The 249,241-nt window shown below is 39.3% G+C and overlaps 2 protein-coding genes across 3 annotated transcripts; one reads left to right on the top strand and one right to left on the bottom strand.

Moving 5' to 3' along the window:
- Positions 1-7,725: 7,725 nt before the first annotated feature.
- Positions 7,726-10,950, bottom strand: socs1a (suppressor of cytokine signaling 1a). The gene is made up of 2 exons (XM_041777863.1): positions 10,699-10,950; positions 7,726-8,646 (listed from the first exon to the last, which is right to left on the bottom strand). The coding sequence occupies exon 2, from the start codon at positions 8,587-8,589 to the stop codon at positions 7,864-7,866; it is 726 nt and encodes a 241-aa protein (XP_041633797.1). The 5' UTR covers positions 8,590-8,646; positions 10,699-10,950; the 3' UTR covers positions 7,726-7,863.
- Positions 10,951-70,115: 59,165 nt separating this feature from the next.
- LOC121529326 (protein kinase C beta type-like) lies at positions 70,116-242,853 on the top strand. Of its 2 annotated transcripts, none has more exons than XM_041817134.1 (17): positions 70,116-70,508; positions 72,511-72,542; positions 124,471-124,553; positions 145,206-145,317; positions 146,765-146,893; positions 157,735-157,891; positions 160,798-160,932; positions 164,621-164,717; positions 173,253-173,396; positions 186,980-187,153; positions 190,336-190,427; positions 193,062-193,124; positions 193,389-193,527; positions 195,472-195,552; positions 195,937-196,044; positions 205,770-205,910; positions 236,465-242,853. In XM_041817134.1, exons 1-17 carry the CDS (start codon positions 70,330-70,332, stop codon positions 236,615-236,617), a joined length of 2,019 nt encoding a protein of 672 aa, XP_041673068.1. In that variant the 5' UTR covers positions 70,116-70,329; the 3' UTR covers positions 236,618-242,853. The 2 variants fall into 2 exon arrangements, with proteins under 2 accessions (XP_041673068.1, XP_041673067.1); XM_041817133.1 differs by lacking the exon at positions 236,465-242,853 and adding an exon at positions 214,177-215,664.
- Positions 242,854-249,241: the final 6,388 nt, after the last annotated feature.

Genomic DNA, 249,241 nt, shown 5'->3' with positions numbered 1-249,241 from the left:
TCTACTTAACTAGAGTGAGATCGTGCCTGAGTCTGTTTGATTGTTTCTGCAGACAGACAAAGCTTTTGTTTTTTTCCTCTAAGAGGAGGAGTGTGCTCTTTTTCTTTCCTTTTTTCCCCTCTTCACAGAATCACTCTGTTGCTTGAAGAAAGGAGGTTCTTCTCAGTGCTTGAGCGAGAAAACCACAGGAAATATTTGAAGAGCTGCCTACCTTAGGAACACACCCACAACATTGTTTAACTGAGACTAAGAAGGCTTCCACTGACTGCTTTTATGGATAAAGCAGCACATTTTCAAGCAAAGATTCTTCTAGTTTTTTTGTGTTTGATTAATGACACTAGCTCATGAGGAAAAGGAAGAAACATAGAACCAGGTGGGGTTGGTGACAGTAAAGTAATTTAGTAAAAAAAAAATTAGCCAAAATGCAACTACATGGCCTGTGGGTAACCTGAAACATTAGATAAACTATTTCACATATCCATGGCATGGGATTTATTCACATCCATCTGGGCAACACCCCATAAACAGTGTTCACTTCTGATAAAACTGCTACCAAAGCAGCATCCATGCAAATCTTTTTGTCGTCATCCATTGTTTACAGGCGTGCAGTTGCTGCAACTAAACCACGCCCAGCTACTGCCTCAAATGGCACTGATTGGTCAATGTGAGTGACAAGTATTTCAGTTTGAAGCTTTCCATAATAAGTTCCTCCCCTCATGTGGGGAGTTAGCTCCGCCCACAAGCTCAGTCGGTCCTCCTTGCTTGGAAGAAGGTTCCGCTTTCCTCTCCTGATCCTCCTCTCAGCTGGCAGCTGAGAGGAGGATCAGGAGAGCCACATCCATCAAGCCACATTCATTTCCTGAGAGGGGCGGAGTCAGACAGCTCATTATAACATTTAAAGCCACAGAGACAGAAACCGCTTGTTCTGAGCAGGGCTGAAACAGAGGGGTTTTTCAGATATGAAAAAATCCAATACTGGAGTGTTTTTTCAGCAACAAACTTCACAGGAATGTTTTGGGGACCTCTGAGACCAATATAATCTTGTCTTAAAAGGGTAAAATATAAGCCCTTTAAGACAGAAAAATCCCCCAAATCAAGAGTGTGTCTGAGACCAGACAAGTGTCGCCTCAGAACAAATATTTCCAATGCTAACACAGTGAAGTCGGATTTGTTAGTGCCTTTAAAAAGTATTCACCCCCTTTATTGATTGTATAAATCAATCATGTTCGATATTATTCTGAAGAATAAATTGTCAATAAATCTTCATCCAAGCTGTAGTTGTCTTGCAGACCGAATAAGATGTCCTCCAGGATTTTCCTACATTTTGCAGAATTCATTCTACCCTCTACCTTTACAAGCCTACCAGGGCCAGCTGCCAAGAAGCATCCCACAGCATGATGCTACCATCAGTCTGCTTCACAGTGGGGATGGTGTGTTTGTGGTGATGTATAGTGTTTGGAGTGTCTTGTCTGATGGCCAAAAAGCACCATTTTGGCCTCATCCGACCAAAGAACTTCCTTCTGCTTGCCCATGGAGTCTCCCAAATGCCTTTGGTAAACTCTAGTCAAGATTTAGTGAGTTTTTTTCAACAGTGGCTTCCTCTTTGCCACTCTCCCATAAAGCTTGGACTGGTGAAGAACCCAGGCAACAGTGTTGTCTGCAGAGTCTCTCCCGTCTCAGCTGCTGAAGCTTGTAACTCCTTCAGAGCGGCATAGGTGTCTTGGTGACCTCTCTCACTAGTCTCCTTCTTGCACGGGCACTCAGTTTGTGAGGCAGATTCACACATATGCCATATTCCTTCCGTCTCTTGGTGAAGGATTTAACTGAACCCCAGGGGATGTTAAGGGCCTTGGAAATTTTTTGTATCAATCCTATGACTTACACTTTTCAGCAACCTTTTCTCTGAGTTGCTTGGAGTGTTCTTGTGTCTTCATGGTGTAATGGTAGCCAGGAATACTGATTAACCAGTGAGTGGACCCTTCAGACAAGGGTTTCTTTATCACTTGAGACACATTCACTGCACTCAGGTAATCCCCATTTCACTAATTGTGAGACTCCCACACTCTTGGCTGGTCTAGTTCTTGCAGAAGTGAGTCTCTGATTGGTGCTTTGCTCCACCAATCAGAGATCATCAACCTGCAGAACAAGTGGATGGGATTCAAAGGAGGATCAGTCAAGATTGTTTTGTTTAGCCCTTGGCTACAGATGTGAGGTGTGGTTTCAGCTGTAACACACTTGAAGTCAAATTTAGAGAGATGTGCAATACTTCTTTGCAAGTTTCTTAGATGTTAATGCCATGCAGCTGGTGAAAAAACAAGCTGTAAAACTTCATGGCACTTCTACAAATAGATCCAGACGTGTGCTTTAAGTGTAAAAAATGATGCATGTGTGACCTCTGACCTAAATTCATATATGCGTGAGTATGACATCAGAAGGCCGTGACGTTGTCTTTGCACTTTCTACCTCTGCGCTGCACTTCTGTGGTCGCTGCAGGAGCCCTCAGTCAGCTTGTGGTCTGTATGTGTTGCTTTTATCACAGTTCCCCTGTTCAGGGAAGTCTGGTTGTGTGTGCGTAAAGATATGTATGGTTTCCTGGTACTGCAACCATACCGAAAGCTTTATGTGTCTATGTGTCTCTTTTTTCTATACTGAGCCCGAGTCAGAGCTTAAAACTGGAGTTTCAACTATAGAGTCCTTGAAGATTCACGCGTGCAGTTGTGTAATCAGGTCTGCACGCCACCGTGTGTGAGATTTACTAGTCTTTATGTATGTTAGATAACTAGTGGAAGGATATAACATAGCACTATTGCGATGTGTACATAGCTCAACACAAGAAGGTTGCAAATGTAGCTTAAATGAGCACATCACAGTAGAATCAGCACCTCCAAGTCCAAGGCCACACTGCTCTAGATTTTGGCTCTAGCCCAGCACAGAAATGCAGATGAGTAGTAAGTCTGTTACATTTCCTGCTAACTAGTTATCATTCGGTAAAATCTGAGAAATCCAACTTACAAGAACTGGTGGGAGTGTAAATCCCTAGAGAAGCTTGAAGATAAAGAAGCTGGTGACTAATGGTTGTCTCCCAGGAGCTGCAGTTTTCACATCACTTTACAAGGTTTATTCAGGCATATTAAGTGTGTTTGTGAGTATTCAAAGAACAGAAAACTCCAGAGCAAAGGATTCCACTGAAATCAGCTGGTAACAGCTCACTTCACCTTTCACTTCTCAAAATAGCTGGGCCATGTTTCATGACCGAAACTGTACTATGTACAGTATATGATTCATTCACAGTCACTTAAACTCAGCCACACATGGACACTTCACTCTTAAGATATCTGCCGTGAATTTCAAGGTAAAGCTTCAAAAAAGAAGATAAGACATCAGTGCCAAGAAAAATAAAGATATTACAATCTGGGTTTTCATCACTGACTCATATTCCACTGAGGTAACTGCCCTCAAACTACTTAGGCTCAACATGAATCAGATTGTTAGTATTACATTCACTATGACTCAGCTTTTTATGTTTATTTATGTGTATGTGTGGGTCTTCATTTGTCTAGACCAAAGAGAACCATAAAAGAAAAATCCCCGGCCTTTTGGTAAGGTTTGGTTTTCAGCGTTGTAGTCTGTTAGCTGTGAGGAAACAGATAGGTGAGTTTAGGTTAAAACCACAGTTTAAAGGTAAATGCTGCTGGGCACTGTCTGTAAAATGATGACATACTTTCACACATCACGAAACTGACAAACTTCACAAAATCATTCTAAAGGTAGTGATGATAAAGTCAGTCATAGTCCTGTTAGTTGAAACAATACAAACCCTTTATAGGGCACTCATTGAAATACTTTGAAATTCAACATTTAAACCCTAGAATATTACCCTAAGACTTTTAGTGGGGATGCTGAGCATCCACGCTATTGATAGTTGCCGTTTTGTTTATTATTATTCTTCCGTGCCGGCTATCTCCTTCATACTTTGATGTATTGACACTGTTTAAAATTTTTTTAAAAATCAGTTTCTTTGTCATTTGACTGCTATGACTTTTCTCATTTCTAACTTTTATAATTTTTAAAATATAGCTATTTTCATGCTATTTTCAGCTACTTCTATACTTTTTCAGCCATTGATGGCAACTTTCAGCTACTTTTAGGCCCAAATCAGCTATTTTTATGCTATGTTCAACTTTTTTAGGCTACTTTCAGCTATTTTTATCTTTTTTGAGCTATTGAATGCCATTTTCACCTACTTTAATGACATTTTATGCTGTTTTTTCCTATTTTTATGCTATTTTCAGCTATTTTTATCCTTTTTTGAGCTATTGAATGCCATTTTCAGCTACTTATATGCCATTTTATGCTATTTTTATGTTATTTCCAGCTATTTTCATGCTTTTGGCTATTTTCAGCGGTTCTCCCACAATTCAGCTCTAAGCATCCCCATGCAATTTCAGCTTTAATTGCAATTTTGATCTAGTTTGTTTTGACTTTGTCACTTAAATTCTTCTTGTCATTATTACGGTGAAAATCAAAACCATGGAGTGACCATGTTGTTTCTTGCCTGATTCCACCTGAGTCAGTAACTTCACTCATGGTGCTAAAGTGTCTAATGCCAGTCTTACAGTGCTGGACAGTTGTGTGGTTTCTCAAGCACAAGTTAACATAATTGGGTTCATGAATTCTCCTCTCTCCTGTTTTATCACGAACAGCCAAAGGAGAACCACAGACATTTGTCATGCTTTGCCCACATGTGTGCAAAGATTATGCTTTTTTTGGGGGGGGGGGGGGGGATTTGCACAATATTACAAGCCCTGATTTGCAAAAATGTCAGGATGCCAGAAAATTAAGTAGAAGACACAAAGACAAGTTTATAGGAAAAGATATGAATAGCTGTGAAAAGACACCAACAATTAAAAGTGGTTAAAATGGGGTAAAAATGGCTATAACATGGCTAAAATGGGCACAAAAGTGAAAAAATTCTCAAATGGGTGGGGTGAAAAACTGCAAAAATGGATTAAAATTAGCAAAAGGAAGTAGCAAGAAGCAGCAATACATAGTAAAAAAAAGGGGTTGAGAGTGGCTAAAATAGGCAAAAAGTGGTACAAATCAGTTAGAAGTGGCTAAAAAGAAGCTAAAATTGGCAAAAAGAAACAGAAAAGGGCAACAAAGTGACAAAAATGGGAAAACAGCTAGTAACAAAGGGGTAAGTTGTGTTGGAAATGGCTAAAAAGTGGCTTGAATGGACAATAAATGGCAAAAAATAGCTTAAGGGCAGAGAAATGAAGTGGCAAAAATCAGAAATGTATGGAAAAAAGGGTTGAAAGTGGCTCAAAGGTGGCTGAAATGGACAAAAAGTGGCAAAAAATGGGTTGGAATTTGCAAAATTGTGTTTTCAATGACACAATTTGTGGCGAAAATGTGATAAACTTATCAAAAAGAAGTATAAAATAATAGCAACTTGTGGCAAAATGTGCTGAAAGTGGCTAAAAAGCATCATACATGGACAAAAAGTGCCAAAATGGGTTGAAAGTGTTTAAAAGTGGTTAAAACTGACAAAAAGTGGCAAAAATAGGTTGGAAGCAGCAAAAACGTGTTTCAAATGGCAAAATTAATGGGTTATGGAAAGCAAACAGAAGTAGCAAAAGCCAGCAATATGTGGCAAAATGGGTTGAAAGTGGCTAAAGAGTAGCAAAAATGGGCAAAAGTAGCAAAAATGGGTTAGAAGTGGCACAAAATGGCAAGATAATGACAAAATGACCTAAAAATAGCAAGACAAAAGTTGCAAAACCAGCAATATGTGGTGAAAATGGGTTAGAGTGGATCAAAAGTGGCTGAAATGGGTTGGAAGTGGCAATAAATGGGTTGGAAATGGCTCAAAAAAAGTGCAGAAATAGGTTAGAACTGGCTAAAAAGTGATTAAACTGGACAAAAAGTGGTAAAAAATGGGTTGAAAGTGGCTTAAAAGTTAGCTGGGACACTTGCACCAATGCTACTGATCTAACACACATGCACTGACATCATCAATAATTCAAAACTGGCCCATTCTCTGGGTTTTTCAGGGGCCTAGCCACTTCTGTGGACAGTGGTTTGAATCAGCATATTGGCCACCCAACCCCTAATTGTTACTTTACTTGAAACATCAGTTGTAGTTGTCGTTACCCTGCAGTTTAATATCACTTAATAAAACTTACTAATACACACTTTAACTTATTATAAAGTTGACTTAATTTGTTTGAGTCTGGAGAGCTATCAGGTTTTACTCTCCCATCCTCTTTAAGCTTTGCTTCATTTTGAAACACCAGTCTTTCATCTTAGCTTTAATCCTGGATGTCTATGCTGAAAATGTACAATAGGTTTGTCTAGCCTGACTCACCTGTGACTCACATACTTAAACAAGGTGTATATACCCACCTGAGAATCACCACACCCACTATGCTGTAGAAAGGTAATCTATCAGAGTGAACAATGGCAACCTTCCGTTTAAGAAACCTGTTGTCTCAGTTTGAATGTCTTGTCTTGTTGATTTATAACAGTGCTACATTTAAAAATGAAACACACTCAAGCTCTAATTCTGGCCTTGATCTAACTTGTCTCAGTCAAACCACTAAACTGAAAAATTCCCACTTCCTCCTGAGGAAATTTTAATCTGTACCAGATCCTCATTAGGTTAAAAGCACTCCACACACACACAAAGCACCACACACTTCATTATGTGTCACCTATACCCCTGTTTCTGGTAAGTGAGTGTGTGTTTAAGCGTAACAGTCCATTTACTATCAAAGAAACTCCTCCTACCTGTCACTTTGGCCTACAGAGATGAATCACTGTGGTAATGATACTGTACGCCACTTTTAACACTTCCTGTCTGTCTGTCTGTCTGTGATACAGCATGGACGTTTTTCAAGTGTTTATGTGTGGGTGTCCCTCCCCCATGTTTCACCCCCTACACTTGTGCCAATCTTGCATATGACATGATTTAAGGAAGAGAAATCATAAAGTCAAAAATAACTGCAAAAACTCCAGAGAGGTTACTTTAAATATGTCTTTATTTAAAAAATATTAAAAGAATAAACATTAATCTATATATATATATATATATATATATATATGTTTTCAGTAAAGAACTTCTCTGCATGGTAGAGATATGATAAGCTGCCTCTAGATACAGTACAAGTAAACCAGACTTCAGTGCCACCGGAACTCCTCCATACATTTAATCCCAGCTGCACACAAGCTGTGAACCATGTTTGCAACCAGATTTTAAGAAGATGTGAAGTGGTTGTTTTTCCTTGCAAACATTCATATACTGAGGTAAAAATCAACATCATTAGAGTATTACAAATCTGCTACAAGAGTCCAAGTGGTACCACGGCTGAGATAGTTTCAACCGCTCCCTCCAACAAGTGGACATTTCTCTAGGAGTGCACTTCGTTGTTTCTCCCAAAGTCCTTCTACAGTCCGATTTTAAATATGTCGCTAGAGGCCAGAAATGGGCGACAGAAGATCTTACAGTTCCTTCAAGAAGAGTCAAAGGTGACAGAGCTGGCTCTGTAATTGTTCTGTTGTGTTTGTAGTTTCTTTTTAATGCAGCGCTTTTCGACGTTTTTGAAAACAAAAGCTGCTTCGTCTGTGTGCAAGTTGAGTCTTTGGAGGTAAAGAATGTTGAAATGTGCCGCATGGACCTCATCCAGCTGAGGTGCCCCTCATAAAACATATTGCAACTTTTCAGTCTAGCATTTTGAACTGTTTGTATCTTCAACACAGTCTTAACTTCCAACCCACGATGTACCAAACTTTCATCACTACTTGGTAGGAGCTGCATCCTTGAGATTAGAAATAATACTACCAGAACTTTAAAAGTCAAACTGCTCATAGTTTGTAAGGGAATTCCAAAAGCATGTCCTTGACAACATGTGTCAACGGCAACTCTCGGACACGACTCCCTCCCCCACACAGCTCTATGATGCGTTTCCTGCACAGCTCCTGCAGCGTCGGCTCCCATTTCCTGTAGGGGACGCTCAGGCTTTTCTTTGGAGAACTTATGTAATGCTCCAAGAGGGCGAAGAGCGACGGAAAGGAGCGCTCGTTGCCCGCCAGTGAGAACTTCCGGTGTTTGTAGTCGATGCGGATGCTGACCGGGCCACTCTTGGCGTGGTAGGACAGCGTGAAGAAGACGTCTTTCTGGCGGCTGTCGCGGATGAGGAAGCTGCCCAGCGGAGCTTCTCTCAGCATGCGGTGGGCGTCCTCGACTCCTAAAGGGCCCCAGTAGAAGCCGCTGTGCTCAAGCTTGGAGGCGGTTTCGGTGATGATCTTGCAGTCCTCCTGACAGGAGAAGGTGCGGAAGTGAGTCTGATAGATGAAGGGGACTGCGGAGGATTTCTGGCTCAGATCTGGAACAGCTTGACGTTGGAACTGCTCCGACTCGGTTGGCCGAGGGCTCAAAGTGAAGTCCTTGCTCCCAGCCGAAGACGAGGAGGAGGATGAGGATGAGGACAGGGAAGAAGATGAAGACAGTGATGATGAGGAAGATGATGACGAGGATGAGCTTGACAATGGTGTCTTGTCATGGCCTTCCAATGTGCTGTCGGCTACCATCCTACAGAGGAGAGAGGCCCCAGACCCTCTCCCATCTCTGACCACCACACTGTCATCCTGTAAGACACAAGACAAGAAAAAATTAGTCATCCCAACTTTAAAAATCAAAAATTTCAACTACAGTCTGCTTCAATATGAAACTTTAAAGACAGAGGTGGTTAACTTTGAAATCCGGTTATGGTCCTGAAGGAAGGCTTTCATGTGTGTGTGAACTGAGCGACTTTCTCTAGATCAGAAACCCATCCTACTTTCCATTCATGGTTTCAGTATTTGATGTGAACTGGAATCCGCGGTTTGGCTTTATTACAGTCAAAGCTGATGGTAACCACAGCCAGATTACTGTAATCACTTCCATTCTGTTTAAAAGGGCTGCACTATCTTAAAAGAAAATCTCAAAATAACATTTCCAACACAAAAACTGCAGTATACACCTCAACAAAACATGAAGATTAGGGATGCACGACATTGGATTTTTGCTGATGTAGCTCAGACCTTGAACTTCAGTCCTTCATCAGTCAATTTAAGGTTTTTGGGTAAACAGATGACTAAGTCTGATTTGTTAAAACAGACTCTCAAGCCCAAAATATTACCTGTAAATACTGGCAGAAATTTTCCTAACCACCAATACAGTCAACTCATTAAAAAAAGCATATAATTGTATCTGGTTCATGATACCATTTAATCAGGATTTTCTATCCTAAAACACAAATGATTAAAGCAATAACAGTGTTTTATTTCAAACTCTTTCAACAAAATAGCAAAATATCCTTACGTCCCTATAGAAATGTCAGTAATAGTTTTAATTTTAAGGTTGCATTGCTATTAATAAATATTACGAGACATTATGGATATATTTTAGACATCTCTTTGTAAAGCATTTGCCTAAAATGAAGGATGGATTTTTAGAAAATGTATTGAAAAAAATATTTTTGGTAAAAAAGGTTTAAATTGTGAATATTTGCATTGATTTGAGAGGTGAACTGTATCACCAATAAAAATGCAATTTCTTAGTCTGTATAGTTTTTTCCCTCCTTATTCATTCACTGTATTTTTTATAGTGCCTTTTATTGATCATTTTTGCCTAAGTATTTTTATTTTCAAATCTATTCATTGTTCTCTTCATTTGGGCTTCTGACACAAGTGATTTTCTCCTTGTTGGGATCAATAATGCTTATTTGAGCCTAAATAAGAGTAAAATAATGTTCATCTTAGTGTGTTATCCCTTTATGTAGTTATAAAAACGTATTTATTTACAATAATTTCTAACTAAATGACCAAAACAATCAAACTAAAGTGAGGGAATTATCTTTAAAACATGCTAGTTATAACAATAATAATATTTTATCTTAAATAAGAACGATATTAAGTTAATTTCAGTGAGTTATCCATTTATGTGCTCACAAAAATTACATTTTTACAACTTTTTCTACCTAAATGACCAATAAAAGAGGCTAAAATGGAACTATTGTGCGGGGAAATCGTCTATAAATCATGCTAATTTAACTCTGTGCGACACGGTTGTAGTAATAGTCTGACACGCCTCTGCTGGTGATTTTAGGTACTGCAGCCGTTACCTTAAACACTTCTCTCTTATGAAGAAACCAACCCATGCCGTTTGTAGTAAGTTCATTTACACAAGTCTTTACTCAACACTACTTTTCACTAACCGAAACGCCTATCCTGTTTGTGATTCAGCTTCCTACTGTGTAATTTACTCAAATCGTTCACAAGTTCTGACTAAAGTTAGTTTGAATTCCAGGAAAAGTTCCCTTTTCCAGGAGAAGTGACGTATGAATGAGTAATTTTACAGCATCAATACAGAAGCAATAAAGACAGATAAGAGTTCTATATGTGGGTTTAGTATCAATAATAAACTGAGGAGCAAAAAATAAATTTAATTCACGTTATGAAGTAGCTAAAACACATTTGCAGCATTTTATGTCCAAACGCGTCCAAAGGGACTTCAGCTAGCTTAAACTCCTTTTGTATGAGTTTTTCTCTCATAGCAAACACAGCCAGAAAAAGAGCAACCGTATCAACTGCAAAGCAACCTAAATACCGTCTAAAAACACTCACAGTGCAGTATTGCTCGCATTTAAAGAGTCTTACCGTTTTGTTCTGTTAACAGCCGCGGGTTAAAGCTCCGTTTGTTGTGGATCCAAAGTGCTCAAAAGCTGCTCCCAGATCGGTTAAATCCTGCTGCTAATCCGTGAGGCAGCACAGCCGGGATCGAGTATGTTTCATTTGACAGATCGGAGGTAGTGTGTCGGCCTGGTGGCTGGGATTATCAGCCTTCAATTCATAACTGTCATGTGTGAATCAAGGTAAACAGTCCTCCTTTTATACTTAGCGCTTCAGTCCCTCCCGCAAAGCAGACGACTTCTAGGAAATTGAAAGTGAAACTAAACTGTCCTCTCTCGTTTCAGCTCCCTGTGTGTGTGTGTTGTGTTTGAAAAAGAAACCCGCAGAGCCATGTGACCTACAGAAAGCAGATGACCCTTTCATGTAAAGGCAGCGTTTATTTAAAACTGCAAATTATTCTGCAAAAACTTGTTTTGTTATTGTTTGATGAACATCTATGAATGAGTGCTCTCTCTCTCTGTCTCTATTACACTCTTCGACACTCACTCCATTTCATACTTGTATGATTCCTCAATTAATCCACAAATTAAATATTAAGATGTATCTGTGTATTAAGATTATGTTGTTATTACTTGTATGAGTTGAATGTGACAAAACTACATGATAAGCTGATCAGTAAATACACATTTTGAAAGTAGATAAATGTTTTGACCTTTACTCAACAGCATGAATCCTGCCCCAGACACATATCTCTGCAATCAAGAGGCATTTGTGTATAACAGGCTTGTCACAGCACCAGAATTGTAAACTTAGATGCAAGTGAAAGTCAGGTAATCTGAACACTGCTTTTGTGCAGAGCAAACCAGCAACTTAGGCATCCAGTATGGAGCAAATTTTTGTTTTGCATAAATGAAATTGCAGGAAAACTTTAATGCAAACAAATGAATTGAACCAACACATATTTTTGCATAGTTTCCAATGCATATTTTTAGAAATGTGGAGGCCCCAGGCAAAGACTGACATGAGGCCCTTCCACATTTAGCAAAAAGGAACCAAAGCAAGTCAGCCAGATATTTAAAAGCATCTCTTTCAGGTACAGCAGGGGTGTCAAACGCAAGGTCAGTTTCGGCCTGTGGTACAGTTATACCCAGCCAAATAAAATTATATCCTATTTTTATTATAACTGACCCTCTAAAATAAGGTCTGCAGACTTCCCCTATGTCCATGATAAATCATAAAATATGCAAAAGTAAAAGTTAGATAAAAGTCAGGGATGTGGGGAAAGGCATACACTTGTGTTTTCATTTCATATTTTACATTTTGCATCTCACAAATAGGACTTAAACTCATGACTGCGACTTTCAATTTCATATTTTGACCTTTTAGGTCAAATTTTGACCTTAAAACATGATTGCGATTTTCTATTTCATGTAAATTTTGTCTTTAACAACATTATTTTGACATATAATTTCCCGCTTTGACCTTTTAAACTTTTTAAGTTTGACTTTTTGTTTCAGATTTTTAGCCTTTGAACTTATCATTTTGCTTTTTTTTTTTATCTAAAATCATTAATCATCAGTGCTAATCCCTGTCAGGCTCTCAGATTAGACCTACATTCAGAATTCGGCCCCTGCTGTGATTGAGTTTGACACCCCTGATCTGCAGGGTGTACCCTAAACCAGGGCTGGACAACATGGACCCAAACAAATCTTTTTAAGATGAACTACAACACATGATATTTAGTGGGGATGCTGAGAACTGTTGTGGAAGAACTGCTGAAAATAGCCAAAAAGCACAAAAATAGCTGAAAATAGCATAAAATGGCATGTAAGTAGCTGAAAATGGCATCCAGTAGCTAAAAAAAGGATAAAAATAGCTGAAAGTAGCTTTAGACTAGCTGAAAGCAGCCTTAAAATCGCTGAAAATAGCTAAAACATAGCTGAAAATAGCCTTAAAGTAGTTGAAAATGGCATTCAATTGCTGACAAAGCACATAAATAGCGTAAAATAGCATGAAAATAGCTGAAAATAGTGAAAAAATAGCTGAAAATAGCATAAAAGCTGAAGAGTGCAATGCCTGATTTGTGAAAAACGTGAAATCATTGCTCAAAATATAACATTTAGTTAACAAAACAATTGAACACTGCCTTATTGACAGAGTAGCCTCTTGAGTCTAAAGGCTGAAGGAGATGTTGTTTACTGCAGTGTTACTCAACCCTGCTCAACCAAGAGAATACCAGAATTATAAATTTTACGGTTCTAGTAAAAATCAAACAATAAAGTCTTAGACACCCGATATCAGGCAATTTTTCATTTTTTATTGTCAAATCAAAAAATCACAGACACACTTGTTTGGAAACTTTAAAATATTCCTTCATATTTTTCACCAAACGAGACAGTATTGTCATTCTCAAAATTACAAAAAAATTGTTGGCAACGCTTGAAAAAGTGGGTGGTATTGGGAAATAGTGAGTGAATCCTCACACTTTGCCACTTTGCTTGGCCTTCCTTGGCAGCCCCTCCAGCTCTTCATTCTCCACTTTGGGTTTCTGCTGCCTTGAGTATTCACTTAGCAGGACATCCCTTTCTAGTATATACAGTACTGTGCAAGATTTTTAGACATGTCTAGGCCGTAGTTGAGGTTGCACAAAGGCATAGCTAGATGCGGAAAATAAGCTGCCTGAGGGCACCATTGGGTGTGGAGGAGGATTAACACAACCCCGGCCATGCTCTGGATGCCCTTGCATATAACCACAGGCATGGGAAAATAATCTTTTGAAATTTTCTGCCCCAATTTTGGGGAAATGAAGTTCTGATATTATTGTCAAATATTTACAATTAAATGATTTCAGAATTTCAGAGTTTAAAAATTTGGAAGTTAACAAGAAAAAAACTTTAAATTTCAAAGTTTAGAAAGGTTTGAATTTGACATTAGAAACTCAAAAATTTCATGCTTTTGAAAATTTGTAGTTTTGCCCAATGTGAATTTATTATTTTTGCAGTCAAACATTGCTATTTTTTTTTTTTTAACTTAAATTTACTTTAAAAATCAGAAAATTTTGGAAGTACTACTTTTTTCAAGAGTGTCCTAATAGACTGTCATAATAATGATAGTTTATTCATAGATCGTTGGTCAAAAACAAGTGTTGGATTTGTCAGTGACAACAATTACATCTTCTTCTAAGAGGGTTCTGGGGGGTTAGCTTTTTGTAAGATAAGAGTAAGGGGGGGGATCCTAGGGAAAAAGGTTGGGCACCACTGGCCTAGCGTACTGTTGTAGGGTTGCCACAAGCCCCTGGTTGTGCTATTGACGTCTAAGGGCCGAAAAATGCAGATGGTGCCTTGGCCGAGCTTGGCCCTCCCCCGTCTCTCCTGCCCCGGGTTGTGGCTACATGCTTAAAACGTATTCACATGATACAAGCGGGATTTTTCGGTAACTCTTTGGACACTGGGTGGAGAAGCAGAGCTAGGGTGAGGTGCTCTGACTGGGGCAAACACTAACCCCCAAAGAATAATGAAATAACAAACACTTTGACAACCTCTGTGTATTATATGAATGTTTATTACAGTAAATATTTAAGACAAAAGCAACACTGGACGAATCTGATAAACAGTCAGTCCCTCTGCTGCACGTCTTTACAGACTTTACCTTCTTCTGCAGAGAAATGTATAAATGTCTCCTTCCTGTTTGGGCTGATTCATCCTAGAAATGCTCTTATTGTGACATCCTACACTCTTTCCTTATTTAAGTTTCAAACTTAGTCCACATTAGTGTCGTTGCATTGCACATCCCCTTTTTAATGTTTGCTTTTGCAAAAACGGAGTTCAGTGACTCATTCTTGTAAGCTTCAGATCCCTGTGGTCATCTGCCAAGGGTTTCACAAAAACTCAGACACTCCAAGTGCATCAAATAAAACCTTTTGCAAATTTCTACTTTGAAAGGTTTTTAATACACCTAATTTAAGTCAGAAACATTTAGAATCTCACTTACATTAGCTAAGAGAGTGTAGGTTGCTTTTTGAGTGTGTGTGAAACAGAGGAATCAGAAAATAAAGATCAGTCTGATCTTATCTTACTTTATCTATTAAAGCATGTGCAACAGTTTCACACTTGCTGCCACCTCTACTGCTACTGCTGTTATGATCTTTACTCACCAGTGGCTTTCATTGTAAATGACCTAGCCTGTGTTTCATGACAAATGAGTCATTCTCCTGGCATGCATGCATGTAATATCCAAATTACATGACTTTATAAGCTCATTCTAAATTTATCAAATGAGTCTGGAAAGATGAAGCCACTACAGATCACATTAGAAAGGTGCCTTTGTTTTCTTCTGCAGCATCTAATCAAGAGCACCGTTATAAAATACAAAGAAATGAAAGTTAAGAAAAGTCTTCAGCTGCAAAAATGGATTGAATAAAGAGTTTTACATGCAAAGTGCAAGGAGGGGCAGATGGAGCCTGATCCCACAGATGTTTATGTGTTAGCTTACCAAAGAGCGAGAAACAGAAAGTTAAGGAAGGAGTCCAGATCAGCTGTTACTGCTTAAAGAGGCAGAGACAGCCGCTCTGCAGACACACATGCAGACAGACCAATGATGGTGAATGAAGGCTGTGTGAGGTTTTAGAGTCTGTGTCAGGGTTATTTTCAGTTTATCTGACTCAACTAGGACCTAGATTAGCTCGCTTCTTCTGTAATGAATATCTCCCGGTGGCAAAATGTTGAGATAAAACTCCTTGACTGCACATCTTCTGCAGCAGCTGACTGGAAAAATAGAAAATCTTCTCCCTCATAGAAACATGTCTGCATACAGTTTAGTCTCAGTTTCGACAGTGTGAGTACAGTAACTTTAAAGGTTGAAAATATGCATGACCCAGCCCATTAAAGGCTCAAAGAGAAGCTTCTCCACTGTGATTTAAAGCTCCTGCCTGGAGTTCTAACTGGTATTGGAACAAACTGAACCTGACACTTATGAGCTTCAAAGTAAAAGGAGACCACCAGCATGAAGACTGGTTTAATTTCTGTAAAGTTATTTTTAATGCCTGGAACTTCTGCAGCGTGGTAGGTGTCAGACCAAATGAGATATTGCACACTACAGGGCACTGCAATGAGTGACACCTTTCAAAGAGATGAAGTTTTTTTAAATAATAATGAGAGTATGACAAACAGAGCTACCGCCTCCCTTATTGGTCAAACGCCTCTGCCTGACAGTGAAAGTGCAGCGCTGGTTTGTGCTAAAATGATTCGTAGAAAAGTACTAGTATTTCTTTAATTGCGTAGGCGCATGTTGCCTTCTGTTCTTTGGATTACGGACTAGTCATGTGTATGTGGTCATGCAACCTTTGATTTTCAAAATCTACTAAGTTCATCGTTGAGTCAGAGTGAAAATGTGTGGGGATTTGAAAGAAAATCCTTTAAATTATTCTCAGTGTCAAATTCACAAGGAAGGGATGGACATGAGACGCAGTGTCATCCCTAAATCAGAGTGGACATTTCTGCAAAGTATAAATTTACTTAGAGGAAGTTTGAGATATTGCATTCAGGGATGGATATGAGGCCTTATGGCACTGACCTCCAGATTCATATTCTCTCATCTCTGAGTCATAGTGGAAATTTGTGCAAAGAAGATGATCCTTCAAAAGATTCTTGATGAATGAACACTAGACTTTGGGGCACTGACCCTTGGACCATGACCTCCAAAATCTAGATCATCAAATTTGTGCAAAGCTTTGGGAAAGTTCCTCAAAGGGTTCTCGGGATATAACATTCACAGACAAAGGACGAGCATGAAGCCTTATGATATTGATCTCAGACCCAGGCCCTCCATGTCCAATCAGTTCATCCTCAGTCAGAGTGGACATTTGTGGAAAAAAAAAAAAGAAATTACCTCAGACAATTTTGGAAAAATTGCATTTACAAGCAAGGGATGAACATTAGACATTAGAGTATCCCGCTTCTTGAGATTTTGCGTTCACTACCTGGACGACCTGGATGACCCCAAAATAGTGATGGGAATTTCGCCTCTTCTAAGTGAACCGGATCATTTGGTTTGGCTCAGCAAGAAGGGCCGGCTCTTTCAGCTCCCAAACAGCTCTTCATTCGGGTACCAGTTATGTTCATTTGACCTGCCAGATTTAGCAATATCATGACATATGATTGATATTTGTGCTCATATTTTAGTCCAACTATGCTCAAGTTTTTGAACTGCTGAAAATATCATGCTATTATTTTTAAAAATATACTACCCCCCCCCCCCCAAAAAAAAAAAAGACACCTTGCGGGTCAAATGAAATCTATTCACTGGCTGGGCTGTTTGACACACCTGTTATAAAACATTAATGTTATACCATCAAGCCTGTGCCCCTCTTGCAAGATGTGCCTATGGAAGTGTATATGTAAAAAAGATCATTCCTGATAATCACATAACACACAAACAACACTACATGAATAGTAAAAGTAACGGTTATAATGATATAAAATGACTCTCAAGCAGGATCCGGCTCTTCGAGTCGGCTCTTTGAACCAGCTCACTCACGAACGACCCATCACTACCCCAAAACACGATGCCTGTGACCTTGGCTATGACTACTTTTGAGGTATACAGTCTACAGTACCTACACATGTATAGGACAAAATCATCTGAGAGATACCATATCTGCTACAAGGGATGCCAGACATTGAGAAAAAGATCCTCACAGGATGTAATAAAAGATTTGTTTACAGACAGATGTAGTTTTGTATTAAGAATAGAGACAACTTTATGAGATGTCACAGGAGCCAAAACTGTATGCAACTGATAACCAAGGTTCTCAAATTTTTCAATGCTTTAAATACATGTTCAGATCTGTTATTATTAAGGTCAATATCATTATGGAAAAGTACTGAAACTAAAAAAAAAATGACATATTTTAAATGGAGTTGTGTAGGAGATTGATGATTGCATCAAAAATTGCAGTCAAATTCCTGCAGACTGTCTAAATGTGCAAGAACTTGGCAATGTTTCAGTGAAATGCTGCCAATGCCTTTATGCATTTGAGACAGTATTCAAGAGTTTTCCTGCAGTTTTTGATCATAACAAGAAATCAAATAATGCTTGGCACCTACTCTTTAAGTTGTTTTGTTGGTTTCAAACCAGACATGCATATTGTATTACTTTCACCAGTATCATAGCCTAGATTAGAACTTTGGTACTGTGACAAGCAGTGAGTCTAATCAGAAACACACTCTCACTGCAACACTGGCTCTCTGCTACTTCTGCCTCTGCATGTGTGCCATGTCTGTCTTGGGTTTTCTTTGCATGCATTTGACTCATGTTTCATTTTGTCAATAATGTTATGCTTCATGGTGCAGTTTGTGATAGCATGTGTGTTTGTGTGTGTCTTGCGTGCAGATTCCCATGGCTGTGGTGTTGTGCATGTGTGTCCTCGCTCCATGAGTTTCATTTCTGTGAAACAGGGAGAGACACAGGAGAGTGAAACATAAGCAACTTCACAGGATGCCTGTTGTTGTGTGTAAATAAAGATCTCTGCTACCTGTCATGTCTGCAGGATTGGAGCACTTAAATACAGCAAAAAGTGCATTTAGACATGCATTAGTATGCATTACTATTCTCCCTAGACATGTCATACATGCAATGCTTTTCAACTCTTTGTTGCGTCAGTGCTGCAGAGAAAATCCCATTCAAACTGTTTGAATGCATTCTCAGTCAAACATGCTCATATTATGAACTGAAGGTTGTGTGTGACCAAGGGAGTTCAGTGTTACAGGACAGTATGGCGAATTGTCTGTATGTAAAGCTCATGTGAGACAGAGGAGGACATCAGAGTTTTTGACATATGCTTGGTTTCATGTGCATGATTGAAATTATAGCAAAAGGTTTTCTTTTTTCAGCAACATCAATAAAACTATGTTCTAAAAGATGCTGCATTAAAAATAAATCTATTTTAGTTCAGGTTTCTGCAAGGCAGTAAAGCAGGCTTTTTATTGGCTCAAAAGTTAGTGAATGCAGTATCACAGGGAGCAGTGATCAATGACAGATGCAGGCTGTGGGAAGTCTGTTTCTGGTTCTTTCTGGGCTCCTCCTCTTGAAACCAAAATAACTTTTTTATTGTTTGGTAGAGAATCCTGATGCACAATTACAAAATGCTGCAGTACCTCAAATGTCCACTTGAGCCTGTCTTCAGACAAAAAAGGAATGAGGCCCCATTTTAAATGTCATTTTAAAGTACAAACAGGCATGTTTAAAGTCAGGTACAAAAACAGTTTTGATCTCTATAGCTGATGTTTTTTGTTTGATGGTTCAGGTTACTTTATTTGTACCTGTAGGTAGGTAACATAACATGAAACAATACAACCTGGAAAACCCTTCCAAATCATGATACCACATGATACGTTCACTGTTTTTACTTTAAACTGGTATTTTCAGTTTGTTTTATATTTGTTTGTTTGTTTTTGTAAATTTTTGCCCTTACAGTGTGATAAATTTAGGATTTTAAAAACATAAAATCTTTGAGTTTCTATTGTCAGAATTTAAGACTATAAACTTTGAAATTTCAGGGTTTTTTTTTTTTTTTTGTAAATTTACAACTTTTTAAACTCAGATTTTTTTCCCAACAAGTTTCACTTTTTTTCTGAAAAGTTAACAGATCATCTTATTTTTTTCTCATATATACCTCTTCATGATCTATTGTTATTTGAAAAAAAAAGGATTAAAATATATATATATATTACCCCATCCAGGGGTGCCTATACCAAAGTCAGCAATGTTAACTACTGAGCTATGAGCTGCTCACCTGCAAAAGCAGCACTCACACAAAGCTAGAAGCTAGAGACCCCTGACCCCTGAGTGAGGCTCAAGATATCTTCAACAACAGCAACAGGTACAGGTAACTCTGCGTCACGTCTTCTAAACACAATGTCACAATGCCATTTAAAAATTCTTTTCCCACGTGGCGTACATCTGAGAGATAGACGGCTGTTCATGGCATTAAAGGCCTTGCCCAAAACAACACTGGATACTGATCATGCCCTGATCAAGCTTTGAAACCCCAGTCTCCTAAACAACAGCCAGTAATATAAACTACTAAGCTAGCCAGCTGCTCACCTGCAAAAGCAGCATACTCACACAAAGCTAGAAGCTAGAGACCCCCAAGGCCTGAGTGAGGCTGAAGATATCTTCAACAACAGCAACAGGTAACCACAAAAGCTGGGATTAAAAAAAGGCTTGTGGTAGCAGATATTGCGGAGGAAACGTTGCCTACTGTAGCTTTGTGCTTTGCATATTCTTCTGTGAGGTGCTGTTTTGGTGTAATATTCACAACTTTTCTGTCACCTTTTATTATAGCATATTTAAAAAGAAAACAGATAGATGTTGTGTATGTCCTCCTTAACAGGATAAGGATATGTGCTAATGTGTCCTCATATGTTTGCACTGTATTTTTATTTCATTAACTTACAGTTCTCAGGTTACAAGGAGTCATGCACAAGTACACCAGTTGACCCTCCTTGATGTCAAACACCCGAAGGAGTGAAACGTGACTGCATTGAGGCAATCAGGCAGAGTGGAAATGAATGGGAGAGGTTGTCACTCAACTCTTATGTCACTTGTAATCCTGTGTGTTACAACATAAGGACATTTTCTGCCCTTTGTGATCTTTGTGAAGCATGTTTTAAAAACACCCACAAATGCCATGTTCAGTCAGTCATAACGTTGTTGCATGTGTGTGTTGTTGTGTCTTATTCTTCTTCTCTGTTTTTACTGCAGGTCACATACCGCCATGCCACCTGCTGTTTCTGAATGTGTCGTCCTGTCAGGAAGTGAGTGAACACCTTTTTAATCAGAGGATTATATCTGTTAATGATTTATTATCAGAATGATAAAATCATATAAAATAATTGCAATATCTGCCAATGAAACAACAATAGGACCTTTGTGCTGTTGTGGTTGAGTCCACTTTATTTAAACCTCATATCCTTTTACTCTGGCTCACTCCACCCATCTTTACTGAGAAGTCTGTATCACCTTTTCTGAAAAACAGGAACTCCTCCTTCTTCAAAGCTTGATTATTCTTTTCTTTTCTTCCTGCTTTCTGGCTGTGGTCATATTTTTATTTGCTAGCAATGACTAAGAGTCAAATTACAAGGAAATTAATGTGTTAACTCTGTTTGCTTTTTTAACCATTCCTGTTTTACCTCTGTTCTTCCTCTTGTCCAGTAAATCATGTATCACAGGGCGACGTGATTGCCATTCTTTTTCTTTGTTCAGGCCAGCATTTGATGCTTGTATGTCCACTTTAAACCCTGAAGAAGCCATGCTCACACAGCAGCCATTTACAGCACAAATACTGTTAACTTGTTTGTAATCTTGGGTTCAGGTTGTATTTGTTATCTATGGGGTAGCCTTCATGACAATTTTTTCATTCCCAACATCTTAAAAATTGAGATTAGGGAGGAATTGATGGGCAAACCATCAGGGACTTGGACTATGCACTGTGAGTAATCATTTGCAGTGCAAGCAATATAGTCCAGCATTTTCAAAAACACCCTTAACCACAGCTTTTTTCTTTTCTTTTCTTTTTTTTTTTTTTGTCGATATATTAAATCAACTTGTCATAAGAGGACAAAGCCTGATTTAGCTTTCTGAGGGAATAATTTCCATGTCATGAGCTGCTGCTACTACTAGGAAAGGATTGCCTATTGTTTTATGTTTTCTTGCTGAGATTTCCGTGAATAAAGGGATATATTAAGCTCACAGGCCTAACTCATCTAACTTGCCAGCATTATCGCTCTGACATTGAGGATGTGGACGGTGCAAGTGCCAGTAAGCACTATGGACACAGGTCCTTAATCAAAACACTATATCTAGCCTCCATTCATTGGCTAGTTAGCCAGCAGGTGGTAGCGTTGAACCACCCCCTGACTTACATTACTGTTAGCTAGGAAGTAGGGCCAAGTTATGTAACGCCTCCCTAAAAGTGACATCTTCCCCTTATGCCTGCCTGCAAGGTAGCAAGCTCGAGGATAACTAGGACATGGTTCAACTATCAAATAAAAAACACATGAATTATTTTTCCTGAATCATGGTTTCTTTGAGTTAGCTAGTTCTTATCATACTGAATATTTGTAAAAGTCAGAATCAGAGATGATCTAGATTTTAGGAGTACTGTTTTCATGCAGAAAACTGGAAGCCTCTATTCATATAGCAAATAGAGGGCTGCTTTCATACAGCCAAAAGAGGCACAGCTTTAATTTTGGCATTAGGAGCACTGTTTTATAGAGCAAATAAGATTAGTTTATTCACACAACCAAAAGCAGGCTGCATTCATACAGCCAATAGAAGCACTGCTTTCATAAAACCACTAGTGCAGTATATATGTAACCTGACACGCCAGATGGATTTATTTCACACATCCATCTGGTAAACTTTCAATAGTTGGCGTTTGGGAAAGGGCAGAGCCTTTGAAAAAAAAACTCAGAGGGTGATTGGATGAACGTTCTGTTCGTCACATCACATCACAATGGGCCAATCGGAGCAACAAAACATGATGTCATAGCCTCAAACTGAGGTGCGCCACTACTGACGAGTAAACTCCATAGGGAGCTGCATAACGCTAACCATGGCGGCAGTAGACATGTCAGTACACGACTTTTGTTGTTTTTGACTTGTTCACTTGTTCTTCTATAAACGAAGAAATGTCGTCAAGTTCTGATAAAACTTTCTCTTTGGCAGCATCCACGCTAATGTCTTCCGCCATAATTGCACTGGCCTCTTGTTGCTGCTTGCTTACGTCACGACTCCACCACGCCCGAAATTACTGCCCCTCGTCGCTGATTGGGCCTGTCACTTTTTAACCGGGCCCAAACTGTTCAGATGGGAGCTTTGCAAGACGGATTTGCCAGCAAAAAACACAGAAACGGGCGAATCCATCTGCTTCGCAAGGTTAGTATATATGAGCACTGTTTTCATACAGGAAGTATGATTGCCTGTTCACACAACAAAAGTAGGCTCCATTCATTCAGCTAATGGTTGCACAGCTACACACAGCCCTAGAAGCCCAGTTTGAATAAAGCAAACAGGAACCTTTACACATGCTAATGAGTAGGCAGCAGCTAAAAGAAGCCCTACAGTCAAAATGAGGAGCACAGCTTTAATTTAGACATTAGAAGCACTGTTTTCACACAGAAGTGTCCTTGATTCATACAACTAAAAACAGGCTGCGTTCATACAACCAATAGGAGAACAGGTTTTATCAATACATCAGGGTTTCTGTTTTCATACAGCAAATAAGACTCTTTCAGTCATATAACAAAAACTAGAGTGTGTTCATACAGCCAATAGGAGCACAGCTTTTATTTAGACAGCAGAAGTAATGTATTCATACAGCCAACAGGAGTGCTTCATTTACACAGCCAATAGAAGGCTGCATGCATACAGCCAATGGGAGCACTGCTTTTATCAAGATATTAAGGCAGCTCATTTCATACAGAAAATTGGAGTCATGTATATAAACCGCCAATAGGAGCACAGCTTTTATTTAAACATTAGTGACTCTGCATTCATACAGCAAACAGTATTGCTTCATTAACAGTAAGAGGCTACATTCATACAGCCAATGAGAGCACTGCATTCAACCGGCCAACAGGAGAACAGCTATCCTACGGACATTAGGGGGGTTGTTTGCTTAAAGATAATGAGTGCTTCATTCATGCAGCCGATTGTAAGCTGTAGTCACACAGCAAATAGGGACACTGTTTTCATACAGCCAGTAAGAGTGCATCTTCAATGTAAAACCTCATAAAAGAAATAAAACAATCTTCTTATGTTAACATGTTGTGTTTAATAAACTTGTTATGGAGGTACATGTTGTAGTTTTTCCATTAAATATAAACGAAAGCAATTCAAATTCAGACGTGGTTTTAAAAAGTCGCTAAGGTGCCAGAATGCACAAAACGCTATCAAAATAGAGCTTTCCTTTATTCAAAATTCTCAGGTGGAGGGCTCTGGTGTAAGCCCCTGATGTCCTTAAGCCAAAGATAAACCCCTGCTCCAAACAGGGCTGTTGATGCTCAAAGGCCGTTGATGCTGTAGTTACAGCACTAAAATGTTGGATATTTTACTTCTTTTTCTCTCAAAGCCCAAGAAATGCTACTGGAAGTAAGAGAACATGCGTTGGGCAGGAGATGGACAAAAGATATGGAAGAAACCCAGGAAAAGGGAGTGCTGGCAGGTATGTTATCCTCCTCCGCATGTGCTCCTCACTAAAATGCACTTTCAATATGAGGACAATCATGAAGATCATGAGACATACATTGATTTTATTGAACATATTGCTTCTCATCAGCTTTTTTTTAACTTTCGTTTTTCATTTATACTCATAGATAATGTTTGCTATTAGGTGTTTACCCAGTGACACTGAAAAAGAGTGAATAGCTTACGGCTTACAGTAATCATTTGTCTCCAGTAAACATTAGACAGATCACACATCTTCTGTAAACATCCTTAGAGACATCTGCTCCTTAGATATCCCAGCAGTGTGTCCTCATGTGCCCTTTTCCACTAAACCGGCGACTTAATCATTGTGTGTACAGTATCAGCTCTACTATCAGTCAATTCTCACAAACATGTAATTGGTTTATGATGCGGTTTATTGTAAGCTGTAAAACTAAGGTTGTGTATAATGAAAGTGGAAGCAAAAGAAAGAAAAACTTGACACAAAAATGAAGAAATAAAAAATATTTCAGTGATTTAAGTTTTTGGTACAACTACAATACTGTTTTTTATGCCCCTATATCTCAATAGCTAGGAGGCTTTATGTTTTGAGGTTACCAGCCACATATAAGTGAATCTGAGCTATTCCTTTAATCACCATGTCTTGAAGAAACTTTGAGGGATTTTCTCCAAACTTCCCACAAATGTCCACTCACATGTCACATTTTCTACCCCCTAGTTTAAAGGTAAATGTCACTGGGTAGTATATTCCTCCCTTGCCTGTGAATATGAGATTTGAGGGATTTTCTCCAAACTTCCCACAATGTCCTGAAATCTAGAGAACATGGTATTTGGAGAATGCTTTGAGGATTTTCTTCACACTTGGAAGAAAGTCCACTCTAACTGATAGTCAAACTGATGTCATTTATGTATTTAATATGTAAAGAATGCTTTGAGTGATTATCTGCAAACTTTGCACAAATGACCCGAGGAGAAGCTGCTACATTTTTGACATCATAGGTCAAATATTGTGGTAATTGGGCTTCATTTTCACCCTTTCTTCTGAATGTGATATCTTAGCCCTGGAGCCCAACCGTTTTTTTAACCATTCTGTCTCGCCTGGACTTTTTGTCTTAAAAACCTTGTAAAACATTGCGTTGCATATCAAACTTGTTCTTCAATCTCAATCAATCTCAAATATCTTGAGGACCAAAAGATGAAAAAAATAATAATTCTAGGACAAAAAGTTTTCATGATATGAAAGTCCTTTGCACTTTTTGGAATTGGTTTCCTTTGAGTCATTATTCAAAGCAGTTCCTGTCTGCAGTGACACAGAGGGCCACATCACAGCCTCTCTGTGTCTCTTTCTCTCCGTTATAAACTCCTCAGTCTGTCTCATCCAGTTTCAAAGTTATGAAGCACTTTGGTAAAGCATGACATAATGACGGAACAACCTGCCATTGGTTGTCACAGCCCATCACAATGCATAGTGGGAAACTATGGTGGCTAATGCTAAAGCTAACAGCAGGTATGATAAAAGGAAGTGTTCAGTGTTGAAATTACTGGTGTGGATTTAATCTTTAAATGCTGTTGAAAGTCACCTAAGTTCCAGGCTTGCTAGAAAAGCTAGAATGATTTATGCTTCAGTTATTTAACTTTGATTAGCATGTCTCTTCTTGTCATATACAATAATGTCTGTCTTAGAGGTCAAAAATATTTCGAGGGATTTGGTGTTTTTGATGGTTAAACTGATGCCATTCTGGAGGTCGTAGGTCCTCATGTTTCTACCTTGTTTATCAACACAATATCTCAAGAATGCTCTGAGATTTTCTACAGAATTTGCAAAAATGTCCACTCTGAAAAACAGATAGCCTATGACATTTTAGTGGTCAAAGGTCATGGTCCTTGGCCCTCATGTTCACCCCTTTCTTCTGAATGTGATATCCTTGCTTTGAGGGATTTTCTTCACACTTTATTTTGATGTCCACTCTGACTCAAAAATTGACATTATGCTTTGGGGTGGAGGGCTTGGGTTAAGGCCAGTGGGCCCCATGTTCATGCCTTGTTTGAGAATGTGATATCTTAGGAACTCTTTGATGGATTTTATTGAGATTTTGCTAAATTTTTATTCAAGGCTGAACTGGTCGGACAGCTCAAAGTTCAAGGTCCTTAGGCCTCAAAATTATCCTTTGCTTCTGAACATGATGTCTTAAGAATTTGATGAATGATTTTCTTCAGACTTTGCACAAATGTCCACTCTGACTGCAGGTTAAACTGATTAAATTTTTCTACAGTATACTGTAGGTCAAGGCCATCAGGTCTCATATTCATCCCTTGTTTGTGAATGTGATATTTCAGAAACGCTATGAAGGATTTTCTGCAAATTTAGCACATATGTCCACTCTGACTGAAGGCTGAACTACATTTTGATTTTGATACACTTTGAGGGATTATCTTGAAATTTTTAAGGTAGAAGGTCAAGGCTACTAGGATCTCGTTAGCACAGTATTATTAGAATCCATTCAGGGGTGTTTGTCAAATTTGGTACAAACCTTCACTGTAACTTGAGGGTGAACTGATTAGATTTGGAGGTCATGGATTGCCATAATCTTGGATATTTTGAGGTTACAGTGATTTTGTACCATAGTGTAGCTTGACCCACCAGTGTTCAGTAATTCTAGACCTTACAGAGGCAATTAACTGTCAAGTGTTAGCCCAAAAAATATGATCACTATCTTGTCCTACAATCATGTTCATGTAATTTCTTTTGCTGTGAGCCAAACTTAAGATGCTGTCTTGGTTTCTGAAAGATTCCAGTGTACTCACCAATCTTTTGAGGGACACCACCAGTAACCAGCATCATAACACCAAAATAAAATCGCCAAGTTTAGCAATTCCAGCTGCTTTTGGCAGGCAAACAAAACCCTTGTTCAAACTTGCAGCTGAAACAATTAAATATCAAACCCATGTAGTATTTTAACCACAGCAGCTTCTTGTAAGTCTAGTCTGAGTGTTTTTCTTTGTGATTCAAGGAAAGGGAAGAGTCAGCCGGCCTCAGCAGCATCTGGATATGTTTAGATCCAGTAAATCTGATCCAATTGTTCTTGGTTTGATCTGTCAAAACACGATTGAGTCCTGGTGAAAGTGGAAGTGGAGCTGCAGTGAAGTGAGAATGGATGTTTTGCTGAGTGAAGTCAGGAGGTTCCAGAAAATTCACCAGGATACTTATAACTTTCAAATTCACAATGCTGTAAGTACGGATCATAAACACCGCTATGTCTATTGTGTAATTCTGATAACATTATGTGATAACGACTGACCCATGGACCTATCCTGCTAAATGCGAAAGTACCAATGGTCTTCTGTGAAATGATGATAGTTAGAGGAAACATTGCAGCATTTTTAGTTTAACTGCTAGCCTTCCATAGTCCTCTGGCTTTAGCCATTGCCATTATTAAAAATCTCACAATAAGCATGTTAAATCTTAAAGGAAGAACTCCCCTGGGCCCTTTATTCTTAAGTATCTTCAGTGTGTTAAATATCAGGGTTTTCATGAACCAGAATCATACAGAATACAGTTTTAAACTCCTTACTTCTTGTCATAATGCCTCTATACTCAGAAATGTTGTTGAAGAGTACAATGCTAGAACTACAATAGACTTTGTTACTCAAGTAAACCTTGTGCTCTCATTTTTTCATCCCACTGGTCATTCCCTTTGTCATAATTCAGTATAATGGCTCTTTGTTCACTGACAGAACAATGACATGTCATTGTTTATGAGCCACTCTTGCCTAAAACAGATGAAAAAAATCTGATTATTCCTGTCTTGCTCAAGTGCATCAGCGCCGCATCTGTGAGCGCTGGAATCACATAAAATCTCTGACCTTAACTCTTCTATCATCTGTGCAGATTCAAGAGTAATTCAGCGAAGCAAAACTATTCTCTGTAAAACAGCAAGTAAAACAGCAGGTTTATTTGAAAAGCAAGAGCGACTCTGAGAAACCAGTCAGACAGCTGTTCACAGAAAGAGTTGATAAGAGCTTCTGGTAAAATGCCTTTAGGAGAATTCTGAGAAATTCTCAGAAATGTACTTCTCTATCTTTACCAGGAGAAATGGCATTGTTAGAAGGATGTGCTGAAAAAGACAACCAGAAAAATAACCTGGAAGCCTAGTTTCTGTGGTAGTGTGATTTCTTGAAATCAGATCAATTCATCCTTAAGTCAGAGTGGATTTTCATGCAAAATTTGGAGACATTCCCACATAGTGTTATGGAGATATGATGTTCACAAGCAGAGGACTAGAATGAGGCCCAAAGACCTTGATCTGCTGCCTCTAGCATGCAATCTGTTCGTGTTTTATACAGAGTGGAAATTGGCATGAATTCTGAAGAAAAACCCTTAAGGTGCTCTGGAGAAATCATGTCAACAAGCAAGATGAGGCCTAAATATAAATCTTGCGCCAAAAGTAAGGAAAATTGGGTTTGGTAGATCGCACAGCTTATTCTGCCACTGACTCGAGGAGTGTGGAAGAACCAGACACAGCCACAGTAGCCTGGCATCTTCCTCCTCATGCTTCTCACCAGCCTGCTCACACACTACTGTGGGATGGCATCCCATGCTTCAACCAGCATTTGTCACAAGTCAGATCATGTGGTTGTGCTGGTCACTCTGGCATATTCAGCACACCCAAGCTGACCCGATAAGTTTTTAGTGGGGTTAAGGTGAGGACTGCTTCCATCCTCTCCCCTCTCAAATTCTGGAGATAGTCTCTGATAAACCCAGCTCTTCACCCCACACTTAACCCCACAGAGTTCTAATCAATTGAGATATGGGATTTCCACCAGTTAGAGATTCTCATTATGATATCTCTCTGCATTAAGATTGACAACCAGGCACCCCAGTATCTGGGGGTACAAAAGCCCAAAACAAGAGTCAATAGCCACAGCAAAAAAAAAGCTATTTTGCCAATTTTTCCTTGGTGTAACCCTCATACTCAGCTCTGCTCCTCATCCCCAAAAAGCATGTTCCTTACAAATGTGGCACCATTTCAAATGAAAAGGAATTGACTTTCCAATGGTATGAAATTCTTTGCCGATAAATATTGTGACAACAGAGAAATAATCAACCAAACACAAATTCCCTTACTTTTTGAGCTAAGATTATTTAAAAACTCCAAAATCTTACCAATCAGAGTGGACACTGTTGCAAACTTTGATTAAAATACCTTGACGTGTTCTTGAAATTTTATGTTGACCTTAACCAGGGAGCTTCTTTATCAGCTTAGTTTTTTATCCTTAAGTCAGAGTGGACATTACCATAAAGTTTGAAGGAAATCCCTCAACATATTCTTGAAATACAGTGCTGTGAAAAAGTATTTGCCCCCTTTCTGATTCCTGATTTTTCTGCATATTTATCACACTTAAATTTTTTGGATCATCAAATAAAATAATCATTTAGAAACAGCATTTTTCAGTATTTACTTGGGTTGTCTTTGTAGATATTAAAATTGGTTTGTGAAACTAAGTGGGTCGTTCTGAAGAGCTCAGTGTCTTCAAGTGTTGTATTGTAATGGATACCACCATTGCAATAAGACAGTTTGTGAAACTATAAGCGATTTTATTAGAAAGTGGAAGCATTTAGGAACAGCAGCAACTCAGCCACAAAGCGGAAGACCACGTAAAATCACAGAATGACTGCAAAGTTGCATGGTGCGTAAAAGTCACCAATGCTCTGCTGATTCCATAGCTGAAGAGTTCTGAACTTCCACTTGCATTAATGTAAGCACAAAAACTGTGCAGCAGAAGCTTCATGGAGTGAGGATCCCCTGGCCGTGCAGTTGCATGCAAGCCTCATTTCATCAAGTCTAACGCCAAGCATTGGAAGGACACCGACACAGGACTGTGGAGCAGTGAGAATGTGTTCTGTGAAGTGCCTATTTGACTGCATTTTTCACTACTTCCTTTATCCCTATTGATGTTTAGAAAGTGCACAACTTTGACCCCCTTACACGGAACTAGCTGTGTAATTTCAAAAATTATTTAAAGCAAAAGGCACTGATACCATCAAAGAAATAAAACCTCTATCGATCACACCACCACAATTGCCCCTAGAGATAGATACATTTGCCTGGACCTGATCCACCACTTTACTTTCACTTCTTTACAGTTGTATACCTCATAAAGGCAAGTCACTGCAGCACAACATATTCAGATGTGGCTGGTAAACATAACGCCCCCTTTTATTCTCAGCATCCAAAACCCAGTGTATTGTTATGTTTTGGGATTGTGTTACCCAGACTGACATTACGAGTTACCCACATTCATGCAAACACAGCTTAACAAAGCACTCACTGTTCTGTGCTGGTTTGGGCCTGTTGTTTCGTACAGGCTGGGAAAAGGAATTCAAGTCAGGAATGCTGTTATGAGTACAGATCCATATGTCTGACTGAATCAAACATCAAATGACAAATTATGATGAAATCAATCAAAGCTGCACAGCTGTTAGAGTGACAAACATGCTATCATCTCAGATCTAGTATTAATTTAATGTATTTGGCTTCCAGTTGCTTAGATGTCATTAAAGCTCATCCCTGGGTGCTCCCTTTCACTTGGCCAAGTTTCCTGCAGTGCTATTTCTGTTTACTATTAAGACAGGACCCTCCAAAGGATCATCTGACACTTCATAACCTTATTCTTGTCCAGCCCATTCTGCTGCAAGACTATCATTCAAAAGTCTTTTCCAAACCACTGGTATTATGAAAGCATTAGGGGCCATTTCAAATAATAGTTTTAATACTAGAATACATTTTCTTAAAATCATAATTTTAGTTTTAACTAACTTCAATAATATTTCAATAATTTGTAAATTTCTGATCTTTCTTGTCAATCTTTCTAAACAATATTTTATTCTATTTTATTAATATCTTAAAGTTGTTATTTATTAGTCTGTAAATCCCTTTTGACATTTTATGTCAGATGGATGGATGGATGGATGGATCTCAGTTGTGGTTGTACGAGGGCAATGGATCTTTCTTGGAAAAGCAAATACTGTAAATACAAAATAAACTAAGACTTCCTGTTGCATCACAGCATATTGTATTGTTGCTTACTTTTTTCACTGAACCACCACCACCCCCCTCTACTTGTGTCCAAAAACAGCTAAGGCCTCTTGGGACCCACATGCAAAACAAAAACAAACAAACAAACAAAAAAATCCCCCCCCAAAACAGCAGTTTGATTTGAAAATTACCTAAAACACAGCTTAAGATGCCTTTGTATGAACTATTCATGGGTGTTTATTCAGGGTTTTAGAAAGTATTAGATACATTTCATGTTACATTTTAAAGTGTATTACTTAATCTTATTGCACATTTTTTCTTTCTTGTGTTAAACTTAATGTATGTTTTTATATCCTACTGTAGAATACCAGAATTGAATGAGATCATATCACATCGTATCATGTAATATTGTATATGGTATTGTCTTATATACTATCCTATCGTACCATATTGCATCATATCCTACCATGTCATATCATATTTGATCCCCTCATATCATATATGATTATGTTATATTGTATCTTATCATATAGCATATAGTATTGTGTTATATGGTATCATACTGTTTTGCATCATATTGTATCATCATACAGGATTTTACTGTATTGTATCTAATCATATAGTCTCATGTTGTTTTGTATTTTACATATCATAATTTATCATATCACATCACATCAAATTGCTTATTATTGCATCATGTATCATGCAACATCAAGTATATAATGTCATGACAAATATCATATCAACAATAGCATGTCATATTGTATCATATCACATCTTATCAAAACATGTCATGATTTATCATACACTATATTGCCAAAAGTAATCGCTCACCTGCCTTGACTTTCGTATGAACTTAAGTGACATCCCGCTTTTAATCCATAGGGTTTAATATGATGTTGGTCCACCATTTGCACCTATAACAGCTTAAAACTCTTCTGGGAAGGATTTCCACAAGGTTTAGTGTTTATCGGAATTTTTGACCATTCTTCCAGAAGAGCATCTGTGAGGTCACACACTGAAATTTGATGAGAAGGCCTGGCTCTCAGTCTCTGCTCTAATTCACCCAAAAGGTGTTCTGTCAGGTTGAGGTCAGGACTCTGTGCAGGTCAGTCAAGTTCATCCACACCAAACTGTCTCATCCATGTCTTTATGGACCTTGCTTTGTGCACTGGTGCACAGTCATGTTGGAACAGGAAGGGGCCATCCGCAAACTGTTCCCGCAAAGTTGGGAGCATGGAATTGTCCAAAATCTCTTGGTATGCTGAAGCATTCAGAGTTTCTTTCACTGGATCTAAGGGGCCAAGCCCAGCTCCTGAAAAACAACCCCACGCCATAATCCCCCCTCCATCAAACTTTACACTTGGCACAATGCAGTCAGACAAGTACCATTCTCCTGGCAACCTCCAAACCCAGACTCATCCATCAGATTGCCAGATGGAGAAGCACTATTTGTCACTCCAGAGAACGCGTCTCCACTGCTCTAGAGTCCAGTGGCGGCATGCTTTACACCGCTGCATCTGACGCTTTGCATTGTACTTGGTAATGTCTAAAGTGATTGGAACACCTTATTTCAATTATTTGGATGGGTGAGTGAATATTTTTGGCAATATAGTGCAGCATTTCACATAACATGTATGGTATGGTGATGATGTATCATATTGTATAATATTAAATTGTTCAGTGTTGTATCATATGATATTGTATTGTACCCTATCTTATTTAACTGCACCCACTTTTTATTGGATTTAATTGTACTGTACTATATTGTATCACAAGTGACTATGCCATAGTGTAACATTCTTTGTAATATCATTATGTATCCTGTTGTGCCCTATTGTATAGTATCAGACTGTATTATATCCAATTGTATCATATTGTACCTTGTAATATCATATTGTAATGTTTCATATTAGATCATTTTTCACTGAATTGTACCATACTGTTTAATATCATATCATATCTTAACGTTTAATATTGAATCATATCAAGTAGCTTATTGTGATGTATGACACCAGATCATATCATCTGACCTTCTTGAATTCTGATGAATCAAATATGTTATATTGTCAAGAAGAAATGCAGCCTTCATTTGACTGAAACCCATAGTCATCATCTCCAATCTAAGTGCAATGGTTAGTCATGATTTTCTGGTCCATCATGACCAAGATGTGATTCACAGATTTAAACTGAAATTTATCATACTAGAGAAAAGCATGAGGCATATTAAATACACTTCAAAAATGATCTGTCTAGAATTAAGAAAAAAAAACTTGATTCTAGTCTGAATCTTCCCAAATTAAGTGAAATTATCTGCCAGTGCACTGAGATAATTTCACTTGACAAGATTTCTTGAAATAAGAGAAATATCTAAGCTTTAGACAAGTGAGAAATGTCTTAAAATAAGTGTTCAGACTTATTACAAGCACTTTAAGTCAAATAAACTCAAAATTAGCTTGTGAAGGCTTTTCACCGTTTCTTTCTGAAGTTGAGAGAAAAGATCTTAAAAATGAGAGAAACTGAACAAGATTATTCTTCTGAATTCAAGAACTCTTACTAATAGTTTTTCTGTCTTTAAACAAGACTAAGCATTTACTCTAAATTGAAGAAAACAAGTCACGTGTGAATCATAACCAGCGTTTTGAATGCTTTCAAAATGAAACTGGTGCTGACCATCCAATGTTTGTTCATGAGAAAGAGTTCTGTCTCAGAAGTGACGAACTTGGAGTACATTACAGCAAAGATCAGGGATTTTCTGGGAACTGATGGCATACAACATGCAGAAAGAATAAGGTGGCTTATTCTCAATGGGAACAAGTGTGCTAGTGACAGGTATCTAATAATCACTAGTGCAAATGAGACAGTTCCTGTCTTTGGACTTATAAAACATTTATTTGGTAGACTGGTCATTGTACTGTTTTGAATTCCAGCTTTATGAAACTGTGGGTTGGGAAAGAGATCTTTCAGCGTATGAAGTTGCATTGCCCAATCTCGCACAGGCAACAGAGTTAATAGATGCTGAAAAAGACAGTTGATCACACAACATATTACAAACAGTGTGTATATGTTGACGAAATATAACCTTGATAATGTACTTGCATTGAAAAGTTGAAATGAAAAAACACTTCAAACAGAAGAAGAGGTGCTGAATCTATGATACCTGTTTTTTTATTGTCACTGTTGTAATAATGAGTTGATACTTGTGATGTTATACTGCAGCTGAATAAATATTAATGCTGGTACAATTAAGTCCAAGTGTATGAACTGGAAAACTGTGAGGTCTTGAAACAAGTCTTCACAGCTAAAAATGGTAATGAAAGATGCAGTGTCATCTCAAATGAAGTCTTATTGAAATAATTCAGCTAAGTATGCATTTAAAATAACTGATATTAGGATTTTGTAACTAAGTAAGAAAGAATAGACGCATATTCTAAAAACAATACTAATAATCTTACACATACGTACACAACCGTATATGAAAACTATGCTTTCCTGCAATGGAGGTGGGATACAGAGATAAAACATCATCCCCACTGGGAAACTATTGGAGTAAAAGAGACACAAGTCAGAGTGAAACTGAAATCAACTGATCTTTTCCACTGAATCATGGTCTTAATGTTATTTAAAGGATCCAATCCCAATGAGTTGTAGTTTCCTGTTCCCCCTCCTCTTTCTGGGAAATGTAGTTGCAGTTTGAAGGACCAGACTCAACCAAAAAATGTGCAATTATTGTATGCACAACAAACACATGTGTCAATTTGACAGCAGGAGGTTGTAATCAGGATACCTTTAAATAGTCTCAGGCTCTGATACACACTATGTGCACAAACATATGCTTTGCTTCTGCAATTTCTTTCTGAAAATCCACAAAAAGTCTACAGACACATTTTTGAGGCCTTGTTGCGTGTGCATGAGTCATTGTGTGACAAAAAGTCTGTGTGCATGCAGAAAAGTTTATGATATAAAATGTTTGTAACGTATGTTTGTGTATCATCCAATTGTGGTCTGGATCTGCTCCAGCTGCTTCACTGCAACAGCGCGGTTTTTCTATGAACTTGAAAGTGGAAGTAAAATCAAGCACTTACAAGCCCCTCTCCTGGGTGTCGATAATTCAAGAGAGCCTCCGGGAGTCCAGACTAGCTTGTGATATACTACTCTTCAGGGCTGTAGAAAATAGGAAAGAACTATTTTGCTTACGTTTTTAAAAGTTTTCAAAAGGTTATTTTGGCATTCAAACATTTGTAGATGTTTGTGATCAGATTGACCTATAGTAGCAACTGAACTGAGTTTAAATGTTTGCTGTAAAGCGTTCCAAGTGCTTTTGGCTTCAGCTGTCACTGATGTGGAGACGTAAAAAATGGTTTGCCTCAAAGGGGAAATGTCATCTGATGGGATTATTTAAAAATCACTTATCTGTTCTCTGGAATAGTGAGCTGATAGTGACGCAGTTTCAGGGGATTTATCAGGTCCATCCCGGGAGAAATGCCAGCCAATCTGGCCAGACTTGCTCTTCCTTAGAAACACACCTTGACAGTACAATTCAGCAGGAAAAACTCACAAGTAGAGAGATGTTATGATAGTGAAGTGGTAAAACCATTTCTCTTTTCCGCATCAGAGTGTGTTAAACACTGAATCAAGAGTGTCCTGAGCAAACAGTTAATGGTCTGTCCACATTAGCCAACACACCAATGTCTTCACTGCCTGTTAAAAGTCACAGTTAAAATATGAATCAACAAGTTGACTAGCATTGAGTGTTGGAAGATTTATTTTCAGCCTTTCCTCTTTTTTGTTTTGCAGTAGGAGCCTCGTAAGGATTGTTTGTGGCCATACTAAATCCTTGACAGTTGAGACGTCATATAAAACCTGGGTTTAATGTTACCATTGTTCTGATCAGAGAGTCTACTTCTCTTCTGTGACGTGAAGCTTTGCACTGAGGCGAGGCTTTCAACATGGACATGCAATTTGTGTGCTTGGTGGTTCTTATCTTAATAGTGTGTTACTGTGTTTTGTCATACTTATGTTTTATTCATTTATTCAGTTATAGTAATGTAAAGATAACCTAATCTGTAAGAAAGTGACAGGAGCAATGACCATCAAGGGGCAGCACTTTCAGGCGCGACAGAGTCGTGAGGTAAGCAAGCAGCAACAAGAGGCCGGTGCAATTATGGCGGAAGACATTAGCGCGGATGCTGCTAAAGCGTAAGTTTTATCAGAACTTGATGACATTTCTTCGTTAAAAGAAGAACAAAGAATAGCAGTGAGTTGTTTTCTTTTCAAAAACGACAAAAGTCGAGCACTGACATGTCTACAGTCGCCATGGTTCTGGCGTTATGCAGTTCTCTATGGAGTTTACTCCTTCAGTAGCGGCGACGTCACGTGTTTTGTTGCTCTGATTGGCCCGTAAAGATGTGACAGAACGTTCATCCAATCACCCTCCAAGTTACTTTTTTTCAAAGGCTCTGCCCTTTCCCAAACACTGTTTATGGTGCCAGGTTAGCACCATATCGTACCGTACCATCATGTTGTACTGTATCGTATGGGTTTTTTTTGTGTTGTATTGTATCTTATTGTACTGTACTATACCATATCACATCACATCGCGCCTCAGCGCACCACATTGTACCATACTGTAATGTTAGATTGCTTCCCGTATCTTGTGCCATTTTGATCTTTACCATAAAGACATGCTGAACCTGTTAAAAACCATTTTTGTCTTAAGAGCCATTATCCGTTTCATCATGTGACAATACTGTAAAAGGTATGCCATTCATCTTTGTCAGAGTCCTGTCATTCTCATTCAGCCATCAGCTAAAACTCCTACTTACCAAAAGACGACAGACACAACACATTTCAACCCACACACCATTTGAGTCATTAATATGTTGAGTGATATCATCCGAAGAAAGAGAAACCAAAAGACACTTCCGAATAACCTGCAAAGGTCAACATCCATTTGGAAATGTCCTGGACATGAGATATGCTTCTAAGACCACTCCCTCCTTTAAATATAAACATTTTTACTTTCTGGATCCTTTTTTATTATCACTTGGCGTCAGTGCACATCCTGCACACTCAAAACAGTTCCTTAGATAAATTCGCTGGATAAAGTGTAAACTTTATAGTTTTTTTTCCATTTATGCAAACTGAAAGCACCGAATCCAGCCTTTAGGACCTGCTTCTTGTAGGATTTTTATCAGGAATTCCTGATAAAAAGATAAAGTGAAGTAATGCTGTAAATTTTCGCGAGACAGAGCAAAGTGCGCCTGCTGTTCTGAGGGAAATATCACGTCAACACTTAGTCAACTTTATTTCAAACCCCTGACAAATGTTGGCATCATATGTTGGTTTGTCAAGGAGACAAATGAAACTAAAACAAAATGAGGCATATGGGGGTTAGAAATGTTTTATCTTCCAAATTTAACTGACCCAGAGCTGGTCTATGCCACATTTTATTTTTATGTTGTGCCAAAGTTGGAACATCTGTCTCTGGCTTATTGTTCACATAGAAAAGGCAGTGGCTTGCTTGTATTTGCAGGTGTTTATTTTATTGACAGTTTAGTATTTTAAAGCAGAGCTGAGTTGGCAAAACTGAAGAAAACTTCCTAAATCATGCAGAGGTTTTTATGTTCCTTTGAGATGTTTTCTGGTTTTGAAGAAAAACACTTGAAGCACTAAATCACACACATTAGTTCAGCAAGAAATGTTATTCACATGACTGATCCCATGAGCCTTATTAATTTTGGAAAAATATTCATGATGCTTTTTTGCATTTTCTCTTGTATATTTCTTAGACAACCAAGATAACAAGTAATACATGTTTTGCAACACATTGTCCCTTATAATTCACAATAAATTCAACAGAAACACAGTAAGTACTCAAGTTCATGTAAAGCAATATAGTATACCTGGTCCTCAGTGGATTTTCACCACAGCAAGGAGAAAGTTTTGTTCCAGAGACGGCTGCAGGCAGTGAGACAAAATACTTAAAAAAGTAAAAGGCAGTTCAGGAGGTCATCACTAGTTCAAATCTGACAGCAAGAGGGGTTTGTTTCTCTTGTTGGGTTTCCTCTCATGACACTCCCAAGTAATGAAACTCTCTGACCACTGAAAGGTTGGCAGTTTCTTGATGTCAAATTTTAGCGTCAGCTCAGCTTACTAGGAACCGCTCCAGAGATTTCTTAAAAACATACCGTACAAACCCCAAGACAGCCTACAGGGAGATAAAGTGAAGAGCTTCATGAGGGTCCATGGAGGTCAGCAAGATCATGGTCCATTGTACTGGCCCCTGTTATAGTAATGTTAATCATGTGAATGGGCACACTGAACCAAGTTATGATGAAAAAAATGTCAGATTTCAGGATGTATGGTATAACCAAGTCAACTGAGACAATTTTCATGGTAAAACATTGAATAATTGTGAATTGAGACAAAAAAAATGGGTTAAAGAGGCAAATAAAAGGGCAAAAATGGGTGACGGGGGCGAGAATAGGCTAAGCATGGCAAAAATTGTTAAAACACAGCAAAAAGGGGTGCCAACAATAGGTGAAAAGTGGCAGAAATGGGCATGAAGTGGTCAAATGGGTTACAACAGGCAAAAATGTGTTAAAAGTGACAAGAATTAGCAGAAAAATGGGCAAAAAAAGAAGGAAAAGAGATGGTAAAAATGGGTTGAAAGATGTGTTAAAAGTAGAAAGATGTGCATAAAGCAGCAGAATGGGTTGAACTGGGCAAAAAGGGGCAAAAAAGTGGCTAGAAATACTTCAAACTGGCAAGAAAAGGCCAAATATGGCACAAATGGGCAAAACATAGTGACAAATGGTGGCAAAAATGGGCAACAAGTGGCTTAAGACTGGCATTACGTGGCAAAATGGGTTCAAACTGGCAAAAATGGGTTAAAAGTCACAATAATGGCCTGAAAGTGGGAAAATGGACAAAGAGTGGCAAAAGAACGTGGCAAGATGGGCAAAAATGGGCAAAAAGCAGCTAAAAGGGGGTTAAAAGTGGCAAGAATAGGCCAAAGAGGCAACAAGAGGAGGCAAAATTGACACAAAGCAGCAAAATGACTGAAAATAGGCAGAAATTGGTTAAAAGCAGCAAAAATGTGTTGAATGTAGCAAAATTGGGAGGCACAAGAAGCCAAAAGTGGGTTCAAAGTGGCAATAATGGGCCAAATGTAAGCTACGTATATGTTTGCTTTAGCTATGTTTGCTAACGCTAAATAAGCTAACGCTAAATAAGCTATAGAAAACAGAGCTAACACAGCTGACTTAGCTACACAGCTAGCTTAGCTAAAACCAGGCCCACAAAGCAGCTATGTGAGCTATGCAGGTACGTTATCTATATACCTATGTCAACTTCAACTACATTTACTAATGCTCAAATTGCTAAAGCTAACTTAGCTACATTGGCTTATATAGTAATGTGAATTACATAGCTAGCCTAGCTATGTTTAAGCTAATGAATCTAAAGTAAGCTGACATGTAACTACTTCTAAAGCAGGTCTATACATAATTCACTCCCTCTGACCTTTTTTCTCTGTTTCGCTTTTGAAATTTTTGTCTGTAATGTTTGCAATGTAGTTATTTCATTAATGTAACTGCCAGACTTTTTCTATGAATAAAGTTGAGTTAGAAAAAATCAAATCGGGAAATATATTTTTCCAGCAAATTACGACACATCCTTTCTGAGCTGAATGGTCTGTGAGAGTGGCTGTCAGAAATAGACGGTCCGCATCCAGACGTTCTCCACCACCTAAAATTGATGACAAAAACTCTAAAGCCATAACTGAGTCACAAACACTGAGATTCTCAGTCATTTCCACGTCATTTATGATGATTAGAGACCAACTTCTGATTTTGCTCGACACGGCCTTTAAATGAACCTCGAGGTCAAGATTTGTGAACATTGACACAGCCAGCAGTTTTAACTTGTATTAATCATATCATCATTTGCTGTTTAAAGAACCACAGAGAAGTGTGTAAGTTCTAAGAACAGTGCAGTCATTTTCCTGCCACCCTCTCCCTTCCTGGAGTTGCTGTGTTAGCACTTTTTTTTGCTTTGCTGTGACAAAACATAACCGGTTTTGAGCTATATATAGGCTGTTATTAAAGACAACTTTGAAAAGTCAAGAGTGAAAATTCTAGAGGAATTGAACAACACAGTTTGTCCACTACAAGCATTATACTGCATCTATGCAACAGTTATTTCATCTAGAACTTTTATGCAGGTACAACTGATGTCTCATAACTTACCTACTGGGTCTTCTAGCTGACTACACTTACTGAGCCACAGTCACCCAGTAACTTATGAGTGACACTAATAAAAATGGATCCTTAGATTTGGCAGTAAAAAATCAATCAGTCTTTATTTTGAACATGCTAATTCATGACAAATGTTATCCCACAACACTTTACAGAGAATGCTTGTGTAGACCTTGCTTTCTCAGCAGCTCTTAGCGTCACTTTAACATTTCTGTATCATAATGATCACTGCTGTAAGGCTGATATTGATTATTGATATTACATCAGCTGTTGAAAACAGGAAGAGGGCTTGCAAATATTTCTTCTGTGTAGTTTTCATCATGAAGTCTTTAATGATGAGTATAAAAGATATTGCAACAGTACACTAAAATCAGTCTGGAAAGGGGTACAAAGCCAATTCAAAGGCTTTGGGACTCCAGGGAACCAATGTGAGAGCTATTGTCCACAAATGGGAAAACTTGGAACAGTACTGAACCTTCCCAGGAGTGACTGGCCCACCAAAATTACTCAAAGAGTGCATCAAAAGAACCCAGAATATCTAAAGACCTTCAGGCCTCACTTGACTCAGTTAAGGTCGGTGTTCATGATTCATCTATAAGAAAGAGACTGGGCAAAAATGGCATCTATGATAGAGCTCCAAGGCCAAAAACACTGGTGGACAGAAAGAACACAAACTCATTTCAGATTGACCAAAAACATCTTGAGGGTCCCAAAGACTTTTGGTAAAATATTCTGTAAACTGGCGAGACAAACGTTGAACTTTTTGGAAGGTGGTGCCCCGTTACATGTGGAGTAAAACTACCAACGCATTTGATAGTGAGAACATCATATAAACAGTCAAACATGGTGGTGGTAGTGTGATGGCCAGGGGCTGACTTGCCGTAATTGATGGAGCCAGAAAATCCTAGAGGAGAAAGTCCGGCCATCAGTTCATGACCTCAAGGTCAAGCGTACCTGGGTTACGCAGCTGGACAATGATCAGGAGTGGGCTAGTCAAAGTCCAGACTCTGATTGAGATGCTGGGGCATGACCTTAAACCGGCCATTCATGCTGGAAGACCCTCCAATGTGGCTGAATTCAGTTATTATGTTTAGGGGGCAGTTACTCATTTCACATAGAGCCAGGTAAGGCTCCTTTTCTCGTAATGAGGGAAATCACAGATTCGATGGTAGAATCCAAGTCGTCCCTGAATGCCTGGAGCTTTGTTTCAGCCCAGGACACATGCATTCCCAACATTTCAAGTCAAGAGACCCCACAATGACATCTACCGTCCCTGCAAGGATCACAGCATCGTCAGCAAAGTCCAGATTGTTGAACTGAGTCACCAAATGACACCCCGCAGTTCGCTGCCCCTGTTACCTGCCGCATTATCTGGTCCATACAGGTACTGTAGAGAGTCAGAAGATAGAGTCAGAGATAGAGGCACTAGACTTCACAGCACTGTGTACCAGAATATGGGGTAGACATAAACTGGAACACAGGAAAATATTTAGTTTATGTTTATGTGAATGTACATAATTATCCTTTAAATTTAGAAAGATATCACTCCTGCCACTTCTGAACTGATAAACAGACTAATAATAATCCTACTACCACCTCTTTATTAATTCTTAATTCTATGAAACCACTTACCAGCTCTGCACCCATGACCTGAAAATGTTTGACTTACAGGAAAACTGCCTTTTACTCAAACCTATGCAGCTCTTTCCACTAAACGCAGACTCAGTCATACTATGATAAACACACACTAACACCCACACACACTGAGACACACACGCCAACTAAAACCACAGTTGTGTGGTCGTCCCTCTTTCACGCTGACTCAAACTCTAGTAGTATCTGATAATCAGTGAAACAGTGTTCTGCTCTCTGGGGAGCACGTTTCTCTGTATTCAGCTCACTTTTTCAAAATTCTACAAAGCCAACACCCTGCACACATTTCAGGAGAAACTCTTAAACCAGAACACACATCGCATTAGAAATTTGCATTGGCTTTAAGAGAGGTGTTAATAGGCCCAAGCTTTATCTCATCACTGCTGTTTTTATGTAGGCTAACCTTGCAGAGCAGATGGATTTAATGCCTGTCTCCAGGTGGATCTACAGTATCATGTGAAGCTTCAAACTAATCAGGCCTGCCTACATATTCTGCTGGGCCCCAGACAAACCCAGAAAATGGACCCTCTCCAACTATGATTTATTGATGACATCAATGTCTCTGTGCTGGATCAGTAGCTGCTAGTGTCCTGGCTAACTTCATTTTGGAGCTAGGAGTTTGTCAAGCTGCTACTGAGTTCTGATGTTCAAAGCACTTATTTGTGCCACTTTGAACCGCTTTTCATCACTGTTTCCACCCATTTTTTCCTTACATTTTTCCCACATTCACCCATCTTTGCATCTTGTAACCTGTTTTGCTACTCTTAACCCTATTTCCTTACTTTGCCCACCCATTTTGCCACTTTTATGCCTCTGTAACCCACTGTTGCCAATTTTTCACCACTTTTTTGCAACCTTTAACCCATTTTTGACACTTTTTGACTGCTTTTCGCCATTTCCCTGCCATTTTTTGCCCCTTTAATTATTTTTGTTTGTTTAAAAAGAATGTTTGGTGCTCTTATCATTATTTTACTTATTTGAACCAATAATTTTGCAACTTTTTTTGCCAACTTTTGACACATATAACCACTTTTCATCACTTTTTATCTGCCACTTTTACATCTTTTAACCAATTCTTGCCACTTGTCACCCATTTTGCCACTTTTTAACTGCTTTTCACCATTTTCCCACCTATTTTGCCTTACTTAAAGTACTTTATCACATTTTTCTGCTTTGATCCCAGTTTTGCCATTATTGCTTTTCACAGCATATTTCACCACTTTAGCCCATTTTAACTGCTTTTGTCATTTTACAGCCCATTTGACCCATTTTGTTGCTTTTCTTCACCCACTTTTGTTCTTTTAACCCATCTTGCCACTCTGCAACCACTTTTCACCAGCACTATTTTGGCGTTTATTTGCCCCTTTCTGTGGTGTTTCTTGTCATTGTATTATCTTATTTTGGTTAGCTTCCGGTTCTGGAGGCTGTTGCTGGCTGCTAACTTTCTTTGCTTTCCCTGAGGCATTCACCCCTCCCCCCCTGGTGCTGTGGAGAGCGCACACCTGCAGCGAATCACTCATTGAGGATCACTATTTAGGACCTGCTGCAGCTCTCTTCAGCGCCTGAGTCTCGCCAACCTTACCTTACGGTAAACGTCAGCTCCAGGCTCCTTCTCTCGAGATCTCCCAGAGAAGTTTCCAGTGCTCTTTTTGAAGAACCTTTTTTGAGTAATTTCCAGTGCTTGTATTTTGCTTCCTGTTGTTAACGTGCCTCTCCCTCTTCTTTCCAGTGCCTCCTGCCCTGATCACCGCAGCCAGCTCCAGCACACTCTCACTATCCCTTGGACTCCTGAGATCCCCCCTCCCTTCGTCACTTACCTGCACAATAAATCTGTTAAATCTGCTCCATCATCTCCGCATCCTGAGTCCTACCATTACACCCACACAACACTTTCAACCCATTTTTGCCACTTTCTTGCCTATGTTACCCACTGATGCCAATTTTCACCACTTTTTTACAACCCTTCTGCCCATTTTTGACACCTTTAACCCATTTTTGCCACTCTATAGCTGCTTTTCGCCATTTCTCTAACCATTTTTTGCCCCTTTAATCATTTTTGTTTATTTAAAAAATGTTTGGTGCTTTTATCACATTTTTATTTTCTTTGAATCAATTTTTGACCATTTTTGACACATTTAACCACTTTTCATCACTTTTCATCTGCCACTTTTGTATCTTTTAACCAATTCTTGTTACTCATTGCCAATTTTTGGCGCTTTTTATCTGCTTTTCGTCTTTTCTCTAACCATTTTTACCCCTTCAATCATTTTTGTTTGTTTATAATAATGTTTGGTGCTTTTATCATAATTTTGCATCTTTGAACTAACATTTTTGCGACTTTTTGACCATTTTTGACACATTTAACCACTTCACATCATGTTTTATCTAACACTTTAATTCTTGCCGCTCATTGCCCATGTTTGCCACTTTAACTGCTTTTCACCATTTTTCCACCCCTATTTCCTTTCAGAACTCACTTTTATCAAATGTATCTGTTTTGATCCCATTTTAGCCATTTCACAACATATTTCAATACTTTTTCTGACAGTTTTTGCCAATTTTAAACTGCTGTTTTTCATTTTACACCCCATTTGTTCCCTTATGTTGGGTTTCTTTGCCCAGTTTTGTTTCTTTCAACCATTTTTCACCATCACTTTTTCCACTCAACTTTTTTTCCACTTTATTTATTTATTTATTTATTTTTTGTGCCAAGTTGACCCTTTTTTGGTCTCTTTTTGGAATTATCCCTTTTCCCTCAAAGTGTATTCAGGTTCCTCTATTCTCTTTTCTGGCATTCGGAAATTTTTGCACATTGTGGCCTAGCTGTTGGGTCTGACATTACTTTCTTATTAATTCTGTTTTATGAAAAGGGGGTTTAAATTTTGAAAAAGGCTGTATTAAATATATAATTAAATGCATTTATGTTGTTTGATAAGAGTGCTGGATACATTAATGACAATGCACACAGATCACAGTACAATTAGTTCAACAGCAATGAAAACATAGTAGCATGAATCTAAATATGAAGGTGCAACAAGCTTTATGCTATATAGGAGGAGGCTGGGGTGGAGGAGGTTAAGCTTTGCAGCAGCAAACAGGGATTAGTGAGCAGTCATATTTAAATACACCGCTGTGTTGAGAGACAGAGTTGTGATTGGCTGTGAGCTGGGAGGTGATAATTAGGATCAGTTGGCCGTCAGCTGATCATGGTTGGGTGTATGGCTACCATGTCCTGCATGGACTAACCCTGAGCTTCATTTCTGCAATAGTTTGGCCACTTTTTTGCCCAATATTGCCATTTTGCCACATTAACCAATTTTTTTTTCTTTTCACAATTATTTAATTCCTATTAAGTTGTCTCAGTTTTTCTCTACTTAATTTTGTGCCCATCCACATTTTTAACATTACCAATAAAAGGCATTTCTATTTCAAGGGGTTTACATTTTTGAGACTGTCTAGAGCGATATAGATGTTTGATAAGAGGAAAAATCATCCTGTTCTAGGGGATGAGGAAGTTTTCGTCTCTGTCTCAAAATTCTTTTTTTCATAATTATGCAACCAGGAGTGCCGTGATTGGTCAGAAGAGTGTTCATTGGAAGCCTTATGAGCACACTTCCTGCTTAGTTAACAGCAAAGGAATGTGAGTTAAAACTGTGATATTTTCTCAGAACCTTGTAAGGCCATGTAAGGCTCAGGATTGAAGATTACCAAAGAATCTCACACACCTGCATGCCATCTTCATCATCACTAGAGTCTTAGAAGTGAAGCCACCTATGCAGCTCATCTCATCTTTTCATTAGAAATGACTGTGATCTATTTTAATAACAGTGTCAAACTCAACGCCCACGCTGGGAATTATCTTGTTAACCTGAGCTAAAAGCAGAGCACACAGAAGTTCAGGTTTGATACTCCTGGAATTATGCAAACTTTTTCACTTTCAAAGAACTCAAATCATGAAATGAAAGTGATGTCATCCGACTGTAAAGTCATCAAACAAAAAAAGGGAATAAGCCTTTATTGTAACTAAAACAAAGGCTATTTACAGTGCAGAGTGTCTACATATATAAGCTTGTTTGGGTGATAAAAACAGGGAACTGGCACTTCTCTCTGATAATTTAGTATTTCACAAGAAGAGGATCCGTGTAAAGCATTTACAGTAAAGGCTCAGAAACACATTGAAATTGAAATGATACTGTCTGGTAAAGAAAGTGTCCTTTTTCAGGTTTCACTTGGTGTTAAGAAGAAAAACTTCAGTTTTTACATGTAATAGTAAAAGAATGGTTGCAGCACTGATAGTATCAGATTCTAGGTGGCTAACACTACTGTCAAAATCCATAAAACATGCCACTGTATGATTAGTCTGACATGTCTGAGAAAAAGAAACTGGAGCATGATTAAACGTGCTGATTAAGATGGCTGAATTCCATTTAGCTCCTCTTCAGTTTTCAATTTTGTTCTGTGGTGTGGAACAAGATGACCAACACAGCCCACCACACACTAACAGAGTCATTCACCAACAGCCACAGTGTCCACTCTCAAACCTCCAAACCTCACAGCTTCAAACACAACTGCAGAGCAGTGGTCCTCTACCAGCCTGGGGTCAGGATCCACCGCTACCTCCTTATTGACTAGTCATGACAAAGGCCTCCCATAAGGGGGATAAAAGCAGGAGCTATCTGGGGCCCGGCCAAATGGGGGGCCTAAGGAGATCAGCAAAATCATAAGATAAGCTGTGAAATATTTGTGTTTTAAGCTAGATAATAGCCACTCTTATAAAAGCAACAAAAAGTAATTTTCATTTATTTATGCTGTTGTACAATAAAATGTAAAACTCTTTTCTTGAAATAGAATTACCTTTAAATAAGTGATGTTAATAATGTTGATGGGCACATTAAACCTAATGATTAGGAGAGTAATGTCAGACTTCGTGGCTAGGCCGTAATGTGCACAAATGTCAGGATGCATGAAGTAAAGGAAATTGAGAAAACTTTTTTATGGAAAGAAACAAATGTAGGTAAAAAGTGGCAAAAAATATGGGAAAAGGGCAACAAATGGCATAAATGGGTTAAAAGTGGAAAAAAGAAGTTGAAGAAATGGGCAAAAAACAGCTAAAATTGGTGAAAAAATGGGGTAAGGTGGCCAAAAGACGTTGCAGAAATGGTTACAAGGGGGAAAAAAAAGGCAAATATGGGATAAAAGTGGAAAAAAAATGGTGGGAAAGGGCAAAAAGCAGGATGTGTGGCAAAAAAGTTTCAAAAGCAGCAAACAGAAGTTGAAGAAATGGGAAAAATTAGGTGGAAAGTGTCAAAAATGGGCAAAGTGATGCATAGACAGGCAACAAGCGGCAAAAAATTGGTAAAGACCATCAAAAAGTCTGTGATTTGGACAAAATGGGGCAAAAATTGGGAAAAAGAAGGCAAAAATTGTTAAACTAGTCCAAAAAATTGCATGAATTGGTTAAAAGTGGCATTAAGAAGTTGAAGAAATGGGGAAAAATAACTAACATAGGTTAAAAAAAAAAAGACAAAAAATGCAAATATGGGCAAAAAGATGATGCAAAAATGTTTAAAAGGGGGAAAAAATGTGCAAATATGTGCAAAAAGTGTCAAAAATTGGTAAAAAGGGCAAAAACAGGATGTGTGGCATAAATGTTTTAACAAAACAACAAAGTTTGAGAAAAGGGCAAAAAAGTAGCAAAAGGAAAAAGTCGGTATAAATGTTAGAAAAATGGCAACAAAAAATCTAAAGCTATGGGCAAAAAAGTCAAAAAATCAAATATGAGCAAAAGTAGCAAAATGGGTGAAAGGTGCAAAAAGCATGATGTGTGGCAAAAAAAAGGGGGGGGGGGTGTTAAAGACAAAAAGAAGATGAAGAAATGGGAATAAAAGGTGGAAAGGTGAAATGTCTATACTGTGCAAAATGTTTGGTGTTGTGATATGATTGAATAAACTAACTAAACTAACTAAAGTGGCAAAAATGGGCAAAATGTGCATAGACAGGCAAAAAGTGCCAAAAAAAAAAAAATGGTAAAAATGTAGCACAAAAGTAACAAAAAAAGTGTCCGATTTGGACAAAAAGGGGCAAACAGTTGCAACAATATTTTGCAGAAATGGGTGAAAAGGGACAAAAGATTGCAAAAATGGGCAAAAAAGGGTGAAACTAGGAAAAAAAACAGGATGTTTGTCAAAAAATGTTCCCAAAAGTCACAAAAATGGGTGAAAAGCTACATTCGGCGAAATGTGGCAAAAGTTATAGCAATTAAGGATGAAAAAAAGTGATGATGTAAAAACTACCAACATCAGAACCCAACAATAGCTTGACACACTTTTCAGCTCCAACATGAGGGAAGATTTAGCCAGGACGCTAGCACCAATGCCAACACACGTGCACTGATGTCATCAATAAATCACAATGGGTTAGGGCCTGTTCTCCAGGTCGTTCAGAGGCCCAGCCAAATCTGTGGGCACCTGGTTGTGTCCCAGATTTCTGGAAATGTTCAATCATAACCAGGTGTTTCTAATGAAAACAAGGCAGTTTGGACTCTAAAACAAAGACATGGAGACAAATCCTGCAAAACAAAAGCACATCATAGTGTTTTGCTACATATTTTTTTCAGGTACATGCCAGACCGACCGGTTGAGAAGCAGAGCTTCAGAGTAAACAAGTGAAATGTGGAGAGCTTTGTACTTCTTGTTAAGGGTAACTAATCTAGGACAACCTGACCATGATTTACAACATTAATGACTATAATTGCAGAGTAAAGCATCAAAATACTTTCTAAAGCATTTAATGAGCGATTAAACAAATAGTTTGGGCGTTTCCTTGAAGCTCACTTGTCCTGTTGGCGTGGGAATTTCACCCATTACTCACAGCTGTGGATTCTAGGTGAAGGAAAAAGAACAACGTGACAGCATCAGCATAGAGCTGATTCATTTTTATATGTCAAAGGAAAATGTCAATATTATTGACTAGCACATCTACAGGGTGAATGAGACAGCATAAGTGATGAGGATTGTGCTAAATCAGCACAAATGTTTCTGATCCAAAAAAGATTTTGGAATATGTAACACCTTAAATGTAAAATAGTCGTCTGATTGAATACTGAAAGAAACAATGCATCCACAGACAACAGACAAATGACACATACAGTAGATCAGTGGTTCTCAAATGGTGTGCCAAGGCGCACTAGTGTGCCCTAAGATCAAGGCACAGATCTGGCTGATTATATCAGTGTGTGTGTGTTGGATCAATTGCATTGGTGCTAGCATCCTGGCTACCAGTTGCCTCATTAAGAGCTCAAAAGCATGGCAAGCTTTTATTGGGTTGAAGTTGGTGGTGAAATTATTAATACATGCTATTTTTAACCAAGTTAACCAATTTTCTACCCATTTTGACCATTTCTTTTGACAACTTAAACCATGTTGCTGCTTCTTTAAGCATTTTTGCCACTTCTTTTTACCACTTTTGACCCATTTTTGCCACTTTTTTGGAACTTTTTGCCACATTTAACACATTTTTGCTACCTTTTTGCCAATTTTTGCTCCCTTTTGCCTCTGTTTGATGACTTTTCTACCCTTGTGGGTTTTTTTTTAATCACCTTTAACCCGTTTTTACCACCTTTTTACAACATTTAATTCTTTTTGGCCACTTGTAACCCATTTTTTGACACTATTTTGAGACTTTCAACAAGTTTTTACAAATTTCAACCCATGGTTTGGCCAATTTTTTTTACCAATTTTCACCCATTTCTGACTTTGTTTTGCCCCTTTTTGTTCAATTTTGCCATGTTTTTTCATCACTTTTAACCCATTTTTGCCCACTTTTGCCATCTCAATGATCCCCCAGTTGGTTGGGCCCCAGAAAGCTCTCCCCTTTATCTCCCCTTATAGTCCATAACATTTTTTAAAAAGTCTGTTTTGTATTGATATAAATATGGTGTGCCTTGAGATTTTGGCTTAACCTTTGGTGCGCCTTGGGTAAAAAAAGTTTGACAACCACTGCAGTAGATAACCCTTTTAACATGGGAAAAGAAAGCCCAGATATGCCAAAGTTGCTGCATATGAAGTACAAGCCTCAGAAAACTGCTCACCACACAAACTGCTGCAAGAAACCTCTGCTCCCTCAGGGCTAGGGTTTGCACTATGGAGGATTGGGCCTTCCACCTCACTTTCTAACACAGCTGGAATACTCCCTTCTGACCACTTGAGGGCTCCACGTACCTTTCATTAAAGGACTTAAGTGGAGTTCTGTACTGTTCCTGTATTGTTCAGCACACCGGGTTTTCTTGGCCTCACTTAAAAAGGTTTTTCAAATGTGTCATTCATGTCTGTGTCAACAAAATAAAACCACAGATCAGGGTCACCCTCATCTGTTAGGTCGGCATATCAAACAGAGATGAAATAGCAATGCTGCTGCAGTAAATACACAAGGTGCAAAAATCAATATGTCACGTCAGTTTGAAGACTGTTTTTTTTTTCTTGTATGTATTATGCAATCTTAAGATTTTACTGGATGAGTGATTAGTGTACATGTGCCACACATATGCCAAAGTGGTCTGCTGTGCCTTCATTGCTCTTTCACTGATGTATGATCAGAAGAATGAAGTTCAAAGTTTCATTTTTACCGAAACTTGAGGAGAGTCCCGCATCAGTAACTGAATGCATGCAGGTAGCAGAAATATGACATGACTGGTCTATGATTAATCACGTTGGAACATCAGCTGAGCCAGTTTTTCACACTGCATGATAAATGCAAAAAATATAAGGCTCTGTCTCCCTCTAGTGGTCATCTGAGCAAAGAAAGTCATACTTGATCTCAGTTACTCTGATTGCATTAAAAATAACTGAATAACTGACTTCCTAACTGTATTGCAAAGATGGTTTGACCCCCAATTCCAAAAAAGTTGGGGCGCTGTGTGAATTGTAAATAAAAATAGAATGCAATGATTTTCAATCCTACATACATAAACAACATATCGGATGAAACAGAGGCATTTTACAATTTCATGAGAAATAGTTTGAATTTGGTGGCACGTATCAAAAAGTAGGGACAGGGTCATGTTTGTGTAGCATCCCCTCTTTTTTTAACATGTCTGTACATGTCTTGGAAGTGAGGAGACCAATTGCTGGAGTCTTGGGAGAGGAATGTTGTCCCATTGTTGTCTGATTTAGGATTCAAGCTGCTCAGAAGTCCTGGGTCTTCTTTGCTGGATTTTTTTTTGTTTTATGATACACCAAAAGTCTTCTGTTGGTGAAAGATCTGGACTGCAGGCAGGTCACTTCAGCACCTGGACTCTTCTACTGTGAAGCCATGTTGTTGTAATGGATTGGTATGTGGTTAAGCCTTGGCTCAAAAGGCCTTCCCTGAAAGAGACGTCTAGAGGGGAGCATTCATGTTGCTTTAAAACCTAAGATGGTCTGACTGATGACAGCAGATGTGCTGCTGCATTCTGGATCATCTGCAGAGGTTTTACTGTGCATGTAGGGATGCCTGCCAGTAATGAGCTGCAGTAGTCAGTGCGAGATATTACAAGATCCTGTACCAGGAGCTGTGTTGCATGCTCTGTCAGGTAGGGTCTACTTCTAAAACGGGTCAATACATTTTTCAATCTTCTGACTTTTTTCTTTGTTTTATTTATGAAATGTGGCTTAGTTTTAGTCTGTAATGTTTGTAATGTGATTATTTCATGAATGTAACTGATAGACTTTGTTTATGAATAAAGTTGAATGAAAAAAAAAACTTCTTGAATGTTTCACCAGCACATTACATCACTTCTGTTCTGACAGAGGTAGCATCTCAGAGTAGTGGTCTGCAAAAGGGGGGACTTTTTTTAATAACAAGCTGGATGGTCCCTCTGCTCTTAAGCCTGTAGAACATGGCGTTTCTGGTTTCCAAAATGAATTTCAAGTTTTGATCCGTCTGACCACAGAACAGTTTTCCATTTAGCTTCAGTCCACTTTAAATGTGCTTTGGCCCAGAGGGGAGAGTGGCATTTCTTGACCTAAAACCAGCTTATACACAGAGCCCAAATTATTTTGCAATTTATGTTGTATAACACCCCAGTGAATCAAGACAGGAAGGTTTATGACTCAGTGTCCAATTTACAAAGCGTATCATACTAGTCATCCTCCTGCACCAATCATCTATACAGTTTGGCAGCTTTGTGCAGATTGGTTTTGATTTGTGTCTGAATGTGGAGATGAGGTGTTACCATCTCCCATTCACAGTGTCTTTCTTTAGTGGGGTGCAGAGGTTGCTGGGGGGCCCCGAAATCTGATTGGCCATCCCAAAAGTTCTAAACAATGACTGTTTTTTTTTTTGCCTTGTTAGCCATTAATGTTAATCTGTGATGGCTGCTCATTTCTTGGATCACTGAGAGTATCTTAGCCTACTGGACTGTCTTTATTAACTTAAACCACCAAACATGTATGTGGCCCTCAGGACACACAAGAAGCAGCATGCATGATCCAACACAGTTGTTTCCTGACTAACACGTTAGAGCAGCATTTATCTCTAAAATATAAGCCTGATCAGAGTTTAAGCTTCTAAATTTCCTATGTGTATTTTGAAGAACCTTTCATATGACTAAACATGCCACCACTAGAGAGCACCATTCTGTCATTTAGATGAATCTCACTGTTTTAGAAGGCTGAGTGAGAGCTGAGAGATGACGGAGAGAGAGAGAGGTCAAGATAAGGTGCTGTGTGGGTGTGTTTTGCTAGATGAGAGATGGAGATCACCAGCACGCTTGAGGTAGAAAGTCTCTCACTATTTTCTTCCTCTCGTCTCTCTCCCATGAGAGCCAGTCCTTCATATATAAATAGCCGTACTGTAAACACGGTAACAAGTCCTTTTTTTCTCTGGTCTTTATTAAGATCAAGAATATCTTCAAAGGGGCAGTAATTGATCGTGTTCATGTGTGTTCGGGTGCTGGGTTGAGGCTATTTTTTCAGTGTTGCACAACACATACACTCTTATATCAGCTTATCTGAGTCTCCTGTTGAACCCAAGAATTATTTTCCCATTTGCAGCCATGTTTCTAAATGTTTCAGCTCATATCTGAGAAGTTCTAATGACGCCGTTCCAACTGACTCTTAAGATTTCTGTAGGCAGAGAAATTAGAATTAGTCACTCTATGGATGACAGAAGTCAATTCCAAAAAAGTTGGAACACATTAAAGTGTTATTCAATCGAATGCAGCAGCAAGAAAATATAATATTGAAAACCTATCCTATATATATATATATATATATATATAAATATAAAAAAAAAATGCACGCAACCTAAATTTGATGCCTGCAAAATATTCCAAAAAAATTGGGACAGTAGCACGTTTTTTCTTCTTAAAACACCCCATAAGCGTTTGGGTATTAAAGAAACTAAGTGTCAAAAAAACAGATGAAATAATCACAGGATTGTTGAAATCAAGGGTAATTCCTATTTAAAATTTAAGTTTTGGTGTTTTCATGGTGGCGTGTTGAATATGTGCCCATTGTAACCACAAGTAAGAAAAGTGCAAACTCAACGATAGCCCCTGTAGAGTACAGTGCAGGATGTTCCTCATGTAGTGCCATACATTTGCACTAGGAAACACATCTGCACTGCATACAGGTCAGTGAAGTACACTCACTCTTGTATTTTGAAGCCATGCTGCTGTAACTCATGCAGAGCAGGGACATCCCTAAAAAAAAAAAGCTCAACTGGATGGAAGCAAATCTTGCTCCAGAGTGACAACCTATTGTGCATCCTCCGTTCCTCCAAGTTAATTTCTTTTCCCCCTTCACCTCAAAAATAGATCCAGAGAATCCGGAGAAATCTTTGTGTGCAAGGGACAAGGTCAAAGGTCAATATTCATGCTCGTGATCCTCAGGCAGCACTGCATTAAAAACAGGCTTGATTCTGTACTGGAAGTCCCTGCATGGGCTTATTTTATGTCAACACTGTTCACTGTGCCATCCACGAATGAAAGTTAAAGCTGTATCATAAAAGAAGAAGCCATATGTGAACATGATCCTGGGCCTATAAGCTCATTTAAAACGGACTGAGGCAAAAATGGAAAACTGTTCTGTGGTCAGATGAATCAGAATTTGGAATTCTTTTTGGAAACTATGGATGTGTGTTCTACAGGCCCAAGAGGAGAGGGACCCTCAGGCTTGTCATCAGCACACAGTTCAAACGCCTACATCTCTGATGATATGGAGTTGCACCAGTGCCTATGGCGTGGGCAGCTTACACATCTGGAAAGACACAATCAGTACTGATCATGTCATGGGCCCTAAATACCCTTGCACTATCACAGATGCTGGCTTTTGAGCTTTGCATGAATAACAGTCTAGTAGTCCATCTCAGATGACCTTAGGGCCGGGGAAGTAAGCGGTTCTTATGGATGTTGTTGATATATGGCATTCCCTGTCCATGGTAGAGTCTGAACTTCTATTTGTAGCTGCAGTGATATACTCTGTTAGCTACAATTAGTTTTCAAAAGTCTTCTTGATCCAAAGTTGTAATCTCCATTGTAAAATGATGCTGGTGTTTAATGCAGTGCCTCCTTTAGGGTCAAAGGTCATAGAAATTAGGTGTTAGTTTTTTGGCTTTGCCCCTTACAAATATTGATTTCTCCAGATTCTCTGAATCTCTCAAGAGGATCTGGCTGCAGACCTCTATGGTGGGGCGACCGCGACAATGGGACAGGAAGTGATGTACATTAACCAAGCTGGAACCAGAATGACATAGTGAATGAGGTATTTTTATTGAGTGTGTTTCACAACATTGGAATTTTATGAAAAAGACATCAAAAATTCCCTGAGGGAGTTAAATTTTAATTTTAACACACTACAAAATAAGGAAAACACAAAGACGGTTTGGGCTGGGCACCCCAACGCAAAGTTCATGGTTAGGGTAAGAAGAGAGGGGGATGAAATTAAAGATAACACACCTTAAACTAAGGAAAAACCCAAGAAGGGTTAGTACATTTCTTCCCACCCCACCACTGAGGTTGCCCCATTGCAGAGGTCTGCAACAGATGTGCCTGAAACGCCCCACTATAGAGGTCTGTGGCCAGATGCCTCTTCAATCTTTTGAGTGTAGATGCAGAAATCTCTAATTGCACATTGAGGAACATTGTGCATGAACTGTTAGCCCACGCAGACTTTCACAAGGTGGAGAACCTCACTTCTTCATGACCAAACCTTTCAGGAGTTCTCCTTTTATAGATTTTGGTGCTTTTTGAGCATTCCCCAACTTTCCAAGTCCTCTCTTGACTATGTCCCAACTTTTTTGGAATGGAATGCATTTCAGAAAAACAATGAGGTTTATCAGTTTGATCATTACATTTATCATCTTTGTGCTGTTTTAATAGTTCTTAAAGGATTTGAAAATCACTATATTCTGTTTGATTCACATTTTGCACTATGTCCCAGCTTTTTGGATTCAGGGTCTGTAGTTTATTCACTGGTTGTGCAAAACAAGACAAGATGAGAGCGGACGCTCTGATTAACTGTCAGCATCAACACATAAAAGCTGATAGCAGTGGACACAACAGGAGCCGATCTCCAGCAGGAAGCCAGTGCCGGATCGTGTTCCTATCACGGCTGACTCACTCAGGTTTGTTCAGGTACCTGTGCTGAGAGCACAGAGAGCTGTGAGGGTGTTAATCTAAACCTCTGTTCACATTCTCCTGTAGAAGCTCCTCTTTGACAGGTGATTCGAAGCAGCTGGAACGGCTCCACGTGCATCAGAATAGAAATGTTGTTTACACCCTCCCCAGGCCAGCAGTGGGAGTCGGCAGCAACAAGAACAGCAGTGCGAGGGGAACAGGCTGATCCAGTGTGGGAGAAAAAGGGAAATTTGCAGAAAAACACAACAAAAATGTGAGATGTCCTCCAGCAAATCAGCCTATTTGGTGCCTCTAGTTTTTGCGGCTTTGCCAACACAGGTGTGCAGGGACACGTTCACAAACAACATCTATCAATTTTTGTTTATTTTATTTAATCATTTCTCTATTTTGCATTTGGTGCTTTCCTGTTTTCTTGCAGTGGCGTTTTGATAAAATGCCTGCCTGTCTCCAATTATTGACATGTTTTATATTTAATGTGAACTTTTTCAAGCTCCTGTGAGGAGTTTTAACTGGCCATGAAACACACTCGCATTAATAGTGATTCCAAAGCAAACTAAGTGAAAATGTGATGTTTGAAATGTGTTGTTTAATGTTATGCACTGTTTGTAACGGCTGTGCTATTTTAAAATGCTTATATTGTATGTCTCACGTCAGAACCTCCTCTCTCGTGACCACATGTACATTAGCTTTAGCTTAACAGTTTTGCTGGGCATGGCCCTTCTTTTTTCAAGTCTAGAAATGCTGCCTTTTTCATACAATTAGAGGAATTATTGTTTTTAAGAGATACACTATATGGACAAACGTATTTGACCACACCTTTTGAATATTGACTCCAGTTGTTCAATCAGATAGGTTGCTACAGGTGTATAAAATCAAGCACCTAGCCATGAAGTCGCCATTTATGGTGCAAAATGAGGAGCTCAGTGACTTCAAGCATGGTTCTCTGATGGATGCACCTTCGTTTCATCCCTGCTGGTGTAATGATCATGCGGCCAAATACTTTTGTTCTCCTGCATGTATGCGCCACAATCAGGAAAGACTGGACTAAGAGTTCTCTGGTGATCCAGAGATCCCACACCAAACTTTGACTTGGAAGTCATTGGAGCTTTAATGCATAGCATTACAGATGGTGCATTTTCACCTGGGTTTGGTTATTACTGGAAGATAGAGGGTTAGCATGCATAGCATTGCAGACGTTGCATCGTCATCTGCCTTTGGTTGTTACTGTAAGACTGGGGTTAGCATGCATAGCATAACAGATGTTGCATTGTCACCTGGATTTTGTTATCACTGTAAGATAGAGGGTTAGCCAACATAGCATAACAGATGTTGTGTTGTCATCTGCCTTTGGTTGTCACTGTAAGATAGACGGTTAGCATGCATTGCATTGCAGTTGTTCCGCTGTCATCTGCCTTTGGTTATCATTGTAAGATAGAGCATGCATAGCATTTGCACCTAAAGTAAAGCTTAGAGTTTGTATGTTTGGTCCTGTCATGCTTGTCCATTCTTTCACCATCTGACTTAAAACCTTTACCACTTGCTAACTTGTTAGCACAGCTCACCAAAGGAAGGTCCAGTAGTAACTTGGGCATATCGGCATCTAGCAGAGTCAGACATCCCATCAATAAATCATGCATGCATGCTACAAGAACAGCAATCCATTTGAACTGCCTAATTAACTTATGGCAGTAGCAAAGCATCGAAACACAGTGAATGAGTGACATGTTTGACTGTTTGAGGAGAGCAGGAGGATTTTTAAAATGCAAATTACATTACAACTGCATACAAGGCCCTGAAATGCTTCACAAACAGATTGCACAGTGTCACAACTAACCCCAAATTTTTTAAATGTGCCAAAAAAAAAAAATCCCCTCTCTAATTCCAAAAACACATGCAAATGGACAGAATTGCACCCCTAACTGTGCTGCAGAGCAAACAGCATCTTTGTTTGCCTATACTGAAATAAGTCATCACGCAGTCATTTGAGAAATAACTATTCCATTTCTACACAAAGCTGCCTCAATGGAGAATGAGTCTAATTCTCAAACAGTCGTGCTAACAGCCACACACAGTTATGAGTAGAAAAATTACTCTGTTAAACTAGGTGGCAACTGCAACACAGTATTTTCAAGAGATGTCAAACAGATTCTTTCTTGTGACCAGGAAAAGAAAACCACCACAAAAAGATTTCTAATCAAAGTCTGTAAATCTATCTTTGGCTTCACTTCTGTTTTATAAGCGGGGGTTAAAAGAGTCCATGGCTGTCAGTGACTCAGCACTTCACTCATGTGTGCAGACAGCTCTGGAGCCATTAGGCATGATGGTGTTGCTTTTTTGGTCAAGCTGTCCTTGCTTGCCTCATTTGCGGAGAGAACTTTATTTCAAATGATAAAAATACAACCCAAAATTCCAAAAAAAGTTTGGATGCTGTGTAAAATAAGAACAAAATGCAATGATTTGCAAATCTCACAAACAAACCCATATTTCATTCACAATTGAATGTAAACTACTTAGACAGTTTACCAATTCATGAAAATAATTAGCTCATTTTGAATTTGATGGCGGTAACACATCTCAAAAAAAGTTGGGAAAGGGCAACAAAAGGCTGGAAAAGTAAGTGGTATGAATAAAAAATAGCTGGAGGAGCATTTTGAAACTAATTAGGTCATTTAGCAACAAGTCAGTAGCATGACTGGGTATAAAAGGAGCATTTAAGAGAGGAACAGTCACTCAGAAAAGATGGGAAGATGTTAACCAATCTGCAAAAACTGCATCTAAAAATTGTGGAACAATTTCAGAAGGGGCAGGTAAAAGGTCAAAATTGGATGCGCATGATCTCTGGGCCCTCACACATTACTACATTTAATACAGGCATGACTCTGTACTGGAAATCACTGCAAATTTGGCACACTTGAGCTTTCTTTAGAAATCTTTTTTTATCATTTAATGAAGAAAAAATTACAGAACACACAATTTGGGAAAAAAAGATCCACCTGAGCTTCATCACAGTTGGATTCTACCCTCACAGAGACAAGTGTTATGTAAGTAAAGGTCTCTGGATGACTCATGGCTCAACAACTCGCCCAGTGTACTTCACTTTAATCCTGATCAGTCATTTTTGATACAAGGTTTTCTGTTCTCAGCCGACAATTCACCACTGACATGAATGGGGTCTTTTTAAATGGTTAGTGTAGGATAGGTTAGGGTTAATTTCTTTACAGACTTTAATAAACTTTCAAATAATTTCAAACAAAGAGTTGCACCTTGTTTGACAAGAAACACTGAAAGATACAGATCTAGAGCGAAACAATGAGTAAGACAGATGTATGGTTATCTTGGCGATAGAGTGTAAACTTTTTTTTATGGTCAAGGCTGGTCAATATTGCGATAATGATGTTGACAATATTTGTCGAATTAGCAGTTTGAAAGAAGACTGATCATTCTAATACTAGCATTAGCAAAATAGATAATTCAATATTAGTTGAAATGGAGCAGCTCTTGGGTTCACTTTAACATTTTTTGTACTGAAAATAGATGTAAGACTGATGTTGGAGCAGTTGTACGTGGGTGGTTTCACAGCTGTAGGTCATCAAAGCTCTTAACCCCTTAAAGCCTGTTGTATCATATTTGATACATACTTTTATGATACCTCTATCTAATCTATATGATCAATAAATTACTAAAAAAAAACCTGAATACAATCTGATAAATGATAAAAATGCCCTCAAGTGGATTATCAGTTACCAGAAACACCTAACGTATTAAATGAGATACAAAAACTATATATGTTACATTTTATGGAAATTTTGATTCTTTTGAATTTCAGTAGAAAGTTAAATAAACTTTTCAGTTCCAAAAAAATGAGAGTTTTCTTTCTATAATTTGTGCTTTCAGGCTTTAAAGGGTTGATAACTGTAGCTGTGTTTGTTATTTATGGGAACAACAATGTAGACTGAACATTCATTAGCATAAGCAACAATGTGAGCAGTGAAAGAAAGGGGAAGCAGTTATAGCAACTCAAGTTGAGCAGTTCCAAACATTTAATATCACTCAGTCATCCTGTGATCATGAGAACATTTCTATTTTTTCATCATGATTTACCTTGTTTCCCCTTATAAAAACAATCTTAACGAGTCAGTTTTCCAACCAGTGTTTTTATTGTAAGATAAAGACACCGAGAATGACAGCTCTTGAGAAGACAGCCAAGAAATACTCATTATCATGGCAGAACAGTGTGAAATAAAATGGTTGTATGTCTACCTAAGGCTTGGAAAGAAGGCACGAATATGAATTATGATTGGGAGTATGTCGTTCCTTTGCCTTGCCAGCACTTTCCATAGTAAAAAGACACAATATAGATGCTCACAGTACAACTTACAGTGTCTATAAAAAGTATTCACTTCTAAGTATTCCTGGCTACCATTACACTATGATAACAAAAGAACACTCTGAACTCAGGGGATGGATACATAAAAAATTCCAAGGCACTGGACATCCCCCAGAGATCAGTTAAACCCATCATCAAGAAATGGAATGAATATGGCACATGTGCAAATTTGCCTAGATCAGGACCGTCCTCACAAACTGAGTGATCGTGCAAGAAGAAGACTAGTGAGAGAGGCCACCAAGTCACCTATGGCTGCTCGGAAGGAGTTACAAGCTTCAGCAGCTGAGATGGGAGAGACTCTGAATACAACTGTCGCCCGGGTTCTTCACCAGTCCAAGCTTCATGGGAGAGAGGCAAAGAGGAAGCCACTGTTGAAGGAAACTCTGGACGAAAACGGTCAAGTGGAAGGAAGTTCTTTGGTCTGATGAGACCAAAATGGTGCTTTTTGGCCAATCAGACAAGACAAAATATTTGGTGGACACCAAAAACTGCACATCACCACAATCACACCATTCCCATTGCATGATGAAGCGTGATGGTGGCAGCATCATGCTGTGGGTATGCTTCTTGGAAGATGGCCCTGGCCATTGTAAAGGTAGAGGGTAAAATGAATGAAGCAAAATAGAGGAAAATCCTGCAGAACAACCTTATTTGGTCTAGCAATTTTCACAGCAAGGTAATGACCCAAAGCATATAGCAAATCACTCCCATGATTCCCTGGACGTCATCTCTTTTCTCACTGTTTTGCTTGAGGGTGCCCTGGCAGTGGAATTTACATATCGCACATTTAAACAGGAAACAGCTATTGTTATTCAGTGTTTTTAATTTTAGGTTAGATGATTGTAAAGCAAAAATAAATACGTCATATATTCGTTCCCTCTGGCCCTATGCAAATCCAGGATCAATTTCAATACAGTCTTTAACATGATTACACTCACATCAGTGTATACGCGCCATCCACCCCTGTGCTGCCGGAGGTGTCGAGAAGAAAACACGCAGACACAACCTCGCAGCCTTTAACATGCCTACAGTTCTACACAATAAACACATTCATGCAACCACACAAAAACACACACATTTCTGCACGCACTTCTGCCAAAAATGAGAGAGGAAGAGGGAGAGAAGTGTAAATATGCAAATGTGGTGTGAAAGCAGAAGAATGAGCGCTCGGTGGTTTCGGATCAATGATGTTCAAGATGAATTTAACAACTCTTAAAATGAGAGAGAGAGAGAGAAATAGGAGCTGAGGGGGGCTGAAAAGACAGTGAGACAGCGAGCGAAAGAGGAACTAGTTTGATTGTACAAGATAAAACTTACATAAGTGAGATAATTGGGCCTGCAAATGTGGGTTTGCATACTTACCTTTGGTTAAATTTAGTCAGTGTATGTGTGCAGACTGAAAAGTAGGGCTAAAAGAGGAAAATGTGTAAGTAGAAAACAGCTTTTGTTTTTAACTAGACTTGGCCATAGTAATAGTTAACATGAAAAAAGAACTAAAACTCACCAAAGCCATGCAGCTCAGTCATAAGAGTATATGCTTTTGTGTAACCATATTTGTGCGTCAGAGTGTGTTCAGTACTGTAGTCACAGGATGACGAAAACAACAGGTTTATATAACGACTCCCTCCCTTTGTGGAAGAAAAAGATGAGAAAAAAGAACCAGGGGATTGAAGAGGAAATGTGCGCGGAGATGGAGTGGGGAGGAAGATGGAGAAGTGAGACAGAAAAGGTGAAGGTTTGGTGAGAGACAGAGACGAAAATCATTAACAGAGAGAAGACAGGGCTGAGCATTCTGAAGTCATCTGCAGAAAAACCTCCGTGTCTGCTGCCAGACGTCACTTTGTATATCCTCTAGGGGTGTGAATCTCTCCTTCTCAAGACGATTCGATTCGAATCTTGATTCACCGATGATTCATTAAAGCGCACAATGATTCGTCCCGATCTGACTCGATCCGGTACAGTCTGATTTTAGAGTCAAAATAACTTTTTGCTTTAACAAAAATTTGCAAAAAAGGGGGAAAAGAGATAATTTCATAATAATCTAAGTTCATTTGGTCTTATTTATAAAGCAGACAAAACGCCAGGCCTCCTGTGCTACAATCTGAAATGTTTAAGAAAGTTTTCATCACACCCAGGTGTCTTACTTTGACATTAAATTGGGAGATAAATATTAAAATGAGTTTTTACTGGTACATGTTTGTCCTTCTGTACTTCTAACTTCCTTAGGATTATTAATCCCAATGACAGTACAAACTAAATATCAAATTTTCCCAAGAAGCACAAATTAAAACGAATTTAAAGTCACAAGGAGATGTGGATAGACAGAGCTATGTGTGTGAGCTAGAACAAGGGGTTAAAATAATATTGAAAACAGTCAAATAGCGTTAAATTTGATTTGGTGACGACATACCTGCAGTCTGCCACATCTTACTGAGCATAGACACTGTGGTGCCGACGTAGACACTTGCCCTAGTTCAATCACCAGGGGATTAGTTGCATCAGACCCTGCGTATTGATGAAATTGAAAGAGATCAGCAGCTTATGTGCGAAACAATGGGTCACAGTCTCAGAGTCTATACATACACTCAGGTAGTCACAGGGCGTGCTTACATCACTACCACTGTCTCTAGACACCTGTCACCATTTAGCCATTTTTATTGTTTTACAGCCTGCTGGGCAGACGGTTTTTTTTAACAATGCGGGTATGTGTGCCTCTAATTTTCAGTTTTATTAACAAATAAGCATGGATATAAGGGTAAACAGGTGAAAAGCTGAAGTCTGAGCAGGTGGCTCAATCTACAGTAAAACCTCCATTAATGAGAGCAGTGTGGCTGCACATGCTGCTATCAGTCCTGTAGCTAAATCAATCTCATCTAGGTCATCCACAGCCAGCTCACTGCAATGTGAGGGATCAGTTGAGACTGCAGTTGTCAATGTCTTAAAGGAGGCCTTAAACATGCATGCCAAAAATAAAACTTTTATCTCGTGCTAAAAATGTCTTTTAATTTGCTTTTTTACGTATCAGCATCATGATCTTATTGCACTTAAAAACCAGCGACAAAATAACCTAAACATTGTTCTGTCTGGGTCAAGAGTACCTGGATGCAGCCGAGGACCTCCATTTTAAAGCGGAAATCAGAAAATCGCCGCCATATCTCATCTTCTAATACCGGAAGTCACCTGAACTGAATGTCTTCTTTGTTATTTTCTCCGTGTGTCGTCACCATATTAATAGAGGAAAGTCCTCCACATAAGGAAATAAAAGTAGACGAAAAATACGCAAGTTTTCTGCTTAACAAGCACAGTGATAACATTACCGAATTTTGATCCAAATTCATGTAATTTAGAGCACAGACATAATATGTGACGGCAGATTGCTCTGCTGGCCAGACGCTGACATCACCACCATGTTGTTAGAGGCTGCGTCATTAAATGCAGTAGACAAGAACTGTGCACGTTTTTGGGATAAAAAGCTCAAACAACAAGGTTACATGGATTTTAATGAATCATTTATAATAAATGATCCATATTAAAATAATAATTGATAGTGAAACATAAAAGCAGAATCCACTTTCTTGTATTTTCTCAGTTAAATAAAAAGATGTACTCCATGATTTAAAATAAAATAATTTTATACATAATACAGTTTCATTTGTATAGATTGTTTTTATTTTGAATATATATATATATATATATATACGATCGTTTGAGCTTTTTTTTCCGAAAACGTACACAATCCTTGTCTAGTGTATTGAATGACGTAGCGGACTTGCCTCTGGCAACATGGTGGCGACCTGGGGGTCAGGCCAGTCAGCTAATCTCCCGTCGCATGTTATGTTTGTGCAAAGTGATACTTGAATTTGAATCATACATGGTTTATTAAAATTAATCTTATGTAATCGCTGTTAAAGGCCCTTTTGCTGTAACAGGCAGACTTTCCTCTACTAATATGGGGGCGATGTATGAAGAAAACAACAAAGAATATGTTAAGTTCGAGTGACTACCAGAATTAGAAGACGAGATATGGCGGCGCTCGTCTGACTTCTGGTATGAAGTGGAGGCCTTCGGCTGCATCCAGGTCCCTCTCCTCTGGGTTCATATCTCTAACTAAAGCTTGAGTAAAGCCCCTGCTTAACTTATTATTTGCAGTTAAACCGAAACTCACCAGTAATAGGTCAAGCCCTCACTAGTAATGAACCAATAAATGACTTAACAGGCATATTTGCAGTACCAAATTTCACTTTGCTGTTGTTCTTAACCAGGATACACCAATGCAACAATGCCTCCCGCTTATTTAAAAGCCCAACTGCTGGTGGAACAAAGGGTGACTAATTTCAAAGCCCAGGTACTCAGGTGGCGCTCAGTTGCAGGAACCAATTAAACTAAGAAAAGAAAAAATCCATAACACACTAAAAATGACTTTTACTGTAACTTTATTGGGCGCAAACAGTCCGTTTTGCCTGTAGCTTCCTCAGGGTCACCCAGCAAAATAGATTCAGGTGGCTATATTAGAGCTTGGATGTGATATGTGAGCTGTATTAAGGGCCATGATTTTCACGATCCAAATATTTCCAGATGCACTGCTTCAACAAGATGATATTGCATGCTTACAATGCTTGTTTACATCTGGGAAGTAGAGACCAAAGAAAAGCTCTATTATTGGAGCTACAGTTATTCTATTAGTTCTGGCTAGTGGCAGGTGGCTACTTTTCACATTGGACATGTATGCAACCTGCAAAATACTGCCAAATCTACTGCTCCAAGATGATATTATGCGTTTACTGTGCTTGTTTACATGCAGGCAGTAGAGCCAGAAGAAGAGGTCTGTTACCAGAGCTACAACCAGTACAGTCCTGGGTAGATGCAGGTGACTACATCACAGCTTGGATGTATGTCATGTGAACATGTAAAAATAATTGAAATGCAACCAGTTATTCTTGTCCCAAGAGGTAAATCATGTGATCTACCTATCCCTGACCCCATGATCCCTTCTCAAACACTAATTTGACGGTAAACAATGCATCAATGCATCATCTCCCGTTTAGCTATGTAGCCACTGAGAGTGTTTTTATTTGCTGTCAGCAGTGAGATAATGCTTCACACTCACAGCAACAATCATTCACCCCTGTCCCTGTATCACTGTCATCACACCTCACATATTCATCCCTCTGCTTTTACTATACTAATAGAAGCAGGTGGTTAAATAGGCTGCTTTGCTCTTTCTATGAAGCATCATATTCATAGCTCAAATGATTCAGGAAGTCACATAGTTTAATACCTTAAATGCATCTGAGGGAAAAAAAAAAAAAAAAAAAACTTCATGACATGAAATTCATCCAATATTCTCTGATGATGATCCTCCAAAATCCATTTGAAAGCAAAACTCTAAAGATGAGTCACAACTCAGCAACTGTGCTTGCTTTCAATGCCAGCTTTCAGACTTAAAGAGTTTGTTTTATTGCTTCACCAAATGTGAGATGCCTCTTCTTGGAGATGCACTCTTCAATTTCAAAGATTTAAAGGTGTTTCTTTGTGTTTACTGTTGGCTGTATACACTATATTACTAATTTAAGAAGGGTGTTTATTCAGCTGTTTCAGTATACTTGCATAACCTGCTCCAAATCTCTGAGTCTGAAAATCAAAAATGTATCACAGCTTCACATTAGAAGGTGATCAGCAGCTATTGAGATCATAAAGGAGTGTCTTTACCTTAAATACAAAGGTACAGGCCAACTCCATGAACTACACATTGCAAATGATATTTAATTTAGTCTTAGATTGCGACTTTTAATGAGAAAAAAAATGAAAGTATCATAGAGACAGAGGAAGAGCCTCTGTGTACAGAGCAACAATGGGTTGATGATTAACAGGACTTTAATCCAGGTAAGCAGTGAAGAGTTTACCCATGCAAAACCAGGAGTTATTACATTGCTGTGGTAAGTACTCAGTTCTGATTGGTCTAAGGTTTGCTATTTTTGAGCAGCAGACTGCTGCTATGAAAAATAGACTGTTGCTAGACAGACATCTATGATACCAAGCTGATCTCAGCTCCACGTCTCTTCAATTCTGTTTCATTGACTGTGTATAAAAATAGACAACGTGTCTCCGTCAGTTTCAATGTGCATGAGTGAAGCCAAAATACTCCCACAGTGGATGTTTAAATATTGCACGGGGGATGTCATTTGGAGCTGAGACATGTGCAAAAAGGGAGCTGTGAAAAAGAGAATACAAACCTTCCTCAACTGAGAGCACGCATTTAACTTAAGCCGGGTATACACTGTGTGGTTTCAAGCCGACCATGTGACAGTCGTGGCAGAATGTCATCTCAAACTGTGCGACTGAATCATTTACAATGCACGACCATCGTGCACGAGTTGCGCGCTCACACTGTACGAGCCGGCGGTCGTGCATGACCTGAGTGCTCACACTGTGCGACTGAAATCAGGACGGACTGTGACAGAAACCTGCTGAGTTTCCTTTTTTAAAATTTCTCAGGGTCTGAGAGTGAAGTGTGTCCAGTCATATTCTCTCTCCCTCCCCCCTCTAACTCTCCCACAGTCTCTCTCACTCTTTCTCGCTCTCTCTCCCTCTCTCTCCCTCTCCCGCTATCTCTCTCTATCCCACACACACAAACAGCATCACCTCTGTGTCAGCTGCAGGTCCGCGGATAAGAATATTTCCTTTATCATAGCGGGGTGCATCAGAAAGTCATTCCAGCTGTTGTCATGGTGATTTAGGATGTTGTCTGACCGTTTACAAAGGAAAAAAAAATCCCCAAAGTTGTTTATTCCACTCGTGGTTCTGCTCTCACTGTGAATTCTCTGGAGTCGTACGACCAAAATACCAATCATGCCAGAAATCCTCCTGACCAGTTGGGAGCAGGTATTAAGGTCGTAGTCAGGCTGTGGTTGGCCGTCGTACCCCCTGTACACAGCACGACAAACGACGCCTGATCCAACTGAAAGTCGGCCTAACTTCAGAGTGAGTCGTGCGACTCAAAATTCGTGGCTTAATCTCAGGAAAATCACACAGTGTACACCTGGCTTTACTGCTAAAACGTCAAAGATCCAAAAGGTTACAACATTCACCCAGCAGTCTCACAATTAGTGAAATGAGAACCACCAGAGTGCAGTGAATGCATCTCAGGTGTTTGTAGTATAAAGACATGTGTGTCTGGAAGGTCCGGTCATTGGTTAATCAGTATTCCCGGCTACCATTACACCATCAGCAGCATCATGCTGTGGGGATGCTTCTCAGTACCTGGCCCTGGAAGGCTTGTAAAGGTAGAGGGTAAAATGAATGCGGCAAAATATAGGAAAATCCTAGAGGTCAATCTTATGCAGTCTGCAAGAGAACTACGGTTTGGCTAATTAGCTTATTACTGGTATTAAAGACTTAAAAGTCCCAGTGCTGTTGTAATCTTTATCAGCACTCTTGGAATTCCTCTTTGGATTAGTAGTGCCACGGTTGCCAGGTCTGCAGTTGTCCTCTGGAATTAAACTAATATTTATGTACTGTACTGGTCAAGTAGACCTATTCTGATGTCATGTGATTGAAAAATAAACTCAGTATCAATTTAAAACAACTTTGTCTATGCTCAAACCGTAATAAATCAACAAGCAGATACCAATGCCTGCCTCACACAACCAAATACACATGCACACACTGAAACACAGTCCTTCTCTGCTGACACCCGAACAGATACAGACGCAGCACTGCTGCATTGTATGCCACCTCCCTGCCCTCATTAAAACATAACTAGTGAGGCAAGAAGTGAAAGTGCCTACAACAACAACTAACAAGCTTGCTAGTGACTACTGCATAGAAACATGAGGCCCGGTACATAGACGAAATATGGAAAGAAGTACACAAACAATTGGAAAAGGAACCAACATTATAAGGTGTTCAGATTGAAATTAATGCATTTGAAGAAAAGAGCTACACTGCTCAAAAGATTAAGGGAACACTGAAAATAAACATGGATTCAAAGCTGTGTTATACTGGTGTTCCACAAGTTGTCCTTATATTTTAGCAGTATGTGTGCTGCAATATCGAACCAATTACTTAAGCAATTTAGATTTAAAATATGTGCAGGTATATACAAGTAATTTATGGTGCTATTTTGAAAATAGCCTATTACAATACATTTGGAACTGTTAGCAAATCTAAGATATTTTCAAGGCAAAATGAACGTTGTGGTAGAGGTTTTCCGGCCTTATTTTAAATGTCTGATTTGTGCTAGTTTTTGGGCTGGCTTTAGTTGTTGTTTGGCTATTTTTTTTTTTTTTTGGCCATTGGGCCGTTTTTTACACACAGACCTGGCAATCCTATTGGGTAATAATCCATTAACAATGACATTCTTGTGTTTCCTGTGATATACCATACCCAATGTAAAGGTTTTGACATCACATTAAAATACATCTCATTAGGATTTGTGTAATTCAGTGTTTAAATTTCCTGACTACCTGAAATGTATCAGAAAGGACTGATCCAGTGGTAGACTCAGGATGTCTGAGAGGCAGGGGTGAAAAGGGGCACCTGCTGTATGCAGAGGAGCAGCAGCTGAAAGGGTACACACAAGGACATTTTGTCGAGCAATGTCCAATTGGAAATGCCTGGAGAGCACTTTATCTTGTTCTATCTGCCCAATAAGGGCATCCAAAAGGGCACTTTATCTTGTTCTATCTGCATAATAGGGTCATCAAAGACAACACTTTATCCTGTTTTATCTACCCAACAGGGGCATCCAAGAGGGGATTTTATCTTGTTCTATCTCCATAATAGGGTCATCCAAGAGGGCACTTTATCATGTTTTATGTACATAATAGGGCCATCAAAAACAACCCTTCATCTTAATCTATCTGGCCAATAGGGCTATCCAAAAGGGCACTTTATCTTGTTCTATCTGCACAACAGGGCCATCCAAATGGCTCTTTATCTTGATCTATCTGGCCATTAGGGCTATCCAATAAGGCACTTTATCTTGTTGTATCTGTCCAATAAGGCCATCCAAGATGGCTCTTTATCTTGATCTATCTGGCCACTAGGGCTATCCAATAGGGCACTTTATCTTGTTCAATCTGCCCAATAGGGCCATCCAAGAGGGCACTTTATCCTATCTGCCCAATATGGCCATCCAAGAGGGCACTTTATCTTATCCTATCTGCCCAATAGGGCCATCCAAGAGGGCACTTTATCCTATCTGCCCAATAGGGCCATCTAAGAGGGCACTTTATCTTGTTCTATCTGCCCAATAGGGCATCCAAAAGCTTCCTTTGTCCTGTTTTATCTGTCCAATAGGGGCATCCAAGAGGGCAGTTTATCTTGTTCCATCTGGCCAATAGGACTATCCAAGAGGACATTTTAGCTTGTTCTATCTGCCCAGTAGGGGCATCCAGTAGTGCACTCTGTAAGGTAGTGTCCAGTGGAAGAGCATCTTTAAAGGGCTCCTTATCTTGTTTTGTCTGCCTAATATGGAAATCAAAGAGGGAATTTTATTTTGTTTTGTCTGTCTATTCGGGGTATCAAAGCGTTCACTTTGTTAGTAAGAGCCTTCTGCCCCCCCCCCCCCCCCCCCCCCAGTCCACCAGTGGACTGATCCAGCATTTTGCATTTAACAAACATTTATTTGTGATTTAATCTTCCCTTTGTGTAGGCTTGGAAAAAATGCTTCTTCACCTTTTTTGTGTATCATGGCATATTCACTAACATCAGACCTGTTGCCAGTAAATCACACCAAAAGTTGTTGCTTTTCACATTCATACACTGAAACACCCCAGAGTGATACCTCAATGTAGGCTCTCTACTGGGAATGCTCACGCCTGGCTTGGCCACACCAAACCTTCCTGTGTTCCTAAATAAACTCACTTTAAACAAAACACTACATCTTTTGCCAATAGAACCTTTTATAAATGTATCCTAGAGTTAAAAATGATCCTATGAATGGATGGTGGAAATGGACTTCTTAAAATAGCCTTTTTATTGTGAAGCAACCCAACCTGCTTGTTGAATTCTTGGTATTCTAAAAGTCAGCTTATTTTTAGTCACATTAAGGGAACTAATTAAACTGCAATTTTAGGTAGACCCCGTAGAGAGATAATTGAGCTTTTACAGCTCAGAGTCTCCAAATGATACTTTGCTTTAATGCCAGGGAAAAGAAAGTTAAAGCCCCCTCCTCTCTCTCGCTCTATCTCCCTCCCTCCTCTCTCTCTCTCTCTCTCTCTCTCTCTCTCTCTCTCTGATTGTCAGACTCTCCGAGCGCTGACAAGAAAAGGAGGAAGCAGAGGGAGAGCAGCACGGCTGACAAGATAACTACTAAAAACAAACAAACTACCTAAAACCCACAATTTTACACTCTTCTTCTCGGACACGTCTACAGAAACGACTTTTTCAGCAGCAGAATAAACGCTTTACAGGCGCCAACAAGTCGCGTTGGTTCGGTAAAGTAGAGGTAAAGACACCCGCACAGGTAGCCGGAGAATGGCAGACTCGGCGGCGGCCAACAGCGACGGGGAGGACGGACCCCGCGAGCCCATGCGGGGCTTCGCGCGCCAGGGAGCCCTCCGTCAGAAGAACGTGCACGAGGTGAAGGACCACAAGTTCATCGCGCGCTTCTTCAAGCAGCCGACCTTCTGCAGCCACTGCACCGACTTCATCTGGTGAGGAGTGGACACAGGGAGGGATGGATGGATTTAGTTAACGTTTTTATCGAATTAAATCACATTTATTCTCATTTTTTACATTTAAACACATTTTATTGACATTGTTTTAAGGTATCCCATTTAAAGTAGTGGCTCAAGTAACACCTGGTGGTATTGAGCTCAGGTTGGCATGACTTAATGACAGCTAAATGAGAGCAGGTTAGCTGACCCTGTTTATAATTAGGACAGAAAGGCTGGAGTGTTTGCTAATAGCCTGCAGTCGGCTGAGTTATAACTGCATAGCTTCCTACAGTCATGAAAAAACAGGATTAAAACAAGATAACACTGCAGCATACTATGTTGTGTTTGTTTTCTCCATAAGGTTTGCCATGTGTGGTAAAAGGAGCGCACCCTCCCCTTTTTCTCAGCACAGCATGCTCTGCCCCTCCCACCAAAACAGCTCTCACTTTAATTTAAGTGAGGAGCAGAGGGAGCTAAAAAAGCAAGCAAGCAAGTTAAGGACGACATGTCGTTGGTTGGCAATAAAAGGGAGAAGGCCCAGATCACGATTGTGGCTGCCCCTGAGGCATCATGGGAAATGTATTGAATCATTCGCATATGTGCATTTGTCCCCATTTAATAAATCTAGTAATGATTATGATTTAAAAAATAATAAGGCAGCTCTGTTTGATAGAGTTACATCATTAAATTTATGTCAGGAATAAACAAAGTGGGAGTGTTGCACCAGTTGCACAGTTTCCTCAGAATAAACATCGATTTCATCTTTATTTCTGCACTTGTTGATTCTATATCTGTATGGTAGATGGGAGGGAAGACGGAAAGATATGTGGGCCGCTCCGATTAAACAAAAAAAAAAAAAAAAGAAGGAATAACCGCAGACCTTTGTTTGATAATATTAGTAGGCAGAGGAATGGAGAGAGGTTGAGATGAAAAATGAAAACCGTCCAAAAAGAAACCCAGTGAAAATGAGTGAAATGCTGCCAGGAGGAATAACTTGAGCGGCAACAAAAAAAAAAAAATGTGTTTCACACGGGGTCAAACATCCTCCTCCTGCTCTTCTTAGTCCTCCTTCTTGCTTCATCTTCATCCTCTGCAGACATGCCACCATGCAGCCCACCAGGGTTTACTAGACAGTGACTGCGCTCGGGTTATTAAATGAGTTTCCGGCTCTAGGTTGGCCTAATTTGTCCCGTTTATTATTATCTGCACTGTGCGCTATTCCCAAATCAGACATTATTTAAGGCCTGTGATGGGCTTTTTAATTTGTGAATGGCTAAATGGTTTGACCTAGAAGACTGTTGGTATAATGGGATGGTCTCACTGGTTGTAAATACCTCTAAATAGAGGAACACTGTGCACCCTGTGTAAAGGCTTGACCTGTTTAGTCTATCTATCTATCTATCTATCTATCTATCTATCTATCTATCTATCTATCTATCTAGGTCAATAAACATAATGAATAACAGCAATCAGAGCACTGCATGATTTCACACCCCGACAGATTATGTATTTGTATCCAGAAAATGCAAATGAGCCGAGCTCAAGCTGAGTTCACTTCAGTGTGTGTGCATGAGTGCGTTTGTGTGTGTCTCATCCCAGCATTCCCCATACCATGGACTAGGTGTGGCTGACCATTTCGCCCTGGGGCAGGCGCTGCAGACCTGCCCGACAAGACAGCATGAGCGTGTCAGTGTTAGTGCAATGGTCTAAATGACCTCAGCATACTCACCATTGTGTTCATAGATTAATCGAAAAGTTTGCCTGTATACTACAGTGGGTGGGTGGGTGCATTTTAATTTCTGCCCTTTGGAATAGAAAGCTTTGGCGCCCCGCGGTAGCTGCAGATAGTTCTGACATTTGCCTCGACGCAAATGTCTCAAGGCGAGTCGGAAAAGGGTTCAGGTTTCCTTTGAGTCTTCTCTCTCTCGCTACACGTGTGTTAGCGTGCGCTTCTGTGCCTGTAAAATGTTTAACCTGTTTTCTGTGTGTTCCTCCACAGGGGTTTTGGCAAGCAGGGATTCCAGTGTCAAGGTAGGTGGATTAATCCACGACACACATGCAGACCTTTTGGTGCTGCTCCATTGCTTAATGACCCACGGCAACTTTTCCACTCTAGATTTCTGTCATTGTTTAACTAAATGATCTCTGTTTCTCTTTTTAGTACTCTCATTTGTCTCTTTCTATTTTTTATGCTTTTGAGGTTAAAATAGCAAGAGACTTAAACTTCTAGACTCGTCCTTCTTTTTTCCTTTTCTACCTATTTCTTTTAATATATTTCTCTTCTCCATCTTCCCATTTCTTTGAATTCAGTTTCTTTCTTTTATCTTTTCTTCTAAATAATTTGTCCTCTGTCCCCGTCTTTCTCTTAAGATTCTGAGCTCTTTTCCTGATATTAAAGTCACTATTCGATGTTGAAAATACCTAGCTGTGTACCCTTAATGCCACTTGGACTCATGAAATCAAAATCCCCTTGCACACTTGAATGTTTGACAACTTCTGGAAAATTTTCCTTGACATTTTCTTGAGTTTCCCTTACATGCATGTACCTAACAGTGGGAGATTTTCCCAAAGCGGTTAAAAAAGCTGCATTTGAACATAAATACATTTTGTTATCATTTAATTTAGGGTTTTTATACCTTTATGAAATAGGAGGACCATGGATAGAATTGGAAACAGGAATGAGAGAGCAGGAGAAGGAGCCAGACGTTGGGCTTGAACCTGGGCCGCCTACATACAAGGGGTGCAACCTTACCACTTGGCCATCTACGCCCCCACATAACCACATTATTCAAGAGTACAAAGGACATTCTGGCAAGCAGAAAAGAGTATTAAACAGCTTCATTATGTGCACAAATATTGCATTGATAGACAAAGTAGACAAAAGTAAACTGCTCCCATATAACAAAGCCTGAATTTCCCTTTTTGACGTTGCATTTCAACATTTCATGATATTCTATTTATCTATGCTTAATTGTCATTTTACTGACCCAGGTTTGAATGCATCATTCTGGAGCCTTATGCCACTGTTGTTAATTAGCTAACTAGCTTTCATCCTGCCAATTTCCATACCAATTTCAACATTGAAATGCCATTTTTAATTAGCAGGACAACGTTTGGATGCACTTACTATGACTACTTTGAGAGGACGAGGACACCCACAGCAGATGTTAGTTGAGTATCCACCCCAGAGGAAGCTGAGGCTCATGCATATTGTTTGAAATTGATGCATAGTGGCCATTCCTTTCCTTGAAAGAATTTTTTTTGCAACAGTACCCTATATTTTTTGCTTGGAATGCACAAATTTATTGGCATAATAGGGGTATCAGCAAGCATTAGCTTTAAAAGTAAATTATCAGGGCATAGATGGCCCAGTGGTTAAGTTGCACCCCATATATACGGGCAGCCTGGGTTCAAGTCCGGCCTGTAGTTCCGTTCCCGCATGTCTCTTTTCCCTGTTCCAATACGATCCACTGTCCTCTTCTGTCAATAAAAGCATAAAAAGCCCCAAAGTAAATCTTAAAAAAAGAAAAGGTAAATTATCATACTGGCAGATATGACATTTTCTGCAGATATTTACAGCTAAAATTGTGGATGAACATTTTGCCAGTAGATATAGTGTTGTAGTCAGGACCACACTCTCTGAAACTAAGACAAGCCTGGAATGAGACCATAAAAATCAATGAAAAAACATCATTACAAGGTTGAACAGGAGAAGTACTCCCTCTTAAATTGTAGTGTGCTTTTGAATTAATTTGATCACAAAAAACAAGGTGTCTGCAACTCTGTCTTCAAAGCACCACAATGCAAAAATCTAGAATCTTAGCAAATATGTCAAACTAACTTCTTGTCAGAAATAAATCCTTACATGTGTTAAAAGACACTTACAAGTTTTGAATATCTGCAAATGTTTGTCTAGATTTGTCAGGTGAATGAGACCTAAGAGATATTTCCAACAAGCAAAAAGATCTGCAGGTGTCCGACACGTAAGGTACTTGAATAGATTTTGGAGGCGTAACTGTCAGTGACCTAATGGCTGTTTTAAGTCAAATTACATTATTTATTTCGGCTAGTCTGAAACAAGACCAAGTAAAAATGTGCTTGATTCCGAGACAAGACCATGACATTCAAAATGTGGTCCCAAGATGAGTCAGGAGACCAAGAGGTTCTCGAGTACTGTGACACCAGGTAGGGCCACCTAGTGTTATTGGCACAATTTCAATATCAGCACATTTAAGTTGAAAAGGGAATTATGGCATCAGCTGATATGAAAATTTCTCAACGATATTTTGGCTATGAAATTCTGCCCATATCAGCTGTAAATACTGGCTTTATGAACAAATAAGTGGAGAAACAGGAGTGGAATTTAAGGCGAGACCAGATTCTCTATTGCCTAAGGACTGAAATTTGTTAATTGGTTCATCCTTAAAATTTCAATTATGTATTTTAAGGACTGAAGTCTTAGGTCTGAACTGCATTTAAATATCAGTATCAGTTAAACTTAATTTGGAAATTTTAGAATTCCGAATATTGGCAAAAACAAAACATAACAATACTGTGCATCTCCACCAGTAGGGGATGTTCTTTTAAAGGAAATGCCTGTTTTACTCTAGGCAACATACAAGAAAATTCTAAGATTCCAAGATGGTTCTAGATGTGCATTTGTGTCTCTTAGCTTGATGCTAACATAAAATGGAACTCACCATTAACAGGCTGTCAGATTTAGCATTGCTTCATGCTGATTTTAACTTTTTATTTTCAACAGTTTCCTTTTTTTTACTTGATACCACTGAGATATGATGATTTAATTGTTCATTTCAGCAGCTCAGTTGTGTCCCCTGCTTTTTTCTTCTTTTGCTATTTAATGGCAGTAAACAAACAGTTTTCTGGTTTCTCTACAGTGACCATTAGGTGGCGCTATATTCAAACCAGGCACCAGTAAGGTGTAGTTTTAAATAGAGATTATAGTGGGAAGAGCCATCTGTATCGGTATTGAAATCAATATCAGCAAAAATTGGTTTGGAAGTATTGGCATTTTGGAAAGCGGCAAATATCAGATGTTGTCTATCCCTTATTGAAGTGACTGGGTTTAAATGGCATGACATAACTCAACATATATTATATTACTTTATAGACTTTATAGCCACATTGAGAAACTCCAACATAATTGAATTTTGGGGGTTTTAAAAATGCTGAACCAGGACCACAACATGATTGGTTTTCCATCCCTGTCTTTTCACGCTTATGGGGAAATTTCCACTTATATTTCCTGCTGCATTTGCATGTTGGCTCAACCTGAATTTTTAAACACATCAAGGTTTTTAGCATTGAGGTGAGAAAAGCTGGCCTTTTTGGATTCACACATACAGCTTAACACTAATTTCAGGAAATTTTCAGGAATGAAGTCCATGTGTGAAAGAGGCTAAGACATGCCACTCAAACTCCCTGATTTGTAGTTCATTCAAGGCTATTCAGTCAGACAGTCTGAGTCTCTTATCATCAAAGTATCAATATCTTTTAGTTGATTTTTTTTGGTCATACAGCAGCAGTGAGTTTATCTTTCATATGAATAGATTCATCTACAATGAGTGGGAAAAGTCTCTGTGGGAAACTACATAATGCAACAGAGACAAGTCTGGAAGTGGAGGCAGGACTGCCGCTTGATTCTTGGTGAAGCATGCTGTAGGTGTAGTTTAAGTTATTGATGGAAAGAAGGTGAACTAAGATGTGGAAGGAAGTGACTCAGCATGAAACACTTCCAGCCATACAGTCAAAAGTGTATTTATGTAAAATATGTGTCAAAAGTAAAAACAAGTCAGTGTTTTCTCAGAATATAGTCAGTCACAGTTGCAAATAATATGAGTACACTGGTTCATTCAGTTGCCCCAGGAAGCCATGTAAGTGTGACACTGGTGGCTGAAGTGAAGGGCAGGAAACTCTAGTCTTCTGCTGCTTTGACACTCACTGTTTAGGTGAGAAACTGCCTTGCAATTTGAACAAGACTGAAGTAACAGTTATGGAGGTTTAGACTCTTAATGTAAGTTTTTGAGTGACTGCATACTGTAAAAGTAACCCTGATTTAAGCTGAGAAAAATGAGAGCAACAAAGGGCAGAAATCTCAAGTATCTAGTGAGAGACAGGTCACCATTTATCTGGTTCAACTCATAAAACATGACCAGTGAGTGCCAAACACTCCCATAAAAGCTTTACAATGTTTGAATAGCACTAACTCATTAGTTTGGATCCAGTGATTTCAACATGGTAGTAAAACTTGCTAATGATTTATTTCCCCCCAGAAAGCAAACAGAAACACCCATCAGACATCAAGCCGCACTTCCTCCAACACCCTCCTCCTCTGCAGTTTAGGTGGTCTGCTGTGTGTTTTGCTGTATGCTGCTCATCCGTGCTGCATGTTGATAGGACGACAGCCTCCAGTTCTGAATGAAATGACAAGTTGTCATAACTAATGACCCTGTGATAAGAGCTGTTGTTAATCAGCCCTCAATTCTTGGTGGCTTTTACTCTGCCTCGACAAACACCATCAGCTTTTTGAATGGTAGCATATCTTAGTCAATAGGGATGCACTGAGCATCAGTCTAACATTGGTATATCAACTGATATTGGGCCTGTTGACAATCTATCGCCCATCACAACAGTGGATTTGCACTGTTTGAAATGGTTAAGCACATAAAACTCTGATCTTGCTTGTGTTTTCTCAGTCAGTGTCCAGCATCCAGTCTCAGTCATCGCAACCGTCTCTATTAAGACGTGGCTCATTTGGCTCAGTTCAGTAGAGCGGGTCATTTGGCTCCAAAACAGCTGTCATTTTGTAACAGTAAGATTTTTTAATATATATTAATTATGAACAAAAAATGGGGGAAAGAAAACTGACACTCAAATGTGAGCAAATGATTGTGGCTCACATTAAAGAGCCGTTTCGTAGAACTAGCTAATTTATGAACGGCACATAATTACTCAGTGGCTTACCCTACAAGGTTTATTTGGTTAAATGTATATCACAAAAAAAAAAAAAAATCAGGGTTGACTTATTAATTCGTTAATTTTAAGATTCAACTCTCTGAGACCGGTGTTGTCATATATGACAAGAACAGACACGTTATTCAAAGTTAAATAACTTTTGAACCATATATTATAATTTTCTTCTGAAAGTCCTCTGTTGTGCCATTCTAGTGATGCTGTCCACGCCTTTGTAGCCCTCAGGAAAAGTTTTCTAGCAAGCCTAGAACCTGGGGGACTTCTGAGGATTAAATCCACACCAGTAACTCTGATATTGAACAACTTTTTAACAATTTTCGATTGCACCTGCAGCTATCAGGTTAGCCCGCCACTGTATTGTCTGTTTGTATTCCAGAATGCATGGTGACTGGGCTATAACAACAAATGGCAGGCTTTATCCTCATCACATTATGCTTTACCGCACAGTGCATGTGCACAGACTTAGAAACTGAAGAAGAAAGCCTGAATGACTCATAAAGGAGAGAAAGATACAGAGACGCTGTGATGTGTCCCTCAGAGTCACTGCAGACAGGAACTGCTTTAAATAATGACTCAAATTCCCAACAGCACAAGGACTTTCTGTTGTAAAAATGTGAATATTTAAAAGACTTTTAATCACAGAATGATCTTTTTTTTTTTTTTTAACCTTGTTGGACCCAAAGAGATGGGAGAACAACTTTGTGAAAAAACATAGCCATTAATGTTTACAGCGTTTGATACAAAAAACCTGCAAGTTTCGATATCCATTTTTTTGTCTTTGTAGTCCTATAACATTTTATCTTAAATTCCAGTGACATTACTGCAGCACACACATTTTTAAAGCCCAGGTTGTCCTGAAAAAACACAATGTTCAGAGCTTGACTGCATCACAGGGGTAATGTTTTACAAGCTTTGTAAGGCAAAAAGTCCAGGCGAGACAAAAATGGTTCTGAAAAATAAAAGGTACATTACATTATTAAAGTACTGTATATTATCAGTTCAGGCCCCCATATGGTACTGGTACTGTTTTAAAAGTATCCATTTAGCAAGGTTATCCAGTGAAACACAATTGATACCCAACCCTATGGACTAAAGAGTGTCAGCCCCACATCACAGTTAGAAAGGGTAATTTCACTCATGCCTACTCAAATTTGGACCGATTCCCTAATTTCCACCATGGCAACTTTTGGAGGTTGGAGGTAAATGACAAATCTCTACCACTTCATTTGTGCTTCTGTCGATTGCATGATACATTGACTTTAGAGGTTATGTTGCACTTTTTGCGTTTTATTCTTTTCTTTTGGGTACGTTTGTTAATAATAAAGATCTATCAATCAATATGGTCAGTTGTAATCCAGCCAAAACATGAGAAACACTCATTGTTTGGCCAGATGACAGGAACATTCACTCATAAAGTTCTAAATAGAACTGCATCTACTCCTCACCAAGGATATCAGCAGCATTCACTGATCAATATTAAATAGTGAAACATTTGAGGCCTCATGCAGCATCGTGTTTCATTTTCAACCGCCTGATAAAATGCATCATCACGGTAATAAAGCCATCATTTGACTTGATCTACTTAAGTGTTATTCTGTCTGCAGAGCAGAGACTGATTCAGCACCACATGAACAGACAGAAGCTATGAGAGAAACATACCAACTCATGAAAATGTTGGTGCTTTGGGCTTTTGTGTGTGTATTTTTTATCAGTTTGCTTTGAGTCTGTCTTATCCACTTGTATTAACATCTAACTAGATATGAAGGATTTTTTTCACGTCTCCTAGCAACAGTGAAATATTCAGATGCAGCCGTCTATATGTATGCTGCAGGATGGAGGAGATGCTGTTCAGCTCAGCAGTGGGTTAGCTGTAATTAGCCCTTGTGTATATGTAACGACTCGATAGGGTTCTTTAGGGGAGGTATCCGCTGCCTGCCGGGGGTCCTCCGTGCGTCTGGAGAGGAAGCTGTGTGGTTGTAGGTGTCCGACACTTTCTCGCTCCATCAGCGGGACTCGGACAGAGCTCTGCTGGGCTGATGGAGGAGTGTGAAGGAGAAGTGATTTCACATCCAAAATATCAGATCTCGCTCCAGCTGGTGCCAAAAATAACCTATTTGTGTTTGACGGTGTGTGTGCGTTAGTGAGTGACTGGGCTCTTAGCAACAGTTAGCACTTACCTTCTATCAGGTGTATGCATGTGGGTTTGCGACCTGAATTGCACTCTGACACACAAGATTGTCCGGAGCAGGGTATCGCTTTCCTGAAGCTCAGGGAGAAAGGGAATTCCTCTGCAAGGTCACGCAACCACACAAAGACACACAAAGTCAGGATGATCTTAAATGATGGGATGAAAGGTGCTATAGTTTTGAATCAGTTTATTTTAATTTTTTTTACTTCTGGACAAGACTGGATTCAGCAAACTGGACTGTTGTCCAGGAACCTGAGATCTGTAGAGGGCCAAGGGAAGTAGGGGAATAACCAAAATCAGGTTTGACCTTTGTTGACTTTAGCCTGTCTGCTAGTGCTGCTGTAGCTTTTAACAGTGCCATCACACATACCAACATACTTCTCCTCATTGGTGAGTCGGAGCGAAACAGGTCTAAAGTAATGTAAAAGCACTTTAAGTTCATCAGAATGTAGGGTTGTTCTGTTTCTGATACCAGAACCAGAAATACATCTGATACTGCTTAAAATGCAGGTATTGGTATTGGCAAGTATGGAACGAGTTTATGCACCGATTTGATACAGTTTGGACTAGCTTTATATTTTGCTTCGTTTAGCCATGCTAGAGGTTAGCGCTATAAACTGGAAATTAATTCTTCTTCGCTGCCGGAAAGCACTGCATGCACAGGCTACTGTTTTTAGAGCAGCGAAGAAGAAACAACGGACCCACTGCAGCAGCAAAGAATGGTGGCTTTGTGACAGTTCTTCTCTGAATGTGATCGTTAAAATGCCTCCCAGACCAGCGCCGTCATACACGACACGAAGTGACACAGTTTATCAAAAGTTAAACAACTTTTGAACCATAAATCACTGCGTCTTACTTGTTTTCCCCTTGAAGCTAGCTGTTATATCACCCCATAGATGCTGTTGATGCCTTTGAATCCTGTTGGCAACATTTTCAGCGGGCCTTGAGCTCATGTGACTTTTGGGGACTTTAATGATTAAACCCACACCGGTAAATCTGATATCGAACGTCTTTTTATCCATTTTAATTGAATTATGATAATTTATTACAGCTAGCTTGAATGCTAACTACCATGCTGTTTACCCTCCTTGAGTGTCTGTCAGCCAGTTGCAGGCTGTTCCGTCATCGCGTCATGCTGCCCAAACAGAGCATAATGGAGAGAGAGATAGAGAAGGCCTATGATGCAGGTCTAAAATATTTGCTAGTCTGCACAGTCAGTCAACAAAGTTCACACATGTATCAGATCGGTACTCATTATCGGCCAATACCCAACACCTTGGTATCGGAATTGTATCGGGAAGGAATAAAATGTACTGTAACATCCCTGGTAGTTATATGTGAGTTCAACCCTCGACACCCTTTATTTCCATTTACTTCTTAAAAAACGTTCATACCGTGCAGATCATAGTACATGCTAACGACTTAGCTGCTGCTGAGCTTCTCATATTTATGTTTGGTGAAGTGCTACGGGAAAGCTCAGACAGGAAGGCAGCAGCCGTTAACTGAAGCTACAGCAGCCTCTAGTGGCGGGAGGTTCATTGCAGTGAGCATTAAAGACTTGGATTTCAAGCCAGTGTTTATAAAAAATATAGGTGATTAGTTGAACCAACTTTTTTTCTTTCCAAAACCTGTACTGAACCGTGACCCCAAAACCAAACTGCAACCTCTGTGAACTGTTAAACCTCTGCTCCACAACTGCTTAGTTCAGGGAGCTAATGACAACAAGGACAACTTAGCAGTGAAAGAATTTCTTCACCCACAGGTGGAACCACTAATGTTAGCTCTGCTAATGTTACAACCTGCATGGACAGGCCCCCGTTGCTCCTGCAGAAAAGTGATTGGTAATGGTTGCCTTAGACTTCTAATAGCCTTTGCACTGTACGCATGTTTCCACAATTACTTAGTAGCTTTTGCAAGCAGTCGGTAAAATAAATCCAAAACGGCAGATTGAATATTTGGACTTATGCTCTTGACTTGATGACTCTTGGATATGGACTGCTTTATTGCTGATTCCATCGGCTGATAAGTGTTGGTTGGATCACTGGGCAGCAGATATCCAGGGGGGCACTTGAAAGCTGTTGCTCAGGGGCACAGTGTCATTTTAATCCGGCCCTGCTTCTGGATTAATTATCTAAACAGAATGTGGTGCAGATTATGTTTATGGCAGCTTGTTTTCATGTGTGTCACTGAAAGGTCAAGCCATCAAGTCATAGCTTTTACACGATGACACACATTCATGGAACCTTCCCCTGGTGGGCAGGAGAGGCGTTCTACTGCTGCTCACTACAGAGACGTTGATGGTCTCATGTGTTAGCCAATTTAACTTCTGTTTTTTTTTGTATAAAAGACGTTTTTGCCTCTGTCACTCACATGAATGAATATTATGAATATGTCAAGTGGTTTGTGTGCTACGGCATCAGTCTGTCATTAGGGTCAAATGTGAAACCCAACATAAATTTGGTCTTATTTTCTTTTCTTTTCTTTTCTTTTTTTTTTTTTTACCTCAGTTCTGGTTGCACTAAGTGAGAACAGTGAGGATAACTCTGCATCATTTACACTTTACTATTAACACTCAGGCCTGTTAAAACTTTCATATACAATGTTAACAAATGACATACTAATAATAACAATAAAACCACTGATTTTGCATCATTAAATATTTGTTGTTCCTTAAAATACTTGTGTGTTTACTCTAGTTCCTCTTGGTCTAAATTCTGTCTGGTCATGGTCGAATAAAAGGAAGTTATTTTTTTCTCTAAGTCATAATTTGAAATCCATCCATAGACTTCTGTTTTAAAACAGTATTGTGGTGGTTTACAGCACACTGTCTGTTTTTATATGTAAATGAAGTTAAATATTTGGGAAACCTCAACTCCCCAAAAGCTGGGACATTGTGTAAAATGTGAATACAAATACAGTAATTTGCCAATGTTTTCAACCTATATCCAGTTAAGTACAGCACAAAGACAACATATTTAATGTTCAAAATCATCAACTTATTGGTTTGTGGAAATACACACATTCAGGATTTCATGCCTGCAGCTCATTCCAAAAAAGTTGGCACAGGAGCAAAGACTGGGAATGTTTTAAATTGCTGAAAAAACACCTGGAACGTTCCACAGTTAAGTAGGTTAATTGATAGCAGGTGATAGCGCTGTGATTGGGTATAAAATGAACTAATAGTTCTTCACATGCAATTTGGAAGAATGTAGAGATTTCACCACCTACAGTTCATTATATCATCGAAAGATTCTGAGAATCTGGACCAACCTTGTATGCCCATAACCTTCAATCCCTCAGGCAGTACTGTACTTCATTAAAACTGGGATTATTCCGTGACATTGTGTGCTCAAAAACACTTCAGTAAACAATTTCCAGTCAGCGCAGTAGTTGCTGGATCTACAAATAAATGTTAAGCCTCTGCCATGCAAAGCAAAAGCCATTTATCATCTGATCAGGACTGAACTGAAGTGGAAATGTGTGCTGAGGTCTCACAAGTCCACGTTTTCAACTGTGTTTGGAAATGGTGGCCGTGGAGTCCTCTGAGCTAAACTGGAAATGGACCATCCAGATTACTTTCAATACAAAGTTCAAAGGTCTGCACCTTTGATAGTGTGTGGACGTTTTAGTGCTCATGCCGTGGGTAACTAGTACATCAGTGAAGGCACCATTAATACTGATACAGGTTTTAAAGCAACATTCCATCCCAGTTTTAATGTAAGCTATTTCACATTGAGTCTAAGACTTAAGATTAAAATGCAGTTTAGGTTTAGTGACTTTTTGGTCATTTTAAACCTTTATAGTTTAAGTTGATAAAAATCCTTACAATTTAGTCTTTACTTTTAGTTAAAACAGTTCTTTTCCTTGAACTATTTCTTTCAGTCATATTGTAAAACTGATAAAAATGTAAAGCCCTTGTTTAATGCACTATCAATCAATTGTTGGGACAATTGTTTGTCCAGTGAGGTCGGCAGAGGTCACAGTCATAAAGCAGGAGAAAATTAGGACAAACAAACATGGCGGCACTGCAACAAGTGCCAAATGAAAATAAAATACTAGGGAAATATGACTAACATGAGGGCAAGACTAATGCTAAACAACTAAACAGTTAAAAAAAGGGATAGATCCCATTTTATGGTATTGCAATACTCACTGTATTGCAAAATGTTTAAAATCGCAATAATATTGAATCATGGGGCCACTATCCCCCCCCCCATTATGCACATGGAGCTACTTTGAGCAGACCTTACAGATACTATGGAGTAAGTAGGAGTTAAATGAAAGGCTTTTAACATGGGCCCTTGCCAATTGCTAATTTTCTAAAAATAAGTCTACTTCTTTCTATAAAATAATACTTATTCTGTGGCCAGTATGGTTTGGTTCTCCAGTCTGACCTCTCTGAGTGTTGCCTGTTGTCTTACTGTGTTAACAGTATACCTGGTCAGAGCTCCCTGCTTTGTGTTGTTGCTGCAAACAGTAGACTGTACTGCGTCAGTAAGACTGCTGTTTTCCATACTCTATGAAGACTATCAGACTTAAATGCACAGCTTGCATTACATAATGTAGTGTTTCTAAAAAGTCAGTGTGAGTTTTAAAAATATTTCATTCTTTTCGTGCATGTACTCACGCTTCATCCTCGTTTTAATGAGCCGATGAGCACTTATTTTACTTAACGACATTTGATCCCAAATGTGTGATCTCTAATGCTCCCACGTGATCAAACTCTGGCTCGTGTTAATGCCCACGTTCCTAAATGAGTGCATTAATAATGAGTTGGGTTTCAGCATATAATAGGCTGTCGAGTGTCCTCACCTGTCTCCTCACGACTTAATGGACAAATTACCCTTTATGAGAGCTTGAGAGAGATGGAGTGGCAGAAAGTTTGAGAAACATGACAAATGAGGAGACTAAGGAAGGAAAAAAAAGGAACCTGAGTGCATGGAATAAATGGAAATAAGGATGCGAGAGCGAACTGGAAGGAGACGGTGAAATAAACGGGGGTGGAATTCATCAAGGGACAAGACAAAAGGGGGAGAAAGTGAGTGGGAAGGGCGTAGGAGGAAGAGGAGGATTACATGTGATTTCCTTGAAAGTTCCATCGAGATCATGGCAAGTGGAGGGAAAACAGACGGGTGAGAGACGCGTCCTTCGAGAGCAGTAACAGAAAAGTGCTGTTTTCTCCTGGGCCTTAAAATGTAACATGATGTAATACAAAATCCACTGCAAAGAGGTTTGACAGTGCAGAAAAACACAATAGGGAAGGAAGAAAGAAGATAAATCAAGAAACACAACACTTGTAAATTCCACCATCCTTTCTAGTGTCCTTAAAGCATCCTTTTTATAGCTTATATTCTCATGCAAACTGCACGCTTAGCCATCAAACATAACTGTACTCTTTTTCTGCATTTTTTAAGCGCTCAAAAACTGCACAAAACTCAAGTGGTTTGTTCCTGCAGGCTTTGAAGAAGAACATGTAAAAAAAGAATAAATTTGTATAAATAAAAATGAGGCTGCTGGTTGAAAATGAATGAGGAATGTATCCTGGAATGGCACTCGAGCCGAGAGGTGGTGGGTGAGATTTTTTTGCGAAGCAGAGGAGATAATGGACTCAGAGGGAGAGAGGAGAGAGGGATGTAACAGTGTAGGAATGGAGTGTAAATGGCACCTAAAACAAGCCCATAAAGGTGTTGTTTTCTGCACCTATTAGCGCACTTTATAAGTAGAAATGTATGTATTTATAAAGAGCTGCATTCAAGCTCGCCTTTGACTGATGTGGCGCTTTAATCGAGCCCCTTGCTTTCATGAGAAAAACCATCACGCTGCTGTTGGGCACGGTGCCCGCACCTCCTCTGGATTTAACAAAACGCATTTTCCATCTTTTCATGAGTCGATCCAGGTTAAAATGAGTTGGTGAACGTTTGCAAACATCTGTGTCTGTTGGTGTTGCCGAACGCAACTCAGGTGCTTCTGCAGCTCTAACCTGTGCGTGGGTGGGAGGTCTATGGATCTAAACCCTGCCTCCCACACTCACATATCCATGCACATACCCATGCATGTACAAAAACATGCTGAGATGCATCATTGAGATCCTAGAGGAAAGGGGAAAAGATGAAAAAACATCTCTGTCAGCCAGCCTTTTGTTTTCCAACTCCTTTGTAGTGGATTCACAGATTTCTTCTGACCCATCACTCTCATCTTCTTTTGTTCTCCCTTACTTCCTCACCTCATCTTTTCAGCCACCTTCTGTTCTTTCTAGATCTTGCTCATTCCCTGGATGTCTGATATCCGCACTATTTCCCTGCCCTTTGCTTTTTATACGCACGCATGCACAAGGTGTACTGGCATCTGGACGCACCAAAGAGAGAACCAGCTTTCAACCAACTCTGCAGGAAAAAAACAACAGCAGCAGTATTAGAGTATTTCCACACTAAGCACAATTATGTCATAATAGGGATGCACAGATTCATCAGTCTGATGTACAAACAGTTTTAGCATGTAACACTGCATTGTATAGTAATGTCACAGTTCCAGGTATCTGTAGCAAAGCTGAGCTTTTGCATCCATTAGAAAGTATCTATGTAATGATAAACTCGTGCTTTTGAGTATTTTGTTACTGTCAGTCCATCCATGGAAGTTTCCACTGTCTTTCCACGCAGTGGACAAAGTTATCCACCTCACTCTGCAGTTAAGTGGTGGCAGCAGGCTGAGCAAGTCAACCCAGTGACACTTTCCAACAGCTTCTGGGGGACCCTGAGTTGTTCCCAGACCTGACAGGATATATAATCCTTCCAGTAAGCTTAGTATAAGATAAAAACACTAAATCTAAGAAGAAAGGTACTCAAAACTAGTGAAATTATTCTTCCATGCAGCTAGATCATTTGACTTCATAAGATATCTTGAATAAGATTGTTAAATCTAGAAATAAGTAAGTCGTTACAAGTTACACACTAAAAAAAAAGAAATTAACTTTTGAAACAAGATAAATGATCTTACCACTTCTTAATCTAAGTTTTTAAATCTTGGTAAGCACCAAATAATTTGCAGTGATGCGAAGGAGTGGCAGTTTACTCCTAGTTCCCTCCAGGTGTTTCATCATTTGGTTGTTTAATTGACGTATTATTGGAGAAATCACACGATCTGTCACTCTTTTAAAGTCACAAACAGGTTTTTTTGTAAGCCATTCATTCTGTTAAATGTCCCCTTCTGCTCTAGAGTAATATGTGCAAACTATGAAATTACGAATGCTATCACATTGATTAAAGTCCTTTTAATACAACATTTTAAATAAAGTTGTTCCCCATGCTTTTTTTACATTTATTTATTCGTTCAAGATTTAGTTGTGATTTAGTTATTTAGTTCAAATGTATTTTTCTCAGGTCAAAGTGTCAGAGTTGAATGTCAGTACATGTGTATTCTAACCTGGCATGCAATCTGGAGAACCTCTTATACACAGCGTTTAGGAAAGGGCAGAGGTTGGAGGTTGATTGAATGAATGTTCTGTCACATCTTTACAGGCCAATCAGAAACAACAAAACATGTGACCCTGTCACTACCGTAGAGTAAACTCCATACAGAACTGCATAACGTGAACCGTGGCGACTATATACATGTCAGTAAACGACTTTTGTCGTTTCTCAAAGGAAACAACTCACTGCTATTCTTTGTTGTTCTTTTAACGAAGAAATGTCGTCAAGTTCTGATAAAACTGGTGCTTTAGCAGCATCCACACTAATGTCTTCTGCCATATCTGCACCAGTCTCTTGTTGCTGCTCTCTTATATCATGACTCCGCCATGCCCAAAAGTACTGCCCCTCATCGCTGATTGGTCCTGTCACTTTCTAACCGGGCCCAAACGGTTCAGACGGGAGCTTTGCAAGATGGATTCACCAGTGAGAAACACAGAAACGGGCGTATCCATCTGCTTTGCAAGGCTATGTGTATTCATATACCGTAAGAAACGGACCAATCAGGGCATTTCCTCACAAATCGCAGGTTTTGGTCCGCTTGCAAATGCCCCTGTGTGAACATGGAAAAACGTCCAACAGTGTAACAAGTTGGTACTTAATTTAGACCAGATCAACCAAACAAGAGGTGTGAAACGCCCAAAAATGTAGCATTTGAACCATCTTTAACCCAACTTTTAGACTTTTTTGTCTTATATTTAGTTTGTACAGTGAAGGCAACAGAATCAGTGACAGAGTATATTCTGGGAAAAATGACTCTGTGAGGAGCAGCAGTATAAGATGACTCAGTTAAAAAATAAGTCAAAGAATGCCACGATGACTCACTGGTTTAACTCAAAGACGGTATAATATCTATTGGTACCTCCAAGTCAGAGGCCATGGTTCTCTGCCGAATAAAAAGGTGAAATTGCTTCCTCCGGGTAGGGAGTGAGTCTCTGCCTCAGGTGAAGAAGCTTAAGTTTCTTGGGTTCTTGTTCATAATGGAGATGGTAGCAGGGAGTGCGAGATTTACAGGTGGATTAGACTTAACAGCGGCTTGCTCCTTCTGGGTGGGGAGCGAATCTCTGCCTCAGGTAAAGGAGTTCAAGTATGTTTGGTTCTTTTTTCACAAGAGAGGTTTGAAGGAAGTGTGAGATTTACAGGTGGATTAGACTTAACAGCGGCTTGCTCCTTCTGGGTGGGGAGTGAGTCTCTGCCTCAGGTGAAGGAGTTCAAGTTTCTTGGGGTCTTTTTTCACGAGAGAGGGTAGAAGGAAGTGCGAGATTTACAGGTGGATTAGAAAAAAACAGTGGATTGCTCCCTCTGGGTGGGGAGTGAGTCTCTGCCTCAGGTGAGGGAGTTCAAGTTTCTTGGGGTCTTCCTCACGAGAGAGGGTAGAAGGAAGTGCGAGATTTACAGGTGGATTAGAAAAAAACAGTGGATTGCTCCCTCTGGGTGGGGAGTGAGTCTCTGCCTCAGGTGAGGGAGTTCAAGTTTCTTGGGGTCTTCCTCACGAGAGCGGGTAGAAGGAAGTGTGAGATTTGCAGGTGGATTAGTACTGCAAGCATTATTCCGGACCATTGTGGTGAAGAGGGAGCTGAGCTGGAAGGCAAACTTTTTGATTTACCAGTTAATCATCCTCCCAGCTCTCACCTATGATCATGATGACTGAAAGACTGAGATTGTGGATACAAGCGGATGAAATTAGTTTGGTTGTGCTTGGCCTTAGAGATAGGGTGAGGAGTTCAGACATCCAGAGGGAGCTAAGAGTAGCTGCTGCTACTTTGAAAAGAGAAAGTTGAGGTGGTTTGGGCATCTGATCAGGATGCCTCCCTTTGGAGTCTGATCTGGGAACGCCTTGTAGGAGTTAAAAAGTTTCGCTGGGGAGAAAGACGGCGAGGTTGACCTACTCAACCTGCTACCAATGGGCCTGGATAAGCAGAAGATAAATGGATGGACAATTAAAAAATCTGGACATTGCCTCAGTGGTATTCATCGAGTTTTGAAGCCTAAGGATGTCGGTCGCATATTGAAAATGCTGCGTCTACCAAAACTGTGGCTAATCTGTGTATAACCTAGCTACACTGGCAAAGAGACAAGGATAAAAGCAACGTGGAGAGATTGGATGACTTTATGTCTGTAGTGTGATTTAGCTTTAGTGATGCCTAGCCTCCTGGCTAACAGTCATACATAATTTAGCCCTTATATTGCCTTATTATGAATAACTTTAACCCTTAGGTTGCCACTGAGTTGAACCCAAACCACAATCTTTCCTCAACCTTAAAACTTTTGTGTGTCTTTACAAACTGTGACTGCTTCACAATGTTAAACATATGTTAGAAAGTCTGTAACAGAAAGGAGAGGCTGTGCAAAGACACCAGGGATGGAAATAAACCTGCACTATTTGACAACCAGGGAATGAGAACAGGTTGTTCCTTATTTCTTTCTGTACCTCAGCCAGTAATTCCATATTCCTTCCCTTCATCTTCTGTCTTTTTCAATATTTCTTCATACTTCCTCACTCTCCCCTCCACCTTTCTCTCTCTCTATTTCTCTCCATCTCCCCTCTTTCTCTCTTGTGGCTGAGTTGGAAGCTGTGGGCTTTGATGCTTTTATAAATAGCCCAAGTGTTCCACTGAGAGTAGCACCAAATGGGATGGATGGATGGCTGGATGGTTGGGGGAGCGCAGGAGGGGTGGAAGAGGAGGGAGGGATGAGTGTGTAGGTGTGAAGGGAGAACACTGGAAAGCACTGGAATAAAACGGGAAAAGATTAAAAAGGGGCAGATGTGGTTATGGAGATAACAGAGAGTAGTGATCAGAGCGAGAATGGGAAACTACGGGGACTTGAATGTGGCAGAAATATTTGTACATATTTCTGCATTTCTCTTAAAAAAGATGAAAAATACCATGTGAAACCTGCTGTAAGGGTGAAAATTGACTCCTTTCATCCTCTGATTTTAAACCTCAAGAGACAAATTTTCCTTCTTGGCAGTGTAAGGAGAACTAGTTCTTTTAATAACAACCCTGAAAAAAGCCTCTTGTAAATAAGATTCTGTTTTGTTTTTTAAGTCAAATAAGGAATGACCAGAATCTCACCAGAATTTGCCGAGCAGATTCAGTTTAAAAGATCGTGCTGTGTGTGTGTGTGTTGCAGTTTTTCTGCAGTTTGCCCTTTTGCACCACAGATTGATTTTAGCTCTGTGATTTTTAAACTTTGTAAAAGAAGGGAAATTCACGCTTAGATGGTTCATTTCATTATTCTGAATTTTAAAGCTTCTGTAATCTATTTGCTGATGCATTCTCTGACCTTTCCATGTTTTAAACACAAAAATCAATCGCTGGAGCCAAAAAGGGGACCGGAAAACAGAGTTTGAGCTGTTTCACATTACTGAGGCACACAGGCTTGGAGCTAAATGCTGATTTAACAACCTGTCAGCCTTAGAGCCAGTGTAATATTAACCATTGTGATCGACTTGTTAAGTTTGCCAGCATACTAACTCACCACAAAGTATAACAGAGGCCATTAGGAATGACATTTTTGGCTTTTTTTTTTAGGCTGTTCACAGAAAAACAAAAAGCTTCTGCAAGCAAAAGACAGCACTGATTGCTTCTTTCATTTTTACCCAGTAAAAATCTTGACCATTTCAGTCTGTCAAACAGTCTTCCCAGAGATTATCTGTACATTTCTACAGCTTTTTAAATGTCTTTCTCTGTTCATATGATCCCTATTCTATGTACTAAACTCTCAGTGTTTTTTATCAGCTGTTTTTCTCCAGAGAATCTATTTCAGTCTGCTTAGGATCATAGTCATGTTTGAGAATAAAACCACTCCCATTCATTCCAGAAGGACTGGCAGGATAAAGGTGGCCCAAGACTTTTGCACAGGACTGTAGTTACTACAATCCCATATTGGCACTGTGTAGAATGTAAATAAAAACACAGTGCAATCCATGTTTTATTCACATAACATATCAAATGCTGAAGCTCAGACATTTTACCATTTCGTGAAAAATTATTAGCTCATTTTGAAGTTGATTGTTGTCGGGGAAACAATAGGCTGGAAAAGTAAGTGGTACTGATGAAAAACAAACAACTAAAAAGTTAAACTGGGAACAGGTCAGTAACATGCTTGGGTATGAAAGGAGCATTTTAGAGAGGCAGAGTCTCTCAGAAGTAAAGATGGGCAGAAGTTCACCGAGCTTCAAAAAACTGCATCTAAAAAACGCAGAACAATTTCAGAAACATGTTCCTCGCCATAGAATTGCAAAGACTTTAAATATCCCGCCATCTACAATAGGGCTGGGAAATTAATCGCAAATTAGATTAAATTGCAATATGGCCTGCTGCAGTTTTCAAATCGCAGGAGTAATATTACTTAACCTGAAATTTGAGTCAAAACACCGATTTAAAACTTTTTTTTTTTTTTTTGCAGCAGAGACGTTATGCATTAAATATCATGAGATCATTTAAGACCCATTTTTTTGAATTTTGTACAAAAAATCCTACTTTCTTCATTTTTGTAAATTTTTTCTGATTGAATTTCAGGATGACATGAAAATAATAGTTCCCTTCAAAACAATAATTCATATCCAATTTGCAGTATGAGTCAAAATAATCGCAATGAGATGTTTTTTCAAAATTGTTCAGCCCTAGTTTTATCTAATAATGTGTTGGTTATAATATGTAGTAGGGCTGGACAATTAATTGAATTTTGATCATGATTTCAATTTTGGCTTCTCATGATCATAAAAACATTATAATCGAAGAAAAACGATTAATGTATGCTTCAAAGAGTATTTTTGGGTTTTGTTTTTGGCTGTGTTATTAGTGATTTTTGTATGTTGCGAATTTCGCAAGTTCTACAGGAGTGCCTGTAGATTGGATATGTATTTTTATTTATTGATTTTTATTGCTATTATTTAATATATTGATATTAATATACTTGTTACTAATTTATTTTTGATTGTTCTTGTAAGTTGTGGTTCAATAAATACTCAAATTTTGAAATCAATGAATAATCATGTTTATTAATAGTGATTTCAATATCAATCAAAATAATCGTTATTATTATTTTTGCCATAATCGTCCAGCCCTAATATGTAGTGATATATTGCTTGTGTTTGTTGGAAAAAAAAAAACAAAAACTAAAGATGACGAACTTAAGGAATAATCGCATATCAAATTGCAATTGCAATATTGGCAAAAAACATAAAATCGCAATTAGATTATTTTTCCAAATCGTTCAGCCCTAATCTACAGAACATAATATCACGAAAAGATTCAGAGAATCTGGAGAATTCTCTGCGTGCAACAGACAAGGCTGAAGGTCAGTATTAAAGGCTGTCCTGGACATCACTACATGGGCTCAGGAGCACTTCTATAAATCACTGTCTTTCAACATAGTTAGCCATGCCATTCACTGATGCAGATTCAATGCTATCAATGCTGAAAGTATATAGAGGTTTTTATTGTCCATCCAGACAGTGTCTCCTTTAGAGAGGGCCTTGCCGACAATGCTAAACCATATATTGCACCATAGCATGGCCTCATAGTAGCCAGCATTCCAGACATTTGGCGCATCATGAAACAACAAATCCGGTACTGAATACCAAGAACTACTGAGCAGCTAGAATCCTATATTAGACATGACCCTGTCCCTACTTTTTTTTTTAGATTTACTGCAGCCATAAAATTCAACATTAGCTATTATTTTTCATGAAATGGTAAAATGTTTTCCCTTTTAACATCTGATATATTGATTATGTTCTTTTATGAATAAAATATGAGTTTATTACAGTAAATGCTCCACTTGGCAGTTGTGGTTGAAGATGCCATTGAAGTATTTATTTATTTATATGTTGTCTGATAACTGCCTACTTGTTTGCAGGCTCAGCGTGCATAATTTTAAACATCTTGTGTACTATCTAAGCATGCTGAAATGTACAAAACAGGCTGAGAATGGTGGGAGTTTCATGTTTTTTTCCTGTATGGCCTAATAGACCAACTGGTGAGGACTTTATTTTCACCATTACATGTTATATAACACCCTTCACCCTTTCATGCCCCCCCCCCGCTGCCGTTTTTAAAACAGCTCTGATCGTTAGCCTCAATCCGTTTATTGATATTTCAGCATTATAGTGTATTGATTTTTCCTTCATTCTGTGGTGTTTTTCAGACACAACAAACTTGCATCCTAAACGGCTCATGCTCACGGCACACAGCAACATGATATGAATCATAGGTGGGAAGACTCCTTCTGATTATTACTAGCGGAGGAGACGCTGCTGTGTAGGTTTGAAACTATTGAAATTCATTTTGCTGCACCCATCTGAGGCTCCAGATTTGACAACAGCTGAGAGGTGCATGAAAAAAATACTGAATAAAATCAACTAGTTGTTAAAATCCTGTAGTGAAGGCATGCTACAACCATATTACTCATTCTTTTTAGCAACACTGGGTGATAATTTAGCAATATTCTAGCTTAAAGATCAGGCCAGTTGGTGTTTTTGTGCAGTTGTTTTAACTACAAATGTGTGTAAACTGCGATTCAATCATGCTTTTGTTTACTGACATGCTTTTTCTGACAGTCATTGTACAGAAAAACACCCAGCATGTTTCCTCTCATAGCTGCTTCCTCTTCTCACTTTAACACAGAGGGTGTAAAAGAGCTGCCATTACATTCTTGTGTCTGTCAGTGAGTGAACATGCAGTTTTGCTACAATTGTTCAAATCATGTTTGATCTCTGTGAAAGATATGAAAAGCTCTACCTATTTTTATGTAAACTGCCTTTAAATAGCTTCTCTGTAATTTGGCAAACCATATAAAAAAGGATAGTTTAATGTTTTAAGCAGAAAAAGCTTTAAACAGGTGTTAGTTCCTCTTTTTCAAGGTCATTGGTGGCCATCTGACACATTTATGTGTGTGTTATTCCACAGGTGTGAGTGTATTTGTGTGACAAAGTCTAATTTTACGTGTCATTTGGGACTAACTTCTTTTACTCTGATCTACTTTCACACATCTGAAGAACGGTACTGGTGTGTTTGTTTGTGTGTGTTTCAGCTCCACATTGATACTCGATCTCCTTCAGGGCTGGGCTGTCCTTGCCGTTGACTTTTGCGGCGGTCGTACCGCGGCGACACCTTAGAGACATGTAAGGACGGACCAGACAGCCCATGTGGGTCAGGCTTGTTAGGCATCATAGCCTCCAAACACACAAATAAGAAAAATCAGCAGCAAGTTACTGGATCAAGATTATTTCTTCTCAAACTGGCAAACTACAAGCTTGTTATTTAACAGTAGCGCCACCAGCCATAATCCTAAACACACTGTTCATACAAGTATTTGTCCACCTGCCCGTTAGACCAACAGGGACTGTAATGACATTGTATTCAAATACATTGTACTTTAATGTAGTTATAGTTACAGTTAATATAGTTGGAGTTAGTCCCATTTTTTCAGCTATAACAGCCTCCACTCTTCTTGGAAGGAGGGTTTCTATGGGAATGTGTGCCCTTTCATTTTGTAGAGGCACTGACGTTAGTCTAGAAGGGCTGGCTTGCAATCTTAGTTCCAGTTCATCCCAGAGGTGCTCAATGGGGTTGAGGTCAGAGCTGTGTTAGTGCGAACGAGACCACATTAACACCAGTCTAAGCTGAACCAAAGTGGGAGGACATGATGGACATGTGTCACCATGTCCAGCTCAAGTCTTTCCTGCTGTCCTGGTATTACTTCCTTAGTTTCTTGAGTTAATTAATTATTTGGTCTGGTGTTTCGGTGAGCCCAGCCTTCGCTATCTCTTTCGCAAGTTCAGCATATAACTTGCCCCTCCTTGTACTACTCTCCAGCTTCAACTGGAATTTTGTTGATGTCCAGATTGCAACCAAACATTTTGTCTCCCAAGCAGACCTCTTTCTCTGCATTTTCTGCTTGTCTTAACAGCCTAGAAAGTGATACGCCCACTGATGATGTCACGGTTCCCAAGAAAGAACCAACTATTTTTAGTTCGGCAAAGAACCAACTTTTCAGGTTCAGAACGAGCCGGTTCAAAATTAGGTTCAGGAACCAGAACCCACACGGAGCCCTGCCAGACTATAAGGCATATGTAAGGGCCAGTCAAGCTCTTCCACATCAAACTCATCAAACCATGTCTTTATAGTCTATAGACAGGGGCACAGTCATGTCGGAATCAAAAAGGGCCTTCCCCAAACTGTTGCCATAAAGTTGGCATAGCATAGCATTGTCCAAAATGTCTTGGTATGCTGGAGCATTAGGATTTCCCTTCACTGGAAATGAGGACAGTGCCAGTGGGAGTTCTGACCCCTTCAACTTGGTGGTATTTATGCACCATGAGCCTTAGCACTTGTTAACCCTTCTCTTTCATTTTGCATGGCCTTCCTCTTTGTGGCTCAGTTGCTGTTGTTCCTAAATTCTTCCACTTGCACACAGCTGTAATTGAGTGACTAGCCTGCTGTTTGGCTGACATGTAGTGCTTGAGAAAAGCCCAGTGGAAAGTTGAAGGCTCACTCAGTTTTCACAATTCCCCCTGTAAAGGCTCATTTAAGCTCTACGTTGTAACCACATACAGGTACGGAGGGGCCATTCTGCGTTTTTTTGGGCCGTTTGTCATCCGATCTCTTGAGGCAGACGTGGATCAAACGTGGCAATACCACCGCCAATCGTTGGGCAGTGAGCAATGCGGCCCACTTGTATTTAAAAATACAAGCATATTGATGATGCTAGTTTACCTGGGCACAAAGACAGACAGCTACAAGAGCAGAATGGACCGTTCTTGCCTTACTCAATGGGATGAATGGAGCTCAGTATGAAACGACGACTTCTAGTGGATTTGTTTTTCAGTGTCCACCCTAACATAACAGACACACGTCAGTATTAGGGTACTTGCGATTGTAAAGTTCAAAACACACTGATCTATTTTTATGCATGTGTAAATGAGCCTTTATGCAACTACTCACGGAAGTCCCTAGAAATATGTATATAAAACTGTAAGGTATGGGGTAAATACATCTTCAAAATTTTCATTTTACAAGTGACCATGTAAGAACCACTGGAGGACATGTCCTTACTTTACGTGGTTTTAGGTCCCCTTGACTGTAGGAATATTTGGTTTTCATTACATAGTTGATTTCAGTCCTGGAGTCAGGAACTTTGAGAATGCTTAGCAGCTACTGTAAACCATTGAATATTTTGAAAATACTGACTCCCATATCTCTCCATTGTTTTGTGATCCCAGACCACAGTCTGTCCTTGACTGTAAGCTTGAACTTTCCCACAGCAGTCAAGGACTAAACAGCGTGTTTTACTTTCCAGTTGATGTCTGCTTGTCAGATCGAAGTTCTAACACTCAAACATGTTGTTTTTTCTAAATGTCTGCTCATTAAACCAGTCTTGTTGACAGTTCGGCTGAGTTGTAACACATTATTAGGTGCTAACTCATTGTGAATCTGTGTCAGTCCCAGAGAGAACCGTTGCCTATACTTAACTCTGTCGATAGCTGTCTCCCTCACACAGAGGAAATGGTTCATCATGCCTGTGGCTGCTGTATTGGTGGAAACCACCAGCAGCCACTCTGGCTGGTTACAGCATCAATAAAGCCCCCAGGAGCAGGATCTGACAGCTTCTAGAAAACCCGGGTAACCCAGGTTTAGTATTTCAATCAGTTAAGTTGTTTTGTGACCTGCAGTTGTTATGTTGAAGATTCACTGTTGTGTTATAATACAGAGCAGGCCTATCAACCCAATGTATGCTCTGTTTGAGCTTTCATTTCAAGCAGGAAGATCAACATCACTTGGCCAACAACACATAGATCTGATTTTTTAGAAGTGATGGACGCTAAAATGTAGTCATGCTGTGTTCCAGGGTGCAGGTTGTATGAGTTTAGGTCATATTGCTGTGTTTTGATTTTGAAAATCATTTGACAGGATTTTAAGTTTAAGCTATAATTAAAGTTGGCCACAAATTATATTAGCATTTGGTAACTTTCAGGCAAGTTAAGTCAGCTTGGGAATATATGAATCCAGAAAACACTTAGATAGAACCTGTCTAACATAGTGAAGTAGGCTACAAGATCTCAAAAAGCAACACATCATGCTGTGATCCTAAGAAATTCAAGAACAAATGAGAAACAAAGTCATTTACATCCATCAGTCTTGAAAGTGTTACAGTGCCCCTTCTAAGGCTTTGGGGCTCCATCAAACAACAGTGAGCACCCTTATCCACAAATGGAGAAAACTTTGAACAGTGGCGAACCTTCTCGGGAGTGGCTGGCCTACAAAAGTTACTCCAAGAGCGCATCGACAACTCATCCAGAAGGTCACAAAAGATACATCTAAACATCTAAATGTGCAGGGTTCACTTGGCTCAGTTAAGGTCAGTGTTCATGATTCAACTAAATTATAAGAAAGAGACTGGGCAACAAATGGGGCATGGGAGAGCTCCAAACCAAAACCACTACTGACCAAAAAGAACACAAAAACTCATCTATATTTGTCAAAAAAGAATCTTGATAATTTCCAAATCCACAAATAACATGAGTGAAAATAATCTACGCTGGCCGAAATGACTCAGAATTTGACCACAAAGTCAAGACTACAGGCATGTTGCGAAATTTCAGTCAAACATCAACCATGGTGGAATTGTGTTGTTTCCATCTTTAGCCTTATCGGACAATATTGTGAAACATACATCCTACAGGCAAAATTTGTGGTTCTTTTAATGTCATTTTAAGAGAGCAATCACAAAAAGTATGTTTGTCCAGGTCTGGTTAAATCTAATGCATTCACAGTGAAGAAGTCAGAGGTTCCTCCCACATGACTCTCACCAAAGTAACACAATATGCACCTCTGCTTGTCCTTTTGTTAATTACTCACTTTTCCTACACCTTCGCTTCACTTTGTTTTTATCGTTTGAAATGTAGGTGATCTACCGATTGAACCTGATCAGAAGCGCTCAGGGCAATTTGACTGGATGACTGGATGAGCTAAATATCTACAGTAAAACGTGAATCATTTTGTGTAGGTGGGATGGCCCACCTGGATTACTAACTGCTGGGGGAGAGCTTCTGCTGCTGTGGTGGCTTTGTAAAATGTACTATGATGTAATTTCCAGCACAAGGGTCATTCAGTTTATAGGTGGACAGAATTTCACAGGCTGAAACTCATGATATGTCTATTTTTACCAAAATACGTAGATACTTACATACAGTCATAATATTATCAAAATATAGCTTAAACAGGCTGCTGTCTCTGCCAAGCCATTAAAATACCGCAGCTTGGCAGAGACAGCAGCCTGATACATCCAAATATGACGCTATAAGTTTCCAATTCTGGATTCTGACCTCTGACTTTTTGTTCTTACTGCTTTTATGGTCTTCAGAAGTAGAATAAAAGGCTTAAGTCCTTATAGTTAAGTGTGAGTCAGAGCCAATGGATAGGTCAAAAGTCTTAGATTTACGCCCAGATGAATGACGATTGATTCCTGTGTGGTTAAATTTGGCTTCTCTTAAGATGCTGTTTTTTTAAAAATGTATGTTTTATACAAGGTTGGGCCCAAATATTGACATCTCTGCAAACAAAATAATAATTTGGCAAAATTTCACTGCTTTGACAGTGTGATACTGCAATTGATTTTCTGGTGCCAAATATGCATATTAAAAGAGGCGTCTTAGGAAGATTTTCTGCCAATGTTGATTGAAAGTTAATGTCCAAAAAAGAGTTTTATAGCAGGATAAAAAAAGACGAAGAAGACAGAAGTTCAATGTAGGATGGCAGGGAAATTTAAGAGGTGCAACTTACACCAAATTACAGGAGATGAAAACATTAATACAACTCTTTCAGGGCGTTTAAGATTGTTCAGTTAATCAGAAATCATGGCTGCTTGACACCTGATTTAAGTTTTCATTCACGTTAGAGGAAATTTGGTTTATTACAGTTCTTCCAGCTGGTAAAAAAAATAGCATATATTTTTTTTTTTTTTTTGTCAAATCAATCTTTATTGTATACTTGTACTGATTCTTGTACCTTAATACTGGCATTAGCCAGGTTCATCCATCTGTCACTGCCATTGGTTGCAATAGCTCAGGAGGGTTTTCTTAAAACTTAGGCTGAATGTCTGTTAGATTTGGAGGTTAAAGGTCACCGTCATTCAGCATCATATCCGTATTCATGTGAACATTTTATCTCAAAAACACTTCATGAGTGTTTTTTTAAACCTCTCACAATTGTCCTCTCTAATTCAAGGATAAATGATTAGATTTAGTTGTCATAAAGATAAAGCCAATCACGCTCAAGTTCATTCCTTGCTTGTGAGCTTGGTGCTCCAAGAATGCTCTAAGGGATTATCTCCAAACTTTGCACAATTGTCCTCTCTGATTCAAAGATAAACTGAGTACGTTTTGTAGACACAAAGTCGAGATCAAAAACTACCTAAGCCCTTCCTCTTGAACCACTGTAGTACTTTCACTGCTCAGTAATTGCACATCAAGAAGGATTATAACAGTCAGGCAATAGTTCTACATTTTTATTGTATTGCAAGGCAGTGCTGGGCAGTTAAGTGAGTTTCACTTTTAAATACAGTTTTGGTTATGATCATTAAAAAGAAATGTAATCAAGATCAAACAATCACTGTGTCAATTCAATGTCTTATATCCATAGGCTTTGTTTTGTTTCAGATTTTCTCTTACATTTTGGCCATATTACTTGAATTTAAAAAAGCCATCCAAACCAACCTGGACCTACGTAAAAGTAATTGTTAAATCATTAAATAACTGTGATTAACCACACTTTGGAAAGCTGAATTCAATACTCCCAGCCGCACCCAGGTCTGATTACTACCAGACCTGTTCAATCAAGACATCATTGAAATAGAACCTGTCTGACAAAGTAAAGTAGGATAAAAGATCTCATAAAGCAACATTATCCTACATATAAGGGAATTAGGGAACAGATGAGAAACAAAGTCATTGACATCCATCAGTCATGAAAGGGTTACAAAGCCATTGCTAAGGCATTTGTGTCAGTGAGAACCATTATCCACAAATGGAGAAAACTTGGAACGGTGGTGTACCTTCCCTGGAGTGGCTGGCCTACCAAATTTCCTCCAAGAGCGCTTTGACACCTGGTCCAGGAGGTCATGAAAGATCCCAGAATTACATCTAGAGACCTGCAGGCCTTGCGTGACTCATCTTGATGATCTCCAAGACTTTTGGGAAAGTACTCTGTGGACTGACCAGACTATAAGGTTTTTGAAAGGTGAAAGCATTTCATCAAATGAACATCAAACCACCAGTCAAACATGGTGGTGGTAGTGTGATGGTCTGGGGCTGCTTCAGGACCTGGACGACTTGCCGGAATTGATAGAACCATGAATTTCACACCAGAAAGTCTTGTCACCAGTCTTGTTCGTGATCTCAACACCAAGTGCACTTATGAATGGTTTAAAAAATGAAGGTTATGGAGTGACCCAGTCGAATTCCAGACTTGTATTTGATTGATATGCTGCAGCATGATCTTAAACAGACCATTCATGCTCAAAATGGGGTTGAAATAAAACTATTAAGAAGAGTGAGCTAAAATTCCTCAGAGGGGATGTAAAAGACTCATTGCTAGTTGTCACAAATGCTTGCTTGCAGTTGTTGCTGCCAAGGGTGGCACAACTTGTTATTAGGTTTAGGGGGCTATTACTTTCTCAGATGGGGCCAGGAAGGTTTGGATGTTTTTTTGTCCTTCATAAATGACATCATTATTGAAAAACTCAATTTTATATTTACTCTGGTTAGGGTAAGTCTAATATTAAAGTCATCTGAAACATTTAGGTGTGACAAATATGCAACAAAGTAAAGAAGGAATCAGGAAGGGGGCAGTCTTTTTCACAGCGCCGTATATACGACTTTATCCCTGTTTGAACCGTCTCTGAACTGCCAGTTTGTGCAAACATCTCTTATTGACGGCGTTATCTAAATCACACAGTTGTCAGAGTTGCTCCATTTCTGTGTGTTGTCAGACGGGAACCAGCTAACTATGTCACTGTTGCTCCTGAGATACTTTAACCCGTTCATGGATGGATGGTAACCTAGCAACAGGGACATGAGATGACAGGAGAGCAGTGATCCCAGACCTCTTTTTCTGTCTCCCCCTCCATCTGTACGTCTCTTTCTTTATTTGACTTTATACTTTCGTGTCACTCTCTCAGCCCATCTCATGTTTAATCTCTCTTATCTCTCATCTGTGCCTTTACTTTTCTGGCTTTCTTCCACTTTAACTCCAGTTTTCTGTCTCCCTCTCCTTCTCAGCCTTGGTTAGCTGACATTTATTGCTTTATGATCTCTTCCTTTGATATTTTATTAAGGAAATATAAACCAAGAAGGACAGGTACAATTTTCCTTTAATATCTTCCATCTTTGAGGTTGAACATCTACAATCATCCTTATTTATTTTTTTAAAGTCTTCTCTTTTAAACATTAGAAAAATGAAACACCTTTATAGGTCTTGATCTCAAAGGTTTCATTCACGCCTTCATTTTCCTCCCGTCTCGACTTCTGTGGTGCCCTTTTTACTTGCCAAGCAACCCTGGCACATCTTCAGCGATTACAACATGCAGAAGACTTTTTACTAGGACGAGCTCTATCACTCTTATTTTAGCCATCCGGCTTTGGCTGCAAAAATCGAGGTTCCAAAACCATTTGAAGTTTCTTTTAATTAGTTACAAGAAACTTTGTGGCTTTGTTCCTGCCAATATTTCTACTCAGTGTTCTCTCTGAAGGTCTATCCAAGACAGCCAACAAAAACCTGGCGGCAATGCTCCTCACCAAAAGTAAACACAAAAGGTGACTAGAAAAAAAACACATCTAAAACTCCTGTGTCAGCTTTGATGCCCCAGGACAAAGTTGTACCTTTTATCTCTTTTTCAGGTCCTGAATTTTTTTGGCTTTAAAAGCACTATACTATATCTTTGAACCAAAATCACCAGAACAGTAGATACAAGAAATGGCATTGTTTTGATGAGTAAGATTTCCTAAAATAATGAACCGAAAATAAAATGTTTTCTCAGAATTATCACTTATAGAAGAAGTGTGTACAGTGACTCTCCCCTCTGTCTGCATTTACCAAATTTTCCTTAAAGGACATTTCATGGATGTCAGTGTTTGTGCAGGGATGTAAAGCTATTGTTAGTCCAAAGATCAGAAAATAAAATTAATAAATGTTAAAAACAATTACATTTTCTGTCTCCGTAACTTTTTATACAGCTGCAACAATGTATGATTGAGATGGCAAAGGGACTTTAAAATTTTATTTTCCCTCTAGTTAAAGAGAGTAGTTATTCTGCGTTTCATTTACCTCGGAAGTCAGGTGTCGGAATTGGGAATCATCTAAAAACCCGGATTTCCCAGTTGTTTGCGTTCCTTTTGTCACAACCAAGACAAGTTGGAAAAACAATGGATGCCGTTCTTGCATTAGCCAGTTGTTTTTTAGCAACATTGACCAGTTGCTAGCCAATAAGCCTTTAAAACAACACACTGCGCAGTACTTCATGCATTTACAAGACTGTTGCTACACAACAGGCAAACCGCAGGGTAGTGTTGTGTTCACAATTTCTTAAAATGCACTGAGAAACAGCAAAAAGTTCTGAAAACATGTTGAAATCACAGCTTTTACTACACTTAATGCTTTGTGCTGACATGTTGTGTCGTCCAGGTCGAGGTGCTCTGTGAAAGAACGAGTTCACCAGTTGTAAATACGACTCTGGAAGACGTTCCATCTGCCACTTCTGGTCGGAGGTCAGAAATGGGAGTTACGTCGACAAATGGAATGCAGCCTTAGCCCAGCAGAGACACATAGAGCTGAGACATCCCTGCAAACAAAAACTTGCACCTTCCTGCATGTTTGTGTGGAAGTGTCGGTGTATTCTAAGTTTTTCAGATCCTAACTGTGAAATATTGGGAAAATATCAGCTATCAGGTGATCATTTTCTTTTTGCAGTTATTTGGGAATTTCAATGATTTATTGTGGTTATTTTCAGTTAATTAAATATTAATTAAAACTGTATTAGTTTGCACTTAAAAAGAGTCCATACTGACAAGGTGAAGCAATCCTTACCTGTGATTTAATGAGGAATCAAATGAGTTCAAAGAATTGTACTCTATGGTCTTGGCTCTTAGATGTATAATATGAATGAGTGGAACTCTATGATGAAGGAGATACCTTCAAAGGGCTTCGTCTGTAAAATTCAACACTGTCCTACATTAAAAAAATGCAGGAGTGCATGTACAAAGTGACTCCTTGACATCCAGTCAAATCTGATATCACAGAATGCTGATCATTTTTGACTTGTTCACTAAGCTTTCTGGGAATTTTTCAAACTGAAATCAGACAGTCATCAGCGTAGTGGTGTCTTTATTTTCTATCACTGTGAAATCAGGAGGATGCTAAGGGAGTTGCATACAGCTACCCCCCCACTGTGGTAGATTTTCATGGTAATATTGACAGCACAAGGAAATAACATCTTTTTTTATCTGTGTTCCTCTTTTTGGTTCACTTGTTCTCACTCCCTCACTCTCTCCCTTGTTCTCTCTTGCTTACTGCAGTTTCAGGCTTAAATATAACCGTTTCTGACTTTTCTTTCATAACTAGCATTTTTCAACACTACAGAATGTAAAATTCAATGTCTATAGTCAAGCATAATGCTCATGGTGAATATTTTCTATGGAAAACGTTTAAACTCTTTAAAGCCTGAATACACAAATTTTAACCAGAAAATTCTCATTTTTGGAACTGAAGTGTTTATTTCACTTTCTACTGAAATCCAAAAAGATCCAAATTTCCATCAAATTTAACATATATTTATGTATTTTTGTATCTCATTTGATAAATTAGGTGTTTTTGGTAACAGATAATCCACTTGAGGGCATTTTTATCATTTATCAGATTGTATTCAGAATTTTGTTTTTTTTAGTAATTTATTGATCATGTCGATTAGATAGAGGTACCATAAAAGTATGTATCAAATAAGTCACAGTTGTCAAACTCAAGGCCCAGGGGCCAAATGCGGCCCACGGTGCAGTTTTACCCGGCCCGCAAGATCATTTCATATTTTAATTAGAAGCGGCTCACCTGAATGAGGTCTGCAGATTTTCTGCAGTATAGAAATGTATATTTAATGTTGAAGATTTAAAAAAATAAATAAATAAATAAATCCTTGTTAAGTCATAACAATCTGAAAAGTAGAGAGTAGAAATGGTCAGGAATGAGGGACAGAAATTAATTTGTCTTCATTTCATATTTCTTTTTGCATCCCAAGATTATGACCTAAACTTAGGATTTTGACTTTTTATGCCATATATTGACCTATTAAATTCATAATTTTGACATTTTCTCTCTTACTGACCTTTTAAACTCCTAACTTTGACTTTTAATCCCATTTATCCTTCACAACTCCTGATCTAGAATTTTATCTATTTTGACCTTTTAGAGTCACAGTTTTGAATTTTATCTCATATCATGACCTTTAAACTCATGATTTTAAGTCTCAAGCTCATATATTTGCCTGTTAAAACCTTTATTTTTTTTACTTTTGATTTCATATTTTGACCTTAAGGACTTAAAAAGTTGACTTTTATCTCAGATTTTGAGCCTTTAACTCATTTATTTAGCATTTGTTTGACATGGACACACAGTAACATTGATGCTGTGATATTTAATCAATTTGACTTTTTTTTAAACGTCTTAAAATCCTTTATCATCACTGTTTAATTTTCCCTGTAATTCATTACCTGTGAAACACAGTTGACAGTTTACGGTTAAATCTTGACCCTGTTAGGCCCTCAGGTTAAATCTAAACTCAGATTTCGGCCCCTGCTGTGATTGAGTTTGACACCCCTGCTTTAAGGGGTTTAAAAAGCTAGTTATGCAGCATGCATGCATGTAGCATTAGCCTGTAGGTAGGCCCCCCTCCTGCAAATTCAACATAACTTTCTCATATGGTTCCTTATGTTTATTAATAAATTATTTGTCAAATTCCTTGTCTAGTGTATTCACATACAGGGGTAGAAAGGAAGTTTAAGTAACAGGGACTTTTTGATGTACTGTCATGCGTGTTCAGTCCTTGGCTTGAGTGATGTGTTTGTGTGCTTTTTAATTCCACCTCTAGTTTTTATTTCTGACTTACATGTGACCTTCACAGAACCAGAAAAACCAGGAAAAAAAACTTGTTTGTCCAAATATAGTTCTGTTCAGTGCTTATATACAGCACATATAGTGTGTATTGTATACTTGAGTGTGTTTTTGTGTCAGAGTGTCTGTACAACTAAAGAAGCAGCCAGGCAGCACTGGTCTGTTGCCAAGCATTGAGCGTTATGTTGTTGTCTTGTCTTGCCCTTTAAAACACACACACACACACACACACACACACACACACACACACACACTCACAGGCATACTCGAACCAGCGCTTGTGGTCTTTGTTTGCCCTCTGCTAACCCGAACTCCTATACAGACTCAGAAAACAACAAACAAACTTCCTCCTACTTATTTGGCCAACGAGTTACGAATGCAGCTGTGAGACTTTGTTCTGTTGGAATATTAATACAAATACTATGAATATCTGGCAGTTGTGCTGCTTTTCAGTTTTAATTATCTCACTGTTTACTACTCTAAGGGCCCTTGTATGCCCCATGCAAGCACAGCACAGTGAAATAACTTCAATTTTTTCATTGATGATTTCATCAGTGCCCTGTTTGTGTTCAGTGGCACAATAAAAGGAGAGACATTTAATGAGGCAGCTGTAGTACTGCTAATTAAAAAATGACGACTAAAATCAGCAGTGTAAATACTAACGAGCTAGCCTGCAGGTGCACCTGGCTCTTGAACGTGAGTTGATTGATTTGTGTGATGTTAAGCTAACGTACAATCAAGGCACAGAATCCACCATCTTTGGGCTCTACACCTGGGTTTAAGCACGGGCTAGATGTGAAAATGTAGAGATGATAGACATAGATGGGGTCGTCAACAATAGATAGAAAATGCAGGAAAAGACAAGAGGAAGATGCAGAAAGACAAAAGAGGGAGATCCAGGTGGATGCAGATGAAAGACGGTCTGGAGGTGTAGAGAGAGAAAATAGGAAGATTTTGGAAAAAAGGAAGGAGATGCAACAAGAGAGAAGTAAAAGTGGAGACAAAGAGAATGGGAGACTCAGAAGAAATGAACCAATAGAAATAAGCTGGGAAGAAAAGAGGAAGATGCAGAAAGTGAGAAAAGTGTGTTGGAGAAAAAAGATGTGTAAACAGAAGGGAAGGAAATAACAGAGAGATGCAGAGGAAAAGGGAGAGGGAGATGCAGAAAGAAAGAACAGGGAGAAAAAGGAAGAAGAGAGAGATGCAGGGGTGAAAAAGAAGAGAAGGGAGATGATGAGTAAAGAAAAAAAAACAGAAATGCAGACAGAAGGAAGAGAGGAGATACAGGAAAAGAAAAGAGAAAGCCTCAGATAGAAAGAAAGAAAGAAGAAGGGGATACAGGAAAAGAGAAGAGGGAGACCCAGAAAGAGGGAGAGGGAGGTAGAGAACAAGAAAAGGACATGCAGAAAGGTAGATACAGAAAAAGAAGCGGGAGATGCAGAAAGAAGGATGAAGCAGAGGCAGGAAGTGAGGAGTGAGAGATGCAGGAAGAAAGAAGATATACAGAAAAAGAGAAGATGGAGATAAAGAATGAGAGAAGATGAAGATGAAGAAAAAGAGAAGAAGAAGAAAGGCGGAAGAAGCAGTGGCTGGAAGATAGGAGACGCAGAAAGGAAGAAAAGGAGACGTAGAAAGAGAGAAGAGGGTGATTCAGAGAAATATAAGAGGGAGATGCAGAAAGAAGTGGGATACAAAAAAAAGCACGAGATAAAGAAAAAGAGAAAAAAGAGAGCAGAAAGACAAGGAGACGTAGAAAGAGAGAAGATGGAGATGCAGAAAGAAGGATGGAGCAGAGGCAAGAAAAGAGAAGTGAGAGATGCAGAAAGAAAGAAGAGGGAGATACAGAAAAGAGAAGAGGAAGATGCAGAAAGGAGGAACGGGCAGAGGCTAAAATAGAGGAGTGGGAGATGCAGAAAAAAATAAGAGAGTGAAGCAGAAAACACGTGGGAGATAAAGAAAAAGAGAAGATGGAGATGAAGAAAGAAATAGGGAACTGCAGGAAAAGAGAAAAGGAAGACTCAGGAAGAGAGAAAAGAGAGATGCAGAAAAAGTGTGACAGAAGCCAAAACACAGTGCACACAGTGCTACATTTTAAAACATTTTCATTTTCACCATTAATTCCTTTAAACAAGATGTTAGTAACTATTTTGATGGCTGAAACTTCCTTTTGGTATGATTGTCTTTTTTGCCTTTAAACAAGAATAAGGAAATTACCCAGTTTTGGTTGTCTATACCTTTTGTTCAGAAATACTGCCAATATTTATTTATTTATTTATGAGTATTTAGACCTGCAACTTTTGACCAAGAAATGTGTCAATTTTCACTGCCTGCGACTACCATATTGAAAATTTACCAACATATTTGTGCTACTCAGGCAGTATTCAGAAGAATGCCTGCAGGTTTTCATAAAAAAAATGAAAAACTAACCATCACACTGGGTCAAGGACTTCATTTGCAGTGTTTGACAAAGGGTATCAATGTCATTTTATGCTTCCTAATGATAAAAATGGCCTCATGTAAATACAATAAATACCAAGGTATGTTCTATTGTATCTCTAAAGCTCTACATTCTGCCCAGCCTTCACTGGTGGTATTTCTTTAGTTTCCATTATTTCTCTATTGCTAAGAATGCCAAACCCCAGCCTTTTTAGTTCAGTATTTTGTTAACTTGTTACTCTGTTTGACTCTGTTATCTGCAGCTCTTCACTCTCACCCCCGTCCTCTCTCTCCCACTCTCTCTCTCTTGACCTTTTTACACGATTCTCTCACTCTGAATTAACAAGTGAATCAGTCGATTGGATAAATCTGCGGGTTGAGGGTGATGAGTACCCTTCAGCAAATTAAATTCAGCCAACAGCCATATATACATAAGTTACTCACTGGAGCTCTTCTTTTTCTCTAACTTCTTCTCTCCTTTCCTCGGTTATTTTTCTTGCTGTCTGGACCAAAACAGCAGGTAGTGTTTGCGGGGGAGTCGATCGAGAGAGAAAAAGTGGCATTGAAGGGGGGGGAGGGAGGGAGGGAGGAGGCCAGGAGAGAGGAGGATAGTTGATCTGCTGTAGCGGAGATTACAGGCTTGTGTGTTTGTAAGTGTATGTGTGTATTTTGCTGGACATGCTCAGGTCACACTGTGGAGGTAGATGTACTTCTGCTATGAGAGGAAATTAAGTGCCCTCCAAACACACTCACAAACACACACTCACAAAAAAAATATAAAAAACGCACACACAAAAACAGACGGAGAAATCGGAGAGACAGACATTGTTGGCGCAAAGACTACCACTGCAGATGTCTTTATCCTTTAATTTAATGCAGTTTTCTAACTCCATATTTCTATTTAATCCCAGCTAGAGGTTTTAAAAATCAGCCATAGTCAATGTCATTTAGCCTTTTTGAAAAAGAAATAAAGATAAAGAAAACAGATTTCTCTCAAGTCCAGCCACAAATTCTCTATTAGACTGACGTTTGGGTTTGACTCAGCCACTCCAGAACGTCCACTTTGTTGTCTTTAAACCATTTCTGTGTAGCTTTCCCTACATGCGTCAGGTCACTGTCACGGTCAATGTTATTCTCTAAATAAGTTTGTCCTCTTGGATTTTCCTATATTTTGCTGCATTCATTTTACCCTCTACCTTTACAAGACACCAATCACAGTGAAAATGGTTTGTTTATGTTCATGGTCAACATAACGTCTTCTCTGATGGTCAAAAAGCACCATTTTGGGGAGCACAGATGGTTGAGTGGTTTGGGGCGCTACCTATGTACCCGGGCGGCCCGGGTTCGGATCCAGCCTGTGGCCCTTTGCCCCATGTCTCTCCCCACTCTCTTCCCTGTTTCTGAGTCTATCCACTGTCCTTCCTCTGTCAGATAGAGGCATGAAAAGGCCCAAAAATAAATCTTAAAAAAAACAAAAAGCACCATTTTGGTCTCACCAAACAACACCAAACAACTCCAGTCAAGATTTAGTAGCAGTTTTCTTCCAACAGTGGGTTTCTCTTTGCCAGTCACCCATAAAGCCATCTCAGCTCCTAAAGCTTTTAACTCATTCAGAGCAGTCATAGGTGTCTTGATGGCCTCTCTCAGTTGTCTCCTTCTTGCACGGCCACTCAGTTTGTGAGGACAGTCCTGATCTGGGCAGATTTAACATGTGCCATATTCGTTCCATTTCTTGATGATAGCTTTAATTGAACTCTGGGGGATGTTCAGTGCCTTAGAATGTTTTTGTATCCATCCCCTGACTTATACCTTTCAATAACGCTTTCTCTGAGTTGCTTGGAGTGTTTCTTTGTCTACATGGTGTAATGGTAGCCAGAATTCACTTTTATTTGATTGACGTTACTTTGTAGAAATCGGTCGTCACTTTGACATTAAAGAGTATTTTTTTAACTTTTTTATTCAAAAAGCCAAATCATATTGGCCATGATTGATTTATATGTTCAATAAAGGGTAGAACATCCAAGTGAGTGAATAATTTTTTCAAGCACTGTACATGCATACAAACAGGATCCTGTGGATATGCACTACAGGAGAAATGTCAGAATAAGGAGTGGATGCAGATGGCGGAGGGCCCAGGAGGTTGGGGTTTGGTGCCTTGCTCAAAGAAGATATCTCATGCCACTTCCTAGACTTGGTCCATTTCTGGGCTTGAACACTCGACCCTCTGGTTCCCAACCCAAGTCTGTAGAGTCTGAGCTGTTGCCACCCAAGCTATAGAATACTTCACCCCGTGCACACTTTGTGATGATAGAAGTTAGCCATTCAGCCCAAATCTGTTTTTGAACCAGGTTTTTAAATAAACCAACCATTACAATAAAGTGTTATAAATTGTTAATTATATTTCTTCTGTAGTTCTCAGAGTAAGATGTAAAGGATCTTTTTCATACAAACAGTATATCATACCCAAACAGTATAGTTTTGGTGCTTTAATAAACCATTTTAAAGGTTTTCCTTTCACCAGTACAGTTGTCACAACCAAGTGCCCTGCTTTACCCCACAACACACTGATGTGGTCATTATTTCCAAGCTTTGTGCACACAATCAAACAACAAAATTGTTTAAGCAACACAGTGTGCCAGAAGGCATGTTGGTCAACAATGATGTACTGCTGTGCATATTTTTTTTTCTTTTTTTTTGTGCATTGCTAACAGCAGAAGAGGGTTTTACAGTGTCATTGATCAACAAGGAATCAGATGAACACAATAGCACAGTTTATCTTTTATTTAAGGGCCTACTGGTTGGATACTGAGATGCATCAGGCCTGTGAGACATATAATAGCAACGCAAAAGACAAGGACTCATCTGGCCTCGGAGTGAATCCAGGATGACAGTTTGATTGGTTTCATTCATCCACCACTGGTAAGAAGATTCACTGCCCCTAGTTTGGGGTAGAGTACACCCAGAATTATTTATTAAAAATTAGTTAAATGACATGTTGGACCAAAATGCTAATGTAAGGTTGCTCAGTTTGTGAGGATGGCCTGATCTGTGCCATATTCCCTCCATTTTTTTGATGATAGGTTTAACTAAATTCCAGGGGATGTCCAGTGCCTTGGACATTTTTTGTAGCCATCCCCTGACTTATACTTACCAATAACTTTCTCTCTGTGTTGCTTGGAGTGTTCTTTTGTCTTCATGGTGTAATGGTAGCCAGGAATACTGATTAGCCAGTGACTGGACCCCAGCCAGCATGACCATGTGGACCCCTTTTGGATCATATGCAATTTACAATATGGGTCTTGTGGGTTTGTCCATAGGTTCCGTAGTTGCCAAACCTGTGATTGCCCATGTGAACTGCAAGTGTGGATCAGCCCATAGGAGGCCCCATCTTTGCAATTGCCCATGTTGACTACAAGTAGGCTCTATCTTGGATCTCTACGGATGGGGCCTATGCGGGACTCATATTTTTCGCCAGGAGGCTTCAGGCCCTCCTAAATCACCTCTTTGCCTGTGTCTAGATTCATTGAAATTTAAGGTTGAGATAGCATTTCCAACAAGGAAGCCACTGTCAGTGGGCTTCTGAACATCTCTTCAGAAACCAGTGGATGAAGTCACGTGAGCTACATTCATTATTTATACAGCCTTTGCTGAAGGCCATGGCCTGTAGCTCATTTAACCAGGATCCAGAGACTTTCACTTCCTCAACAAGCTGTACCAGATTTCCATTAGTGAAGGAACTGAACCTCCAGTTATACACAGTACCTCTTCTGGGCAGCTGTGAAAGTGTGAAGAAGACATTTCTGACAAAAATCATGAGTGCTGTGAAATTAATCAGAGTGACAAACGAAGAGTTTAATGGTGGCAGAAAGTGATTAAGACAGAAAGTACATGGAATTAAAAGTGACAGATAGGAGACAGCTGAATAAATCAGACAGAGTGAGTGGGATGGAAGGAGAAACTCTTCTTAGACAGACGGGCGGACAGGCTGTGACGGACAGTTTTCTAGAGAAGGAGATGGAGTGAATGGAAGACAGTGAATGAGAGATGGAGTGAATGGGAGAGAGGATAAGGGTGGAGGTGTGAGCTGGACCATGTAAAATCATTTTGTGCCAGAATTCCTTCACAGTGCTGGCACTGAGCTGAAACTGAAATCGAACGGAGCGAGAAGGCAGACAGACTGTGGTGTCTCCTATTATATCTAATTGAATGTAACATAGCATACTGACAGAAAGTAGCTGGCTGAAGCTGATACTCTGAGGTGCAGCTTTATTACAAGGTACTTTGTCTTCTTTTCACAAGTGTATTAATATGTGACTGACCCAGTCAATCAATCCTTTTACAGCAAGTATGACTGATTAGAACAATTATAACAGCTGGTTGCAAAGAGGTCAAAGGCGGGGGGCCTACAACAATAGACCATAGGAACCTGCGAGACTAGAAAGCATGAGAACTCTATTCTCTGATATAAAGTTTATAACCTGTATCAATCAGATATGAATGCATCAGAGGAAAGGCAGGAGCTTGCAGTCTTAGGCTATTGCAGCCGTTCATTCTTTTGACCGGGTTCGTAGTTGCGAACAGCCTTACAGTTTGCACTTAGTGAGAAAAAAAAAAACAGCGTTTGGAAGTGTTGCTACCAACAACAGCCAACCCAAGTCTAACCTGGTCACTGATCTCTGAATGAGCAGGGTAAAAAGTTGCATGGATATCAACCAACTCTTGTAGCAACCAAGCTTATTAGTTGTGTCCACACTTACAGGGCAATGTGTAAATAGATAGCTTATTTGGCTGTAGACCTCAGGTCAGTGCATGGGCCAGTTCGCCAAGTCAACCTTGGCCCTGTACTGCTCCGGCCTCCTGATGACCATCGGCCTACCCTGACCCTTCCAAGATGCATGTGGAAGCGCCCGAGGCCTGGTGCAATCCAACGGGACCTGGGCACCCAGTATGAGGTCAGCTGGATCAGGTTTGGGAAAGCGTGCCAAAAGCCTGTAGAAGTGCAGCTGCAACATCTATACCCAGCAGCTGACCCTTCCCATCCCCACTTTCCTGGGCATGTCAGTGTTAGACATCTCTGGCAGAGACTTTAACTTTGCAATCCCTGAGTATGCAACATGTCAAACAACAATGTAACAATACAAAAAATTGACAAAAATCAAATCAAAGCTTCTTAAATTGAACATTTCTTAAGTTGTGTTGCAGTGGCATCAGGTTAAGCAAGTCAACCAGACATCCGTCTCCCTAGCAACATTATCCTAATTCTTGTTGGAGCATTATGAAGTGTTCTGAGGCCAGATGGGATACACAGTGCCTCCAGATCTCCTCCCAGTTGAAAGTACCAGGAAGACCTCCAAAGGGAGGTGGTCAGGAGGCATTCTAATCAGATGCCATAGCCACCTCAACCGGCTCCTTTCAGTGTTGAAGACGGGACTTTACTCCAAGGTGCACCTGGATGTCTTGCTCCCTCCCCTGCTTTAAAGTTTGAGGCAGTCACCATCCTCAGGATCATCATTTCAACCACTTAACTATCCTTGATCATATTCCTTGGGTGAATACTCAAAGCTCATGACCATAGGTGAGAGTTTGGCCAAAGATTGACTGGTAAATTAAAAGCTTTGCCTTCAAATTCTCTCTTCACCATGATGGTTTGGCACACCTGCTAATGCTCTACCAGTCTGACAAATAATCTCATTGCCCATTCTACCCACACTTGGGAAGACAATTCAGAGAGGCTTGTACTTCCCACTTCCTGTCTGGAGGGAGCAGTCCACCCAGTGGAGAACCATGGCCTCATGCAAACCACCCCTATGCCTTCTGGAGGCCCCAGGCTTTAGAAGCCAACAGAACAACATCATCTGCAAAAAACGGAGACAAAAGTCTGTAGTCAAAAAATAATAAAGGAAACCCTACTACCCTCTGCTGCACATTGAGATGCTGTCAATGGAAATAATGAGTCATTGTGATAAACTAAATGATACTGGCAAATGATGCCAATACTACATTTTTAGAAGCTTTTAAAAAAAAGCACAATTATTTCACCATTTAAGGTCTGAAATGAAGCCATTTAATGGGATTTTTATCTGTGTTTAGTAACTCATTAAGAGTGTAGAACATACTGCATGTGAGCTGTCAGTGTAAACCAACAGTCTAGTGTAACAAACACTTTGAGGGTGAGAGGAGAGAAAATTAAATGGCTGAGTGTCTGCCTTCTTTGCTCTCAGTCACAAAAATAAATGAGAGAACCCCGTTGGATGACAAGTATAATTGTAGTTCTTAAATACAGGGTAATTTCTCATAAAAGATCTAATTTGGGCATGTTTTGTGAGAGTGTAATTGATTGTTTTGTTGTGTTTACACTGCCTGTTACATGTCCTACGATCAGCACCAACCCGAGGTCACACTTAGCCTGCCAAGCGAAATCCTCTGTGTTTATTCCCTGAAAATATGAGCTGCATCAACATGAGAAATTCTGGATGTGGAGCTGGAGGAGGAGAATAAAGAAGAAGTAGAAGAAGAGAGGATTGAGTGATGGAAGAGAGAGAGAAAGAGGAGGAGTGATATGGGTGTGCTGACTCACTCTGACCCTTCTCCCTGCTTCACCAGCAGCATTGTGGGTATTTATACATCGGCGTAGGCTGTTCGGCCCCCTTATATAAGCCCTTATACACACAAACACGCACACACTCACACAGAAGGGGAGGTGCCCAAGGTGAATGGCATGTTTTGTTCAGATTATTGACTTTCTTCTTCTTGCTTTTTCTTCTCTGTCGTTGGGCTCTTCTTCCTCCCGTTGGATCGGTTTCTTCTTTGAGTCTTTCACCTCGCTCAGCTGGATGTTTCCTGTTCTTCGAGACTGTAGGAAGACTGAGAAACCGGAGCAGCAGTCTGGCCCGCAGACCTAGCTCCACGCTGTTTACACACTGTGCCAGCTCTTCTGCCAGGCGGTGGTCAGGGTGAAGATCTGATGGAGATGTTTTCTGTAGTCAACTCAGCGAACCCAGTCAGTCAGCCAGCCAGTTGATACATCGATCTACACGGAAATCAAACTGTCATCTTTAATCTCAGTTAGCAAGAAAACAGTTCTGTACGTCAGTATGAAGAAGGTATTTTAGCAGGGAACACTTTGTCTGTGTTTATGGGAATGACACACAGTAGATGATGTACTACTACAGCTGTAGATTAATAAATATGACTAACGAGAGAGCTTCATCACACCGTGTACAGAACCCAACCTCTGAAACTGACAGTATCGAAATCTGGGACATCACTCTACAGCGTGCTACCGTGTCTCATACACTCACTGGCAGCTCATTAAAGGAAACAGATATGTAAACCATCAGTGTTCTGCCAACATTTCATGAACAGAATCTAGTGGCTTACTGAGAAATCCGAGGAGAGAAGGGAAGAGTAGTGTTTCATAGGATAGAATTGTGTAATATGCAGAGAGATGTGATTTGGAGTAACGTAGATAACTTGTAGGTGGTAAAAGTGGTTCCTAACCTATTTTGTCTTTGGCCAAAATGCCCTGATGTTCAGTAGTTTCAAACAACTACAGACATATAATTTCAATAGCCATTTGTGACTGATAACCTGCATTTAACAGCAATAAAACAAACACAAACCAAGATACTGTGAAACAGCTTTATGTCTGTGCTTAAGATAAAGTAAGCTGAGTCCAAGACAGTAGAAACTGAGCCCCACAGTACACCCAAGTTACTTTTACCCTGTTATTACAGCCTGCTTTACACATACAACAAATGACCACACCTTTAAAATTACTAAAAATACATTTTTTTTTAACCCTTTAAAACCTACCTTTGTGCAAGTTCGCCAGGACATATTCTTACATTTTTACATACCTTAGTGCAATTTTTGGGAGTATTTTTATTGGTAGTATTTTATTTGTTGGGTGGGGGGCGGCTATCAGGTGAGGACACGTAAGAATCATGTGACAGGTCATGCCCACAACGTGATGATGTTTATTTCAACGTAGGAAGTGCTGTTAAGTGCGCTTTATTGTGTATTTTACGAACCCATCACTGCAACAAAAAATCGCTCTGAAACATGGTGAATGTGTAAAATGTTAGTTTAACTCCCCAGATTTTATATGCAAAAACAATGATTGATCTATTTTATCCGGTTTCAAATCTACTGCCAATCAAAAATGAATATGCTCATCATAGTGCCAGTGCTACGCTGGGTTCTATAGGGTTTGTCTTTGTGTACATTGTGTAAACATTATAATGAAACCTGTGACCTGTTCCTTACACACACAAAGTCAGCTGCACAATATATGCCTACATTTAACACATAAACTACATTACTTATCTTTACATTAGCACCGTAGCGTTAAGTTAGCCCATTAGCACTCTAGCTGGTAGCATAACTTAGCAGTTTACATCAGCCAAATACCATCTCCCACTCCCTCATTCGAAAACAAATAAGTAACAAGTGCTCCTTTAACCACTTTGAAACTCTGCATTACAAATAAAAAATGTGTCTTACCATCAGTTGTCCAGTATTAGTCCTCATAAACTGATGATCTCAATTGTAACCTCCACTAAAACAGTAAATACAGCATTGTGGTTTCTTTGGAGTAGTCGTGCAAAGAGAGAATAGCGTCCACTGTAGATAATTCAGAGCCACTCCCCTTGTTGATGGCTCTTGCCACAGCTAAAGTAACATTAGCTGCTTCTGCTGATTAGGCAGAAAGCCCTGAGCTAATACTTCCAGACCCATTAAGTGAGCAGGTGCTCTTGCCATTGGCCTTAACAATCCATGCATGAAGTGATTCTGTGTTGAGCATATAGTCCCAATCCATCTGAGGTCATGGGTAGATTTACCCACTCTTTGAAGTCCCCCTCAGCTCTCCGCTCGGCCCAGGCCCAGCTGCTGTATCGGTGTTTGTGCCGCTCAGCTATCTGTAGTTCCCTTTGTTTCGCCTTCCTTTTTACCTGCAGTGATGACTAACATCAAATACTTCAATACCATTGATTTCCCAGCGTAGTTTTCAGTAGCTCCCCTGGAGAAGGGCTTTGTTTGACCGCATCCACGTTGATCACTTGAATATTCACTGCCTAGATTAGCCATGTAATGTTACGCGTGTACATAAACAACCTGCAGCACATAACAAGAAGTAGGTTAAAACTATTTACTTTGAGTTTATGATGAAGCAGTCTTGCATCATTTATTTTAGCTAACACAATATATAATATGTAATTACTCCCTATTTACTTATTTTGCAATTGCAGTTGGACATTTTAGCTGTAAAATTTTTTATCTTCCAGACACCTGCTGAAAGCCAATAAATACTGGCAAATGTAAACTCTGGTCAGAACTGGGGATGCAACCAATCGTCGTTGTCAATAAAATTTAATGACATTTGTTAAAAAAAATTTCATTGTTGGTGATTTGTTGGATGCATTTTCCCATGCTGAAGGCGTACATTGCATTTTGATCAATGACAAGTGAGTCATCTCAACTCCTCACTATCTTTGCTCAGAGTTGCGTGCAATCGGCGCCAGTGACACAACATGGAAACAAAGCATAGCATAATCACAGCAATATCGCCATGTCCCAAAAGTTTAAACTTAAGAGCGTTTAAGCCAAACGCTGCAAATAAGTGTTTAACTTCTGCTGCAGAGTCCTTGTGAAAGTCAGGAAGCACAGGGGAGACTTGTTTGCTGCAGGCAGCTTTGAAGCTTACTTTGGAGCCAACCCCTTTATTTTGACTCAATAGCAGTGACAAACAAGCAGAAAGGGAAGCCTGGCTTCAGTCTTGAGGAGTTGAGATGTTTATCGTTGCACTTACAGCTAAAACGGAACATTTGACCTGTTCTTTTGTTTCAGTTATCAATCACTTTTCTCTGCTCTCCCCCTCTCACATGGCTGGTGTGTGTGTTAATGTGTGTGTGACACACTTGCCTTCTGCTTGCCACAAACTGAACTCTGCTGCTTCTATTACACAAAGATAATCTGATATTTGTAAAGTAGACCATGCTTATCATGGGAACACTGAAGATAAATGCAAGCTTCCCCTGCTGTCTCACCGAAGTTTTTGATGCGAGGGCCTTTAATGTAAAAGAGAGAAACATGCATACTATGCATGCTTTGACACGCTCTGTCTGGGGACCTAGAGCTGCAAAATCATTGCATTTAGGCCCCCTAAAGAACATGTTTACTCTTGCATGGCTATAATACAAATCACAAACCTCTGGGAATCTACAGAGTTGCAGAGACACTCCAGTAAAGCTGGTTTTATCTGCAGATAGAAACTACAAAAGCACTTGAATGGCTGAATAGTAAGAGATTTGTGTGTAAAATGTGATTTTTAGAGCAGTCTGATTGTTGACAGTAAAGAGAGTAGCTCCCTGTTGGCTGGGGGAGCTCTCCTGAGGCGCTAACTGCTGAGTATAGTGTAATTTAACACCCAGCCAGTGTTACAGGTTAACTCTACAGGTACACTACATGACTGCTTACAGCAACCTAAGCCATAGTCACAGCTGCAGTGATGTAACACTGAAGGAGAAAGCTGTAAGGATAGGATCAGAAGAATAAAGGATGATATAAAGACAGATTAATGCCTCTGTTATATTAAACTGTCATGTGAGTGTTCATTTTCCATGCAGTGGACCGTGAATAATAAAGACACACAGGCAGCGTGCCAGCTATTCTGGAGTCAGACGGAGAGAAAAGTGCACCGAGGGCACCCACAGGGCAGAGGGAAGCAGAGGAGGAGCAGGTTTGTGAGAGGCTCAGGCAGAGAGCATCTTCACTTAATGGACCGTTTGATCCATGCAACCTTCAGAGCAGGACACCAGAACCTGACTCTGAGCTACCGGATGAAACTGAGAGGTGCTTTTATTTGTGCTTCATGTAACTAGGGCCAAACTATGAACTGAGACACAGGAAGAGGAAGATCTGCTACGGCACCCTGAGGAAACATATGATATACAATATAGATGAAAAAAAGAGAGAGGGAGAGGGTGGGGACCAGAAAACGAGAACAACAAGCATGCAGCTATTCATGCACATACAGCCGGAGTGTTTGAGGTGCGGCCTTGCTGCTCAACTTTACAAACAATACCTGCATTTGAATGATTCCACAAAGGTTTCCAAGGCTATTGTGAGGCGGAGCAGAGGCTGTGCATGAATGCTGAATGCTTGGCCCTGACAGCTGATTGAAATGCTTAAAAAGTTCTAGCAATTAGAGTGAACAAAAAATGCAAGATCTGCAAAACATGCTCAACATGTGCCACTAAGTGAGATTGAACTTCCTCTTTCCTAGGAGTCCTTGACTTGTGAATAAAATAAATGCAAAGAGCCATACTTTATGATGTTGACTTTTAGATTTAGTATTTAAATGATTGCTACTGCTACACCAGTGTGGTTGTAAACCACTGATTAGAGCAGTGGTTCCCAAACTGTGTGCTTAGAGGCAGGTTTAGGTGCACAACCATACATTAATATTACAACTACACAACAAGTCTAGATACTATAGCACAAGCTAGAGATGCTATTTTGCATGAATATGAATAAAATACGTTGAAGAACAGTGTATTATAACATAAAATATTGCAAATACTATGTTGAACATTCAGAAATATGCAGGAGTACATGTACAAAATGACTCACTGGCATAGACAATCCCCAGAGGGATTTTCCTCAGGAGTCCCTGTTTAGTTGCTTCTCTGTGTAAGTAACCCAATAGAGTCAACAATGGTGAAAGTCTTTAATTTTATAATTTGTCCTGTCTTAAGTTAAGGGTGCTTGACTTCCTGTTCAGTATCCCTTTAATATAGAAGAAAATAGGGAACGTCTGGTATATTTGAGGGTACTTTATTAACTTAACCAAAGAAACAAAGAGGAACTTGGATTAAGAAGTAAATGTAAAGAATGAAACATAACAGTAAAGAGTGAGATCTTTGAAGTCACAAGGCACAGATTTACACTTGACCTGCCAGCTGGTCTGACCTGTCAGAATGGCTGGAAGAGAGATGGAGGCCAAAAACAAGATGATAGACTCAGTACAACTCAAAGTCAGTGGTCTGAAGCGAGCTCCAGTTCCAGCAGTAGTGTAAGCCAGCCTTCTGAGACCAGTGGGCTCAGGTTGATCCGTAGAACTGGGCCTATCAAGAAGCCTGTTCTCACGGCCCTCTAAGTGGAGGACAAAGAGAATGAGAAGCTGAAACCTGAGCCTGAAGAGAAGACAGTCCCTTACCACCTGGAGAAAGAAATTCTTACTAATGTTTACAACTTAAAGAAAGACAACCAGACAACCAAAGCGTAACAAAGGGAAAAAAGCGCCATAAGGAAGTGGCAAAAAAGTGTTGGAATGGACAAAATAAAGACAAATGTGATAAAAGTGACAAACATAAGTGGCAAAATGGGCATAAAGTGCCAAAACTGTGGAAAAATTAGTGGGAAGTAGCAATAATGGGATAAAAGTGCCTTAAAGAAGTGGCAAAAAAATGGTTGAAAGTAGCAAAACTGGGCATAAAAAAAGAAAAAACTTGGATTAATGGTGCCAAACAAAATGGCAAAAATGGGCATAAAACTTCATGAAAGTGGTCCAATGAGTAGAAGGAATAACACACTTGACACACTTTTCAGGTCCAAAATGAGGTAACTGTTTGCCAGGATCCTAGCACCAATTCCATTGATCCAACACAAATGCACTGATGATATCAATAGATCACGGGTTAGACTGGCACTCTCAGTGTCTCTCCAGAGATGTTTGATAGGGTTCAAGTAAGGGCTCTGGTTGGCCCACTCTAGGATATTCACAGAGTTGTCCCTAAGCCCCTCCTGTGTTGTCTTGGCTGTGTCTTTAGGGTCACTGTCATGTTGGAAGGTGAACCTTTGGCCCAGTCTGAGGTCCTGACTGTACAGAATCGGTTTAAACTGAAGATACTTTGCTCTATTCAGTTTCCCGCGACTCTGACCAGTCTCCCAGTCCCTGCTGTTGAAAACCACCCCCACAGCATCGCAGCACCACACCAATCTACCCTGAGAATATACTGTATATTTAAAAGTGTGATTATGATGACAAGGGTCAGGTCACAATGGTCATCTCGTCTCCACTTAAAAGGCAAAACAAGAAACAGCTCAAATACCACATAACCAGTAGTCTTTAAAATACATAAAACCTCATAGGACTTTCTCCTCCTCTCTTTAGATATTCAGGCTCAAAAACTGGTCTAAAATAAGAAAAAACTGTTTATTGCTCAGACAGAAAGCTGTCTGAGCTTTTCAAACCCATATAATAAAATATCAGTCTCGGATATTCCAGCAGCACAATTATATTTAGTCTCCAGACCTTTGCTCTCTCTTCTCTACATCCTTGTGTAAGCTGGTCTGACTTCCTGACATTAAATAATCCACCTCTCCTTTTGATTTCCTGAAATCCACCGCTTTATTTCTGTGCAGGTGTTTTATTTTGTTCAGGCCAAAAGGTTGACCCCAGTCCTGGATAGCATACAGCTCTATTTCTGTAATAGATAGGGGTGTGTGTGAGTGTGTTTTGGTTAGGGATTTGGCTGCTCCAGTTTTCCAAAAGAGCAGCTGCCTTGAAGCAATATGTGCACGCAGCGCACACCGTTTCTATCTCTACCTCCATGCCTGCAGCCTCACGCTACGCTGTACTCAATCTGCAATATCATTGAAATGAGTGGGAGGTGTGTGTGTGTGTGTGTGTGTTTATGTGTGTGTGTGATATCATTGCTGTGCGTGGGTGGTGTGACCAAAGAGAGGATATTGCGTGGGAGTGAAGTACCATTGAGGTGCACATGATTTGTGCGTGTGCATGTGTCTTTGTATTAATTATAACCCCTGTGTGATCGCTGCAGGTTTGACAATAGACAAAAATGAGATGGAATATGAGAGAAGAGCTGTTCTCTAAATATGTAAATGAGACAGTGGAGATCTCACCATGATACTAACTGTGAAAAAAAATCACAGAAATACTGTATTTTATATCAAACCTAGGCTCGTTATATGGTTGTAACAAAACCAGTTTTTAAAATGTAAATATAAAACAATATCAATACTCGTTCTGATACCATGGCAACAAATAATAAAAGTCCAAGATACACAATATTTTATTATCTGCAATTATCATTCCTCTCCTGAGCACCTACTTTATAAAACAGATCTACCTTAAACTCTAGTACCATCTGTTTGCACCACAGCAGTGCATCACTGTTGCCTCACAGCAAGAAGGTTCCTGGTTTGAACCCCAGTCTGACAGGGCTTTTCTTTATAGGTTCTTCCCTTTGCATTAGTGGATTCTCTCCAGGTTCTCTGCTTCCACCCACAGACCAAAAACATGCTTGTCAGGTTAACTGGTGACTTTAAATTGCCCATAGATGTGAGTGTGAGCCTTCTGGTCATTTGCCTGCCTCTCGTCCAGTGACAGCTGACATAGGCTCCTCCACCTCCCCACCCTCATGGTATTTTAACTCTGCCTTTGGTGATAGTTGTGAAGTACAGGTGCACATTAGCGAGTCACGCTGCCCACCTTCACTGTTAATTTGTTGTCTTTAACGAGAAGTCTATTCAATCAAACCAGCCCTCCATGTGTTAATTTACTTAACAGCATACCACTCTTTTTTGTTTAACTCTCGTTGTCGTAAGGCCGACACAAAAAGTTGAATGGCTTTTGAAATATGGATCGTAGCCACTTACTTTTATTGCTCTTCCAGCCTGCCGTTGTGCCGTTCTAATGATGCTATCCATGCCTTCATAGCCCTTATGTTACCTTTTCTAGCAAGCCTGGAACCAGGGTGGCTTTCTGAATACGGTGGCCGAGGAGGGTCACAACACATGCAAACGCCACAACACTTGCAAACTCAGAAAAAACATGCAAACTCAGAAAACACCCGCAAACTCAGAAAACACCTGCAAACTCAGGTTAAACTTTGTTTAACGTTCTTCAGATGTTGTTAGCTTTAAGCTAGCTCGCTCCTGGCCACTAAATAGATGCATTGTTGGCGTTTCTTCATTGTTGTCCCTAGCCGAGCGTGCCGAGTGCACCGCACCCTCTACACAAAACAATCGGTATCAGACATCGATAAGTCTGTTAAAAGAACACTTACCTCTTTGGAAACAACTCCATCTTGGCCGACATAAACAGGATGTGGGTCTGTCACTGATTAAAGTCCCCTGGAAACATTTCCGTTTTTTTGAGTTTGAAGTGTTTTCTGAGTTTGCAGGTGTTTAGGCATTTGCAGCGCACGTGTTGTATAATTGATGCAGGTGTTTTCTGAGTTTGCAAGTGTTTTCTGAGTTTGGATGTGTTTTCTGAATATGCAAGTGTTGTGGCGTTTGCATGTGTTGTGACCCTTCTCGGCCACCGTACATATGGCTTGAAGGGATTAGACTTTTCTGAAGACAGGTTTGCATCAGGGATTAAGGGATTTCAGGTAAACTCCTGCACATTATCTAAACTGCACAAAACATTGGCAGCATTTTGGAACCAAAATATTTTGCAATTTGTGCCAGAATTGCCTGCAATATGTGAAGATTAAAAAGAAGATATTACCACACATTGGCAGCCTATACCTTTTTTTGCTATGGTATTATATCAGGTATTAATATTACTACTATCATACCAAAGATTAAAATTGTTGTGTCATCAAACAGGGCTGGAAGTATGGGCCAAATATTGCACAGCCCGTTATGTCAACATTCATCCATATACTGTTTATCCTGTCCAGAGTCGCAGGGCTTAAGTCAATCCCAGCTGCTAGAAAAAAAAAAAAAAAAAAAGAAGTTTACTGCTGCATAAAAGAATAGATGCTGATTTTTCTGCCTGTTATGTAATCGATTGATTCATTAAAAAACGATTTTTGTACGATTTAAAAGCTGCAGTAGAGGAAGATGAATCAAATATGCTTTCATGTTGTGGCTGTGTAACCTGTTGTGGCTGCTGCTATCATCACAATCTGTATTTCCCACTTAGACATACACGCAGTGTAAACATACAATCATGTGGACTGAGCGTGTGAGTTATTTTTAGCCCTCATGTTCGTCGTGCCTGTCAGTGAAGCTGACATCGATCAGGGTGGAGAAAACTCGCTATGCATCGGAGCCTTCGCGTTTCTGCACCGCTGATCGTTACCAACCTGAAAAGTGCAGCCCTGTTCCTCTGTTCTCGTCCGATTTGGATTCTCACTGTTCGACCTGTCTGTGATCCTTCACGTGTGAATTTTTTATTTCCACCAAATCAGTGCAGAGGGAGAAAAAAAAACAGAATTTGAAGGAAATTCTGAGGGCTTTGTTCATGAGGTTACATTTGTCTTTACATTCTTGATATTTAGAAGGTGCTCTTATGCAGAGAGGCTGACAATGAGTCAGGAGCGACAATAAGAGAGTGTGGGTGTGAAGACACAAGCAGCATCCTTCTGTACATTTATCAACACTGAGGCTTTCTGAGGTGAAATAAGTGCAGCTTCACACGGCTCAGAGACAGAAAAATAACTCCAAATGTCATCTCATTTAGCTTCAACTGTCTTTACAGAAAAGCCTACAAATGTTCCTTTCAGAAAGCCGATGATATAGGAACTAAAATGCTTGGAGACAGCTGCACACTGGCCAAAAAAAAAAGAAAGAAATGGAGATGTTCTTCCTCGTATTCGGTCCCCTGTGTGTTATGTGTGGCAGGATTTTTCCACAGCTAATGTATGCTAATTTTGTTTCTTCTTCTCTCTCCACAGTGTGTTGTTTCGTGGTTCACAAACGCTGCCATGAGTTCGTCACTTTCTCCTGTCCGGGTGCTGATAAAGGACCTGCATCAGATGTGAGTAAAGACAAATCAGTTACACAAAAAGGGCAATGTCGGGATAAGACGGAGGAAGAGTTGATGTAAGAAAAGAGGAAAAGTTCAGTGTTACTAATGAAAAACATCTGGAGGTGCATTTTGCAACTATTAAGGGAACAGGTCAGTGACATAACTGAGTATAAAAGGAGCATTTAAGACAGGCAGAAGCTCTCAGAAATCAAGATGGGCAGACATTCACCAATCAGCTAAAAACTGCATCTAAAAATCGTGGATACATTTCAGAAAAATGTGTCAAATAGATGTTGAATATCCCATCATCTACAGTACATCATATAATCAAAAGATCCAGAGAATCTGGAGAAATCTCTCTGCAAGAGACAAGGATGATGGTCAGTATTGGATGCTTGTGATCGTCGGGCCCTCAGGTGGCTCTGCATTGAAAACGGCATGGGCTCAGTTACACTTCCAGACATCACTGTCTGTCAACACAGTCTGCCGTTCCGTGTACAAATGAAATTTACTGGACCAAGTAAAATTTTCAGTAGTTTAAATAAACAGGCGGAGGAGGTTTTAGGCTGTTTTAAGATTTAGTCTAAGTTTTAGTCTTCAGACAAAAATAGTTAAAGTTTTAGTCACAATGTAGTCCTGTTCACCCTACATAGTCTAGCTTTAGTCAATGAAAACTCTGACAACATTTTAGTCTAGTTTTAGTCAATAAAAAGTCCTTACATTTTAGTCTTTACTTTAAGTCACATCATAGTCCTCTCTTTAAAAAATAACCAAATTATAAAAAATTAAAAAGCTCATTTTGTACAATCAATAGCTTACATGTAGTCATCTGGAATAAACTGATTAAAATACTAACATACATTAAACAATGGACTTTTGTGATGAGAATCATTGACTTTTATTCGAAATGGTACTCTTATTAATGCACCTTAATAACCAAACTTTTTATTGATAATATTAGTAATATTAATAATAAGGTTTTAGCTCCTTCACTTGTCAGAAATCAAGCTGTCTTTAAACAAGTGGTTCTCAAACTGGGGTCCTGGGACCCCTGGGGGTCCGCAAGACACAGCTTGGGGGTCCTCAAAATAATTTGAAATAAATTATTAAAGTAATGCCATGTCATTAAAATGCAAAAAAAATACATATAGGGACAACAGCGCCTTAAAACAACCATACTAAACCAGTGACTCCCACATAAGTCAGCTTTGGGTCGTTTAAAACTCAGGTATGATTGTACGATATCACGTAAATCTATCACTCGTCAATCAGTCACTTTGCTCCTTGATCCAGCAAGAAAAAATGGATAAACATTTCAGCATGTCCACTTCATCAGCTGATGCTAAGACCAAACCAGCTAAACTGAGCAATTACGATGACAGCTATCTTGGGTTTGGTTTTATTGAGAACAGCGACAGACGACCAAAATGTGTTGTGTGTCTTCATGTGAAGCCATGAAGCCCGCCAAGCTAGGCGTCATCTGATAACAAAGCATGCAGAGTTTAAAGACAAAACAAAAGATTTTTTAAGACAGAAGGGTGAGGACAACATCGACCAGAAAACACGAATGGTGAACCTGACCACAACCTCAGAAAAAGCACAGAGGGCTTTTTATTTGGCTGCTCAAAGGATCGCAAAAAGTAAGAAGCCACACTCACAAGAGCTTGTATTTTGGTTGAAGAGTTGAAATACAGCATCTAGGAGTAAAAATGGCAGTCAACATATGTTTAATCAGCGTGAGAGTTATGTGGGGGTCCTCGGAAAATTTTCTGCCCTGGAGGGGGTCCCTAGCCCCAAAAAGTTTGAGAACCCCTGCTTTAAACACATCATAATGTAAAGGTATGCTTCCTCTTTTGCCTTGCTAATTAGCACGTATCTCACAGATTTTAACATTGATTTCAATTTTGGATGAATATTTTTAACTAACAGGACCTAGTACAAGGTTTTGGTGTTTTTTTTATCACTGCAACTCTGACAAAAAACTGAGGAGGATTACTGTACAGCAGCAACAGAGGATAATATTAGGAGTCTATGCTATTTAATGAGGTTTTTTCAATGATTCAAAGTTAGGCTGGTTGCATTTTAGTTTAATGTCTTGTAAAGACTACCACTAGAATACAGAGAAGAGCAACAGGTTTAATCTACCTATCAGCTCCTCTCTATGTCACGCTGCTTCACACACCCAGACACGCCGCTCCTCCTGCTTTTGCTCCACGCATATTTTAGTCTCGTCCCATCTCTGTAACACAAAAAGTCATCTGATTTAGTTATCCACAGAGTTTTTATCATCAGTAATCTATTTTTTAACCCCTTTTTGTCCTGTCTTCCTCCTCCGTTTTTAGTCAGGATGAATGTGCCGCTCTGTGGTGCTGATCAAAGGCTCTTTGAGCGACCGTTATCGGGGAGGAGCATACTGAGACATCACTTCAATCCCACTGTTATAGACAGAATCACAGAAAACACTGTTTTGGCTGTAACCAAAACATTTTGACATGGTTTCTTCAACCAAGTTTACCTCATAATTTACAAATTAAATGTTATTATTTTTGAGCATGCGAAACTGGCACTGACCAAAAAACAACACGTTGTTCTGGTAAAAAAAAAATAGAAAACATAATAATAAAGATAATTTTTATCACATCAAAACAAATAAGAGTCACACAAATGCACACACGTGTTAAACAAATGGCAGTGAAAGCAATTACGATAATTATAATAAAAAACTGAGTACAAGTCACTAGGCTTAGGACTCAAAAAACAAACTTTTTGGAGTGAAATAACAGAAAATACATGACTCTTTTCTGAGTTTTTACTCTCTAAAGTCCCTCAAACACCTTCCAAAAAACTCTTAAGACTGTTTCTTCCCCTGCAGAGTTTAGCACTTTGATTTTTAGACATTTTTCTTTGTGTTATTGCTGTTTTGACTTGATTCCATTGCTCTTTTTTTGGTTTTATTGTGCACTGTTGTTGCCGATGGGAATGAGGAAGAATTAAAAAAGGTTTAAGTGTTTTAAAAAAACACTCATTTTAAGGAACAACCACAACATAGAGAGATAAAAGCCTTGTGTCAGTAATCCTCTTCCTTTCTCTTCACCCTCTAATCTGCTGTAACAGGAAATGCCTGTAAGAGGTACTTGGTCAAATCATCAGCTGTTGAGCTGAGAAGTGTCTTCTAGATTTAAGTCTATTCTCTTATCTAATCTATTGAGATGACAGTATTGTCATTGTTCTTCTCTTGAGAGCTCTCTGAGGGTGCCGACCTCATCCTCTCTCAAACCTCTGTGGTCTTAAAGTTCCTTGTCCATATCCTGCATCCTCCTGGAGTGCCCTCTGTCAGTCTGACAAGTACACTTAGTGAGCCGCCTCTAGAGGAAACAGTGGTGTTCACTGTGAGCTTGGTAGCTATTTTAGTCAGGGCTGTAAAATGCCAGGGCTGAAGGCCCCGGTGTAGCCTAAATATTGTTATCAAAAAGATCTCATTGCCATTTGTTTTAACAATCCTGCACGTTCTTTTAAATTTAAAATGTATTCATTCTGTTTGACAAATCGCCCCTGTAGCAGATGGTGCATATCGTTGATTTAAGCAAATAAATAATTTCGTGCTTGTATTAAGTCACAGACAGCTGGTTCACATTGATTCATCCACAGCTTTGTAGTTAGTTGAATCATGTTACATGACTGTGTTAATATGCTGCAGATTCAGAGAGCTGGTAGACAGAGGCTGGTAATGCTCGGCATGATGCGCATTGTTCTGTTTTACTGCATTGCTGCACAAAATAAGCAAACTCATCATAACATGTTGAAATCACAGTGAGAACAGAGCATTTGTGGAGAGATGGGTCATGATAAAATACTTGAAAAGTCATAAAGTGTGGCTGTTGTGCATCTGAAAGCTGTTTGCTAACCACTAAATTTTAAAAGAAGGAAGGAAGTACCAGTCATGTAGATGGTTTTGTCAGTTCTATCTGTTTCATACTGCTGACAAAACAAGTCTTTCTCCCTCATTTACATACGCCTAATAGTCATTATGCTGAGCTGACCTTGACCACATCATAGTATTACCATCTGTCAGTTTGTTAAGTGAGCTAATTATCTTGTATTCTGCTGATTTCAACACTGGATTATAATTTTTTTAAACTACTTTCCACAGCTGAGCTGAGCAGATGAAGAGGATAACTGTCGTCTTACAGCTAAAGCCAGTGTCATGAGTCTTCCTGCTACTCCCAGTGTAACAGAAAGTCAAAGAAACTACATTTGGGTTCAGTTTGATCCACAATGCTGATACACTTTAAGCTTTTGTTCCCCTTTGCAAGAACTGTCAGAGATAATGTTTTTGCGTAAAATGATGTCAAGTCATGGAAAAGATGACACTCGATTTCAGTGTCAGTAAGCTGAAACATTACTGACATTTTGGTTTTGAAAAATGCAAAATCAGGTCCTTACAGAAATTGAGCGTTAGTTCAGGTAGGTCATGGAGTCAAGCGCTGCCATATTATTAAAATCAGCTGATATCATGCAAGCCCTCATCAGGTGACAGCCAGCTGATAGGGTAGCACTCTTGCTGCCATATTTACACTGCTCTAGACCGGCTCCCTCTGCAAGCCATTTCTACGACCCTCCTCCACCCCAGCTCCTCTTTTATTCTGTATCTGACTAAACCAATGTCGTTCTGTTGTCACCGATGCCTGCTCTTGTTTTTGCTGCCTCTCTTCCTGCATCAGGCTTTCCTTGTAGGCACAGGAAAGACAGGCACGTGTGCTGTTCCTGCTTGATGCTTTCCACATGGCTTGTGGAAGGGCAGGGCTATCTCAAAGCAGCCACACTGCCAAATATATGTAACGACAATAGGTGCAAAATGAATAACCGCTAATACTGAGAAATATTTATAACCGCAAATCCTGCGTTTCTTGACAGAGTGACCCTGACTGAGCTAGATTAAGATCTCCATCCCAAGTGTCAGGTGGCATCACATACTGTTAAGGTGCTAACAAGCTAAGTTAGCATTCCAATTATGTTAAAAAACAATCTAAACTTAGCCCAAAAAATATGGAAACTTGTGTTAGGTAGATTTTGTTTTTTGTTGTAACAATCCTTCTTGGCAATAAATACTTACATTGTTGGAAAGCCTGTTTATTTCCCTTTTAAATGGTGTCACATTTATAAGGAACATGCATTTGTGAGATGAGCAGCAGAGCTGAGCATGTGGGTTGCGCCCATGAAAAATTTGCCAAATCTTCTCTGCCAATGCCAAACGGCTAATTCTGACATTGCTATTGACTCTTGTTTTGAGGATCTAGTTAAATTTAAAGTTACCACAAATGTGTTGCTAAGTCAGTAAGCCTGTGAATGGTGATTCACATTATATGTTAGCATCAAGCTAATGAACTAGCATGAACTTCCCTTTTCACCTGTAAGAACGTAACCCTTCCAATGAAGACCTATGTGGCAGAAATATGTTGTAAATGATTTCAATCATATTGAAGGCTTTTCAAGTATTTCCTTCCTCATTTTCACACTTCTCATGTTTGGAGTGTCTGGTTTCCTCTTTTTATATTTGGCATTATTTCCCCTTATTCAGCAAGATTTACTTAAGCCACATTGAGCAGCCAGTCATCCCCCCTTGTCTCTACGTAAATAAGACTTAGAGTTAATTTTCATATAGGATAACCCCCCCCCCAAAAGAAAAAAAAAGTTTGGAGTGCACGTATATCCTCCTGAAACCTGAGCCTTTGTTAGGAGAGCATTTTTGGTTTGTTGTTGCCTTGTCATTGAACAGGAATTTCTTGGAAATTTTCCTTTCCAAAATTTTCTAAAATGTAAAAGCAAATTCCCCCTTAAATTTCTTGGCAAATTCTAGAAATATTCAGAAACATTCTCCAAAATTCCATGAAAAAATGATGGAAACACCCCAAGAAAAGAAAATCCTGAAAATTTCAAAGGACAATCCCAAAACCCAAATTCCCAGTTCCCCCAAAATGTGGTAATAAATTGCCCATATTTTCCTTAAAAAGCCCCCCCCCCCCCAAAAAAAACCCAACAACAACAACAAAAGAAGCTTGCCGAAATTTCCATTATCTTCTAAATTTCCATTAAAAAAAACTTACAAGCAAATTCCCTCAAATATTCAAATAGCAAATTATCCCATCATTTTAAGTAAATGCAATAAACTTGAATGGACATTATTTTCCACAATTATGTCATCAATTCTAATACCAAAACTGATAACTTTAAGGTAGAGAAGCTAAAATGTAATGTCCACATTTGTGGACCCAGGGTCTTAGGAGGATATGCAGGTGTTTTTTATAGAAATGCTTTTTAAAAAACATCGGATTTTTCCCCTTTAAATGTTCCTTCCTTAAATGCTTTTGTAAACCTGTATCATTAGTCACCTGATACAGCTTCCCTGTCGTCCTCCTGTTCATTCCCTCTCCTCTTTTTTCCTGCACTTAGATTTCTATCTTTGGCATACATTGAACTCTCATCCACTGCTGTGTCTCTCTCTCTACCTTCCCTCCCTTTTTATCTTACTCTGCTCTCTACATCTCTATTTAAATGCCACTCCACTCTGGGGGGCCGCTCTTACCATTCCCACCTTGTTATTTCCTTAATGAGTTCATGGTCTTTGGACCTGGGTGACTGCACAGTGGGAACTCTGGGAATCTCAGCTCCAAACAAGCTGCATATTTAAATAGACTGTGGTCTGCATGTGGAGAATGGTTTGGGTGGATTTCTTTGATAGTTTAAGTTATTTGGTAAACTAAATGTTTGTTTTTTGGGAAAATAAAGGGAAGTCGACAGGTTGCTACGAACGATTATAGAACACCACTGCTGAGAGTTTCTAATAACAGTGTTAGATTTGCACAGCTTGACACCGCGTGTTCACCCACGCACACCTGCACAGATATGTCTTTTTGAACTCTGAGAACAATATATATTTTCGGCACGTATAAGCGCTTACCTTCCAGTCCTTTTCTGCCTGATCAGGCTGCATATTTATGTGTCCTCAACAGCTTTATCTGTCAAATAGTTAATTACAACAATGAATGGTTCAGATGAGTCATACTGTTTAAAATTCAGTTTTGCCATGTGGGCAAAAAGGAAAATAAAATCCTCGGTCTTCTCCTTCTGTTGCTTGCTTTTTCTCAAGATTATGGAAATCCTCCTTTTATATGTAAGAGAATATGACTATGAATATCCGAGAATGACTGAGGCACATTTTTGTTGTCTGGTGCATTTTTAGCAAATCGAAGTGCCAAATGTCAGGAGTAATACCAATGTAGAGAGGAAAATATCCTAAAGAGTAGATGTTTAGGAGATGTTGCTCTGGCCATATCTCTTTTGTCCACCAGGACTCTACCTCCCCTCTCCTGGTGTTTCGACATGCAAGCATGATCCAGGTGCCATTTGTAGGACTCTTTGTTCAGATTTTCTACCCAAAGTTGATCTGCTTATCTATTTGTTTTGTTTTTATAAAGAAAATCTTTGGTTTGGAAAGTCTGATATTACTATCTGAAATGGCGGAGATGACACTCTACCATTATGTGTCTACAAACAGTGTCCCCACTGATGCAAGTGCCCAGTTTGGCAAAACTATCAGCTTAAGATGGACAGATGGATGGACAGGTTTTTGTATCAAAACATGGATTGGCAAATAGATGGACCGACAGACTCATGGATGGATGGACAGACTGTTGGATCCATGGGTGGATGGATGCCATTATACCTCTACGAACAGCATGAGTGGGCAGGGCTGCCTCTCTTCCTCTACTTGGTTTCAGGGCTAATGGTTGGAGAGAAGTGAAGAAAGGAAGTATCTTCTGTCAGTGTGAACACAGAGCTGACAACAACAAACCAGGGAGTTTGACTTTTTAGGGAAGTCATTGCTCCACAGTACATTTCCACAGAGTATTCTTGATTTTCAGCTAAAAATTGTAAAGAATCTGGTAGGGATGTAACCTTGCAAAGCAGATGGATACGCCCTTTTCTGTGTTTCTCACTGGCAAATCCATCTTGCAAAGCTCCCGTCTGATCCGTTTGGACCTGGTTAGAAAGTGACAGTGAAGTTCCAACTTCTGCTGCATCTACCTCAGAACTTATGTATTTCAATGCAATAAAGCTACTGGGAGCTAGCACCAACTTTTTGGGGCTTCACATGTTGCCAGAGGTTTATAAAAAGTTTACCAGGGCGCGCAGATGGTCGAGCAGTTTAAGGTGCGCACTATTTATAAGGGCGGCTGGGGTTTGACACCGGCCTGTGGCCCTTTGCCGCATGTCTCTCCCCTCTCTCATCCCTGTTACCAAGTTTATCCACTGACCTCCACTTTCTTAACCTGACACACCAGATGGATGTGTCTCACTCATCCAGCTGGGAAAGCTTCAGTACAAAACGTTTTGGAAAAGGCAGAAGCTTTGAAAAAACTCGGAGTGTGATTTGATGAACGTTCTGTCTGTCACATCACTACGGGCCAATCAGAGCAACAAAACATGTGACGTAGCCGTTATCAAGCTGAGGAATAACGCGAAACATGGCGACTATAGACATGCAAGTGCTCGACTTTTGTCGTTTTTTGAAAAGAAAACTGCTCACTGCTGTTCTTTGTTCTTCTTTTAACGAAGAAATGTCATGAAGTTCTGATAAAACTGGTGCTTTAGCAGCATCCACGCTAATCTCTTCCTCCATGACTGCACCGGTCTCTTGTTCCTGCTTGCTTGCGTCACAACTAGTGCCCATTGACGCTGATTGGTCCTGTCACTTTCTAACTGGGCCCAAACATTTCAGATGGGAGCTTTGCAAGATTGATTCGCCAGTGAAAAACAAGGAAATGGGCGGATCCGTCTGCTTTGCAAGGTTACCAATTTCTAATAAAGGCATGAGAAGGCCCAGAAATAAATCTAAGGGAAAAAAGAAAAAGGTTCCCAAAGACTTGTTCTATGGACCTTGCTTTGTTTATCATCCAACTTTCAGAAAGCTAGAGTCTGAGCATTTGACCCTTTACAGTGGGTTCATGTCAGAGGATTGTGTTCTGTCCCTTTTACCATCCATGTAGACTGTTTCCTGTTGATGGCAAACTTCTGAATCTGCAGCATTGGCCTCAAGATCTGGCCTGAGATTGGTCGCGAAGACTGCTTGTGCAAGCTGAGCTTCCTATGTTGCTGTTCTACCTCTGCTTCCAGTCCATTTGTTCTTTGGGTAGATTACAGAGCTACTCTCCTTGTAGGTCAACCTAACTGCTCCAATTGCCCTAGAATGTCTACATTCTCATGACCAACAGCAGGTTTTCCTCTCATGCATGAAGAGGGGGTGGATTCCCTCTCTTGTTAGCAGTCTCGGTCTTCTGCTTAGATTTTAACCCCAGAAATGCTTTGGGTCATTTCCATCCTCCTCAGTGCATTTTATACTCTTCAACGAGGCTTGAGACGGACAGTTCTAGAGCAAAATTTCCATACAAGCTGATATCACTGAGGCAATGTGGGTGTCTATTTCTTGTTTTATGAAATGTCTCTTTTCCAGTTTCTTTGGGGGATAGGGATTTCATAGACCAGATCAAACAGAGTTCAGTATTTACTGCAGGCAGCATTGTTTCAACTTGCCAGGGAGTGAAGTCTTGTGTCTGCTGGCAAGAGCTTTGATGGTTTCTTCCCTAAGATGGTCTCTGTGTTCTGTGTCTGGGACATGCAGAAGCTCTGGCATGACATCTCTTTTACCACCAGTGTTGGTCTCTTACTGAGTTTCCTCTCTGTCCACTTTTTAAATCTTTTGTCCTGTAGTAAAGCAAAGCTCAAAATTGTCTAAAATTTTAATCTGTTCGTCTGTGGACAAAGTAAAATTGAACGGAGATGATTATATGTAAATTATTCTCTGATTTAACTTTCAACTTGTTGCAGGCTCATTACAGTGGTATAATTACACTAATCTACATTAGATTTAAACTAATCCTCAGGCATTGACCAATCGTGATCTTCTTTGAGTCCTTGAAGCTGATCGTGTTGAGTGAGATCTCGGTGAGTCACCATGTGGGTTCAGCAAAGCAGGAGATGTTTCTGAAGGACACCAGGTAGAGGAATAGGAATACATAACTAGCTGAGATTCTACATTCTCAGTAATATATGCCTACTGTCTGGCTAACACTGTCATTTTACCTCCTTCCACCGCCTCCCCCTCTCTCTCTCGTCTCTGTCAGTGATGTATGTTTAAAAGAAGAAGTCAATTATGGATCTGGGTTAATAGAATGGGTTCCCCGTGGGAGAGGTCGAGGGATACGATCCTCTAATGAAACCTACATTTCATGCCCACAGTCTGCTGAAGGTATAGCACTTAGTGTGTGTATGATGTGTTTGTGCATATATATTTATCTGTGACTGAGCTATTAGCATACAAACACAGTGATAGCCACGTTTTACACTATTGCCAATAAATGAGAACATATGAAGAGAGTAAGAAAAGGTCTAGGATTGGAGATTTTCATTCCTTGAGGGTTAAGACAAAGCTAAAGTGAAGCTAGTCAAGTCAGTTTGTCAGTTTATGTTCTGCAAATCACAAACTGTCCCACAGGTGTTAAATCATTCCAGCATTTAACTCTTTCCAGTTAAATGCCAGTGAATGTGTCTCAAGTAGTTGTAGTATAAAGACACTTGGACCTGGAAATTCCAGTCAGTGGTTAATCAGTATTCCTTGCTACCATTACACCACTAAGACAAAGGAACACATCAAGCAACTCAGAGGAAAGGTTACTGAAAAGTATGTCAGGGAATGGATACCAAAAATTTCCCACGGCACTGAATATCCTCTGGAGTTCAGTTAATCCATCATCAAGAAATTGAAGGAATATGTCACATGTTAAATCTGCCTGGATCAGGCCGTCCTCACAAACTGGACGACCGTGCAAGAAGGAGACAAGTGAGAGAGGCCACCAAGACACCAATGACTGCTCTGAAGGAGTTACAAGCTTCAGCAGCTGAGATGGGAGAGACTCTGCAGATGGCAGCTGTTGCCCGGGTTCTTCTCCAGGTAAAGCTTCATGGGAGAGTAACAAAAAAACACTGCTGAAGAAAACTGATTAAATCTGGACTAGATTTCACCATGAGGCATGTTGGAGACTCTGTGGTCAAGTGGAAGAAAGTTCTTTGGTCTGGTGGTGCTTTTGGCCTTCAGACAAGATGCTCCAAACACTGCACATCACCACAAACACACTATCCCCACTGTGAAGAACAGTGGTGGCAGCATCATGCTGTGGGGTTGCGTCTTGGCTTCTGGCACTGGAAGGCCTGAAAAGGTGGAGGGTAAGCCAGAGGTACATCTACTAAATACTGACTTGGAGGGGGTGCAGTCACTTATTTTACATTACATGTTGAATTTATTTGACACTTCTTTGTAATATTTCATCTTACGCCCATAAAGGCAATAGATGCTGCTGTGGAGGGTCATTGGGCTTTAACTTACATTTAAAGTGTAATCTCTTTCAATTTTGTAACACTGCATCATTTTACATTTACTCCAACAACCCAGCTGATGTAAATCAGAACACATTATCTGAAAGGCCCTTGTCTAACAAATTATGGTCTTTTGAGTTTATATGAAACATCAAACTAAAACTATCATGATAAAGTTTTCTGTTAGAGAGCCAGGACTCATGTTGTTTATCTCCTGTTAGCCTGCCTGTCACAGCCATCTTAACTTACATGACAGGATAAGTGTGTGTTTATGTGTGTTTCCATGTTTCCACTTGACTGATGATGTTGTCAGGGGAAATAATGGACATCAATAATTAAAGCCAAAACAAAGGAAAAAGCAGAGCAAAAGAAAGCACTTTGACAATAAAGAAGAGTCAAAACAGTGTGTGTGCTAGCACTGACTAATGGGTAGTCACTGTTCTGGCATTGTGTGCTGATGTTATGAGCAAACACCAAGTAAACAACATACGCCATGCACACTCTTTGTCCAGGAGCACCATGCTGCACCATCTGTGTGAGTAGTGGGGTCTCAGTGAGGATGTTACTGTTACAAAAGTTGGAAACTTGTAGGCAGAAAGAAGAAAAATGTCAAGAGAACCAAACTGTAGTGTGAAATATGAAAACATCTTCAAGTAGAATAAAGTCTGTTCATAAATGCCCTTACAAACATCACAAGAATTTTTTTGGCTTTATTTGGGTCTTCTGTCCCTGGTGTGGTCTGTGTTTTTTCTAAAGCTATCTGTACTCATTGGTATTTTTCTACTTTGCAAGTAGTGCTTAGCTAGCAACATGGCTCTGTGGACGGTATTGCCAGGCAGGGTGTGTCATGACACCCTGAAGAAGGGGCAAGCCGATATGCATTGGTCTATCTTTTTATTTCAAACCCCATAAATTAAAGGCCTTTTAAATATTCCAGATTTAAGCACAAAAATTTTTGGTCTTAAGTTTTACACCCCTATTTAATTTGCTCAAGTATTTGTTCAATAAAGAAAGTGCCCTCTTTACTTCATGTGTAAATATGACTGTGGATTTTTAGTTTTTTTAAAGCTTTGGGAATTTTCAATTCTACTTAACTCTTTAATTACAGTTTACCATCCTCCCAGAATTGTCATCAAGTATAAAGCACACTGCACTTTGTATATGAAGGAGTGCTGGCTGTCAACAGTAGGTGGCAGTGCGACAAAGATACTTAAATGTGGAAGCAATGAGGGCAAGACTGTTATTTTTAATTTTTCATGTTAACAAATTGGACTATAGACTAGACATTCAAAAGTGTAGAGAGCTAGACCTTGATCATACATATTAGATTTGAAGAAAATCAGATGTTTCATATAGTTACACCAACTTCCTGCTACATGGCAAGATGCTGCAATGGTGCCTTGGCCCCGAAGCATCCTTCAATTAAACATTTCAGTGTTATGGACAGATATTGTCTCCTGTCTGAGTCTTTTCTTTTCAAACCTGAGCTTGGGAGGTTCAACAGAGTACAAGGAATTTTTAAAAAAGCTATTTGTGTCACTTCCTGTTGCCAATAGGGGGTGCTTTAGTAAAATATTTGCATGTTGCCATGTTTAGTAGGTTACTGTTATCTTGCCAGGAAAAAAGCTGAACAATGAGAAATGTATACTGAAGTTACAACAGGTTAAAGTCATTTTGCACTATCTGAAAAGCATTATTACCTCCGCCAAGGAGGTTATGTGATCGGGAGGGTTTGTTCGTTTGTTTGTTAGCAACATAACTCAAAAAGTTGGGGATGGATTTTGATAAAATTTTCAGGAAATGTCAGAAATAGCATAAGGTTAAAGGCGCTCCCCATGTACGCGGGCGGCCTGAGTTCGAAACCGGCCTGAGGCCCTTTACTGCATGTCTCTCCCCCACTCTTTACCCTGTTTCCAACTCTATCCACTGTCCTCCCCTATCTGATAAAGGCACAAAAATGCCCAAAAATAAATCTTAAAAAAAATGTTAAAAAAAAGAAGAAAGAAATAGCATAAGGAAGAACTGATTAGGTTTTGGGAGTGATCTGGATCACCGTCTCTTTTCAGGATTTTTTTTAAAGGATTCTGTACTATTAGGAGATAGGGCTAATGGTGGAGGTCTGCGCTCTCCAAGTGCTTTTCTAGTATTGAAATTGAGACAAAGCTGCTGGACTTCCTGTTCAGGTTTTGGTATTGGGCTAAGAGGCTTTTTTGTAGGTGCAGTCATGGTGCAAATGCAAGCTTAAGATTGTAAAACTAGGCAACGTTGTTTGCAGGGGTTGAGTGTTTGAATTGTTTTTGGGAAGGCAAATCAGTAATCTTAAGAAGAAAACATCCTTTGGCCAAACAATAAAACGAAGAAGTTTGACCCCTCAAGGTATTCAGGCTCTATGTTTTAGCATCCCTGTGAACTTTGGTGATGATTGACAGAAGCACTGCTGAATTATGCGGAGTTTTAGTTTCTGATACACTGCGACAAAAGTTGTCCACATTGGGGCCCCGATCACAGCCCGTCCTATGGCGAAAACACAGTTTGCACCGATTAAGATCTCAGTTTTGTCTAGAATGGCCAAAAAATCCTGAAGTCAATCAGAAAAAATCTTTCTGAGGAGTTCATTAAAATGTGACACCAGTTTATTGGCGAAAACGCCATAATTTGACCTTAAGAAGCTCACTTCCTGTAAATTTTAGAGGATTGTCCCAAGATACTTTGTTTCTCGTCTCATAACGTGTATGTGTACTGATTTTCATGCATGTAGGTCTAGCTTAGTCCCCTGGCTGATTTTTGGAGCCCTATCTAATGGACTTGCACAAAACCACCATAATATGTAAATTTCCACAAGGGGACAATTTTCTGGAAAGTTTTGGGAGTTTTGGAGCATGTTAAATCCCCCCAATCTCAATTACAAATTCTTTTGCTAGAATAACAAAAAAAAAAAAAAAAGGAAAAATGCTTCCAGTTTTAATAGGGTGCTTGCTCCGAGGTAGGTGGTCAAGCCTTTATAAGAAACTAAATGTTAGCCTGTTAGCATCGCTACTTCAGGCCTCAAAAGCATTGTAGTATTTAGCTCAGAGACCCACTGTGCCCAAGTGATGTCTCATTATATCCTTGTAAAGTCACATTAACCTGAATATTCAGAGAAGTTCACGGCATTGTTGGGGGGAGAGGTTGTTGGCATTTCTATCATATGAACAGTGTGATACTTGAAAAGCAACACTTAACAGGAATGAATTAAAAAATCCAAGTTGGAGGGAATCATTTACCTGGGAGATAATGAACAAAGTGAAAATACGGCTGCACATATGCCGATTCATAAGATCTGGGAACCTCTTGCGCTTTTTTCTGACTTACGTACATACATTGGGGTACTCACTGATCCCATGTACCAATATGAGTACTTAATTATACCCTTAAAGGTCTTTAAATTGGCTTTCAAAGTATGTTTTGATAAAACGTCACTCACTTTCTGACAGGTACAAATAAAGTGGACACCATCGTGCAGCTGCATCTGTTGCTATCACTGGTAACATTCATTTTTTATGTACCCTGTAATGTGTTCAGTGGATTTCAGAACCAAACAACCAAAATAGCCAAGCACTTAAAATGACATGTTGTCATGTTAGTTATTAAAGGAGCTATAATTAAAGAAGCCATTATTCATCCCTCTTCTTTTAAAGTTTACAGTCTGCTCTTCTTTTGTCAGCCACGTTTACAGTTTGTTAAAATAGCTCCAAACTGCAGCCATGGCTCCTACTCCGCCTACGTACCTGCTCAGATAATGAGAGGCTAACATCATGCTGTAAAGCTGTATTGGGTGCAGCTGTTTTGGCAATGACTATTTGCCAAAACAACCGCAAGTACTTAGGTTTGATACCAGACTAATCTCCAATTCTGGCATTGGTTACGGTGCATCCCTATGTTTCAGTGCTTTTGACTTTAACTAATCCACACCACCTTCCTTCCTTGCTACAGTCACACTGTTCTTAAAAAGATAATCATAAATTAAAAAAACTGGATCTAAAATTGTGAAACATCTTAAGAAAAAAGTTATTGTACACAAAATTGCAAAGACATTGATTGTCCCACCATTTACAGTGCACAATAGCATCAAAAGATTCAGAAAATCTGGCGAAATCTCTGTGCTCATGTGACAAGGCCGGAGCCCAATACTGTATTCTATTGTATTCTCATGATCTTGAGCCCTTAAGCATCACAGCATTAAAAAAAAGGCATGATTTCTTACTGGAAATCACTGCATGGGCTCAGGAACACTGCCACATATCATTGTGTCTCAACAATTTTGTTTCGTGCCATCCAAAAATATAAGTTAAAGATGTAGAATGCAAAATAGAAGCTATATGTGGGCACAATCCAGAAAAGCAGCTATCTACTCTAGGCTAAAGCTCATTTAAAATGGACTGAGGCAAAGTGGAAAACTGTTCTGTGGTCAGGAGAATCAAAATATGAAACCCCTCTTGGAAACCGTGATCACTGAGTCCAGTGGACTGAAGAGGAGGGACCATCCAGCTTGTTATCAGCGCAAAGCTCGAAAGCCTTCATCTCTGAAGGTATTGGGTTGCATTTGTGCCTATGGCGTAAGCAGCTGTCAGTGCTGAAAAGTATATAGAGGCTTTAGAGCAACATACGTATGTGCCCATCTAGACGTCCCTCCCTGGGAAGGCTTTGAAACATGAGTTGTCCAACTGAAATAAGCTTTGTGTGGTACAGATTATATTGAATAACTTAATTCAAGTGACAAGAAAGTTGTGACCTCTGCCAAGGAGGTTATGTCATCGGCAGGGTTTGTTAGTTTGTTCGTTTGTTTGTTAGCAACATAACTCAAAAAGTCATAGACGGATTTTCATAAAATTTTTAGGAAATGTCACAAATGGCATAAGGAAGAACTGATTACATTTTGGGAGTGATCAGGATCACCGTCTGGATCCAGGAATTTTTTAAAGGATGTTTTACTATTGGGAGATAGGGCTAATGGTGGAGGTCTGCGCTCTCCGAGTGCTTTTCTAGTTCACAGATGAACTGGTTCTAATTGCTGGCTCTTTTATGTGAAATGTGAGATGGCTACCAGTTGAGATCTAGTTTTGTCTTTTCCATTGTTGTGGATGTTTGGCATAAAGAAGCCAAAATGGCGTCATTGCTGCTTGGAACCTGTAAGACCAGAGCCAAACCAGATGATCTTTATCTCTTAGAAATAGCCAGAATTCCCATCACAATATGAGCAATGCTAGCAACACTAGCTAGCAGACCTCCACAGATTATATCTGTTGATGAGGCGATCTTCAGTGAGTTCCAGTAAGCATTGTGTCTATGCTATCAAGCTATCCTGGATGCAGGCATCCTAGACAACCTCCATATGCAGCCTGAGCTATGAGATATCAAGTCCTCTTCAGTACACATTAAGGCATGCCTAGCACTTGGCATCTAAATCCTCCAAGTGCTATAAATCTGTGTTAATGCATGGTATAAACAGGGTCCAAGACTCTCTAGTTAGGATTCATGCTGTTACATGTGTAAAGTACAATCAAGAGAGTTTGGTAACATTTTTATTTCTTCAACAAGGTTTGATTTCTAAAAAGAAGAAGATAGATTTTTTTCCTCCCATTTTTACCTGTCATTTTTCTGATCAGTCCTTGAATTTCCAAGGTGCATGCATTCATTAGGTTTTCATAAAAAAGGCTGGCACCCTCTGTCCTCATATCACTCTCTGTCTGTTGTTCATTACAGCAGCTTCAGCGGCACAATGTTCCCTCTTTCTTATTTTTTTTTTTTACAGAGGAACAAGAAACGAGCAGAAGTGTGCCTTGTCCTTGAAAAAACAAAGAGAATCGGCAAAGAAACAAACACACAGATGCACCAAATCAATGCAAACACAGATACCAACACACCTACGCAACATGGCTGACATGCAATCATTCAGACAAACCCTTCTGAAGACACCTTAGGGGAAGCTGGGTATAATTCAAGCAGCAGCAGCTTAAATTAGACCTTATTTCCAGGACAGGTATGAGGGAGAGACAGCGATCAGTCAGCTTGTGTTTTCTGGCTCATTAGAGGAAAAGACTTTGAGGTTGTTTTTTAACCTTCATATTTAGTGCTTCACATGTTTGGTAACTTTGTCGAACTCCCTTGGCAGAAGGATTTAAACTCCTACAGTGAAGTACAGCAGCTCCAGCTCGGCCTTGATCCCTCCTGAGTGCTAGATTGGACATGCTGAGCGTTTGCTGGTTCATGTGGCGGTGTTTGCGTGTGGATAAGTGCACCCTGAGTGGCCATGAGTTACATACGCTCAGGCAGTATATAAGTTTGTGTGTCAGCTACTGAAACAACGGTGTGTGTCTACTGAGCCGTAGCTGCAGGTGTCACACACACATATGTAAACCGTCTCAAACTTCAGACAGAAATAGACTGTAGATCTACTCTTGTTTTGCCTTTGTGACGGATGTTTGTGAAAGAGGAAATGAAATCCAGAAGTTCATTACATGTATTACCTGATAATTTGTGCATACATTGTGATAAATGCTGCATTCAGTGAACCTGTAGACCATAACAGTGGAAAAGAGGGCCTATGAGAGAGCCAGCTCCAGTGTAAGACCTCAGCAGAGCATGTATGACTCTCTTTAGCAGAACTTTTAGGTGTCTAGCGAAGTGTTGCCTAATACTGCAACAATAAATGTGGTTTACATAAGAATTTGTATAAAGTTATGAGTGCTGAGAGGGGATGGAAATGTCTAAGTCTAAAGGACAGGTCAGCATTTTTTAGATCATCATAAATAGCCATGGCGTTTCCCAACCTGGGGACCAGTCACCCCTCGCAGCAGCACCAAAGATCTCAGGGTGGATAAGAATTAGGTGTGAATGTATGTATTTAAAATCTGGATTAGAAACACAATGTACAACGCTGTACTAGGGCCACTCTAAAAGTTCAAAAAAGGAGACTACTAATTTCTTAGCAAAAAAAAAAAAAAACAACATATTTTAACCAAAATAATTTTCTAGGAGCTTTAAAAAGTAGAAAATTTAAAAATGTTAAATTTTTAGTACCATAAATTCCAACAGTGTAAAGTCAAAGATTGTCAAGAAACTAATCTGAAACTGGTTGGATTTTCAGCTTATCCACTTTATAATCCAGTATTTCCTAGATGTTGTCTGTACACATTTAAGACTCTTAAATTCAGGTATGTCTAGTTTTTTTTTGCTCTCAAACAAACTAGTTTTTAAACCTTAGAATACCAAAGGGTTTATTTATTTATTTGAAAATCAACAGGCCCTCTTAATTTATCCATTTTTTAAGACTGGCCCCAATGTGCCGTCATAGTAATGGATAGGTTATAAATATGTCTTTTGTCAAGTGTATATAGGCCTATTATGTTGGGATGTTCTCAATGAAAACAATTCCATTTTTGATCATTTTGGAGTAAAAAAAAAAGGCATTCTTTTGGGAGAATTTTTAATTTATAAAATCATATATGTACAAGAAAGCAAACTCATAAATTCAAAGTTTAAAAAGTTGTTAAGAAACTAAAAACTCAAATGCCAAATTTTATAAGACAAGTTTATGAAAATGCAAACGCACAGTGGCCTTTTTCAGTAGCTATGACGGCAGCAATTAGCTTTAGGCTACTCACATTTTCAATGACATTAATTTCTTCCCTTTTCTCTCAAACCATACTGCAATAGAATAGGACCTTTTAAGTCATAAGGCAATCACTTAGGGTTTTTGCTTTGGAAGGTTCTGAACTGAGTGAAACGTTGGCCATGATAGAGGCTGTTCAAATTCTCTAACTGGTGAGGAAAGGAGCCTTATTGACTCCATTAATATCTCCTTTAGCCTAGGAAACACTGGACCATCCTTTACTGAGGGAGAGATGAACAGACAACCCACAATTCTTTGCGTCAGCTTTAATATTCAGTGTTGCTAGTACCGATCCAAACAATAATTTTCACTGTCAAACTAACAATTAATGTGATAAACGGAAGTAAATAAGCTCATATTTATCACCGAGGCTTTCATGTTCATTTGCTGCATTAAACAGGGAGAGCGTGCCGAGTGATAGAGGCTGATTTTGTTGTCCATCAATGTTAAATTGTAGTTTCTACTCAAATAACACACGCCACGTCCGTAAAATCCGCCTTGGGAAAGTGCAGTCAGATTACTAAATCACTGTTTTTCTTTTTATCCTCCTTCTCCCACTTTTCCTTGACCCTTTGATGTTTTTCACTGGAGTTAAGGAAAAGTGGATAGGAAAGGACCCAAGAAGTAATTTTTGAAACTTTTCAAATGGACCCTGAGTCTTTTTTATACTGAAAGGTTGAGGCTACATTTTCATTGTTTTTTAGTACATAAATTGAGCTCAGAAGACTGTTTTAATAACCAAATAGTTTACATCACTAAGAATTCTTCCAATACTTTCTACATTCTATGTTTACATCCCTACTGCTTTTTATTTACAGTAAGCAGGAAGAGTCCTTCACTTGTGACCTTAAGCTTAAAGATCAATCATCTCTGCTTCACCACAGAGTGTGTGTGTGGGAGTTTGTTATTGTGTGTTGGATTGGTTTGAACTCTTACAGTACTGTGTCTCAGTCCCTGTTTGAATTCAGTGAGGCTTTATCAGACTTCATGCAAGGCTGACGGCATGCAGAGTGCTTTTTTCTAAAAATGATGATGACTATGCGTTTGAAATGAACCCTGTTGGGTTTAGATTACATTGCATTATGTCTATGTGGAGCCACAAGTTAAAGCAAACATCTGAATAATAAATGCTGTGTAGTCTACATTCACAAGTATGATTGAGAGTGAAAGAGAAAAATAAAGGGTATCATATGGGGATGAAAATGGGAATATAATACGTCTATCAACATTTTAATATTTCAGTTTTCTTTCAGTATCATGTGTTTAACAACAATTAAATCTCTATTATGATAGATAGTATCGAAAAGTTGCAAAACTTAAAAAAAAAAACCCTGCAAAAATAGTCCAAAAAAATCCGCTAGTCTTGGTTAGCAGTTAGCTTACCAAAGACAAAACAGTAAAAAATTTGGGGTGTTTGCATTTTGATTTTGTTGCCTTTATATCAATGCCATTTGATTTTTACTACTATGATTTCAACATTTAAAATTCTGGTATCATGACAGCCCTAACTAATAAATGGTAAGCAAACACAATAGACATGCCTGAATATGTTTTAATGGTTCGATCTTTCTTCCTTTCAGGACCCGAGGGCGAAGCATAAGTTTAAGATCCACACCTACTCCAGCCCGACCTTCTGCGACCACTGTGGCTCTCTGCTCTACGGCCTCATACACCAGGGCATGAGATGTGACCGTACGTACTTCCAGTAAAAACATAAACATATATATGTGTGATATTTTATGTCACAGGCAATCCGTACCATGCCTGGGCATGTTTGAGCCTAAAGTCTGGAACATTTGACCAGCGTGAGTCAATTAGTTGATTAGTTGTTTGTTAAACACTAGTCATCTTTGCATATGAGGTGAGACCACAGAGAGCCTTCTTACAGTATTTGAGCTACAGTGAATGGATTAGTTTCTTGCAGCTTTTTAGTCAGTAAATAGAATAATTGGGGCAAATATTCATATGAGTTGAGGCTTTAATCACTTTAAACTTTCTTACAGTGTTGGAGATACAGTAAAGGAGTAAGACACAGTGCAGGATATTTTACTTTAAGCAGGTCTCAAGTGCTTGTTGCTTGCTTGTCTGGCACTCAGTGATTGTTCAGTGGCCATCAGAGTAACTCTGTGACTGTTGAATGGTCTTTAAAGGAACTCTGTGACTGTTGAATGGTCTTTAAAGGAACTCTGTGACTGTTTAATGGTCATAAAAATAACTCAGTGACTGTTGAGCAGTCATCAGTATAACTGTAACTATAACGATATAGCTTTGAATCTTCAGCATCAAAGTTGATTATATGTTATGCCCTTTATGAGCAAAAGCACAGAGAAGACGAATAATTAGTTTGGCACTTTCAAAAAAGGACTTACAAACTAAACTTAAAACTGACATAAGCAGGTAAAATCTGCAAGGCTGGTAGGTTTTACTGATGGATACAGCTGTTAGTCATCAGCAAAGAGGTGAAATTCAACATTTTGACTTGGTATGTTGTGCCCTGGGAATGAACATTTAAAAGCAAAATTAAATTAGCCCCACTGTTGATCCCTGAGGGACTAAAATTTACCATATAGTGGAGGAAACATGGTCACCAGCTTACATAAAGAAATCTTAAGCATAAAAAAATAAAGTATTATTCGCCCCAGTATCGACCCCTGAGTGATTCCATGCTTCAACAGAGAAAGAAGGGCAACATGGTCACCAATGTAACACTGCAAAACCCTCCAGAGTTGTCCCAGTTATAGCAGCACAGCGCTTTAGACTTCCAATCATCTTTTTCTGGTGTGAGCTGCACCAAAATCCAACAAATACACACATATATCAGCTAAATAAGTAGTTACTCTGATAAGCATAGTCTTAATACACAATGTTTCTGTCCAAAACCTAAATAAAAGGTAATACATTGCACACATATTATGCAACATTTTTATACCATTACCAGTTCATATCAAACCTATCTTCTTCTCGCATACTTGTGAAACTGTCATGTCTTTATCTCACTTGTAAATTGTTGGTATATGCTTATTTTCCCACAGCAGTGCTGCATATTTGTTGGTAAACATGTGATGTCTCAGAAACAACGTCAGCGTTAAAACAAATATGTATTAAAATGTGTGTAATATGATTATGTCCTATTTTCCAGACTGTATGATGAACATCCATAAGCGCTGTGTGGCCAACGTGCCGAGCCTGTGTGGGACAGACCACACTGAGAGGAGAGGTCGCATCATGATCACAGCTGAAGTCAAGACTAATGTACTCACTGTTACCAGTAAGTGTTAATATATCTCTCTCACAACCACACATAAAAACACACACATACAATCCTCAGCTGCTGTAACACAGATCCAGTGTGATGATGAGCCAGTAAACAGGGATGTGTCTCCCTCTACTGGTTGAGCTGCTGAGGTGGATGCTGGGAAACAAAATCAGATCCAAAAAGCTCAACAGTGTTCAAACCATTTCCAGGATGGTGCAGGAAAGCTGACTTTATTGACTTGTATTCATCTCAAGTTATGAAATGTTCACCCCTGGACACAAGTAAGACTACTTCATAGACAAATGAATGCAATTAAATTCATGGAAGCTAAAAATAATTACTTTTTAAAAGAGTACTAAATGTACCTTTTTCGGGGCTGACGAGGGATTATCATTCATCAGTCTTTATCTCAAATTAATGAAGGATGTGTCTCATGATGCTCAGTTCAAATTGCTCTTTGGCACAGATGTATTTTGAATCTCAGGGCTTTTTAACACATAGTTTGGTTTATCTGGTCTGAACAGTTATGTTATGAATTGTTGTATTGAAGGGGATGATCACTTTTATGATGTTGTTTTTATTAAGAAAAACATCAAAAAAAGGAAAGTTTTGAGTTTTTGCAAATTTTGCAAATGGATCAAATGTTTTATGAGTATTGTTCATGTTCATGAGTATTGTTATTGTTCATGCACTGAAGTGTTGATATAAAGATTTTGTAAACTCTTAACGGAGGATTCTGATAGTGATTTTTTACTTCTTGAACCAGTGCTGCCAAAAAAGTTGGCACACACTGTTAAGTTATATACAAGTATATGAGAATGCAATTCTGTTGCTTTTTCTTTTTTTTTTTTTTTTTTTTTTTTTTTTTTACTTTTCTTTTTAAGGCTGTAGTAAACCAAAAAAAAGGTGCTTCTCTGAAATTAAACCCACACACTTACCAACCAATTGGTCGCTCAGGTAACAAAAAAACAAAACAAAAAAAAAAACCTTCCCTTTATCTCAAGATCAGCTTAATCTCTGGCAGGTTCCTCATTGCACCCCCTCTGGTAGTTTAAATGATCTTAGAATTAACATAAAAAGAGTTATGAAGCATTATTTTCTCATTATGTTGTACTAAGATAACTAGACTCAGAGACTATTAAACTATTTAGAATTGTATGACCTACAAAATATTCTTAGATCAGTGTTTCCCAAAGTGGGCCGTGGGCCCCCCAGAGGGCGCAGCAAGGCAAGGTTAAGCAACACCAGCTGATGACTTCAGCACTGCAGAAGAGCCACAGTTCATTGATGTCACCTCAGATTCAACCATGTGTGTAGTTCAAATCTAAGACATTGTCTGCATTTTGGACTGGAGTGGAAAAGAAGTACTCCTGCCAGGCAGGACAGCCCCGGTCACACTCCTCCTTTTTGCAACATCCTACCAGTGTGAGATAGGTTTTTCTGCTTTTGCCTCAATCAAGACAACGAAACAAAACAAATCAAAGCTAGACTTTGAAATTAACTGAGTCTCGACCTTTTACCATTATTTAGACTGGAAAGTGGATAGTGAAGGAAATCAGGAGAAAGAGAGATTGAGGGAAAGCGTATTTGAAAGGTGCCAAGGACAGACTTGAACCCTGCTTAGAGGACTAAAACCTCTCTAAATGGGGCGTGACCTAACCACTCAGCACCCATTGGTGTGACTCTTTTTAAAAAGATTTGTTAACTTACTTAACTCCAGCTAAAACCAGGAACATTTAAGTTGGTAGGTTCCATAATGTGTGTTCTACTAACATCGCTGTACAACTGGGAAGTGGAACAGGTGGAAAATAATTCACATGTACCTTGTGTCACCTGCAGATGGCAGCACAGGTTTATATTATATTTGCCATGTGCAATCAAAGTCCATTACAGATGTTCCTCAACTGTAGATATACATCAGATTTTCTTGATATAGGATAAACTTTTGACTGAAATCCAGTTAATCCAAAATGGAAAACAAAATTTACTCTGCCAAAGAATGGTCTGAATTTACATTTAGGGCTTTTCTGCTGTAGAGTAACAAAAATGTCAAAGCCTTTATATTTCACATTACTGGTGTGTTTGAATTTTACAATAGCTGAGTTAAATCACAGTCTACATAAATGTGCTTAAACTTTAGCTCTATTATATCACTCTGATGAGCTGCACTATATGGACAAAAGTATTTGGCCACACTTGTTAATTATTGAATTCTGGTGTTTCAATCATGCCTGTTTCCACAGTTGTACTAAATCAAGCACCTAGCCATGCATTTGCAAACTTTTGTGATACTAAATGGGCCGTTTTGAAGAACTCAGGGACTTCAAGTGTGGTATTGTGATGAATGCCATCTTTGCAATAAGGCAGTTGGTGAAATTTCATCCCTGCTGGATGTTCCACAATCAACAGTAAGTGATATTATTAGAAAGTTGAAGCGTTTAGGAACAGCAGCAACTCAGCCATCCATTGGTGAAGAGTTCTGGACTTCCACTGTCATTAATGTAAGAACAAAAAAATTGGTAGTGGGAGCTTCATAGAATGCTGCCTCACATGACCTGCTCCAATGCCAAGCATGGGATGGAGTGGTGTAAAGAGCACCAATGCAGGACAGTGGAGCAGGGGAAACGTGTTCTGTTCTCTGCTTTGGCAGTCACATGGGTTTGACAGATGCCGAGAGAACGTTACCTGCCTGGCTGCACTGTGCCTGTAACTGTGAAGTTTGTTGGAGGAGGGATAATGGTTTGGGACTGTTTTCAGGGTTTAGCTAGACCCCTTATCTGTAGTGAAGGCCAATCTTAATGCTTCAGCATACCAAGACATTTTGGACGATGCTATGCTTCCAACTTTGTGGCAACAGTTTGGCCCACACAGAGCCCTGACCTCAACCCTATGAAGCACCTTTGGATGAACTGGAATGGAGATTGCAAGCAGGCCTCATCCAACATCAATGCAATGAATGAATGGAAACAAATGTTGTGAAAAGCCTTCCAAGAAGAGTAGAGGCTGTTATAGCTGCAAAAAGGGGGACCAAATCCATATTAAAGTACAAGTTTTTTAATGCAATGTCATTCCAGTCCCTGCTGGTGTGATGTCAGGTGGCCGAATACTTTTGTCCATATAGTGTACATCCCATGCATTGGATATGTGAAAGAGACAGACACCAGAACAGAGCTAGTTTAAACAGGTTCAAGCATGGCACAGATGTGTCATTTGGACTATGAGTGTGTTTTAGGGGGATGATGTGTCTCCTTTAAATTCTACTGTGCAAGATAGAAAGTATTGTTGTCTTTTGTATTGCACAAGCAGAGATAAATTCTCCAGCAAGATTTCACTGTAGGCAAATTTGTAAAAATCCTTAAAAAGTGACACTAAATCTTCTAGCCTTGCCAAATTTTGAAATCTTATTAATTTACCCTTTTGGTTATTACCAGGCTTTATCCCTCTTTTTCATTCTCCCTCTCCTACTCTGTCCTCCTGGTTCCCACGCTTGTGGACTGATAATTAGCCGGGATTTACTTTGGGAAATGATAAGAGAGCGGACTTATCACACAGAAACTGCCACGACAGCAAGAAAAGGCCCAAACTCTGAAGTGCTCGACAGCAGAATAAAATGAAGCTGTACTTTAAAACATCTGAATAAAACTTCAGTCTCAATTTATATTAATGCCATTATCCTGCAAGGAAGGATTTTCTTACACTACTTGTGAATTGCAAATTTACAACACTACTTGTGCTTTATATTCCTTGTTCCCTCCTCTCCTTTCCCCTGTAGCAATAATGCACATAGCAGTAGTGGGTGCGTAGCTTATTTCAGCCTACAGGGGTCAGTGTGGAGCCACCAGCAGCTTCTCTCCTCATTGCAGTGAGATGCAGAGAAAAAAAAAACACCACAGAGATTGAACTGTAGAGCCACATGGAATTATTCAGCAGCTTAACATAACAGGCTGCTGGAAATGGCTGCTAAACCGAGGAATGTATCCCCGCTGTGGACTGCTGGTGAATTTAATTAAAGCAACTGGCATGTGAAAAGTGACATATTATTGATTACTATTAAGTCAGCTCCTTCCCACTTTACCGAGGATCAGAGCTCAGTAGCAGAGCGAGGGCCTGTGGAGACAATCAGGATCTAGCTCGAGGACGGTCCAGAAGGGATTGGGATGTCAGGTTTAAGTCTTGGACGGTGCACCGGTCCTTATAGAGACAGTCCAATGGCTTTTTACTTCCCAGTACTGATACCAGTTTGTAGACATAAGTCAATACCAGTATCTCACTGACACCAGTGGGGTGTTGATACTGGTGGAGAATCTTTTGCTTGCTAAACTCTTTGCTACCACCATGTTTCTGTCACAAGATGATATACCTCAAACTAGGGCTGGGCAATTAATCGCAAAATAATTGCAGTAAGACATTTTTGTTAGATTGATTTGAATTTTGGGGGGATTTTTGCTTAGAAATATTTTCATATTTTTGCGGAAGTTTGAGAAATTAATTTTGACATTTTTAGGAATTTGATTTGAATTTTGGGGGTAAATTTAATTTAAAAAGTTTAAAGTATGTTCTTGAAAATTTGATACATTTATTTGTAAGTTTTTGGGGAATTTGATTTGAATTCCTTGGAAATTTGTTTAGAAAATTGTAGGTATTTTAATGGAATTTTTTTAAAGATTTATTTGTAAATTAGGAGAAATTTCATTCAAATTTCTGAGGGAATCAGCTTTGAAACTTTTAAATTATTTCATGAAAATTTGAGAAATTTATTTGTAAATTTTAAGAAGTTGATTTGATTTTTGGGGGGGGTTGCTCTGATTTTTTTTTTTTTTTTAGTATTTTTATGAAAATTTGAGGAGTGTTTTTGTAGATTTTTGGGAATTAAATTTGACTTTTTTGGGCAAAGAGTCAGGTTTTTAATTTTTAGTTATTGTCTTAGTATATTTGAACATTTATTTGTAGATTTTGGGAGATTGGATATGAATTTCTCGGGGGAATAGCTTTGTGTGTTATAATATAGAATGGTTTATAAGATGAGGAACCTTGAGAACAATCACATGTTAAATTGCAATGGCAATGTTGGGTGAGAAATACCACAATTAGATTATTTTCCCAAAACGTTCAGCTCTACCACAAACCAGTTTGATTGTTGGGACTGTTTTGTTATTAGAGTGGTGACCTTAGGACCTAACTGGTCCATATGTGACACTGTATTTTAGGAAGTATTGAGTGTTGATATCAGAATACCTTTTTGTAATCAAGTATTTACACAGACACTGTATTAAAGATTAATAAATGTTACAACTCCAAGTCCAAAAAAGTTGGAACACTGTGTGAAATGTATATAAAAACAATGCAATGTTTTGCAAATCTCATAAACCTTTATTTTATTCACATTAGAACACGAACAATATATCAGATATTGAAATTGTGACATTTGACCATTTCATGACAAAAAAAAGCTCATTTTGAATTTGATGACAGCAGCACATCTCAGAAATGTTGGGACGGGGAAGCAAAAAGTTGGACAAGTCAGTTATAATGATTGAACAGCTGGAGGAGCATTTTGCAACTAATTAGACTAGGTATAAAAGGAGCATTTTAGAGAGGCACAGACTCTCAGAAATAAAGATGGGCAGATATCTACCAATCTATGAAAAACTGTGTTGAAAGACTGTGGAACAATTTCAGAAAAAAGTTCCTCAATGCAAAATGGAAAACTGTTCTGTGGTCAGATGACTCGAAATCTGAAATTCTTTTAAATCTTTTATCTGATGGTATGGGGTTGTTAGTGCTTATAGTGGGGGCAGCTTACACATCTGGAAAGGCAGTATTGATGGTGAAAGCTAAATTTTATGTAAAAAATTATCTTATTTGATGCATGTTTTTTATCAACATATATGTAACCAAAATAAAAACATTTGTTCATTTATTCATTCATTCAAAATTGTTAAGGGTTTAAATCTTCCACCATCTAAAGTACATATCATACAAAGTTCAGAGAATCTGGAGAAATCTCTGCGCCTAAGGGACAAAGCCAAAGGTCAGTACTGGATGCTCATGATCCTCAGGCATGGCTCTGGTTCTCACTGCATGGGCTCAGGAACACTTCCAGAGATCATTATCTGTCAGAAAAAGACAGAGACAGAAAAAACTGGCAGGCCAAATCCTCATATTTCCATTTTTCACGATTGTAAGCCTTCTTTCATAAGTCAGTGTTATTAGTCACCCTTTACATCTGTCATAGGTTACAAATTTTAAACCTATAAAAGGTATCATTTAGATGCTAACCATGATCATTCAGTGTTTAAATTAATTGAAAAATTCATGTTTTTTTTTTTTTTTAATTCCCTGAAAAGTGGGGATTTTGTAGATAGGAGGTTTTGGCCCAACAGCAGCGAAATGCAAGTTAAAGCTGTATCATGCAAAGAAGAAGCTATTTGTGAACATGATCCAGAAATGCAACTGTTTCTATGAACTAAAGCACATTAAAATGGACTGAGGCTAAATGGAAAACTGTTCTGTGGTCAGATGACTCAAAATTTGAAATTCTTTTTCAAAAGCCTGCATCTCTGATGGTGTGGCGTTGCATTAGTGCCTATGGTGTGGGCAGCTTACACATCTGGAAAGGCAGTATTGATGGTGAAAGGTAAATAGAGGTTTTAGAGCAACTTTTGCCTTTTAGGGAAAACCTTACAAATTTCAGCAAGACAATGCTAAACCACATACCACATCCATCACAAGAGCATGGCTCTGTAGTAGAAGAGTCTGGGTGCTGAACTGGCCTGTCTGCAGGCCAGAACTTTCACCAATAGAAAACATTTGGTGCACCATAAAATGAAAAAAAAGGCAAAAAAAATGCTACTGAAATCCTAAATCAGACAAGAATGGCACAACATTCCTCCCCAAACCTCCAGCAACTGCTTTCCTCACTTCCCAGATGTTTACAGACTGTTGTTAAAAGAAGATACACGATGGTAAACGTGGCCCTGTCCCTATTTTTTCTGTCATGTATTACTGGCTTTAAATTCAAAATGAGCGCTTATTTTTTAGTTTCAGCAACAGTTGTTTATGTTCCATTGTGAATAGAATGTGGGTTTATGAGATTTAAACATCATTGCATTCAGTTTTATTTACAGTTTGAACCGTGCCCCAACTTTTTTGGAATTTTGAGTGTGTGTGAAAACATTATTGATTGGCATAAAATCATGGTCAGATGATGTTATGGTCCATTGGAGTGAGTGGAGTTTATTACTCCCGTAATTTGACTTCAAAACACCTCTTGAGAAGCCATGGGTTGACCTCAATGAGGCTACGTCCATGTTGTATACAGTGTATGGAGGGTCCCTGTACACTCTCACAGCTGACTTATGGCAAATTGAGTGACTAACAGATCATTTCAGTTCATTTGAATGAATCCTCAGGTATTTTACTGTGGCGCCTCCTCACACATGCATAGAAATCTAATATATATTTAAGCTTCACATGACTGCCAAGTCTGCTTCAACAACCCACTGATGATATTCTACTGAAGCTCTAATTTTGCCGTACAAACACGTGTGAGTTAAACACAACATGAGGATCCCACTAAAACTCTGATGAGGTCGTCTCACATGGGAGAAAGTGCTCTGCCAACGCCCACGCTGCTCTGCACATACAGTATTCTGCTGTTACTGCACTCTTATTTCCACCGCCCACCCTGGAGACTCAAATACATGCCTTATCTCTCTCTCTCTCGCTCTCTCTCATAGACTCACACATGCCCTTTGCAATTAGCAAACACTACATGCCAGGAAGATACTCACACATGCATACAATCACATGCAGAAAACACCTGAGCATGCACGAGCAGGCCAATTCGCTCACTCACACACTCACAAAAACACCCGCCCTGGTGTATTTACTGTAAGTGTCCTCTGAGACTATTTGGCATGCTACCCTCTTTATAGCTCCTCTCAAACAGCATTTGATGGTCACTTTAACAGGCATCATCTAATATTTATTGACCTGCTCCGCTGAGGGTTTAATGCTGGTCTGTGCTGTGGTTAACCTCCCGGAGCTTAGCGTAGCACGGCGCTTGAGCAGCATGAAAACCTCATTTCTACGACTTCTTAAAGGTGTTGTCATGCTGCGAGCTCACTGAGAAGCTCTCCTTTCAGTCATGGTTTGAAAGGATGCAGAAGCTTCCCTGCAGCTCTGAGAGCTTTGCATCTCAATTGTTAATTGTACAAACATTTGGGCTTTTATTGTAGAAAAATAAGTGCTTCAGTTCTTATCATGCTAGGCAGAAAAAGGCTGAAAAAGTCCCACTTTGGGTGAACTTGGCTGGCTTTCATTGTACGGACTAGTTGCAGTATAATATGACATTTAATGTAAATGTGACATTTGTAATTTTCATAATTTGTCCTCTAATCACTGCACATGTCTCACTACTATGGCTGGTCACAGCATGATACCTGCTCATGATTCCTTAAATCAAAGCCTTTTTGTATTTCTGTGAAATTATACTACTCTAGCCTTACAAAAGAAAACACCTTGTTCTATCAGATACAAGAAAAAACATGTTAAACATGTAAGAGCCGTAAAGTGCATGCTAACTTGTCATGATCCACCACAAAACCTTGATTTTGCTTATTTTAGCTGATCTGTCATGCAATTTGGGGAAGATTCACCCAAATTTCACGCTACTAAATCAGCCTTTTTTTTTGTTTATATGGTGTCAAATAGCAAAATGTAGGGTTTATTTTTTGCTCTTCATGATGACTTGAATCAACCAACCTGACAGTGGCAGAAACCTACAAAAAGGACCAGATGTATTGGTAGATAGCTATCCAATGGGCAGGGACAATGTGATTACATTGCCTATGTCTGGAAGGTCCAGTCACTGGTTAATCGGTATTCATGGCTACCATTACACCATGAAGACAAAAGAACACTCCAAGCAACTCAGAGAGTTCAGATAAATCCTTCATCAAGAAATGGAAGAAAAATGCCACATGTGTAAATCTGCCTAGATCAGGCTGTCCTATCAAACTGAGTGGCCGTGCAAGGAGACTAGTAAGAGAGGCCACCAAGACACCTGTGACTACTCTGAAGGAGTTACAGGCTTCAGCAGTTAAGATGTGAGAGACTCTGCAGACAACAACTGTTGCCCAGGTTCTTCAAGATTTAAAGCTTTATGGGGGAGTGGTACAGAGAAAGCAACTGTTGAAGAAAACTCAGATTAAATCCAGACTAGAGTTTGCGAGAAGGCATGTGGGAGACTCCACGGTCAAGTGGAAGAAAGTTCTCTGGTCTAATGAGACCAAGAAGGTGCTTTTTGGCCATTGGACAAGATGTTCTAAACACTGCACATCTTCACAAATGCACCGTCCCCATTGTAAAGCACGGTGGTTGCAGCATCATGCTGTGGGGATGCTTTTTGGCAGCTGGCCCTGGAAGGCTTGTATGGGTAGAGGGTAAAATGAATATAGGTAAAACTTTATAAGACTTAAACAGCTCAGTGGACCAGTCAAACGGCATTTGCCCCCTGCTATCAAACAATGACCTTTTTAACTTATCCTTTATTTCCTTTTTAATCTATAACAAGTTCCTTTTTTCCGGGAATAAGTTCATGTTATAATTTTCTATCTACCCATAAAACAGCTCTGTATCCAGTTTTATATACGAGTGGAATTTTAAAATGTGATTAACCACAGAAATTCTCTGATTAGTCATGATAAAAGCAAAAAAAAATATTCACAGCCCTAGTTATAAGCCTCTATATAATGATATGGTTATGCTAAAATCAATAATACTTCCTCACAACCTTCATAATGTTCCATTTATCAACATTTATATTTTCTTTGTTCTGTGCAAATCAAATCAAATCATGACATGAAAACCTATTTTAAAAAATCCAATCAGCAGGTAACTTCATGTCTCTAAATCACTGTTTTTAATAGAAGTTTTAACCCAAACCAGCGAAGCTAAAATGTGGATTTCTGCCTTTTTTCTTAACGGAAAGTCAACCACAAGTGCAGCCACATTGTTAACTTACTGACCCAGTAAGCCAAGACACCGTGAGACTTATTTTCAGACGGATCTTTGTACGGTGGACAGGGTCAGATCAAATTTTTAGTGTTCCTAAAAGCTAATAAATAAAGAATGGCGTCTCTCTAGCGGGCAGGAGCCTGAGCTGCTGTGTGGAGTCGAGAGGCACAGACTTGAACTTCTATGACTCAAAAAAAGCAGTTTGTCTTTTTTGTAGAGAATCTGAAACTAAAAATTCTTTTTGTATTTTAGCAGAATTAAGGAAAAACTGAACCCTCTTTTTTCTTGTGATTTCGTGCAAATTTGAATCAAAGGACGAGCGATTAGGAAAGGTTCTTGTGTCTTATTTGTGTTCACCATTGCTTCCCCAGTGAGCGGTCTGTAGGACACAGCAGCACCAGCTCTGCCTCTGGTAATTGGATGTGACCTCACAACTTGACCAGCAACAATAATTGCCTCCACACACAGGGGATTTTACACCACTAGAATGCAATTACAGCCCAATAAGAGACAGCCACAATAGAAGGATTAGTGTCAAAACTGGCAACCTTCATGGGTCTACATGGTCTTTATAGACAGATCTGGCAATCTCAAGGTGCTAACCCCCAATAAACCTCATGGGGGTTGTTTTTTTAATATGTTTTGTCCTTTCTTTTTAATTTTACTATTGATACAGCCCACTTTGGGTCATAGTTTTGGGGAAAAGAGTCCTTTCTCCCCACCTGCAATGCTGTGATGGTTCAGTTCTAATGCTAACAAGCTTGAGAATTTTGTATTTTTTATCACTGCTGAAATCAAACTGAATATCTCTTTTCCCTCTCTTTGTTCCCCAGTCAAAGAGGGCAAAAATCTGGTTCCTATGGACCCGAATGGTCTGTCAGACCCCTATGTGAAGCTCAAACTGATCCCAGACCCTCGCGGGGAGAGCAAACAGAAGACCAAGACCATCAAGTGCTGCCTAAACCCCGTCTGGAACGAGACCTTTAAATTGTAAGGCCTTAGTAAACTGTGTCTTAGTTCATTTATCTCTCTGTTTTCCCCCCTTCTCTCCATCTTTTCCAGATCTCTCTTTCATCTCTTCCTTCACTCGGTGCAACGTTTTCATCACATTATGCTCGGCTTTCCAAGCATGTGTAACCGCTGGCGCGGAGAAAAAAAGAACACACATCTGGCTCCTTCTACTCATGAAAACTTGCTTTTGGGGTCGTTTCCTGCAGTTGGCTCTAATTACAATCTTAATAAGCCACATCACAGTTTGCATGGAGGGAGATGTAGATTTGCATTTTGAGGCATCTGGGTGCAGATGTTCAGTTTGAAAGGCACTTTCTCTACCTATCCAACAAATCGAAGCATGAGGTGATTGAGGAAGTTGAACAAACAGTATTTAATATTTTTTTGAACATGCAGTACATTAAGGCTGTATCTTTTGTTTATTAAGATGAACATAATTACCAGAGGAATTATACCACTCACCCTTAAGGCAGTCCCTCACTAAAGTCCTACCTGCATGGGATTATCATTACCTATGGACCAATGATAATTATTATTGGAGAGGCTGTCTGTGTTTTTAATCCTTGGTGAATCAGCATCACAGACATTTTGGGTGGCTTGTTTTTGATGCTCTGTGAGGCTTTTTCTGCTTGTTTTATTTGATTTAAAAATGGAGTCTGCCTTGTGCCATCATAGGCTGTTTATACTGTGTTTCCTAAAATTTATTTCAATGTCTGAACAAAAATAACTTTAACTTGCTTACTTACTTTCTTTCAGCTCTAAGTACTCACACCCACATGCTGGGCTCTCCTCTCACAGCACTTTCCCCTCTTGCCTACTTCAACTTCTATTTACAGTGGCCATAAAAAGTCTACACACCCCTGTTAAAATGACACATTTTTGTAATGTGAAGATGCGATTAAGACATCATTACAGAACTTTTGCCACCTTTAATTTAACGTATAACCTATTACATTCAATCAAAAACAGCCACATTTTTAATAGGAATTCTAAAAAAAAAAAAAAAAAAGAAAAAAAAAGAATTAATATGAACTGTCCTAGACTGATGAGTTTTATTTGATACATTATGCAGCTGTTTTGGTGTGGAGTCCATCAGCATAACCTATCTTAACATGGAAAAACAGCCCAGCCTCCTTATACAAGCACTCAAAATCTGACAGATTACGAGGGCAATTTTTAGCAGGATTAAGGTCTGGGCTCTGGTAAGACCATCCTAAAACTTTTATCTTCTTCTTGCAAAGCCTCCCTTTTGCAGATTTGGATGTATGCTTTGAGCTGCAACACATTTCAAACAAGTTGGGGCAGGAGCATACCGACTGCTGTTACTTTTCCTTTTATTCTAACAACACTGTTAGATATGGGGACTGACGACACTAAATATTACCGTTTAAAAGTGGAATTCTGGGGCGCAGGTGGCCGAGTGGTTAAGATGTGCCCCACTCTCGTCCCTGTTTCCGATTCCACTATCATCCTCTATCAAATAAAGGCACAAAAATGCCAAAAATAAAACTTTAAAAAAGTGGAATTCTTTCCCAATCTTGCTTGATGTACATCTAAAGTCGCTCAACAGTGCAGAATTTCTATTATTGTATTTTTTTGCTTCATAATGCTCCATGCATGTTCAATGGAGACATGTCTGAGATGTAAGCATTCCAGTACCCACGCTCTTTAACTGTGAAGCCATGCTGTTGTGACTCATCCTAGTGGCTTTGAGTTCTCTTGCTAAAACAAGCAGGGAAATCCCTGAAAAAGATGTTGTCTGGATAGAAACATACACTATATGGACAGAAGTATTTGGCCACACCTGTTGATAATTTAATGCAGGTGTTTTAATCAGACCTGTTGCCACAGGTGTATCAAAATAAAACACCTAGCCATGCAGTCTCCATTTGCAAATATTTGTGATACAAAATGGGTCGTTCTGAAGAGCTTGGTGACTCCAGGCAGGGTACTGTGATTAATGCCACCTTTGTAATAAGATGGTTCATGATATTCCACAGTCAACTTTGATTGGTATTAGAAAGTGGAAGCATTTAGGAACAACAGCAACTCAGTCATGCACAGTTACAGAGCGAGGTCAATGACTGCAACTGAATGGTGCATAAAAGATGCCAACGCTCTGCTGATTCCATAACTGAAGAGAGTGGAACTTCAACTGGTATTAATGTAAGCACAAAAACTGTCTGTTGGAGCTTCATGGAATGGGTTTCCATGGCTGAGCAGCTGCATACAAGCCTCACATCATCAAGTCTAATGCCAAGCGTCAGATGGGGTAGTCCAAAGCACACTGACACTTGATGGCAAATAGGTTCTGTGGAATGATAAATCCTGCTTCTCTGTTTTGCAGTCAGATTGGGCAACAGTTTGGGGAAGGCCCTTTTCTATTCCAACATGACATTGCCTCAGTGCACAAAGTCTATAAAAACATGGTTTGATGAGTTTGGTGTGGAAGAACTTGACTGGCCCACACAGATCCCTTATCTCAACCCCATGGAGAACCTTTGGGATGAGCTAGAACGGAGATTAGGCTTTGTCATCCAACATCAGTGCCTGACCTCATAAATGCTCTACAGAATGAAAGGGCAGAAATTCCCACAAGAACACCCCAAAATGTTTTGGAAAGTCCTCCAAGAAGTGGGGTCAACTCCATATATGAATTCAGAAACAGTTGCATGCTCCAGCAGTATTAGTTGAAAAAGAAACATTGCATGTTTTTTAGAAGCTGTGATTGCTGTAAACTCAACGATGTAGTAGGGCAACATTTTCAAAAAGTACCACAAATGTGGCAGAATTGCTTCAGAGATCTCACATTTTTATTTTTGGAGATGTCATACAGGTTTATAAGGCATCATTAAACTTGTTTGCTGTCTTTGTTTCTCTTCCAGCCACCTGAAGGAGTACGATAAGGACCGCCGCCTGTCCGTGGAGATTTGGGACTGGGACCTGACCAGCCGTAATGACTTCATGGGATCGCTGTCCTTTGGCATCTCAGAGCTCCAGAAACAAGGAGTGGATGGATGGTGAGATGAGAGGCTGTATGGATGTGTGAATGAAGGAGGGTTTGAAGGATCTGAGGCAGACAAAGAGCACAGGTAGAGGAGGAGGAGGGAGAGTGAAGGTGACCTTGTTAGTAGCAGCACTGTTGGAGAAATACTTTAGTCAGAGCTCCTCTTTTTTATTCTGGTGATACTTAGTGCCAAAGCATCTCTACCTTGTCTCTTTATCTCTTGTTTTTTATCTCCAGCTCCCTCCCTCCTACTCTGTCTCTCTACCGAGCTCAGCCTCTATATCTCTCCATCTTTCTCCTATTTAACTGACGGTGCTGTGTCAGGGTTTTTAATGAGATGCCAGCATTTGAGGTAGAATGGTGGAGGCAGAGAGGTGCCATTAAAAACCTGATAACCATTTAAAGCAGACAGAATCTGTGAAGGTGTGCGCTCTTCATCACTCCTGAAATGTGCAGCTTAAAGTTTCACATCTGCTGACACCAGCATGATGACAGAGTGATGGAAATAAGGATTAAACCAGCTGGGTTTACAAGTCAAAATTCAAAGGGCTTCTTGCTAATACCTTAGATAATCTAAGCAAGCTAGTGTAGTAAACCAAACCATTTTGAGGTTACAGCTCCAGTTTGCATTTAACCACTTCCTAACATAACCACCAACTATGGCATGAATTCCTAGTTAACAATATTATCCAGCTAGCTTAGTGGAACCACTCACAAGCTTTACCTGCTTCATGATTTGGTAGAATAGGCATAGATTACTACTTCAAGATAATGTTTGTGAGCAAGCTAATTTTTTTCTAAGGAGATATTTGTACTAGTTTGATTACTAATGTTAGCTTCTGTCATTTACAGTCTTACTGTCTTTCAGAGCAGTGGTTCCCAACCTGGGGACGCCTTGTCAAAAATTTTGCCCACAGATAAATATATCTGTGATTCGGGATTTGTTTGATCAGTGTTTATAACTGTTAAATTTCATGTCTGTCACTCTGTTCACTGTGCTGCTGCCTTTCTTGGCCAGGACACTCTTGTAAATGAGATTATTGATCTCAGTGAGGTTTTCCTGGTTAAATAACATAAAATTTAAAAAGAAAATATATATATATCGAGAGAGAGGGATAGAGAATTTTTTTTAACAAAAATAAATCATGCTAAAAAATATAATGTATGTAGGTGTATTAGGGCCACCCTGGAAGAAAAAATAAGAGGCTCTTTTCATTTTTGAGCAAAGACAGTAAACATTTTAATTAACCCTTGTATTGTGTTAGAAAGCTGCCCACATCTTTAGTGTTAGCGGGTCAAATCTGACCCGTGATTTAACTCAGCTTGAAAATACTTGAAAAACAATAGTTATCATCCAGTATTGTTTTTCACCTCATAACTAACTTATTATGTATTCATATCCATGTAAAAACTGTTTTAAATGTTTTTTTTTTGGCTAAATAGACCTTTTCTCTTACAATATACCACTCATTTTCAATTTAAAAACTGTTTAATTCACTTATTTTATTTCCTACAGTGAAGATAATGCGTAAGTATATTATCCAAGTCTAAAAGACCAATATTAGAGCATATCTACCCAAAAATTGCTTGTGTTTTTTTTTTTTTTTTTTTTTTTTTTACTTAACATTATTAACAATAGTGACATCCGTGGTGTTGTGGTGAAAAACTGACCCATATAGATTTATTGTTAGGAAAAAGGCAAAAAGCTGTTTCCTTTTTATAAAACTAGCTTTATTAAACTCAGAATAGCAAGTGCTAATTGAAAATCATACCATAAATTGAACATAAAACAACAATATGGTGTCAGGGCAGGTGTGTGTGAAGGTGTGTGTGTGTGTTGCAGGTGTGTGTGTGTCAATATAAAGGTGTGTGTGTCTATATGAAGGTGTGTGTCTATATGAATGTGTGTGTCTATATGAATGTGCGTGTTTATATGAATGTGTGTGTTTATATGAAGGTGTGTGTCTATTTGAAGGTGTGTGTCTTTATGAATGTGTGTGTGTCTATTTGAATGTGTGTGTCTATATGAAGGTGTGTGTCTATATGAATGTGTGTGTCTTTATGAATGTGTGTGTGTCTATTTGAATGTGTGTGTCTATATGAAGGTGTGTGTCTATATGAATTTGTGTGTCTATATGAATGTGTGTGTTTATATGAAGGTGTGTGCCTATTTGAATGTGTGTGTCTATATGAAGGTGTGTGTCTATATGAATATGTGTGTCTATATGAAGGTGTGTGTGTCTGTATGAAGCTGTGTGTGTCTGTATGGGGGTGTGTGTGTGGGTGTGTGTGTGTGTGTTGAGGCAAATTGAGCCATATTTGATCCACAGAGCAACCCACAGCTTCTAAGTGATGCATGCAACAGCCAGTATTCTCTGCTGGGTCATTTTTGCCCCGTAACACCACAAATGTCACTTCTTCTTTTTTTTTTTTTTTTTTTTTTTGAGACCTTCAGAATTTACTAAAGTGATAAAAAATATCTTTTGCTGTGTTAAAATAGCTGTGTCTGAGGATAAGATGAAGCCTCGTTCCAGTACAAAAAAGCAAATGATACTTTTTACATACCTAAACTTGAAAACGGGTCAAATTGACCCGAACACAATATAAGGGTTAAAAAGAGAATATAAAGTTATAAACAAATTCAGAATTTCAGAGTTTAAAAAGTCAAACATTTACAAGAAAGAAACAGGAAAATTCCAAGTCTATAAAGTCTTGAACTTTGACATTAGAAACTCAAGTTTTTAAAATCTTAAAATTAATATGTGGTAAGGCAAAACTTTACAAGAAACCAATCAATAAACTTTGGTAAGAATTTCAACTTCTCAACCTTTTAATCTCAAAAGTTCAAAGTTTTGATTCATGTACATTTACGACTGTTAAAGTAAAAGAAATATATATTGTTATTTCTAGAGTGGTCCCAATACGCTGTTGTAACAATGGATAGTTTATACATAGATCTTTCTCAAGGACAAGTGTATGTAGGCCTGTTATGTTGGGATTTTTTCAACAAAAGCTATTAAAATTGATGTGTACTTTTTCCAAGTGGGTCCTGGGGTGGCTTAGCTTTTCTTAGATATGACTTTTTAAAGAAAAAAGGTTGGGAACTATTGGAAACAGGGGTTTGTATATCAAAATATAGCTAAAAATAAGGTCAATATTCCAGCCCTGAGGCTTGTATTAGCCAGCAAAGCTGTTTTGAATTTTTCTCCTACTGAAATTATTATGTACATGCACGTTATGGTTATAGGTGTATCACTGAAACTGTTTGAGAAAAGTGTTGTTTAACAGTGCTGAACACATTATCTTTACATCTGAAATCATAAAATGAAAAGGTCTTGTCACAACCACCTGAATTCACATTTTTGAGATCTGCGTCACTAAGCAAAGACATTTACTGTGAATACAGTGGTGAGCCTTTGAGATATAGCTTGTGGCATCACTTGTAATGAGGCTGATATGAGCAATTATATTTTATTGATTTTGTTTAATGATTAAAAAGCATGCTAAGGTTTTAGTCCGTCTCTTTCAGGCTTTGCTACATCACCATGAAGAAGAGAGAATTACTAAATAATCATCCAATTATTCTTTAAGACTGTAAAATTGTGTCTCAACTGTTTGCAGCTTTAGCTAATTGCACTGTTTTTAAGGCTTAAATTGTATATTAGAATTGATTTGACTGTAAATACTCTCTCTCTCTGCAGGTTTAAGCTGCTCTCCCAGGAAGAAGGCGAGTACTTCAACGTTCCCGTGGCTCCGGAGGGGGAGGAGGGCAACGAGGAGCTACGGCAGAAGTTTGAGGTGTGTGTGCTATCGTACCTTTTTTTTGTCTTTTTGTACTTTTGAATCACAGGCGAGTGTGTCCCTGGGTGTGTGTGAGTCGCTGGCATGGTGAATACTTGTGAATGTGTGTGTGTATACTGTGTCTGCATCTGTGTGTGTCTGAGTGAGAGCCTCTCTGGGAGAGCTGTTAGCAGTTGGCAGGCACACTTAGAGTACCATCCGGTCTGGCACACTGCAGGTCCAGACGTGTGTGTGTGTGTGTATTCATGTGTGTGTGTTTGCGGCTGACCAGTAGGACCACTGATTAACACATTTGGCAGTGTGGAGGATAACCCCACTTCTGTTTTTTGCTTCTCTTTTCCGCTTCTCCTTCTGTCCCGCTGACACCTGGCCAAAAATCATGAATCGTTCTGAAGTAGTTTTGGGTCCATTTTTTCCCCCACCTGTGCCTTTTGTCCAGGTCCAGGCTGATAGTTAGCTTAGCAGAAAGAGACTGTTTCCACCATCATGGGATAGTTTTATCAAGAAAGTTGCAAGAATAGGACTTTAACAGTTAAAATTTCTAAACAGTGAAGGGAGGTCAAACTTTCTAACTGATTTAGAGTGGAAAAAAATTCCACACAAGTTTAAAACAAACCCTTTTTTATTTTTATCTTTTTGTTCCATTTAGATATTTCAGACCAGGGGTGTCAAACTCAGTCACAGCAGGGGCCGAAATCTGAATTTAGGTCTAACCTGAGGGCCCAACAGGGTCAACATTTAACCATAAACTGTCAACCTTTTTTCCAGGTAATACATTAAGGGGGAGAAAAACTGATGATAAATGATTTTGGGATTAAAAAAAAAATCAAAATGATAACTTTGAAGGCTCAGAATCTGAGATAAAAAGTCAAAATATTAGTTAAAAAGGTCAGAACACAAACTCAAAAGTCAAAGTAATGTTTTCAAAAGGCAAATATATGAGATAGAAAGTAAAAATCATGAGTTTAATGATCAAAATATGAGATAAAATACAAAATCATGAATTTAAAAGGGCTAAATACGGGATTAAAAATCAAAGTTAGGGTTAAAAAGGTCACAATATGGGTTAAAAACAAAACTTTGAGTGTAAAAGGTCGAGATATAACTTAAAATTTAAGATTGTGAAAATAAAAGGTCAAAATATGGGATGAAATTCTAAATTGTGTGTTAAAATGTAAAAATATGGGATCAAAAGTTAAAGTTAGGGGTTTAAAAGGGCAAAATATGAGATTCAATATGAAATCATGATCTTGAAATTTAAAATTGGAATCTAAAAGTTCACAGTATGAGATAAAAAGTCAAAATGGTAAGTTTAAGTCAGAATCTTGCGATGCAAATTGAAAAAATTAAATAAAAACAAATACATTTCTCTCCCTCATTCCTTACTTTCTTTCTTATTTTTACTCTTTGCTTTTTTACATCTTTATGACTTAACAAAGGATATTTTAAATCATTAAGTCTAAATTTGCATTTAGACCAAAAATGGTTCAACCCTTTTTTTTCCATGAGAAAGACTAAAACTAGCCAAAAATAGGTCTTTGATGACTGAACTTAGAAAAACTAAGTCAAGTTTTTGTCAAGATGACTGAAACTGGACTAAAATGTAATTTTTGTTTTCAGTAGACATTCAAAATCCATGATATTTCTCCACTGTGGGTAAATCTGTCAAAATACAATGTGTCTAGAGACTAAAATGTGAGCACTTGTCATGGTTTGACTAAAACTACAAAGGGAAGAAATGACTAAAGCGTGACTAAAAGACATTAAATCTAAAGGCTAAGAGTGAAAATTAAAAAAGCTGGCAAAAGTAACACTGCTGTTAGCATGTTTAATTCTACTGTAAAGTTAGCCATTTCAAAATGGGGCCTCAAGGGAATTGCTTCCTTTTTGAGCAAGCTCCTAGTGGCCACTCAAGGAACTGCAGTTATGGCAAAACTAATATCTAGTGCCATTTGCATCAATGCATTAATAGCGATGAAATTAAATTGAATTATTGGTGCACTGATTGATTTTAACCACATGAATTGCATGCTTTTTTGTCCCTTTCTGCATACTATGGTTAAACTTCTTAGAACATCGTTGTCGTATACAACAAGAAGAGACGCACACTATTAAAAGTGAAATAACTTTTGAACCACAAATCCTAGCCACTTGTTTTTTTCCTCTTTGAAGCTTGACATTGTGCCTTTCCAGTGATGCTATCCACACATTCAAATCACTTGAGAAAGCTTTTCTAGCAAGCCTGGAACTCAGATCATTTTCAAGGGTATTTAAAGATTAAATCAACTCCAGTAAATCCAGTGTTTAACATTTTTTTTGTCCATTTTTAAATCCCTCTTCAATCGTTCCTGCCATTAGCATTGAATGCTAACTACCATGTCGTGTCTCACAATGCTTTGTGAAGGGCTGACAACCAATGGCAGGCTGTTCTGTTGTCGTGTCATGCTTTTTAAACTGCACAGCTCATGAATAGCCTGTGATGTGGCCCTCTGGTACACTGGAGACAGGAACTGCTTTTGTTGTAACTATGGCTGTATCTTGAAGATTTTTTTTTTTCAAATAATGGTTATTTTTTAACTTTTTGGTCTGCAAGAGATGGGAGAACAAGTCTCTGCAAAATAATTTAAAAAAAAAAGCATGTTTGTATCAGTACCAAAGTTGGGCAGTTTAATATGGGGCCTAATGGGCATTGACCCACTTTAGGAACCAACCTCAAGTGGCCACTGCAGGAACTGCAGTTTTTAGCACTTCTCAGTTTCACTCCTGCAGATTGCCACTTTTTTGACCACATCAGGAGCTTGTAATCAGGGTGTACTTTAAAAGCTTTGTGCTGGAATAACCTTGTTTTCATTGTTAACACTGAGTTAATTTAAAAGCCTGAATGTGGCTATAAGGCGAGTTATTGTGCTTCTCCCGCCTCCATTCTCCCCTCGCCGTCTCCATTTGCTTCTTTTTCTCTCCTTCACTTATCTGTTTTGTCCTCCGTCACCTTCACTGCCCCCCTGTGTGTTTCTCTCTTTATCTGTTTTCCTCTCCCTCCTCCTCTTCCTCAAGGTCACGGTCCTCAGACGTTCACTGAGACTCAATCTCAGGGGGGATGCTATTGAGCACACACTCACATACATAGACAAAAGCATGTAGGCAACTTCCAGACTGAGGCTCTCAGAGAGACAGAAGACGGAGAAAGAGAGACAGACAGAGTGATTTCTCTTCGGTAACATGACCTGCATGCCTCCATTCAACTCATTTAGAGTCACACAAACACTCCCACACATTCAGAGGAATGAATAATGCACATGCAATCACACTTCGACTTATTCAGAGTTATTGGGGAGATATTAGCTACGGAAAGTCGACATGTCCGCTGATTTCATCCTCACTCTCAACACAGCTCAGAGAATGTGTCAATGAAAGGCAGAGATTAATGATGGAGAATTTTTGAATACTGTAGTTTTTATAAATATCAATCAGCATCTAAAGCAGTCCACATGAGTTCTCTTGTTTTTTTATTTTAGGGAGGTGGATCTGATTTCCTTTTCTTTTATCTACATTTTTATTAATTATTTATTGATATATACTTATTGATTTATTTATTAAATGTTTTAATTCCTTTTTTATGGATAAGTTAATATTTTGTGGTTCAAAAAGGGAGGAATAGAGCATTTTAGATCGTCTAAGCGTCTTAAAGTCTACATATAGAAGAGACAAAATGCCAGGCTTCCTTTACAAATATTCTCACATGATGTTTATGAAATCTTAATCACCAACACCTGCCCAGGTGTCTCACTTTGATGCTTAGGGCAAATATTAAACATTTTAAGCCATTTATAATATATTTAATATGAACTTTAGTGAGACCTATGTCCAATCAACATGATCAATAATCTTAAAACCTGTTCTGATAAATGATTTAAAAATGCCTGCCAGTGGATTATCAATTGCCAGAAATATTTAATGCATTAAAGGTGTGATATCAAAATAAAATGTGACATTTTATGGCAATTTTTCTTTTCATTTTTGGGTTTGGGTAGAAAGATAAATAAACATCTTAGTTCCAAAAAATTTGAATTTTCTGGCCATTATTTGAGGTTTCAGGCTTTAAATGGTTAAACTTTGTTTTCAGGTACATGAATCTTTGGCCTTCTGTACCTCTAACTTCATTGGCTTTATGAAATCCTGTTAACAAGTGAAACAAAATACTTTTTCCCTCTGAAAGCAGGAATTAAAGCCAGTTACACAGTTAAACCAGATTAGAAAAAATACTTTGACAGAGCTCAATATGTCTGCTAGTACAGGAGAACAAAGAGTTAAAATGATATATGAAACTGCTTTTTTGACATAGTATTTACTTCTCTCATAATTTCTCTTATTATTTAGTCTACAAGTCATTCAGACAACCTTGTCTCTGTAAATGTCATTCTTTGCTTTAATTCACAGATCGATCTCCTACTCAGACAAATTTTGTGTGTTTAATATCATGTAATTGGGCTTAATTGTATTAATTATGTCATGAAATCTTTCAGTCTAAACAACATGTTTCAGTTGTAAGTCGAGGAATTTAACAAGACAGAGAAACATGTTCAATATTCAGGTCAGTTTTTGCCACTTGCTCGTGTTACAATCTTTGCTAAATCTTAGCCCTGCTGACTCGGTTATGAAATAAAGATTCTTACTATGAGATTAAAAAGTGATAATGAGGTCAAAAGTCAAAAATATGAGATAAAGGGGTAAAATAAAATATGATAGTCATAATTTCTATCTCATAATTTTGACTTTCTGTTTTATAATTTCCATGGCCTTTGTCATAAATATGACTAACGTTCTCATTATTTCAATGTCCAAGTTTTTGTTTGATGTCAATAGGCCAAGTAAAACAGGAAATAAGATCAATTTAATTTGATATAAAAATTAATGTTACACATAGGGGGTAGCGGACCATGAGGTACAGGACTGGTGCTGGTATTAATTTCAGCATATTGTAATTTCTTTTTAAAAATGACAATGTATTGTTTTAAATAACAGATTTTAAAAATCCATTTTTGTGGGGTGTTGGGGTTTTTGAGGCCCTATATGTAATTCAAAATTAACTCAATTAAACAAATCAAATTAAATTAAAATATATAGATTTCATTTTATAAAGTTGCGGTAAAAATACGATTATACCAAACATGAGCATGGTATACATTTTCTGAGGAGTTTATTTTGTCAAAAGAAAATTTTGGAAATGCCAAAATAGTCAGTGGACCTCTAAGGTTAAAAAATGACTTTTGTATGATTTTAAGTGGCAGAAATGGGCTGCCACAATGTCAGTGGGAGACTTGCAAGTATGGAGATGCTAAGCAAGAGTATGCAGGCTGAGCCACAGAGCCTCAGTAAACTGATTTCTAATGTTAAAGTTTGTGCATCAACTGATCTGTGCTACATTTTTACAGAGCCAGGACTCCCAGTTGATGCACTCCAACCTTTGATGTAAAGATTGGTTATCAATTCCGATCAGTTTATCTTTACTCCACCAGTAGTAATTGATGAAGATATGTTATTTTGGCCTGTACTGTCCATGGAGACGTGATTATTTTTGGTGCACAGCAGTGAAAAGCACCTCGTCTGTGTTCAGGTTAGGCCTGCTCTTTTCAAGAACCATCCGATTTTGGATCTGTTGTTTGGCCTTTTTCTGCTGCTTACTCTGTGCCCAAAGATTCAGACACAGAGAGCAGCGTTAATCCATGAAGGCGCAGAGTGTTGACTCCAGCATGCTCGGCTGCTCCCAAATACCTCCACTGCTCCTCTGTGTGTGTTAGAACAGATGGAGATGGATAGAGCCTTTTATCCATTGATGAGCAGAGAACTGTATAGATTGCACCACTCACACTCAAACAAACGCTTGTGCATGGAGCAGCAGCAGAAGAGCACTTGAAAGCTTTACTCTGACAATTTTCAGGACCGAGGAGAAATTACTGCACAGGACAGAAGAAGAAGAAGTGCAGAGTGCCTCGATGTGGATCAGCAATTTGAAGATAAGATAGGATAAGATGTTCTCTTCTTGTACCTCTGGCTCTGAGAGCCAAGGCGTTTTGTTCATGATTTAAGACCTTCTTTAAATAAAGGATGGCTTAACAAAGTGGAGATAGGATTATAATTAGATTAGATTTTTAGATTCTAATAGTTTTAAATGACAAGGTCAATGCAGAGAGGATTCACCTGAGAGAAAAGTTGGGAGTGAATAATAGAGACGGGAAAGTGGTGACAGATATGAATAAATGGTGAGGAAGAGACAAAGGGCACATTTATAAAGATGAAGTAGAGATGAATTTTCGAGAAAAGAGAGAAGTAAAACTTTCAGACGTGAGTGGTTGAAGGACAGAAACAAGAGGAAGCGGTGACAGACGTGATTGAATAGAGTGGCAGACTCGCAGGGAGGCCATTTTTTGTTATGGAAAGTGTGAAGTGGAGTTTAAAGTGCCTGCAGAGAATAAATGAAATAAAGTGAAGCAAAAGGCTGGAAACTTTTTCCTTTTAACATATTAATCACTCAGATTCCTGTCTCTTGAATAAAATGTTTCTCAGTGACGTTAAAACGCATCAAATTCAGACGGCCTTTGTATATTTTTATTCGGCTAACAGTCGTTTAATGTGACATGATTTTCTACACAATTGTGGCTTGTTTATTTCTAGTGTTTGATTCATTTAAATTTCACTGACTTGAGGGTAGGATATGCAGAATTTTCACACTGAAATGTCTCAATAAATAAACATACATATATTTTAGTTGAGTACTTTCATTACCTCTGATATTATCAACAGTTTCCAAAGCCAGAGGCACATGACCTATCTTATTGGTGTTTTGTGCTGTGTGCTTGTAACAGACCATGATTCTTCTCTACCATCAGGTGTGCGTTCTGTTGCTTAAGCCTCCACCCATAACGCATTACTCCATCCTTGCCTCCAACTTCCATAATGATATGGCCCAACTAGACATTTCCAAGTCAAGTAGTTACATGGAATGAAAATTGTAATCCAGTATTAACATAGGACCAATACCAACAAATCTGATATATACTGCACCAAATTACAAGACAGATTTCGGTGCTTCATTTCGGTACTTCACCACCCAACGCCATACCTGTGACTCCAAAGGAAAGGCAAAATACATTGTGTGAAGAAGTTACACCTGTTTCCTTCACTCATTTGCTCTTCTTACAATACCGAGCCAGCTGCCACCAATTTGCACACTTTTTTTCTCTTAAAAGTAGCAATTCAGGCACCCTTTAGGCATTGACACCTTTAAAAAGAATCAATTTAGCACCAGTATTGGAAAAACCCGAACAATACCCAACTCTAGGTAGATGCTGCTGAGCTCAACCCAAATCCGCTGCCTACTTGTTGTTTCCTACTGAGGAATCATTTTAATAAAAACTTCACAAGGATTATCTATAGCACTGATTCCCAACCTGGGGTCCGGGACCCTCAAGGGGGCACCAAACATCTCAGGGGTGGCTATGAGGCTTTGAATGCTCGGAGGCTGCCAAAATCAGATTAAAGCCACAATAAAACTGTTATTTAGTTGTTTTTAAAAAGGTCTTTTGGTAATAAAAGCATGCACTGGTCTTTTTTGGTGGTGTCAATGAAACAACTGAAATCTATTTTGATTTTTGACAGCAATGTGTCACTTTTTGTTTTTGTGTAGGTCTGGGGGGGGGCTCAGCTTTTCTTAGGTACATGTAGAGCAAGGAAAAGGAAATTGGTTGGGAAACACAGATTAATAGAGATGCCAAAACTGATTTGCAAGTATTTATACATTCATTTTAGCCTATACTAATATTGATATTTAAATATATTTTTCAGACCAAACTTTGTATCTTGAAGCACAGTTTGAATTTTATTGAATGAGGATGAACAACGAAAAGACTTCAGCTGACATACAGAGCTGTCTCCTGGTCCAGCCTAAAACTCCGCATTCATATTCATACATACAGCCAGTAAAGGCCAATATTTACAGCTAATATATTGGTCGTAAATATTTTACATATTTACAAATAATATATTATAATAATTGTATATATTTACATATTTTAATGTCTGCCAATAGCAATATCATGCTGATGATATTATGCATCCCTAAATATTTGCCTAACAATAAACCATGGAATAATTTGACATATTGAGGAAGAAAAGCTGTTAAAAGTGGCCATACCTCTCTGTTATGCACCATTATTGTTCCCAAAATGCTTTGCAGGTAGCTCAGGATGTAACCCAAAAAGGCCACTTTGAACAGCTTTTTTATTTCAAATTCATCCATCATACAAAAATGGTGGCTTCTTGTTTTGTATACTCCGTATAGAGTCCAGTTTTCATTCCTAAATTCATTGCAGGAAGTCAGCCAGGGAAGTTGTTTTTTATACATATATATATATATATATATATATAGCCCCTCTTATTGTGGATTTTATATTCTGTGTTGTTGCGAAATTTCCTGGACATTTTTTGTCACATTATTAATATCATTCACATTTTTCTGTCATTTTTCTTAAACAGAGGGCAAAGATCGGTCCAGGCAAGAACACAGAAGGAAAGTCAGCCAACGCTGCATCCCGCTTCGACTCCAATGGAAACCAAGATCGCATGAAGCTGTCGGACTTTAACTTCTTGATGGTGCTGGGCAAGGGGAGCTTCGGCAAGGTGAGGCCATGTTGACTTTTGCATGTGTTCAGTTTCATTCACAAAACCTTTATTTACAGAAGCCATGCTTCCCTTTTCTACAGCTATGCTAAAGTACATACAAATGAGTTTGAGAAAACTGAGATAGAGCTTAGACAAATAGAGCAGTATCATCTGCATATTGCAGTTAGTTTCTGATTTTTTATTTTTTTTTTTGTAAAAAAAATGAAGGGACCCAGAGCTGACCCTTGAGGTTCACCTCTGTTTAAGTGGTAAAAATACCCTTTTTAGCAGCTTTGACACACAGAAATCTTTGGGAATGTAATGAAAACATTTACAAGCAGTTGAGTTGAGCACATGATTGCAGAGTCTCTGAATAAGCAGAGCATGAAAGACTCAGTCAAAGCAATTGACAGGTTAATGCAAGCAGGAGAAGACTGGTTTTACAGCGTAACTAGAGCAACAATTTTTAACAATTAATATGACAACTTATATGACTACATATTTTGTTCTAAAATCAGACTATTTAGAGCTGAATATATAAATATTTAAAATGAAAAAAATTGTAATACTATCAGTCATTTCAGGAATTTTTCAAGAAGGGAAAGAATATTATCTTCGTGTACAATTATAAGGATTACCTGAGTGGTACAAGGCACAGGTGCACATTTTAGCATACAGCATGCTGTATCTGAAAAAGAGCAGTTATTGCTGTTACCATCTGGAGCATTAAAATTTATATCCACCTGCTGGCAGATGCATCATGAACCATTCTTGGGTGAAACCAGAATATTTTTTCTGTCAATTAATTTCTTCAGTAGTCAAAGCATGAAGATGTAACATTGCAATGCAAAAAACAGCAAGTATAACATGAACTTTTCAACTTTTATAACAACATGCATCACAACAGAAATCAGGTACATCAAGCATGAGCACAAATACATATAAAAAGACATAGATCCAAAATACACCTACAGGGACATAAAAATTAATTTAAAAGAAATAAAAAACTGTGGGAGGCTGGACACTAGGATTTGGAGGGACCTCAGACCAAATGCCTAGTGCTTGGATGCAAAATTTTGTTCAAAGTAAGTGAGGGAAGGCTTCCAAACTTTTAGAAATACCTGTGTTGAGCCCTTAGGGAGTATCTAAGTTTCTCAAGTTAGAGATGTGATATCACACTCTACACCCATTTCCTGTGCGATGGTGATCTGGTAGATTTCCAGTTAATCAAGACTAAACGATGCACTAATAATGACAGAAAAGCTAAGGCATTGCACTGTGCACCTGTAAGTGCAAGCCCTCCAGGAACTACTTCAAATAATGCAATGACTGGGTCTGGATGTATCTCCTTATTACAAACAGTAGAGAACGTTTCAGACATGGCCAACCAAAATGAAACCAGCTTTGGACAGCTCCAAAAAGAGTGGTTAAGCGGGCTTCATCCTGATGGCATCAGGAGCAGGTCTTATCTAATCCTGGGAACATCTTTGCTAGTCTGCTCCTCCAAAAATGAAGTCTATGTATTACCTTGAATTGTAATAAACTGTGTCTAATGCATATTGATGAAGAGTGAATTTTTGAAATGGCAGACTGCCATGTTTCATCCAAAATTTCAGTCCCAAAATCCTCTGCCCTCTGTTCCTAAGGGTTAGTCAAAGAAGGAGCAGTCATTTATTGAATAAAACTGTATACTTTAGATATCAGAGTGTGACATAATTAACAATATGTCCAAGACGAACCAGGACCACCATTCAACGAGACTAGCATGTCAGGATCTTTTTTATATCGGGGTCCAGTTTGACACACTGACCCGACGTCAACAACGTAAATCCTCATGTCTACTAACAGGAGAGCATTTGCTCCTTATCTCTGCATCATCATTTATAAGAAGCTCTTTTTCTACCTTCAGAGAACTAATGTGTAGATTTTATTTTATTCTATTTCCCTTATCACATTATCACATGCATACCTTAGGTTCTATCTGAAGGAGAGCCCGTCCATATTGTCCTCTTGATACATCCACACTTGAAATCCATAATCCAGCAGCCCATAATTGTTTCTTATTTTTCTTTTTTTTTAACAAGCAAAAGACCACTGCAATCCCATAGAGCACTTCCCCCCACAAGAGTCAGGATCACTTTTGTAGTATGGCCAGGCTGTTGGCCAAGACGGGCAAAGATTGTGGTCGCATAGGCTGACATGGTGCCATCATGAATGACCAAAAATATTGTGTATTCTGAGTAGGGTTGGTTAATTAATCGAAAATTAGATTAAATTGCATTCTGGCCTGCTGCAATTACCAAATCGCAGAAGGTCCAATACTTCTTTAACCTGAAATTTATGTAAAAATGCCAGTTAAAAACTTTTTCTGCAGCAGAGATGTCATGCATTACAAATTATTCAATTATTCAAGTGCCATTTTTTTATGAATAGTCTATAAAAAAATCCTACTTTCTTCATTTTTGTCCTTTCTTCTTATTAACAGTTCATATCCATTTTTGCAATAAGAGTCAAAATTGTCACAATTGGATATTTTTTCGAAACTGTTCAGCTCTTTTTTAATCTAATATTGTGTTGGTGAAAGAATGATTTATTGCTTGTGGGTTTTTTTTTTTTTTTTTTTTAAGATTTATTTTTGGCATTTTTGTGCCTTTTTTTGATAGATGAGGACAGTGGATAGAGTCAGAAATGGGGACGAGAGTGGGGGAGAGACAGGCGGTAAAGGGCCTCAGTCCGGATTCGAACCCTGGTCGTCGGCATAGCTGGGGCGCACCTTAACCACTAGGCCGCCTGCGCCCCTTATTGCTTGTGTTTGTTGGAAAATACATAAATTGAGGAACTTAAGGAATAATCACTAATCAAATCGCAATCACAATACTGATGGAAAAAAATCGCAATTACATTATTTTCCCAAATCGTTCAGCCCTAATTCTGAGCTGGCCTTAAATGTAAAAGCAAACTGGAGCTGTAGCCCGAGGTAGTGACATGCAGCTGCATAGACACAAAATTCAACTACCTTTGAGGCATGAACTGATACTAATTTTAATTATTTGTTTTTTGACTTGTAATTCTTGTTTGGTTGATGACATTCAACCTTTGTGGTACTTTTTGATGCACTTATTTATAGAAACAGCCAATATAAAAACTGAAGAGCTGACATGCTCTGTTGTTTCTCTATAGTCACATATGTTTTAGTTGTTTTTTGAAGGTGGGAATCAGCTGCTGACCTCCGTTAATATAGAGATAAATTGCCCATAGTTACTATGAAGCATGCATTTTTTAGTTAAGTGTATCGACAGCACTCCAGGAATCTGGAAACAAGCATCATGTGTATGGAAAGGTACTGTTAGATCTGCACTGTAATTGTGTGCCATGATTAATCTCTTTTGGAGCATTAGTGCGCTCTTTATCTCACACAGAGTGCAAAGGCAAAGATGGACAGAAAGAGAAGATAGAGACGGAGGGAGTTAAAGGGGACAGAGGGCAGGTAGACAGAGATGGATGAAAGGGAAGAGGCAAAGACTGTGACGTGACAGGCGGAGAGAGTGATGAAAGGAGAGAGAGACAGATGTGAGAGCACGGCGGCAAGGTTGACATGAATGAATTGAGAGAGAGGTAAAAACGTCAGACTGAATGAGGAGAGGGAGTGTGGAAAAGAGGAGGTGGCGGGGGGGCGCGGACGGCGGTGACATGAATGAATGAAAATCAAGGCGTGAGACGGAAAGAATGGGAAGAGAGAAAGAGAGGCGGACGAGATAGAAAATTGGGTAAACAGCGGGTAAGCAGCAGGGGAAGAGAGAGAGACCATTGTCTGTGTACCAGACCTGTATGCCGGCTGCCTGTTTCCATGGTAACAGGCATTTAAAGCTACACCGATGCGTCAATGTGGAGAGCCTGAGTCGATGGGCGATCATTACTGGAATACTGGACACACACATACACACACACATCACTTAAACATGCACAGACTCCTTATTTAGGCCTCTACCATGCATGTGCCCACCAGGACATTTTTAATGACAATTTGGAGAGAAACAATGCAAACCCAGTTACTTTATACACAAATAAACAAAAAGCAGGTGTTCAAGATATATGTGCATGTCTTATAAAGGTTTAAATGCCTTTTAAGTGTTTGCATGGAGGGCTGGTGCATCCAGAGCTGCCTGCAATGTGAGAGAACATCTGCATCATAATACAGCTGCTAGCATCCCAGTGGAAATGCTTACAGTGTGATGCTAGCACACTTGTTTCTCATGGGAAGACTCATCCAGTCACGGGGTTCAGCCTGATCTCTAATGTCATAATCTCTATGTGCACACACAATCACTGGGTGCAAGCTTTGAAAGCAGAAAACACTCAGAATAACACACATGTGGTGAGTTTGCATTCAGGGTTTGTTGTCAAGTACAACACTGTTTCCAAAAAAGTTAAAATGTCCATAAAAACAGAATGCAATGATTGTCAAATCTCATAAACCCATATTTTCTTCACAATAGAACATACACAACATATCAGATGTTGAAGCTGAGACATTTTTAACATTTCATGAAAAATATTAGCTCATTTTGAATTTAATGCAATACAGGGACCTTATACACACCAACTCAATGGGATGTCATTTGTCTGGGAACAACTTCCACAAACAAGTGTTGAATAGACGTAAAGTTTACATTAAAAAAACAATCAAAGCCTGTTTGTATTTATTAATTAAACCTTTTAACATTTTCATTAACTAACAACGTGAATGCTAGGACAGACACTGCATGGATTAATCACACTATGTAGACTGTTGTGTATGATATGTGTCAGTGGAGAATATCACAACAATCCATTTTATTACAATATAGCTCAGTATCGTGCCGTGCAATGTTGTGCAGCGGAGTGTGCTTTCATTAGTTCTCCCTGGGTAAATAAATTCACTGTGCAAGGTCAGCAGAGGAAACACAGTGGCATCATTTACGACATATGACAGTTCATATCCTGAGGACTGAGTCTCTGTCAAACGACCCTGAACAACTTTCTTAGATAAAAGGCCGTCGCCAATAGTGTCAAATGCTTCAATTCAGATTTATTTATCAGCCGCACAGTGGCCAGAATGACCTTCAGTGAACTGACTGACATGCATCAGTGAAAATGTAAAACATCAGTTTCACTAAATGCAGCAGAATTGGCAGTTCTTGATGATGACAAAATGACTCCAAATTCTGTTGCCCTCCGTCCTGCTCGTGTTTTTTCTGCAGAGGCGTTTGATTTCGGATGAAACCCTGTGGTTTTGTGTCCTCCCTCTCTTGTGTCGGGCTTGTCCTTGTCTTCGTGGTTGCATAAAATGAGCTTTGGGCCAGATGGTGCCCTTTCTCTCTGTTTCGACTTTATAGACTTTGTATTTACTTAGAGTCACACTGGCACCATATGGGATGAGCTCTGGCACAAACACACACTTTGTCCCACACTTGAAGCTGCTTTTAACTAATCCGACTACAGCTGAAATTTAAACTTTAATGCTGAAGGTCTGAATGTATGTTCCTGACCTGTGACTGTCCTCCATGCAGACACAGTTATGGTGTTTCCATCAAAGGGGCTTGCTTCTAGTGATGGGAATCTGGCTCTCAAGAGATCTGGAATATATGGCTTAGCTTAATACTAAGGGCCAGTTGAAGTGTCACTTCATTTGGTTCACTGTTGGCTTTTTATGTTTATTGAAAAGCATGTTTATGTCAAAAGGGGGAATTAAGCTGTCACAGAGGTGCTGCAAGCTACATCTCCATAACAAACATGGTACGTTTTGTGCTTGGCCACATGACCACTGTTGTATGAAAATTAAAATACTTCAGAGCTTCACCCTGTACAATAAGGTCCATAGCTTTCAGTCACAACTTACGTAGAGACCAGAAAGGAAAAAATACACACGCCCAAGCCTTCCAGGGCTGGCTGCCGAGAAGCATCCCCTCAGCATGGTGCTGCCACCATCATGTTTTACAGCTGGGATGGTGTATTTGTAGTGATGTGCAGTATTTGGTGTCAGACAAACACCACCTTGGTCTCATCAGACCAAAGAATTTTATTCCACTTGACCATGGAGTCTCCCACATGCCTTTTGGCGATCTTTAGTTGAGATTTAATATAGGTTTTTATCAGTGTCCTCCTCTCTGCCACTCTCCTGTAAAGCTTTGACTGGTGAAGAACCCGGGCAACAGTTGTAATCAGAGTCTGTCCCATCTCAGCTGCTGAAGCTTGTAACTCCTTTGGAGTAGTCATAGGTGTCTTTTTGGTCTCTCACTCTCACTTGTCTCCATGTCGCACCATTACTTAGTTTGTGAGGACAGTCTGATCTAGGCAGATTTACACATGTACCATATTCCTTCCTTTTCTTGATGATGAATTTAACTGAACTCTGGGGAATAACTTTATATCTGAGTTTCTACGAGTGTTCTTTTGTCTTCATGGTGGAATGGTAGCCAGGAATACCGATTAACAAGTGACTGGACCTTCCAGACATAGGTGTCTTTATACAGCAATCATTTGAGACACATTCTCACTGACCTCAGGCGATCCCATTTCACTAATTGCAAGACTACTAGCACTGATTGGCTGAACCTCTGTTGAATTATGTCAGTTTGAAGGGAATGCATATCTATCCATACACTCTTTTTACATTTTTGTTTAATTGACATTACTTTGTATAAATCTGTTTTCACTTTAAGGATGTTTTTTTTGTCGTTTTAATGTCAAAAGCAAAATTATATTGACCACGATTGATTTATAATACCAATAAAAGAGTAAAACATCCAAGGGGTCAAGTACCTGGCACTGTACCAGTACATAAACATCAGGTTTTCTGATTGTAGTTATTTAGATGGGTCCAAAGTGACAACATATAGTTTACATGACTATTTCAATTTGTCAGTGGTGTTTAGGTGATGTAAACATGCATCATTTTGAGGAGGTGAAGAATTCAAATGAACAGGGCTGCAGCTCCATGTAGTGGTCAATGGTGGCTGTTGTGTTTACACTGCTGCCAGGAGGAAATCTAAAAGTATGGATGGATTTCATGTGTGTATTTAGACTGCATTTGTACCAGTTATGCTGCTGTTTGGGAAGTGAAGAGTGAAAAATTTATCATGAAAGTATAGATGAATGCTAATTAGCTAAAATTAGCTATTTTACATTACTTTACAATAGTATCAGGATCACTGTCAGCTGCCACTTTCTGTCAGTGCTCTAGCGCTGTAATGCCAGTTCAAAGTTAGTCATATTTTGATCAGTTTTTCACAGTATACGATGGCAGAGTCAGGAGAAGTCTGTCCAGCGCTACTGTGTTGATCCCTAAAGGAAAAGTGGAACATGTAACAGCATTAACCCATACAACAGAACACCATCCTTGCCCTCAAGGGGGAATTCCTTGAAAGTGACGTCACATGAAATCTATGGAAGGATACGCTCGGTACCTTGGTACCCAGAAGGTTCCAAATATAAGATAGGATTTTTTTATTTTGGTACTTCTCCCAACTTTTATCAAGAAATGCAAACAACTGCATACCATTCTGAGCCAAACTCAGCCAGGCTAATTGGTGCAAACACATCTTTACACTCTCACATCTCTCACACATACACACTTGGAGAGTATACCTGTGTGTCTTTGTCCATCTGTGCTGTTTTTCCTGTAGTATCCCAAACTCAGTGACCCCACTTCATTATCATGCCTGAATATTTATAAGGCATAAACAGCAAAGTTTCCAATCTCTATGGAACAAAAATTAAAAAGTGGGCATAAGGTCACCATTAATGCTCTTATGAATAATTGAATAAAGAGTTTTTTATGATTTCCATTAAAGCTGACAATTAAAGCAAGGTATAATGGAGCAGGTAGCCTTTTAGTCATATATTCTGTTTGCAGTAGTAGAATATGCCGGCTTAATGATGACTGAAGCCGGTGGTATTCTCTTTAAACAATGGTGTTTCTAAGATCGAGTCTATCTAGCTTCCCCAGAGGAACAGCACATTAAACACATCAATAAATCAATCAAACTCAGCTTAATTTAAGCGCTGGAGCAGTTGCAAAATTATTCAGGTCACTTGGTTCAACCTGTGTTTTATGCAAATGAACATAAGAAACGTTATAACTGTAATAAAATGAAACACGATCGGATAAAAGATCCTTTGTGGAGGTCTCAAAACTCAATTAGCCTCGCGGCAACTACAAACACTCAGTGTTAGTCATGTAATGGAAAGCTCAACCACTTTTCTTTCTCTCCTTTCTTTGGCGGCTTTGTTTAAAGATAAATGTTTAAAAAAGAAACTTTATTCTTTTAAGAGTAAAGAGGAAGGCTATGCAGTGAGAAGATAAGTTTGAGCAAAATGCTTTAACATGTAGAACAGAGACTCTATCAGTGCTAATGCAACTTTCCTCAGTGTCTGATGGAGGTGTTGTCTGTTTTTTCTATGTAGCCTTTACTGCTGAAACAAATTAATGCTATTAACTACTACTATCAAGCCTTGATCTGGCTGTGCATCATGTTTTTATGCATCCAGTTCTACATTTTTAACGTTTTCTTTAAACTCAGCTTGTGCACGAAGTATCATGCTAAATCAGATGTGTAAGAAGTGGAAGTGTTCCTGAGCCCATGCAGGGATTCCCAGTACAGAATCATGCCTATTTGAATGTGGTGCTGCCTGAGCATCCAGTAGTGACCTCCAGCCATGCACATTGACCAAAGAGATTCCTCAAGATTCTCTGAGTCTTCTGATGATATTATGTCCTGTAGATGGTGAGATATTCAGTGAACATTATTAGTTGCAAAATTCTCCTCTAGCTGTTTGTCAGTAGTACCTCTTACTTTTCCAGCCTTTTTTTGCCCTACTTTTTTGTCCCTACTTTTTTGAGATGTGTTGCTTCCATCAACTACATGAGCTAATATTTTTCATGAGATGGTAAAATGTCTCCATTTCAACATCTAAAGTCATGGACAAAAGTATTAGCACCCCTGGATTTTTTCCAGAAAATACACCATTTCTCCCAGGAGTTGTTGCAATTACACATGTTTTTGGTATACACATGTTTATTTCATTTATGTGCATTGGAACAACACACACACACACAAAAAAAAAAAACCCAGAAGAAAAAAAGCAAAAATTGACATAATTTTACACAAAACGCAAACAATGGGCCAGACATAATTATTGGCACCCTCAACTTAATATTTGGTTGCACACCCTTGGGAAAAAAATAACTGAAACCAATCACTTCCTATAACCATCAACAAGCTTCTTACACCTCTCAGCAGAAATTTTGGACCACTCTTTTTTGCAAACTGCTTCAGGTCTCTCAGAGTTGAAGGGGGCCTTTTTGAAACAGCAATTTTGAGATCTCTCCATAGGTGTTCAATGGGATTTACATCTGGACTCATTGCTGGCGACTTCAGAACTCTCCAGTGCTTTGTCTCCAACCATTTCTTAGTGCCTTTTGAGGTATGTTTGGGGTCATTGTCCTGCTTGAACACCCATGACCTCTGACGCAGACCCAGCTTTCTGACACTAGGCCCTACATTGCGGCCCAGAATCTTTTGATAGTCTCAGATTTCATGATTCCTTGCACACAGTCAAGGCACCCAGTGCCAGAGGCAGCAAAATAACCCCAAAACATCCTTGATCCTCCACCATGTTTGACTGTAGGTACTGTGTTCTTGTCGTTGTAGGCTTCATTCCATTTCCTGTAAACAGTAGAATGATGTGCTTTTCCAAAAAGCTCTACTTTAGTCTCATCTGTCCACAAAATGTTCTCCCAGAAGGACTGAGGCTTACTCAGGTACATTTTTGCAAACTCCAGTCTGGCTTTTTTATGTCTCTTTGTCAGCAGTGGGGTTCTCCTTGGTCTCCTGCCATAGCGCTTCATCTCATTCAGATTACGACGTATGGTCCGAGCTGACACTTATGCACCCTGAGTCTGCAGGACAGCCTGAATTTGTGTGGAAGCTGACTGAGGATGTTTATCCACCATACCAATTATCCTGTGTTGCATTCTTTTTGTCAATTTTTCTCTTCTGTCCACATTCAGGGAGATTAGCCACAGTTCCATGAGTTATAAACTTCTTTGTGATATTACGCACAGTAGACATAGGAATTTCAAGATCTATGGAGATGGTCTTGTAACCTGGAGATTGTTCTTATTTTTCCACAATTTTGCTTCTTAAGTCCTCAAGCAAGTCTGGGCTCTCCTTTGTCTTCTCCATGCTTGGTGTGACACACAAAGGCACACAACACAAAGGATGAGTCAACTTTTATACATGCTAACTGGCTCCAGGTGTGATTTTTATATTGCCAGCACTTGTTACTGCCACAGGTGAGTTTAAATGAGCATCACATGCTTGAAATAAAATGATTTACCCACAGTTTTAAAAGGGTGCCAATAATTTTGTCTGGCCCATTTTTGAGTTTTGTGTAAAATTATGTCAGTTTTGGTTTTTCTCTTTTTTCTTTTTTTTGGTGTGTGTTGTTCCAATGCACATAAATGAAATAAACATGTGTTTACCAAAAACATTTGTAATTGCAACAATTTCTGGGAGAAATGGTGTATTTCCTGGAAAATCCCAGGGGTGCTAATACTGTCATCCATGACTGTAATATGTTGTCTATATTCTATTGTGAATTAAATATGGGTTTACAAGATTTACAAATCATAGCATTCTGTTTTCATTTACATATAACTCAGTGCCCCAACTTTTTTGGAAATGGGGTTGTATTTATGTCTTTAAATGTTTGAACCCTCACTTTAAATCTCTACTTTCTCAGAGCATGGACTCCTTAAAAGTTTGCAGTTCAAATAATTCCTTCAGACACCGATTACAGTCTAGAGAGTTGAACTTTTGTTACCTGGTCACAAACCTGCTTAAACTTTGATGAGGTGACCTGCGAGTTGAGACTTGACCCACATTTTTCCTGCTATTTACAGCAGCTACTGGATTCTTCAGGAAACAATATATGAGTGAAAGTAGGAGACTGAGAAAGTCAAGAAAAGTAATGATGCTGGTAAAGGACGGAATAGGATACTGTAAACAAAGACCTGAGAGAAAAGGCTAGATGGAAACGCCTCAGTTTGAGAGAATGGCTCGACCTTGATGACAAGACATTAAAACTGCTGACAACAAGAACACACTAATACACAGCAAGGTGCAGACAAGTCCTAGAGGTTCAATTTGTATGTCTGCCTGGATGACCTTAACAGAAATCCTGTGTGCCTGTGTCACTCTTGTGTAATTATGAACAGATGCTCCTCTAGACTTCACTGTTAAAACAGTTAAGTTTCTAGATTGCTTGACTAATGCCAATTTCTTCTTGTTGTTGTTCCTTCTATCTATCATCTCCTCCTGCCCTTTACTTCCTGCTTCATTCTTTCTACACTTTTATACCCTTCCTTATCTCACCCAACTTCTTTTTTCTTTTTTTCCCACTACACAGTTTCCTTTAAGAAGAGAAATATGTAAAATCCACCCTTCCTCCCTGTTTCTCTACTAACTCATTTGACTTTTCTTCTCCCTGGTGTCCATGAAGGACAAACCATTTCAAACTCTACAGAAGCACTAAATATTCTTACAGTGTACGATTAACTTTGGTTTCATCTGCTACTGCTTCTCTTTTCTGCTTAATTGGTGAAGTTAAACTTGTGCAGGCTAATGAGTGTGGTAAGAGATTTTGATCCTGAATTAAACATGGAAACTAAGGGCTGGTTGTCAATGCAGATCTTGAATTTCACTTTAAGAAAAAAAAGAACATGAAAGATGATCCTTATGGACAAAATTTTGGTCAAAATTGATCAAACTCCTAAGTGGAATCCTGCACAACAAGTGTTCATTTCTTTTTCTATATTGCTGTTTTCATTTCACACCAGATGTAACAGGATGCACGCCTTCCAAAAAGTTCAGTTTTTGGATCTCTCCCATTTCTGCTCAGTCTCTTCCTTATTGTTGAATCATGAACACTGACCTTCAAGTCAAGTGAGGCCTGCAGATCTTTAGATTTTGTCTTTTGGGACCTCCTGGATGAGTCGTCAGTTTACTCTTGGAGTTATTCTGGTAGGCTGGCCCTTCCCAGGAAGACTCAGCAGAAGTGAAAGTTTTCTCCATTTGTTAATAATGGCTCTCATCCCAGAGCCTTTTGAATTGGCCCTTTGCAGACTGGTAGATGCCAATCACTTTGTTTCTCATCTGTTCTTGAATTCCTTTAGATAGCTCCAGGATGTGTTGCTTTTGCTGTGGATGATTCAAGAACTTTCATGGAAATTCTGGGAAATTTGGATGATCTTTTTGGGAATTTGTTGTTATTTTCAAGGAAATCAGAGGATATATTTGAATAATTTGGAGAGTTTCATTGATAGTTTGGTGGAATTTTGCCTTAAATTATTGGCATTTTCATGGGAATGTGGGAAATTTGTTTGGAAGTTTGTGGGAATTTGCTTTGAATTTTATTTCATGGTGGTTTCATCGAAATTTTAAAAATATATTTGTTAATTTGGGGTAATTTGGCGGGGTATCCTTTGATGTTTTCATGGAAATTAAAGGAAATTTGTTTTAATGTTTGGTTTACTTTATTAACAAATTTTTAGATATTTTTATGGAATTTTAAAAAACAATTAAATTGAATATTTAGGGTGAATGTTGACCTTTAGAATTTCAAGAATTTTCATGGAATTTACAGTGAATATTAATGGAATGATAGGTGGAATTTGAGAAAATTTTGTGCATGGAAATTTGAGAAATTTCTTTGTAAATGTTTGGGAATCTAGGGGGGAGTATTGGGGGCAGGGTGTCCTTAGAAATTTCATAGAATTTCATGGATATTCAGAAACTTTTTTGTAGTGTTTTTTTTTTGTTTGTTTTTTTGTTTTTTTGTTTTTTTGTTTTGGGAATTTTGTCATTTTCCTAGAGTTTTTGGGAATGTATTGATATTTTTTGGGGGGAGAATTTGACAGAAAAATTAAGAAATTTGTTTTGAAATTTGGGGGAATTTGCTTAAACTTGTTTAGGAATTTACAAGGAATTTTGGGAATATTTTTATTTGAGTATTTAGGCTTTGAACAAATTTCACAGCTCAAGACTCTAGCAGGTTAAGGCCACTGGTTTTTCAGCACCAAGATTCATTATTCAGTCTGAACGGCCATTTAAAACTTTGATCAGCTGGAAATACTGCTGAGCCTACAGAATTACACAATATTTTTGCATAAGAATTGTGTGTAACTGGATGTTGTTCTTTTCCCTTTCGACTAAAGATTCAGCATAATGGGGATAATTTCACAGTGTGATGCCATCTTCTCTGCCATCTCTGCGCACCCATTCACACACCTATGTTAATCCTCTACTAGCACACAGCTATGTGCTAACAGGAAGCAGAGAAATAGAAACAGTGCACAGGCTTTTAGTAGTAATAGTTTTTTCAGTAAATAATTACATTTATGAAAAATGTCTCTAATAACATATTACTTAAATTGCAAGACTAATGTGTTAACAAAAAAGTAATCTGAGTACTCCAGATTATTTAGTGTCATTTTACCTGCAGAACTGAATATTTAACAGATCTTTTTTGTTTCCTATCTCTCCTCTCTGTTTCTCTAGGTGATGCTGGCAGAGCGTAAAGGGACAGAGGAACTGTATGCTATAAAGATCCTGAAGAAGGATGTTGTGATCCAGGATGATGACGTGGAGTGCACCATGGTGGAGAAGAGAGTGTTAGCGTTGTCTGGAAAGCCCCCGTTCTTAACACAGCTGCACTCCACCTTCCAGAGCATGGTGAGTGGGTTTCACTAAAGCTTTCATTAAACATTTGACTAACACTTCTACTCTTATTTATGGAGTTTGGATCAGACAGTCATGGTTACGTAAAGCTCATCGACTCTTGTGTTAGTTTTTGTTACATTTGTTCTCACCGTTCCTCCCCTAGTCTGCTGATCTAGTTATGAATGATGCTGAAGCTGCATCTGTCCCCGTAACTGTCAAAACCAACATGTTACATCCACTATTTTTCACATCACATAAACACACAGCTTTAAACCTTTTTGTCTCACCTCTTTCCTGTTTTTGTGCAGTCCCTTCTTTGCTTGATACAGAGAGGAACAGCTACATAAGCTTCATTTAAATACAAGAAATCACCAAGTAGCACCCCTAACTCCCTAGTATCCCTGCTAGTTGAACGGTATGCACACAGTTTAATAATGCCTTATTACTATACACTAAAAGACAAAAAGATCTGTTTCCCATGCCTTGCACGTTGAAGTGACACCCTCATTAGGCCCTTCACTACCTTACGTTACATTAGATATGAAGAGTCACAGTGCGAGCCCAGCTGAAGGGCACCACTCTCTGCTGCTGAGCGCTGTGGTTTAACAGCAGCCCCCCTGCCTGCTGTCACCAGCTCACAGCTGGAATGCTCACGCTGGATTCATGGTTGATTCATGCTCATCTTCTGACGTATAATCCATATTACACTAAAGATGAGTCAACAGAGAAGTAAATATAGCCCACTGCTCGCATACTTAACACTGAGAACATGAAATTTACTTTCAAGGCTAATACATGTATTTCTCTGAGTGCCATGTGTGTGTTTTAATCCTTTTAGGGGTTGTTGTTTTTGGCTAGCCTTGTAAATTTGACTCAGCCCACATTAACACAAACACACTCTAACCCTTGGGTGTCATAATGGATGCTCTTTGTCGCTGCAGCAAATGCAAAATGTAAAAGCAAAAGCAAATGTACCTACTAGTACAAATAAAGTCACCTAAAGATGAAGATCTGTGAATATATTAATGATGCCTCCTAGTGTATAACAAAAGGAGTTGGATGCATCCAGTTTTAAAAACACTTAACCCTTACCCAAATTTTCCAAGTGGTATTTCGGCCACATAATTAAAAATCACATTATACAAGAAGCTTCTGACCAGGCCCTTATCATCAAGCAGAGTGTGTGCCTCTACATGAATTTAATTCAGTCCTTTAAGAGCAAGGGTGTCCAAACTGCAGCCCAGGGGCTGAATGCAGCCCGCGGTCCATTTTTTGATTGGCCCGCAGTAAATTCTAGAAAAAAATGAAATACAGCCCATATTTGAACATGAAGCTTGTGCTTGGCTGTATTGTACTTTTTACTTTCAGCACTAGGCAGGGCTTCCATGCTAATTCTGTAAACAAACATTTTGTCCAGAACAAATTATTGAATTGAGTTTTTTTAAATGAAAAACATATTCCCAACCAAAATAATAACAATAGTTTGATTTATAATGCCCTGATAGATTGCAAAGGCTAATAGCAGCACCAATGGTGTTTTATAGCAGAGCCAGTAGTAGCCAGGGCCAACTAGGGCCCCCTGAAATCTGATTGGCCTTCCTAAAATCCTTAAAATGACTGGCTAATTGCCTTGTCAGCCATTGACTATCCATTCAAGCATACTTAATCACTGAGCATATCTTAACCATAATAACACTGGTTTTACTAACTTCACTATCCTCAAGGTGAATGATATGAAAATGGCTACATCATCCTCATACATTTTCGTATGTGGCCCTCAGTGGGAAAAGTTTGGACACCCCTGTTTAAGAGAATGCTTCTATTTCTGAGTCTAAAACTCAATAAGGACATAAGGCCACTTCTCTGTCTCTGATGGCACTGTGAGCTTTATGGCAGAGTCATCTCAGTGAAAAACACATGAAAGCCAATAAATTCCAGATTTGTGGAGGGCTGCAGTGATATTTGTCCTTCTGGAACTTTGTCTCATTTCCACACAGGATCTCTGGAGCTCAGTCAAAGTGACCGTCAGGTTCTTGGTCACCTCTCTTACCAAGGCTCTTCTCCTGTGATTGCTCAGTTTGGCTGAGCAACCAGCTCTTAAGAGTCCTGGTTGTGCCAAACTTCTTCCATTGGGAACCTTCAGAGCAGCAGATTTTTTTTTTTAACTCTCCCAGATCGATGCCTTGCAACAACAGTTCCTTTGGCTTGGTTTTTACTCTGATACTGTGAGGCCTTCCATAGAGAGGTGTTTGCCTTTCCAAACCATGTCTCATCAATTTAATTAACCACAGAATTGGAGAGAGCCTGAGTTAAATTGCAAGTGTTTTTGCAAAGCGTCTGAATATTTATGCCAATGTCACATTTCAGTTTTTTTATTTTCAATTCATTTGCGAAAAAGAAATATTTTCACTCTGTCATGTTAGAGTACTGACTTTAGATAGGTGAGAGCAAATCTTGCTTTGTGGTCAAGTAAAAATGACCACAATCTCAGTGCTAATTCTGTGAGCCAAGTGTAAGCGTTAGGCTAATGAATTACATCCAGGCCCAGTGGTGGGAAATTGCCCCCTAGAATATTGCCCCAGCCACCACTTGGTACAGCACACATACACAAAGCCAATTATAACTTACATGCTTACACAGACATGTCATATCCACTGTGTAACCCTTACAATTAGATTTTAGTCACACACACACATGCATGGAGCACACATACAACAACTCACAGGACTTATCAGGCGGTGCAGGACTGTATACTCGCAAACACAGCCACATGGCTACACACTTAAAGCTGTAACACAGACAATATTTCCTCCAGACACAGTAGCACACACCAAATCCCCCCACTCTCCCTCTTATACTGTACCTTATTGGCAATTTCTGTAGATAATGGAGGAGAATTAGTTCTTAAATTGAAGTTGCTGTCTTCCCTCAAAACCCAATCACTTCTTTTTTACCCTCTTCCTCCTCTTCTCTATCTCTAATCCTCCATTTTCACTGCCTCTGTCATTTTTTTGGCTGTATCTCACCTCCAATCTTCTCCAATTTGACCCATCACTCTCTATCTACCTCAAACTCACTCTCTCCAGCGTGGTGCCACTCCTCTGTAACCTCTCACCTACCTTTATTGGCACATATGTACTTTTTGCTTTCTAACTCACTCTCCTCATCCTGTCTACCTCTCTGTATCTCCACAGGACCGCTTATATTTTGTCATGGAGTACATAAACGGAGGAGATCTCATGTATCAGATTCAGCAGGTTGGAAAGTTCAAAGAGCCCCATGCTGTGTGAGTACGCACACACGCACACAAAGCAGCTTTCATAGTCGGAAGGATTCAGTCTTGTGCCATCATGACATGAAATCTTAATCCCATGTTTAAAGGTGTTTCACAGCTTCATAATACTTCTTTTTTTAAAATAAGCCATCAGCAGTTTGACAGGCTCAGGTGATGGATGAGCAATCTCTAGCACAGCCCGGGGGTGAAATATGTTGTTCGCCTCTGAAGATGTTCAAAGAAAGGAAAGTAATCCAGCTGTGAATGCAAGTTTTCCTGTGTTCTGTAAAATACCTCCAAAAGTGCAGAATATCATTAAGGTGGCTGGGCGAGATCGCTGCCTGACACATTTGACAAGAGGGCTGTCAGGGAAGCGAGAGGTGCGGAGGAGTTTGCCCTTCAGGTGGTTTGTAGGGAATTAGAGTTTCTTCCTTCTAGCAGAAAGTTCAGGCTGCTGAAGGGCAAGTCAAACATTTATCTGAGGCCATCAGCTTCCTCCTCTTCTTTTCATTTAGACAACAGGTAGGATACTCTGCTCGGTGGATGGCGATCATGCCTTTAACCCGAGTCTTTTTCCTATGAACTAAATTTCTGCTTTTCTCTTGGTCATCACTCTTATCAGATACAACATCCAACAAACTCTAAAACAACAGACACAGAAAATAGGCAACTAAGGACCAGATCCACAAGAGGAAAACTGCTGTTTGCACATGCTAAACTTGTGCAAATGACAGGCCAATCCACAGAGGATTCCTCTAGTAACAACAGTCACTCATATAAGCAAGTACTGTGCAGAACTTTTGGGCAAGTTTGGGCAAGAAAATTGTACATGTGGCGTGTAAGCTGCTTTAAAGCATCTGAGGGCAGGAAGGAGGATTGACAGAACCCCAGTTGTGCTCTGGATGTCCTTGTATATTACCAGGGGAAAAGGCCAGGACAAAACAGATGCCGTCAAGCTTGACCTTGGCTGCGGACAGACACAAGTTTGTCAACATGAGCTTAATTCGAAACCCTCTCTCTAGCCCTGGGTTTTGCCACATCAGCAACCTGTGAAGAATCCTTAGCACCCTACATGCCTAAAGCTTATGCACATGACTGTATATTCACAATAACACTCACAATGCAGCCATAAACATACTTTAGGGCAAGGTCAAACAGCAATTATATCATTGGCCTTAGCTGTGTTTCAATTCAGGGGAAGTATCCCTAGTAGCCTTCTTGTCTCTTTCATGTCTGAAATTAGATCTGCAGAGGATCGCCTCTTAGGTTCACCAAGTGTTCCCACCCTTACCCTTTCACTTTTAAGCACAGCCCCCACCACCTAGCAACCTCATCAGTTACACTGGAACATGCTAGCATGACTCACATCATGACTTACATCGTGGTACACTATGATAAGGTACGGTATGGTAGGATAAGATACGGAGGGATATGGAACGTTTTGTCTTGTTACGTCCCATCAAGTTCTGTTTCTTATGTTATGTGACAGTACAGTATAATATCATATGATGTGACACAATACGATACAGTCTGATGTGATACAGTACAATCCAATACAGTACAGTATGGTAGGATAAGATATAGTATGACACATTATGGTTGTTTCATTGTGTTACATTACATTACGTTATGTTATTGGATGGATCTTTCACTGGCTGGGAAACAGAGGAAGTATTTGTATGACACATTTTAGGGAGCCTTTAAAATGGGACAGCTTTTAACACTTTGCTGTCTCATAATCAGTCTCCAGATTTTCCTCCAAAGGATGCAGCCCCTGAATTGGGACAAAGCAATTGTACTTGGCAGTGCATTTTACCACTGCCATTTTTGCTTTCTTCAGCCGGAAGTCACTGCGTTTGGACAAGGGGGTGGTCCTGGAGAGGAGCGAGGCACTGGCTATGTTTATCAGAGTTAAGCAATCTAGGTTCAACTGGTAAGCTGGCAAATGAGCTCGCGACTATAATAACTTGTTGAGGTCATTACAGGCTAAAGGGTTTTGTGTTTTTTTTTCTTTTAAATAAAAGTAAAAATGTTGAGAGTTGGCTGTCTCTCCAATGAAAGAATAGCAGGTGGATGACACTGAGTGTATACTAAAAATATAACCAGTTTTAATACAGCAGACTGCTAGCTCACTCCACTAATGACTTCCGTTTGACCATTTTGGTCGCTGGTGTATCCATGATACTTAGAGGCTTATATTTCTAGCTCCTTCCACCAGTCATTTTAGAACTTTCAAGACTTTAAGAAGAGTAATCCAACATCTTCAAGAACTTCACTAAAGTATTTACATCAAGTATTTATATAAAACATTCCCAGGAATCAACAAGAACACCTGATACTTCCAGAAGTTGTTGCTTTCTTCAGACAAACTTTGCATAGTTTACTCAGCACACTGTTGACATTTTTAGGTTTGCTCAAAAAGACACACTGATTGTGTTTCCCCTGCACACACACAATCATAGCTGGCCGGTTGTTGAGTGTGTGCACCTCCTCCTGTTGATCTTATCAGCTGCTCTCTGGCCTTGAAGAGACAGCACTGACCTTTATGCAGGCACACACACTTACAAATTATTCCTTTCTTTCCCTTGTTGTCCTTTCTCTCAGCCGCTCTCTAATTACTCGTTTTGTTTCTCTGTGTTTGTTTAGATTCTACGCTGCAGAGATAGCCATCGGTCTGTTCTTCCTACATCTAAAAGGCATCATCTACAGGTAACCTCTATCCCATCACACACGAAATAAACAAACAAATCAACCAAGGTCAGACTTTGGCCCAAAGTTGGGCAAACAATTTCCTAAAACCAATATTGCACTTACAGTTGTGCTGTTGTACTGAATACCAGCTTAACTAAGATCAATTTAGCACTATATCTGCCTCATGCCTCATGCCTTTGATCAAACCACAGCCTTGCTGATACTCAGTGGAATAGTTTAGGTGTGATATTAATTGCTTAAATTAGTTTTTTCCTCCTGTAGAGACCTGAAGCTGGATAATGTGATGCTGGACTGCGAGGGTCACATTAAGATCGCAGATTTCGGCATGTGTAAAGAAAATATGAATGATGGAGTCACAACCAAAACCTTCTGTGGAACGCCTGACTACATAGCTCCTGAGGTAAAGTGTTTGTGTGAGTGATGGCTGATGGGCCTGCAGTATGTGGTATCTGTTGAATGTCCCCTTAAAGGTGCAAAATATATAAGTTTGCCCTGATATGTATGTATTAGCTTAAAAATTACCAATTCGATTTCCAAGTGGAGTAGAGATGCACCGCATGGTATAACACAACACAGTGCCATGCAAGACAGTGCAAATGGATATGATATGGTACAATGCCATGTGGTACAATACGCCAAGCAGGGCCAGGCCTTTTTAGTACTTGGACTGGGAGACGACTATGTAAGGAAATTTGTGTCAAAAAGATTCGAACAAAATTTCTCAGTATCAAACATAATATGAAACCTTGCAAAGCAGATGTATACTCGCATTTCCTTGTTTCTCACTGGCAAATCCATAATGCAAAGCTCCCGTCTGAACCGTTTGGGCCTGGTTAGAAAGTGACAGGACCAATCAGCATCAAGGGGCAGTACTTTCGGGCGAGGCGGAGTTGTGACGTATGCAAGCAGCAACAAGAGGCCGTGCTGTCATGGAGGAAGACATTAGCTGCTAAAGCGCCAGTTTTATCAGAACTTGACGACATTTCTTTGTTAAAAGAAGAACAAACAACAGCATTGAGTTGTTTTCTTTTCAAAAGCGACAGACTGTGTACTGACATGTCTACAATCCCAATGTTTCGTGTTATGCAGTTCTATATGGAGTTTATTCCTCTATAGCCACACACGCGCACCTCGGTAGCGGCAATGATGTCATGTGTTTTGTTGCTCTGATTGGCCCGTAAAGATCTGATAGACAGAACGTTCATCCAATTGCCCTCTGAGTTTTTTTCTTAAAAGCTCTGCCCTTTCCCAAACGCTGTATATCGAAGGTTTCCCAGATGGACGTGTGAAACAAGTCCATCTGGCGTGTCAGGTGGCATAATATGCATTTGAGAACCAAAAAATGGGAGAAAGAAAAGATAGATGTTCAAAATTTTTCATTTTTGAAAAGAAAACAACTCACTGCTCTTCTTTGTTCTTCTTTTAACAAAGAAATGTCACCAAGTTCTGATAAAACTGGTGCTTTAGCAGCATCCACACTAATGTCTAATTACACCGGTCTCTTGTTACTGCTTGCTCACGTCACGATTCTGTCGCACCCAAAAGTACTGCCCCTCATCGCTGATTGGTCCTGTCATTTTCAAACCGGGCCCAAACTGTTCAGAAGCCATCTTTGCAAGATGGATTCGCTAGTGAGAAACAAGGAAACGGGCATATCCATCTGCTTTGCAAGGTCAATGACTTGACAGATTACTTGCAAAAAGAGTCCATGGTATAGATATGAGTCAAAACTGAGAATCTGAGGCACTCTGATACATGTTTCGAGTCCAAGTCTTCATCAGGGCATTTTCATTCTTGTCTGGGTGAAGTCTTTTTGGAGTCAGAATGTGTAGATATTGTTGTTTGATTAAGGATTTTCATTACATAAGATTGCCTCGGATTCTTAGTTTTGACTGCCATCTATACTATGGATTCTTTTTCAAGTAATCTGGCAAGTCATTGTTCTGCTTTTTTAACAGAATTAGATATGATACAATACAATACAACACAATGCATTTCAATACAATGCGTTCCATTATGGTATGGTATGTAAGTAACGTTACGTTACGAGATAATACAATAATATGCTATTTAATGTGATGAGATGTGATGTGATGTGGTGCAAAAGGGTACGTAGGGATTTAGGAAGATAAAGTATAACACATTATGGTACGATACTATATAATACTATATAATAGACAGGAAAATTTGTTATGACCTTCAAAATATATAAATCAGATAGATTTCAAATTAGCATGTCATTGCTTTAAACTTTATCCAATAATAGGTATTTTAGCTTGTTACCTTAATGACTGAAGTCTTTAAGGCACGTTTCCTAAACAAAGCTTCTTTCTTTCTCTTTCAGATCATAGCGTACCAACCTTATGGAAAGTCCGTGGACTGGTGGGCCTTCGGAGTGTTGCTCTACGAGATGTTGGCTGGACAGGTGAGTCTGAATGTCGGCGTGTGTGTTATAATGCATGGGTGCCAACTCAGAATAAGCAGACATGATAAAGGTTAATAAAAATAACAGTCTTTGAGATGGCATGCTAATTAGCAGAATTTACATTCATGACTAAATGTGAGAAAAATCAGTCATGATTGTAGCCTTTTAAATCTAACTTTGTGAATTAAAGGTTAGTTTTAAATTACAACGTCTGATGAGGGTTCCTCTTGTGGCATTAATAATTGCTGGAGTAGATGTGACATTTTCACATGGTGGATGTCTCCTTTGGAGTGGATCTTGAGAGCGTGAGAGACTGAAAAATCTCTCAATTATTAAATTACCATTCTCTGTTTTCCTGTCCCTTTTCTTTCCTTGCCTCTAAAGCCTCCCTTTGACGGCGAGGATGAGGATGAGTTATTTCAGTCCATCATGGAGCACCATGTCTCCTACCCTAAGTCAATGTCCAAGGAGGCTGTCGCTATCTGTAAAGGGGTGAGTCTACACAAACACGCACAATACAAATCCTCGTCTGTGTTGAAAGCTCAACCTTGCTCTCTTCTCTCAAAATCCCTCTCTGTGCTCTCCTTCCTGCTCCCTCTCACACACAGAGGAGAGAATAGGCAGGGTATTAATTTTGTTTTAGGGAAGGATGCAGGGATGAAAAATGGGAGGAGGTAAACGGAGGAAGGAGGCAGGGAGAGGAACATCAAAATTATCTGCATAATTAAAACCATTGTAAGGGAACATTTATTTGGAGTGAAACAACATTGTTCGTTCTCACTATCTGTCCTGCTTCCATCTCTATCTGTCTCTCTCTCTCTTGTCCTTCCTCTCTCTCTTGTCCTTCGCTCTCTGCAGTGTTCATTGTTAAGCCGCTGTTTCACTTTTTTATCCTACATTCTCTCTATCTCCCTCTCACACACGCAGACATGCAGACGGACAAATTCTCTCGCTATTACTTGCTCTCACTCACACACACACACACACACACACACACACACACACACACACACAGACGTTGCTCTGCTCTAATAGCCTGAGCTTGTTCGGTGTGCTCGGCTGACTGTGGAAACTCCTCTCCAGAAAAGACCAGCCAGTACCAGATGAGACCCTGACACTTGGACTTGGCTGGTGTTTGTGTAGGTCTGAGCTTATTACTGCTATAAACAGAGCAGATTCTCTTTATCAGACCAGCATCTACCATCTCATAACTCTACACCTCACTGAACATGACAAATTACACAGACATCCTCGCTTTTTAGGATGTATGGATTGTTTAGATACACTTAAAGAATAGCTAAACCCCAGAGGGGGCTTACAATTCAAAAATGGACAGGGCTTTCAATGTGTCCAAAGTTGTACATGGCGAGTGAATTTATTTGGAAACATAACCAGTTTTAACAGTGCTATCAGAGTCAGGGGGTGCAAAGGGTGCAAGAATACTGAAAAGTCATGATCAAAAGCTTAGAATATGCAATGGTTTAGACAACATGAGGTAAATAAGATCATTTAAGATATTTTGCACTAATTAGTGCAAATGTGCATATGAGACAAGGCATTTTACCACAGTGAGTTTTCTTACTTCCTATTTCCACAATCTCCACCTGTGCTGCGTTCCCGCCATGCAGCGCTTTGCTCCAACCAATGGCGAGCCCTGAGCAGCTCAAGACTAGAGATCATGGGAGAACTGAACGTTTACACAGAAATAGTATATAACAAACAATTTTTTTTGCCTTCCCGTGGTTGACTGGTCATTAGCTTCAATATGACGCCATGATTTTTGTTTTTTGCTACCAAAATGGGTGAGTACAGTATGTGGTTAAAAGTTCATTTTCTACAAACGATGTGTGGTTTCCCTGTGGTTTTTCCATCTCAAGAGTTAACTTTTCTTCATCAATGGAGCCAAAGTATCTTTGTGACCCTCTGACCTCCCAATGACCTGTTGCTTGCAACCAAAGGATTAGTGGTAATATTGATATAGTGATGAATTACTAACAGGAGTCTGCATGCATTGTATTTTGAAGTTGACTGGATGCTTAGCACGTGTTTCTGGCTGTTGGGATCTATCAGCTCTTTGTGGATTGGCTTGGTTTGGAAGAGACTTGCACTGAAAAATGACACGAGGTCCCTTTAAGAAGTTTTCACCACCCTGAAAGTGTTTAACCCTTTTACTGGTTTCATAAATCAACCCCCCCCCCCCCTTTTTTTCTTTTATTGTCACAGTGAAAACAGATTTCAACAAAGTAATGTCATCTAAGTGAAATAATACGATATTGGCTTTGACTCGGCCACTCCAAAACATTCACCTTGCTGTCTTAAAACCACTTCTATGTAGCTTTCGCTGCTTCAGGTCATCATCTTGCTGGAAAATAAATCTTCTCCCAAGCTGTTGTTTTCTTGCAGACTGAATACGATTATCCTCCAGTTTCTACCTAGAGTATATTCTGCTGCATTTATTTTACCCTCAACCTTTACAACCTTACCATGCCAGCTGCCAGGAAGCATCCCCACAGCATGATGCTGCCCCCTGTTGAATTAGGTCATTCACTTTGACGGGGTTGAATATTTATGCAGCTACTTACTCAAAATTGCATATTTTTATTCAATTACATTACTTTTTAGAAATCTGTTCTTACTTTGATATTAAAACGGGTATTTTTTGTCCAAAAAGCCAAATTATACTAACCATGATTGATTTATAAAATCAATTAAATGGTAAAATATCCAAGGGGGTGAGTACTTTTTATAGGCACTGTATCTCCAGCAGAGTGGAGTGGTGCTTTTGGAACGTGATGGGAAAGACGACCCAGAGCGTACACTGGAACTGCAAAGACTGTCTAGAAAGGGAGCGATTTGCTCCACAGTGTGCTTCATTAGCAGATTGCAGTGCAGGCAGAGTATGTGAAAATTGGGGGTTACAGTATTCAAGTAACAGTTAGGTAAATAAAGAGCTTACCAGAAGGGAAGAGTTTAAACAGATGATGTGGGGTCTTCAGTGATGCAACCGCTTAAATTTAGTGACCCTGGACTGTTGTAAGTCCTGGATGCAAGAAAAGCCAGCCCTAGTTATTGTCCATTGCTGTCTCTTCATGTCCTGTTTCGTGGTAGATCCAAACCAGATGGTGAAGGGTGTGCAGAGGCGATGAAGGCAGGTTGAACTTGATCAGCTTTCTCAGGAAGTCCAACCTCTGCTGGGCTTTTTCCACAGTCTACATTAGGGGTCTACCTCAGGTCCTTGGAGATGATGGATACCAAGAACTTGAAGGTGTCCACAGTAGACACTGGCAAGAGATTCTGACTTACATCTGCTTGCAAACTACTCCTCAAAGTCAACCAGTTCACACCATTACCATACAAAGAACACATCTTTGAGCAATAATCCCAACTCACGTCTTTTCTGAGGACAGAAAATAAATCACAATCAATAGATCAATCACAATCTCTCCCTCTTTTAGTGTACATGGAACAACAAAGAACATTCATTATCATCTTAGTTTTTTAATATTATTTAATTAGCAGATAATCCCATCATCATAAAACATTTTATTTTAGGCCATTACTAATGAAGTTACAAAATGATATTTGCTTCGTACTAAAATATGAAGTCATACCTCTCAGATAGAAATAAAGTCCCTGGTTTTTATTTGAGGACTTATGTATACAAACAGTGCAAGCTTGAATAAAGATTAACATATTTAAAATATGAATATGAAGGAAAAATGATTTATTGTCAAATTGATGATAAACATGTTCAACGAGATTACACGTGCACAGCCTGTGTTATGTATTAGTGATGATTACTGGGTTGTAGCAGTAAAACAGTTGATCTTCAGTGGAGCGTGAAGCCTCGCCTTCGTCCACCCCCACATCTCCCGCTGCGGCCTGCCAGCACTGCCTGGGTTAACTCTGTGTGTGCGTTTGTGTGTGCGCACATGTTAAGAAAACATGAAGCTGTTCTTCGCAAATGCTACAAGACATTTCCATTTTGAAAAATGAAAAAATCATCCTGTTAAGTTCAGTGCAGTGAATACAGCAAGTTCTGAACATGGTGGGTTAGCTTTAGCTTTAGCTTCAACTGTCTGATGCTATTTGAACGATACAACAGCTGAAGCATTTTAGTGTAGTGTATATACGTTCTGGAGGAGATGCCATTGTTAATCTTGATTTTAAAGTCTTGAGATTTGGGTCAATCTTGGTGCTCAGAAGTCTGACCTACTGTGCAGATGAAGCAGCTCACTCACAGACAACATTGATGTCCTGCTTGGTGCCTAAGAGGTCTTTCCAAGACAGCATATGTCCATGTACCTAGCCCCACTGTCCCTGGCTGGATATCCTCACTGCCTTCACATGCCCGTGTCCCTCTTGTCCCTCTGACCCTCCCAGCTGCAAGAGACAAGTTGTCTCTTGCAGCTGGCGATGGCCTTGTTCCAGCTTATAGTAATGTCATGACCAAGCCCCAATCTTACAAACCACTCCTACAGCAGCTGCACTCCTACAGCTGCTTTCTTTTCTTCTACCTGGAGTGTCCACACATTCAAGAATCGTTTCCTGTAATATTTAAAATCAACAGAGGCATATGCTGATATCATGCTGTCCTGTCACCTTGACAATACTTGCTGTTGTTGAACCTTGCAATTTTGCCCTAAAGATTGGCACCTTTAATTTATTTTGCATTTTAAGGTGCAGATATTCTTAATCCAGGACAGTAGAGAGATAATTATCGCCAGCATACTTTACATTAATGAGTTCATGTTCACAGTGGGTAGTCTTGTGGTTTATGAGTGTGTGGAAAGGCAGTGATGAGACATTTCCCCTCCTCTGCCTTCCCCCTGACCAACATTCATATTTCATAGCCAGCAATGGGACACACACAGACACACACACTGGCGCAAATGCTTGAGCTGCTGCTATGTCCTGTAGTGCTGTTAGTGTTTGGTACATGAAGCCTTCACTTTCAGTGATTCTACAGTGAAAATAAATTGTGCAAAAATGTTCCTACACATGCAAAGACGGGCTTTTTTCCCCACTGCTGCTCTTCTAGAAGCAGTTGGAATGCAGGAGCATCGCAAACAACAACGGATGATGCACATGGACAGATATTGTAGTGTGACAGTGGTGAGGGTGACTGAGCATGAGATAATAGGCTGGCTGTAGCATTCACAGTCAAGTTTTTTTACAAGTTTTTTTCAGCTCTTGGAAGAGTCCTGGTTGTACCAAACTTCTTCCACTGAGAATTATGGAGGCCGCTGTGCTCTTGGGAACCTTCTGTGCAACTAACTTTTTTGTGGCCTTCCCCAGATGTGTTTCTTGCAACAATCCTGTCTCTGAGCTCTGCAGGCAGTTCCATTGAGCTCATGGTTGGGTTTTGCTCTGATATGCAGCTGTGAGGCCTTCTATAGAGAGGTGTGTGCCTTTCTAAATCATATCTGATCAAGTTGATTTACCACAGATGGACTCCAATCAAGGTGTAGAAACATCTCAGCAACAATCGAGAAATGAGAGGAACCTGAGCTAGATTTCAAATGTTTTTGCAAATGCTCTGAATACTTATGTCAATCAGTGTTCATTTTGTCGACTAAAACTATGACTTAAAATGTTGATTGACAACCTGTTTTTTTTACATGACAAAAACCAGACTAAAGGTCTTAACACACTGGGTCCGTTAATTTCGGATGCAATTTTCAAAAAAAGTCACACACTCGGACATTGCACACTGGGTCTGATGTGTTTTTATTTGCCTTGACTGCGAAAATTCATCGAATGTACCAAATTGTTTCATAATGGGAGCCTGTGTCTCCGTCACTCCTTTAAAATCCCACTGGATCCATCCTGACAGAGAGCTTCATTCAGCACCCATTCATGCATCATAGCACTGAGCAACGTTGGAGAGATCGAGAGCAACTTTTTAATTCTGTCTCTGTTATGAGCTGTGAGTAGGCAACAAACGTGTTTTTTTCTGTTATATTTCCACAGCTGATATCCACATTACACACCTGCAAATGATGGTGTTTTAAGTGAGGTTTCGCTGCAAGAGAGAGGAGAGAGAGAGGGAGGAGTTGGGTGGGTGTGAGTGAGCGAGAGAGAATAAAGCAACGGCACTGATCTGGATCATAAATCACCCATCTGTCTGTTATATTTCCATGGTTTATATCCACATAATAAATGGGCAAACTTTGGTGTTTAAAGTGAGGTTTCAGGGCGAGAGAGAGGGAGAGAGAGAGGGAGGAGGGGTCCGGTGGGGTGAGCAAGCAAGGAGGAAGCCGCGTGCACTGTTTTGAATCATCACTTACCCATTTAAATGACTTGGACTGATGCGAAATTTTGCATAAAATCAAGCCTGTTCTGAAAAAAAAAATAATGATAAAAGATGGAAGAAAATTTCGACGTCAGTGTGCAAAAATGATTATAACAACATGAGCTCGATTTTCTTAATTAATGTGTGAAAAATATTAACGAAAAAACAGATTCAGTGTGCAAAGGCCTTAAGACTAACTAAAATAATGATGATTAAAATAAAAAAAACTAAGTTAAGTTTTCATCAAGATGACTAAAACTAGACTAAAATGTAATTTAGTTTTCTTCAGACATTCAAAATCCATAATATTTCTCCACTGTGGGTAAAAAAAAACAATGCATCTGTAGCTCATCTGCCTCTCAGCTGTAGAAAGCAAGGACCCCAGGTTTGACAGGGAGCAGAGAACACTACCATGACTTGGTACCAGATTTAGGCAAGACAATAAATGCTCGGGCTAAAAGTAAAGACTAAAATGTGAGGACTTTTTATGGACTAAAACTAGACTGAAATGTTTTTGAGTTTTCGTCGACTCAAACTAGACCAAAACTAAAAAGGATAGAAATTACTAAAATGTGACTAAAACTAAAATGCATTTTGTTTAAAGACTAAAACGAAGGCTAAAATTAAAAATAGCTGCCAAAATTAACACTGATGTCAATGTGATATTTCAGTTTTAAGATTCGGTATTCACCTTGTTATGATTGGGTACTGAGAGTAGATCAATGAGAATAAAGGATTTATCAACTGAAGCATCAGGCTTTAGAATTTGCAGCAGGCCAATAAAAATTAGGCTACTTTGGTCTTAACAAATTTTTTTTCAATAGATTAACAGCACTTTTGTAAAATTATAATGTTTTGTGTCTTCTTTACTGCAAGAAAGCATACAGAAAGAAGGAAACATCATGACTGTCTGGAAAGGTGAGCCTGGTTCACTGGATAGCTAATGCAGCCTGCTGGAACCCTGACAACCAGAACAAGTAGTCTTTTTTTCTCATGAGCCATTAATTCCTGCATTCAGTGACCTATTTCACAGGTTTGTGCTCCAATGAACTGAGATAGCTTCAGTGATGAAAGTGGCAGCTGTATCTGTGTTGTCTGCCAAAAAAGCCCCCAGATTTGTTGCCAGACGCTTGTGAAATAAAGTTGCTGAAGGGGTCCTAAAAGATGCTTAATCTACTGTAGAGGCACAGCTGTTGTTTTAAGTGTGCCCCACTTAAGTCATAGTCCAATGAGAGGGAAGGAAGGCATCAACGTAGAGAATAAGAGCAGGGTTAAAGATGCAAGAAGAAAAATGTTCTACTATAATAAACGGACTCAATCATTTACTTTTTGCATGCTTCTTACTTGTACGTGTTTGTGTGTGCTCGGGCAGCAAGTGTAATTATATGTGTGTATGTGCAGCGTAAGGTTGACTGACCCGTGGAAAATGTTATTTTAGTTGTAATGTAATGAGTTATGACTGCTGCTCCTGAGGGAGGCACACACCATCCCCGCACACACTCACACTTGCGTCACTAGCCTTGATGCTGTTCTTAAGGTTTTGTGTGCGCAGACATTATAAACGGTCCTTAATGACGCCTGAGAAAAAATAACACTGTGGTTAAAAACAGGGAGAAAACAACAGCGGTTATTCATTTATCTGCAGGCGAAGGTTTGGTGGCTTTTATTTGGTCCCCAGAGGATGAAAAAGATAGATAGTAGAAGTGATGGATGGTGAAGGGGAAGAATATGGCAAAAGACAGCGACAAATCATTACAATAATAGTAATGATGTTTATTTATGAACAAAGATGAATGAAAGAATGACTCCTGGGCAGCACTGGGGACAAGAGACAGGAGGAAATCAGATGAAAGTTTAATGATGCCGGAGGGGAAACTTGGGGCATCACAGCTGCACACTGTTGAGTGTAGGTCAGAGCTAGCCGCTTAGTTTAGTATTAACTTCCTTTATGCAAATGTGACAAGAAAAGACACCACTTATTATTATTATAAAGACTCTATTTACAGATTCTACATAAAGATATAGTATCTGTACCCAGAGGTTGTGATTTTCATGAGGTTAAGTGCTCTGATTTCTACTTGTAGTGAATTTGTAGTCCGAGCTGATTCAACTTGCCTTGTTTGAGAATGCATAGGTCAACAAACATACATACTTCCACCAGGGCTGGTTTGGAGACAGTGCTCAAAATAGTACCAGTTCTTGGTTTTTCCATAGCCAAAAACTGGCTGTGGGCCAGAAGAACTGGTTCCAGTGTGGAGGCAACTTCTTGCTGATTCAAGAGAGGGAAACCAGTTTACAACCAAAATGCCTCGAAAGAAATCAGCGGCTGACATCACTGAGATTTTGCAGATGTTTTAAAATCTATTGTCAAGGATTGTAAACTATGTAGAAATTGTAAAAGTTATCTAAAGCATGATTATTTCCTTTATCTATCTCTGTAATTCAAGAGCCTAAACCTCTGATTAATATGTGATATGCAAGCCTCAGATTCAGAAGGAGCGATGTGAATTCTGTCTGGGGACAGTGGACAAGCTCTTTGCCTGGGGGGTACTGCAGAAATATTGGGTCCCGGGGCCAATGTGATGACCCATGAGGTCCCTGTAATAACCAAAGTGGCCCAAAGGTTGGGCTGAGGGTCAGTTCCCCCCAAGGGTGAAGCTATGATTCTCTGCCAGAAAACGGTTGGGGATGAGTCTTAGCCACAAGTGGAGGACTTCAAGTATCTCAGGTTCTTGTTCATGAGCGAGGGTGGACCAGAGATTGGCAGGTGAATTGGTCTAGAATTGGCAGTATTGGTGACATTTTTCCGGACCGTTTTGGTGAAGAAGGAACTGATCCAGAAGGCAAAGCCCTGGATTTTTGTTCTAATCCTCAACCATGGTCATGAGCTTGGGTAACTATGGAGAGAATGAGATCACAGGTTCAAGCAATCAAAATGAGATGGGGTGTCTGGGCTCAGCCTTAGAGATAGGGTGAGGAGCTTAGACATCCTGAAGGAGCTCTAAGTAGAGCCACTGCTCCTTCATCTTGATGGGGGCCAGTTGAGGTGGTTCTGGCATCTCATCACATCTCTAGGATGTGTCCTGGTCGTCCCTGTGGAGGTCTTCCAGGCACATGTTGAAGGAGATCCCGGGTTAGACCCAGGACTTGCTGGAGGGGTAATACAGTCTGGATGAATGGATGGATGGATGGATGGATGGTTGGATGGATGGTTGGTTGGGTGGGTGGTAACCCTAGTTAGTGTTTGGGTACTAGGTGGAGGCACCAAAACTACTCATAGTTTAGTTTTGTAATAATAGTTAGAGTATTATTAGTTTCCAAGGCCTTCAGAACAGCAGATCTGGGCTCTACTCTGTCATTTTTCAACACAATGAGAAAAAATGCAAAAAAAAATCCCCCAGAGGTAGTTTATGGTTACCATCCAAGACCAGCAATAAGCAACCTGAGCAAAATTGCAAAAGAACAGACTAGTTCTTTGATAAAGGTTGAATCTTTAATTTTCAAATCCTTTTGGCTCCATGTTTCCTTAAGTTTTGCTAACTTACACATCTTGGTATGCTTGGACACTATGCTACAACCACTCTCTGTAATATTGAGCTTTATACCATGCTAAATGTAGCATTTAGCTCAAAGTAGCAGGGCCTCACTTGGCTATTAGCATGACTGCACACTTTTATTGTTGATAAAGTATTTAAAGTTTTGAAAATATCAAAAAACAGTTTCATTTTAGTTTCAAGACCAAGATGGAAAAAGCAGACAGTTAATAGGAAGTGAAAAGGAAAAGATAGGATTTAAGAAACCTGGTGATCAACAAATACAGGAAGGAAAGGAAGGTAATCTTAAATTAATAGAAAAATGGATGAAGGGATTTGCAGTAATTCTTCGGGCTTAAAGTAATTCTCTTTTTTTCCTGTCTGTCCAGCTGATGACGAAACATCCAGCGAAACGGCTCGGCTGTGGTCCAGAGGGGGAGCGAGACATCAGGGACCACAGCTTCTTCCGCTACATGGACTGGGAGAAACTGGAGAACAAGGAGGTGCAGCCGCCGTTCAAACCTAGAGCCGTAAGTCTGAATCCGACTCAATCCCAAAAAGAAAAGAGAATGGACATGGGTTGTGCAAACCAGGAGTTTAATCCCACGTTGTGCTTAAATTCCTGGCAAGACATGCTACAGATTTGTGTGTTTTTCACTTTTCAGATGCTAACCTCTTCTTTTTTACTCCAACAACTCTTTCTCCTCTGTCTCTGTTGACTTACTTGTCTTTTCAATTTCAATTTGGTCCTTTTGTCTCTTTCTCTCCTCTATTTTGGACAATGCAATAGGTAAGTAGGGTGATGATGAAGACCATGATAGTAATGAATGTGTGGTAACTATAATAATAACAGGTCAGACTGGTCAGAGGTGTGGCGGGTGCAAAAACTAAGCAGTCTTTTTGTAAATCAGGCCTTTAGTTGTCAAGATTAGTTCTGGACGTTGTTGGTTTTACTGGCTTTAGCTGATGACCCAAAGACCTGAAGTTTTTTCTTTCTCTATCAGGGTTAATTCGAGTTCCCTGTAAACACGTTCATTTTTGACTCTTAGTAAGTCTTAACAGTGTCAGCAGCAGTGACCTGAAATAACTGTGTTTGTGTTTTTCCATTTTTTTTCTTCAACAAAATTAGTTTGATCCTAACTCGAGTCAGAATGATTTTATTATATATACACGCACCCCATAACACGTTCATACACTCACACAGCCTCAGGCCAAACTGCAGCTAAGGAGTTTTTCTGAGCTTTTTATGCAGCTGTCTTGGCCCATTGGGGTTTTGGTGTTTGTGTGTCTGACTTAGCTTACTTTCAGTGGCACAGACTTGGGGATGTCTTGGAAAAGGGGCAGATTTTCTGGGTCATTGGTTAAGGTTAAAAATGGGGTGTGGTGTTAGTTATTCTCAAGGAAAATAAAAATTTATTGCCATGAATTGTGCCTAATATTTTTCACCCTGAAACAAATTTTTATATTTGACAAAGATAATCCAAGTAAATACAAAATGCAGTCTCTAAATGATCGGCCATCTAAACCTACCTGGCCTTGTACGAAAAAGTAATAATGGCTCTCACCATGGTTCGCTGGAGTATTAAAGCCTTATAAGTGGCTTTTTAACTCTTTCCAGCCTTATAGATATCAATGGCTTTGTTTCTTATCTGTTTTTGAATGATGTGTTGCTTTTTTGAGATCTTTTAGCCAACTTTATTATGTCAGACAGGTTCTATTTAAGAGACTTCTAGATTTATCAGGTCTGGCAGTAATCATGCTTGGGTGTGGCTAGTGATAATAAACTCAGCTTTCTGAAAAGGTGGTTAATCACCGTTAAATCATGAATTATCAGGGCGCACACACTGACCATAACTGAGTCAAGTAAGGCCTGCAGATTTTTAGATGTCATTCTGGGTTCTTTTGTGAACTCCTAGATGAGTCGTATATGCACTCTTGGAGTTATTTTGGTTGGCCAGCCACTTCTGGGAAGGTTCACCACTGTTCAAGGTCTTCTAAATTTGTGGGTAATAGCTCTCACTATGGTTCGCAAGAGTCCCAACGCCTTGAAAGTGCTTCGTATTCCTTTCTATACCGAGAGATGTCAATGACTTTGTCATCTGTTAATGAATTTCTCAAGACTGCAGTATGATGTGTTGCTTTTTGAGATCTTTAGCCTACTTCATTTTGTCAGGCGGGTTCTTGATTCAACAGGTCTGGTAATAATCAGGCATAGATGTGTCAATTGATATTGAACTCAGCTTTCCAAAACAGGTGGTTTATGACAATTAAATCATTATTTAACAAAGGGAGGGGTTTGGATGCCTTATTTCCCTTTTATAAAAGAGAAATAATCATTTAAAAACTGCATTTTTTATTAACTCAGGTTGTCTTTGTCTATTATTAAAATTAGTTTGATGATCTTAAACATTTAAGTGTGACAAATATGCAAAAAAAAAGAGATTTTCACAGCACTCTACTGGCGTGTTATCAAAGTTGGATGGGTAATGCTGCGACATGCTTGTGTTGGACAGTATAAACAGTTTACTCATTTATCCCGTGTGCATGTAGAGGTCACCTTCAGGACTTGTGTTTTAAGGCTGAGGTCTTTCTCTGATGTTACTACTCACATATGTCGTCTGATCTCTTCTTCTCTCCCTCTGTATCACTCTCTTCTCTCTTTTTGATCTCGTCTTTCTGAAGTATTTTGTCTTTCACCTCCCTGCTGTGTCACTTTACAATCCCTCTCTTTTTCTCTTTCTTCTTCTACTTTTTGAAAACAAAGTGCTCAGATGTTTAGAGGAACGGTGTGTTTACCCTGCATAAAAGTTTAGTGTTCAGTTTAGCATCTGAAGGTGGCTCTTTGATCTTTTCTGCTGCTTATTCAAGCCATGCGTGCGTTGGTTTGACGAGGGGGCTCTCTGTATCTCGAACAGGTTTTTTTTCACACTGGTATGTAATGATGTTTTTGTGTGGATCGTTCTTTGTGAAAGATGTTTGAAGCTGCAGCCTTTCTGTGGTTACAAGTTGGAGTCTGAACTGTTTGTGATTATTGTCTCTGTGGTTTCAAGCTCTAGGAAGGCTTACAGTGAGTCTGTTTGATGGCCTATCAGCTGAGCTTTTGAATGAATGAATGAATGAAAGATGAACTTGCAGACTATATTACTTCACTGTATTGGTGTAACTTCACTGGATTGATTTGTCATTCATTTGCTTCCCATTTTTGACCTAATTTTGAAGACCTAAATGAATAAATTATCGACAGTAGGATGGACCAATGTTTTGATTCAAAAGATCTGCGCACTCTTTAATGTGATTTCCTGTTAGGGTTGATCTGCTCTGTGCAGACTGACACGGGCACAGCTGAAAACTGACTCAGCTCTTATCTTAAGTCAGCAGAGCAGGGCACACTGGAGCTTCTGGCACGTGCCTGAGATGGATTACTGTGCATGCTGTTGTAACTCAAAGATTGACAAAACTGAAGAGTCAGCGCTCAGACAACCCTTAGGGTTTTTCAATTATTTCTGGGCATAGTTCATTCTGGTCCATTTTCTGTCATTCCCAGAAATTAATGAAACACCCTAGAGAACATACCTGAGTGCTGACTCCTTAGTTTTGTAAGTCCTTTTTGGTTGTGCACCTAAAAGAAATATTTAGCATTTCAAGTTGGGTTGTATTGTAAAATTGTATTGGCATTAGCCTCCACAGCATTACCCCTTAAAATGTGACATGCTTCTGAAAGCTAGGCTATACAGCACTACAGATGGGTACAGTTGCTCTGCGTAAGTTATGTCAGTTTAAAATAAAAGGGCTAAAAACAGTGTGGACTCAATGGTACACTATATTGAAAATTTATGAGTCTGGCTGTGTTTCGCTCTATTTTTCAATGCAAGCCTGGCTATATTTTCTTCTGCCTCAGCGTATCTGATCATCTATTTGGGTCTGTGAGCTTCTTCAGAGACAACAGAAACAAACTAGACTAAAACTATGTACTTCCGCTCAGTTTTCCTTGTCAACAGCTGACAATTCTTTCATAAGGTAAGCATATGCCAACTGTAGCTTTGCTAATTATCAGCCATTAGAAAAATAAACCAACAGCAATAAACTCAATCTTATGCTAAATTTCCTTCTGGTCAGGGTCGGTTTCTCTAATTATCCTCAGAAAATTGAAAGTCTGTAAAGTATCAGCATTCAGTGAGGCAGGGAACTCTGGTTGGGGTGTGATGCAGGCTGTAGGCATAAGTTAGCTACTATGATCAACAGTAGCTTAGTGGGCATGGGCTCACAGTTTACACATATACACCACCAGGTTACTCGGCATCTCTCCTGCTAACCAGTCCTCACAAAAGTATCCCCTCTTATCAACAGTCAACAGCATGTCATCGCCACTCAAGTTAAAATGGCTAATTTTACTTTTTTTTTTTTCAGCTTAATTTGCTGTTGATGACTCTGACTTAGACCTTTACTCACTAAGTAAATTTTTTCTGGTGCATTTTTCTAGATCTTTAAATGGAAAAAAAGGCTTGCAATGAAACCTTGCACTCTGGGTCTGTTGCGCTTTATTTGTAATCACTGCAAAAATTCCCAGAATGTGGGAAATGATTTTATACTGTGACAAAAAGAGATGAGGATGAGTGGGGCAAATCACGGAGTTTGAAGTGAGGTTTCAGTGTGATAGAGGGGAGGGGGCAAGCGAGAAAGAGAGAAGGAGGCAGCAGGGGCTGATCTGACTAAACAATCATCTATTAAAATGGTCGGATGCAAAAAAAAAGGCAAAACATCAAACCTGTTCTGAAAAAAAATGACAGTTAAAAGTTTCAACATCAGTGTGCAAACATGGTTAGAACAACATGAGGCCGATTTTCTTTTTTAAAACAGACAAAATTTGGACTCAGTGTGCAAAGGCCTAAAGATCACAGACCCAAAAGACTGATCAGATACTCTGAAGCAGAAGAACATGAAACCTGTAGCCCAAGCATGCATTGCAAAATAGGGCAGAGCACAGAGGCTTTCTGGTTCAGAAATAGTGCAAAAATTTCTGATATAGAGTACATTTCATCCAACATTTTTTTATTCTTTTGGCTAATTTTACCTTAAACTAACTAAATTATGCATTATGCAACTGTACCCATCTGTATAGCCTAGCTTACCCAAGCATGCCCCACTTAAAAGGACGTTTGCTGAATTCTCTTGAGGCTAATGCCACTGCTGTTGCTCAGTGCCTCATACAACCCAACTCCAAAAATGTTGTAATAAGCTGTTTGGAGTGTGGTTCTTCTTTGTCTTTGTCTTGACCCGAAAGGAATCGATTTGCTTCAGAAAATGTTTTCTGGAAGGGACACCGCACAGACAGGCTGGCGAAATGGAGAATCAGAAGCAGTGAAATTATGATGATTTATACTACCTGAAAAGCTGTAATAAAGCAGTACATTAACCTGAACTTCAGGAGGAAGGCAGCTATTTGGTCGACGAGAGGAAATCTGTATTCCCATTCTTTTTCTCATCTGAATAATGATGTTACTCCTTAAACTTGTGCTCCAGTTTGATCCATGACTTTTGTAATGTGTCACACACCTATGGACTGGTTGGTAGGTTTGAAACAAAGAATGCCTAAGCCATCACCGTGGACTTTTTTTGTCTTCACTTTTCACCGTTCATCTGTCTTTCCATCAGGAAGTCTGCTGTCAATCCATTAATCCATCTTTTCACATTAAAACTCCAGTCATCCTTCTAGGAACACATCCATCTGTCCATTCGTCAGCACATTTTTATTTGTTCTTTTCTCTGTGATCACAGTTTTTCATGTTTGTTTCTGTTTTTATGCATGTTTTTGGGGCTCCATCTCAAACAAACCCTGTTCTGCAGTGCACTACCGTGAAATGAAACCTAAAAAGGCATTTATTTCGTGCCCTTGAACCTACAAAGTTAACCTAAAAATCCCACCAACTTTAGATGCGTCTTTCCCCACCTTGGATTTCTTCCTTCATAAAAATCTTGGATGTGACTTTGATATAGTAGATGCTTGTCCCATCAGCTGACTATTCTTAGCTAAGGTGTTGTGTCATTTATTTAATCCCCCAGTGTGGCTAATTCTTCCCTTTTTCCCCAAACAGGTTAAAACAAAGTAATTAGCAGCAAATACTTTCTGACCCTGGTGTATTCCTCATTTCACATATTTCCCCAAACTCTAAACAGCCTGCCTTAATTTCATTTGGCTTTTCAGAGTAACAGGGATTTAATGAGTTTGTAGTTTTCCTCTGGGTAATGTAGTCAGAGGACACTGAATCCTTGTTGTGTTAATTAAAGCTGAGTGCAGTGATGGAGACAGGAAGAAGAAAATGAAGGAGTAGCTCGGCCCAGTGTGCCCGTGAGGCGTACTGTCGGGGAAATATAGTTTTCAAGTTAATAACTTGTTTTATGTACTTAGATGGGCGCTAAGCTCGGGGGTATGAAAGCTTTATTTGGGGGGTTCCCAGTGGTCAAAGTAGGATATACACCAATCAGTCAGTACATCAGGACTACTGTACCTGCTTAATTTAAGTCAGTCCAACACAACAGATCTACTAGAACTTCTGCTCTGTTGTTTTGGGGTGTTTTTTTTTTTTGTTGTTGTTGTTTTTTGTTTTGACAGCGCAGCAATGGTGATGACTGTACTTTATGAATAAGAGTAAACTCATAGGTTGGTCCTGGTCTACTGGAGGGCAATACACCTTGTCATGCAACATATTCTAATGCACCACTATCAGTCACTATGATGTCAACAATAATTCAGTCAAGGCCGCTTTGTCAAAAAAACACATGATTTGCAGCTTTAAGTAATTAGACATCAAGTAATTCAAAAGAAAAAGTTTCTTTGTCACTCCAGAAATAAGACTCTCTCATTGCTAGCCACAGGCGTGTCTCTCAAAACCAGGATAAGGTGCAGTGTGTAATATTTAGCCTAGTAGCATTTAGCTGAACAAACTTGGTAAAATAAAGCAAAACATTTCTAAGACGGTCTATCTAAATAACTGTTTAGTCATCTAAATTCAAAGACAGCTATTTTGTAAAAACAACTCAGAATAAACCTTTGATTCATACATAGGGAGGGTCCCCTCCATGGATGCCACCATCTTGGATTTTTACATGTTTCCATGGTAACATATTGGAAAAAAGGAAAAAAAGGATAAATAAAGTTATAGTAGTGTATTGTATTGTATTCACATTACAGATACACATTAAATTCAACTGGTTGCCACAGTTTCCAGCAGAGAAATGCAAACTAGAACCCACTTCTAGATGTTGATATTCAGTTTTACACACTGCACCTTTAATCCTGGCCTCTAGAATCAAGATACGATGTTAAATTTGCATGCCCAAACCCAAGACGAGATACTTAAAAAAATCTGATGGAAACCAGGACACTCATTAAGAACATTTAAAAATACAGTATGAGAATCTGACGTAAAAAAGAAATAATAATAATAATAGAAATAATAATAGAAAAAGAATTATGACAAAAATGCAGAAATTAAATACTGATGGACACTGATCCACTCACTGGTCTTACCCAATTAGTTACTTAAAATTTCTGCAGAACCTTGTCCAGAGGATTTAGATTCAGAGCTTGCTCAGTTTGTTTCAGACATATCAAAGTAGTACAGTAAGACTATCTGAAACCTATCTAAAATTTCTAAAACATTTGGAGTTATCGCCACTGCTCTTTAGCTCGTTGGTTTATCATATCTCTTTAGGCCTCCACAACCACAGCATGCAGTCAGCCCACAAATAGCCCCAAATACAGCATAGTCATCCCTTTGAGGTTTTTCTTAAGCAGCTGCTTAGAAATTCCTATTAATATAGCTTTAAAAAAAAGCTAGATGGAAAAAGCAATTGTTTGTAATAGGAAAATTTATGAGTAAATGCCATTAGTAGCTGTCAATATAACGTACTGTAGTGCACTGCCACAGGATGTTTGAGACATTAGAAGATTGTTGTATTAAGCTTGAATATGTTTCAAATATTTGAAAGGGGTAGCATATACCTGAGGTGTGCTTGATTTGTCCTGTTCTTAAAGTAGTATTTTTGTATTACTTTGGCGTAATTAATTACAGAATAGTCCTTAATACGATTGTACCTGTATTTAAGATGCAGTTGGTTTTGGGGGGCAGTCAGGGGGTAAAAGGTTTAGACTGCCTACCTGTGTGAAGTCCAGAATGTGTAGCTCTCTCAGAACTATCCTGCTGTCTATGGTAACACTGATAGTTCAAAAGCACAGACGCACAGCCTGTTACATAGAGCTGGTCACTTGTTGCCTTTAATTGAGGAGTCTTTTCAAACAGATTGGCACTCCATGAGGTGTATTAGCTTGACAGTACACTATCATTTTCTTTAGATGTATGAATATGATCTATCAAGGGTGAAAAGCTATTAAAAAGTGTCACCACAAGCCACGAGCAGGTCACAATTGCAATGGGTGATAGTGGCAGCTCCACTTGTAGCCCATGAAAAAGCTTTAGATTGATTTTAGCACTATAAAAATATTACTCTCATCATTTTAAATAGGTGTATTTGTCACTCAGGTATTTACAGTGCAGCCTACATTTCAGATGGAAAACCTTTTATAAATGAATTTAAGTTCTGTGACGGATAAATCAAGCACACCTCAGTCACTTGCACCTTGTTTAGATATTTGAAAACATGATCAAATAATGTCATCTCACACCCTGGTTCAACCCTCCACCCCCCTTTCTTTTGTTTTCTTCTGCTTCTCCATCCATTCCTCTCCATCCCCACTCCTCCCTCCTTCCTCCCCTTTACTTCACCCCTCCTCCACAGTGCGGACGGGAAGCCGAGAACTTTGACCGTTTTTTCACACGCCACCCGCCAGTGCTGACCCCTCCCGATGAGGAAGTGATTCAGAACCTGGACCAGGACGAGTTCCAGGGCTTCTCCTTTATCAACCCAGAGTTCCCGGGAACTGTTGCAGCCACCCCTGCTACCGAGCAGGCTTGATTTTCAGCTCATGCATGGACACATGGACACACACAAACACCACAAACATATACATGATGATTTCCCCTGGAGCAAACGCACCCAAACATGCCAAGTTGAAATATCCCTGAAATGATTTGTGCTGTCGTAGGCACCGAGAAGCCATGACTTAGACTGACTCACAGACATGTCGAGTCAGCTGTAAAACTCATTTGTTGTTCACACTGCTGCGACCTGGATGATGTCTTGGCCTAAATGCATGGAGCAGTCTAGTCCAGCTTACATCTCAAAATAAGTATTCAAACAATTCAGATTAAAGGTATAATATGCGACTCTCAGAGAGGATATCCAGTAGATGTTGCAATTCTGGCAACAGTTTTTCTCTGTGTCCCCTCCTTCTCCATCATCCCTCAATGTTTAGTTTAGTTTGTAGGACCGATCTTCATTTTGATATCCAGCGCATAATTGCTTTGGTTCTTATGTCTTCTAAGTATTTCAAACCAAAGTCTCTGCAAACAGCTTCCCTGACTAGACGGGGCCGTCTGTTTTCCCAGTGTGGTGGAAAAAGATGTATAAAGCATGTTTGACTCTCTTACTTATTTGGTCCTGCAAATTTCTGATTCTATTTGATTCTGTCTTGAGAAGCATTTTGTTTTTGGCCAAAGTTTTCATTTCCAAGGTCGTGGCTCTCTTCCAGGTCAGCGGGCCTCCTTTGTTTACAAGTGGGGTCCATCTCAAAGCTACTTTAGGTATGCAGTCCTGGTCTATTCTAAGACCAAGTCTTAGCCAACAGAGACATCAATATTTGATTTCCAGGACTGCACTGGCAGTTTATAATTTTTGTTTTATGCCAGAGAAGCAGCGTATTTTCAGTGAACATCTATTGTGAAGTTCATTTATCTTTTTCGTGTCACTCTCAACCAATCACCAGCATTCAAAGTCGCACAGACCTCTTGTATCTGATGTCACGCAGTGTGTTCCATCCAGCCCTGTCCCTGCATGTACAGCAAAAGGGGGAAGTTACTCATTGGGTGCTAGTGCTAAATAAATACTCCTGCCGTGCCGACAAGTTCCCTGCTATAACATGTGTAGTGCACATTTTGTACAAAGAAAGTTTAGAAAAAAAATCAGTGTTAGATGTGTGCAAATCATTTTATGCAGCATAAATAGCATTTTACATAGCAATAAAGCACTGAATTGGCTAATGGTAATGCTAGTAAATTCCTTTGCCATCTAACCTCGCAAAGCAGATGGATACACCCGTTTCCTTGTTTCTCACTTGCAAATCCATCTTGCAAAGCTCCCATCTGAACCGTTTGGGCCCAGCTAGAAAGTGACAGGACCAATCAGCGACAAGGGTCAGTACTTTCGGGCACGGTGGCGTCGTGATGTAAGCAAGCAGCAACAAGAGGCTGGTGCAGTTATGGCGGAAGACATTAGTGTGGATGCTACTAAAGCACCAGTTTTATCAGAACTTGACGACATTTCTTCATTTAAAGACGAACAAAGAACAGCAGTGAGTTTTTTTTCTTTTCAAAAATGACAAAAGTTGTGTACTGACATGTCTACAGTCGCCGTGGCTCGCGTTATGCGGTTCTATATGGAGTTTATTCCTCGGTAGCTGCGCACGTGCACCTCAGTAGCAGCGACAATGTGACGTGTTTTGTTGCTCTGATTGGCCCGTAAAGATGTGACAGACAGAACATTCCTCCAATCACCCTCCAAGTATTTTTTTCAAAGGCTCTGCCTTTTCCCAAACGTTGTATATTGACAGTTTCCCAGATGGATGTGTGAAACAAATCTATCTGGCGTGTAAGGTTATTTTCCATCTATTTCAGTAAGTGACTTCATAATAGTGACATGTCTGCAAAAGGTCTATAGCAGTGATTTAACACGGCTTTTATACTGTTGTTTTGCTGAACTGCCCCAACTTTAGAGTCTTGCAAATGCACTACCAGCTCTCCGCAGCATGCTGTTGTTTCCACTGCAGGCATTGAAGAGACTTCCATACCATTGGAGAAAGATCAAAACCTCACATCTCCATTTTTCTTTTTCTTTCTTTTCATAAAACTTTGCTGTTGGTCACCCTTTACATATGGGAGTGGCTTTTTTTTTACAAATTTTGAAACAACAAAGGGGTCAAAACAATGCTGACTAAGACCATTTAGTGTGAAATTTTTTTTTCCATTCCCTGAAAAGTGGTGACTTTGGAGACAGAAGGTTTTGGCCTTATGCCAGGAATATTTAAGATATCACTGGCATTGTTTCAAAACCCTGTACAGCCATTTTTCATAATTTTATTTAATGTTGTTCATAAATCAGTGCTATTGGTCAATGTTTATATCTGTCAGCAGGTTTTAACCAATTTTAAAGCAGTAAAAAAGCTTCAAAAAGATGCTGCCCATGACCATTCAGTGTTAAATTAATTGAAAAATACAGTTTTTTTTTTTTTTTTTTTTTTTTTTTTTTCATGTGAAGAGATGAATTTGGAGATGCAAGGTTCTGGCCTGATGCCAGCAATATCTTAAATATCCCTGACATCAGGCCCAAACCTCAGATCTCCAATATCACTACTATTAAGGGAATGAAAAAAATACTCAAAATACTCAAAAATCATCTCTAAATGGTCATAGCATCTTTATGACTTTACTGTTTCAAATTTTTTATGAAAAACTGATTTATTAAAAAATAAAAAAAATTAAGGTTTGGTCCCACGCCACTGATAATGACGTTTCTCCATTTGAGACTACACATGCAGTGACCATAACAGCATAAGTACGTTTGCAAGCCTTTAAACCACCAAGATCCAACTGTATAACAGCCATGTTAAATCACTTTGCTGTAGACCTTTTAAAAACTACCATGATGTCACTTGCTACCTTGGACAGCAAAGAAATTTGCTAGCATTACCGTTAGCCCACTCAGTGTTTTGTTGCTATGTAAAATGCTATTCTATGTTGTATAAAATGATTTACATGCATCTAATGCTGACATTTTTCCAAACTTTCCTTGTACAAAATGTGCACTACACATATTAAACTCAACATAATAAAGAGTTGAATTCCACTGTGATTGGTACATTTTTGAGCTTCCTATTGCGATATAAACTAACTTAAGGAGGTGCCATTCCATCCATGTGAATACAGAGCTGAGAACAACAAACACAGAGGGAGTTTGACTTTGCCCCTTTTTAGGCTTTTTGGCCTTCATTTAGATAACTGAAGACAAGCAGGAAACATGGGGAGAGTGAGGGGATGACATGCACCAAACAGCACCCAGATCAGAAATCGATCTTGTGACCAGTGAGGACTGTAGCCTCTGTAAATGGGCGCCTGCAAGAAGTCATCATTCAGTTATATAATTCCTGCAGGGTTTATTGGATATCTGCTACATTTATGCTGACCGTGTTGCATATTATACCTTTAAATGCTAACCATACTGATATTCCCTGTCCTTCTAGTTGATGCAAATTCAAACCAGTTAGCAAAAATGCCATGGACTAGCTTGTTATATGCAGCTTGCAATTTTTGCTTATGTTTAACACAGTGGTTATTTAGCTTAGTTTACCAGATAACATCAAAGCAACATGAAATTAACAGCCATAGTCTAAATTTTTGAATTAAGGGATAAAAGTGAGATATACAATCATTTGCTTCAGTGATGATTAATGATATAGCAACGTGTTAACTTGAAAATGCTTTACCACTTCCCAGCACACAGACACAAACACAACCGCATCATCTGCATACAACATATCTGAGGCATTCAATGTTCTACGAGTTTTGGTGAAAATTGTGATTCAACTTTTCTTTAAGTCATTCCTCAGCTATTCCAGCGCATCCTGAGTTGGGCCTGTATTTTTGGTGTGCTTTTTATTCAAGTGTTTAACGATGATAATAATAATAGTGTCTGTATGTTTATCCTTATCTTAGCTAAAACTGGAATGCTTCTCATACTTGTGCATGAGTTTCTATATCACTAATAGCCCTGGACTCTGTTTCCCAGCAGCACTTTACCACCTGATCCCTGCACCACCTGCAGCTTTGTGCCAGTATTGTCATGGTTCTCAAAATGTGCACTTAAATTTGATCAGCAATAATGACAGATCAAACAAATATCAGATTTCTCTATCAGAGGGATCATGATGGTAAAATGCTGCTGGGAAATGTAGTCCTCACCTAAGCTTTGAGTTAGTTAAATAGATAGATTATTCTACTTCTTATACTCTGATTCTCTGTTATCTAGTATTTAAGCAATGAAAGAGACTAGCAGTTAGATTCTGTGCATGAAACCAATACCTGGGCGTTTGTTTACAGCGTACGTGTGTGCACGTGTATGTTTTATATGTGTGAAGGAGTACTGTGTGTGAAATCAAACAGTTGCGTTCATATTTTCTATGTGTCCATACCTGCCTTCCCAACAACTGATTGTAAAATATTCTTTATCATATCAAATAGTGTTTGTAAGATCCCCTTAACATACAACTAGCTGCTTTATCACACAGATATAAAAGGTGTAAATAGAAGAAAATGATGGTTTCTGTGCTGAAACATGATATAAAAATCTGAGTCAGCAGGTCAGGAATTATTAGGGTGTCTGAGCAAGAGTGAGATTAAATTCAGAGAGATTTGTTTGTAAGACAACAAAAACTATAAAACACCATGTGTTCACAGTGTTTTTTGGCTGGTAGTCCCTATGACCACATTTTCAGGGCTATTGTCATGGATGTTTACTGTTGCTAGATTAACTGATTCACTCTGTAGTGACTTTAGGGTCTTTTTTGAGTTTGTCAGTGTATTTATTATTGCAATAATTCAGGAAAATATCTCCAAGAAAGCATAGAAACACTATCAATGAATCATTTTCAGTCGTGACTGACTGTCAAGAACACACATGATTTGTGATTTCCATGTAAAAGTCTTCAATCTCCCTATAAAGCAGTTCTGTATCCAAACTGAATGTCAATGCCCCTTAATTTAAGGCTTACAAAAATTACCTAAAAACAGTTTTCAATGCAAAATAGGAGAAATTTCAGAATGAGGAACAAGGATGTGATTAATCACGACTAACTACAGAATCCCTAAGATTAATCATGCTTAAAAATTTTAATCTTTTAACAGCCCCAGTTTAAAATTATAAAAAAAATAGACTGCCTCGAACCAACTTGCTTGTTAACGAAACATCATTACTGGGTAACTGACACCGCATCCATTGATTCCTAATTGACGTTCCTCCCATCTGACATTCAAGCATCATCAGGATCACATGACTGAAAACAACAACAGCATAAATGCTAGGCACACAAGAAACTGCATCGTCAACTGCCAGCTAGAGCAGTGGTTCCCAACCTTTTTTCATTAAGCCCCCCCCTTCATATATCTATGAAGAGCTATGCCCCCATATATTTATTGACACATATTTCAGGTTAAAGAAACATTGCACCAAAATAGCAGTAGGCCATGTTGTGATTTAATCTAATTTGCGATTAATTGCCCAGCCCTTTGCTAAGTTCAAATAGTTACTAGCTAAAAAGGGATGTAACGCCACCTAGCATAGGTAGCATAGCATAGTCAAGTCAAACATCCACCCATCAGTAAATAGATTCTTCTCCTGTTTTTGTACAGTGGGAAAAGGACCGGAGTCCAGTTAAGTGGCCTGATCAAGCTTTAACTTGACTACTATCCTCTTAACTTTGCATGTAAAAGTACGGATTTACAAGCACAGCCATGCTGCAAAAGTTGAACTAATTTCAACAGAGAGCACTGTTATCACAGCTAACACTGATATGTTTGGACCCAAGTACATTAGCATATAAAACAGCTTAATGTCCTAGTAAAAGTTTCTGCAGTAGAAGACATGTCACCTTGATATCACAATAGGGGTTGCCAGCACAAAACATGGCATTTGTGGACACATGCCATAGAAAATAAAAGTTTTGATAGCTCCTTGAAAATACCAGTGCAGTACTGTAGATTTGCTGATTAATATGTGGCCTGGATATAAAACTTCATCAGTGACCTGCTTTTGAAATGCAGGTTAAGAACCTTAGCATCTCCAAAAAAGTTCCCTGGCCTGGTTAAAGTTTCTGCAGTAGACGACTGCAACCTTGATATCAGATAGGACCAACAATATATCATGCAGCCCTACTTTCCCAGTCTACTTTAGTTAAAGTGTTGCAGAAAAGATTTCTACTCACTGTGATCTGTGTTTTTCAAGAAGCTGTCTGCATGCGTAATAAGAATTTCCATCCTAATTCCAGACAGCAGCAGTCGTGGGCACATGTTTGGGCTCGTCCTTCTGAAGCAGGAAAATCCTTTATATGTGTTTTATCTTTTGTTTTCCCAAGCTAGCAATAATGTTGTTGACAGGAAGGTACTGAAGCGAGCTTCAGAAGGCTCAAGTTTGGGCTGTAATTAATTAACATGCAAAGACTGTGAGGTTATGCAGCTTATTGGTAAGCACATTTATCTCAGGCTGCTGCCACTGTATACGTCCGGGTGCAGCTGATGCTGTGTGGAAGCAGCTAAGGAGCTTCAATAAATTACATTTCTCTTCATCACACAGAGACATCAGGGAGGGGGATGTGTCTGCAGAAGGGGCACGTTCAGGTTGACAGGAATAGTGGCAGGAAGTTGTTCAAAGCTAAGCAGGTTCTGACCTAATAGCGTCGTCACTCATCAAACATCGGGCCTGAGTACGAACATCAGGAACGCTAAACTCCCATGTAGTGTGACACAATACATGATTGTCCTCTTCTTGATACAGAGGGCTGAGTTCACAATCGTGTCTCTTTTTTTTCCTTGTTTTCAGAGACTGCTAGCCTCACAGCTGTTTTGTTGTTGGCATGAGTTACATTCTTTGACCCACCTTTCTGATGACTTCTACAAAAACAGCAGATAAAGTCATGACAACATACGACAATTGGTCAGGATCAGACTTGTAGTGTTGGTCAACACAGGACTAGATTTTTGTCATATAGTCTGACATGGTGCTATTGTAAAAGACTAAAAAAAACATATAGTCTAATTGGACCCTTTGCCTGTGTAACCAAGAGAAGAATAGTTAAGTTCCATTCAGGTGAACAAAAGTCATCCAGGCACTGAGCCACTCCTCAAAATCCTGACTATTAATAGAGTGCTATACATATTAGGAAAGTGGTGCATAAAATCATGAAATCAGGGCTAACTAACTTCAAGATAAGAGAGATGGTTGTGCCGTCTAATCCAACCCACTTACAGTAGTTTGTAATAAAGGTACTTGTGTTCAACATTATTTTAGTATTATTGACACCTTTTATGTGAAGATACTGCCCTTTTTGTTTGGCAATATTAATGGGAAAACATCATAAAATCTGGATTACCTCCAATTTCCACGTACAGCAACCACGCTGCGATCTGCCAGTGAATCGTACTACGGAGCACATTGCTTCCTCTCCAGTCTATCAGAGCAGTTCCACAGCCGGCGCTCCAGTCCGGCAGTGGGTGCATCCCTGGAGCGCCACTCCGCTCCGCTCCAGATACACTGCAGGTCTATTTTCAGTGCTGGCCGCTGCCAAACCGGGTCAATTCCTGTCAATCAGAAAGCTCCAAACAGGAAGTCACAAGCATAGAATACCTGGTTCTTTCGAAATACAACACAATGCACAGACTCCTGATCGTATCGTCTCTATATCAACATTACGTCTCATCCTGCAGGGAGAGCAAAGGGTCACAACAGCATCATTGATAAAGAAAAGTTAACTTTTGAGGACACTTAGCTAAAGAATTTTACATAAAACCACAGATCCTTTAAGCAAACATTAACCTTTAAACTTCCTTATGTGTTCACCTAATGGCAGAAGCAATAATATCATGGACTTATAACGGAAAGGATGATATATTAACCCCAAAAGGTAAAATAGTCCACTGTTGACATACTATTCCTGCATGAACTCGCAGTTCTCCCGTGATCTCTGCCTGCTGATCAGGGCTGCACGCCGCAGCGCAGCTCTCCAGACACGCTTCCAGTGGGCGAAGTCGCTCGCCTTCAGTCGGAGCAAACCTGCGGCGCTTGGGTGAGCGGTGCAGTCGTCCTATGTGGAAATTGTGGGTTAGGCTGGTCCTGTCTGTTTTCTCTTAACTGTTTGAGTTCAGCACAGGAGAGCAGCTTCTAAATCACCGCATCAACACAAAGCTATTCATGTGTCCACTGTCTGTGTCCTAAGTCCATCGCCTGTGTTTTTTTTTCTCCTGTTTATGTCTCTTGTATTATTATTGCAACAAATAACTATATATAGCTCTACAGAAACACATATAGAAGTGTGTCAAATGTTGATATATAAGTAAACACCATGTTGTCAGTATTTCAAAGGGTGAGTGAAGAAGATTGACTCCAGGATTTGTTGTTTTTGTTCCTTCTCGAGAAGCAAAATGAACTCTGCATGGGACATGCTTTTACCTTTTTATTAGTAAGGATTTATATACACATAACGTATTTGGATGATTCATGTTTTCCGTGTCAGCAGTGCTCCAAAAGTGTGATCCAAGCTACTACGTGTGAAAATAAGGACATGTATCTATAGAAAAAAAAAGGAAAAAAATGCTTTTCACATTGCTTTCCATGTGCCAAATTTTTTTTTTGTTTTGTTTTCCAAGAAAAAAGGCATACCTAAAATAAAAGATTGAAAATATTACGTAGGGGATGTGTATTGCCTTTTCTGTCATCTGCATGTCATTTTCTAAGTGGGTGTTTGGAATAGGGCTGTTGCTACACAAGGATTGGTTGGTGTCCAATTTGTAATATTGTTAAACCTCCCCAAAATTATCCCACATAGATACAGTATTAACACTAAATGATTAAAAAAAAATCATAGTAGAAGAAGAAGGCTAGTCCAAGCTCTTGCAGGAATAACACAGTGTGCAGAGAGCATGCAACTCTGCACTCATTTCATTCAGTGAAATTCAGTCTGTCAAATGTCAACTCCTGCCACCATTTGGTTTAAAAGCCCTGAAACTGAATAGAGGTACACAATATGGACAAAAGTATTTTGCAACACCTGTGATTATTTGATTCACGTGTTTCAATCAGACCTGTTGTCGTATTAAATCAAGCACCTAGCCATGCAGTCTCCATTTGCAAACATTTGTGATACAAAATGGGTCGCTCAAAAAGCTCAGTGACTCAAGCGTGATACTGGTTTGTGGAAGTTAATCCCTGCTGGATATTCCATAGTCAACTTTAAGTGATATTATTAGAAAGTGGAAGCATTTAAGAACAACAGCTCTGCTGATTCCATAACTTAAGAGTCCTGAACTTCCACTGGCATTAATGTAAGCACAAAAGCTGAGTGCTGGGAGCTTCATGAATGGGTTTCCATGGCCGAGCAGCTGCACGCAAGCCTCCCATCACCAAGTCCAATACCAAGTGTCGGACAGAGTGGTGTAAAACACACAGGCACTGGATTGTGTCCAGTGGAAACATGTTTTATGGAGTGATGCATACTTGGTAGTTTGATGGGTGAGTAAGGGTTCAGGAGATGCCCAGTGAACGTTACCTGCCCAAGTTGGGTGGAGGAGGGATAATGGTATGGGGCTGTTTTTTCAAGGTTTGGCCAAGGCCCCTTATCTCCAGTGAAGGGCAGGCTTCCAATTTTTTCCAACAGTTTGGGGAAAGCCCTTTTCTGTTCCAACATGACTATGCCCCAGTGCACAAAGCAGACTATAGAGACATGGTTTGATGAGTTAGGTGTGACTGGCCCACACAGAGACCTGACCTCAACCCCATGTAGCACCTTTGGAATGAAATGGAACAGAGACTGTGAGCCAGGCCTTCTCATCCAACATCAGTCCCTGACTTCATTATGCTCACAGAAACACACCAAAATCTTGCTGGCAATTTACCAAGTCAGCCAGGGTGGTTGACTAAATTGTTGAATTGCCAATATGTCTTGTTTCTTCAAACTTCAATCATGCAACCCAGCGATGGATGAAAAAGCTGTTTTGGCTTTGGCAGAAAAGATTTGACAAATTCCACAAATGCATGTTCCCTACAAATGTGGCACTATTTAAAAGGGAAATAAACAGGCTTTCCAACAGTAAAAGATTTATTGCCAATAAGCATTGTTAGAACAAAGATATACCCTACTAAACGCTAGTGTCCTTACTTTCTGTGCTAAGTTCAGTAGTGCAGTGCAGTTTGGCAGACTTCAGCACAGGCACATGAACATTATTCTCCAAGTTGGGTCGAAAGCTGATTGCAATGCGAACGTTAGTCAATAGCCACACTTTGCAAACATTTGGCATTGCCAACAGATGCTATGATCCCATGTTTATTTGTGTTTTTCTGAACTATTCAGCAAAATTCAACCCAAAATGTGCTGGCTTTTTGTCTCAGTTCTCTTGTTTGGTCCTTATTTTATGTCAAATCATTTTCTAACCAACAACGAATATAAACCTGATGAAACTGGGAGAAAACCAAGACCCCTGGTTTCTCTGGTCCACACCAGCGTGGCCTGAGCATTCACACCACCCCAAAACAGAGATGCTATCCAACAAAGTGCACTAAAGTTTCTTTCAAATGAGCCTTTCAGCTCAAGTGTGAAACTGTCAATGGACTTTAGTATGACACTAGTAAATATCAAGTATTTTGATGCCTTGTTTTAATGCCACGGCAACAAAAATGGAAATCACATTTACCGAATATTGGGAAATTTTTTAACTATTAAAAATTGCAGGCAACTTCTCCACACTGTCTGAATTGCCAATACATTTCTCCCATAAGATTTTGCTCTGTATTGTTTGCATGCAGCTGTTGAACTCACCCTGATGTCGGTTAGCACTATTCTTTACTGTTGATCATTGAAAATGAAGGAGACCCTTTTTGAACACATGGTGTCAAAAATCATTAAATAAACCCAACATTTTAAAAACCCTAGTGTTGAAGGGCATCTAAAAAAGGAAAGATAAGGGAGATTAGAGTGATAGAGGGTGACAGACGAGGAGTAAATGGAAGAGAGAAGGGAAAATGGATGTAAAGGAAGACGAGGGAAGCTATTCAACAATGACAGGCGGCGAGAGGAAGAGGTAGTAAGAAGGGACGGTGGGATGGAGGAAGCATAGGGAGGCTCTGTGAAGCGAGGCAGGCGGCTACGACAGGCTGTGCATATTTCATGGCTGCCACTTATCATAAGAGCCTTTCCCTGATGGGGGAGCGTAGGTCTGATGACTTCAAGGAAATAACATGCAGAACACGGCCTACATACACACAGCCCTGCTGAGCCACTCAGCTGCTTCACGTCGCCTCTAAAGCTGCTCCCAATCCACTTCAGTCGAGCTGCTACTGCTGCTCTTACTAGCTGTGCATTTACTTTTAATAGGGGGTTACTGGATCTTGCACCATTTATTATCTGTACTATAAAGCTATGTTTACAAGCATGGACACAAACTAGATACACGTGGTCCTAAACCATGACTGTACACATTATTACCAATCATGTCAAATCACTGTAATTCACTGGGAATGTAAATAGGTAATCACAGAACTGGTCTAGGTTTTAAGGAAGCCCAAAGAGGACATGCAGTCATATATTTTATTTACTCAGGGAAACACGTAAATTTCAGTTGAAATCTTGAGCTCTCCTCTTATTTATCAGAACATCTTTGGACAACATTGTTTCCTGTGGTAAGGAGTTCATTCCAGTTGTGCAAATAACTTGAGAAATTAAGTTATCATGTTATCAAATTAAAGATCTAAATAAGTCTAGATCTCCTGAGAACAAATGGAAATTTCTCAACAGCGTGAGATTATACACAGCATACTAAACTGCTGGTTAGTATGCAGTTTGCACCATTCAGATGCCTGACATTACACCAACAGGGAATGTAATGACATTGTATTCAAATGCATGTAGTTTTTATGGACTTGGTCCCCTATTGCAGCTATAACAGCCTCCACTCCTCTAGGAAGGCTTTCCACAAGATTTTGGAGTGTTTCTGTGGGAATTTGCACCCATTCATTCTGTAGAGCATTTATGAGGTCAGGCACTGATGTTGGACAAGAAGGCCTGGCTTGCATTTTCCGTTCCAGTTCATCCTAAAGGTGCTCAGTGGGGTTGGGGTCAGGGCTCTGTGCGGCCCAGTCAAGTTCTTCCACACCGAACTCATCAAACCATGTCTTTATAGTCCTTGCTTGCTTAGTCAGGTACAGTCATGTTTGATTTAAAAAGGGCCTACTTCAAACTGTTACTACAAAGTTGGAAGCACAGCATAGTTCAAAATGTGTTGGTATGCTGGCGCATTAAGATTGTCCACCAAGGCTTACCATTATCCCTCCTCCACCTAACTTTACAGTCAGCACAGTGCAGTGAGGCAGGTAATGTCCTCTAATCATCTGACCAGGCTCACCTATCTGAGAAGCATGATTAGTCACTCAACAGAACATGTCTCCACTGCTCCATGGTCCAGTGAGTGCTTTAAAACACTCCATCCAATGCCTGGCATTGGACTTGATAATGTGAGGCTTACAAGCAGCTGCTCAGAAATGGAAACCCAGTTAATCAAGCTCCCATGGCAGTTTTTGTTCTTCTGGAAGTTCAGAACTCTTCACTTGTGGAATTAGCTGCCAACTTTTACGCACAATGTGCCTCATAGCAAGGGCCACTGTGCCTTGCTGTTGCTCCTAAACACTTCCACTTTCTGATAGTATCTCTTATAGTTGTCTTTTGAATATCCAGCAGGGATGAAATTTCACAACCGTCTTGTTGCAAAGATGACATCCATTACAGCACCATGCTTGAAGTCACTGAGCTCTTCAGAAAGATCCATTTTGTATCATAAATGTTTTCAAATGGAGACTGTATGGCTAGGTGCCTGATTTTATACACCTGTGGCAATGGGTCTGATTGAAACACCTGAATTAAAAAATGAACAGATGCTTTGTCCATATAGTGTACATTAAATAAGTTAGTGGCAAGCTAGTCTCTTACAAAACATACATTGAGCTAGCTGTTCACCTGTTCATTTTTAAGATGGATATGAATCTATCTATAAAACTGAGCTCCTATTTTATGTTTGGTGTCATTTTGTATCAATTCATTCTGTTTATTTGGGACTGAATCACATGCCCTAACAGCATGCAAACATCAAACATAACATAGCATTGCATGCTAGCTGTATACATCTGTTAGATATCTATTTATCTGCCCTGTTGATGTCCAGTTTCCTGTAAAAAAAAAAAAAATATGGCAAATAACACTTTTATTTTGTGTTTTTTGGTACTGACGTGCCTTTGATGGCTTTAAGCTGAATCATTTTGCGTCCATGTTGACAAAAGTCAGAGCACAGCATCTTAAACATCGATATGGATAGAATGAATGCATAATATCCCCACTCTGTAGAACAGACTGTTGAGCGAGGAAAGAAAGAAAATCAAGGAAGTATACCTGTTGAACGCTCCTGATACCTTGCCATCTCCCTCTTTCCTTGTTCCTCATAAATCATAACAGATACAACACAGAGGTAGATAAGAATGGGACGACGGGAGACACATTTTGTCAAAGACTGTCAGGATACTACAGTATCAATGTAATCAAGCTGATTTAGTCGCTGACAGACCATCAAAATCAATATTTACTCAATATGAGAACAATCTCAAACATCTTCAAATGACGGCAGATTAGGTACATCTCAATCTCAAAAATGTAACTATACTGATTAAAGATCATAAATTATTAATGAAGCTTGGCATTAGTTTATGCAGGACACATAAGTCATACCTGATCCCAATTATTGTGTCCCAGCTCCCACAGCCACTCACAGCTCTTCTCTCAACACAGTGGTGTATTTATATGGCACACTTCTCACTAATCCCTGCTCGCATTAATGCTGACGCACCACTCTGCTGCTGGCAAAAGTTAACCTCCTCCACCCCAGCTTCCTCCTTTATAGTATAAAGCCTGTTGTACCCTCGTTTAGATTCATGCCGCTATGTATTAATTGCTTTTGAACTACTGCTATTATAATCAAAACAAATGGTCATAAATGTATCTACCCATATGGGGGTTTCTAGCCATGTGTTCCCTGGAAAGTCAAAGCAAGCTGCTCAACTAAATGTATGACGAGAGTGTTCCTGAATGACCTGTGTTTAACTTGTATCTACCATGTTTTCTGGATGCTGTTCTCCCTGTTTAAAAAAAAGTCTGTCCTCAAGTTGCTTTGTTATCTCCACAGTTCTTGGCAGGAAAAGGCAAACCTCACTCTCCACTTTGTTGACTGTATTCTGACATTGTCATACGGCTGAATTTTATGCAAATGTATGACAACAGCAGTACAGGCTCCCATGTAACAGTAAGTTCCAGCACATAAGCTGTATAAAGTTTGTATTGGAGTGGATGTAATAGCCATGTACACAGTAAGCCGCAGCAGTGCTGGAGTACGTGTGATAATTAATTCCAAATGTTGCGGCCCCCAAATTAAAGCCAGTGGCTTCAGCACAAAGCCGCCTGCTCTTATCAGCCCAAAACAGGTCAGCGTTCGATACCGCCTTTCATTCACCCTTCTCTCCTCTTCACCTCCCTTTTCCTCTGTGCCTCCCACTCTCCCCACATCCTCGGCTGACATCGGCTCGTCTCCCGCTAATCCTCTCGTTACTGAAAAGAGATGGGGTGAAAGAGAGAGGGAGAGGTGGAGGGGAGTGACGCAGAGGAAGAGAGGGAAGGGGAAGGGAGGCAAAGACTAAATTAAAGACTTACACTTTCTTTATTAAAAGCACTGCCTCTGGAGCACAGCCACTAGAAGAACATTGAGTGGTTTTGCTTATAGCATTCTATCTATACATCTATACCAAGGGCCACTGATATTTATCTCCCTTCCTGTCCTATGCTGCTTCTCTTCTTTTTCCCCTCCATATCTCTGTCTCTCTGCCTCACAGCATTGACTGCTACTGAAGCGTGTTGAGATGAAACACATTATGAGCTGGCCTACATGGCTGGCAGCTGTGTGTATGAGCTTGTGTGCTAAGAGAGTGTTTATGTGTGTATTTTAGGTGTAAAAAATATCTGTGTGCATGATATTCAGCAGTGTGTACAGTGGATTTGCAAGGTTTCAGAAACATAAGCACATACTAATCTGTGAGCTTCTGTTTGAATACAGTCGTATGTTAATCACCAGTTAGTTAATCCTAACTAACTATCGACTGTAGGTTCTTTGCAGATGATGTCACGCAGCAGTGGAGAACCCTAAATGGGGGGCAGGAAGTGATTTCTGCATAAAGAAGTGCTATCAAAAGGCCGTGGTTTGCGCTGTTGCCGCTGCCCTTAAGCTACTTTTGTGTCCCAAAAGTAGTGAAACATTCAGAAAAAAAAGAAACTTTCAAAAATCGGGCAGTTACATTCATAGTATATAACCACATTGCAAACATTACAGACTAAGCAACATTTCATAAATGAAATCAATAAAAAAAGTTAAAGCACTTAACAGGGGGTAAATTATGTATATACCCGTTTTAGAAGTAGCTCATTTTTGCTTTATTAGCTTTAGCGAAAACTAACGTAGATATGCAAGCCAATGCAGATAAGTTAGCTTTAGCTATATGAGCTTTAGAAAACATCGCTACAGCTAGTATAGCTATGTAAGCTGCATACATAACATAGCTATATAGCTTATGGAGCTAAGGCTTGCTTTGTGAACTTTAGCTGCGCTATCTACATAGCTAACACAGCTAATATAGTTACATCAGCTACTTTTGCTACGTTAGAATGTTTTCATGGATGATGAGCTTTTTCCTTGTAAAGAGACTGTTAACCTTATTTAACATTTAATGGTCAGGTCTTGCAGGTCGGGTTTTTAGTTTTCAGTTTAAGGTATTGTAACCCTTACCTTAATCCTGACCCTTTTCTAACTAAAAGTTCTAGAGTGTAAATCCATTCTGATGAATGTTGTGTCCCAGTTTAACAGTCTGTTAGAGGGGCAGTCTAAGATCTATGGTCTGTAGCCAGAGCCCTCTCAGTAAATCACTCTTTTGTAAAGTGTAGGGATCGTACTCAATATAGAAATTTTCCAATGAAATTTACAGAGCCATGAAAAGCTATGAAGTCTTAATTTTCCTCCATCTTATTCATTCCTAATGGCTGTGCTCAATCTCCTGCTGCCTATTTGGCAATCACACTTCATCAGTATAGCTGCAGCCTAAACAGATAATATGGACAACACACCTCTGTGTCTTCTGTTGTAGAAAGTGAAGCCAAAATACCCTCACAATGGCTGCAGACATATTTTGCTTGTGACGCAATTTGGAGTCAAGACGGGAAGTAGGGGTCTGGCTGGTTGAGCTTCATAGATGTCAAGACTGGCACTAACATTTATCCAAAGTTCTAGTTTATGTTACTCCGCCTGTAATGTGCCAGTCCAGTAAAGAGCATTGCATGAGGAGTGTTTGCCAACGGGGCTATCAATTAAAATGTTAACTCAAGACTTAGTTTGTTCAAGTTGCTTGATAGTTTGACCCACGTCCCATCTGATAACATGGAGGAGGTGTTGGGACTGATACTTCATCCAGTCAGCTAGAGAGCTCTAAATCTTTTCGACTTCATTACTGGAAGCTGTTGTTCTGTCCATCTTAATATAAAGTCTGTGTTGTTGATATAAGATAGCAGTAGCATGAACATGTTATAGTGTGGCATACTACTGCGCTAGCAGTCATGCCACAACCACTACCAGAGAGCATTCTACCCTTACAGATGGAAACCCACCTGAGATTATATGATAGTGCGCATTTTGGGTGATAACTTAGTCACCTGGATGGACCTAGATGATTGACAAGTTGAATGACTGGAGAAAAACTTAATCCATGATTTATTGTTTGTAAGATGAACAACACCAGATCTGTATAGATCTCTCTTAAGACAATACACTCTAGTGGATGTCATGTCCGGGGAACGTGAGGTGGATGTGGGCCAGCAGTGGCAGGTGTGTCCCAGTGGATGGAGGGAGCTCCAAACAGGCTGGTGAAGGTAGGAGACACAACACTGGTTAGTGGTTCCCATGATCCTGAATGCTCTCCTGTCCCTTCCTGTCTCTCTAGTTGTTGTTTCTGACCCTGACTTCCTCTGCCTTCCTGTTGTCAAACAGTTGAAAGTGGCATTGTTGTGATGTACCAGCTTGACTCCATGATCTCTCCTGTAGTCTGCTTGTTTTTCCTCATTCCCTCTTCTTGTGTTTACGCTTAGACAATCTGACCCTTGGCTTTTTGGATGTATTTAAATGTTTTTATACTTGTGAATTTTTCAAGATCATGCTTTTAAAGAAATGTAAATATACATGTGGCAATCTATTGAATTCTATCTATCTATCTATCTATCTATCTATCTATCTATCTATCTATCTATCTATCTATCCTTTTGTCAAGCTTCTTGCACAGTCTAAGAGTTTATATTTTACATTGCACCCACAATAAGCACTCCATGCCTGAGCAAGTTTGATCCCCAAAGTCCAGTTGGTTTTGACCAGTTAGAGCGCCCTGCACCACATCCAAGCACGTTAGACCTCCCTAGCCCTGGCATGGATGGAAGAGGTGTCCTTTGGTACAGCCCCATTGCTCACGTGCACAAGCGCAGATGTGCAACATTTCTGTGATGTGTAAATATTGTAGCCTTGCTTCTTGACAACTATTTTGAACAATGGTAGTGTTAGAGAACTGTACCTGACCAAAACAACTCAAAAGGAGCCACAAGCGAGTAAAAGTTGCACTCATGTTACTAGTGCTTGATTCTAAAAATGTGCTTCTTTAAATTAAAAAAAAAAAAGTCATGATAACGTGCAAGAGAAAACCCTGTTCAGGCCCGCCTGTGCCCTAAGCGTCATGAGCGCAAGCCAGCATGGTACAGGGCAGGGGCGGCATGCAAGCCAAAACTCTGTGGGGGCTGAGTTAGAGTGGGGTCAAGAGGGTCCTTCTTGGAAAAAATGAGAAGAATGGGGCAATTTTCTGCTTTAAAACTTATGCATTAGTGGCAAGATTTTATGTCTTAAAGTTGCAGAAAACCTGAGTCATCATGTTGTCATTAATATAATGCCTCCATGTTTGCCTGCCTCCTTCAGATCTGCACTTTAACCTCACCATCACCATCACATCCACAGCTGACTGGTCTAAAATGTAATAGCTAAAAGGAACAAAGCCTTATTTTGAAATTGAGGTGAGGCTGGTGGACTTCCTGTTGGGATTTTGGCATGGGTCTCAGAGGCTTTTTGGCAGGTCTAGTAATGAAGCATATGCAGACCAAAACTCATAAGCCTAGGTTGAATGGTCTGCTGTGGCTGACTGAAGTTATGCAGGGAAAAAATTATAATTCAAACACTGGTGCCAGATTGTGGCCCCATCCTATGGTGTAAACTAACACCTTTAATAACCTTAGATGTCAAACTTGTCTAAATACAGCAAAAAAAAAAAAAAAAAAAAAAAAAAATTGGAGCCAATCAGATGAAATCCCTCAGACAAGTTCATTAAAATGTGAGATCTGCAAAACGTCCCAAAAAGCCATTTTTTGAACTTTACACTTCAGGATTTCACTTCCTGTGCATATTTGTAACAGACAGTAAATTTGTTTTTTCTTTGTCTGGACATGATACTTATGTATACCAATGTTCATACATCTGGCTCAAAATTTATTGAGGGGCCCTGACCAGAGATAATTTTTGGCCCCTTTGGGAATTTCACAAGATTGAAGTATCTGTGAATTCTGGTGAGTTTTGGAGCATTTAAAGCCTTTTTCCAGCATTTTAAGCCCCAAAATTTGCACTTTATGCGCTGGAATAATAACAAAAATAGGATGAATTCCTTCAAATCCGATAAATTCCTTACTCCAAGGTGCACCGCTCAGGCCCTTGCAGTGTGAATGCAGCCTCTGTGATTTCAACTTGCACCAAGTTCACCAAGCCTAACAGTTGTTTCAAAGTGGGTGCGTGGCAGCACCGTAACAGCTGGGTCATGGTTTGATTTTCATTCTGGCATGCATGTGAACTAGTCAGGGCTTTAAGACTGGAATCCTGCAGTGTCAGCCTACTGTCTGTCCTGAAGTTTTTATCAAATTTCCAGGAGTGCATGTAGGAAAGCAGATTAAAATGGGCCATACTGATGATCACTTCCACAAAATTATCCTTCTTCTTATTTGCACATTTTGATTTAGCAGGGTATTGCAAAGCTGAAAGTGATGGCTCAGCAAAATCACTTGGAAAATGTACACAGTAGATGCCTCCCCATGCTCCTCCATGCTACAGGACACATGTGACATACAGTGATGTGACCTCCCATCCCTTCTTCTCTAATACACAGCCTCACAGAGCCAGTCCTTCATATAGCATGATTAGCCTTATCAGAGTTAAACCCCAAACCATGCATTACAGTCAATGTGACGACAGCCCCTCTGTTTTACCGCATCTATCATGCCCCTCCCCCCTCCCACAAACACACACTCCTCCATCTTTAACACCCTGCTCTCGCTCTCTTCTTGCCTCCGTCCATATACCCACCGAGCCAAGCGGTGCATTAACAATGCCCTGCCCCGGAGAAAGCCTCCACCACCACAAAGAGAGAGAGAGAGAGAGATTTCCCACACCTCCTACACAAAGTCACAGTTGCTGTTGCTCATTCTCAAGTGTCTCTCTTTTTCATGTAGCTTAGCATCTGTTTTTCATCGTTCTGTCTCAGACTGTCTCCACTTTGCTTCCTCGCAACCTTTCCTTTAGCCTGGCACACACTAAAAGATTTCTAAAATCTTAACCCATGTGGAAAATGCAAAAGACTCCCAAGTTTAAGCTTGAATTGAAGGCACAGCTAAGACGAAGCAAGACAAGAAAACAGTGCTAAGTTTTTCCAGTTACTTTCTATGTAAACCCACACCAACAGCAGTAAAACAGGCAGAAAGATGACATCACTACCCTTACTTTCAGTGTTAAAACCCCAGAAATATTGGATATTTTTGTAGATTCTCCGAAGAAATAGAGTGAACTTAGTGAAGTAGCACACCCAGGCTTCTGTAGCTACATCTTCTCTTGTCATGTCAGGTGTACAATGTCTTCTGCAGTCTTGTACCTGTCAAAGCAGACAAGGGGAGCCTCGTTGTGAGCTGTAAAAATATCCTGGCCTTACAGAGATAAAGTTAAAAAAAGAAGGTGCTGGCTGAAGAGAAGAGATTTTGAGGCAAGAAAGACAAGGAGGAAAAACAAAAGACATTTAAAATATTGAATTAATTCAACACTTTATATAACTGCATATGCATATAAGTAACAGTTTCCAGTATTAACAGATGAAAGGTGCAAAAAACAGCATATGATGGCGTGTACAGTGTCTTTTAGCAAACAATTCCAGAAAAAAATATATTAACAATGTAGCAGGATGCAACAAAAGACATGTATAAGTGTGTTAACGACTGGATTTTAAAAGTGCCCAAAGGCCATATGGAATAAAGTCTTTTTTTTTTTTAGTTTAAAAGAAGTTTACTTGGAATTTTTTGGGTCTTAATTGGTTTTGTCTTGATCTACATGAAGCTAGAACAGTTTTAACATAGCTCATACAGTACATCATTTCATTAAAGCTACATGCATAGCATGAAACATGGGCACGGTCTCACCCAGAGAAGCAGAGTTGTCGCTAACCTTGTTAATCAGATGGTTTGGCCAGATTCCACGTCTGTCATCAGGTAGATCCATCTTCCAAAGCTCCAATCTGAATGACTGTGCCAGGTCTGAAAACAGACAAGACCAATCAGCGTCATTTGAAGAGAATGAGGTGGTAACTACAGATGGGGTTTAGTTTTATAGGAAGTCAATAGCAATGGCTGCTACTACTGTAGCAATTAGCTGGGATGTAGCTGTAGAAAAGTGTCAGTTTAATCAGACCTCTACATTTCTTTATTAAAAGGAGCAAAGAGCCACACCGAAAGCTGCTCTTGGCAGAGATGTTTTTGCACATTTCCTGATTGATTTTGGCATGAATTTTAGCCACCAATAAGCTCCGCCGTTCATACCCTACTGCAGCATTAGCCTGTTAAGCTCAGGTTAGTACTAGAGCTTTGCCTATCTACCCCCTAATTTTGTCTTGTTTCTCTGGTTGGCCTGTCATGAATGTGACAGGCAGAACATTTGTTTTGTCACATTCCAAGAATTTTTTGAAAAGTCTTTCCCTTGCCAAATGCTTTGTATGGGAGGTTTCCCAGAAGGGTGTGAAATATATCCATGCAATGCAGTCTATGTGGGTTGTCAGATTAGATGGTTGCCATGTTGGAAATGCAGTTTTGAACTAACTTTTGATTGGTCTACATAGAAACCTGAAAAGAGTTGGAGTAGACCTGGGCCTGTAGCCCCCAGACAAGCAGCTCCAATATGCCAGCCAGTCTCTTAACCAACCCACACCCCCAATAATGCTTGATATAAATATCAAGGTTGAGCCTTTAAAACTAACCCCTTCAAAGAGTGAACTAATAAAGAAAATAATCAATTCAGCCATGTTTGAAACATATTTGTTTCTGCTGTAAAGTGGGCATTTTAACATGGATGTTAATGGGACTACCAGGACTTTTGGAGCTTCCCTCAAGTGGAGACTTAAGGAACTGCAGTTTTGTTTTTTCCTCCTGATTAGCTAGCCACCAGCTGATTTGCTTAGCCTAGCCCCTAGAGTACTATTGCAAGGTTGGAATGGAGGAGAAGATGATCTTTATCTTGCCTTCCACAAACATTTAGACTGTTTAAGTTAGAAATCAGGGCTAGGCTAGCCATTTCCACCAGTTTTAAGTCTTTATGCTAAGCTAAGCAAAATTTAAAAGGTCTTTGGCTCCAGTTTTGATATTGAGCAGGCATACGCTTAAGTGAACAATCTCCATCATAGTCTCACAAATTAGCAAGCAAAGTTGAAAAATATGTGCATTTATATACAAACCAAAGGCCTTAGGAATTAATCTTTATAATTTATGTGTCAGAAGGTGTACCCTAACCTGGATTATGTGACAGGCCTAAGTATGAGAAGATATTCGCCTCTATGCTGATGATACCAAACTTCTAAGTATAAAACAGTAATACTTTGTCCTTTTTCTTTCTGGTCCATCCCATTCTTCTCCAAATATTTTCCCCCTCTCCTCTCCCCTTCATAATCTCATAAACACCACCTGCAGAGGAACCGCCGAGACACCTGTAACTTTGACAAGGAATTCACGAAGATGGCGACAGACTTGACGCCGACGGACAAGCTCGTCATCATGAACCTGGACCAGGACGACTTCCTTGGATTCTCTTACACTAACCCTGACTATGTGGCTCCTAATTAACCTACACTCAAACACCCTCATGGACTGGTAGAAAATCAAGTTTCACAAGATAGGAAGGCAAACTAGTACTACACTTCGAATTATTTGTATTTGTTTGGTTCCATTTATGTCTGCATTTTCTCAGGCCATGTTCAACACTTCAGCTTCACTCCGAGGTATCAACTTTAGAATAGATTGGATACCAAAGATCTTGAAGGAGTTTATAAAGGTGTTAGAGTGTGCTTTATATGCAGGGCAGAAGCATTGAAAACATGCTGGACTGATGGTAATTCAATAAGACTGAACCTGACCAATTACATACATAATGTGTTACCATTATAAAAGCAGGGTAGTCACCATACAAACCACTCAGTATCATTTGCCTGCTAAAAAAGCTCCTTCATTCTAACTTTACGGCCCAATTTAACTAAATAGTTTTCCATTCTTTTGGAGTTAAATTTTATCCTTCTCCTAGTCCACTTTCGATCTGATGTTTTTTAGTCTGTTCTTATCCCAGATTCTTCAATATCAGGTTTTCATCACACACATTTGCCATCTCATACTGATGCACAAAGTACTTTTGTTGCATAAGTCCTTTTTCCTGAGCTTGCGTGGACATTACTCTATGGAGCTGGAGGTTCAATTCAGTCCTTTCCATACTGTTAAAGCTCGGCATGTCTTATGCTTTCTTCAAGAAGTACCTTGTGCATCTGTATGAGGAACAAAGGTCAACAAAGAAGCATCTGGATTATCACTGATGTTTAATGTCAAGATTTAATTGAGAAATGGGACCAAAACAAACAGGAAATATGCTTCTATGCTTTGTACATGGCAAATGTTTTCAGGCCACATGCAGACCAAGTTTGTAGAAAAAGGCTATGTTTGATGCTAGCATGCCATGATGTTAGCTGTTTTATACATTTTGATCCTTCTACTCTCATCACTTTGGTAAACTAAAAGAAAACAGATGAACAAGTTGAAGCGGTCAACTGTAGCACAAGGGTATTCGTGTTTCCTGCAGCTATTAAAAAAGGTGCAGAGTGCAGTTAGCCATATGGGAACGTTGTGTGTATTTTCCGTGTGTTTTGACTATCATTGCCTGTTTCAGCCTGTGTCTACTGTCATGAGTTGCTCCACACTCAGACTGAGCTTTTCACACTGCAGTCACAAAGGAATATGCTTAATGAGCAAACTTCATAGCCTGTCAAACCTTTGCGTTTTAATTTCCCTCCTTTCTCTCTCCGGCTCCCTCATTCTCTCTCGCCCCCCTGGTGTCCTTCCTTATTTATTTTTCGGTTTTGGCTCTAATCCGTATTTCTGACAAGGCCTCACTGGGAGCCTCGAATGATGTGGTGACACCGGGTTGGCAATGTGGCAGCCACAAGCGAAGCACACGCACATACAAATACACGCAGATGCACAAAAAGTGAAGGAAAAGCTGCTTTGACAACCCCCAAGTGAGCAATAATAAAAATAGCAACACCGCATTCTTCAATAACTTATTTTCAAGTCCTTCCCCTCACCTTTTTCAGTGCATGTGTTCATAAGTGTGTGCATGCTCTAGCAAACATCCATGTTCTATCATATACGTTTATATATGTGTAAGGCTTTACTGGATAAAGCCAATTATTTCAAATTCAGCTCAAATTCAGTAAATCTGCCTTCCAGCTTCAAACATCATTACATAGGCTTTAATGCCAACAAGCTTTGCGTACTATACTTGCACACATAACACTCACCAACATGCAGCCATACAGTCCGATCCATGACTGAGGGTTGGAATTATGAGGTGAAGCGTAACAAGGCGGACAATGACTGTGAAATGTTCGCTCCTGGAGGCACAAGAGACATATACTGTAGGTCCATTACACAGGCCTGGATAGTCCCCCCTCCCCTTCTAGAATCTACACGAAAGGCACCCACATGTATACAGCACATAGTGTACATATTTACACTGTATGTATGAGCATTCAAAAGCATAGTAACCCTTCAAACTCATGCACCTTTTGGAATACTTCTTTGAATCTGACTCCATTGTGTTTATTTAGATGTTGTCAATTTTAACATATAAAGTACAATCTGTATGTTTTCATTTCTTACAGCTGTATATTGCTCAGGTAAAGGGTGTAAATATTACCTAATGTTAAAAACGCCTACTCTTAGCATCTGCTGTTGGGAATAGTTGACCCTGAAGTGTTTAAAGCACTCGACAGATGGTCAGAATGAATGAATGACTGTGCAACATTACATGTATTTCAGATACTGTACAATCGAATGCTGTGAGAGCCTCTTTAGTCCGAGGAAGCTATAAAACATAGACTTGGTCTCAGCAGCATCACCATATGGTTTCTGGAGACTGCTATCATGTTCAAAGGTTGTGTTCACCAACTTGGAGATGCTATCTTGACCTAACTTTTGATCAGGAAGACATGGAGCTGATTAAAGGGATATTTCTGTATTTCAGAAGCTGGGTTGTGTAAGATACTTGGCGATAGTAGTGGCGTTAGCCTCCAGAGATTTCAGTGAGCGTTGTCTCTTCAAACAGGAGAAGCTAGGCTATGTAGCACCATATATGGGTATAGCACCTCCATGTGATTTAGTGAATTTTAGGTAAAAATGGGCCAAAAAACAAAGTTGGCTCAACTGTGCATGATATTGAACACTTTTGAATCATTTTATTGAGCAGCTGTTTAGGTTTGCAGCCTTCAACAAAGAGAATAACGTCAAACCAAGCTGAAGCAACTAATTTCAGTTCAGTTTGCCACTTCAAGAGATGGCAAAAGCTTTTTGGAAGCTAAGCATTTCATGCCAACTGTCACATAAAAAAAAATTGTGTTTGTTTTTCTTGGCAACTTTTTTTTTTTCGCCAAGAGACAGTAAGTTTTTCCAGTGTCTTAAAACACTCATATAGCCAAGAATCTTAGCAAAAAAGTGATGAATGAGAAAAGCAGAGGACTGGCATTAATTTTGGAAAATTCAGCAAAATCCAAAAGCAACTTTTTTCATGTCAGCAAAACTCATAAGACAAAGCAGGACAAACCAAAAGAAAGCTGCATCGTGTCTTAAATTTCAGTTATACCAGTGGCAATACTGATCCTTTTCCAATCCCATATGAAAAGCATTTTCTTGTGGGCAAGAAGTTGTATATAATTTTCATTTTTCATTACTGAGATTGGTGTAAATAGCAGAATTATAGGTCAATTTATATGCTTGTCTACATGGTAAAGGGGTATTAAAAATCCTCTCCCAGTAAAGTTGAAACTTGACTGGTATATCATTCAAATCATATGCCTGCAAGAAAAAATTATCCATAAAAGGATTTATCTTATTTCTTTGCAACCACAGAATTTTCTTAATAAGAGGTCTACAAACCAGAACTTTTTTCCTTTTATCTTTTACTTTTTCCTCCATGCCATAGGAATTGCAGCTATTAAGTGACTATATCTGAAACTTAAACAGATTATACCAAATAAGTCATAAAAGGTTTCACATAGATATTACCATTCAAATCAGTCAAATCATGTATAAAAGAAAAGCCCTTTTCAGTAAATGGTCCCATAAATGGGCAATCAATTAATTAATATACTGGAATGTAACCATATCATTTGTTGTCAAATATTATCAACAGAATTTGGTGGAAAGTGTAACCATGACTTATCGTATCTTCAAAAAAAAAGGGGAAACATTTTTAAAAATCTTTGGAAGATACTGAAAATGTTTTTTTAATCTGTAAAAATGGAAATAATTGTACTTTAAAAATGTTATGTTATTCATAAATTCCTCAGGTTGCTGTTTGACACATTTTAATCAACTCTGCTAATGCCTCTACCAGTGTTTTAAGACTCTGAAAAAACAACTTCCTGTTCCATGGCGAACATGAAAATGGCCATGACTAAATTTTTTTAATGTGACTTGAGCTTAAGCTGACTTGACCTCACTGTGGCAGTTGTGAAAAGGCTACAACAATCAACAGCGACTACAAAAATTTAGTTCCATGCTCATGTTAGATTTGTGGGGAATATTTACAAATTTTAAAAGCCGAGGATTTTACCTTCCCACAAATATAATAAATCCTGCAACTGTCATAGTTATTATGTTTGAAGTAGACGACTGCTATTACATTTGTTGAAAATGTATAACATGAGATTATGATGTATGTATAATTGCAAAATTCTATCACATTCGTGGTTCATTACATTTGCAGGTGTAACTATCCCCAGCTCCTAAAGCCGTATGTTGATTGACCCTGGGAAAACACTAAACCCTTAATTACCCCCACTTCTATGCCACTGGAGCGTGAATGTGTATGGATGCGTATGAAAGGAATTAGTTATACTGATGGCCACTTTACAGTGACAGCCCTCACCATTAGATTGTGAAGTTCATTTACCATTTATCTGTTGCAAAAAATGTAACTTCTCTACCTTAAACAGTTATTTCAAAGTCAGCAAAATAACTTTAAACAGGGGGAATGGCATCTATATCATTACCACAGAGTGCCCTAGTTGCCTGTTTTCAGCACTGTCTAACTTTGGCAATAGCCTTCTGCAGGGAAGAATGTGTATGGCTCCAGTTTAATGGCAATGATTCACACTCTAGCTCTCAGCTAAAGAGAAGAAAGCATGCTTTTCTAGTCTAATAGTATGACTAGTGAAAATGCAGATCGTACTTACCCATTCACCACACATTCACACTCTGATGGCGATGGCTGCTTTGCAGTAGCCCATTCATGCATGTCCATACACCACTGATGCAACAGTGGGAGAACCCTGTGGTTATGTTGCAGAAATATGCATATTCTACTTTTCAATTCACAAACAGTTGACTATAGATGCTAGCAGTCACTTTTGTGCAAAATCCCAATATATTACCGTATCCTTTTAGCCAATACAGCACTTTGGTGCTCTTTGGCTTCTTACATCACCTTTGCTAGCTTTGGCAAGAGGATAGGGCCCATATTAACTCAATCAAACACCTCCCTACCTGTTGATTGACTGATTGAAAGTTGGACTAAAATAGCATTTCCAGTACACCTACCACTATCGTTTGACTTCAAAACCAAAGGTGACATCACTGAGACTATGTCCATATTTTATACAGTCATTGGGATTCTTCTGTGTTTGGAGCCAGTATTAAGAAGACACTTGAGGGACTGTAGTTTTTTTTTTTACATATTCACATCAGCTTCATTTTCCACCACCTGCTAATTGGTTTTGCATCACATCATTATTTAAAAACATGTTTTCTGGTAACACAAGTCCCATCTTTTGGTTGTTTTTGTTGTTTAAAATCCCACACCAAGACTTTTAGGATATTTTACTATGCATGCATGTGATGATCTCTCTTTCTCTGTCATATCTTGTTCTATATGATACGGATTTATCCTATATTAAGTGTTGATTTATGGACATGTGTTTGATAATGACTTTATTAGACATGCAAAAGTTATCTGTTGGTTAATGTATGGATAAAAGTATGTCTCATGGGTTTATTGAGTGTTTCTACAGTATTAAATAACTGCCATGTTTGTTTGATTTGTGCATATAAAATATTTTGCTATTTGTTACTCTTTCATTTCCATTTGAGTTCAAATTTCTGTGTTAGGTAGTGCAGCTATGTGTTGCAATAGAAACAAGCAAAAAGGGATGAAAATAACAAGACTGTAATATAAATTTAGCAAATAATCAGTCTTCTGTGTTCTGCAGGTTTCAAACATTATCGGCCTAAAAGTGTACAAAATCTTTTGTAGTGTCCTCCTCCCTTCGCTCTTTCCTTTCCATCCGACCTTTTCTTTGATCGCCCCTTTTCATCCGTCATTTCATTTTCCTCTCTGACCTTTTCCTCTCCTCCGTCCTCTCATTCAGCCTCCTCATTGTCTTTCTCTCACCTCATTTTCCTCCCTCTTGACCTTTACCCCTCTGAATAAGCATCTTCTCCACCATTTCCTTCTTCTATTCCCCCCTCAAAGGTCCATTGTCCTCCTGTTTGTTTTTATTTTGTCGCTGCTTGTTGTGCGTTTGTCTCCCTCATTTGTCCCTCACTGCCTTCCTTAACATTTAGACCTTCTCTCTTAGCCTTGTCAGGGCTATTCGACATTAAACTTGAAATCTGATTAGCATTTAGCGCTTTAATTCTGATGCTTGAACTTCTTTGACTTTAGCTGGCTTTATGTGCTAACAACAAATATCAATATACTGGAGATAATCTACACTGTTGACACGCTGAGTACATCAAAGATACAGAAGAGTAAGAATGTGTCTTGTGTGATAGTTTACTGATAAGAATATGTTTATTGTGATGTTTTTAAATGTAGAATAATAAATCACACTGAAATATTGCATTGTTTCATTTTGCATCCTTCTTGTATTGTCCTTTTTTAGTCCTTGGTCCATGTAAAAGGCATATTGAGTTCACCTAAAAATCAGCCTTTTGTATTTGCTTATTGACACTTCTACTTGATTTCAGATAGTTAAATATCATCATTTGAACCAACGGCCAAAGGCAACAAGTACGAGCCAATCAGAGACATTATGCTCTGAGGAAAAAAATGAGAAGGGTCTTGCTGCAGATCACAGATCTCAGACTCCCCCTCTTGAAGGCCACAATGATGACACACCATATCTGTAACATAATTTGTCAATACAACATTTAAGACGGTTTCTTTTTTTAAGATATATTTTTGGGCTTTTATGCATTTATTTAAAAAAGACAGTGGATAGAGTCAGAGACAGGGACGAGAGAGTAGGGGAGAGACATAAGGAAAAGTAGCCACAGGCCAGACTTGAACTCAGGCTGCCTATGTACATGTTATTTTTTTCCAAGTCAACTTTATTAACAAAGTGTGGTGGTTACATCCATGAAAAAAACACATTGCAAACATTAGAGCAACATTTCTCAGAGAGGTCAGAGGTCTAATCTGAGATAAAATGATGTATGGGCCCTTTTAAAAGCAGTTAGACTAACATTGGCTTGCTAACATAGCTACGCTAGCTACATAGTTAATGTTACGATGTAAGCCATTAAGCCATGTTAGCTTTAGCTTCGGTAACTTGAGCTTCAGCAAATATAACAAAAGCTAACATAGCTACAGTAGCTATATAGGTAATGTTGCTGCATAGCTATGTAAGCTTTAGCAAACATATCATAAGCTAATGTAGCTTTGTTAGCTTAAGCTACGTTTGCTTTGTAAGCATGCGTAAGCTACATTACCTATGCAGCTTGAGTAGCTAAAATAGCTTTGATAACTTTAGGTTTTTGACTTTAAACTTTACGACGTAAGCCATTGAGCTATGTTAGCGTTAGCTTTGGCAACTTGAGCTTTATCAAATGTAACCAAAGCTAACATAGCCACAGTAGCTATATAGGTAATATTGCTGCTAGCTATGTGAGCTTTAGCAAATATAGCATAAGCTAATGTAGCTTTGTTAATTTAAGCTATGTTTGCTTTGTAATGCGTAAGCTGCGTTACCTACGTATCTTGAGTACTTACATAGCTTTGCTAGCTCTAACTTTTTGACTTTTAACTTTTGGCATCCTAACCCTCACCAGAAGTATTACTTTGACGGTTATTGCGTGTATTTCCTCTCTGACATAGGCGGGATCACACAATAGTGGTCTGCAGGGAGGTTCTTAGATCTGCAGTCTGCAGCCAGACTGTCTTGAAAACAATTGCAGCACACTACTGAATGACGAGTACCAGAGGGGATTTAGAAGAGTATACTCTGTTCAGACTAAACAATTATTATGGATTGTTTGCAGTGATGTGATCCCAATTAAGTTAGTATGCTCAGACTCTACGTGCTCATTGCAGTCATCTTACGAAAATTTCTACGTATATTGGGTAAAACTCCTACACTTTACAAAAGTGACTTTTCCCCATGGGTTCATCAATCTGCCTTGGGCATGAAAGCCCAAATTCCATAATAACTTAACTCTGCAGACCTCTTACTACATATTAAGCCAGATGAAGGGAGACAAGAGTCCTGAGGAGTCTTGTACTAAGTTAAGAGGCAAGCTGAGCCCCTTTAACATTTTTTTGGCCTCATTTTGTCATAAATATTCTTTTTAAATATCAGCGGTTTCAGTAAATTATATTGCAAGTTTTAGTGCCCCTTCTGGTTCATGCTACCATGCCACTTTTAACTGCTTTTCCCCCTCAATGTGAAATTCATCCATGAAACCAAAACTTTGCTTTACTCTCTAGCAGATAATAATCGTGGTCTATCAGAGGTAAGCAGCACAAAACATGAATGAGATACAGCAACAGAATGGTAGGTACCTGTAACCATTCATGCTTTCTCCTTTAGTCTTTCACATAATATCCAGAGTTTGCACAGCAACGATAAACACGGTGTTTGCCATGGCGGCCATGACAGAGCTACCACTACAAAACACGTCCTGTTACACTAGTAAAAATGCTGAATTTCCCTGGCTTTGAAAAGTGTTGGAAACATTTGAGGTAATTTGAGTACTCAATTAAAAATACAAACAACATAAGAGAAGACATTTTCACATAAGGGTTGACATTTGAGTTTGAAAAATTGATAATGGTGCACATTTTATTTCACTTTATCAAAAGCATGTTGATACTTGAAATTGCATTAAAAATGTTACTCTCTTCACAGCCTTCAAAGTCATGCTGGATTACTACTGTATGAACAAAGATGATGGGCTAAACATGCTAATAATTGTATCTAACATTAGAAACTGTCAAACAAATCGTTTTTGCTTTTAGGGTTAAAGAGAGACAAGCTCCCCATGCACGGCCCGTCAAATGAAGAGAAATCTAAAGCCAGATATGGTTACGAAGCTTTGATTGGACAATTGTTGCTCAGGGGCAGGGGTTAGTGAACGGTCATTTAGCTGTGTAATCAATGTCTGCCATGTTTATGAGGCTCTGCTCTGATGCTGCGGTTTATCTTGCAAGCAAAAATGCTCGCTGCTGTTTGTGATGAAGAAAAAAGGGATGAAGAGAAGAGGGGGAGCTGTAGAGAACGACAGAAGGGCACTGCAGCACACTGGGAAAAGAGATGAAAAGGGGAAAGTGACAAAAGCAAAAAGAATCTCCTATTTATTTCATTCAGCGGATCTTTAAAACGCTAAAGAGGGGAGCATGACAGAGGAGCTTATTGGATTTATTCCACACTATCTCTCCCTCTCTCTCTCTCTCTCTCTGATGCAGCCCTACACACATTTTCATTAGGCAAACATATTAGACACACTTACACACCATCAGAGGTATGCCCTCACGATTAAGACACATTTGTGTCCCCTTCCTTTATTTTCTGCTCTCTCTCTATCTCTCTCTCTCTTTCTCTCTCTTAATCAATCCATCCGTCAGTCCTTCACCCAATCCAGACACTCAAACTTACACAGCTACACACATTTTAATTATGCATGGACATTAGAAATGCTTGACAAATTATTACTGACCCAAAGTCTGCCTGAGCATCCTTTTTAACATTTTACATCCCCCAAAATACACTTAAACAACCAAGAGTCTTTAACTTCAACTTGTAAGTCAAAAACAGAAATTATATGTCAAAAAACTGCTAGGGGCATTTCATAGAGGTGACATGGGATGGCATGGCCTCCAACATCTCATTGGCCACCCCAGGTGCAGCTCAAGATCTGTTATTGGCTACCTGCATGGAAGAGGCGGGACTAAAATTCAAACTGGCTTAATGTTCTTTGTTAGCATTACAGCTGTTGTCTGATGAGCACATTTCTATTTGTTAGCGGTGTTTTGGAGACCCCAACTCAATGACCACTTTATTAGGTACACCTGTTCAACTGCTCATTGATGCCAATATCTAATCAGCTAACCACATGGGAGCAAACCAATGCATTTAGGCATGGACACATGGTCAAGGCGACCTTTTGAAGTTCAAACCAAGCATCGGATGGGGAAGAAAGGTGATTGTGGGTGGGCCACTCCCAAACAGCCGAGCCATTCCAGGCTCAACCAGCCTCACTTGGACTGATCCTAATTTTTGTTGATTCTGATTGGTTCAAGCTAAGTGAGGCTAGGTAAGCACTCATTCCTAGAATTAGATATAAGATCAGATCCAATACATATCAGCCTTTAAACCATGGATGATGTTTTTCCTGTCTCCTAATATTTGCTTTGATGTTGGTGATCAGATAGGTCCATCAAGGTTGACTGCCACTCTACTTGTGTTTTTAAACTTGACTGCAGCATTACAGAAGCCCAGCTAAGATTACATGTGAACTGATTTAGAAATTGTGAGTTTACATACTTTACATACGGCAGATTTCATGAAATACAATTTTCCAGGCATAAAGAGCACAGCCTGGCATTAGAGCCTCTCCATCTCAAAGTCCCAGGCCGAATTTCTGTCCCAGTCTGTCCCTGAAGGTGATCTAACTGCTGCTCTGCAGCAACTGTTGGTCCAAAATAAGACTGAGGATCTAAAGGTATTTTTCTCCAAACCCAATTCCAAAAATGTCACGACATTTTTTAAAATGTACATGAAAGCTGTACAGGGATTTACAAATCCTTTTCAACCCAAATTCAACATAGGCTTATTGACTGTTTCATTTTTTGGACTGTATACACAATCTGAATTTGATGTTTGCAGCAAATTCCAGAAAAGGTGGGACATGAGCAAGAAGTATTGATAGTTGAATTCCTTCCCTTGGCCTACATGGAGGCCAGTCTAGACCCCGCCCTATTATATTGTGAAGCCATGCTGTTGGAACTTATGCAGAATGTGGCTTGGCATTGTCCTGCTCAAATAAGCAGGGATGGCCCCTGAAAAAGGTGTCGTCTGGACAGGTAGAGTCGGTTGTCTTGTAATTGGAAGCAGTGGGTTCAATCCCCAGCTCCTGCAGGCACATGGTGATGTGTCTTTGGGCAAGTTTGTTCCCACTGTTTTGTCAGTGGCGTGTTAATGGGTATGAAAGCATGCAAATGGGATTAGCTAATTGGCCTTTACATCTTTCTACATCATGTTCCAAATTATTTTGCAAATGATATTTTTCTCTGTTTTTCCTAATAGTCGAAGTAAATGACAGTGTAATTTTCAAGTCATCAACCTTTACAGCATAATTCAGATTCTATTGAACTAACCTCCCAATTATAACATTTGATTTTTTTTCAAAAAGAAAAAAAAACTCAAAATGCACTGTTCCAAATTATTATGCACAAACATTTTATAGGTTATAAAGAACTAAAAATGGTAATTTGTTGAATTTGCAGCATTAAGAGGTCATATTTACTAAAATCAAAGCTATTTCAATCAAAAACATCTTAACAGGCCAAGCTACATGTTAACTTAGGACAAATTCTTTGATATCACCTTCACAATTCTTGCACCCATTGAACTTGTGAGTTTTTGGAGAGTTTCTGCTTGGATTACTTTGCAAGATGAGAGAATAGCCTCCCAGAGCTGCTGTTTTGATGTGAACTGCCTCCCACCCTCATAGATCTTTTGCTTGAGGATGCTCCAAAGGTTCTCAATAGGGTAGAGGTCAGGGGAGGATGGGGGCCACACCATAAGTTTCTCTCCTTTTATGCCCATAGCGGCCAATGACACAGAGGTATTCTTTTTAGCATGAGAAGGTGCATTGTCATGCATGAAGATAATTTTGCTACTGAAGGCACCGTTCTTCTTTTTGTACCATCATAGAAAGTGGTCAGTCAGAAACTCTAGCTATTTAGCCAAGGACACTTTCACACCTTCAAGGGGCCTACCAGCTCTCTCCCCAAGATTTCGCCCCAAAACATGACATCGCCACCTCCTTGCTGATGCCGCAGCCTTGTTGAGACACGGCGGCCATCAACCAAACATCCACTACTCCATCTATCAGGACCATCCAGGGTTGATGGCCAACATTTTTTGAAAACAATTTAGACTACCAGACCACGGTGAGTGCTCCTTTCACACCCAATAATGGCACCACCACCTGTTAGCAATTCCCATACTTACCTGCAGAATGTTCGAGGTTGTTTTTTAGCATTTTGAGGCTTTTTTTGGCTGTTTTTTTGCCCCTGTCCCTTCTGTTCTTTTAAAACATGCTGCAGGCATTTGATTCAATTTGAACATTATATATCTTGTCTTTGTGTTTTATTCAAGCTTGAAAATGGCTTCCAAATGACTGTATCTTGTTCTTAACATTTTGCACAATGTCCCATCTCTTTTGGAACTGGAGTTTGTTTTTTAGCTATTTTTCACTACTACCAATCTTTAAAATAAAAGCAATTGTATGATTTTACAACATGCCATTTTCCCAATAATCAAAACTTTTGACAGCATTAGGAACAATTGGACATTAAGACGGTAATTCAATTCATGTTAACCCTGCATGAGTCGGGCCCCCAGTCACGCCACTCCATCCCAAAAAAGACTGGACAAACCCCTCCTGCTGCAAGGATTCCACTCACACTTTTAATAAACTCACATAGAAAATAAAACCCTGAGGCTGTATCAGTAGACGTTGAAGTCATAAATCACAATTTTGACATTTTACTATCATGCCAGATTCATGCCTCATCACCATATGTCCTGTCTCTACCCTGGAGACATCCCCAGCTGGTAAAACACACAAAACAGAAACAAACATGAGCACAAATACACACAAAGGTAAGGATATATACATATGTATACTGTGATGCTCACATGT

This window comes from Cheilinus undulatus, linkage group 21 (genome assembly GCF_018320785.1).
Source record: "Cheilinus undulatus linkage group 21, ASM1832078v1, whole genome shotgun sequence".
NCBI classification, from domain to species: domain Eukaryota; kingdom Metazoa; phylum Chordata; class Actinopteri; order Labriformes; family Labridae; genus Cheilinus; species Cheilinus undulatus.
This window is presented reverse-complemented; position numbering and strand designations above follow the sequence as displayed.

Excerpts from the sequence above, each read along its gene's own strand:
- socs1a (XM_041777863.1), bottom strand. The coding sequence starts at position 8,589 with ATGGTAGCCGACAGCACATTGGAAGGCCATGACAAGACACCATTGTCA.
- LOC121529326 (XM_041817133.1), top strand. The coding sequence starts at position 70,330 with ATGGCAGACTCGGCGGCGGCCAACAGCGACGGGGAGGACGGACCCCGC. Across the intron at positions 157,892-160,797 it reads TGGAACGAGACCTTTAAATT|CCACCTGAAGGAGTACGATA; the intron begins GTAAGGCCTTAG and ends TTTCTCTTCCAG. Across the intron at positions 205,911-214,176 it reads CGCCGTTCAAACCTAGAGCC|TGCGGACGGGAAGCCGAGAA; the intron begins GTAAGTCTGAAT and ends CCTCCTCCACAG.